Consider the following 258,087-nt stretch of genomic DNA (forward strand, 5'->3'; position numbering starts at 1 on the left):
ACATGCTTGCGAAGCAGCTCAGGTCACAGACTTAATGAATCCAATGTCACCTGATAGGTAGTCCAATTTTTTTTTGAGGTGGGAGTATTGACATACATTGACCCCAAAATTTCTTATTCACTTCCTAACAATATTGACACTAACCCTTAATCCCAGCAGGATAAAATTTATTAAGGCTGTGAGTAGCCCTAAATTGAATCTCAAGCCTTTCAAGGTCGAAGCAAGGCCTGGAAGGTGAAAGCACGGCGTATAAAGTGAGGCATGGCTTACAAAAGTTCAAAAAACCTCAATATGTTTGGCTGAGGTCAGCAAAATATTCCACCAATCAGCATGCTTAATCCGCTGGGCCATCCAATCATTCAAGTTGAGCAACCGCGAAAAGCATTTTCCCATTCATACTAGCTGAGCTCAAAAGCAAAAATAGAACGTACTCTCATCTCTGGAGCACAAGCGTCTAACCATGACCAAAGGTAACATATTGGCTTCAAATCCAACGGAGATCCATCCACACTGCTGCGATTGTTGTGTTGCGCGCGCTTGATGGAATCAAACCCAGGATTCTTGGATCCCAAAGTCAGACACACTGCTGTGCCACGCACACCCACACTGCACGCACACACCAGCAAAGCTCTAGGGAGCAGAGGAATGTTATCTTTTGATTCTGCTGAATTGCACTCATTTCTCTGCAAAGCCTCCTTTGAAGCCACAAAGATCGTAATCAGTCGGAATAAGTCGGGCGTGAAAGCATGAGGCCATTCAGCCTCCTGAAAAACTACATGAATCGGTCATGTGCGATCCAAACTTGAGTGCGTTTAATTTAAAAGTTTCTGCAACCTTGAAATCATTGTTGTCCTAACTTTTTCGTTATCCCGATCAACGGTATTTACGATAGAGAAGCATGCACGACAGGAAGTGGATGGCCAACGTTTCAGAAATCTACCCTCTATGTTCTTCCACTCGTATTGGGCCTCACGTCCTCAGGACACACGAAACAGCTGTCTTTTTTTTCGTTGAAATTTTGGCTTGTGCTGCTACAGATTGAAGCTGAATTTTGGCTGAAAAAGCCAAACATCGCGGCGACGGCAACTGCACAATGTGTATAGCGCAGGAATAATGGGCCAAGCATAGCATAGGAATGGTGGGCCAATAATGGCCTCCTCCTGCGTCAGAGTTGCTTGTATCTCCTTGTATAAATGTGCGGCAGCTTCAGAATCGGCCAAAATAGCACGTCTTCCGTTTGTGTCTGGAAGCGACCCAAAAACATCCACGTCATGAGTTATGGGAAAGTTGAACATCTGCAAGAGAACCCTACCGCTGGAATTTCTCCTGTTTACACTGGATCCCGATCTGCTGCTCGAGACGAAGTGGACTATGTGTAATCTGCGACGATTGTTCTTGTTCTTTATGCTGAGGTCTCTCGGATGAAGATTTGTGGCATTTGAAGCCCCTATAAAATGGTCAAATACCGGGTAGTGTTTATGCCAACTAATACTTAACGGCAATGACATCACAACGTAGACACGCAAGGCTTCTTGCAGAAGCTGGCATTGAACCCAAATGTGACTTTGAATATGGTTTGAAGTGACAGTTGATAACTATACAGACAATACACTTGTCACAACTGCAGAAAGTATAGTATACCGGCTCTAACTATTTATTCTCACTTATTTTGTACACTTTACTATGGGTTGGTAGGAAAGCATATAGGTTTAGGCACTCCCATTTGGGCTGTTTAGCTTGGACCAATCAGCCAGCACTAACAAATTGGTGGGCGTCAAAGATCCCAGGGTATCTTTCAGGAAGAGTAGGTAAGATTATCACAGGCGCCTTGAAGAAATCCAAAATTCTCGTGGCCAAACCACCTTCAGTCGAACGACACACCCGGCCAGCCGGTTCGTGAATGACTTAGGACTAAATACATTCCTTGGCCAACCAGAGAAGAAGGTGGCAATAATTGGGGCTGTTAAAAAAAGTAATAGGATTGTACTTACACTCTTCATTGTAACTATACAGTTTACATTTCTGAAGATATATATATATATATATATATATATATATATATATATATATATATATTAGATTAATGAACAGGATCAAATAATTAAATAGATATATGTGGGAAGAATTACATGCTAAGGCCAGGAACCGAACCCAGGTTCCTCGGGAAAACCGTACCAGTGCTCTGCCATCTGAGCTATCTGGGCGACCCTGACTGAGCATGCAATTTTTCCCACACATATGATTGCCACTCTCTTTCCGTCAATGCTTCCAGGGCACTCGCTGCCAACCAAAGGAGCACCAACGGCCTGAACACGAGAGGGTCTTCCTCCAATGGGGGGGAAAAATCCATGTCCTCTATTAAAAACACCACTGAGAGCACAGTGAACCAGAAGAGATTAATGAACAGGATTAAATAATTTAATTCATATATGTGGGAAAAATTGGTGGTCCATATCCTTTATTTATTATTATTATTATTATTTTTGTTGTATACTGACTCGAGGCTCGTGAAAGAGCTAACATTTACTTCACAAACAAATCAACCAGACAAACAAAATATATAAAAAGAGGGAGCGGAAGACAAGAGAAGGGGCAGCACACAAACACTTGAGAGCACACAACATTTAAGAGCAGGGAGATGTGTGGGAGGGAGAGGGCTTGGGGGGAGGAGGCGTGGGAAGGGGGGTGGGAGAAGTATAAAACACAAGGACACCAAGGACTTCCAGGACAGAAGTTGGTATTTCAAAAAAGTGGAATTGGGGTGAAATTAGCGGGGATAGAAAAGATCAAGGTTTTGGATGGGGGAAGGTAAGAGATGGTGGTGAACAGCTGTTTTAAAGACCTGGAGGGTGGAGTGGGATTGAAGAGAGTGAGGGAGTTTGTTCCAGAGGCGGGAGAAAAGAGGAATGAAGGAGTGAAGGTGAGCAGAGAGTCTTGATTTTAGCAGTTTAACCATAAGAGGGTTGCAGGCAGATCTTGTGCGACCTGTAGGAATATTTGCGGGACAGAGCCCAGAGAGAGCTGGGGGGGCAAGGCCAGAGAGGAGTCGGTAGAAGACGAAAAGACCACCAACCTGCCTGCGGTGAGTGCGTGAGAGGCCCTTGGCGTTAGCTTCATCGCGGGAGATTCCAATGATTCTCAATGCTTTGGTTTCAACAGCGTGAAGACGAGCTAGGTGTGAGGCAGGAGCACCAGCCCAGAGGGGAGAGCAGTATTCCATTGAGCTGCGGATGAAAGCCTTGTATGTGGTGAGGAGCTCAGGTGTGCCAAGGAAGGACTTCGCACGACGGAGGATGCCCAGTCGGCGACTGGCTTTGGAGGCCAGATTTGAAATGTGGTTTTCCCAGGAAAGATCATGGCAGACAGTGAGACCCAAAAGCTTGAGTGACAGAACTTCTTGGAGAGGATTATTCAGAAAGTGGATGGGAGGGTTGTCCAGTCGGTCTTTTCGGAGAGACATCGTAAGAGTGTGAGATTTGTCAGGATTGAAAGACATGTTCCACTTGTTTGCCCAGTCTGTGATTTTGTCCAGGTCTGCAGAGAGTGAGGAGGCTGCAGACTGCCGATCTGAGGGATGAAGAATGGAGCGACAGAGAGTAGAGTCATCAGCAAAGAATTATATATTCTTTCTAAAATCTTATATTTATATATATACATTGTATATAAAATATACATATATACATTATAAATATACATATATAAAATAAAAATATATATATATATACAATGTATATATATACATTGTATATAAAATGTATATATTTATATATTATATACATGTGTATACAGTCGTGGCCAAAAATATTGGCACCTTTGCACCTTTTTCAACTAATGAACCATTTCTTCCAGAGAATTGCTGAAATTAAAAAAAAAATTGGTATCCACAAATGTATTTCTTTGGTTTGCAGTGGAACAAAACAAAAAAAGCTGAAAAAAATTACTAAATCTTAGCTTATTTCGCACGGAAATCCTAAAATGGCCCTGACAATATTATTGGTACCTTTTAGATTTAGAAATTGTTAGAAATAATTAGATTTCAAGCAGGTGATTCTCCTTTTATTTGGAATTGAACTCACCTGTGGTGAGTTGCAGGTGCCTGCAATATAAAAATCACTTGTTCAACCAGTTTAAATAGAGAAAAGGAGTCATTCTGCTGTTTTGTGTCACTGTGTGTACCACAATGAGCATGGAGAAAATAAACAAAACCAGGGATTGTCTGAGAAGGTCAGACACAAGATTGTAGCCAAGTATGGACAATCTCAAGGCTACAAGTCCATCTCCAGAGACCTTGATGTTCCTGTGTCCAGCGTATGCAATGTTATCAGGACATTTAAGGCCCATCGCACTGTAGCCAACCTCCCTGTGGCCAACCTCCCTGGATGTGGCAGCTTGATCGAAACTTGATCTTGATCTTGATCATAGATTGCAGTGAAGGATCGTCCGAATGGTGGAGAAAGCACCTCAATCAACTGCCAAACAGATTCAAGCTGACCTTTAGACACACAAGGTATGACAGTTTTAACTCACACCCTCCTTCACCAACTCAATTAAAGGGGGTTCTATGGTAGGAGACTCAGGAGGACTCCACTGCTGAGAGAGTTGCACAAGAAAGCCTGACTGGAGTTTTCCAAAACACACCCGAACAAGCCAAAATCTTTCTGGGAGAATGTCCTGTGGACAGATGAGACAAATTAGAGCTTTTTGGTAAAGCACATCATCTCTATGTTTAGCTTGATAACAAAAAGCCAGAAAACAAAATGAAGCCTTCAAATAAAAGAACACCTTCCCTACAGTCAAACATGGAGGAGGTTCAGTGATGTTTTGGGGTTGCTGTGCTGCTTCTGGCACTGGGTGCTTTGAATGTGTGCATGGCATCATGAAATCAGGAGATTAGCAAGGCATTTTGGAGTGCAATGTTCAACCCAGTGTCAGAAAGCTGGGTCTCCGTCGAAGGTCATGGGTCTTGCAGCAGGACAATGACCCTAAACACACTTCAAAAAGCACCCAAGAATGGTTCAAGACAAAATGCTAGACTGTTCTGAAGTGGCCAACAATGAGTCCAGATCTAAATCCCATTGAACACCTGTGGGGAGATCTGAAAACAGCAGTTGAGAGAAGGCACCCTTCGAATCTGGGAGAACTGGAGCTGTTTGCACAAGAAGAGTGGGACAAACTGCAAGTAGAGAGGTGTAAGAAGCTCATTCCTGATTATAGGAAGTGCTTGACTGCAATTATTTTGTCCAAAGGCTTTGCTAACAAATATTAAGTCAAGGGTGTCAATAATTTTGTCAATGCCATTTCTTTTTATTTTCTAATTTAAAAGGATATATTAAGTTCTGAATAAAAAACAAAGGCTCTGTAATATTAACAGTGAAATAAAAATTTTTGGACACCAAATACTTTTGTCAATTTCACCTTATTTTTCGAGAAAATTGTGAGTTATTTGAAAAACGTGCAAGGATGCCAATATTTTTGGCCAGGACTGTATATATATATATACTAGCTTGGCTCGGCTCACTGCGCTCGCCTCACCAAGCGTCGTTACTGAGGAACGGGCTTATTTTAGCTGAGAATAATGACTGTACCTGAGTTGCTGTGTTGTCATGATTTATACCAAACATAATACAAACAATTACTTTGCACAAATGTATTTGTTGTGTTTGTGATATTACATTTTTATAGGCAATTTAGGTTGAAGATTCAGGTTGAATGTTTTTTTTTCAAGAAAGAACCCCTCAGCACATACATAGGGGAGGGGTAGGTGCAGACTGGAAGTTTGGTACGATTATACCTCACCACTAATTAATTCAAAACACCTCACCACCAAGTAATTCAAAACACCTCACCACCAAGTAATTCAAAACACCTCACCACCAAGTAATTTAAAACACCTCACCACCAAGTAATTCAAAACACCTCACCACCAAGTAATTCAAAACACCTCACCACCAAGTAATTCAAAACACCTCACCACCAAGTAATTTAAAACACCTTACAGCCATAAAACACGAAATAAAAACACCTCACCATCACAAAATTAAAAACACCTCACCACCACGTAATTATAAATACCTCACCACCGAGTAATTCAAAACACCTCACCACCACGTAGTTCAAAACACCTCATCACCACATAATTAAAAACACCTCACCACCACGTAATTATAAATACCTCACCACCACATAATTCAAAACACCTCACCACCATGTGATTTAAAACACCTCACCACCATGTGATTTAAAAACACCTCACCACCATGTCATTTAAAAACACCTCACCACCACATAATTCAAAATACCGCACCACCACGTGATTCAAAACCACCACAACGTTATTAAAAACACTTCACAACCACGGAAACAAAAGTTTGAGGGAGTCGTTAAGTGACAACACAGACACTGCCCAGATGTGTAGATATCTATCTATAATTCCAGTAATCTCTGTCTGTACGTTTGTACGTCTGTTTGTCTGTGACCGCTGTTTCTCGACAACCATGGGTCCGATATACTTTTAACTTGCCAGGTATATTGCTGGGGACCCGAGGATGTGCCTTTTCAAGGTTTCATATTAATCGGACAATTACTTACCGAGCTATGTCCAAAAAACGATTCAACCAATCAGAGAGCAGCGAACGATCGCGTGTGCCGAACGTGGAGGACACACTCTGCCTCGGATGGCACATTTGAGAGCGTATTCATTTATTTCACGTTTGCAAACTATGTTGGCGTTAACCTATGTTTTAAAACTAATAAAACCGAATTTGCGATTCATTCGCTTTCCTGCGCGTTTGTGCACGCGATGGCGATTTCTTTACCAAACTCCGGAAGCCGTTCGCTTTGGACCAAACCATTGCATGTAAATAGAGGGGGGGGATTGTCACCGTACTCGCAAGCCGTTCGCTTTGGACCAAACCATTTCATGTAAATAGAGGGGGGGGATATAATTTTAGATATAGATATAGTACGGGCAATGCCCTAGTATAGATAAATGACTGTACCCGAGTTGCAGTTTTGTCATGGTTCAAACCAATCATAATTCAAACAATTATTTTGCACAAATGTATTTGTAATATACGTGATATCACATTTTATATACAATTGAAGTTGAAAACTTAAGTTGGAAAAAATATTTTTCCCCAAAAAAAAAAAAAAAAAAAAAAAAAAAATCGAAAACGTTTCAAAAACAATACCCTTAGGACATACCGACGGGAGAGATATGTGCATACCAGAAGTTTGGTACGATTTCACAAAAGTTTGAGAAAGTAGTTCAGTGACAACACAAGACAACACAACACAGGACAGGACAGACACTGCACAGATATATATATATATAGATATATATATAATTAAAGGCAGTGTCTGTCCGCCCATCCGTCTGTCTGTCTGCTCCATAATTCCAAAACCATGAAAACTAGCGGCCCCAAACTTTGCATGCATAAACCTAGACCTCCATCAGGGGCAAGGATGAAAACTGGTTGTTTGGGTTTGTTATAGCTGGCAAAGCCGGTGTTGTCAATGAACGCGTACGTATTATGTTGAAAAGCCAGATTTTTTGGATCCCTTGGCTTGAGAACTTCGAAGCTTTGATGCACCAAATTGCTCAATGGAGGCCGCCATCTTGCGGATGCGGAAGTATGCATAACAAATTGAAAAAAGTTCAACAGGAGTTTGTTTCACCAGTCTTTGTTTGGTTCATCATCTTATGCACCTCTAATTTGTAATTAAAATACTTTAAGACCAACCTCGTTCCCCGGGCCCACACGGGCCCTGGTTATCTTAAACGAAAATCGTCACCAAACACCGGAACCAATGAGATTCGAGCATTTGAAAAAATATTTCAAAAACCAAATCACTCAATGGAGGCCGCCATCTTCCTGATGCGGAAGTATGTATATATAAAAAATTTGCGAAAAAGTTCAATAGGAGTTTGTTTCACCCGTCTTTGTTTGGTTCACAATCTTATGCACCTCTAATTTGTAATTAAAATACTTTAAGACCAACCTCGTTCCCCGGGCCCACACGGGCCCTGGTTATCGTCAACGAAAATCGTCACCAATTACCGGAACCAATGAGATTCAAGCATTTGAAAAAATATTTCAAAAAAGCTTTTTACTACATTTCGGACGCTGAAAACGGCGTCAAATATTCTAAAATTGATGAAGAATTATTTTTTTAGAAATCTCGCGGCCGTAGGGGATAGTTTTTCACTGCCGGAAATATCCGAAGTTGAGACTTAATTCACCGAATTAATCAAGAAGGAGATTTTATAAATTTTTATCTCATCCAGAATGCAAATGGTGTCATTTTGAACTAGGTACGGTACCTACTACACCTACCTACTACCAACTACCTAACCTACTGATGCCATAGTGATGGGTAAAATAGTGGCAAGAGGCTTTGGCTTCGCCGGCTCATTGCGGCTTTGCAGTCGGGTACTAGTAACACCCTTTTTGAAGATGATTAACGAGGTGCTCATAAGAAATAACCCAGATTTGGTGGCTTACCAATATGGCGGCCCGCCATCTTGGTCAGCCCACTGCACCTTACCCGAGTTATTAAGCCGCCATTTTGTTTCGGCCTACTCAAACGTGCCTTGTCTTGGAAGCACGATCGATTATAATCATTGCATAATTTAAGCATATCATCAAAATCTGGATTCGGATATGAGGATTGGATGCTGTAGACTAAATAATATCCAAATCTGGAGTGAAATCTGACAAAATTTACCATATCTAGCGATTGGTGAACGATTATTCAGGCTGCTTTTGCAAGCTATGGCTTTACAGTAGACAGAGCTTCCTTCTTGTTTTTAGTTATAAGGTTGGGGAAGTTTGGGTGTGTTATAACACTCTATTTTTTTTAGTTTGTCTGCTCTCAGTGGTTTCCACATGATTTGCTGCTTGGAATCGATCTGTCTTTAAAATTCCTCGGCCATTTCACCCAGAAACAATCAGCTTGCTATCGCTTGCCAAGCCAACTGTTCCTTATCACCCATTTCAGTGGAGTGCTTGCTGGAGTGCTTGCCGGAGTGCTTCAGCCACTTGTGAGGGCTCTACAAATGAACTGCGAAATGCCTGTGTACAGGTACTTAATTAATTAGTCAGAAGGCCGGGAAGTTTGGGTGTGTTATAACACCCCTTTTGAATATGATTAACGAGGTGAACCACCACTTGGTGAACACTATTCTGGCTGATTTTGCAAGCCATGGCGTTACAGTAGAAATAGCTGCCTTTATGTTTTCACGTGCCCATTTTTACATTGACTAACAATTTTGTGCGATATAGTCACATGCCCTCCTTCCCCCCTCCCCCACTTCCTCGCCCCACCCTCCTTCCCTTCTCTATCTCCTCCATGCCCCTCCCCCTCCTCACTCCCTCTACATCCTCCCTTCTTTTCTCCTCCCTCATTTCTCTCTCTCCCCTCCACCCTCCCTCCTCTCTCTCCACCTCCCACTCCACTCCCTTTCCTTCCCCTCCCTTCCCTTCTCACCATTTCCCTCCCTCCATACCTCTCCCCTCCACATCCCCTTTCCCCCTCTTCCCTCCCCTCCCTCTTTCCCCCTCTTCACTCCCCTTCCCCCTCCCCCTTTCCCTTCTCATTTCTTCCCTCCCCCTTCCTCCCCCCCTCTACCACCCACTTCTCTACCCCCCTCATTCATATTCCCGTCAGGAAGCGACTCATTGTTACCTGGCTTCTCCAGATACTTTTGCTAGTATTGTATAATTATATATGAATATGCTTTTAGTTAAACCACTGTTGCAGTCATCCCTCAGATGATTTCTCACAGTATTACCTTTTTAGCCGCGTCGCAGACGCTGCTAATAGAGTGCCCTCTGCTGTTGTTGTTGTTGTTCTTCTTCTTCTTGTTCTTGCAGAGAAGACAAAACCTCAAAGCTCCACCCATTCTGGGAACCATAGCTCCACCCATTGTGGGAGAGGCTTCATATAAACAAATATCCACCATTTTATTAACTCGCATAGCTTTGAGGCCTGTTTTGTAGGCCCGTGGTGTCTTCCTCTCTCACACAGTTTTATTTCAAATCAAATTCGATATATCATTTCATTTTTCACAGTCGCTAACATAGTTTTAGACTCGGTTGAAAAAAAACGGGAAGAAAATCCGATGAAAGTTGCCCTTTATAGAACGAAATGAATTCTCAAAGGCCTGTAACTTCAAGTCCATTGAGATAAAAAAAAATTTAAATCGCGGCATGGTCAGTCATACACTGCCCGAAATAACAGACGGGAAAATGCCGAGATATATATATATATATATATTTTGTTTAAATCGCGGCATGGTCAGTCATACACCGCCCGAAATAACAGACGGGAAAATGCCGAGATATATTAAAAATTCGTCCATTTGATGACAATCGTCACGATGAAATATTTAATTTATACGTCGTCACAATAATGTGGAGAGAGGAGCATAGCTTCGTTCACGTGTCGCCACATACGGGAAATTGCCGAGATATATTTTTTTTAAATCGCGGCATGGTCAGTCATACACCGCCTGAAATAACAGACGGGAAAATGCCGAGATATATTAAAAATTCGTCCATTTGATGACAATCGTCACGATGAAATATTTAATTTATACGTCGTCACAATAATGTGGAGAGAGAAGCATAGCTTCGTTCACGTGTCGCCACACACGGGAAATTGCCGAGATATATTTTTTTTAAATCGCGGCATGGTCAGTCATACACCGCCTGAAATAACAGACGGGAAAATGCCGAGATATATTAAAAATTCGTCGCCACACACGGGAAATTGCCGAGATATATTTTCACTTTGCACAAAAATAACATCAAGTAATCGAATCAATAGGAATGTCCTGTGCCTATAACATCGACGTTATAGGCACAGCTGCATCTAGGCATTGTGTAACATCGACACGGCTTTTGTTTTATTTAAAACTTTTTGTACTTGTTATGCACTGTGTTGTTCTCCCTTGAGTGCTGTTATTTTTTAGTCCAGTGTCGAAATTGTCTTGCCTTTTCACACCATAAAATATATTTGAACCTTCATAGTCATATGGGTATTTGCAGAATATAGTGAAACCCATGATATGAGACACATGAGCAATTGAACCACAATAGAGTCATGGAAGATCAATGGAAATAAAACTGAAAACTGTACATCTTAGATGGATAAAGGTGACAGAAGATCGATTAAGGTAAAGGTAAAAGGATATGGTTGGACTATTTCATTGCACTCTCACGTAAGTTAATTTGAGGTTGTTACTGCGTATTCATTTTGGAATAGTCCAGAATAGAAAAGCCAGATTTTGGAATTTTGGAAAATGAATCAGTCACGTTTTAGGAGTCGCGGAAGGCGAGAGAACGAGGCCATTCGTAGGGTTCGAAGATGGTTTATTGTAACAGCAAGATCCAGCACACTAAACTCGAACGGAAGTCAGCACGCTTAAATAAAGCCAAAAGCCCTCTTCGGAGGGCGTGGCTCCGGCAACCGCGCGTGCGTCACGTCCCCACAACCACAAGTCCAACAGGCCCGTGCACGTGTATTATGCCCAAATAAGGTAATCACATAAGGTAACCGCCACATGCGGTTACCTGCACATAAGGTAACCGCCACATGCGGTTACCTGCACATAAGGTAACCGCCACAACGTCATTCAAAGTCATTGGTTGTTGATGTGTCTTTTGCCAGTCAGAAAGAAAAATAAAATTGCTTTTTTTATCCTGCAAGTCAATTTCGGATAACATAGAAAACACTACGGTAGATGTATTACGTCATGGGCAAGACATATACCTGCTTGTACCGGTAACTATTAGTTTTGGCAGTCGCACGCAACCGTCGCAGGTGATAGAATGCTACACTTTTTGGCGGTGATCGGAAGTGACAGTCACTGCTTCACCTTTCCCTGCAGTAGTAAAGGAAGTAGTTCGTCAATCTTACACAAGACTTATAAATTGTTAAATTGCATCAGAGCAAGTAATGGTCGGAGTGCTGTTTGCTTGCAGTGCCTTTACCTGAATGACAGGACAAAAAAACGTTGCACCGCAGGTTATTTCTCCCTTTACCATTGTATATTTCCATGTGTGATGTCACCCGCCTTCGCATCGTATTAAACAAAGTGCAAAAACAACTGCTTTGTCCTGATCATGTAACTTAAGATTTACATTTTTTTAACTTCAAAATCATTTATGATGTGGTTAGCGCAGTCATGACAACTATTTTGGCAAGTGACTCTCAAAAGTATCAAATGAAAGACTTTGTTTTGCAGCTATCGGGATGTTTATGCATCTCGCAGGTGGGACACCTGGATCAATGCCCATCAGACGAGTGGTGCAACTTTGTGATGCAACACCTTTCAGATGAAGCATTAATATCCGACAGTTGAAAGACGAATGGGGAATAGAACCCAGTACAAGCTGGCTCAAGGGTAAGTGGCACTACCTCTGCACCATCCTATCAGACCCAAAACGTAACACTGACTGGGAATCCAAACCAGGCCTCCCATGTATCAAGTGAGTACTCTCCCACTGAACTAATACCACTGTCACCTCCATTCCAAATAATGTATACTTATCTATTGAGCATTAAAATAACATTATTGTTTCTTGGACTGTTGTGAGTATCTTGTATTTGACACATAGAAAAAAACAAAACAACAACATGGAGACAATGGCAAAGTAAATCAGAGTACATGCAATTTGAACCTTGGATACCAGAATGATGAGCCTTGTTCTCAGAAAGCGAATACAAAACTTGGGGAAACCAGGATAAACATGAGATTTACCGGAACTCATGATAGTCTCATACCTCCCCCTGCTGGAAATCTCCAGTACTTTACATATTGAAGCAAAGTTGTATGATATTTTGTCCAAATCAACTTGTTTTTATCGAAGTTTTTAAGAGTATCTCTTTGGGAAATATTCACCACAATCAGATCGATTCTAACCCAGGAAGAATACGAACAAACCATTATGGATCCTTCAGAAGTCTTCACACGTCCACACTAGAACTGCACTCGGTAGTTAGCATACCGCCTGGTTGGCCATATCACTCAATGGTGAAGAATCACTTAAAAATTATACTAGCTGGATCTGGATCTGGAACTTCAACAAAATTGAATCGATTCTTCCTTGTCACACACCCAACCGGTCCACCAAGTTTCGTCCAAATCCATCCACAACTTTTTGAGATATCCTGCTATGTATCGTTTTTGGCCTTATCTCCCAATGGTGAGGAATCACTTTAAAAATGAAATAATTCTCATATCCGAATCCATATTCAGATCTTCACCAAAATCAAATCGAATCGTCCTTGTCAGACACCCAACCTCTCCACCAGGTTTCGTCCAAATCCATCCACAACTTTTTGAGATATCCTGCTACGTATCGTTTTGGGCCCGATCTCCCAATGGTGAAGAATCACTTAAAAAATTATCGTAGCCGGATCCGAATCCGGATCTTCACCAAAATCTAACCATTTCGTCCTTGTTACATACGCTATTTCGTCCAAATCCGTCCACAACTTTTTGAGATATTTTGTTCACAGACAAACGGACAAACGGACAGACAAACGGACAAGGATGAAAACATAACCTCCATCCACCTTATGAATAGTACCTGCTGAAATACTCCTTTGGTGCCCTCCACGCACATGTCCTGCCATCACACTTGAACAATATGTACCTTGATTTATTTAATTATTATCAAACTTGTTTCCACATTTCAAAGCCCCAGGTGGCATGTTCTCAGCACCATATTTGGTGATACGAGTACCGTTTATACACCACAATCACGAAGGTTCAGCTGATCTTCCCCGATATTTCATGGAACCAATGATCGATGAACCGTGTCATTGCTTCCTTGATATCCTCTGACTCCGTGATGTTTTATTTCAGGTCAATGGACTTTGATGAATTTTTTTTCAGTGGAACAATCAATCACAGGGTTTTCAAAAACATCTAAACTCAGTCCTACACTTACTCTCAGAGATGATGCTTTGGAACTTTGCCAGCTTCATTTCTGACGCCACTGTCACTGACGACTTCCCAATAAGCGATGAAACCGGTCCGGTGGCTGATTGGGGTGTGGAAATATGACGCTATGGTCTGAGCTGTGCAGACGCTATTGGCTGCGCATGTGTGGAGATCTGGAAGAGCGCTCGTCATGATCCATATATTTCATCTGTTCGGCCCGATCGCACGTACCTGCTGGTTTCTGTGGTTTGCATTGGCGGGAACAAATATGTGTGTGGCAGGCACGTGTCTGTTTCTTGCAAATTATGCAGCAATTGCTGAGTGAGACATAATTTTTGTCTGATGTTCTCCCTTGATGTCAGGAAGTACCGTATGCATATATACATATATACAGATATAATCCTTAATGCCTAAATGGATTATCCTCTAATATTACACACTTACACATTCTTACCTATGCAGGGGCAACCAACATTCGACATGCACCATCAATCATCCAGGAGAGTAGATTTAGAAAGAGGATTCGATTAGAGGCAGAGCGGAATGTGGGTATGCTCTTGGCTCACCTTACACACAAAAGTGGTCTTGCGTGAATCCCAACAGGAATGAATGTGGCTCACGTGGTCCAGATAGGCAGTGCATGGGTTTGGGCAACCTCTCACAGCTTCTCAGCACACCCATGCAGGCTTCGTGCAAGCTTGTGCACTCATGCAGATCCCAGCAGACACATGGAGCGCTGGCTCCCCCTGGCGGCTCTCACGGTCCGAACAGGCAGACGTCAGTGCAGGCTGGGCCAAAGGACTCGTGGTAAGGAGAGCAGGGTGGATGAGAGTGCTTGGTGGAGAGTGCTCCTCGCAGACAAGATGAGTGGAGAGCGCTTGTGTAGAGTGCTGCTTACAGACAAGACAGGTGGATAGAGCCTGTGGAGAGTGCTTCTTACAGACAAGACTGTGGGGAGTGCTTCTTACAGACAAGACAGGTTGATAGAGCCTGTGGAGAGTGCTTCTTACAGAAAGACAGGTGGATAGAGCTTGTGGAGAGTGCTTCTTACAGACAAGACAGGTGGATAGAGCTTGTGGGGAGTGCTTCTTACAGACAAGACAGGTGGATAGAGCTTGTGGGGAGTGCTTCTTACAGAAAGACAGGTGGATAGAGCTTGTGGAGAGTGCTTCTTACAGACAAGACAGGTGGATAGAGCTTGTGGGGAGTGCTTCTTACAGAAAGACAGATGGATAGAGCTTGTGGAGAGTGCTTCTTACAGACAAGACAGGTGGATAGAGCTTGTGGGGAGTGCTTCTTACAGACAAGACAGGTGGATAGAGCTTGTGGGGAGTGCTTCTTACAGAAAGACAGGTGGATAGAGCTTGTGGAGAGTGCTTCTTACAGACAAGACAGGTGGATAGAGCTTGTGGGGAGTGCTTCTTACAGACAAGACAGGTGGATAGAGCTTGTGGGGAGTGCTTCTTACAGAAAGACAGGTGGATAGAGCTTGTGGAGAGTGCTTCTTACAGACAAGACAGGTGGATAGAGCTTGTGGGGAGTGCTTCTTACAGAAAGACAGATGGATAGAGCTTGTGGAGAGTGCTTCTTACAGACAAGACAGGTGGATAGAGCTTGTGGGGAGTGCTTCTTACAGACAAGACAGGTGGATAGAGCTTGTGGGGAGTGCTTCTTACAGAAAGACAGGTGGATAGAGCTTGTGGAGAGTGCTTCTTACAGACAAGACAGGTGGATAGAGCTTGTGGGGAGTGCTTCTTACAGACAAGACAGATGGATAGAGCTTGTGGAGAGTGCTTCTTACAGACAAGACAGATGGATAGAGCTTGTGGAGAGTGCTTCTTACAGAAAAGACAGGTGGATAGAGCTTGTGGAGAGTGCTTCTTACAGAAAAGACAGGTGGATAGAGCCTGTGGAGAGTGCTTCTTACAGAAAAGACAGGTGGATAGAGCCTGTAGAGAGTACTTCTTACAGACAAGACAGGTGGATACAGCTTGTGGAGAGTGCTTTTTACAGACAAGACAGGTGGATAGAGCTTGTGGAGAGTGCTTCTTACAGACAAGACAGGTGGATAGAGCCTGTGGAGAGTGCTTCTTACAGAAAAGACAGGTGGATAGAGCTTGTGGAGAGTGCTTCTTACAGACAAGACAGGTGGATAGAGCTTGTGGAGAGTGCTTTTTACAGACAAGACAGGTGGATAGAGCTTGTGGAGAGTGTCCTCGCAAACAATACGAGTGGAGAGAATACAAGACAAGGTCCTGCCACCAAACTACACCCCTCATTGAGCAGCTGTTGTTTGTTGTCTGCAGGAACTGCCTTGCATGATGACACAACTGATCATCTTTAACGGGATCAATTGAGGAGTTTTGCAGGAAAGAAAATAAAGATGCCAACAACTGTAGCACTAATGATCACCTTTAATGGGTTTAATTGGGGAGTCCTGCAGGCAGAAAAGAAAGAAATCTATTTCATATCATGGTGATTAGCACACCTGAAGTGCCAATTGTATGGAGTTCACAGACAACTGTAGCAACAAGTTTACTGTAGTTCGTGATGTGTGAGATCTTGACTCTGTGGTGAAAGGGTGATGGTTTTGGATGTTAAATTAAGGGGGGGGGGGGGGGTCAATGCAGAAGTAAGCTAATCGTGACGTCACACAGTGCTTGCCTGGCTAAACATGGCGACTGAAAAGTGTAGGAAAAGTCATCGTCGCCAATATTTTGCAATCGATTGCAATAACTATACCATCCCTGGAAGAAAACAGGGCCTGTCTTTATTCAGGTGAGTAGTTACATTAGTTTGTGTCTATTCATTACCTTCGCAAAAGCGGAAGGTTATGTTTTGATCGCTGTGTATTTATTTGTATGTCTGTGTGTGTGTGTGTGTGTGTATGTTATTCGCATAACTCAAAAAGTATTCAACCGATTCGCATGAAATTTGGTGGGATGATAGGTTATTATCCGGGAACCATTTGATTAGATTTTGGAATCGATCGGGTCAAAGGTCAAGGTCAAGGTCATGAAAAGGTCAAAATCGTCTTTTTACCATAGCGCGGTCAATTTGTGTCCAATTTGTATGAAACTAATGCCAAAATGCTTTGCTACACAGATCTTGTAGTCTTTTATTTTGGCAACAAAAGTAGCTGCGGCGAAGGTATGCGCTCTACCGAGTGCCCGTTCTAGTTGATGATATGTAGTTGATTTGTGGGTTTCATGACCCTGGGGGGCAAAATTACATGTTTGCTGAATGGTCTCAGTCGAGGAGCTAATGGGCCTGTGACTTAATTTTATTAATCATGAATCCTTGATTATGGTCTAATTTCACAGTCTATATATCAGATGGCAGTTTTTCTGATGCTATTAAAGTTTTTCCCTCATTCGATCCAAAAATTAATGATTCAAAGAAGATTGTCTGAGGAATGGATTACAAATTGCAGGAGAAGTGATCAGAAGCCATCAATATATGAGTGGTGTGCTCTGATCACTTTGAAACCAATTGTATTGAGGTCCGTCATCACAATTCAATGTGGTCTGGGAGAAAAAAATAAGAATCCTGCATCCTGATGCTGCACCAACGATATTCAATTTGCCATCTTGTAGTGACGTATGTTATCATTGGTTTCCCATTGATTGAGAGATACAGATAATCAGTTGAAAGATTATAATAATTTAAGATTGATTCATTAAGTCATGTGTCATGTCGTCTCGATTTTTGAAAAGATGAGCTTATAAAATTGGTCGTGATGTCCGGATGTCTGTCCGTCCGTCCGGTCGTCCGTCCTTCTGTTACCTATTGCTCATTTGCTACTCCTCCCTTATCATCTGGCTGATTGTTCTGAAACTTGACACATTAATAGAAGGCTGTAACCCACACAATCACACTGGCTTCAAGTTTTCCATTTTGGATCAGAAGGGCTCCCAAGGGCACCCCCATAATCGGCTGAGGTCTGAATTACAACCTCAAGAGGATGACGGTCAGCGGGCTATTATTAATTATTGTTTCCTCGACTCCTTTCAACCTCTTGACCATCCAGAGAAGGTGATTCACACACACCATTTTGCTGTTATACTTTTTCTTTCCCTCACCTCAACCAAGGCTGCTGCTCATAATGTGGCAGATATTACACAAATGTCTATGTGGACATCGCTGATGTGGAGCAACCCCTTCCACTGGCAATATTCCAAACTGTTAGTGTAGTGAGTATCTTCATTCATAACCTTTCCACTTAGCCATGCATCCTACTTAGAGCCTTTTCCTGCTGGATTTTGCCATGGAACAGTGCGGATATTGAGACACCACAATTCAATACTGACGAGTCTTTTCGTAGAAATATTGCAGTGATATACGATGAATCTTTATTCAGCTGCACTACTCCTTTGTAGGATCACGGATATTGGCATTCTGCATGGGGGATAACGGATAAGTCCCACAAAACTGAAGAGGAAGTATGATGAGATAGTGGGGAAGGTGCAATCTCTGCAAAAAAAACACTGTCAGAATGCATTCAGGAGAGAAGAGGACCAAACAAACATGCTCAGTATACTTAGAGAAAATCCACGACGCAAACTTGATGAGGCTTACAAACATAGGTGGGGTTTCACATGATCGGACGGAACTGGGATATCTTTTTTGAAAAAAATATTTGAGTAATACATATATTGTTACGGTTTTTAGAACCTTCACTTTGTAAATTTTAGTAAATGTTCCCTTATAAATGATCCCCTGTAAATATCCCCATTATTTGGCTTTATTAAAGATCGCACCCGAGTTAGTCCATGTACAACACGTAGAGCACCAAAGGACCTCTCTGTAGTTATCTCATTATTATGTGTTTTAGTTAAGGATCTGTTCCCAATAGTTGAATCTGCATTGCATTGATCAAATAAGATAGGCCCCTTCAATTTCCCCAATCATCTCCTGCTCTTCAAAGTGCAGTAGCTGTAGGGCAGCGTTCGCTGCCCCTTGTCTTGGTTCGATTGATGGCCCCAAGCCGCCATTGAACATGCGGTCTCAGGCCGAGGAAAAAGGGGACGGGACACAAGAACAAGGTGTGGCACATCAACTCACCATCAGAGGTGGAGCCAGCGAGCCCTGACCGGCCAACCAGGGCCGAGGTGAGCCGACCGCTAGGCGTGTCATCGGGGCCGGCGGCTTGATACAAGAACGCCCTATAAAAGCGGCTGCGAGGGACTGCTTCGAGAAGAGATGAGTGCGTCAAGAGATGAGTGCGTCGGCAGAGGAGAGAGGAGAGATGAGTGCGAAGGTCCGAGGTACCAGAGGAGAACACGCTGAATCGTGAGGCAGGAGAGTGGGTCCGTTGGCAACGACAATCTCGCCATATATTCACATTGTCAGACCGCGTGAAACTAATACGTGCAGCTGCCGCCGGGTTTCGCCTAAAGCCCGGAGCGTGGACCGGAGCGTAGACTGGAGCGGACCTCGACGCTGTGCATCTACCCGGACCTTCCTGCCCTGCCAGCCTGCCTGGACCTTCTCCTCCTTCCAGCCATTCCTTCCTGCCATTACCCTCCCGTGTAAGTCTGTTTGTTTGTCTGGGGTATAATATAAGACTGTTTTAAGGTTGCCCTGTGTACCTGCTTCTTCCTCTCCTTGTAAATGCCCTTCTTTCATTTCTTCTTCATTTCGTGTACATAATTAATAAATATCTGTTCTTCCTTTAATATGGTTTCTTCTTCCCCTGATCGCTTTAGTCCTTTCCCGATTGAGTACCTGTGGCACGATTTGGCCAACTGCTACAATCGGGTTGAGTCCCTTTGTTAACGGCTCGAGCTGCGGATTGCTAAACCGCTCGGCAAAATTCCATCTTGTCCGTGGCTCGGGCAGAAGTAGCGCCCTGATTTGCAGCGAGGTTGGCGAAGGTATCTGGGACTCCATTGACCAGTCACCCTGGTCAACCTCAACCCCCACAAAGGAGCGCGATACCTTCTAGGACTCGGACGGCCAGTGTGATAGACGAGGGGATTAAACCCCCCTCGGTAAGGGGAGTGCCGAAACCGAGATCCGTAACAATATATATATTTTTTGTATACAAGATCGAGGCTCGTGTAATAGCTAACTAACATCAATCACAAAAAAAAAAACGGACACACAAAACATACAATAAAGGGAGCGGGAGACAAGATGGGGAGAGAGAGGGAAGCACTCAAGTACAACAGCAGAGAACAGGACATCAGAAGATCTGTGGGAGGGAGAGGTATAAATCACATGGACACTGCTAGGACTTCCAGGAAAGAAGTTGGTATTTCAAAAAAAAGTGGATCTGGGGGTGAATTAACGGGGGTAGAAAATATCAAGGTTTTGGATGGGGGAAGATAAGACATGGTGGTGAACAACTGTTTTAAAGACCTGGAGGGCGGAGTGGGATTGAAGAGAGTGAGGGAGTTTGTTCCAGAGGTGGGAGAAAAGAGGAATGAAAGAGTGAAGGTGAATAGTGAGTGTTGATTTTGGCAATATCCCCCACCAGAAGAGGGTTGCTGGCAGATATTGTGCGACCTGTAGGAATATTTGGGGTACAGAGCACAGAGAGAGCTGGAGGAGCAAAGCCAGAGAGGAGTCGGTAGAAGACAGAATGACCACCAACCTGCCTGCGGTGAGTGAGTGAAAGGCCCTTGGAGTTAGCTTCATCACGGGAGATTCTAATGATTCTGAAAGCTTTGGTTTCAACAGTGTGAAGCCGAGCGAGGTGTGAGGCTGGAGCACCAACCCAGAGGGGGGGAACAGTATTCCATTGAGCTGCGGATGAAAGCCTTGTATGTGGTGATGAGCTCAGGTGTGCCAAGGAAGGACTTCGCATGACGGAGGATGCCCAGTCGGCGACTGGCTTTGGAGGCCAGATTTGAAATGTGGTTTTCCCAGGAAAGATCATGGCAGATAGTGAGACCCAAAAGCTTGAGTGACAGAACTTCTTGGAGAGGATTGTTCAGAAAGTAGATGGGAGGGTTGTCCAGCCGGTCTTTTCGGAGAGACATCGTAAGAGTGTGAGATTTGTCAGGATTGAAAGACTTGCCTGTAGAATTTGTCAGGATTAATTGCCTGTAGAATTAAATATATTGGCTTGGCAACTGGTGAGTATTTTGCAACTCAAAGGTTTACCTTTAATAAGCAGCTGAAAATTCAAAAAAAGAGATTGTGACTATTGCTGATTTTAGTACACTCGAAATCACGCTCCTTTTTCAGACATCGACGCTGATCTCTTCGCCAGGAATATCTGAGAGTATTCAGAAGACCAGAATAATTTCTCTCTCACCTTGTCCTTGTATTCGTTCAAGGCATTCACATGTATTTGCCCGTACATGAATCTATCTTAACCAAGGACTCTAGGACGGTGAGTGTGCTCAGAGTTTGCATTTCTACCTCGTAAGAATCGATCGTCCAGATATGACCAATCAAGGTACATACATTATGGGAAGGAAAGAGGTATCAGTTCAGGACCTAATGTTGCCTCATTACATGCTTGTCAAACGCGATCGGCATCAACTGATATTCCATTGGAAACCACTCCGCTTGCAGCTCCAAATGTTTCTGCTTGGATTTTGATGGAACAATTTAATCTATATGTCCAGTGCTCCCCCAATATACCTCCATTTATGGGACAAGGTGAAATCCTGGCAGTAGGTGTAGGAGCACTGTATGATTTTCTTCTACAATAAAACGTTCAAATCGTCCACTTTTTGAAACAACCTGTGCATCCAATATGGATCCACCCTGTATCAATTGTGATACAGGAATATTCGGTAATACACCCAGTATTGTTCATTCAGATACTTTGTCTATACTCTTCATAAATATAATACGGACACTTATTCCAAATTTTAGATATAACAGATCAATTTCGTCGGTCCCAAGCAATCCCTTATATCCGAGGTTCACTGTATATGTGTATATGTGTGTGTGTATATATATATATAAAATATATATAAATATATATAAAATATATATAAAAAACTGTATATATATATATATATATATATATATATATATATATATATATATATATATTATTTTTGCCATGGTTTTTTGAGTCCCAAGGGTGTTTGGGGTATTCGGGGTTTTAAAGGGTATTGAGGGTGTTTGTGGTCTTTAAGGGTCTTAATGGTGTTATGGATCTTTGTGGTCTTGGGATCTTGAGGTGTCAAATTTCCCAAGAATGTAAAAAGTCTTCTCTCAAGCATGTAAAAAGTCTTCTCTCAAGCATGTAAAAACTCTTCTCTCAAGAATGTAAAAAGTCTTCTCTCAAGCATGTAATCTCATCTCTCAACCATGTATCCCAAAATCTCAAGCATCTCTCTCACACACACACACACACACACACACACACACACACACACACACACACACACACACACACACACACACACACACACTCACACACATACACATACACACACGCACGCACACGCACGCACACACACACGCACGCACACACACACACACACACACACACACACACACACACACACACACACACACCAAAAAAATACTTCTTTTTTATGAACCATTACGGATTCATCACTTCCGTTGTTGTGGTTTTCCTCCACTTGAAATATTTCTGATTATATGTACTATTATTGTCTTCAAAAGGTTTATTGTTCATGAACTGTTTGCAAAGGATAAAAGCGTTAATGTTAAAAAGAGACAGGAAGCCGGATCGGGAGCCAGAAGAAGAAGAAGAGGAGGAGAGAAAAAAATGGCGGAGCGAATGAGTCGGACAAGAAAGCCGAGTTGCTCCGGGTTCTGAACTCCGTTGCTACTCTTGGTGAAATTTCGCCCAATTGGGTGAAATCGGTCCGAGTCTGGTGATCTGGTGGAAAAATCGAAATTGTTCGAAATCTGGTGAAAAATCAACAATACTCCCCGCCACGAGGGGGCGGGCATGTTAAGTAGTTAAGAACCAACAGGAAGACAGTTTGGGGGCACCGCCGATGGGGCCGCAGTCAGCCACATCACCAGTACAACACCATGACAGGCAAACACCGTGCAAGGCAAGCAATAGCCATGCCCAGGAGGACCTTTGATTGACAAGGGGGAGGGGCGTACAAGAATCGGGCCACACTGATTGGCCACCGACAATCGAAGTGCGACCAATGACACCTCGGCCAATCAGTGAGGGAGGCGCAAACATTTGGCTAATTGGTGCGGAGGGCGAAAAAGACCTACCAACAAGCTGCACGCTGATTGGAGGGAAGGGCCGGTGACGTCAGACCACGGCAAATGATGAGGCCGTTTTGCGAACTTTACACAACTCTTTTCGTTAAAAAAAAGTTTGTTTGACAGTTCATTTGTCAATAAAGTTTGTATCGTAAACAATATTTACAAGTTTGTTGTCATTTAGCAGTTGATATCTAATGAAAACTTGGCATTTGGTGAAATCTACTTCAATTTGGTGAAATTTAGGCACCCGATTGGTGAAATTCGAAAAACCCGAGTGGCAACACTAGTTCTGAAGCGAACGTTGGCGAGCCAGAGTCACTTGCGAACTTTCGGGTTTCCGGGAGAGGAATTCCTAAGACGGAGTTGTCGTCGCTGTGACCGGTCATCCTACATGTCAGGTTTTGCGATCGATTCAGGAGAGAATAATCGCCGTGCCGTGCACCACGAGACCGGGTCGTCGGCCATTTTGACTCGCGCAGGATTTGTGCTTCGCTCGCGGTTTCGTTTCTTTTTGACAATTCTCACCGCATTCAGACGTCGATATGGGGCGTGTGTGTGACGCGGATTTTTGAAGGCTAATTCGTCCATACCCGAGGGTGTGATTTCTCGGTCGCCTGTGGGGCGCCTTTGGATTTCCCAGTCCCCTTGAGGGCGCCTTTGTACAGCTTCGGCTGTGTGACTGCCCTGGCCATCCGCACGGGATTCTGGTCGTTTGGACCTCGTTCTAGCGATCGCTGGAGCGAATCAACTTCGTCTTGGAGCCGGGAATAAGAGACATTGGGGAATGTTGTTGTTACCCTCACTTGGAGCACAGTGAGTTATATATTGCAAAACTGATGGTACCATCACAGGACATATTGATTGTACTTTTGAATACTATTGTTGTACCGTTATTCTTGTGTGATCTCAATACAATATTTGTTTGTGAGTAACAATTGGGGCGGCTTCTCCATTGATCTTTGACACACAGAATAACACATTTTTCTGCCGTGACTCCTCTCGGGGCTCGGAGGTACACCGTGACCAGGGGGTCGGGGAGGAGCACGTAACAGAACTCCAAAAAAACTAAACACATGCATGATTTTCTGCATGTCTGCCACAGTACGGCAACTATATACACCTGGACAAAAGCAACGACTATATTATGGCTTCGGAATAGAGATGGAGACGCTCGTCAAGGCCAAAAGGAGAGAATGCCATTTAAAAATCCACCTCATTCCACTCGGGAAAAGTTCAAAATCATTCATGGCAAAATAGAGAACCTATGACATCACAGAAGGGTGTTCTATTGGGGTTTTTTTTAGATCAACGCATATTATGTCTCATCTACATCGGCATGCACATTATAAAGATACATAATTATCCTGCGCTCGCGAAGCGAAAAGCGGGGTTAAGCATTCGGTAGAGGACGTGTGCCGTGTGCCGTGTCTGCATTTTAAAAATTCATTTTCTCAGCAATTCTTTGTCCGATTGACATTAAATGTTCACCATTGGAGCGCCTCCTCCTGTAGAATATTCTAATTATTATTATGACGTCATAGGTCACGTGGTACAGGCGCCATCTTGGAAAAACTTCTATATCTCTGAAACCACTCCATGGAAAAAATTGAGACCTGGCTCATTGTCAACTACTCCCCATGGGGAATAAGATATGTTAATCATGATGTCATCGGTGCCTTCGTTATGACGTCATAATTCGAAAAATACAACACTGATTCATCTGCTCATTATTTTAAAAAAAATTCAGCAACTGTTGGTCTGATGGACACGAAATTTTCACCATAGGAGCACCTCCTCCTTTAGAATATTTTAATGATAATCATGACATCATAGGTCATGTGTTACAGGCGCCATCTTGGAAAAACCGAAAAAAGTTGTACCTCTATATATCTCCAAAACCACTCCATGGAAAAAAATTGAAACGTGGCTCATTGTAAAGAACTCCATATGGGGAATAGGATGTTGTTAACGATGACGTCATAATTCGACAGGGACAACGCTTAGTCTGATAAGTTTGAAATGTATTGAGCGTGATCTATGCAACAATTATATTAGATAATATAAATTTATGATGTCATCGCTCACGTGGTCTGGCAGCCATATTGGATCAAAGAAAAAAAATGTTCAAAAACAGAAGAGTTGGCTCACACCAAGTTGACTGCGCAGGGTAAGTATTCTATGAATACCATCTAGTTAGTAAGGAAATACCTTTCATTTCATTACCTCTTCCACCGAAGGTGGATAGAGGTTATGTTTTCACCCCTGTCTGTTTGTCTCTCTGTTTGTCTGTCTGTGAACAAAATATCTCAAATAGTTGTGGACGGATTAGGACGAAATTTAGCGGAGATGTAGCGTATGTGACAAGGACGAAATGATTAGATTTTGGTGAAGATCCGGATTCGGATCCGGCTACTAGAATTTTTAAAGTTATTTTTCACCATTAGGAGATAAGGCCAAAAACTACACATAGCAGGATATCTCAAAAAGTTATGGACGAGTTATGACTAAACTTGGTGGAGGAGCTGGTTAGGTGACAATAACAAGCCGATTAGATTTTGGTCCAGGTCCGAATCCAGATCCGGCCTTTCAGCGGGATACAAAACATTAACTGTTCAGCCTGGCGGAGGTATATTCTTTACCGAGTGACGTTCTAGTTTATACTTATGTATTGCAAAACAAAAAAATACCTTGGCATTTTAGATGTCTTGCTCCGAGAACATTTTGAACGCCCAATGTAGGTACCAGCAATTAGTTAACCGTTGCTTAAGCCGCTGTCACACCTTGACGTTTTAGCCAGCGTATGCCGACGTATGAAAAATTTGGCTACGTTAAGAGCACGCTGAAGCACGCTGGCATACGTCGTAGTACGCCGAGCTCGTCGACAAATTTCGTGCATGCACAAAATTTGTCGACGTATGCCAGCGTATGACTCACACCAGCACTCAATTTTGATACGTCGGCATACCCTGGCCAAATCGTCAGAAGGGTCTTTTATAGATGACTTTAAAGCAGGCAATGAAAGTCACTTGGCAAATCATAAAAGCTTTGGAATAAGTCATTTGTTTCAATGCAAAAACGTTTGCAAATCGGTATTTTGTGTGTCACATCAATAGGATGGCTGAGGGGCAATCAAAAAGTTTGCTTACCAAATATTTCGCGAAGAATTGTGGTTTTGGTGTGAAGGCCGTCTGTAGTACATCTGGCATCAATAAAATCGACCGGTTATAAAGACAGGAAACTTTTGCTGAATCTACACTTGTGGTTTGACATTCGGAGGAGCAGAAAGCTTTTGAATGCGCGCAGTTAAAAAAAAAATCTTTATCCTCTGTTCTGCTTCACTGCAATCTTTGTCCAATCTCCGGCTAATGATTTATAAAAACGGCACTGAGTATATAAACAGGGACATAAGACATCTGGTGTACGTTTCTGGCAAGTATTTTTAACCTTCTCGAATTGATCTCGTGTCGTACATGACATTAACGGTCATTGGGCCGCTTTATGGTTTTGAAAAGAATCCTCGGAGTATCCACAAACTCCCTCTGTAAATTACTACGGGCGGCTGCCAAAGCAGTGAGGAGTTACGGCTCCTTGGGCCTCTGAAGATCTGAAGCTGGCTCAACATGCAGTAACCCCTGTCTGTTATATTATACAGAACTACTGCAGATAAAAGACACGACCTGAAACTTTCAAATGGCACGATACATGTGCAGTGGTAATTGTTCCTTTGTATTTCCTTCTCATGGTTCATTTATTAACATTAATCCCAAGCACTGTTTATTCAGATCGTATATGCTTATGTGTAATTGTAACACACACACACACACACACACACACATATATATATATATATATATATATATATATATATATATATATATATATATATATATATATATATATATATATACATACTAGAGAGGAGCCCGTGCATTCCTGTGCCACCTTCAGTCACACGTCAGACATGGACAACATGTTCGTGAAAGACTTAGGTTAAAAAAAACAGCGAATGAGAAACCATGAACCAATAAATTCCACATTGCTGTGCCACCTGTAGTCGAACATCAAGCATGGACAACAGGTTCGTGAAGGACTTGCACGAAAATCGTACCCGTTTGGATGGTTCTACACCCAGTCGATGGCGAATCTGTATATGGCGAATCCGCGAATGTCACGGTTAGAAAGTGGAAACCTTCACGGAATTTCCTTTCATTTGAACTCAATATCTCTATTTTCATTCCAAACAGCATTAATCCAATCACATATTCACAAATTAAATAATCACAAATTAAGTCACAATTAAATTAAATTCACTTACTTAAAAAAACTTAAATTAAATTAAACTAAATCACTCCAATCACAAATTAAATAGCATTAATATAAAAAATAAACTTTTACGAACACTTGTGACATAAACAAATATTTAAATCTGTGCTGACGTTATATCCAGATATGGAGCAGTTCTGTACTATTGGAAATTGAAAATCATAATTGTATTCACTCAATTTCAAACAACATCATTCCAAACATAAATTGATACTTTAACAAAATACTGTGTTAAATGACGATTGTATTGAGATATTATCAAACCAGCTCATTATTGTCATGTGTTCCTTTTCGGATTCGGGACTGGTTCGTATCTAGTTAATTTCAAAACCATAATTTTATCGAGGAATTTATGAAAGCTCCCACCGATCTTACAACATCGGCTGAGACACCAAAACGTTCCACAGAAGGTTTGGTGGGGCTAGCCCCAAAACTGAGGGAGTACTTTGGGGACAGACAGACAGACGGACACTCCTGTTTTATAATGAATACATACACCTGGAATGAGCAATTTCCTTTGGAGTGTGTATTGGTAGAAACAGGAATTCAGTGTAAATATTCAGTGAACAGATGTCGCAATGGGTGCAGCTGGTAACATCGACAACCTCGTTTGATTGTATCAGCTAAGATTTCCAATCCATACTTGTTGTACCTCCGAAGTACTGCTTGGGAGTGAGGGTGATATTATGAAAGCTCAGCTGAGAAACGGGATTAGGCATGTTTTAGGCCTACCGTCTGACGGAAGATCACCAAAGGTCTTTCCATACCAACGGACCACCTCCAGACACCTATTCCAATCCACATTGTTTCTTCATCTCCCGACCCTCCACCTTTCTCTACACACCCCATAGCTTTGATTTCAGCAATTTCCAACAGCATTTCATTCTGGTTTCCCATTCGATGATCCATAGATCAGTAGTTTCAGTTTCACATTTCAACATCAGTTTTGCTTTGAGATATCAGTTTAGATTCATCATTGCAATTTGTGATGTGACGCAAATAGTGCGTGGAAAAGGTCGTCAAAACAGATTTCGAGAGGAATTTGTTTCAAAATTTCTGAGGGGTCTAAAGTGTTTTAAGGGTCAATTACCCCATAAAAAGGGGTCTACATTTTTTTTAAAGTCTAAGGCTCTTAAAAAGCGCCTAATGGAGTCTAAATGGGTCGAAGGGTGAAAGAGCAAAAGAAGTCAAAAGTGTCCAAAGGATTTTAAAAAGCGAATAAGGCTGAAAGGTATTGAAGAAGGTGTACATGTCTCAAAAGGGTCAAATGGGTATGAAGGGGTCTAAAGGTCTAAGGAGTGTAAAGGGTCTAGTGGCATCTACGGGGTGTGATGGATCTTAAAGAGTGTAAATGGTTTAAAGGGGTCTAAGGTGTCTTAGGGGTGTAAAGATGTCGAAGGGGTGTAAAGGTGTCTAAGGGGTGTACAGGTGTCTAAGGGGTGTACAGGTGTCTTAGGGGTGTAAAGGGTCTAAAGGGGGTGTAAAGGGTCTAAAGGGGGTGTAAAGGGTCTAAAGGGGTGCAAAGGATCTAAAGGGGTCGAAGTGGTGTAAAGGGGGTGTAAATGGTCTAAAGGGGTGCAAAGGATCTAAAGGGGACTAAGGGGTGTATAGGGTCTAAAGGGGTGTATAGGGTCTAAAGGGGTGTATAGGGTCTAAAGGGGTGTAAAGGTTCTAAAGCGGTGTAAAGGGTCTAAAGGTATAAAGGGATCTAAGGGGTGTAAAGCGTCTAAAGGGGTATAAAGGGTCTAAAGGGTTTAAAGGGTTTGAAGGTTTCCAAAGGTGTAAAGGGTCTAAAAGGGCCTAAGGGGTGTAAAGAGTCTAAAGGGGTGTAAAGGGAATAAAAGGGTTTAAGGGCTCTCAAGGGTCGAAAGGGTTTGAAGGTGTGAAGCTGTAGTAAATAAATTACCTCGGGTTCGTAATTAAATAAACTCGTGAGTGCCACTCGGCAATAACGGGCCAAATGACCTTTTCATGACCGTTTAAAACCCCTACTCAGGTGCATCTTGGTTAAAAATCTGCACGTAGAAAGTTTCGTTGTGATTAACCTTTGGAGCTCAAAGCAGTATGATCCCAAACAAAGACAAAACAACAATTCTCACCTTATTGTGATGTGATTGTTGGCGGTTCACACATTGGCATGTGGTGGCTTAGAGATGGAGTCACGTGGGTCGTTTTTTTTCTACAAACTATCTTTTTCACCCTTGAGAGGGATGTTGTTAGATCAGCAGTAAAATTCCCTTCAAGTCGATGTATAGGTTGGGTTTGTACTATATTCCGTTTTTGAATAATTAGCGCATTTCAGCGGTCACGTGACTCCTTATTTTCCGAACTTGCCGATCATGGTAAAGTATTTAGAGTTGTATTTCACATCTGATAACTGATATTTGACGACCCCAGCTCACCATTTTCATCAAGATTTTTATTTATAAAAAAAGGTTTTTTATAAAGTTTTGTATATTTTCATCAACCTTTGGAGATCATGGCGACAGGTGACGGCTCAGGTGTTTGTAAGTTATTCGGCTGCAGTGCCTACTCTACAATCTGCCCTGTTTCTGGCTATCGGCCTGGCTTCATTCCATGATCTCCATCCAATCTCTTTTCTTTCTTTTTCCACTGTTCTCCTCCAGGTTGTTCCAGGACGTCCCACTTTCCTTCTTCCCTCAGGCTCCATGACAATGCTGTCACACAGTCGTTATCATCATTCATTCTTAGCAAATGTCCAATCCATTTCCATCTCCTGGTCTTGACTTCATCACTGATCTTCATCATTTTGGTTCTTCTGAGTATTTCTTCATTTGATACCATGTAAGGCTATCTAATTTTCAATATTCTGTGCAGACATTTGAATCTAAATGTGTCGAGTTTCCGATTCTCCCCTTTGTTGGTCTTCCAAGCCTCACATCCAGATAGTAGTCCTGATTTGACAAGTGAGTTAAACGGTCTTAATTTAGTTTTTAATGTATAAATGCTTGAGCTCCATATTTGTTTGAGTTTCATGAAGGATACCAAAGCTTTACGATTCCTCTCCCTCTTCCAGCACAGCACACTCACTATCCTCATACAAGACCTGTACCATTCTGATAATTTTGTGAGGGATTCCATAACTAGCCATGATCTTCCAAAGCTTTCTCGGTGCACGGAGTCAAAGACTTTTTCAAACTCCACGAAAGTGATGTATAGGGGGTTTTTTTTTTTTTTTTTTGAATATTGAATCGAGGCTCGTGAAAGAGCTAACATTTACTTCACAAACAAATCAACCAGACAAACAAAATATATAAAAAGAGGGAGCGGAAGACAAGATGGGGAGAGAAGGGGAAGCACACAAACACAACATTTGAGAGCAGGGAGATGTGTGGAAGGGAGGGGGCTTGGGGGGATGAAGCGTGGGAAGGGGGGGGGGGGGGAGGAAGAAGTATAAAACACAAGGACACCAAGGACTTCCAGGACAGAAGTTGGTATTTCAAAAAAGTGGAATTGGGGTGAAATTAGCGGGGGTAGAAAAGATCAAGGTTTTGGATGGGGGAAGATAAGAGATGGTGGTGAACAGCTGTTTAAAGACCTGGAGGGTGGAGTGGGATTGAAGAGAGTGAGGGAGTTTGTTCCAGAGGTGGGAGAAAAGAGGAATGAAGGAGTGAAGGTGAGCAGAGAGTCTTGATGTTGGCAGTTTAACCATAAGAGGGTTGCAGGCAGATCTTGTGCGACCTGTAGGAATATTTGCGGGACAGAGCCCAGAGAGAGCTGGGGGGGCAAGGCCAGAGAGGAGTCGGTAAAAGACGGAAAGACCACCAACCTGCCTGCGGGGAGTGAGTGAGAGGCCCTTGGAGTTAGCTTCATCGCGGGAGATTCCAATGATTCTGAAAATTGCCTGCCTGCCACTCTGTGCTCTGTTCAATTATGTTACGCAGAATAAAAATGTGTCTCTACTGTGCTTCTACCTCTCCTAAAGCCTGCTTATTCATCCCTCAACTTGTTGTCAATTCCATTTCTAATTCTATCAGCACTCTTCCAAATACCTTACTTGGAACAGATATTTAAAGTAATTTCTCTCCAATTTCCACATTCCGTAAGATCGCCTTTCTTTGGTCATGGTAACGATCATTTATGTTCTATACAGTATACAGTATATGTATATATACATATATATATATGTATATATATATATATATAATTATGTATGTATATATATATATATATATATATATATATATATATATATATATATATATATATATATATATATATAATTATGTATATTAATGTATATGTATATATATATATATATATATATATATATATATATATATATATTTATTATTATTATATATTTTTTATTATTATTAATATATATATATATATATATATATATATATATATATATATATATAACACAGGGTGAGTCAAAAGTAGCGCCCGATTTCTGTTTATATATATACTGTATATATATATATATATATATATATATATATATATATATATATATATATATATATATATATATATATATATATATATTTCTATCAGTTGATTGTTTGTTTGCCATTTGTATTACAGTGTACAAGAAGGTAGGAATAAATGAATGACATGTTTATCTAACCATTTATTCGGGGGAAAATTATTACGGAAAATTATTACGGGGGAAACCCTTAGCTACATTCGTTGCCGTTTTCAGACGACCGGACTTCTTTGCAGTGGCTACCGACCCTGTTGCTTCAAATTTCTCGACAATCAATCGTATGTTTCTTCCCTGGAGTGGGTTAATATCGAATTCCTGTGCCAAACGGCGTGCCGCCATCGTTGGTTGTTCATTACATTTGTAGTAATGTTTCACTGCCGCAATGCTTTGATTCATTGAAAGGTAATTCATGGTTCAATTTGCTGCAACTTCAGTAACTTTCCAAACTCTCAGCAATAACCTGCAAAAAAAAAAAAAATTTTAGAAAATTAATAATCTGCAAGACAATTATTAACAACATGACATCCCAGAAAGAATCTGACAGCCGAAAAAACAGAAATCGGGCGCTACTTTTGACTCACCCTGTATATATATATATTATATATATTATTATGAGACCATTGGTACCCTTTTGAAATTGCTAAGATTATTATTATTCGGACTCCATGAAATTTGTTGGCGACCTATAGGTCAAACCCTTCATCATAGGAATTTTAAACTTTGACGATGAAGGGAATACCATTCACTTGATGCATATCCTAAGTATTATGTCAGAGTTCTTTTGACCAGGCGGCCATATTGGATTTATTGAAAATATTCAAAATCTATCTCCTCAATTTTTGGACCTATTGAGTTGAAATTTGGCTTACATATAGACGACGTCAAGGCGAAGAACGCTCTTTTCTCTGATTTTTTTTTTCTAAATAGTCTACGGCAGGCCAATTAAAAAAGTGCTCACTCAGCATTTTTTTTTTTTTTACAAGATCGAAGCTCGTGTAAGAGCTAACATTTATCACAAAAAGACAAACTGACACATAAAACATATGATAAAGGGAGTCGGAGACAAGATGGGGAGGGAGAAGAAAGCACAAAAGTACAACATTTGAGAGCAGGGACATCGGGAGATCTGTGGGAGGGAGACGCCTTGGGGGGAGGAGGGATGGGAAGGGGGGTGGGGGGGGAGAGGTATAAAACACATGGACACTGCTAGGACTTCCAGGAAAGAAGTCGGTATTTCAAAAAAGTGTATCCGGGGTGAATTATCAGGGGTAGAAAATATCAAGGTTTTGGATGGGAGAAGATAAGAGGTGGTGGTGAACAGATGTTTTAAAGACCTGGAGGGAGGAGAGAGATTGAAGAGCGTGAGGGAGTTTGTTCCAGAGGTGAAAGAAAAGAGGAATGAAAGAGTGAAGGTGAATAGAGAGTGGCAGTTTAACCATAAGAGGGTTGCAGGCAGATCTTGTGCGACCTGAAGGAATATTTGGGGGACAGAGCACAGAGAGACCTGGGGGAGCAAGGCCGGAGAGGAGCCGGTAGAAGACAGAAAGACCACTATCCTGCCTGGGGTGAGTGAGTGAAAGGCCCTCGGAGTAAGCTTCATCGCGGGAGATTGCAATGATTCTGAAAGCTTTGGTTTCAACAGCGTAAAGCCGAGCTATGTGTAAGGCAGGAGCACCGGCCCAGGGGGGAGAGAAGTATTCCATTGAGCTGCGGATGAGAGCCTTGTATGCGGTGAGGAGCTCAGTTGTGCCAAAGAAGGACTTCGCACGATGGAGGATGCCCAGTTGGCGAATGGCTTTGTCGGGCAGTTTGTAAATGTGATTTTCCCAGGAAAGATCATGGCAGATCATGTTCATGGCATGATCATGAAAGATCATGGCACCCAAAAGCTTGAGTGACAGAAATTCTTGGAGAGGATTGTTGAGAAAGTAGATGGGAGGGTTGTCCAGTCAGTCTTTTCGGAGAGACATAGTGAGAGTGTGAGATTTGTCAGGATTGAAAGACATGTTCCACTTGTTTGACCAGCCTGTGATTTTGTCCAGGCCTGCAGAGATTGAGGAGGCTGCAGACTGCCAATCTGAGGGATGAGGTATGGAGCGGCAGAGAGTAGAGTCAATAGCAAAGAGATAGAGAGGATTTTCCAGAGAGTCGGAGAGATCATTGATGAAGACCAGAAAAGGCACAGGGCCCAGAACACTGTCTTGGGGAACTCCAGCCTAAACAGGAAGGGGATATGAGAGAAATCCATTCAGGGCCACGGTGACTACAACCAGAGTGGAAGTCCGCAAGCCATGCATGGAGATTTCCATGGATACCATAGGAGGAGAGTTTGGTGAGCAGAGCAGGGTGCCAGACCGTATCGAAGGCACGTGAAATGTCAAGAAAGACAGCTCTGATTTCCTGTTTGGCATTGAGGCCCTCCATCCATTGTTGAGACAGCAGAAGCAGCATGTCCAGAGTAGAATGACCCCTGGTCTGCAACCAAATTGATGATTAGAGATCAAGCCGTTGGAGAAGAAGAAAGATTTGATATCAGAAGCGAAGGTCGATTCCATGACCTTGCTGATTATTGGTAGCAGGCTGATTGTTCTGTAGTTCCAAGGATCTGTTTTTGCACCTTTTTTGTGTGGAGCGGTAATGTTGGCTGATTTCCAACCAGATGGCAGATGGCATTGAGCAAAAGAGAGGGTGAAAAGAACAGAGAGAGGCCAGGCGCTACGCGTCCCGGGCGAATTCGTGCCCGACGCTACCAGTCCCTGGTCCGCAGCTCACCAGCGCTCGGACCTCCAGGAGGCCGCCCGACGGTTTGCCCCCGTGCCAACATCCCACCACGTTGACCCCCAGTCCTACGTCCCCCCAGCACTTCGCACAGCGGAGTATGTTTTTGTGCGTCACGACGCACATCGGGGGCCACTCCGGCCGCCGTACGATGGGCCCTTCCGGGTGCTGCGACGGGACGACAAGTCGTTCGTCATCGACATCGGCGGCAGGTCGGACCGGATTGCGGTGGACCGCCTCAAGCCGGCGCACGTGGACGTCGACCACCCACCACGGGTGGCCCTTCCGCCGCGGCGAGGCCACCCCCCGTCCACGGTGCCCCCCACTCGACCGCCCACCACCACACCGGACCCCCTCCCACGACCCGCCAGGGTTCGCTTCGACCGGGTCATCAGGACCCCCCTCAAATTGACCCTGCCGGTGCAAGTCGATTCTGGGGGGACGTGTGTAGCGGCTACCGCTGGGTTTTCACAATCGCCTTGCACCTATCAAGGACGCGGAGCGATCACCATGCCGGGCTCGTCCAGGACGCCCGGGCAGGCCCGCGCTCAACTTGCCAGGCCTCGGTCGGGACGCTGGGCCACGCCCCCTCTCGCCTTTCCGGGGCAAACGCTCCGGGATAATATGTATATATATTGCTGCCCAATAAACGGGCTTTTCAGAGTGCCTGAGTGTTTGGTTTGATTAAAGCAACTCGGATGAATTCCAGCTTTTTGTCGCGTCCATTCTTCCGATCGACGTCGGAGCCCCAGCTTCTTCAATATTATGATTCCATGAATTTTGTTTCGACTTCCTGGCCCAAACATTGGTCAGATGAACTTGAAACTTTGACCAATTATAGTATGTCACTTGATTGGATGTAATACATATCTTAAACATGATGTCATAAGTCATGTGACATGGCGACCATATTGGATTTCATGAAAGCTTTAAACTGCATATCCACATTCATTTTTTTGTCCATTCAGTTCAGACTTTAAACAATCGGATCCGGGCTGCCGTTGTCAATGACTCTGGCACGCACTTGTCCAAGAAGGGTTGGGCGTCTTGGTCCCGAAATAATCACTGCTCGCAGTTTTAATTTATACTTATATTTACTTTGTTAGTCCTTTAATTTTGTGCTATTTTTTGCAATCACTATATTATCCAAGAAATATGTTTAGCCTTTTTAATGGAACAAAACCCATTTTGGTTCAATTTCTGTGTACTCTGTGTGGTTTGGTTTATATTCTGTATAATTTCTGGGGGGGGGGGGGGGGGTTTAATCAAAGCAATTATTGTGCAATGTAGGACAATAGCGCCTCTTGACAATAACAAGGACAACAAGCGTTACGCCTAGGTCCCCCGTCGGTGAAGTGATGTGAGTTGACAAAGTGGAAGATGCAGAAAACATGCTATGATATGATATTTCGCTCACAAGGTTCAGACATACATGGAGGCGGCCATCTTGGATTTTGATGTGGCGACCCAATTTTCAAGCGTTCTTCCTTATGCCTAGACACACCCACACACCAGATTAGAAGTTGGTACTTCGTTTATTTTTCAAGATATTCAGCTCACAAGGTTCTGACTCAGGCCAACTGGCACGGTCTTCAAGCAGCCATCAATCACCTGGACTGGTCTCCCATCTCTACCGCCTCTGACATCAACTCATCCTGGGAATTCTTTCAAAGTAAATTGCTCTCTCTCATGCACAGATTTATCCCATCTCGTCTTCAGTTGTCATACCCTTCCTCCCGTCCATGGTACACGGAATATTGTGGTGAGGCTGTTGCCCTGAAACAACTTGCTTTCGTCTCCTGGAAAGCAAATCCAACGGAAGGAAATCTCATTTCCTTTCACAAAGCCTGAAACAAGTGTGTGTCCACCCTCAGGAGAGCCAGGAAACAATATCTCACCGTTCTCAAGACCGAACTCTCTTATCTGTCTCCCTCTTCCAAATCCTGGTGGCGTCTGGTCAAATCTGTTTCTGGTGTTTGTTCCCCCTCCATCCCCTCCCTCACCTCAAACGGCTTAACGGCTGACTCCGCACGTGAAAAAGCTGAATGCCTCAACTCTGTGTTTGCCTCTAAATCTTGTGTCCCAAATCCATCCCTCTCTGTACCCACCGTACCCAGTCGTACCGAGCTGCTCCTGGACTCTGTGTCCTTTCCTCCTGACAAGGTGGAAAAGTTTCTGTCAACCCTCGACTCTGATTCTGCAACCGGTCCTGACGGCATCAGCCCACGGGTCCTAAAATCATGTTCTTCCGCTCTTTCACTCCCTCTTTCTGTTCTCTTCACCCTTTCTTTTGCTCAAGGTCATCTGCCATCTGCTTGGAAATCAGCCAACATCACCGCTTTGCACAAAAAAGGTGCAAAAACAGATCCCAGCAACTACAGACCAATCAGTCTTCTCCCAATTATCAGCAAAGTCATGGAATCCATCATTGCTTCAGATATGAAATCTTTCCTCTTCTCCAATGGCTTGATCTCTGATCATCAATTTGGTTTCAGACCTGGTCACTCTACTCTGGACTTGCTGCATCTGCTTTCTCAACAATGGATGGAGGTCCTCAACGCCAAACAGGAAATTAGAGCTGTCTCCCTTGACATTTCACGTGCCTTCGATACGGTCTAGCACCCTGCTCTGCTCACCAAACCCTCCTCCTTTGGTATCCATGGAAATCTCCACGCATGGCTGGCGGACTTCCTCTCTGGTCGTAGTCAACGTGTGGCCCTGAATGGGTTTCTCTCATCTCCTCTTCCTGTTCAGGCTGGAGTTCCCCAAGGTAGTGTTCTGGGCCCTGTGCTTTATCTGGTCTTCATCAATGATCTCTCTGACTCTCTTGAAAATCCTCTCTATCTCTTTGCTGATGACTCTACTCTCTGTCGCTCCATTCCTCATCCCTCAGATCGGCAGTCTGCAGCCTCCTCACTCTCTGCAGACCTGCACAAAATCACAGACTGGGCAAACAAATGGAACATGTCTTTCAATCCTGATAAATCTCACACTCTTACGATGTCTCTCCGAAAAGACCGACTGGAAAACCCTCCCATCCACTTTCTGAATAATCCTCTCCAAGAAGTTCTGTCACTCAATCTTTTGGGTCTCACTATTTGCCATGATCTCTCCTGGGAAAACCACATTTCAAATCTGGCCTCCAAAGCCAGTCGCCGAATGGGCATCCTCCGTCGTGCGAAGTCCTTCCTTGGCACACCTGAGCTCCTCACCACCTACAAGGCTTTCATCCGCAGCTCTATGGAATACTGCTCTCCCCTCCGGTCTGGTGCTCCTGCCTCACACCTAGCCCATCTTCACGCTGTTGAAACCAAAGCGTTCAGAATCACTAGAATCTCCCGCGATGAAGCTAACTCCAAGGGCCTTTCACTCACTCACCGCAGGCAGGTTGGTGGTCTTTCCGTCTTCTACCGACTCCTCTCTGGCCTTGCCCCCCCAGCCCTCTCTGGGCTCTGTCCCCCAAATATTCCTACAGGTCGCACAAGATCTGCCTGCAACCCTCTTATGGTTAAACTGCCAAAATCAAGACTTTCTGCTCACCTTCACTCCTTCATTCCTCTTTTCTCCCGCCTCTGGAACAAACTCCCTCACTCTCTTCAATCCCACTCCACCCTCCAGGTCTTTAAAACAGCTGTTCACCACCATCTCTTATCCTCCCCCATCCAAAACATTGATCTTTTCTACCCCCGCTAATTTCGGTCCCCTTGTGTTTTATACCTCTCCCCCCCCCCCCCTCCCCTTCCCACGCCTCCTGCCCCCAAGCCCTCTCCCTCCCACACTTCTCCCTGCTCTCAAATGTTGTGGTTGTGTGCTTCCCCTTCTCTCCCCATCTTGTCTTCCGCTCCCTCTTTTTGTATGTTTTGTTTGTCTGGTTGATTTGTTTGTGAAATAAATGTTAGCTCTTTCACGAGCCTCGATTCAGTATACAAAAAAAAAAGAAAAAAGACATACATGGCATCAGACATACATGGCGGTGGCCATCTTGGATTTTGACGTGGGTTGCACCCACACACCAAATTCTAATGCGGTCCTTTGCTTACGCACGCACGCACGCCCACACCCACGCACGCACACACGCACGCCCACACGCACGCACGCACGCACGGACGGACGGATGGACGGACGGACACACGGACGGAGGGGAAAACCATAGTCCCCCTTTTGCTCCGCTGTGCGACGGGGGACAACAAATGTGCACTCCAATCTGAAAACTTGCTGAACTCCCAGAAGTTTGTGATAGAAATCTTATTTTTAAAAAAACATTCTAACGCATTTCATGAAAACTATTTTTTCTATATCTTCAATTTCCGACACTTTGTGACGTCACAATCCGCAAACACCATTTTGATTTTTCTCATGGCAAGGAATCATGGATTAATCTCGAATAACTTTAGAAGTAATTCATATATTTAGAAAAGGCCCATAATTTTTTTAAATCTTGCTCATTGAGTCTTTAACATCACAATGGATCAATCTTAATGCTATAAGATGTGCAATCACTTCCAATCATCAGCTGATGACATTTTATTTGAAGCTTTACAATATATACAGAAAGAATTAGGTATTTAGAAAACGTACATAATTTAGATTATGCAGTCATAATTCATGAACCTCCCCGGGCCCCGTGATTTGCACGTGCGTGGAGGTTTTGGAGCGAGAAGCCTTTGATGGGTGAGGGAGTGATCACTACACCCTTGGGTGAATTCTTTTGTCAAGGCTGGGTCTAGCAACGATACCGTTGCCTCCCAAATAGTTTCCCTGTGAGCTCGGTTGGACGGCGAATTCATAATACAAAATGACACATGCAGGAGGCATTTTACATGCTTCATCTTCTTTGTCCTAATAACCCCATTTTTAATTCATTCAAACTTGATGAATATCCACGTCCCATTGCGATTAACTACATATCACATTTAGTCACTTGTGAAATTCGTGAAGATAGCGACACACAATGGCCGACCCTTTCAGATAGAAACCCTCCGAGGACTTTTGACGAGACAACTCGTAGGAGAGAGTACGTTATCAACTGAGCTGCATTTTGCGGCCCCGGTGAGGTCTTCCATACAAGTACCTTATGCAAGCTTGACTGTGGTTCCCTCCAGAGATCTGAAAGGCAATATACCCAGGTATAGCCAACGACGCTGGGCCGACTATGGCTGTAGACAACCTTACTAGATTTGGTCTGGTGTCGTTGGTTATACCTGAGGTTAGTGCATTCAAGTGGACAGGTATATAGTATACTAGCAGGAGTTACCTGGCGTTGTCCGGTGATGTTCCTGTTGGCATTTTGAAGAAATCAATTTGGTTTTTTTTCTCCATTTTTTGCCGGTGCCTAAAGCACTCCCCTATCTACACCCAATAAGAAAATTTAATATTTAATATGATCTCACAGACACACACACTAATAAGGAATAATTTAATAATATACTTTTCATATTGCTTCAAAGGCTCAAAAAATCCAAGAAAATTCGAAGTTTTTTTCAGATTTTTCAATTTTTTCTTTGCTTATATAATTCCCCGGCACTCAGTGATGAACCTCTGAAAGTTTGACCAACATCCGTTCTTCCATCTCTGATGAAATGGCGACAGACAGACAGTCAAACAGCTATCTTGTAGTATACAATAGATGCATTGCGGCCAAACATTTTCACTCAAATTTACGTTACAAACTGCAAAGTACCAGACCATAGTGGGCAATGTTTTATATTTCAATAAGTTTGACTTTGTAGCTCTACAACTGCCAAAAAAAGTTTGTGTAATCCACTCCTACGGACCAATACAGATTGCTTCCTGCATAAAGGCCATCATACATCTCATTGCCCCAAGAACCATTGTGCAAAATGACAATTGGGAGGTCGTCCAGGGGAAGGAGGACCCTTAATTTATTAGAGTTGGTGGAAAATCTGGATTCGTTGAAAAAGTTTGTGTCGTTTTGGGATGTCTGGAATAAGCAGAATCCTCCTTTTTTTTGCTCTATTGCTCCCTGCGGAGGAGAATAGTGCGTGGTTCACATATACAGTGAACGTTATAAAGTTTAAGATGATTAACTTGTACTTCCTGAAACTCCAGTCCTTTGTAATTAATAAAACCCTGCTTGATCCATACTGAGATACGTTTTGTTTTCAACCACTACGTAATTATTTTGTGGCTCTGGCCAAAGATTTACGTTTACATACATATAAAGTCGATAGAATATAACCAGCATTTGGAAAAGAACCCCATCCATTCCAATGCCAAAACTAATGTAGTACCATCTGGTGATGGTGGCAGAGGGTATTACGATTTTCTTTTTACCTGGGAAACGCTGAGGTTAAAGCATCCTTCGCCCGGGCTAAATTTGTCTCATTAATCCATAAATTTGTCATCCTTTTCCCCTCCACCAAAAATTGAGAGGCCTGTGAAAGCCCCCCCCCCCCGCCCCAAAATATAAATGTACAGCATATCTCTTCCCTTCTCTCCATTCCCCTCCCCTCCCTGCCCTTTCCCCCTCTCCTACCTCTCCCTGCTTCCCCTCCCCTCACCCTACCCCCTCCCGGGTACTTCACCTAGTGACAAATAATTGCAGGTGTAGACCATGTAGTGTTGTTAGGTGTAGGCCACCATAACAATGAATCACAGTTTTCAGAGTACCAAGGGATTTTAACTTCCATACCAGAAAAGCAAATGAGACATTACATCCATATTTGGACTTTTGACAGTTCCCTCTGCAGCTGACATGGCACCAGGATGGCATTTTTTTTAGTTCAGTTGGACCACCTCGGGGATACGGTAGAGACGAGACTTCTCAATGATGAAAATGCGACTAACTGAGCTATATCTTGCTATTTGAGGAAATACTGTTATTACTCATGGGAAAACAGACATAAGTCATCAGAATATTTTGCTGACCAAATTGTAATGACGTTAGTTATGTACTTCTTTCATATCATGGTCGTAAGTGTTGTCAAAACAAAAGTTGTCGAGGGAAGGAATACAATGGGCTGTTTGTCATTGCTTTCCAGGATTTGAACCTGCGACCACTAGTACAACACTGAAATTTAGCCCAATGAAGTAACCCACACACATCTTATAATAAACATATTTTCAGCTTGAAATATATAACTTTTCTTATTTTAAGGTAAAAATTTTCTTCGATCAGCATCACATACTACAAATCATTAAATGTGGAAGCATAGACATCATCATAAGAAAAGAAACCGTGTGAAATGTTTTTACCTCGAAAGGAGAAGAGCACTGGATTGGCCTCTTCGGCTCCTATCTGGGCCAAATGGCTCTTGATAGATAGTTATACACCATAAGTTTGTCTTTTGTCTACTACTGCTGCTACTCAGCCACAATCATTATCATCTTCTTGTGGGATCGGCCTGGGGAGTTAGCATGGGTTTGAGATTGAATTTTGTCCAAGTCTTTCACGAACTGGCTGGCCTGGCCTGGCGTTCTACTGAAAGAGGCAGGATTTTGGAATTTGCTCAGGATTCCAGCGATAAATCGCCTACTCGTTGCGAAAGACGCAGCGTATACGCTCTTTAACATCCACCACCAATCAATGCTGGCAGACGAGTCCTCTGGCTATCTTCCTGATGGTCTGTACTCACTTCGCTACATCGCGCCACATACAAAACACCACGGTGAGGTACCCATGGTGAGGGTACCAGCGTGAGGATTGTCCTGGTCGAGATTCGAACCCAAACTAGACGACTTAGAGGTGAGAGCACCATACTTCTAGGCTATTCTGCTAAACCTTGTCCATTGTGTTTTAATGTCTCTGAAATTCATGTGGAAGTGCACTGATGTCTACTCAAGTCTTTGTCTTGCATCTGATTTATGCACAAGCTCCTCCACGAGCCTTAGATCACTGTGAAAAATAAAGATAAAATTTGGACAATGTTTATAACATCCTTTAAAGTAGCGGAACGACATTTAACAAACCAGCCCTTATCCATACTTTCTCTATAAACAGAGAATTTGAAAAAAATATCTCTCAAAGAAAGTTTGTGCTGTTGTTTTTACAATACCATGGTGACCAGAATGAATCCGCAACAATCATACCTTCAAAAGGTTCTCGGAATGAGACAAAAGAATCCAACGATTTATTATTTTCCATACATATGTATAAATAATTCTCAAAACACATTTGCTTTTTCATTATATACACACATATATTGATTGATTATAAAACGTTGGCGTTTGTTCCATTGTTGTTAATTAAATTGTTTTTCTTTGAGACACAATACGTTATACTTTTTTCAACTTTTCGGCAAAAATGTTGGCAAGTTGGCATTGGCATTTATTTGGCAATTTGCCAAGTTGGCATTTATTTCTGCTTACCGTTTGCAATTTTTGTCGTAAAATTAGCAGGTTCTTCCTCTAGTTAGTGGCCCCAATTATTCCCACCTTGTGGGGTTGGCCACAGAAGAGGGGAGGTGTGCTTTTGCCTCGAGTGTTTCACGAACTGGCTGGCCAGTCCTGACGTTCGACGTAAAAGTATTTAAAAGTTGTTCGTCATGTCAGCTATAAATCGCCTACTCTTCATGATTCATTTTTTGAATTTCATGATTTAATTTTATTTTATTTTTTTCAAGTTGGTGGAATTAATTTTTAATTATTTTTTTATTATTATCATGATGTAATTTTTTTCAATTCAATTTTACTTCATAATTCAATTCAACTCCATGGGATTTTTAATGTTCACCAACAATCAGTGCGAGCACACGAGTCCTCCGCTGGCTTAACGTTCTTCAGATGGACGGGACACGGATCGATGCCTCGCCGTGCTCGGACAACACCATACTAGACAGTTCAAGGCTCTAGGGCCTAGGCTATCCTGCAGGCCCATTTAATCTACAGTTCATTTGTGCCTAAAATTATATTTCACTCAATATTACTGAACAAATGTAATAGTACAAAAATTAGGAATTTATCTTACAATAAATTGAAAATCATATAATCAAGATTAGTTGCAGTTTTATATTTTAATGATAATACGAGTACAAAGGTGCACATGTAACTTAAACGCCTATAAAATAGTACAATGTTATAAAAGTGACAAGTGTGACTGTGTGAGTAAAGTTATCCCGAATGTATCGAACTCACTTTGTGCTCTCCGATATGGGAAGGCATTGCATGTTCGTCCTTCCTCTTTTTTCCCCTTAATTCATACAATTATTCCCATTTTCTTGTGGGATTGGCAGGGTGGCAGTTTTTGGCCCAAGCCTTTCACGAACCTGCTGTCCAGGCCCGACGTTCGACCTTAGGGCAGGAATTCGGAATTTCGCCAAGGTGCCGGAGATAGCTCGCCTACGATGTTTAGTCCTTCCTCTCATGTTGCAAAAAAAGGTTACCAGAGTAGTTTTAATCATAACTTACACTGGGCGGTTTGCCATTGCCTTCTCAAAGTTGGGAAATTGGTTCTGGCATTCAATGACTGACTCTTTTAAAAAGGGTCTTTATTGTCTCCAAGGGAGCGAGAGTATATTGGATATCCAGCTTAAGGGTGATACGTGGTTTCTGACACAGGGCCTTGGCTAGTACTGATCGACCAAAAAAACCAGGACGGCAGTTTGCAGTCGGACCCTATTATGCCGGGAATAGAAGCTGAAATAGTAAGTGGCTACACTTTATCCGAGTGACATTTAAAACATTTTTTAAAACCAAACAAAAGTGACATTTTAATATATATTTTTAAAACATTCATTAAATCGGAATGTGTCATCTTCAACTGTGCCACATGACAATTGCCTTGTGTTGTATGCGCCGACATTATTGCGTCATGACATCGACTTACGTAAGGAAATCGACTTGTATTGAAACACGGATGGAGTTTTAAAAAATTTCACGAAAGCATTAACCATTTATACAAACTGCGGGCTAAATATCCAGCCAAAAATAGATGAAGACTGATTAACAATTATTGATTACTGAACAAGACCATTTTGCATTTAACCATATCATCCATACTGAAATGACGTTGTTTTTTTCGTCCTTGCATTTAATAAATTCTGGGCTGTAATTTGGCCAATTCGTTTTAATGGCGAAAGATGGTGTTCCAAAAACACCCAGACAGATTTGCTTGTTAATATATTTAGCACCACAAATGATACAACGATACCCTTTTGTTTATATGATACAGAAACTCAAAGTTTTCTTTATTTCCAGATCTGGTGGTTTAATGTAAAAGAAAATGGCGACTGCACAGGAAATAGCTCAGTGCGTCGAATGGTTCATTGAGATGAGATCCAACACACATTCAGCGTAATTTCCGTACAAGGTATGGAAGGAATCCGCCATCGCGGACTAGTATCAGAGAGTGGTACAAAAGGTTCGAGGAGACTGGAGGTTGTCAGAAACAGAAAAATACCGGTCAACCAAGCACAAGTGCAGCAGATGTTTAACGAGTGCGTGAATCATTTCAACAAAGTCCCAGAAAATCAATCCAGCGCACATCCAGAGAACTGGGATTACCAAGCACCACTGTACACAGGATTTGGCAGAAAAGGCTGAAGCTTGATGCCTATAAGGTGCAGATTCTGCAGAAACTCAAACTAAATGACAGACCCAAATGCAAGACGCATTGAGGATGAAGAATATTACCTGAAAAAGGTCATGTTCACAGACGAAGCTTGCTTTCATGTATCGGGGAAGATCAACCAGCGCAATATGAGGATATGGGGGCTCTGAAAACCCCCATGTTGTCATTGAACACATACGCGATAGTCCAAAGGTCAATATGTGATGTGACCTTTTCCATGACCACTTGGTGGGTCCGTTTTTCTTTGTGGAGGATACAGTGACCTCACCAATTTACATGAACATGTTGGAAGCATTTGCGTTGTCACAGATTGAAGAGCTGCAACCCAATATTATTTTTCAACAGGACGGCGCTCCCCATCATTGGGCTTTAGTCGTTTGAGCCGTCCTGAATGAAAATTTTCCAGATCACTGCAGCCGTGACGGACCAACCACCTGGTCCCCAAGATCACCAGACATAACCCCCCTTGATTTTTTTTTCTGTGGGGGTTTGTCAAAGATGTTGTCTTCAAGACCAAGGTGGAAAACCTGCAGGATCTTCGTTCTCGGATTACAGCTGCATGTACACTGATGGACGCAAACATGCTGATCTGAACATGGCAAGAACGTATGTACCGCCATGATGTCCTTCGTGCGACAAACGGAGCTCACATTGAAGTGTATTGATGGTGTTCACAAAACTTTGAGTTTCTGTATCATATAAACCAAAGTGTATAATTGTATCATTTGTGGTTTTAAATATATTAAAAACTAAATTTGTCCGGGACTTTTTGGAACACTCTGTATAACACTCGTAGCACTCTCCCATTGTACAAGGTTGACGTGCTACTCCTGTGTGGAGATGAGCAACTCAATACAAGGATATACAATGAAGGTTGAAACAGGAGGAGGCCATGTGACCCATCATGGCTGCGCTCTATCAGCACCACATTAATTCAATCTATGAATTTATCGAAATTAACGTCACTGGAGGAGGGTGGGGAAGTGAACAATAGTGGGGCAACCACAGGGACATCACTTGGGTGTTTATCTTTTCATGTATGTACAGTCCATATACATAGCGGCTCTTAAATAGGTAACCAATTTCATTTATTGAATACAATAAAGCATACACAAGTTTCCATTAGAAACTTGTATGGAATAGTTAGAGTAATGTTTGAAGTTCTGTTCAGTCCTCAACATGTCCCCCTTCTCTTTCAATTAACGTTCTTTTCTTGTCTTTCTTAGTGAATGACCTGTTAGTGAATTTCTTGATTCAACATTCCCCAATAAATGGACCGGCGGCCTTGGACCCATCGTTTGACCCCCTAATATCCTTGGACCAGACTTCTTGGGATTCCCTTGGTGGGGCTTCACCAATCGCAGGGTTTATGCCATACACATTTATCGCTCCAGAACTCAAGTGAATATATATATACTGTATATATACCATTTATAACGTTGTTATAAACAACATACATTGGATTATTTTTCATGCGCTTTGGACCGAGATCAATTTGGTGTATGGATTTATAACTTTAACCACTTACATAAGTACGAATCCTGGTCTATAACTGCTATAGGATATGAAATCATCAGATTAGACATTTCTTTATGAGGAAGAGTTTCTTCTTCCTGCTCTCCAAAGCAAAAATGCAGCACACTGGGTGTAATTGCATGCCAATGGTACGTTGTTAAGGGTTAGCTGAGTTCCAGCATATGGGGGTGGCTCATCAACTGGGATGCCTCTTCAGCTGGGCTTGTTGTTCGAACTGGAAACACATTGAGGAGTTCCGGAGTAAGCTTCTTCCGCTACCATGATTTTCTCCATGAAGCCAGCAAAGAGGCGTGCACGTATCGGCCATTTCTGCACACAACACGATGCGTGACTGCTGATGCTTATGAAGAAATGACGTCGTGGAGTACTATAGTTATAGTTACTATAATTATAGATGTCATATAATACTATAGTTATATGATTACAGAAATTGGATAATTTTTAGATTATGGTTATCTTTAGATAATGGCACACACGTACTATGTATTATGCACACAAAATGGAGGATTTTTTGTCCCCCTCCCCTTGTATATCCCATACGTCCCCCTTATACATCCTCTACCCCTGTATCTTCCCAATTTCTTATTCCTTCTCTTCTCGCTCATCCAACACATCTTCTCGCTCATTCCTTCTCTTCTCGCCCATATTCTCGCTTATCAAATTAATTCGTCCTCCAACCACTTTGACTGTGCCGCATGACGAGGTTAGACCGCTCTCCCACTTCTCTCACCTCAATACCCTTCGTTCCTTCTCCTCTCTCCTGAATTTGAAGTGTTCTCTATTTTTACCTTCGCAAAAGCGGAAGGTTATGTTTTGATCGCTGTGTATTTATTTGTATGTCTGTGTGTGTGTATGTTAATCGCATAACTCAAAAAGTATTCAACCGAATTGCATGAAATTTGGTGGGATGATTGGTTATTATACGGGACACATTTGATTAGATTTTGGGAAACAGATTTGCTCAAATTCTGACTATTTTTAACTCGATCGTATTTCACTCAAAGTTATGAGCGACTGAAGAAGAAGATGTCCATCCAGGACGTCATCACTATAACGCGATCTCCCGCGATCATTTCAACCTCAAAAAAAATTATAATTGCAGATTTGACAATAGATGAGGCATATTAACAAACGAATGAAACAGATTTGCTCAAATTCTGACTATTTTTAACTCGATCGTATTTCACTCAAAGTTATGCGCGACTGAAGAAGAAGATGTCCATCCAGGACGTCATCACTATAACGCAATCTCCCGCGATCATTTCAACCTCAAAAAAAATTATAATTGCAGATTTGTCAAGAGATGAGGCATATTAACAAACGAATGAAACAGATTTGCTCAAATTCTGACTATTTTTAACTCGATCGTATTTCACTCAAAGTTATGAGCGACTGAAGAAGAGGATGTCCATCCAAGACGTCATCACTATAACGCGATCTCCCGCAATCATTTCAACCTCAAATGAAATTCAAATTGCAGATTTGTCAATCGGGGAGGCATATTAACAGACGAATGAAACAGATTTGCTCAAATTCTGATTTTTAAAAATCGATCGCATTTCACATAAAGTTTCACATCGCATACACTCCCATGCCAAGTACAGAACAGTAGCTGCGGCGAAGGTATGCGCTCTACCGAGTGCCCGGATTCTAGTTTTGCATTTGTTTTGTCTGGATCCGTTTTGCAATTTTGTCTGTTGGTTTGTGTTTGAAAAATCTTATTGTGGATTTACTTTTTTTTTTTAAATTTTCACAACAATTTTTCCAATCACAAATCTTATTGTGGATTTACTTTCATTTATATAAAAACTTGTTTTTTTATCTCATCTGCACATTTCTGAACCAATGAAAGATGCAAAAGAAACTTTATCACGAGTGCCTATCTCGCTAGGGCATTCTGGTAACTATAAGGATCGTTTTTGAAGACAACATGAACATTTATTTGGAACATATATTGCCAAATTTCTTCGCAGGCAAGACAATGCCTCAATGAGTGCCCCATCCTTCGGAAGGACGTTGGCATGGGTGCGTCCCTTCTGCTCGCATTGGGGGGGGGGGGGGGGGGGGAAGAGCACACTGCACAGTCAAGATCACGTGTTCTGTTTAAGGAAGAGTTGGCGAATTATCACCTGCACCTTGAACAATTGCACGTTCCTCCCCTGACTACCACTCTGCGTCGGAATGGCAAACAGTCCAGGATTGTAACCCAAGGAACATAGAACGGGGCTCTCTATATAGAGCATGGTGCCATTAAAGAACGAACTACCACTGGGAAGGCAGTGGCACAAGACTACTCAGTCCTTGCCAAGACACCGCTACACTATAGCTGAACCTGCCTTGGGGAGAGAAGGAGAAATACAGAGAGAGAGAACTTGCGAAAAACAATTATCAACGAAACGTTCCTTCTCCCATTCTTTAAAAACTAGGGCATGCCCGTACTATATCTATATCTAAAATTATATCCCCCCTGTAGTGAAATCGTATCCGTACTGAACCCGGGTGGGGATGCTCGCTGCTCGCTGTCATTGTTGTCACCGCTAGGGGCGTGACTATAAGACCCGTTGCTGTGTCAGTGCTCCGAGACTTCTCCCTTGTGACATGTTATATCGGTAGCCTCGTTTATGGTACGCCTTTATAGAATAACTAGCTTGCTTGCATTGACTGATATGAATGGCTTTATGAGATGTCGCATCGTATGCTTATTGTGTATTTCTACTTACAGGAATGATGTGATGATCTAAATGCAATTAAACCAAACCGTTGGACTAAAGTTGTGTGGACCTGAATGGTTTTCCACAACACTTAATTGCATTTAAGATCTGCTGACATGGCTGGCAACAAGACGTTGACGGTGTCCATTTTCAGCGCCGACCCACAAGCCACGGACGGAGGCTTGCAACTCAAGCACTGGCTCCGACAACTGGAGCATCTCTTTGACGAGCCTGAGACCGCTCCGACGCCTGCCGCGAAGCTGGCGATATTACACTCAAAAATCGACTACCGGGTCTACCACGCGGTCGCTCAATGCACGACGTATGATCTTACCATCGCGGAGCTCAAGCGGCTTTACATAAAAGAAAAAAGCCCTGTGTATGCGCGTTATTTGCTGCAGACGCGACGGCAGCAGCCCAACGAGCCTATGGATCATTACGCCCAGGAGCTCCGGCAGCTCATGCTGGACAGCGTCAAGGAGCCACGGACTCCCGAGCAAGCTAAAGATGATCGACTTTTAGATGCCTTCATAGCAGGGGTCTCCTCCCAGGAACTACGTCTCAAACTCTTGGAGAAGACCGACCTGACCTTCGCTACGGCGGTTGAGCAAGCGACGGTGTATACCGAAGCGCGGATGCAATCGAACGCCTATGATCGCACGCGCCTTTTGGCGGGCACCTCACTACACGCCCGGCCGGAGAGTACCACTGACGAGGACGTGGATCCGCCTGCTGAACTCCGGGATGCTCCGGAGGATGACCCTACCCTGACAGCTGCCGTTACGACCAGCAGACCCAAGGCCTTGCGCGGGGCCGCATGTTTTTTTTGTGGAGGGCCTCGTCATGCCCGAGTCGTGTGTCCGGCACGTGACGCTATTTGCCATTTGTGCTCGCTAAAGGGACATTACGCGAAAGTGTGCAAGAAATCGGCACGCGGCTCGCGGCCCTTCGACTCGTGCAGCCGCGGCCGCGCGGGCGCAGCAACCTTGAACGGGCTCGTAGCAGAACCCACGAGCCCAGCACCTTACCCGACTTCGAAGGGGAGGGCCGCTCTCTGCGGCCCGCTGGGCGCTCAGACGACCTTGATTGGCGCCACCGGACAGCCACCACCGTCTCATTCTCCATCGGGGACAAAGGCCGCGTCCTTGGCCAAACCACGGGCCACACTTCACCAAGCCCCTCGTACTCCTCGAGTCGCCCACGAGCTAACGGCGGCCCCCGCCCCGTCAAAAGAGTTAAGGCAACTTTCGAATACTACGGAAGCCTTTGTTAAATGTAAAAAGGCAATTTCGAATACTACGGAAGCCTCTTGTCAAAGCGACCAAAAATGTAAAAAGGCGATTTCGGATACTACGGAAGCCTTTATCTGCCAGGAGTGTCAAAAGGCAATGTCAAATACTACGGAGGCCTTTTCTCGTCGGATTTTGAATCGCGAAACACCGGAATGCTGGGGAAAGCCCTCTGATGACGATAATGGGATCCCCATGGCCAACACAGCCTCCGGCCACGCTCGCAAAACTGCTGCTGGTGTAGGATCCACCCGCGAGGCTGGACCGACCCATTCGGGGGGCTCAGTCCCGCTCCCAGCTGCCTCGTCTGGCCTGGCTCAAGCCCTTATTCCCCTTATGGTTGAGGGCCATTGTGTTCAGGCCTTGGTGGATACCGGATCTACGGATAGTTTTATCGACCAACGACTTGTGCTCAGGCATGGATGGCGGATCGGGCGGTCTACGAGACGGATCTTCATGGCTTCCCAGGGACTGCGGCTCAGCACGAAAGGGGAATGCCGATTGAAACTCGTGCTAAAGGGACGGGTTTTCCCTGATGTACACCTTATGGTTTTACCCGCATTATGTGCTGATATTCTGCTAGGACACGATTTTCTTAAGCTGCATGGACGTCTGGTAATGGAGTTCGGTGGGCCTGACACTCTTGTTGTGGGGCCGGACGACGCGCTAACGGTGTGCGCCCTAGCGCAAATGGACGTCCGGCCGCTTTCGCTGTTCCCCAATCTAACCTCCGACTGTACCCCCGTCGCGGTAAAATCGCGACGCTACTCTCGCGCGGACATGCAATTCATTGCGGACGAAACGGCTCAGCTCTTGAAGGACGGCATCATAGAACCTAGCAGGTCGCCGTGGCGCGCTCAGGTCTTAGTGGTGCGCAGCGAGGCCCATCGCAAACGCATGGTAATCGACTATTCCCAAACGATTAACCGCTTTACACAGCTGGATGCCTACCCCCTTCCGGGGATGGACGCGCTAGTGCAACAGGTATCCCAGTATTCGGTCTATAGTACTCTCGATCTCCGTAGTGCGTACCACCAGATCCCTATCTCTAGGGCGGATCGTATCTATACCGCTTTCGAGTCGGGGCAGCGGTTGTACCAATTTACACGATTGCCCTTTGGGGTGACGAACGGGGTCGCTTGTTTCCAGAGGGCCATGGATGACCTCGTTGCGCGGGAGCACTTAACCGATGTTTTCGTCTACCTCGATAACCTTACGGTTTGTGGATATGACCAAGGGCACCATGACGCTAATCTGAAGCGCTTCCTTGAGGTCGCGCAACGGTATCACTTAACTATGAACGAGGATAAGTGCCGATACTCCCTATGCACCATAGATCTTCTGGGGTACACCGTGACCCATGGCTCTGTCTCTCCGGATAAGGAACGTCTGCGACCTTTGCTCGACATGGCCCCTCCCTGCGATCGGGCGTCCCTGAAACGCGCCCTTGGGCTGTTCGCCCATTACTCCAAATGGGTGCAAAATTTCTCCGCGAAACTTCGCCCCCTTGTGGCCTGCGACACTTTTCCCCTGAGTTCGGCCGCATTGACGGCCTTTGAAGGTCTTAAGACCGACATCGCCCGAGCCGCCGTAGCGACCATCGACGAGAGCGGCTCGTTCGTCCTCGAAAGTGACGCCTCGGATCAGGCCATCGCGGCGACCCTCTCCCAAGGGGGACGTCCCGTGGCTTTCTTTTCACGGACTCTTACCTCCGCTGAGCGGAGGCACTCGTCCGTTGAAAAGGAAGCGTATGCGATCGTCGAGTCTATTCGGCGATGGCGCCCGTACCTACTCGGGCGGAGCTTCCAAATCATCACGGACCAGCAAAGCGTTGCGTTCATGTACGACACCTTACACGCTCAGCGCATTAAGAACGAGAAAATCACTCGCTGGCGTATCGAACTCGCCGACTTCTGTTACACCATCAAATATCGCCCAGGGAAGGATAACCAGGCCGCCGATGCCTTATCACGCCCGACTACATGTGCTGGTATCACCTCGTTGGAGGGCCTACGGGTGCTGCATGCTACTGCGGGCCATCCCGGCATAACGCGTTTCGCTCATTTCGTGCGGAGTGGGAATCTCCCTTACTCGATTGACGATATCCGCCGTATCTGTCGCGACTGCGCTATCTGCGCGGAAATCAAACCGCGTTTCTATAACCCTCCTATGGGGACTCTGGTGAAGGCTACACGCCCGTGGGAACGCTTGGTGATGGATTTCAAGGGCCCTTTGCCGGTGTCGAGCGGCTCTCGCTATCTGCTCACTATCGTTGATGAGTACTCACGATTCCCCTTTGCTTATATGTGCGCGGACATGACTGCTGCCACGGTGATGCGATGCTTACAGAACTTGTTCTCAATGTTCGGTTACCCGGCCTATGTCCATACCGACCGGGGTGCAGTCTTCTTGTCTCAGGAGGTGCGCGGCTATCTGCTCCAAAACAACATTGCGTCTAGTTACACCACGCCGTACAGACCCCAGGCTAATGGGCAGATCGAACGCTTCAACGGGATTATCTGGAGGGCCGTCATGCTCCATCTCCGGACCCACGGCCGGGGCCTCGATAAATGGGCTTGGTCGCTACCTGCGGCGTTGAACTCAATCCGGGCACTCCTGAGTACGGCAACTAACCAAACTCCCCACGAGCGACTTTTCCACCACCCCAGGAGCTCGGGGTGTATACGGTCTTTGCCCAGTTGGCTCGCTGGGCCCGGGCCGGCCTACCTTAAACAGGCGGTTCGCGCGAGCAAGTACGACCCCCTTGTGGACAAAGTGCAGATTCTCCAGGCTAATCCTGAGCATGCTCGTGTGATGACGTCTGATGGTCGTGAGACTACTGTCTCCGTTCGTCATCTTGCCCCTTGCGGGGTCGACGACTTTAGTAGGGAATCGGACGAACCGGTCGAACCCATCTATGAGACTATGGCCTCTCCCGACGCTCCCATCGCCGACAGTCCACCGACCCTCCCCCCGTCGAGACTGCCCGGGTCCGACGACTTGGCGTTACCCCCTTCATCACCCGACCCTGTTGACGCCTCTGACACCGGGGATACAGGGTTACGAGACGCCGTACCCGGGGAGTTTCGAACGCGTGCTGGCAGAGAAATTCGCCGCCCGGCCCGCTACGGTTGGGCCGACTGATACTCCGCGCCCTATTCATGCTGACGCTCACTCGCTTTTAGCCACGCGGCCGTATAATTCTGACGGGTGGGGTGAATGTAGTGAAATCGTATCCGTACTGAACCCGGGTGGGGATGCTCGCTGTCATTGTTGTCACCGCTAGGGGCGTGACTATAAGACCCGTTGCTGTGTCAGTGCTCCGAGACTTCTCCCTTGTGACATGTTACATCGGTAGCCTCGTTTATGGTACGCCTTTATAGAATAACTAGCTTGCTTGCATTGACTGATATGAATGGCTTTATGAGATGTCGCATCGTATGCTTATTGTGTATTTCTACTTACAGGAATGATGTGATGATCTAAATGCAATTAAACCAAACCGTTGGACTAAAGTTGTGTGGACCTGAATGGTTTTCCACAACACCCCCCTCTATTTACATGAAATGTTTTGGTTCATTCGCAACGCCAAAGCGAACGGCGAACGCTTTACATGAAATGGTTTGGTGCATGAAATGTTTTGGTTCATTCGCAACGCCAAAGCGAACGGCGAACGGCTTGCGAGTACAGTGACAATCCCCCCGGGGTTTTAATTAGTTTTAAAACATCGTTTAACGCCAACATAGTTTGCCGACGGGAAATAAATGAATACGCTCTCAAATGTGCCATCCGAGGCAGAGTGTGTTCGCCACGTTCGGCACACGCGATAGCTCGCTGCTCTCTGATTGGTTGAATCGTTTTTTGGACATAGCTCGGTAAGTAATTGTCCGATTAATATGAAACCTTGAAAAGGCACATCCTCGGGTCCCCAGCAATATACCTGGCAAGTTTCAAGTATATCGGACCCGTGGTTGTCGAGAAACAGCGGTCACAGACAAACAAACGTACAAACTAGAATCCGGGCACTCGGTAGAGCACATACCTTCGCCGCAGCTACTGTTCTGTACTTGGCATGGGAGTGTATGCGATGTGAAACTTTATGTGAAATGCGATCGATTTTTAAAAATCAGAATTTGAGCAAATCTGTTTCATTCGTCTGTTAATATGCCTCCCCGATTGACAAATCTGCAATTTGAATTTCATTTGAGGTTGAAATGATTGCGGGAGATCGCGTTATAGTGATGACGTCTTGGATGGACATCCTCTTCTTCAGTCGCTCATAACTTTGAGTGAAATACGATCGAGTTAAAAATAGTCAGAATTTGAGCAAATCTGTTTCATTCGTTTGTTAATATGCCTCATCTCTTGACAAATCTGCAATTATAATTTTTTTTGAGGTTGAAATGATCGCGGGAGATTGCGTTATAGTGATGACGTCCTGGATGGACATCTTCTTCTTCAGTCGCGCATAACTTTGAGTGAAATACGATCGAGTTAAAAATAGTCAGAATTTGAGCAAATCTGTTTCATTCGTTTGTTAATATGCCTCATCTATTGTCAAATCTGCAATTATAATTTTTTTTGAGGTTGAAATGATCGCGGGAGATCGCGTTATAGTGATGACGTCCTGGATGGACATCTTCTTCTTCAGTCGCTCATAACTTTGAGTGAAATACGATCGAGTTAAAAATAGTCAGAATTTGAGCAAATCTGTTTCCCAAAATCTAATCAAATGTGTCCCGTATAATAACCAATCATCCCACCAAATTTCATGCAATTCGGTTGAATACTTTTTGAGTTATGCGATTAACATACACACACACAGACATACAAATAAATACACAGCGATCAAAACATAACCTTCCGCTTTTGCGAAGGTAACAAACAAACGTACAAACAAACAAACGTACAAACAAACAAACACACAGAGATTACTGGAATTATAGATAGATACATTTATTTCCCCAGAAGGTATTTCTAAACAGGCTCACCCAATATTAGCAGGAGCTTTCAAAATGTTCTATACAAACGAGATACTCACACTAGTCCAAGACACAGAATTTTTTTTTCTTAGTTTTTTTAAATTAATTTTTATTAAATAATTTATTTTTTAGTAATGTACTACATAATATATGGCAGACAGGATAGTCTAAAGGTATGCATACCCACTCCTGAGCTATCTAGCCTGGAGCTATCTAGGTCGAACCTCGACCCAACTATAAACTGCCATCTTGTGCTTCGCATGCAGAGCGATTCATCAATGTGTATCTTCCGGCTGAACGGAACAATTAATTCCGGATGAACGTCACCATCGGAGGGACGTTCATCCGGAGGACCCGTTTTCCAGACTTGGACCTTAAATATCCCAACGTTATTGCCGGGACTCTGGCCATCTAATTCATGCGAGAGTCCATATCAAGCATGGCCAGACGGTTCCAGAAAGACTTGGGTCAAAATACTCTTGTTCAACTTCATCCTCCACCCAAATGATCCTTCAAGATGGGAATTAATTGGGACTGTTAAAGAAGAAAATGCAATTCGGAGGAAGAAATGTTTTCGTTATAATTACACAATGATTACGCCTTTAATAACAAATTTTTAAAAATACTTTGGCATATCTTGGACCATTATGAGTATCTGCTTCGCTGAGCTTTTGAACGGCCCTCTTATCTTGCACTTTTTAATCCGACATTTTAGGTTTATGAATAATCTGAAAGTGCTTCCTAATCCCTCATGCGATAATATAGCCAAATTGGTGAGTGTGGTGCAACAACCAAATATATTAAAATGATCTTTCTTTAGAATAAGAAAACTCGAGTTTCAATTTTTAATCCACGAATTAGGAAACTTATCTGCGAATTTCCCCATTTGGCAAATACACGACAAATATAAATGGCATTAATATAATCAGAAAGACCCTCGCTTATCTGTGAATTTCCTGGTGTAGGAAATAATCATTGCAGAATTAATAGCATTATTATAATCTGAAATCTCTTATTCCATCAGATATTCACTTATAATCAAAGGTGATATAATATCGATTTTGCATCTCCATGAGAAGCTATATACTGTGTGCAAATGACACGTGATGATATTTATTTATGTATATATATATATACATAACCGCTCCAGAACTCAATATGTATATATATATATATATAACCGCTCCAGAACTCAATATGTATATATTTTTCTAACCGCTCCAGAACTCAATATGTATATATATATATAACCGCTCCAGAACTCAATATGTATATATTTTTCTAACCGCTCCAGAACTCAATATGTATATATATATATATATGGTTGCGTACGCTGGATCAGCACGTCGCTCGTCGCTGCATCTTTAGACGACTCCTCAGCACCATCCCGACACACACCACTGTGTGTGCTATGGAATGAGGTGTTTTTACGGCGGCCAGGGTGCAAATCCTGCCACCAACCTCCTTGAGGGAGGACCCAGTACCCTGGTACTCATTTCGCCGACCTCGGAAGGATGACAGGATGACAGGATGACAGGATGAGTCAATCCCACCTGGGATTAATTCAACAGCTGAACGGGATTCAAACTCAGGACGTTTGGATCCCAAGCCCACCACCCTAACCATTAAGCCAACACCAGATGTACGTGATAGTGTGTGTTCAGAAAATGACGTTAAATCCAAAAATCGCAAGACATCGAAATTCCTTGATTCGGAAAAACTTCAGGAATTTCTGTTTGAAATATTTCTTTTAAACTTGAAGAGTGTGCAGATAGTTTTGTCCTGCGCTCTTTACAAAGCATCCTCATCAAATGTTGCATTGCTTATTTTTACGAAGGTACCATAAAAATGGGGTGAATAGGGACACAAACTGAAAAAAGTTCGGAAACTTTTTTCGCTGAAAATTGATAACCATACTGATTTGTTGATATTTGGATTGAAAGTGTTCTCTTGTTTTTTTTAAAAGCAACTTATAGTCCCTATTAACCCCATACATGGGTTAAATAGGAATAAATAGGATTTTTATGGCTGTCCCTATTCACCCCGTTTTACGGGTGAATAGGGACAGTCACTAATACAAAAAAATAATAATCAAGAAATAGGGACAGTTTGGAGAAACTTTTTATCCCATATTTTTTTTCATTGGCACCGTGGTTTATATTATGGGTGCATATTATGTGCATCCATCTGAGCTATCAATTTAGCAATAAGTTGGAATCTCATGATTGTTTCTTGATTATTATTTTTTTGTATTAGTGACTGTCCCTATTCACCCGTAAAACGGGGTGAATAGGGACAGCCATAAAAATCCTATTTATTCCTATTTAACCCATATATGGGGTTAATAGGGACTATAAGTTGCTTTTAAAAAAAACAACAGAACACTTTCAACCCAAATATCAACAAATCAGTATGGTTATCAATTTTCAGCGAAAAAGATTTCCGAACTTTTTTTCAGTTTGTGTCCCTATTCACCTTGCTGTCCCTATTCTCCCCATTGTACGGCACAGGGTTCTTTTCCCATGGCTATTCAGCACAGACATTTCTGTACCCCATCACTAAATGGATATACCTGTGTAATATTGTTTCTTCTCCTGCACGCAAACGTTGCTCACCTTCATAGGGTGAGTGAGGGACAAGGTGCGCAAGGCAGTTCCATCAGGAAATCCCCCTACAGACCGATCTGTATGATTGGCAGCGGCGCAGGTGAAAGACCCTTCCCCGAGCGCTCCAAAGGTCTCTCTCATGGATCCGACCTCATTCCCGGATTGTGGGCTCATTCCACGTCTCCTTTCCACGGTGCGGCCGAGCAGGGCGATGTACGACGAGGCAAGCAGAAGCACGTCGAGTTTTGACAGCTTGGTGTCTGGTGGCACCGCGGGTAGCGTGCGCTGCAGTCGGTCGAAGCCCTGGCGCAGGAGGCGGACGCGACCCCTCTCCCGGGCTGCGTCCGCACTGCCTTCGCTTCGACCTGCAGAACGTCGGCGAGAACGACGACGAGACCGACTCTGTGCTCCTCGCAACTCTTCGTTGGAAGAAGATGCGGGATCATGACCGGCTGCTTGGAAGCGCCTTTCATGATGTCCATTAATCCATCCGGAACAGCATGCGCGTGTGGTATTGCATCCCTTGTTCGTCTCATCCTTGTGGGCCATGATTTGGACAACTCCTAAGGAATAAATATATATATATAATGAAGGGAAACAAAAAGACGACAAAAATGTGTATATATGTAGGTATATATATATATTCTCCAATGAAATTGAAGCTTAGAAGATATAATATAATATAAACACCTGGAGGAAGCTTAAATAGTATAGACCTTTCGCCCGTCTCTCCTTCTCGAACAACAAGACCAGCAACTGCACTCCAATCCCAAGCTGAACAAGGAGGTATGGAGCACAGACGGCTGAGCAAGAAAATCGCAGAACTCACACCTCCCACCGAATGCCTTTGGCCGCTTGGTGATGATAAGGGAAGAAAGCGCAAGGATTGTGGGTTCTCTCCCACCCCCCCCCCCCCCGGACTTTCTAAAAAGCTTACATTGGATGTGCAGGAAGTCTCATCGATGAGTGACATCACCTTTTGTATTTTAATTGATTTATGAACATGCTGAGTTCGAGTCATTGTGAGAAGCTTCACGCATTGAAGAATAAACTTTTGGGTAGAATACTCATGCACAATCAGAATGTGTTTATATAGTATGTGATAAAGAGTAGAAACAATAGAAACTCCTGAGATCTTTAACAGATTAAAGATGCTATTGAGTTTTATACAGTCATGTGAAAAAGTAAGTACACCCCATGTAAAGTTTTGACTTTTTCAACATATTTCAACATACAGCTATTTGATCTTCATTTCAACAATATTGATAGATAAAGGTGATATAATATAACAAATATCATGAAACATTTACATTTTGTAGTCCATTGTATAATTTAAATAAACATAAATGCAAATTTCGCATGTGGAAAAAGTAAGTAAACCCCGACATTTATCACTACTTCAAATACCTAAAATTAGAATCAGGTGCACCAGCTCAGGTGCAAATGATTAGAACATCGTTGGAGAGGATCTTGGAGGAACTTGTCTTATTTAAACCTCAGACATTTAGTTTGGTTTGCTCTTTGTTGTTGAAGTGTGCGGCGTCACCATGCCGAGATCAAAACAGCTCTCTGATGCCTTCAGAAAGAAGGTTATAGATGCCTACGAGTCTGGGAAGGGATTTAAAAAGATCTCCAAACAATTTGAAATCAATCATTCGACTGTCCGGAAGATCATCTACAAGTGGAGAAGATTTCAAACAACTGCCAACTTGTTCAGGCCAGGACGCCCCAGCTAGTTCAACCCGAGAGCAGACCGCAAGATGCTGAAAGAAGTCTCGAAGAACCCCAGAATGTCATCACGGGACCTACAGGTAGCTCTTGCCACTGTTGATGTCAAAGTGCACGAGTGTACCATTACAAAGGGGCTGCACAAATTTGATCTACATGGGAGGTGTGCCAGGAGTAAACCTTTGCTGTCCAGAAATAACATCAGGGCAAGACTAAAGTTTGCCAATGAACACCGAGGCAAAGACCAGCACTTCTGGAACAATGTGCCCTGGACAGATGAGTCAAAGGTAGAGCTATTTGGCCACAGTACCAGAAGACATGTTTGGCGAAAACCAAAGACAGCATTTGACCACAAGAACCTGATACCAACTGTAAAGCATGGTGGTGGAAATATTATGGTTTGGGGCAGCTTTGCTGCATCAGGGCCTGGGCAGCTCACCATCATATAATCCACTATGAATTCTTCATTGTTCCAGAGGGTGCTTGAGGATAATATCAGGCCATCTGTTGGAAAGTTGAAGCTCAACCGAAGGTGGACCTTGCAACATGACAATGACCCTAAACATACCAGGAAATCCACCAAGGAATGGCTGAAAAGAAAGAAATGGAGGGCTCTGGAATGGCCAAGTCAAAGCCCGGATCTAAATGCCATCAAGATGTGGGGGGATTTGAAACGAGCTGTGCATGCAAGAAACGCCTCAAACATCGCACAGCTGAAAGAATTCTGCATGGAGGAGTGGACAAAAATTTCTCCCACTCGATGTCAGAGACTGGTAGACAGTTATAAGAAACGTCTACTCGAGGTTGTTTCCGCCAAAGGGGGCAATACCACCTATTGGAGCCAAGGGTGTACTTACTTTTTCCACATGCGAAATTTGCATTTATGTTTATTTAAATTATACAATGGACTATAGTGTAGCAGCATAGCAAACCTGTTGTGCATTTTGTGATACAAGCACCAAATTTGGCACAAATGTACATTAATATGTTGCGAACATTTTCAGATATTGGGCCACTTGAAATTCCGTAATTTTTTTTTTCAATTTTTTTCAAATTTCGTAATTTCAAATTTTTCGGGTGACACCGTCACAATTTCGGTCTTCGAGGCCGGCCGATATAGTGGGGCGGCTTAGCCCAAATATTCAAAAGAATTGTGCATTTTGTGATACAAGCACCAAATTTGGCACAAATGTACATTAATATGTTGCGAACATTGTGTGGTCAGCAATGAAGACGAGAGTCTGAATTACATGTATGCAAAAGACCTTGTGAACCAGTGAAGCAAATACATGGGTAAGCATGAATTAAATCTAGGGCATGATATAATTTCCATGATGTTTACCTCTACACTCAATGGTGGAAGGAGGTAATGTTTTGATCCCAGCTTGTCTGTATGTCTGTTTGTCTGTTAGTCCACAAAATTCCAGACAAAGCTTGTAGTAGTGGTAGTTGTAGTGATAGTGGTGATAACAGAAATTGTTATATAGAACTGAACTTATATTATTATTATATGCAGAAAATAACTTCATTTCTATATGCCCTGCAGTGGACAGGTTAATTGGTTTATGCACTGAAGGGGTCACCCTGGTGTGCACTGCTGTGTTCTGCCTCACTGAGTTGTTCAGGTATGATGTACTCAGCACAAGCTTCCGGTCGGCCCGGAGGTGGGGGTGCGGGGCCTGTCACGGAACGTCAAAACAAACGGCCTGCCGGGGCCGCCCAAAAGTCGGGCGTGAGGGGCGCGTCCACTAATGGAACGCCTCTCGCTTCCCAGATCGAGGGCCACGTGGTCAGGAGAACCTCGTCCCTTCCGGTCACACTTTGCCTATCGGCCGGCCTCGAAGACCGAAATTGTGACGGTGTCACCCGAAAAATTTGAAATTACGAAATTTGAAAAAAATTGAAAAAAAAAATTACGGAATTTCAAGTGGCCCAATATCTGAAAATGTTCGCAACATATTAATGTACATTTGTGCCAAATTTGGTGCTTGTATCACAAAATGCACAATTCTTTTGAATATTTGGGCTAAGCCACCCCACTACTACAAAATGTAAATGTTTCATGATATTTGTTATATTATATCACCTTTATCTATCAATATTGTTGAAATGAAGATCAAATAGCTGTATGTTGAAATATGTTGAAAAAGTCAAAACTTTACATGGGGTGTACTTACTTTTTCACGTGACTGTATATACTGTATGTATATAAGTATATATATATATATATATGTATATATATATATATATGTATATATATGTATATATATATATATATATGTATATATAATATATATATATATATATATAATATATATATATATATGTATATATATATATATATATATATATATATTTATATATATATATTTATATATATATATATATATATATATATATATATATATATATATATATATATATATATATATATATATATAGGATTGAGTGGTACCAGACATACTATGAGGTAGACTGTTGCATACCTGACCTGCAACATTTTTATTATAAAAGAGTATTAAAATGCATCCTTATATTATTTTGTTTGTTTGGGTAGACTGTAGACTGTAGAACATTCTATAGAACCATGATAATACAATAACCAAAATATAGACTTTTGCCTGTAACTAGCTCATGATGGAGACCCAAACAATTCTTGACCAATTTTTTTTAAACAGACGACTTATTGGCTCAACAAATCTAAGGCCTAAACTCATGGAACAGCCCAAGAACAATAGAGGGCTGAGACATATACATAGCGATAGTTTGAAAGGAAAGACATGGTGTCATCCATTTTTTTATGTTCACAAATATGGTGCACATTTTAACACCTCTCATGCCCCCCTCCCTTTTCTAAGACCTCGACATATATACGTAATATGAGTTCCCTTACAAGGAACTTGGATGCAGGAGAAGGCAATTAGGCCCATCAAAGCCTGAGCTTAAATTCCCAAAAAAATTTTGTCCGTGCTCTGTCCTTTTTAAATGCAGAGCTTCAAGCAAAGAAGTAGCACGTACCATTTTAAAGTTTTTGATATGACTTGGCCGGGGTTCCAACCACTGACCTCCTCGACTCAAACTGGATGCTCTAATGGTTACGCCACTGAGCCTGGCGAAGCAAATATGCCATCAGCCTCCCGAGCCTTTTCCTTTATCTCCTCCAAACCTCATTTCACTTCTCTCCACACTCCTCCTACACTCTCTTACCCTCCTTTCTCTCTTCTACCGCCCCTCCCTATCTTGTTCTTTTTGTGCATTTTTTTCAACTCCCCCACAACCTCCATGTGTACGTCATAAATACATCTCGGCTCTCATAGCCCATATCAGCACTGACATACATAAAGCTATGACGAGTAGATAAGTTCACAAGTACTGGACAAACGACCTGATATGCATGGTGCTGATTATGAGCTCACACCTTGACTAAATGGAGGAACACAATTGCACAGAATTTTAAAGACGGTTCCACAGATGGAAGAAAATATGGATGAAGGATATTGGAGTTGAGCTGCCATTCTGGATTTCGTTTGTCAAACAAGGAGTTGGTTGGACAACCTGTATGTTCGACATAGCAGGGCTGAGAATTTTGTGGATGATGAAGGGATCTGGTGCAGGCCCAAGACCAGAATCAAGTCTGTAACAAGCAAAGGCATGCGGCCAGTCGGTATAGTAGGAAGGAAGGGTCTCCGCAAGTATCTATCTCAACAGGTATCAAATCCAGCTTTGCAAATACTCATTTCCCAAGTAAACTTGAATCAAAATCCTGCAGATGAGGCATGGGTAGAAATTGTGGATGGTACAGTGGTTGAGAGCTCGGTAGTTGTCACAGTCTCCAGTCACCCGGCATTTTCTTCGGTACCATATGCAAGGTGGATGACCAGTTGCTGCTGATTGAGTGTACTACTCCAAGCTCAAGCATGTGGTCGAACTCTGCTTTTGAAATATCAAGGTGATCATGAGCAAGGGCGATGATAACGAGCAGCCACTGGAGGTCCACTGGTCTCAATATGACGAGCGCTTTACTGCAGTCTAGGCTAAACCTGAAGTCTAGGCTAAACTTACATACAGTCTAGTCTAATCTAGGCTACTGCAGTCTAGGCTAACCCTTAAAGGCTTAAACGCTGACAAAAACACATCGTTGTATGAGCACAGCTAATCACCCATCTAAATAGCAATTTACGAAGGGAGGTAAACAGCCGATTAGCCTGTGAAACATCACACATATCTCCAACATCAAATTGAATGATGCACGTGCATAGAATCACAGTGCCACGAACAATTGTTGTGGGTGATTACGCGCATTGCTCCTCATCATAGGATGATCCAGGTAATCTTACATTAGATTCGGCAGCAGTGAAATGACTACTTTGAGAGTCTAACACGGATAAATTTGATATTGTCATACTTCTCCAGAGCATTGAATCTATCCTCGAAGATTCTCAATGCACGTCGGCGAACTGCCCTATTCCTATCCTCTTCTGCCTCTTCTTGAGCTAATTCAAGCAAACGTCCCATGTTAACTACCAATTATAAGCCATGCAATGCTTGCTTGCTTTAAATGCACTCGTAAACATGCCCTCGCCCGAAATTTTAACAAAGTACTTAAAAACAGGTACAGATACATTCAAAGTACAGCACCCCCATGCCAAATAAATAAATAACATCCTCCAGCGCGGCATTGCCGGGGCGCCCTTGGCACCCGGCAATACCACCATGCAGTGCATAGAGACTGTATTGGGAGGGAGAAGTGTACAATAATTGATTGATTAATTGCATAATTAAAATCAATAAATAATCATCATAAAATATTTTCTTAATCAATTGGCCAATAGCATACCTAAACCAACCACCAGTGCTTCATCTGAAGCTGTAAATTTTTGAAAATTAATTAAATAGGTCATGAATCGAAAAAATTAAATAATTTATTGATGAATTAATAAATAATTAATCGATTAATTGACGAATCAATAAATCAAAAAATACCCATTACAGTCAAATCACTTGGTCATTGTGTCCAAATATCAGCTTCCTAGCTCAAATGGTGCCTGAGATATTGCCCAGATGAGAAAGGAAATGAATAAATAGTAATCATAAAAATTTTAAATAATTAATGAATTGGCTAATATAATACATAAACCACCACCATTTCATCCGAATCTGTAACTTTAATTTTTTTTTTTAATTAAGTCATTAAATGAATAATTCAATAATTCATCGATTAATTGATTAATCAATAAATCAAAAATAGCCTTTACAGTCAAATCACTTGGTCATTGGCATGTCCAAATATCAGCTTCCTAACTCAAAAGGTGCCTGATATAACACCCAGAAGAGAAAGGAAATATATGCGTACTTAATTAATCGATAATAATTAAGCAACGAATCAATTAATTGTTAATCAAAAAACAAAAAATACCGTTTTTGACAAAGTACTTACCCTCTATTGTGCCCAAATTTCAGCTTCCTAGCTCAAATGATGGCTGAGATATCGCCTGGACAAACAAACAAACAAACAAGAAGTAAGAAAACAAACAAACAAACAAACAAGAAGTAAGAAAACAAACAAACAAACAAACAAGAAAACAAACAAACAAGAAAACAAACAAACAAGAAAACAACCAGAGTGAAAACTGAGTACTCCCTTTCAGCGTGCGTCATTTCCGGGCCTTCTTCGGTGCCCAGAAATGACATTATGCAGCGCCTGGAGATGGCAAAAGAAAGGAGCGGTGTACAATTAAGTACAGAAATATCGAATTTACATAAGTATTCAACCCCCTGAGTCAATACTTCGTAGAAGCACCTTTGGCAGCGCTTACAGCTTTGAGTCTTCTTGGGTATTCTGTATCAGTTTTGCACATCTTGTCTTATTCAGATGCAGAGGTTCGGTGCATCAGTTTCACCTTCAACTAATCATAGGGGTCAGTGCATGGTAGTTCAATGAGCATGTTGTGAACCTCTTGGGCATATTCAAGTTGGAGTGAGGCCACAATGTCAGCAAAAGCCTCCTTTCTGGTCTTGCACCTGTTTCTTATTCCTCTTTTTCCCACCTGTGGAACCAAATTCCACATTCCCTTAAATTTTATTCTTCCCTCCAGGTCTTCAAAACAGCTGTTCCTGAATTTAAAATGGATTTAATTTAAATTGTTGTCACCGATCTACCCAAAATACTCAATGACAAAGTCAAAACATGTTTTTAGATTTTTTTTTACAAATCTATTGCAATTTAAATACAGAAATATACATAAGTATTCAGCCCACAGAGTTAGTACCTCGTAGAAGCACCTTTGGCAGTGATTACAGCTTTGAATCTTCTTGGGTATGTCTGCATCAGCTTTGCACATTTGGATTTGGGGAGTCTCTCCCATTCTTCCTTGCAGATTCGCTCAAACTCTGTCAAGGTGGATTGGGAGCATTGGTGAACAGCAATCTTCAAGTCCTTCCACAGATTCTCAATGGGATTCAAGTCTGGGCTTTGACTGGGCCACTCAAGGACTTTTACGTTGTTGTTCTGAAGCCATTCCAATGTTGCTTTGGCTATATGTTTGGGGTCATTGTCCTGTGGGAATGTAAATCTTTGCCGCAGCCTATGGTCTTTTGCACTCTGAAACAGGTTCTCCTTTAGGATTTGCTTGTATTTGGTTAGAATAGATTGCTTCTCTGCAATTATATCTTCAATTAACAACTCATTGTTCCCTCGATGCTGACAAGTCTGTGATTGCCTCAAAACCTTGTGTCCCGAACCCATCTCTCTCTGTACCCACCTTTCCCAGTCGAACCCAGCTGCTCCTGGACTATGTGTCTTTCTCTCCTGACAAGGTGGATCCGTTTTTGTCAAACCTCGACTCTGATTCTGCAACTGGACCAGACCAGCATCAGCCCACGGGTCCTAAAATCCTTCCCTGCCGCTGTTTCACACCCTCTCTCTGTTCTCTTCACCCTCTATTTTGCTCAAGATCATCTGCCATCTGCTTGTAAATCAGCCAGCATGACAGCTTTACACAAAAAGGTGCAAAAACAGATCCTTGCAACTACAGACCAATCAGCCTGCTCCCAGTAATCAGCAAGGTCATGGAATCATTCATCGCTTCTGACATAAAATCCTTCATCTTCTCCAATGGCTTGATCTCAGATCATCAATTTGGATTGAGACCAGGTTATTCTACTCTGGACATGCTGCTTCTGCTGACTCAACAATGGATGGTGGTCCTTAATGCCAAACAGGAAATCAGAGCTATCCCCCTCGACATATCACGTGCCTTCGATACGGTCTGGCACACCACTCTGCTCACCAAACACTCCTCCTATGGTATCCATGGAAATCTTCACGCATGGCTTGCGGACTTCCTCTCTGGTCGTAGTCAACGTGTGGCCCTGAAGGGTTTTCTCCCCTTCTTGGGAAGAAAGAATCTCCCCTTCCCATCTCCCCTTCTTGTTCATCTCCATCTCCCCTTCTTGTTCAGGCTGTAGTTCCCAAAGGCACTGTTCTGGGCCCTGTGCTTTTTCTGGTCTTCATCAATGATCTCTCCGACTCCATGGAAAATCCTCTCTATCTCTTTGCTGATGACTCCACTCTCTGCCGCTCCATTCCTCTTCCCTCAGATCGGCAGTCTGCAGCCTCCTCACTCTCTGCAGAACTGGACAAAAATCACAGAATGGTTAAATAAGTGGAACATGTCTTTCAATCCTGACAAATCTCACACTATCACTATGACTCTACGAAAAGACAGACTGGACAGCCCTCCCATCTACTTTCTCAACAATCCTCTCCAAGAAGTTCTGTAACTCAAGCTTTTGGGTCTCACAATCTGCCATGATCTTTCCTGGGAAAACCACATTTCCAAGCTGGCCTCCACAGCCAGTCGCTGACTGGGCATCCTCCATCATGTGAAATCCTTCCTTGGTACACCTGAGCTCCTCACCACATACAAGGCTTTTTATCCGCAGCTCAATGGAATACTGTTCTCCCTTCTGGGCCGGTGCTGCAGCCTCACACCGAGCTCGGCTTCACGCTGTTGAAACCAAAGCTTTCAGAATCTTTGCAATCTCCCGCGGTGAAGCTTACTCCGAGGGCCTTTCCCAGATCTATACCTCCTCACAATTATATATCGGAGTTCTACGGACAGTTCCTTGGACTTCATGGTGTAGTTTCTGCTCGACATGCACGGTCCACTTTGGGACTTTGTATAGAAAGGTGTCTTTCTTTCTAAATCCTGTCCATTCAATCGAATTGGCCACAGATGGGCTCCCATAAAGTTGTACAGACATCTCAAGGATGATCAAAGGAAATTGAATGCATCTTAGCTCAAGTTGGAGTATTATAGCAAAGGGGTTGAATACTAATTGACTCAAGACATTTCAGATTTATATTTTAATTAATTTGTAAAAAATGAATGATGAAGGATTATCTAGTTGGCTAATTGTTTTAAAATGAGGAGGGAAATGTTATGTTTAGAATTCACATGTTTATAATTCATATGTTTGGAAAATGGCAGTAACGTCATGGGGAACGGAAGTGAAAGTTGGTCCTCGGAGTGTGTGAGGTGCTCTGAGGGGCATGGAGTAAAGGCCATACTGTGATAGCCTATGGAAGTTGTGATTAAACCTTTAGCATTTATAAGCATTACATTTAGTGTTATTACCGGATGTAACACTCCCAAATCAGCAGTGGTTTGAACTACAACCTCGAGTTTACGGTCAGCCCACTCGGGGCTATTTATTATTACCTCCACCACCAAAAGTGGATGGAGGTTATGTTTTCATCCTTGTCTGTTTGTCTGTCTGCAGTCTATCTGTTTGATTGTCGGTGAACAGGATATCTCAAAAAGTTGTGGATGGATTCATGGATTCGGATCCAGAATTGAATCTGAGAATTTTTAAGTGATTCTTCACCATTGAGAGGTAGGGCAAAAAAACAATATATAGAACTATATCTCAAAAGGTTGTGGACAAATTCGGACGAAACTTGGTGGACAGGTTGGGTGTTTGACAAGGAAGGATTGATTAAATTTTGGTGAAGATCTGAATCCGGATCTGTATCAGAGAATTTTAAAGTGATTCTTCAACATTGAGAGATAGGGCAAAAAAACGACATATAGCAAGATATCTCAAAAAGTTGTCGACAAATTCGGACGAAACTTGGTGGACCTAATGTGTGTTTGTGTTTGACACGTGTGTTTGTGTGTTTGACAAGGAAGAATTGATTAAATTTTGGTGATGATTCGAATCCGGATCAGGATATTTTTTATGTGATTCTTCACCATTGATTGATGAAAGGTATCTCGACAGACTACGATTGATTGTTGCGCATTTATTGACTCTCCAGATCCTGGGCAGACCATGAGTGACGAAACAGCGTCTGAGTTTTTCGATGACAATGGCTGACGTAGTACCATGCGTCACATAGGCATCGATCCATTTTGTGTGCGCGTCCGTGATGATTAGAATCATGCTGCTGTAGCGGCTACCGCTGGGTTTACACAATCGCCTTGCACCTACCAAGGACGCGGAGCGATCACCATGCCGGGCTCGTCCAGGACGCCCGGGCAGGCCCGCGCTCAACTTGCCAGGCCTCGGCCGGGACGCCCGCCCTCGACTTGCCAGGCTGCGGCCAGGACGCCCGGCCACGCCCCCTCTCGCCTTTCCCGGGCAAACGCTCCGGGATAATGTGTGTATATATATTGCTGCCCGATAAACGGGCTTTTGAGAGTACCCGAGTTGTTTTGTGACAATAAAGAAACTCGGACGAATTCCAGCTTTTTGTCGCGTCCATTCTTCCGACTACGTGGGAGCACAGCTCCTTCATTGGTGACCTACCGACATGGACACGGCAGTTGCCCTTAAACTGCCTACCTTCTGGGAGGCTCACGCGGCGGTTTGGTTCGCCCAGGCGGACTCCCTGTTCGCCCTGCGAGGCATCACGGCCGACGACACCCGCTTCCACCATGTGGTAGCAGCGCTCGGTTCAGCCACCGCGGTCCGCGCCCTGAGCCTCCTCGAGAGCCCGCCAGCCGCTGACAAATACGGCGCGATTAAAAAGCTCCTCCTCAACGCTTTCGCCCTCCCATCGGCGGAACGCGCACGGCGCCTGCTCGACCTGCCCGAGCTCGGCGACACGCGCCCGTCCGAGCGAATGGACTACATGCTTTCGCTGCTCGGCGAGCACTCTCCGGCATTCCTGTTCCGGGAGCTGTTCCTCCGTCAGCTGCCTAGCCCGGTATGCCTCGCCCTGGCGAGCACGATGATCACGGATCCCCGCGCCCTCGCCAGGGAAGCCGACAAGATCTCCGCGGCAGGCCAACGCATTGCAGCAGCGACCTGGGGCCCACCGCCGTCCGACGCAACGCCCATGCGCCCGAGCACCCGGCACGGTCGATGACCGAACGGCCGACGCAATTGGCGGCCGCAACGCCGAGCCGACCACCTCCAGCACGACGACCGGGGCCTCCACCTGACCAAGCGTGGTGTTACTATCATGCCAGGTTCGGACAGAAGGCCCGGACATGCCGACCCCCGTGCACCTTCGGCAGGCCGGGAAACGGCCGGGACGGCGTTCATTACCAGCCATGAGCGCCGGCCACACGGGCAACTTACTTTTCATCACGGACAAAGCGTCCGGACGGCGCTTCCTGTGCGGCACCGGTGCCCAACTGAGCATCATACCCGCCTCCGATCAGGACAGGCAGTCCGCGGTTTGCGGCCCCTCCTTGGTTGCGGCCAACGGATCGGCCATCCGCACCTTCGGCCCGCGCAACGTCACCCTCTGCTTCGGCGGCCAACGCTTTACTTGGACGTTTGTAACCGCAAACGTGCCCATGGCTCTGCTAGGCGCCGACTTCCTCTGCACACACGGACTGCTGGTGGACGTCCAATGGCGTCGCCTCATCAACGCCGAGACCTTCAGCTCCCTGGTATGCACATTGAGCAGCTCCGCTCCGACCGAGCTGGCATGCGCCCTCCCGGCGGCGAACGAGTTTGCTCGCCTGCTCACGGAGTTCCCGGCCCTCACGCGGCCGACGTTTTCGGCCGTCGTAGTACGACATGGGATCGAGCACCACATACCAACCACGGGCCCACCGGTCTATGCCAGAGCCCGCCGCCTCGACCCAGCCAAGCTCGCCGTGGCCAAAGCCGAGTTCGACGCTTTGGAACACCTCGGCATCGTGCGGCGCTCCGATAGTGCGTGGGCTTCGTCACTACACATCGTCCCAAAACCAGGGGGCGGCTGGCACCCATGTGGCGACTACCGCCGCCTTAACGACGCTACCACCCCCGACAGGTATCCGATCCCGCACATCCAAGACTTCTCCGCCCGTCTGGTAGGACGGGTCATTTTTTCAAAAATCGATCTCATATGGGGATATCACCAGGTACCTGTCAGGGCGGCCGACGTCCCTAAAACGGCCGTCATCACGCCGTTCGGCTTATTCAAATTCCTACGGTTGCCGTTTGGCCTCAAGAACGCGGCTCAGGCATTCCAGCGCTTGATGGACGGTATGCTGCGTGACCTGCCGTTCCTCTTCGTTTACCTGGACGACATCCTCGTCACCAGCACGTCCCGGGCCGAGCACCTCCTCCACCTGCGAACACTGTTCGGGCGCCTCAGCGAGCACGGCCTCATCGTCAACCCGGCCAAATGCCACTTCGGCACGACGGCCGTTGATTTTTTGGGCCACCACATCACCAAGAACGGGGCCGTGCCGCTGCCAACCAAGGTCGGGGCCATCACCACGTTTCCGCGTCCCCACTCCGTAAAGGCCCTGCAGGAATTCCTGGGAATGGTGAATTTCTATCACCGCTTCGTGCCCCATGCTGCTCAACTCATGCGGCCCCTCTACGAAGCCCTCCGGGGCAAGCCGGCCAAGCACGACATCGTCTGGTCCGCAGCAATGGACGCGGCCTTCCAAAGCTCAAAGCGGGCCCTCGCCGACGCAACACTGCTCGCTCACCCGGTGCTCAACGCTCCCATCGCCCTCACCACGGATGCCTCCGACTACGCGGTGGGCGACGTACATGAGCAATGGGTGAACGGGGTTTGGCAGCCACTCGCTTTGTTCAGCCGGCAGCTCCGGCCGAACGAGCTCAAATATAGCACGTTTGACTGTGAGCTCCTCGGTCTACACCTGGCCGTTCGCCATTTCCGCCACCTCCTGGAGGGCCGACCCTTCACGGCGTTCGTCGACCACAAGCCGTTGGTTTACGCAATGGCCAAGGTCACGGAGCCGTGGTCGGCCTGCCAACAGCGCCACATCTCCGCCGTGTCAGAGTTTACCATGGACATCCGGCACGTCGCCGGCAAAAACAATGCCGTGGCCGACTGTCTTTCTCAGGCCAGCGCGAACGCGGTCCACCTCGGCGTGGACTTCGCGCTTATGGCGGCGGACCAAACCACCGACACCACGGTGCAAGCCCTCCGGGCGGTGGACACGGGCCTCCGCCTGGCCGACATCCCCTTCGAGGACACTGTCCTGCTCTGCGACGTCTCCCAAGGCCAGCCTCGCCCCATCGTGCCCGTTACCTAGCAACGCCGCATCTTCGCCTCCCTCCACTGCCTTTCCCACCCGGGCCGGAACGCTTCCCAGAAGCTGGTGTCGGCGCGCTTCGTCTGGCACGGCCTTCGACGGGACGTCCGCGATTGGACCAGCACCTGCACAGCCTGCCAACAGGCCAAGGTCCACCGACACACCCAGGCCCCGCTGGCACCTTTCACCGTGCCCGAACGACGTTTCGATCACGTCAACGTGGATCTGGTGGGCCCCCTCCCCCCATCACGGGGGTTCACACACCTGCTCACCATGGTGGACAGGACCACCAGGTGGCCGGAGGCCGTTCCCCTCATCTCCACCACCACCGCCGACGTGGCGCAGGCTTTCATCGCCACCTGGGTCGCCCGCTTCGGCGCACCGGCGGACATCTCGTCGGACCGCGGACCGCAGTTCACCTCCGAGCTGTGGGGTGCGGTCGCCCGCAACCTGGGGGTCAAGCTCCACAGTACTACGGCCTACCACCCCCAAGCCAACGGGTTGTGCGAGGGATTCCACCGCTCCATGAAGGCCGCGCTCATGGCCGGCCTTCAAGACGGCGGTTGGGCCGACCGGCTGCCGTGGGTCCTTTTGGGCCTCCGCACGGCCCCCAAAGAGGACCTCCGGGCATCCACCGCCGAGCTTGTCTACGGCCAGGTGCTACGCATCCCGGGCGAATTCGTGCCCGACGCTACCAGTCCCTGGCAAAGTCCCTGGTTTTGTGACAATAAAGAAACTCGGACGAATTCCAGCTCACCAGCGCTCGGTCCTCCAGGAGGCCGCCCGACGGTTTGCCCCCGTGCCAACATCCCACCACGGTGACCCCCAGTCCTACGTCCCCCCAGCGCTTCGCACAGCGGAGTACGTTTTTGTGCGTCATGATGTACATCGGGGGCCACTCCGGCCGCCGTACGACGGGCCCTTCCGGGTCCTGCAACGGGACGACAAGTCGTTCGTCATCGACATCGGCGGCAGGTCGGACCGGATTGTGGTGGACCGCCTCAAGCCGGCGCACGTGGACATCGACCAACCGCCATGGTTGGCCCTTCCGCCGCGGCGAGGCCACCCCCCGTCCACGGTGCCCCCCACTCGACCGCCCACCACCACACCGGAGACCCCCCCCCCCCACGACCCGCCAGGGGTCGCTTCGGCCGGGTCATCAGGACCCCCCTCAAATTGACCCTGCCGGTGCAAGTCGATTCTGGGGAGACGTGTGTAGCGGCTACCGCTGGGTTTACACAATCGCCTTGCACCTACGAAGGACGCGGAGCGATCACCATGCCGGGCTCGTCCAGGACGCCCGGGCAGGCCCGCGCTCAACTTGCCAGGCCTCGGCCGGGACGCCCGGGCATGCCCGGGCACGCCCGGCCACGCCCGCTCTCGACTTGCCAGGCCGCGTCCGGGACGCCCGGGCATGCCCGGGCATGCCCGCCCTCGACTTGCCAGGCCGCGGCCAGGACGCCCGGCCACGTCCCCTCTCGCCTTTCGCGGGCAAATGCTCCGGGATAATGTGTGTATATATATTGCTGCCCGATAAACGGGCTTTTGAGAGTACCCGAGTTGTTTTGTGACAATAAAGAAACTCGGACGAATTCCAGCTTTTTGTCGCGTCCATTCTTTCGACTACGTGGGAGCACAGCTCCTTCACTGCCGTTAATAGACCCGGCATAATCACCATTGATTGATGGTGATCCTTCTCTGGATCAAAATGAACGAGAACATTGGACGATTTGAGCAGACCCTTGGAGGTCTGGAATGCTGATTGTTCAGTGGATCCCCAGCTCCAGGAGACTCCTTTCCTCAAAAGACGATAAAGGGGGCCCAAAACATCGGTCACATTCAGGATTCAGGATTGACATTCACGACCATAGAACTGAACCAAACCGAGGTATGACTTCAATTCGGGTACGTCTCGTGGAGCAGGAGCATCCTTGATAGCTTGAACTTTGTCATCTGTCGGGTGTAGACCCTCGGCATCAATCGTATGACCCAGGTACGTGACCGATGGCACCATAAACTTGCACTTGTCTCGATGCAAACGCAAACGTCCGAAATCTTCTTCAGAACTCTATCCAGGTTTTGTAGATGTTCCGCGTCCGTACGACCAGTAACCAGAATATCATCCTGGTAACAAACGACGTTGCGTTTGGCGGCAAACAAACTGTCCATGACATCTATCTATAATTCCAGTAATCTCTGTGTGTATGTATGTATGTATGTCTGTATGTCTGTGACCGCTGTTTCTCGACAACCACGGGTCCGATATACTTTAAACTTGCCAGGTATATTGCTGGGGACCCGAGGATGTGCCTTTTCAAGGTTTCATATTAATCGGACAAGTAGTTACCGAGCTATGTCCAAAAAACGATTCAACCAATCAGAGAGCAGCGAGCTATCACGTGTGCCGAACGTGCCGAACAGACTCTGCCTCGGACGGCACATTTGAGAGCGTATTCATTTATTTCACGTTGGCAAACTATGTTGGCGTTAAACTATGTTTTAAAACTAATTAAAACTAATTTGCGATTCTTTCGCTTTCCTGCGCGTTTGTGCACGCTATGGCGATTTCTTTACCAAACTCCGCAAGCCGTTCGCTTTGGACCAAACCATTTCATGTAAATAGATGGGGGGGGATTGTCACCGTACTCGCAAGCCGTTCGCTTTGGACCAAACCATTTCATGTAAATAGAGGGGGGGGGGGGATTGTCACCGTACTCGCAAGCCGTTCGCTTTGGACCAAACCATTTCATGTAAATAGAGGGGGGGGGATATAATTTTAGATATATATATATAGTACGGGCATGCCCTAGTGTTTATAAATGCCAGGTGCAGATTTCACTCCAAAACTAAGTCGGTGGTACCTGTACAACCCACGATGCGTGTTGATGGTAAGATACTGTTTCGAATTCTCGTCCAAGTGGAGCTGTAGATAGGCGGATTTGAGATCGAGTTTAGTAAAAGTCTTGCCTCCCATGAGACGAGCATAGAGGTCTTCGATCCTCGGGATTGGATATTTATCCAATGAAGAACACTTGTTCACGGTAATTTTATAATCTCCACATATGCGGATGGACTGGTCCGATTTTATGACCGGAAGGATGGGCGCCGCCCATTCGGCATACTGGATTTGCTCGATGATCCCCAGATTTTCAAAATGATCCAGTTCCTTGTCACTCCGCTCACGCAGGGCTAAAGGGACTGGGCGAGCTCTGCAAAATATAGGATTGGCATCCCGGTCAACACTGAGTTTAGCCGTATGTCCTTTCAAGGTTCCAAGCTCATCCTTGAAGACATCCGGGTACATATCCAGCACATTTTTGAGTGTGTATGCTGCGGTAGGAGAAACGTTGGCTGCCCGGAGTTGATGAATGCTTTTCCACTTCAGTTGAATTATGCTCAACCAGTTCCTGCCGAGTAAGGAAGGGTCCTTTCCAGGAATGACGATCAGGAGTAGGTGAAACTCACGGTTATCGAAGCCCACCGTGACGTCACATGTGTACCGCAGGGAACAATCTTCTCACCTGTATAGGTGGAGAGTCCATATGTAGTAGGTTTCAGATGGGGTCGGTCAGCATCACTCCACAGGTTTGTGGAAACAGCATGGCTGATGAGCGACACGGCCGCACCAGTATCGACCTCCATTTGCAATGGTCGATTGTTGACGACAACAGTGGCAAGAAGAGGGTCCCGCTTATGGTGAGAATCAATATGAAACAGGTCACGCGATTCTGGGTTGTCAGAAACAGGGCTCACCTGGTCAAGCTCAGGTTCCTCCGAACCGATAAACTGATTAATCTTCATGTCAGCAGCTTTCTCTTTTAACGATTTGCGAGTGATGCAATCTGGAGCAATATGGCCAGTTTTCGAACAGAAATGGCAGGTTGCATCTTTGAACCGACGTCTCCGGAGGGTGCTTTCCGTTGCACCGAAAACATTTGTTGTGTGTTTCAGACTGCACTGGCTTCTGACGAGGAGCCTTGATCCAACGTTTTGGCTGATCATGATCCAACCGATTCACAGCAGGGCTGGTACTAGATGAGCGAGTGGCACCGATGCTTGTAGCGTTGCCTTCAGCACTTTCCATGGAAATTGCGGTGTCTCTGGCATTTTGGAACGTCAGTCTTCTCTCAGCAAGCAGGCGTCTATGAGTGCGGTCATCGGACATGCCAACCACCAGCAAATCATGGAGCATGTGGTCAATCGTGTCCCTAAACTCACACAGATGTGATAGTTTTTTGAGGTGTGCAATGAAGTCTGCGATCGACTGACCTTGCTGCTGTCTGCACATGTAAAAATTAAACCGACACAGGATGACTGAAGGAGATGGATTACAATGTTCCTTCAAAGCGGCCTTGAGCTGTGCATACGTGAGCTCCTGGATTGTCCGAGGCCGAATCAGGTTTTTAATGAGTGTGAACGTCTCACCCACGCAAACGGATAGGAAGATGGCCTTCATCAGGGCTTCCTTCATGATGTCGTTCGCCTCAAAATAGAAAGACAACCGCTCAGAATATACGTGTCAAAATCTCCATCATGAGGGTCGAATTCATTGATATGGCCTAAAGAAGTCATGGTCTAGATTATAGGTTCTCAAAGTGGTCCCTACCGCCCCCAGTGGGCGCTGGGAACTTTCAGGGGGGCGCTCGAGAGTCCACGGGTGGTAGGGGGGGCACTGGCAATGATTTGGGGGGCACTGGCGATTTAGAGGAGCAGCAGCGATTTGGAGCGCTCATTTGGCTTCCTTCAGTCTGAACAGGTTACCCGGCGCCATTCGGCAAAATGTCCATCCAATCAACGACCACATTCTTTCCCCCTCCGCATGGTTTTTATGATCACATATTCGCTGATGTCGTGTAGGTATTAGGTTTGACCCGTTTCCATGCCCTCTTCTCAACAGTGGTCGAGTTTCTGTCGGAAATTGATACGGAGCTATCGGAGAAAGTGAATGCGATTGAGCACGATGTGGCTTACCTCACGGACATATTCAGTATACTGAATGATGTCAACAAACAACTCCAGGGTGACCATATGACGCTGATTAAAGCAAAGAAAGTGATCGGCGCGTTCGGAACCAAGGCGACTCTGCACAGGGAAACCCTCGGCCACAGAGATATGTACCACTTTCCCCGGTTGGCAAAGGAAACTGCTGTTTCTGATGAAGAGCTGCTCGTTTATTGCAATCACATTGAGAAGATTCGTGGAGATATGGAGCAGCGTTTCAGAGACATGCTGGAACTGTCGGCGCCAGCATGGGTGATCAACCCATTCAAATGTGACATTCAAGATGTGAAGCGCGAATTACAGGACGAAACTATCAACCTCCACAATGATGATGAGGCGAAGGCAAGATTCGCGCAGCATGAATACGGCAAATTCTGGATTCTGGAGCGGGGCGAATACCCCGCAATGTGGACAGAGGCAGAACTGCTCCTGATGGCGTTCCCCACATCATACCTCGTTGATTAAGAGGGTTCAGCGCCATGATGGTGCTGCTGACCAAGTATCGAAACCGCCTTGACATTACCAAGAGGGGCGATCTGCGTGTCTACCTCACTGAGATGGAGCCAGACGTTCGTAATCTCGCAGCGAGTCACCAGGCCTACCCTTCACACCAACGGTATTTAGGCCTGTGATAACAGATTCCCAGTTTGCCTCACCTGGACCTGTTCTGCTGAAACATTGGAGGTCGTGCAAAATAAAACAAGTGAATCCTCTTGGATTGCGCTGAGGCCGTAGACGTAGTTAGCGCAGGCCGGCAGAAGCACATGTTGACCAACTTCATGGCGAGCAGGAACAGAACCTTGGGCCGAATCTCGCGCTTCACCAGTGCGCGTGCGCGAATTTACGTCACGTCGGCAGCGAGAAGGGGTTCCCCAACACGAACCAATCAGGAACTGCCACGTCACACTTATATGATCTCAGAATTCCTGTGACAGGAATTCGCGTTACACTGGCTGGAAGTCATTCGCTAGAGGCGCTTCCTCAGCGCTAATAAAAAGTAAAGTAAAATAAAGTAAAATATTATTCAGAAAATATTTGGCTTCTGTTATTTTTGCTTCCTCTCTACATAGATTCTGGGTGTCCGACCACGAACGATATGACAGGGGGAGCATTGGGCCGGTCCAAGAGGGCAGAAGGGGGCGGTAGTCCAAAAAAGTTTGAGAACCACTGGTCTAGATGTTTATCCTCGTCACCATGTAAGGTATCGCGACAGGCTACGATCGATTGTTGCACATTTATTGACTCTGCAGATACAGGCCCGATTCACCCCAGTGCCATCCGAGCTGAGCCGTAACTTCCGGAAACGGAAATAAACCCGCGGTCGTGGTGTCCGGATACAACGGGGAATGTTTGCACCTTCATACATGACAATTATTGATATCGCTAAAACTAATATATTTATAGCACGATACTCAAAAAGTTGTGGACAGATTCAGACGAAAGTTGGTGGACAAGTTGGGTGAGTGACAAGGCCAAATCGATTTCATTTTGGTGAAGATCTGAATATGGATTCGGATATCAGAATTATTTAATTTTTTTATGTGATTCTTCACCATTGGGAGACGGGGCCAAAAACCAACATTGCGGGATATCTCAAAAAGTTATGGATGGATTTGGATGAAACTTGGTGGACAGGTTGTGTGTGTGACAAGCACTAATCGATTCGATTTTGGTAAATATCTGCATATGGATTCGGATATGAGAATTATTTAATTTTTAAAGCGATTCTTCGACATTGAGTGATTCGGATGATATTTCAAAAAGTTGTGGACGGATTATGACAAAACTTTGTGGATGAGTTGGTTAAGGGGGCAATACACTGAACACAGTAAAAACAACACTGAATCACAGTAATGCACTTTCTGATAAAATGTCTTGATTGAAAATATGCAAAACTATATACATTATGTACATGTTGCTTGATATATGAACATTACATTGGTATACATTACATAGCATTATATTATGCATGGTTACCATGGTAACCAGATGCATACAAATGATGAATTACCACTTTTCAGCTTATATCTTCTCTATGACAAGTCCATTTACGTTCAAACTTGGTACATCTATCTATAATTCCAGTAATCTCTGTCTGTACGTTTGTACGTTTGTCTGTGACCGCTGTTTCTCGGCAACCACGGGTCCGATATACTTTTAACTTGCCAGGTATATTGCTGGGGACCCGAGGATGTGCCTTTTCAAGGTTTCATATTAATCGGACAATTACTTACCGAGCTATGTCCAAAAAACGATTCAACCAATCAGAGAGCAGCGAACGATCGCGTGTGCCGAACGTGGAGGACACACTCTGCCTCGGATGGCACATTTGAGAGCGTATTCATTTATTTCACGTTTGCAAACTATGTTGGCGTTAAACTATGTTTTACAACTAATAAAAACGAATTTGCGATTCATTCGCTTTCCTGCGCGTTTGTGCACGCGATGGCGATTTCTTTACCAAACTCCGGAAGCCGTTCGCTTTGGACCAAACCATTGCATGTAAATAGAGGGGGGGGATTGTCACCGTACTCGCAAGCCGTTCGCTTTGGACCAAACCATTTCATGTAAATAGAGGGGGGGGATATAATTTTAGATATAGATATAGTACGGGCAATGCCCTAGTATATACAATACTAGGAAACAAACATTTTAATTGATGCATTTGTATAATTGGCATTTCGTGTTGACATGGCAACCATTAATCGTCCAATGAGAATTGACATCCTTTAAATTAAAAACCCAAGGTCATAATACAATAAAACTCTATTAATATCTTTGTTGGGTCATTATCAATATCTGTGCCAAATTTGAAGTGAAAAGAATTAAGAATTCCAACGTTATAGGGGAAAATGTCAACTAATATTATGTAAACACACAGTTGCTGTAAGTGGCCATTGACATCAGGATTCCGTTTCCTATACATTGAAATTACAATTGCGTACAATGTTTTTCCATTATTTCATGAATCTGGAGTTCACTTTGCAAGTTTTTTCATTCTTGTCACCCTTGTACTTGTATGTTGATGGACAAACGCCTCTCCAAACTCCCCACTACCATATGTTTGGCCTTCTTCCTCAATAAAGCTTTCCTCCATTTTTCTTTTTGCCTTTGAAATATGTTCCCGTATCTTTGTTTCCTGAACGGAAGCTTTCCTAGCAGCATCGTACAAACTTTTTTTGTCTTTTTTTTCTGCTGCTGCCTGTGTGTATAATGCCCCCTTAAGTGACAAGAACAAGCCGAATAGCTTTTAGTTCAGGTCTGAATCCCTAACCGGCCTATCAGTGGGATACAAAACGTAAATTGTTTTGCTCGGTGGAGGTATGCTCTCTACTGAGTGTCGTTCACGTTTCCATGATACAGAAAGTGAAAGTGTAAAACACACTTCACCAAAATCTCATCCCACTGCATCAACCATCTTTGACATGCCAGGGTATACTAGCGTTATATAGTTAGATTTATCGGAGCATATACTGTACACAGTGAGTTAGTGCATAAAGAAATGGAGGCTAAGTGCTGGGAACGTTCTGAGATTCACATTTGAAACTTGTTGATAGAGTTAAAATAGGAGTGTTGCAAAACAAAATCGTGGTTTCTATAACCACCCGCCTGTTGTTCATAAACATGACGTCATCCTGTGGGCTCCTTAAAATATTCCAGTCTTCTCATGGAAACCAAACTGAGCGCAATTTATGGAACAAATCAGGGCAGAACGTTTATTTGAAAGCACCATATACTTACTCATCCATAGTAGGAGTGCAGCTGTCCGTATATTACGTGAACATAAGTTCATGAAAACAAACACGTTAATTGTTATTTCATGTGTAAGGAAGACCTCGTTGAGACGTTTCACCTGTGTCCTGGCCCACGTAAGAAAAGGCTGTTTTTCATCACGCTCAGGCCGGTGACTGGTGTGAAGGGTTTTGGTTATATATAAATATATTTGTTCTTACCATTTTTACCATACAGTATAATAGTATATTGCCAACACAACACAACACAACACAACACAACATAACACGTGGAGTAGAGTGGAGTAGAGTGGAGTAGAGTAGAGTAGAGTAGAGTAGAGTGGAGTGGAGTGGAGTGGAGTAGAGTGGAGTAGCGTGGAGTGGAGTAGAGTGGAGTAGAGTAGAGTAGAGTGGAGTGGAGTAGAGTAGAGTGGAGTGGAGTGGAGTAGTGTGGAGTAGAGTAGAGTGGAGTAGCGTAGAGTAGAGTAGAGTGGAGTGGAGTAGAGTGGAGTGGAGTAGAGTGGAGTGCAGTGGAGTGGAATAGAGTAGTGTGGAGTAGAGTGGAGTGGAGTGGAGTAGAGTAGAGTGGAGTAGAGTGGAGTGGAGTGGAGTGGAGTAGAGTGGAGTAGAGTAGAGTAGAGTAGAGTAGAGTAGAGTGGAGTGGACTAAATTAATTAGAGAAAAATAAATAATTAAGATATGAAAAATGAAGTAGAAATATCATTAGAGGTGGATTGTGGTAAAGACAGTTACATATCAATGCGATTGATGGAGGTGGAAAGGGATGCTTGGTCGTGGTTTTGATTTCACTGGTTTCACGTGGTTTTGAAGGTCTGATTCGGTGTTGCACGTGTCAGCGGTGGGCGTGTCAACGATATGACGTCCCATCTGTATTTACGTTGTGGACGTTGAAGACATTTACGTTATTAGTTATTTGCATATTGTCTACTTAGTGCTAGATGTACAATTTATACCACACATTGATATGCAAGGAGTGGGTGTGTGTAGAGATGTGGTTATGTTATGACACAGGTATGATGGGCCAAATGCCCTTTTTCTGTCTTCATTACTTTCAGAGCGTGTGATAATTTATTACATAATCACGGATGTGTAATTGAAATAAGAATGACCACATTGTGACCTGCGACAAAATCCGGTAACGATTGGGAAACATTATTTAAAGGGTCAGTGCAAAAATTACGCACTGTTATTTTAAAACTCTACGTCATGGCCATGACAGTGTAGTTAGCGATAGTTTTTTTTTGTTTTTTTTTAGTAATTTGCGTTACGTAACGCTTGATTATGTAAAGCAACGCTTAATAATACCGTCATTTCATCTCAGTGCTGTGGTGGGTGGAGTCAAGTAACAGATGTATGGGTGGTCCAGCAGTTGTCCAACCAATGGGTGCACATTTCAAAAATAGACTCCCCCAAGTGCAGATACATTCAAACTACACTACCCCATGCCAAATAAATAAATTTAATAACGGATCATAGGAGAGAGAATAGATAGAAGGGAGTAGGGGTATGAGAATAACCTTTTGGTAAAATTAATGTGAGGAGGGGTAAAATAAGGAGGAAGGGGGTTATCAAAAATGCCACCATATTTGCGTACGTAATAAATAGAAGGTCCCGCCAAAAATCAGACATACATATGGGGGAGAAAGAGAAGGATGGTTTGATAGATTGCTGGTGATGTTGGTGGAATTGGTGGCAGAAAACGCGGAAATAGTACGAAGAAGAAGAAAACCTCGAGGAATAAAAGCACGTGATGTGGGGAGGGACTAACAAGGCGGAGCTAACGTAACTATGGAGTTAGTTAGCGTCTCGTAAATCGTAATATTTCCAGATCCTCAATTTCCTCTCCTTGTCTATCTATCCTTGTTTATACAGAGTTCCAATCATTCTCTACTTCTTGGCGTTGCCAATCTGCATGAGCCGGTAAGACTTATGCGCGTAATTAAATAAGAAAATTGTGGCAGAGGCAAATAAACGAATGAGCGAAAGATACAAACGAAAGAGCGAAGAGAATGAAACGAATTGAGAGAAAGAGCGAAGAGAATTAAACGAATTGAGAGAAAGAGCGAATCTGACAGGGAAATGGAGAGAGAGATTTAAAAAAAATGTCAATTTGCGACACTTTGCGACGCCGATGAGCATGAGGCCTACTGTCCCCAGGCTTGGTAACGGAGCCCGGCCATGGCGTGTTTTCGCGTTTTGTCTCGTCTCGTGTTACTCGGATCCTTTTCCTCTAGTTAATTGTGATTTTGTCATCGGGTCGCGTCGCGATGTCCGACGTGTATCGTTTCGACAATCTCGCAATGATTAATCATTGATTTCGAGAGGTTCGTGCGGTGACGCGCTACGTTTGAACTTTGAACTTCCCCGTCGAGATTTAAAAACACGTTAAAAAATGTCGGCACTTTGTTGGTCATTTCACGACTCCGACGTGTTTTGGTGTGTACTTTGTGTGGTGGAAACGAGGAAGGGTGGTTTGGCATGGGGCACACATTACTATTAGACTTAGTGTCTGCATTGGTATAATACAAAGATTGATAATGCGTACAAATAGAGCTTCTATCCCACGCTCCACTCCATGGAACAATATTTGCATCTTGTCAGGTATTGTAACTAAGGTGGGATTCACCACAGGCTGCTCCCAGGTGACCCCTCTGGCTTGAAGCGCATCGAGTGGATTCTCCACCCACCTGTTGATGTATCAAAGTCCCTCCCTCGTCCTCCCAATAGACTGGGTTGGAGGCGATGTCCCCTGGTAACACGACCTCATTTTAACCTCACCTGCTTCAATCCTGCATGTGATCTTGCAAATGGCACCATCCCTTGGATGGATGTTAAGCCGGGTATCCCATCTGCAAGCATTATTTGGTGGAAGGTAGCAATCCCCATCCCACGGCGTCCTTCGCAGGAGAGTAGGCGAGTTATCACTGACACCTTGAACAAATTCCAAATCTCCTTCTGTCAAACATCAGGCCTGGCCAGCGGGTTTGTGAAACACTTGGGTCAAAAACGTTCACCGGCCGACAATGTGGGAATGTTTGAGGCCCCTGTAAAAGCAATCGTTAACTAGTAGTTTCACCTTGCAACTACCCTTCACCATTTAAGCACATCACTGTTGATCCTTTTTTTTTTTTCTCTCACTAACCTCTCTGTTTTATCCCTTGTGCTGTGTCACCCCAAGACTTCCAATAGGTTGCCTTTGCTCGACTCAGATTGTGGGATTAGTTGTTTTCTGGTTATTATTTAAGTGTTGTATATAACTTTGGCAACAACAACAACGACAACATGCATTTTAAAGGCCATTTCCCCTGCTAGAGCGGGGGTTAGCCTTGCGGTCCCCATGACAATCTTCTCCATTTTGCCCTATTTTCTGCATCTCTCCTTGTTAACCCCCTTGCCCGCATTTCTTCTTCCACCATCTTTAGCCAAGTCTTTCTCGGTCTTCCCCGTCCTCTGCTTCCTTCTACATTCATTTTCACCACTCTTCTCAACCAGTCACTTTCATCCTTCCTCAACACATGACCAAACCATCTGAACCTGTTCCTCTTCACAGCATCCATCACAGGCTCTATTCCCATCATCTTTCGCAATTCATCATTTGTCTTCCTCTCTCTCAACGATACTCTGCACATCCGTCGAACCATTCACATTTCCACCCTTTCCAACCTTCGTTGCTGCTCTACGTTCATTACCCATGTCTCGCTCCCATAAATCATAACACTTCTCACACATGCAGCATACACCTTTCCCTTCAGCTTCAACGACACTCCCCTCATCATCAGCATGCCACTCAGTTCCCGAAACCTCTTCCATAACTTTGGCAATTGTATAATATTTTTCTTGGCTCACATCAGGTCTTTCTGCTACGTGGTATCTAATTTTTCAAAAGCACCATTGCACTTGCACTACATAACCAAAAGTATGTGGACACCCCTTCTAATTAGTGGATTCGGCTCTTTCAGCCACACCCATTGCTGACAGGTATATATAATCAAGCACACAGCCATGCAATCTCCACAGACAAACATTGGCAGTGGAATGGGCCGTACTGAAGAGCTCAGTGACTTTCGACTTGGCACCGTCATAGGATGCCACCTTTCCAACAAGTCAGTTCGTCAAATTTCTGCCCTGCTGGAGCTGCCTCGGTCAACTGTAAGTGCTGTTATTGTGAAGTGGAAACGTCTAGGAGCAACAACAGCTCAACCACGAAGTGGTAGGCCACACAAGCTCACAGAACGGGACTGCCGAGTGCTGTAGCACGTAAAAATCGTCTGTCCTCTGTTGCAACACTCACCACCGAGTTCCAAACTGCCTCTGGAAGCAACCTCAGCACAACTGTTCGTCGGGAGCTTCATGAAATGGTTTTCTACGGCCGAGCAGCCGCACACAAGCCCAAGATTACCATGCGCAATGCCAAGCGTCGGCTGTAGTGGTGTAAAGCTCACCGCCATTTGACTGGAGCAGTGGAAACGCGTTCTCTGGAGTGATGAATCACGCTTCACCATCTGGCAGTCCGACGGACTAATCTGGGTTTGGCGGATGCCAGGAGAACGCTACCTGCCCGAATACATAGTGCCAACTGTAAAGTTTTGTGGAGGAGGAATAATGGTCTGAGGCTGTTTTTCATGGTTTGGGCTTGGCCCCTTAGTTCCAGTGAAGGGAAATCTTAATGCTACAGCATACAATGACATTCTAGACGATTGTGTGCTTCCAACTTTGTGGCAACAGTTTGGGGAAGGCCCTTTCCTGTTTCAGCATGACAATGCCCCGTGCCCAAAGCGAGGTCCTTGCAGAAATGGTTTGTCCAGATCGGTGTGGAAGAACTTGACTGGCCATGCACAGAGCCCTGACCTCAACCCCATCGAACACCTTTGGGATGAATTGGAATGCCGACTGTGAGCCAGGTCTATTTGCCCAACATCAGTGCCCAACCTCGTTAATGCTCTTGTGGCTGAATGGAAGCAAATCCCCACAGCAATGTTCCAACATCTAGTGGAAAGCCTTCCCAGAAGAGTGGAGGCTGTTATCGCAGCAAATGGGGGACCAACTCCATATGAATGCCCATGATTTTGGAATGAGATGTTTCTCGAGCACATACGGGTGTGATGTTTGGGTGTCCACATACTTTTGGACATGTAGTGTACCATGAAGCAGTTAAGCAATAAATAAATAAATAAATTAAAGCATTTCTATATCTGATATGGTTTGTTGGACGTCTGTTTTTGTTGCCATTCACAAAGTCTTACCACCTATTGTGCGAGCGGGTGACATTGTTCCAGACAACTTGCTTTTGAACACAGAAGAGTAATAAACACTCCACTATTATGAGCCAGAAGTTTAGTTTGCTGACCACCATTTACAATTTCTAATTGGCAACCAGGCTGTTACTGAGGCTGTTGTGTTCCTTCGAGGTTACTGTTACTTAGGGGTGAGTGGGGGAACAACCATGCTGTAAACTGGCTTTAGGGTTAACTCAGAAATGCTATCTTTAAACCTTTTAAAATGAATAAACAAAACGTTGAAGCTTTGTTTAAAATCGTGCCCCACTGTTCCATCCTCCAGAATATCTCATGATGATGGGTACGCCAGATGATGAGTTGGAGAAGTTTCTAAATGAACAAAAGATCCGCCTTCTACAAGATCGAGCCACACTTGATCAAAACCTACCATATATAGATATTATGGTAAGGGTGTGTGTGTGTGTGTGTGTGTGTGTGTGTGTGTGTGTGTGTGTGTGTGTGTGTGTGTGTGTGTGTGTGTGTGTGTGTGTGTGTGTGTGTGTGTGTGTGTGTGTGTGTGTGTGTGTGTGTGTGTGTGTGTGTGTGTGTGTGTGTGTGTGTGTGTGTGTGTAAAACGAGATGTGTATGATGATTGACATTTCTTTTGGTGAGGGTTCTCCCGCTGATTTTTCCATATCTTTTGGTGGAAATCCACGATACTGTTTCTCATATATTTATATGTTTATTCTTTGTTGATGTGATTTTAATGTTTGTTAAACTACATTTATATGATATTTTATGTTTGTTCAACTACATTTCAAAGCATGAAAACCACAAACAATATAATTAATTGTACAGTAACGGCTAGATGTTACAAGTTAAAAGAAACTAAAGAATTAATTACATGGAAAACCTCAAATATAGTTTACCTATTGACCTGTAGCAAATGTGCGATGCAATATGTTGGTGCATTGATGGGTTGACTGACTGCCTGGACGCAACTGATGTTGTGGATCTACTGATGTACCATCTATTGATGTGGATCCATGATTGAGGTTGTGGATCCGCCGTTTGGAGAGGTCCTGGGCTGAAAGGATCGAAACCTCGAGGAAGAACGGTGCCCAGCTGATGATCCATGCGGTCGGGAAACTAGTCAATTGCTTACGGGTTCAGGTTCTTGCTTTCGGTGGAGAAACTATGTTTGAGATTTGCAATTTAAATAAAGTTGAATATGGGATGTTGTGAAATTAACATCATTTACAACAATCCTTTAAATTATTTATATTTAAGTTTAGGAACAACCGATACAACAACACAACAACATGCATTTTAAAGGCCATTTTCCCTGCTAGAGCGGGGGTTAGGAACAACCGATACTGTACAATTAATTGTGTGTGTGTGTGTGTGTGTGTGTGTGTGTGTGTGTGTGTGTGTGTGTGTGTGTGTGTGTGTGTGTGTGTGTGTGTGTGTGTGTGTGTGTGTGTGTGTGTGTGTGTGTGTGTGTGTGTGTGTGTGTGTGTGAATAAAAGAGAGAGATAGAATTGTGAGGAACAGAAATGCTTGGTGTGTTTTGTTATGAGGCCAGCGATTGACAGGGCGGTTCCTCGTTTGATAGCTGGTCTCTTTGGAGAGGGGTTTTCACCGTCATTTTTCAATGCTTCAATCATATTGATCTTGCTTTCTTTGTCAATTCTGGTGTCAAAGAATGCAAATGCCACTAGTACTGGGCTCATGTACCACGTGTGGCGGCCAAGTGCCTTCAAGGCTGCCTGAGCCATCTTCTGATTGATTTGTTCAAACTTTTCCAACTTCTTGAAGAGGTTAATGTCATTCAGGGGAGCCTCAATAGCTTGTGGAGCCCGAAACCAAGCCTGTACATACACAAGGCAGACAAAAATGTTGAAGGCTCGGAGTTCTCTCGCCTCTCGAAGTGTCAAGTGGAACTCTGACCGAAACATGAACACCTGCAGTGAATATAGTGCTTTTGCCATCCATCTGGCTCTGTGCATTGCTCCTGGAGCCATGATCCGGATTCCACGAGGTGGGATTCCTCCCATGTAGATGACAGTCAGTTCTAGGAGTTCACGATAATCATCTCGTGGCTGCTGATCTTTCAAACACACAAGAACGTTTTTGCTTCCAACACAGTGTCTACAGATCCCATTGAAGCCTTCCTCTCTGAGAATTGATCGTGAAGAAACTTCCTGTCCTCGGGGTTGGTGATTATGGCCTCCGAATCTGCATGCCTAAGATCAAACGTCTTCTCCAAGGAGGCCTTGAAGGATGCTTCCTTTTTCTCTTGGGTCGCACCACCCCGCTTTGCACCTTTTTGGAGGCTCCTCCATTCTTCATATAGCCTCTCCAAACGATGGATGCAGTGCTGCTTCGTCGTTGTAGGTAGGTGAGCTTTTTCCCAGAACTTCACAACCTCTTCAATGGTGAGGGTTGCACTCTCCTGGGCAGTGCGATTCTCCTTCTTCAGGTGATGGAAAAACAGGACAAGAGATTGATGCACAGTCGGGAGCTTTGCACCTTTGATGGCATCTCCAGAAGTGGACCCAATGAGATACACATTATCCTGAGCCCGAGTTTTCAATGAAACACTGGTACTAGCACATGCCATAACTGCAAAATAAGCAAGAATGTGGGTAAAATCCTGTTAATTCTTACTCCACAGGGTCACTCTCTACAAAAGAGCCACAGTCAATAAGTTAGGCCTACATATTACACACTAAAAAAGCGTACCCCGGGAACCTGTACAAAACATGCATGAAAATTGCCCAGATAGTGATCATAGGAAGTCTCAAAACTGTATGTATAATATATTGTATATATATAATGTATAATGTGTATTTATGTATATTTATTATTTAATGTATATTTACTATATATTTATTTTTAATATTATATTTAATGTATATATATAATTATGTATTTATTTTGTGTATATACAGCCCAAAAAATGGGAATTCCTATTTTTGCATGGGGGAAAATTCATCACTGATGTGGCACCCCTAAATATTATTGGATTCCATTCAAATTTGGTGTGGTTTCCTTTGACACCACAAGGAACAACAATAGACCATGTCCAGGAGAACATCTGCATTTTGATTTTTTGAAGCCCACCCTAATATGTATATATACATATATATATATATATATATATATAATTATGTATATATATATGTATATATATATATATGTATATATATATATATATATATATATATATATATATATATATATATACATACATACATACATACATACATACATACATACATACATACATACATACATACACTCAGTCACATGAAAAAGTAAGTACACCCCATGTAAAGTTTTGACTATTTCAACATACAGATATTTGATTCTCATTTCAACAATATTGATAGATAAAGGTGATATAATAAAACAAATATCATGAAACATTTACATTTTGTAGTCCATTGCATAATTTAAATAAACATAAATGCAAATTTCGCATGTGGAAAAAGTAAGTACACCCTTGGCTCTAATAGGTGGTATTGCCCCCTTTGGCAGAAACAACCTCAAGTAGGCGTTTCTTATAACTGTCTACCAGTCTCTGACATTGACTGGGAGAAATTTTTGCCCACTACTCCATGCAGAATTCTTTCACTTGTGCGATGTTTGAGGGGTTTCTTGCATGCACAGCTCGTTTCAAATCCCCCCACAACATCTCGATGGGATTTAGATCCGGGCTTTGACTTGGCCATTCCAGAACCCTCCATTTCTTTCTTTTCAGCCATTCCTTGGTGGATTTACTGGTATGTTTAGGGTCATTGTCATGTTGCAACGTCCACCTTCGGTTGAGCTTCAACTTTCCGACAGATAGCCTCACATTATCCTCAAGCACCCTCTGGTGCAATGAAGAATTCATAGTGGATTCTATGATGGTGAGCTGCCCAGGCCCTGATGCAGCAAAGCTGCCCCAAACCATCTTATTTCCACCACCATGCTTTACAGTTGGTATCAGGTTATTGTGGTCAAATGCTGTCTTTGGTTTTTGCCAAACATGTCTTCTGGTACTGTGGCCAAATAGCTCTACCGTTGACTCATCTGTCCAGAGCACATTGTTCCAGAAGTGCTGGTCTTTGCCAAGGTGTTAATTGGCAAACTTTAGTCTGCCCTGATCTTTCTGGACAGCAAAGGTTTCCTCCTCGCACACCTCCCATGTAGATCAAATTTGTGCAGCCTCTTTCTACTGGCAGACACGTTCACTTTGACATCAACAGTGGCAAGAGCTACCTGTAGGTCCCGTGATGACATTCTGGGGTTCTTAGAGACTTATTTCAGCATCTTGCGGTCTGCTCTCGGGATGACCTTGCTGGGGCGGCCTGGCCTGAACAAGTTGGCAGTTGTTTGGAATCTTCTCCACTTGTAGATGATCTTCCGGACAGTCGAATGATTGATTTCAAATTGTTTGGAGATCTTTTTGAATCCCTTCCCAGACTCGTAGGCATCTATAACCTTCTTTCTGAAGGCCTCAGAGAGCTCTTTTGATCTAGGCATGGTGATGCCGCACACTTCAACAACAAAGAGCAAACCAAACGAAATGTCTGAGGTTTAAATAAGACAGGTTCCTCCAAGATCCTCTCTAACGATGTTCTAATCATTTGCACCTGAGCTGGTGCACCTGATTCTAATTTTAGGTATTTGAAGTAGTGATAAATGTAGGGGTGTACTTACTTTTTCCATGTGTGAAATTTGCATTTATGTTTATTTAAATTATACAATGGACTACAAAATGTAAATGTTTCATGATATTTGTTATATTGTATCACCTTTATCTAACAATATTGTTGAAATGAAGATCAAATAGCTGTATGTTGAAATATGTTGAAAAAGTCAAAACTTTACATGGGGTGTACTTACTTTTTCATGTGACTGTGTGTGTATATATATATATATGTATGTATGTATATATATATGTATATGTATATATATATATATATATATATATATATATATATATATATATATATATATATATATATATATATATATATATATATATCGGCCATTATAAAGCTCGCAGTGTTAAGTGTGGAGATTGCGGCTGGCTCAATAGCGCAGTGGGCTGTTGACGCGTTATCAACGGAGGTTCGTGGTTCGAGCCCTGCATTGAGTCAGAATTTTTTCACACTTAGCCTCTCGCAGGAATTTGATTCCTGTTTATAAAATTGTAATTGAATTAATCTTCAATGCATTTCTACTTATTCACACATACATACACATACATACGCATGCATATAATACTTACGCTAACATTTGGGGTCTGTCTGGCAGGCATGTAAGACATCAGCCATTATAAAGCTCGCAGTGTTAAGTGTGGAAAAGTTCTGAGGAGAATGCGGCTGGCTCAATAGAGCAGTGGGCTGTTGACGCGTTATCAACGGAGGTCCGTGGTTCGAGCCCCGCATCGAGTCAGAATAGTACGGTTTTTCCCCCTTAGCAAGAGGTGGTTAGACCCTTGTCTTGTGAAGCTGACCGTCTCCGCTCCTGGTACTTGTAACGCTCTCCCGCGGGATGGAACGGATCAGGGTTATGGGTCCAGGGTTTATCCCGAATACCTTTATCCGCACCTCCGCAGAACAGGGAGGCAAGTACCGCTCGAACCCCGGTTTTAGATGTTATAATTGCCGAGCGGTTTTAGCAACACGACGTTCGAGCCATTACCAAAGACTAAACCCGATCCTGAAACGTTGGCCAAAATCGCGCCACAGGTATTCAATGAGGGAAAAGACAAGGACGAACGGATGTGAATAAGAAGAAGGCAAAAGTAGGAAATAACAGGATTTATTACTACTAATTATGTACAAGTCAAAAGAAACCAAGGAAGATGGAAAGATACGAAAATAAAGACAGAAGGAGTAAGACACAGTGCAATTATTAACTTATACAAGCTTACTTATACCCAGGGACAAGACACACAAAACAAACTCACGTACACAAAAGGATGGAAAGGCAGGGATGGTACGGGTCGGCAGAGGAGGGTCCAGGTAGATGGTGGCGTCGAGGTTCGGCTCCAAGCTCGCGCTTTGGTCCACGCTTGTGGGTTCGAGGCGAAACCCGGCACACAGCCCCGCTTCGGGCTGGCAGCGAGGAGCCGGCAGCTCCACGTATTCGGTTTCACACCGGCAGCTGTCTCACGCGTCCTCCGCCTCCTGCGTCTCAGACGCTCTTTTACCACTCCGCCGAATCTGCCTCTGGTCCAGCGCACCTCCCTCAAAACCCGCTCTCCGCTTCTCCTCAACTGGACTCTTACGCACTTCTCTGGTGTGGGGGGCGCCGCGTGACGGGTTTTATAGCGCCACACCCTGGAACGCTCGCGAAACTGCCCGATCGTTCTCTCTCCGCCCTCTCAAGCCAAACCCCTTATCCTTGGTTGGTTGATCGGGGCTGGTTCACTCCCCCTTCCCATGACGAGGTGGAGACACGCCTTTCTTCTCCGAGCTGACCGCGTGCTCAATGGAGGGCGAATGCAGTTGGCAATGCGAATCGCGATGGTGATGCCAATAACCCCATCCAAAGTTACTGGCATTTTGAAGATGCCATGGGGGCGTCGGAGGGATCCTATCTTATGTCATCTGATGCAATGCAGAGTCAACTAATGGGAAACAGAGCCTTAATCTACATAGAATAAGAAATAACTATTTATAAGGGTATATGGTGGCCTACGTGCATGCGATGGATTAACTAAGGGGACGACCTATGATCTTTACACTTAAACGGAGGTATTTACAACGATCATTACACTTACACAGGGTGATATTTACAACAATTACACAGGATTCTCAAATCCGCAACAATAGATATATATATTGTACAAGACTCTTGGAGGAGCTGTAACACACACACACACACACACACACACACACACACACACACACACACACCCACACACACACACACACACACACACACACACACACACACCAAGAAGACATGAGCCAACAACGGATGTGACCTTTGCTAAACAAAAATTCTGACCTCAATCGAAGTTACGTAACATCCTGAAGAACTCTTGGGACTGTTGAAGTCGTAATTGTACCATCGCTTCTCTCTAGTTAGCACGGAAATTGGGGAGACCTCTTCCCCCCTCCCTCCTCTCCCCTCTGGGATAGCAATCCATGGGGTTTAGCCATGCTGTTTTCTCCAAATGCTGAACGTCAAACGAGGAAGCAGCACGCACCATCAGAAGTGTAGTATGACTCTGTCAAAGTCAGAATTGTATCACAGACCTCCCGAACACTCAGACCATTATGCCACTGAATTTGGTTGTTGTTAGCGAAAAATACATTGGACTGGGATTCAATTTCTAAATCTGGCCCGCTGGTTGCATCATTACTGAGACGTGGCTGGGCTGCTGATGCTGTGCCCTCTGTACGTTGCGGCAGGAATTTGTAATTCGTTCAGGGTGTCATTGATAGCTCGCCTCTTCGGAAAGACATTGTGTGATATTTAACATCCACTAACTTATGCTTGCCAATGGGACACCCAGATTAACGTCCAACCAAGGGATGGTGCAAATGATGCAATGTTGTGTATGTCAAACACTGGCACCAGTTAATGCTATGTTTGTAGCAATTGCAATGCTATTTACTTTTTAAGATATGTGTTAACTGATTATAATAAAGATATGTCTATCTGATTACTAAATGAATGTTAACTAATTATAATACAGATATTATAATGAAGATATCGGATGAAAAATGACGACTTTAGAAAATTGACCTCAAGATGACCTTTGACCTTACAATCAATAAGCTTCTCAGTTGTGACTACCTCTACAACTTGGTAAAGTTTCACGACTATTGCTTTATAATTGTGAACTGTAGGCGATTGACAGACAAGCAAACATGAAGACGTCATGCAGAGCACGATACTTGCAAAATCCACCACCCCCCTCCCCCCCCCCAAAAAAGGTTGCCATGGATACATCAAATTGTCTATTTCATCAAGATTAAAATTGACGATCTTGCTCAAAGCTCAGGTCAATCGGATTAAAATTGATGATTTTTAAGATACAAATTGATGATGTTAGAAGTTTGACCTTGAGTTGACCTTTGACCTTTTGACATAAACAGGGGTTCGTTTCCCAATTCAGTGAGGCATGGTGCAATCGCCGTTTACTTTTCAAGTTGATCGGATGAAAAGCGACGATTTTTCAGATTGAAATTGATGATTTTAGAAGTTTGACCTTTTGACCTTTGACCTTTAAAATAGTTGGTTTCCCAATTCAGTGAGGCACTGTGCAATTGCTGTTTAAAATTTTCAAGTCAATCGGATGAAATTGCCGGTTTTACCGCAATTAAAGTACTATTTAAGCTCTTTAAAATGGAAAATCGATGATTTTGGAAGTTTGACCTTGAGTTGACCTTTGACCTTTTGACGTCAAAAATAGTTTTTCGCAATTTAGTGACCCAATATGCAAATGCTGTTCAATTTTTCAAGTCAATCTGATGAAAAATGACAATTTTAGAAATTCGACCTCAAGAAGACCATTGACCTCAAAATCAGTAGGCTTCTTCCTTATGACCAACTCTACCATCTGGTTAACTTTCGTGAAGATTGGTTTAAAATTGTGACCTGTAGGCGATTTACAGACAGAATAACGAACAAGACAAACCAATATACTTGAAAAATCTTCATTTTTGAAAGTAACAAACAGACAGAATAACAAAGTCGAACGACCAATATACTTGAAACATCTTCGATTTCGTAAGTAACAAACAAACAGGTATTTGTTATTCGGGCTTGTAATATTTGATGTCAGTTGCTAAGTTGCTTTTCTAACTACAATCAATAAAAAAATGACTAATAAGGGTCCAAGTCTGTAATTGCCTAGCATCGTGAGAGCTGTATGACACCACGAGGCTGCTTCCACATTGAACCACCACCAGGAAAAATAATATAAAATGGAATATCTTCTTTTTTAGAGTAGAAATCAAATTGACGTACTCCATCTTTTACAAGACCTTCAGTTTCTGCTTAAAGTGCGGTATTGAGTTGTTCTGAGATATCAGGGTGATATTTAGTTGTGGTGGTGTAATGATCAACATTGAATTGGTATTGGTGTTTGAATTTATATTTTCCAGGCTAAACAACAGTCCTTGAACTCTGAACAAGAGGACAAACCTTGTAAGGAATTTGGCCCTCCATTCAACAGAGAAAAAGGTGTTTCAACAGGTAAAGATGGCACAATTTGAAATTCATAATTTAACCTTACTTTGCTGTTTTCCTCTTTGTTCAGTACTTTCTTAACCCCTGTTTTATCGGCAGATGTTCTAGTCTAGTGAGTTTGACTTGTTTGTAATATTGCAGGCCGATTCATACTGATTGTTATATTCATCAAACATACGGCTGCGTTGCAGGTGAACTAATTCAACCCATGAGCTTTGTGATAGGTCAGGAATATGAACAGAGGAGGCAACATCTTAAGGAAGAATTGCTGCAAGACTTTTGCCGCTACATGGCAGAGGTTGGTTTTCTGTGTATTTCAGGATATTTACTTATTTTATTTTCACAAGCATCCTATATTTATTAGAAGGGGTATGTTCATTATTTGTGTGCGCGCGTGCGTGCGTGCATGTATTTATTTTTACCATTTGAGCTTTTATCAAATTCTACCTTTATTTGGAGAATATGGAGAAGACAAATTAATAATTGAGTCAAAATGTCAAAGGGCAAAGTCACATTGAGTCGAAATAGGCCTTATTAGCCCATCAGCCACTGCACTGCTGGAGACTGCTGTGATTTTTTTTAAAATCACTTTTGTGTTGCTTTATTCGTTTGCCATTTGAGCTTCAGTGTGTCTGTCCAGGCCATAACTTTTTCTTTTTTTAACCATTGGAGCTTTTGTCATAAAATTTTCAACAAAACTTTATTATGAGAATATGGAGAACAATAAATAATAAAACTTATATATTTTTTGCTGCTGTTTTCATCAGGTTTAGTGTGAGTACAAAGCAGATGGGCCAGGCTGGGCATTTTGAGATCCTTTCTCATTAGCTATGCCACTGAAGGTGGACGTAGGTTCTTTTTTCACCCTGTCTGTTTGTCTGAGAACTGAATATCTCAAAAAGTTGTGGATGTATTCAGACAAAATTTGGTGGACAGGTTGAGTGTGTGACAAGCAGGGTGCGATTTTAAAAATTTCCAGTGTGTGGGATTGGGGGGGATAAAATTGACACATCATGGGGGTTTTTTTTTTTTGTTATTTCTTACTTTTACAACTTGCAAGCTATACATAACAATTGTGACATAAAGCTGAAAAGTCACATTACAATTAAAATATATAGCTATTGCATTCCTCACACCGAAAAAAAAAAAGTAATGAAAAAATAATACTGGAACTATGTAAGCTCGACATGTACAGAATCAAAACTTATTACCACTTCAATCAAAGTTTGATGTACATTTATATTGATAAAAGCCAGATAGAAAATTAAAATTGAATTTATGAACACCAATTTTGCCGAGATTCCCATAGTTTTCTGCTAGTACCGGGAAATGTACCTACCTTCGGGAGAGTAACAAGACCGATAGTCAAACAACGGCACAGCCTGCCTTGGATCTGCTTTCCCCCTGTCATGTGACCAGATCCTCAGCTCTGATTGGTGGACGTTTGTGAGGGACATAATACATACACTGGATGGACAGATAAACACTGTTCCAGACGGCATTGCCCCATGGGCTACACCATTAAAAATATGGCTGCCGAACGATCATTTTTTTGGTATAATTTGATCAGTCATCATCATTTTTTTTTCTCGAACAATTTTCCCAAGATTACGCTAAATACATTTCATACTGATTGGATCAAGCATTCTACTTGTTTATTTATGTCATCATGATGAAGGCTCATATGACATCATTAACATGTGTTATTCCCCATGGGGAGTGCTTTACAATGATCCACCTTTCAATTTTTACGATGGAGCGGTTTCAAAGATATAGAAGTGCAAAGATTTTCGGTTTTTCCAAGATGGCACCCACACCACGTGATCTATGACGTCGTACTTGTCATTACAATTATACCAGAGGAGGAGCTCCTATGGTGAAAATTCCGTGTCAATCGGACCAACGGTTGCAGAGAAAACTGATTTTAAAGGGAATAAACCTGCAAAATGCCAGCGGAAGGAGCATACATACATACATACAGTCATGTGAAAAAGTAAGTACACCCCATGTAAAGTTTTGACTTTTTCAACATATTTCAACATACAGCTATTTGATCTTCATTTCAACAATATTGATAGATAAAGGCGATATAATATAACAAATATCATGAAACATTTACATTTTGTTGTCCATTGTATAATTTAAATAAACATAAATGCAAATTTCGCGTGTGGAAAAAGTAAGTACACCCCTACATTTATCACTACTTCAAATACCTAAAATTAGAATCAGGTGCACCAGCTCAGGTGCAAATGATTAGAACATCGTTAGAGAGGATCTTGGAGGAACCTGTCTTATTTAAACCTCAGACATTTAGTTTGGTTTGCTCTTTGTTGTTGAAGTGTGTGGCGTCACCATGCCTAGATCAAAAGAGCTCTCTGAGGCCTTCAGAAAGAAGGTTATAGATGCCTACGAGTCTGGGAAGGGATTTAAAAAGATCTCCAAACAATTTGAAATCAGTCATTCGACTGTCCGGAAGATCATCTACAAGTGGAGAAGATTCCAAACAACTGCCAGCTTGTTCAGGCCAGGCCGCCCCAGCAAGTTCAGCCCGAGAGCAGTCCGCAAGATGCTGAAAGAAGTCTCTAAGAACCCCAGAATGTCATCATGGGACCTGGAGGTAGCTCTTGCCACTGTTGATGTCAAAGTGCACGAGTCTACCATTAGAAAGAGGCTGCACAAATTTGATCTACATGGGAGGTGTGCCAGGAGGAAACCTTTGTTGGCCAGAAAGAACATCAGGGCAAGACTAAAGTTTGCCAATGAACACCTCGGCAAAGACCAGCACTTCTGGAACAATGTGCTCTGGGCAGATGAGTCAAAGGTAGAGCTATTTGGCCACAGTACCAGAAGACATGTTTGCCAAAAACCAAAGACAGCTATTTGACCACAAGAACCTGATACCAACTGTAAAGCATGGTGGTGGAAATATTATGGTTTGGGGCAGCTTTGCTGCATCAGGGCCTGGGCAGCTCACCATCATATAATCCACTATGAATTATTCATTGTACCAGAGGGTGCTTGAGGATAATGTGAGGCCATCTGTCGGAAAGTTGAAGCTCAACCGAAGGTGGACCTTGCAACATGACAATGACCCTAAACATACCAGTAAATCCACCAAGGAATGGCTGAAAAGAAAGAAATGGAGGGTTCTGGAATGGCAAAGTCAAAGCCCGGATCTAAATCCCATCGAGATGTTGTGGGGGGATTTGAAAACGAGCTGTGCATGCAATTGTGCATGCTGTGCAACAATCTTTTGTTGAATAAATTATTGCAAAGTCAACTTTTCATTGTTTTTTGTTCTATTAGATCACCTTTATCTATTGATACTGTTTAAATACAACAACATGCATTTTAAGGCCATTTTCCCTGCTAGAGCGGGGGTTAGCCTTGCGGTCCCCATGACAATCTTCTCCATTTTGTCCTATTTTCTGCATCTCTCCTTGTTAACCCCCTTGCCCGCATTTCTTCTTCCACCATCTTTAGCCAAGTCTTTCTCGGTCTTCCCCGTCCTCTACTTCCTTCGACATTAATTTCCATCACTCTTCTCAACCAGTCACTTTCATCCTTCCTCAACACATGACCAAACCATCTCAACCTGTTCCTCTTCACAGCATCAATCACAGGCAATATTCCCATCATCTTTCGCAATTCATCATTTGTCTTCCTCTCTCTCAACGATACTCCGCACATCCATCGAACCATTCGCATTTCCACCCTTTCCAGCCTTCGTTGCTGCTCTACGTTCATTACCCATGTCTCGCTCCCATAAATCATAACACTTCTCACACATGCAGCATACACCTTTCCCTTCAGCTTCAGCGACACTCTCCTCCTCATCAGCACGCCACTCAGTTCCCGAAACTTCTTCCATGCACATCTCACTCGAGCAACCGTTGCCGAGTCTGATCCACCTTCTCCATTCAGCATGTCTCCGAGGTAGCAAAATGTTTTCACACCTTCCAGCTTCACGCCGTCTCCAAGATCCAACTCAACATTTCCTCCATCTGCAGCTCCCTCTGTGCACACCTTACATTTGAATGTAGCTGCCACACTGGTAAATGACCCTCTCAGACCACTACATTTTTGATGAACCCACTCAGCGCACATTGTACATTGAATGGAGTTCACTCCGACACCGTTCATGCACACAGCACACGGCCACTTCCCAGTTCTTTCCACCTCACCACATGCTTTACCACTTGCCATCACCTTCCTCTTTCCGATATTCACCTTCAGACCTTTTGTCTCCATACATTCCTTCCACTTGTTCATCTTTTCCTTCAGTCCATCCATACTTTCCGCAATCAACACCAGATCATCTGCATACAACAACTCCCACGGTAAACCCTCCTTTACGGTCTGAGCCAGCACCTCCATCACAGCTACAAATAGTAGTGGACTTAGTACCGACCCCTGATGCACTCCCACCTTCACCTCAAACTCACCACTGTTCCTGTCCTTACAGCTGTGCGCGCTCTTTTGTACATTGCCATCACTCCTCTGATCAACCATTCCTCCACTCCTAACTTCCTCAATGCCCATGTCAATACTTTGCGTGGAAACCTATCTAATGCTTTCTCCAGATCAACAAACCCAAAAAACAACTTCTTCCTCTTCTCCATGTACGTCTCTTGCAACTGCCTCACAATGAAAAGCGCATCTGTCGTTCCTCTTCCTGGCATAAATCCAAACTGCATTTCGTCGATCTTCACTTTCTTCCTTATCCTCCTCTCCAACATCCTTTCCAATACCTTCATTCCATGCTCCAATAACTTTATCGCTCGGTACGAGCCACACTCCAGAGGGTCACCTTTCCCCTTGTATAGAGGGACGAGGGTACTCAGTTCCCAATCCACTGGAATCCGGCCTTCTTTCGCCACCAGATTACAGATCTCTGTCATTCTCTTCACACCCCAACTTTCTGCTGCCTTCAACATATCTCCCACAACTCCCGTCGGCCCTCCCGCTTTTCCACTCTTCATTGCTTTTATCACTTCCTCAACTTCCTTCTCGGTTATCTTCTCTGCCAGTCCTAAAACTGGGTTACTCTCTATGTTGCCATCCCATTCATTCTCTGTATTCAACGGCATTTCCATATATCTTTTCCATCTTCCTTTAATTCCATCTGGGTCGACAACGATTTGTCCCACTTCATCCTTCAAGCAACTCACCCCCATCACATCACACCTCTCTTTCGCTATGCGCTTTGCAATCCTGAATACTGCTTTCTGACCCTCTTCCGAATCCAAGCGTTCTCCGAACATTTTCCTGCATGCCTCCTGCGCGTTTGCTACCTCTTTCTTTGCAGCCTTCCTGGCTGCCTTATAACTTTCATGCTCTGCTGTTTCTGCTCCCATACCCTTCGCCTTCTGCCACTCCTTGAACTTCTTCCTCTTCTCATCAATCCTCTTTCCAACTTCATCATCCCACCACCATGTTTCCGAGTGCCTGGGTGGTCCTTTTGTCCATCCACATACCTCACCAACGGCTCCCAACAGACTAGCTTTCATTGACATCCAATCACTTTCAAGCTCAACCACATCATCCTCTACCCTACTCAGCCTCTCTTTTAATGCCTCCCTTACTGTCACGTCTTTCAACCTCCACACCTTCATTCTTGGTTGGTACTTCACCCACCACGCTCTCCTCGCACCTTTCACCCTTATGTCGCAGACAAACAAGTGGTGCTGTGAAACAGCCTCCTCCCCCGGGATCACCTTTGTGTCCCGGAGGTGCCCCCTATCTCGGCTACGCACCATCAGGTAGTCAACGGTTGTCGTCGACCCACCTGACGTGTATGTAACAAGCTTATTATCCTCTTTCTGGAACTGAGTATTACAAATCAACAAATCAGCTCCATCAGCAAACTCCAAAATCCTTTCACCTTCTCCATTTCTCACACCATATCCGTAACCCCCATGAACTCCCTCAAAACCATCCATACTCCTTTCCACATGTCCATTCAGGTCACCTCCCACCACAACAACTTCCTCATCTTTCACGTTTTCCATCAGCTTCTCTATCGCACACCAGAACTTGTCCTTCTCTTCATCGCTTCGACCAACCTGCGGAGCATATCCCGAGATGACGTTCACCAAGAGCTTTCCAATCATCATTTTCACCATCATCAACCTATCACTCACTCTAGTCACACTCACCACACTGTCTGCAAACTCCTCAGAAAACAGGACACCAACACCATTCACGCCCTCCGGGCACCCTTGCCACACAAACTTGTATTTCTGTCCCTGCCTACCCTTCACCATTCTCACACCACTTCCCTTCCATCTCGTCTCTTGCACACAACAAACTCCCCCACTGTTTAAATGAAGATCAAATATTGGTATGTCCACATATGTTAAAAAGATTTTAAAAACATTTCATGGGGTGTACTTACTTTTTCCATATGCGAAATTTGCATTTATGTTTATTTAAATAATACAATGGACTACAAAATGTAAATGTTTCATGATATTTGTTATATTATATCACCTTTATCAATATTGTTGAAATGAAGATCAAATAGCTATATGTTGAAATATGTTGAAAAAGTCAAAACTTTACATGGGGTGTGCCTAGTTTTTCACGTGACTGTACATCCAAAACCGCTCCGTGTTAATACATGCATGTTAATACATGTACAATGTACATACATGCATACAGACAGACAAAATGGCATTCCCCCACGGGCTACACTGTCAAAAGACAACAAAGCTTGGGAGATTGCATTTAATGGTGACTGCCGATGAACGCCGAGTCATGTGCCCCACCCACCAGACCCCGTATGAGGAACGGCGTCACTTCCTTTTTACAATTCACCAAATTGAAGCAATACTGTAGCAATGCAATTGCACCATACACAGATCACTACATATGCACCATACACAGAGTAAGATTTTTATTTACAGCGTAGCCCTGTGGAATATTTTAATAATTATGATTTACTCGGTCACGTTGTACAGGCGCCATCTGGAAAAATCGAAAAATGTTGCACCTCCATATCTCTGAAACCACTCCTTGATAAAAATTGAAACATGGCTTATTGTAAAGAACTCCCCATGGAGAATAAGATATGTTAATTATTATGTCGTCTGTACCTTATTTATGACGTCATAATTCGACAAGTATAACGCTTCATCTGATCAGCATTAAAAAAAAATTCTCTGCCAGGCTGTTGGCTAGACTGTATAGTTTTTGGCCCTATCTCCCAATGGTGAAGAATCACTTTAAAAATTATAGTAGCCAGATCCGAATCCAGATCTTCACCAAAATCGAATCATTTCGTCCTTGTTACATACGCTACATATCTGCCTAATTTCGTCCGAATCCGTCCACAACTTTCAGATATTTTGTTCACAAACGGAAAGGCCTTTCACTCACTCGCTCACCGCAGGCAGGTTGGTGGTCTTTCTGTCTTCTACCGACTCCTCTCCGGCCTTGCTCCCCCAGCTCTCTCTGTGCTCTATCCCCCCTAATATTCCTACAGGTCGCACAATATCTGCCAGCAACCCTCTTATGGTTAAACTGCCAAAATCTAGGCTCTCTGCTCACCTTCACTCTTTCATTCCCCTTTTCGCCCGCCTCTGGAACAAACTCCCCCACTCCCTTCAATCCCACTCCTCCCTCCAGGTCTTTAAACAGCTGTTCACCACTATCTCTTATCTTCCCCCATCCAAAACCTTCATCATTTCTACCCCCGATAATTCACCCCAGATACACTTTTTTTGAAATTCCAACTTCTTTCCTGGAAGTCCTTGCAGTGTTCATATGTTTTATACCTCTCCCACCTCTTCTCAAGCCCTCTCCCTCCCACATCTCTCTCGATGTCCCTGCTCTCAAATGTTGTGTTTGTGTCCTTCCCCCTCTCTCCCCATCTTGTCTACCGCTCCCCCTATTTTGTGTTTTATGTGTCTGTTTGACTTTTTGTGTGATTAATGTTAGCTCTTTCACGAGCCTCGATGTTGTATACAAATAAATAAATAAATAAATAAATAAACAAACGGACAGACAGACAGGGGTGAAAACATAACCTCCATCCACCTTTGGTGGTGGAGGTAACTAGAACAGCACTCGGTGGAGTGCATACCTCTGCCAGTCTGAACAGTTTCTTTTGTATCTCAATGATAGGCCGGATCTGGATTCGGATCTGCACCAAAATCTAATCAACTTGTCCTTGTCACCTCACCAACTTATGCTTCTAGTTTTGTTACCTGTCCACAGCTTTTTGAAACATTATATGTGTCATTTTGGCTCTATATCTCTCAATGGTGAAGATTGCTTTTAAAAACTAGAAGAGCACTCAGTAGAGAGCATACCTCCACCTGGCAATGTTGAAGAATCGCTTTAAAAATTATACTAAATGGATCCGGACCTGGATCTTCACCAAAATTTAAACGATTCTTCCTTGTCACACACCCAACCTATCCAACAAGTTTCGTCCAAATCCATTAATAACTTTTTGAGATATCCTGCTGTGTATCGTTTTTGGCACCATCTCCCAATGATGAAGAATCACTTAAACATTAAATAATTCCCATATGAGAATCCATATTCAGATCTTCCCCAAAATCTAATCGAATCGTCTTTGTCAGACACGCAATTGGTCCACCAAGTTTCGTCCAAATCCGTAAACAACTTTTTGAGATATCCTATTATGTTTTGTTTTTGGCCCTATCTCCCAATGGTGAAGAATCACTTTAAAAAAAAAGTAGTAGCCAGATCCGAATCCAGATCTTTACCAAAATCTAATCATTTCGTCCTTGTCACATACGCTACATATCTGCCTAATTTCGTCCAAATCCGTCCACAACTTTCACATATTTTGTTCACAAACGGACAGACAGACAGACAGACAGACAGACAGGTGAAAACATAACCTCCATCCATCTTTGGTGGCGAAGGTAACTAGAACAGCACTCGGTGGAGTGCATACCTCCGCCAGGCTGAACAGTTTCTTTTGTATCCCACTGATAGGCCGGATCTGGATTCGGACCTGTACCAAAATCGAATCAACTTGTTCTTGTCACCTAACCAACTTATGCATCCAGTTTTGTTACCTGTCCACAACTTTTTGAAACATTATATGTGTCATTTTGTGAACAAAATATCTCAAAATTTAACATTTGAAAAACGAAATTTGGCAGAGATGTAACACATGTGACGAGGACGAAATGATTAGATTTTGGTGAAATCCGGATTGGATCTGGCTACTAGAATTTTTAAGTGATTCTTCACCATTGGCAGTAGGGCCAAAAACGATACATAACAGGATATCTCAAAAAGTTGTTTACAGATTTGGACGAAACTCGGTGGACCGGTTGGATGTCTGACAAGGACGATTCCCTTCGATTTTGGTGAAGATCTGAATATGGATTCTGATATGGGAATTATAAAAAATTTTAAGTGATTCTTCATCATTGGGAGATGGTGCCAAAAACGATACATAGCAGGATATATCTAAAAGTTATTAATGGATTTGGACGTAACTTGTTGGATAGGTTGGGTGTGTGACAAGGAAGAATCGTTTAAATGTTGGTGAAGATCCAGATCCGGATCCAGTTAGTATAATTTTTTAAGTGATTCTTCAACATGTAATTAATTGGCAGGCGGAGGTATGCTCTCCACTGAGTGCTCTTCTAGTTTTTAAAAGCATTCTTCACCATTGAGAGATATAGAGCCAAAATGACACATATAATGTTTCAAAAAGTTGTGGACTGGTAACAAAACTAGAAGCATAAGTTGGTTCGGTGACAAGAACAAGTTGATTAGATTTTGGTACAGGTCCGAATCCAGATCCGGTCTATCAGTGGGATACAAAAGAAACTGTTCAGCCTGGCGGAGGTATGCACTCCACCGAGTGCTGTTCTAGTTACCTCCACCACCAAAGTTGGATGGAGGTTATGTTTTCACCCCTGTCTGTCTGTCCGTTTGTGAACAAAATATCTGAAAGTTGTGGACGGATTCGGCCGAAATTGGGCAAATATGTAGCGTGTGTGACAAGGACGAAATGATTAGATTTTGGTGAAGATCTGGATTCTGATCTGGCTACTAGAATTTTTAAAGTGATTCTTCACCTTTGGGAGATATGGCCCAAAACTAAACATAATAGGATATCTCAAAAAGTTGTTTACGGATTTGGACGAAACTTGGTGGACCGGTTGGGTGTCTGACAAAGACGATTCGATTAGATTTTGGTGAAGATCTGAATATGGATTCGGATATGAGAATTATTTCGTTTATCAAGTGATTCTTCATCATTGGTAGATAGGGCCAAACACGATATATAGCAGGATATTTCAAAAAGTTATGGATGGATTTGGACTAAACTTGTTCGATAGGTTTGATTTGTGACAAGGAAGAATCGTTTAAATTTTGGTGAAGATCCGGATCCAGTTAGTAGAATTTTTAAAGTGATTCTTCACTATTTCTCGGTGGAGGTATGCTCTCTACTGAGTGCCGTTCTAGTTTTTTTTTAAGTCATTCTTCACCCGTGAGAGATATAGAGCCAAAATGATAAATATCACAATGTTTCAAAAAGTTGTGGACAGGTAACAAAACTAGATGCATGAGTTGGATAGGTGACAAGAACAAGTTTATTATATTTTGGTACAGGTCCGAATCCAGATCCGGCCCATCGGTGGGATACAAAATGTGAATTGTTCAGCCTGGCGTAGGTATGCTCTCCACAGAGTGCTGTTATAGTTTGAAATGCATTGCTATTTCTGGAGAAAATATATTCTGAAATCGTTCTTAGATACAGAAAAACATTGTGGAGTCATTGTAAAAGGACTTGCTTCATTTTGCAGAGAGCAGAAGTTGGAATCTCCTTTGGATCCAGGCATAAGTTGTCACAGATGAGAGCAGTGAGTGAACACTTAAAAAGGCAACAATCTCTTGTGTCTGACTCTAAATGAGATGTTTTTTAAAAATATGTTCAATGGAATAGTCTCTTTTTTTCATAAAGCTCAACCACAAATATATTTCGGAGAAATTTTCACCCGGCTAAGTCATGCTGACTGTTATGGGACATTACACTTGTCATATTTGTGAACTTCCTGCCTAGAGGGATAACCTTTATTTCAAAGTTTTATTGAGATGCCAAATGACTTGAAAGCAGGCCTGTCCAAATGCAAACCTAGAAAATGTTTTAATTCATGACGAGGCCAAACCTCACAGCCTGAGGACACCAAATATTATTTCAAGTATTGGAAGGATTGTACTTCCCTGTCAGTCTTACAGCCCAAAGCTGGCATCTTCATACTTGCTCCTTTTTCTTTTTTTTGGTCTTCTATGTAAAGTGTAGCTTTTGTCGACGTCGTTTTGAAGGCATTGACCTAACAGTTGCTGCTGTTTGTAAATGGCTGAGTATCTTTTTGCTTTTCTTTATTTTCCACTGACAGAAAGCATAATTGTTTCCTCTTTGCACACGTATCTGAAAGAGGATAGTAGCATTGTTTATACAAAGCTGCATAATATACAAAAGGAGAGGCCATGTTCATTATTATCTAACAGGTAGGCCACAGGTGTTGCACTCTCACCTCTGAGCTGTCGAGTCTGGGATTGATTCTCAAACTATCAAACTGTTTGATTGGTGCTTTGCAGTGCACTGTTACCTGCTTCAATTTTTGTGCTTTCTGTCATATGGGATGTTAAGGTGGATACCCATCTACTTACATTGATTGTTGGACAGGAAAGATCCGATGGTGTCTTTATTGAAAGGTCGATCAGTTATGCCATTACTGTACCCTGGGCGAATTACAACATCCTACCTTAACCACCTACAGTCAAACGTCGGGCTTGGTCATATGATTTACGAAAGACTTGGCAAACAATGCATAATCTGAGCCGATGACCCTCAAATTTAATGGGACACACGTAGCAAAGAAGAAGAAGATGTTTCCCTCATCATTGTTTTGCAATACTGTACTTGGTCAACCCTTCCTGAATTTTTTTTTTTTAAACTAAATGTATAATTCGTTAAGCATTGTCGTTTTGTTTTTGAACTCAGGTTTGCCTGTTTAGTGTTTCCTCCTGAGTGCCAAATCTCTTCTTTTGGGTATGTGTGTTGTTTGCTAAACATCCTTGCTTTCATGTAATTAGGCATATTAGCTCCTCCATGTGATTTAGACCGAATTAACGGGAAAAAAAAATTGCGTGTATCTTCAGAATATATATTTTGCTAATTTTGTTTGTTTGGTGTGATCAAATAGAAAACTTCCTGGGCAGCAGGAGGGAGACGTTTTCACAAAGATTCTGGCACGTACAACAATAGACTACACCAGGTATATCTATAATGAATTTTTTTACAAGCTTTATAATCTCAATTTGTTTTTTGTATTCCACTGCTGGAGTATTCATTTGGAAAGTAAGAAGCAAATTAGTTTCAATAAAATGTGTTGAGGTTTGGGAAAGTTTAAATATTATTGTCAAGCTATACGCTTATGGGATTGACGTTTTGTTTTAATTTAATTTTGTATGCGTGTTGGACCATGAAAACAGCAACATTTGATTCTGCCAAGATGTCATTAGTAATACAGTTGTGAATGAATTTCAAAGTTTCTTAGATTGTAAGTGACACAATTTTTTAACACATTAAAATAACGGGGCAATATAACATCAAGCAGCGCATCTTTATTTATGACACATTCATTGAAACAATGTTAATGGAGAGGGAAAAGAGAGCATTTCAGCTAAAATTTCCAGCATCTCATATACCTGCTTGCAAAACCTGTTTTTATCAGCTGCAATCTTTCTTTGGCAATCAAACATTTCAGTGTTGGCCTCCAAAGCCAGTCGCCGATTAGGCATCCTCCATCATACAAAGTCCTTTCTTGTCACACCTGAACTCCTATCCACCTACAAGGCCTTCATCCACAGCTTGATGCAGTACTACTCTCCCCTCTGGGCTGGCTCCCCTACCTCACATATTGCTCAGCTTGATGCTGTGAAAGCCAAGGCCTTCATGATTATTGGAATCTGAGTCTATGGGCCTATCACTTTCACATCGCAGACAGGTCGGTGGTTGCTGTCTTCTACCGCCTCCTTTTTATGGTCTTGCCCCCTCTGCTGGTTCCGTGCTTTGGTCCTCCTCATCCCAGGTTTCTACAAGGCTCACACAGCCCACCATAAACTTCTAGTGAAATTACCCAAATCCAGAATCACTGCTCACCGACACTCATTTGTTCCTCTTTTTTCCTGTCTGGAATCAACTTCCACCTCCTCTTCCATCCTATTCTTCCCTCCAGGTCTTCAAGACAGCTGTTCACTGCCATCTCAGATTGTCCCCAATCTAAAACAATGATCTTTTCTATCCTTGTTGACCCCACCCAAATAACTTCTTAATTTTCCAGTTTTTCCGCCTTGGAGAGTCCTTTTCCATGCATGCATGCTTTGCATCCTGTTTTGGTCTGTTAAATCCTGATGTGTTCCATGTGCTAGCGAAAACCTGAAGAAGCATTCACTTCACTCTCTGAAAATCAGCGTCTGGTGTGGATCGAGTTCATCACCATCTACGGTCCTTTTTATTTTTTGAAAACCCGAATATGGAAACGGCAATACTGTGAGATTTGAAAACCCGAACTGTCGTTATCTTCACATGCTAAAGACTTCCCTATGGAAAAGGGTGAGAAGTAATGAAAACCTGTGGTTTTAACAAGATGGAGCCACATCACACATCTTAATTGAATGTCTTGCTTGGCTCGGGGGGAAAAAAAAAATCCTAATCCACTTATCCATTACAACTAATTCCTGTGGCCCTCCAGGTCACCTGACTTGTCGCTGCTGGATTGTTTTTTTGGGGGACTAGTCAAAGGAAGAGCGTTTCAGTTGAAACCCACCACAATTGCTGATTTGAAAGTGGCAGTTGTTCAGATTATATCTTGGGAATTATGCAAAACACCCTTCAGAACGTGATGCATAACCTGTTGCTACATTTAAGAAAATGTTTAGAACAAAGGGGAGGTCATATGAGCACTTGGTTTTGAAACTTGATGATTGTATAAATATATTTCACATCATACAATCCTTGCATATTTGTTACTGGTGTTGAGTTTTAATGTTTTTTTTTTTTTTTTTCCATTTTGTGGCCCACCCTGTATGATGGAGAAGGTTTTGAGATAATCGCTTAGAGGTGGCATACTGACCTTTGAACCTTCAAGCTTAATTTTAATTCCTGAACCAACTGTAAACTGTCACCATGTTGCTTCATAGGCAGAACATTTCAACAATGTATGTGCCATCCTTTAGAAGGACATTAAGCTGTGTGTCACTGCCAGCATTTGCTTATGAATCTTTCAAAAAATGTTGCACATTGTTTGTTAATATAACGTTTGCAATGCCAAATGTAATGCTTTTACATATTTTGTGTATGTACTATGTATGTATGTATGTGTGTGTGGGGGCAGCAGTCAGCCCCCCGTTCCCCCTTAACCCCAGGAAGAACCCCAGGAGGCATTGGAACTGCGGTACATGAGCTTTATTATAGAAATTATTAACTAACGTGCACAGAATATTCTCATTCCATGCGCCAAGACAGCAGCTCCCGGCGCACGGCAGCACGACCCACAGCAAGAAGCAAGTCGTGATGCGCACAATGCACAAGGAAGCGCCTCGAGGCCATCCACCGACAATCTTAGAGTTCCACCCGCCAAGCTGGTCATATACATAGTTCTCACCATGGTCTACCCTGTTCCGACCAATGTACCGACCTTGGCAGCGATAGACCTCTCGGGGAGGTCGGCTGGCGGGAAGTGGAATTGTCATGTATGGTCTTAGACTGCCCTAAAGAGGTTTGGGAGGGTATAACGGGGGGGGGGGGGGGGGGGCAATACTCAGTATTCTAATGTACTTGGTAGGGATATTTGGGTGCCCCCAATCATTGCCACGACATGCGTATATATATATATATATATATTTATATATATATATATATATCAGTTACTATGCGATTTCATACCATCAGTGGCGAACCGCCATTAAGGTATCCCATCCAGCTATGCTGTACCTTAATGGGAGCGATAAGTACCATCTGCCACATGGCACATTATCTCTGGTATCAAATCATTATATGGAATCGCCTGGATGCAGCCGGGAGCAACCAATCCAAATATATCTTCAGTTCTCCAGCTTTCAATGAGTGCACGTAATGACGTCACTGCCATGTACATGCGCTCTGCCTGTCAAGCTTTTTTTTTTCTTTTTTTTTTTCTTTCTTTTTTTTTGTATACAGAGTCGAGGCTCGTGAAAGAGCTAACATTTATCAAACAAACAAATCAAACAAACAAGCAAACAAAGTATATAAAAAGGGGAGCGGTCGACAAGAAGGGGAGGAAGCACACAAACACAACATTTGAGAGCAGGGACATCGGGAGATGTTTTTGGAGCGAGAGGGCCTGGTGGGAGGCAGGATAGGTATAAAACGCAAGGACACCAAGGACTTCCAGGAAAGAAGTCAAAAGTCACCACAAAAAAGTGGATTTGGGGTGAAATTAGTGGGGGTAGAAAAGATCAAGGTTTTGGATTGGGGAAGATAAGAGATGGTGGTGAACAGCCGTTTTAAAGACCTGGAGGGAGGAGTGGGATTGAAGAGAGTGAGGGAGTTTGTTACAGAGGTGGGAGAAAAGAGGAATGAAGGAGTGAAGGTGAGCAGAGAGTCTTGATTTTGGCAGTTTAACCATAAGAGGGTTGCAGGCAGAGCTTGTGCGACCTGCAGGAATATTTGGGGGACAGAGCCCAGAGAGAGCTGGGGGAGCAAGGCCGGAGAGGAGTCGGTAGAAGACGGAAAGACCACCAACCTGCCTGCGGTGATTAAGTGAAAGGCCCTCGGAGATAGCATCATCGCGGGAGATTCCAATGATTCTGAACGCTTTGGTTTCAACAGCGTGAAGACGAGCTAGGTGTGAGGCAGGAGCACCAGCCCAGAGGGGAGAGCAGTACTCCATTGAGCTGCGGATGAAAGCCTTGTATGTGGTGAGGAGCTCAGGTGTGCCAAGGAAGGACTTCGCACGACGGAGGATGCCCTGTCGGCGACTGGCTTTGGAGGCCAGCTTGGAAATGTGGTTTTCCCAGGAAAGATCATGGCAGATAGTGAGACCCAAAAGCTTGAGTGACAGAACTTCTTGGAGAGGATTATTCAGAAAGTAGATGGGAGGGTTGTTCAGTCGGTCTTTTCGGAGAGACATCGTAAGAGTGTGAGATTTGTCAGGATTGAAAGACATGTTCCACTTGTTTGCCCAGTCTGTGATTTTGTCCAGGTCTACAGAGAGTGAGGAGGCTGCAGACTGCCGATCTGAGGGATGAGGCATGGAGCGGCAGAGAGTGGAGTCATCAGCAAAGAGATAGAGAGGATTTTCAAGAGAGTCAGAGAGATCATTGATGAAGACCAGAAAAAGCACAGCGCCCAGAACACTGCCTTGGGGAACTCCAGCCTGAACAGGAAGAGGAGATGAGAGAAACCCATTCAGGGCCACACGTTGACTATGACTAGAGAGGACGTCCACCAGCCATGCGTGGAGATTTCCATGGATACCAAAGGAGGAGAGTTTGGTGAGCAGAGCAGGGTGCCAGACCGTATCGAAGGCACGTGATATGTCGAGGGAGACAGCTCTAATTTCCTGTTTGGCATTGAGGACCTCGATCCATTGTTGAGACAGCAGAAGCAGCATGTCCAGAGTAGAGTGACCTGGTCTGAAACCAAATTGGTGATCAGAGATCAAGCCATTGGAGAAGAGGAAAGATTTCATATCCGAAGCAATGATGGATTCCATGACTTTGCTGATAATTGGAGAAGGCTGATTGGTAGGATCTGTTTTTGCACCTTTTTGTGCAAAGCGGTGATGTTGGCTGATTTCCAAGCAGATGGCAGTTGACCTTGAGCAAAAGAGAGGGTGAAGAGAACAGAGAGAGGGAGTGAAAGAGCGGAAGAACAGGATTTTAGGACCCGTGGGCTGATGCCGTCAGGTCCATTTGCAGAATCAGAGTCGAGGGTTGACAGAAACTTTTCCACCTTGTCAGGAGGAAAGGACACGGAGTCCAGGAGCAGCTGGGTACGACTGGGTATGGTGGGTACAGAGAGGGATGGGTTTGGGACACAATATTTAGAGGCAAACACAGAGTTGAGGCATTCAGCTTTTTCACGTGCGGAGTCAGCTGTGTAGCCGTTTGAGGTAAGGGAGGGGATGGAGGGGGAACAAACACCAGAAACAGATTTGACCAGACGCCACCAGGATTTGGAAGAGGGAGACAGATAAGAGAGTTCGGTCTTGAGAACGGAGAGATATTGTTTCCTGGTTCTCCTGAGGGTGGACACACACTTGTTTCGGGCTTGTGAAAGGAAATGAGATTTCCTTCCGTTGGATTTGCTTTCCAGGAGACGAAGGCAAGTTGTTTCTGGGCAACAGCCTCACCACAAGATTCTGTGTACCATGGACTCTCTCATGCTCGCATGAGAGAGTTCTCAAGAGCTCTCTCAAGCTCTCAAGAGAACCCTCGACAGAGCAGAATTTTGATCTTAATTCAGATACTGTCATAAGTGTATGTAAAACTCACAGTTACCGACCTGGTTTCGCCCTTTTGGGGCTCATCAGGGCAACGCAGTGAGTCCGGCATACACTTATGACTCTGAAAACCTTTTGGTTATCTTCCAGTTACTATGCGATTTCATACCATCAGTGGTGAACCGCCATTAAGGTATCCCATCCAGCTATGCTGTACCTTAATGGGAGCGATAAGTACCATCTGCCACATGGTATGAAATCATACCACATACCACTGATGGTATGAAATCGCCTAGTAACTGGTATATAACCGAAAGGTTTTCAGAGTCATAAGTGTATGCAGGACTCACTGCGTTGCCCTGATGAGCCCCAAAAGGGCGAAACCAGGTCGGTAACTGTGTGTTTTACATACACTTATGACAGTATCTGAACTAAGATCAAATTCTGCTCTGTCGGAGGGTTCTCTTGAGAGCTTGACAGGCAGAGCGTATGTACATGGCAGTGACGTCATTACGTGCGCTCATTGAAAGCTGGAGAACTGAAGATATATATATATATATCTATATATCGATATATATATATATATATATATATATATATATATATATATCTATATATATATATATATATATATATATATACATACATACATACATACATATATTTATATATATATATATATATATATATATATATATATATATATATATATATATATATATATATACATATATATATATATATATATATACATATATATATATATATATATATATATATATATATATATATATATATATATATATATATATATATATATATATATATATATATATATATATATATAATATTGTTGCGGACCTCTACGTTGGCCTTTTTCCCCTTAAGAAGGGGGGATTAATCCCTTGTTTTTGACTGACCGATGTGAGTCCTGAAGTTGCACAAGCTCCCTCCGGAGAGGCAGGTGCGCAACCTCGTTCGCGACCGCGGACAGATGTTAATTGCCGAGCGGTTTAGCAACCGCGGCACGAACCATTAGCAGAGACTAAACCCGATCCTGAAACGTTGGCCAAAATCGCGCCACCGGTGTCCAATGGAGAAATCACAAAGACGACCGGACGAGCATGAAGAAGAAGAACGAAGGTAGGAAATACAAATAGGATTTATTACTAACTATTATTTACACAATCAAAAGAACCAAGGAGAAGGAAGGATAAGAAAATAATTTACAGAAGGAGGGAAGGACCAGAAGGACACAGAGCAATTTCTAGCTCATACTAAACAGTCTTACTTAACCCCAGGACAACATAAAAGACGGACGACAATCAGACTTACACGGGGGGATGAAGGCAGGAACGAATGGCGGGAAGGAGAGGAAGGTTCGGGTGGAGGTGGATGGCTCGACTGATGAGGAGGTGGTATCACAAGGCGGGAAGGTTGCGGGTCCGGTTGGTGTGTGCTCGAGGTGAGCAGCCGCCGACCCTCCAGCGGCTTCGCACGGCGGCGTTGCTTCGCGGCCGCGGGTCGAACTGCCGTTAAAGCTCAAAGCTGCGGTGGTTCAAGCTGCGGTGGTTCAAGCTGCGGTGGTTCAAGCTGCGGTGGTTCAAAGTTCATCTGCCGCATCTGACGCATCGCTTTTCGCAATCCTTCCCCACCCCCTTTTATAAGGCACGTCGCGATAAAGCTGCGCCACGCCCGGGATCGTATCTCACCTGCCCTGATTTGCTGGTGGGGGCTCGCTGGCTCCACCTCATGACAAGGGGCGGGCAACGCCCTTCTTCCCCGAGCTGACCATGCCGTAATGGCGGCAAATGCAGTTGGAAAGGAAGGCTGGCAATAATGCAGTTGGAAAGGAAGGCTGGCAATAATGCAGTTGGAAATGAAGGCTATTCAGTTGGAAATGGAGGCTTTGCAATTGAAAGGGGAACTATCTTATTTCATGCGATGCAATGCAGAGTCAACTAATGGGAGACAGAGCCTTAAACTACATAGAATAAGAAATAACTATTGAAAGGTATATGATGTGCTACGTGCATGTATATGGATTAACTAGGAGGACGACCTTTGACCTTTACACTACGGAGGGTGATATTTACAACAAGATTCATTACACTTACAACAATAAAAAAAAAACACAGGATTCTCAAATCCGCAACACTGCACCCTCATCCTCTAGGTACGACCTCGGGCCTATTAAACTTTAACTTTATTGTGGCACGTAGGTGTAGTTCCCTCTACATTTAACCTGACCCTGAGTGTGACCGTTTTAAAACACAACTAAGTATGTCCCCCTGCTGCATTGCACCCTGCCTAACAGATTTACGCCCACAGCTAACCGAATTGCGGAATTATCTTCAAACTATACATGAACGGTGGGGAGCATTATTTACAATTGACGCTAATGGTATTTACAAAACTAACCCAGGACCTGTGATTGTTCTTTTGGGGGGGGGGGGGGGGGGGGGAGACAGCCTGCGCTGCATCGACGCACCAGCACCGTCATCAATGCACAATAATGCACCAAAACACACCGAAGTGCACAGTCACCACAGTTAATAATAAAGAAAACAAACCCCTGGTGCTCTTGCTCTTCAGCTCCCTCTGCTGGCCAATGTTCTTCCAGATGTTGTCTTTCTTCATGTTCTTCTTGCTGGCGGCCTATTTGGACATAATAAAATGAAGAATGCACAAAACGTGTCCATCTTTATTTATGGCCCACAGGGGCCGACTAGGGGTGGTTCACCTGTATGGCATAGGTGCCACATTACCGAGGTCCGCCAGCAAGATCCCGGGCCATCATGGCCGGTTCCAGCAGAGGGGCCATGCCCCAACCCGTGGGGTCCATAAGTGGTGCTCAGCCACAGACATGTGGTCCATAAGTGGTGCATCGATGCAGGCAGCTGTGGTTGCGAGAGTTCGGGCACACAATGGCGGAATCCGCACGCTCCCCTCGGTGCCCAGAGAGCACGATCCATGGGTCGGGGAAGGAAGACAGAGAGGGCAGATTAGCGAGGGGTAAGGTCACAAGGGTACACATCAATAAAGGCAATGCAAGGTGAGGTGCGCCTGGAGACCGAGCGGAGAAAAGCTCGTCCCTACCGTACGTCACCCCCCCTGTTACCTACCCTACCCTTGCCCTTACCCCATATTTACAACAATTTACACCTTACAAATTCGTCACTAATGTCTCGTCTTCACCATATTTTCCCTATACCAAATTCGTCACCACAATCCCTCTAATCCAAAATTTGCCATCACCAATTCATCATCAATCCTCATAGGAGGAGAGATGGAACATCAACACAATGTCACACCCACGTCATGATGCGTCTCACATTCCAAAACATTTGCACAAAAAAAACAAAAAAAACATGGCATGGTGTGGAGGTACGTCGTTACCTCAGGTGAGTGGATGTAGATGGTGCAAGGAGATTTCCATCCTATCTACCTTCTAAATGACATTAACACACTTTACACTACCGGGTCTTTCCCTGCCAATCCATTGGCCAACTTACTCTATGCGGTTTTAAGAACCAATTCCCATTGCCCAAACTGTGGTGCTTCATCAATTTGGGGTCTCACTCCCCCGATTCAACTCCCTGTGCCTTTGCACAATTTCAGGACTGGGTCGTGTGGCTCTCCCAGCAGGTCTACCCACCTGCACACCTCCACCACTGCAGTTGCCTCCGAGCTTACCTGCTCCTTACCTAACCTATCTAACTGGGGAAGGCCCTCTGGCGCTCTCCCCACTCGGTGCCCTCTCTGGCACTGGGCTACCCAGGTTCGTCCTCTGGATCCTCGGGCCCCATCCACAACTCTAACGGCTCCCAGAGCCCACCTGCGGCCTCACCTGGCCGACGTCCTCACAGTGGCGGAGTGCAACCAACGACACACACTAACAGGCCACACGCCCAGCCATTTCCACGTCACTAATGCACCCATCCAAACACCATTCTTCCACACGCACCACAGATGCCAATATCCAACCACAATTTACCTACTCCCTCTACCTAACTCTTAAACTACCCTCCCCGGGTATTCGTGATGGGGTCCATCCTCCCCATACACACCTTCGCACCATCCACTCCACTCCACAGTTTCCACCATACTCACTCCACACCATCCATTCCATACTCCATATATTCCACACAACCATTCTCCATACACCTGTATTTGCACACCTGTGCCATCACTCCTACACCTGGTGCTTCCTGCACCCTCCTTCCTCCAGGACCATTCGGTCAACACAACACACAAGCACCATTACTCACTCATACACTGCTCCATACACCTCCACGCTCAATACAACTCACAATCACCTCACACTTTCCACAATACACTTCTGAATCTCCAAACCATTGCCCCAGGCACCTCCACGCTCAATACAATCCACAATCACCTCACACTTTTCACAATACACTTCCAATTCTCAAACACACGGCATCATCTGATCTACCTGGTTTCCCTCTAACTTGGTGCTCCCCATCTTCCCTTTAAACTAAGCACATCCCACGTCATTAACAACCATTCTAACCTCTCTATGTCCCCGACTACCTGTCCAATGTTGCTACTTAAATCTACAGTTACCTATGGTCATCTTCTCTAGATCCCTATCATTTTATCCTAACCCTCCCGGGCTAGTTTTCACTGCCAAACCCCATAAAACTATTGCTCATGTGCCCTGTTGTGAGGGATGGCAGAGTTGCCATCCCACCACATCTGGCATCTTCTACTATCATTATCAATTTGGTCCATCCAATTTCCTGCAAATCAAAATTTGCCAGTCACAGCCAATCATACTACCAATCATTTGCCAATCCTTCTACCAATCCCATTCACTATTTTCAATTTCGGATCCAAAACACTATTACCATCACAGTCCGCTATATCTGAGCCTCCTTGCGTCGTCACATCATTAAAACTCGGCTTCGCAAAGCCGAGCAATGAATTCGGGTGGTTTGGTCGCCTGCAGGTTGAATCCGTCCGGCATTCGGCTCAAGGGGGGCGGTTTGGTCGGGCCGAGATTCCACGCACCATCTCGGCGTGGCACCTTCCGGTCCCCGGCCCGATGGCTCAATCTCGCCCGGTCGGAACCCCGCCCCCGCCACCAGGGGGCACCGTTCCGCTTCCTCCCACTCGCCCTTGAACCGGACTGGTCGCCTTGCCCGACAAGGCCCGGACTCGACCATGCGGGGCGGAGCCCGGCCCGAATCGGCCACGACGCTTCGAAGAGAAGCGACGCAACACCGACCTGCGCCGGGCCTCGCATCCAGCAAAGCGCACCGCGCACCGAGTGCTCGCCTCGGCTATCCGTCGCCCTAACTGCTAACCCGGTTAACGTCGATGCTTTACTCGCATGCTCACACGCACACGCGACCTGTTTTACACTCACCAAGCCCGGCGTTCCAACGCCGCCCGTACATTCCACACACTCCGTCCATTTCACCACCGCACTCCCTGTTACACACCACACCTCTCGCGCACACTCGCCGTTCGCACACTTCCTTAACACACCTCGCGCACTGTCTTGCGCACTCTCCCTCGGTACGTACTCCGTACCACTCACCATGGGCGTGCACTCTCGCATCCACCCACTCACGCGCTTCCATGGGCTCTCCCACACCCGCGCCACAACCAACTCAGGTGTGCTTTCTCGCACACTCGCCGTTCATCCCAAACGTGCTTCCTCGCACCCGCTCCACCACCAACTCACTCTCCGGGTCACTCTCACCCTCGCACGTACACTCCGTATCGCTCTCACTCTCTGTGACACATTCCGTACACCCTGACGTGCATTCTCGCTCGCACTCGGTTTCACACTCGCGCTTCGTAACACGCTCATTCCCCGATGCACACTTTTTTTCCACAAGCGCGCCATTTCCACTCACACCACTCAACGGGGACCCTTCACCAACGCCCGGATGCTTTCTCGATCCCAAGCGCGCGAAAATTATTTTGTCTCCAAACATCCTCCTGCAAAATCTCCCCACACAATATACAGCACGACTCACCTGGGGGATCCTCTTCTCCACGCGCACCTGCAAATCTTCATAAGGATTAGCAAGTACGGCATCAGGATGTGAATTCAGACTTTGTACATTATCCATTCCTCCCTGCCGCGAGTGCTTTTCTAAGCCCCCGGTCTCTCCAATTTCAATTTCAACTTTTGCTTTTTCTTTATCCACCTCGACGACCGTTGGCTTTAATAAAATCCCTCTCCCTCAGCGGTCACCGGCTGCCCCAAACCCCGGGTTGCGATCTCTATACCCATCATTTTACTCGCGCTTTTCTCCGCTTCGCTCAACCAACGCTTCTCGAGTCGCGTTACCTCCTCGTGCACCCGTGGGACCTGCTCGCCCAACCTGCGGTCTCTGTCCCTCTCCGCTTCCCTTATTTCATATGCAACTCTGTCCCTCGCCAGTCCCTCAGTTATTTCTTTAATTTGCTTTCTGGTACCCCTTGCTTCGTCCCTCATTCTGCTTTCCATCCCTTCGATTTGGTTTCCCAACCCCCTGTTCTCTTCCATCCTCTCATCCGCCTTGGCCATGAAGGCCTGCATTTGCAGCATTAATAGGCCCCAGTCCATTGGCGGCGCTGCTACGGTCACGGGCACGGCGACATTTGGTGCCGCTGCAACCACGTGCGCGAGGGCGCCAACCTGTGCACCTGATACCCCCTCAACCACATCCTCATTTATCTCCTCCTCCCTTTCCCCCCTGTGGTCCTGGGTTACCCCTAACCCCTCTTCTATTTCCCCCACCGGCATCCGGTCGCCTTGACCATCCATGGCACGATTTTAAATTTAGGATGTTAAATAAAATTAAATTTTGGGCCACTCGTAATTTGAGTGCGTTAAACGCACTTCAGGTCCGAATCTCGCTCCTGACACCAATTTGTTGCGGACCTCTACGTCGGCCTTTTTCCCCTTGTTTTTGACTGACCGACGTGAGTCCTGAAGTTGCACAAGCTCCCTCCGGAGAGGCAGGTGCGCAACCTCGTTCGCGACCGCGGACAGATGTTAATTGCTGAGCGGTTTAGCAACCGCGGCACGAACCATTAGCAGAGACTAAACCCGATCCTGAAACATTGGCCAAAATCGCGCCACCGGTGTCCAATGGAGAAATCACAAAGACGACCGGACGAGCATGAAGAAGAAGAACGAAGGTAGGAAATACAAATAGGATTTATTACTAACTATTATTTACACAATCAAAAGAACCAAGGAGAAGGAAGGATAAGAAAATAATTTACAGAAGGAAGGAAGGACCAGAAGGACACAGAGCAATTTCTAGCTTATACTAAACAGTCTTACTTAACCCCAGGACAACATAAAAGACGGACGACAATCAGACTTACACGGGGGGATGAAGGCAGGAACGAATGGCGGTAAGGAGAGGAAGGCTTAGGTGGAGGTGGATGGCTGGACTGACGAGGAGGTGTTATCACAAGGCGGGAAGGATGCGGGTCCGGTTGGTGTGTGCTTGAGGTGAGCAGCCGCCGACCCTCCTCCAGCGGCTTCGCACGGCGGCGTTGCTTCGCGGCCACGGGTCGAACCGCCGTTAAAGCTCAAAGCTGCGGTGGTTCAAGCTGCGGTGGTTCAAGCTGCGGTGGTTCAAGCTGCGGTGGTTCAAAGTTAATCTGCCGCATCTGACGCATCTCTTTTCGCAATCCTTCCCCACCCCCTTTTATAAGGCGTGTCGCGATCAAGCCGCGCCACGCCCGGGATCGTATCTCACCAGCCCTGATTGGCTGGTGGGGGCTCGCTGGCTCCACCTTCTCATGACGAGGGGCGGGCAACGCCCTTCTTCCCCGAGCTGACCACGCCGTAATGGCGGCAGATGCAGTTGGAAAGGAAGGCTGGCAATAATGCAGTTGGAAAGGAAGGCTGGCAATTATGCAGTTGGAAATGAAGGCTATTCAGTTGGAAATGGAGGCTTTGCAATTGAAAGGGGAACTATCTTATTTCATGCGATGCAATGCAGAGTCAACTAATGGGAGACAGAGCCTTAAACTACATAGAATAAGAAATAACTATTGAAAGGTATATGATTTGCTACGTGCATGTGTATGGATTAACTAGGAGGACGACTTTTGACCTTTACACTACAGAGGGTGATATTTACAACAAGATTCATTACACTTACAACAATAAAAAAAAAACACAGGATTCTCAAATCCGCAACAATATATATATATATATATATATATATATATATATATATATATATATGTATATATATATATATATATATATATATATATATATATATATATATATATATATATATATATATATATATATATATATATATATATATATATATAAAATATTATTTATATTATTTATATTATTTATATATATTTATATATATAATATTATTTTTATATTATTTATATATATACGTATATAATATTATTTATATTATTTTTATATTATTTATATATACTAGGACGTGCCCGTTCCGGGGCCAAAAAAAAAAAAAAAAAAAATTTCCAAATTTAAATCAAGTGTACCTCCCTGTCTTTGCTAGCCATGACATTCGATGCCATTGACCATTGCCACTCCTACGCCACGGTGAGGCGACAGGGTAGGATTTGTAGGAGACCTGAAAGTGCAGTGTCAGTATGTATTCCATGTTCGAATTGTTTTAGTTTTAAAATAGTTTAAAAAAAAAAGGTTTGCAAAGCATATCAGCAAATTGAAACAGAATTGAAACAGAGCAGAATTCGTTATTATTATTATATTACTACAAATTATTACAAATTATTACATTACAAATTTTATTCGTTAATGTTAATTCCCTGCCATCACCCACTGCCATCACCCTCCCATCACCCTCCCATCACCCTCCCATCACCCTCCCATCACCCTGCCATCACCCTGCCCCATCACCCTGCCCCATCACCCTGCCCCATCACCCTCCCATCTCCCCCCCATCACCCTCACATCACCCTCCCATCACCCTGCCATCTCCCTCCCACCACCCTCTGCCATCACCCTCTGCCATAACCCTCCCATCACCCTGCCATCACCCTCTGCCATCACCCTCTGCCATCACCCTCTGCCATCACCCTCTGCCATCACCCTCTGCCATCACCCTCTGCCATCACCCTCTGCCATCACCCTTCCATCACCCTGCCATCACCCTCCCATCACCCTGCCATCACCCTGCCATCACCCTGCCCCATCACCCTGCCCCATCACCCTCCCATCTCCCCCCCATCACCCTCCCATCACCCTCCCATCACCCTGCCATCTCCCTCCCACCACCCTCTGCCATCACCCTCTGCCATCACCCTCTGCCATCACCCTCTGCAATCACCCTCTGCCATCACCCTCTGCCATCACCCTCCCATCACCCTGCCATCACCCCCCCATCACCCTGCCATCACCCTCCCATCACCCTGCCCCATCACCTTGCCCCATCACCCTCCCATCTCCCTCCCAAACAAAGAATAATAAAAATTGTCTACATGTACATTGTACACACCTTTATGTCGTTAGCACCACTTCATAAACAACATTGCAGAGGAAACGGCGCTTCTTCTTTGTTTCCTCGTCCTGGGCAAGAATGCGGAGGCTGCTGGATCTGCCAACCCTACAGGTCGCCACGTAGAACTGGCAATGGCTGAAGAAGTCTCTTGGGCAGAAGATCCCAACATGGTGTAGCGACTGCCAAAAGAAGTTGTGCACTTATTTTGATGAAATCTTTTCGTAACAATTTTTCTTCAATCAATAAATAAATAATAAGAATTGTGCACGAATAAGAATTGTCCTAGAATAGAATAGATAGATAGAATAGATAGATATAACAATAAGACAGTGGGAAGATACAATCGAGACAGTAAGTCGGCACTTTCGTAAGGCCGGAAGTGAAGTCCTCACTGTCCGGAAGTTCGCATGTCGCAGTTACGATTATTCGCCATTTAGGGTTAATGCCCAATTATTCAATTAGCGCCAACGTATTTTGGCTGTTTGCAATTTAAGCGCAAGGAATCAATCAATTCAATGAAAAAAATGAAAAGGAAAAACACGCAACAACAACGCAACAACGCGTTCTGTGATTGGATGCCGGAAGTGCAGTCCTCACTGTCCGGAAGTTCGCAAATCGCAGTTACGATGAATCGCAAATTAGTTTTAATTAGTTTTATAATTAGTTTTAAAACATAGTTTAACGGCAACATAGTTTGCCGACGGGAAATAAATGAATACGCTCTCAAATGTGCCATCCGAGGCAGAGTGTGTTCGCCACGTTCGGCACACGTGATAGCTCGCTGCTCTCTGATTGGTTGAATCGTTTTTTGGACATAGCTCGGTAACTACTTCTGCGATTAATTTAAAACCTTGAAAAGGCACATCCTCGGGTCCCCAGCAATATACCTGGCAAGTTTCAAGTATATCGGACCGGTAGTTGTCGAGAAACAGCGGTCACAGACATACAAACAAACAAACAAACGTACAAACAAACATACACACAGAGATTAGTGGAATTATAGATAGATATACTGTATTATATTATTTATATATATATATAGGTCGACTCCATAGGTCGACTCCATATGATGAGTGGATACCAGAGATAACGTCACCGCGTGGCAGGCGGTGCGTATCGCTCCCAGCAAGGTGCAGCAGCAGCTGTATGGGACACCTTGCTGGCGGTTCTCCACTGATGATATGAAGGTCGCATAGTGACTGATATATATATATATATATATATATATATATATATATATATATATATATATGAATATATATATATATATATATATATATGAATATATATATATATATATATATATATGAATATATATATATATATATATATATGAATATATATACACAATATTATTTATATATATATATATATACACAATATTATTTATATATATATATATATACACAATATTATTTATATATATTATATATATATCATATATATTATATATATATCATATATCATATATATATATATATATATATATATATATATATATATATATATATATATAGATATGTATATATATATATATATATATATATATGTATATATATATATATATATATATATATATATCTATATATATATATATATATATATATATATATATATATATATATATATATATACACATACATACATATATATATATATATATATATATATATACATACATACATATATATACATATATATATTCATTCCATCAAGTTTGATAAAATTTGGCAATGAGAAAGGAAGTTGTACCCACTGTATTCTACGATTTTGCTACAATCTCCATTGTGCAAGTTACAAGTCAGTTTTATTCTCTTTTTTTTTTTCTTCTCCTTTTTTTTTTAATGGAACAGTCATCACCGATTTTGGCTATTGAACCATCTACTTTCACAAAACACGATGCAGCAACCTCAAGAGAAGCATCAAATAATCATTCTCTGCTTAAGAACAATCAGACTTTGCTACCAAAAGACTGTGACAAAGATTCTGCAAAAGGGTATGTCCAGCATGTTTTGATGTGGTTTGGGTCTTTTTCTTTCTTCCTTTCTTTCTTTTTATTTCCTGTATTTCTCAGATTTTCTTCCTTTACTTGGTTTACAGAATTTATCCGATTTTCTTCCTTGACTTCCTTACCTTTTTCATGCAGAAAGGAACAGGCCAAGGATCGCCAGATGAAATGTGTTCAAGTAACTGCACCTTATGCTGACATGGGAGCGTATGGTATGTTTGTGCTGTTCACCTGCACGGAAGTGCCACAGGCCTACAATGCAAAAAAAAAAAAAAAATTACCAATACATATGCTACTTGAATTTGTGGCTGTGACAAATGACAACTGTCTTCGTGCCAAGGAGGATCTTGAAAAGTAATTTAACAGTTTATCAATTGGTTCATGAGTTATCAAACAGAGTGACCACTATATTCATCATGGGCGTGTGTGTGTGTCTGTCTGTCCGCAGCATAACCACCCGATGATATCATCCGATCTTGATGAAACTTGGGTGGGAGGTTGATATCATGATCTCGTTGTGTCCTGCTTAGAGTGGGCGTATTGCGCCCATTGTGGGCGGAGCCACGCCCGAAAAAGATGTCTTTTTAGGGGGTAATCAAGTTCAAGCTACATCTTCTCCAAGGGAGTTGGTGGAATCTGACAAGGGTTTCGGTATTTGGTTAGGCCAATGTCATGCGTCTAGCCCCACGGAGCTTGATTTTTCATTTTCGCCCCAAGGTCAAGGTCACAAGGTCACGAAATTTAGAAAAGTCTATTTATGTTGGTTTTATTACATTGTTCGCTTCCTGATAGGGTGAAATGTCGTACATGATCTTATATTATCACATACATCATGAAATACAAGTTTTCCAACAAATTTCAGAATCTTCGACCTTTGACCTTTGAAGGTCACAAAGGTGAAATTTTCAAAGTTGTCGGAATCGAACCGAATTTTCGGTATTGTGTAGCTAACTAACCTCATAACTGATTATACATTATTTTCTATCTCATTTCAAGGTCAGTAACCTTCGTTTTGACATTTCCAGGCCAGCACCACACACAATTATGTACAGCTAGCTCTTAAAGGCCTGCGCATGCAGCGCATTGGGGCCCTTTTAAATAGGCATGTACACCGCATGTCGGGGCCGACACCTGACACGGGGGCCCCCGACCCCCCCCCCCCCAGTCCGGGCCTGTTTCGGTTATAGTCAGTCCTTTGTCATTGAATACCGCTCGCTCGTGAACCATCATCGTCTCCTGAATTGTCGTGTGTTAAATCCTGTCATTAGAATTTCCCTGCAATTTGAACTTTTTTATTCTGGATGACTGCAAGTTAATGTCATGGGGGAAAAAAAATTGTGATCACTTTGTGCCCCGAAAGGACAAACATTTCAACCACATGTGCCCCCTCTGGGTTTGTGATTAAAAATGGGCTCGTAAGTTGTAATGTTTACCTCTATGCTACAGATCCATCGGAGCTTAGCCGAGCAGAGCGACGGAAGAAGGAGAAATATGGACGTGAGTTGCTTGCACAAATGGCGGAGTGCAAGATCAACAAGAAGAGGTACCTTTGGTGTTCAGTGAGCCTGTCGATTTTTTTAATATACAAGGTCTAGGCTCGTGGAAGAGCTCGGACACCAAACAGATTAGGACACAACATAACAAAAGGAACAGCAGGAGACAGGGGAAACACCAATAGCAGTGCAGAGGGAGAAGGTAGCTATAGATGTAGATGGACAAACAACTGATGCAAGTAACGATGGGGGTTAGGGGAGAACATAAGGGGTGGACAAGATGGATACATAAGCAAAAGTTTGAGATGGGTGTGGGTGGTTTAATGGGTGTAGAATAGATCATGACTTTGGATGGCAAATGCCTGAGATTGTGGTGATCAGCTGTCTTGAAGATCTGGAAAGAAGAATCAAATCGAGTGTGGAAGATGGTTCCACAGGTGGGAAAAGGGAGGAATAAATAAGTGGAGGTGAACAGTGTTTCTGAATTTAGGCATTTTCACTAGGAGGGTGTTGTGAATAGTACAATGAAACTCTCTCAATCTCTCAATTGCTGGTGGACCGAGTGCGTTCAGCAGATACTCGGGGAGGGGGGAGGATTGAGGGAGGTGGGCGATGCATGAGGGAGGGGGAGGATGATAGAGTACGGAGAGGGAAGAGGTTGCAGGATCAGAAATTAGGCAAAAGTTAGAGACCAGCAAACTGTCGGCGATGGTGAAATGTTATGCCCATAGACTCAGCTTCATCGCAAGAGATTACAATGATCTTGAAGGCCTTGGTTTCCACGGCGTCAAGCTGTGAAAAATGTGAGCTCTCCTTTCTTACATCTTTGAAAAGATATGAGGCAAGGGGAGAGCATTTGAGGATAGAAGCCTTGTAGGTGGATAGAAGGTCAGGTGTGCCAAGGAAACACCTTTGCATGATTGAGGATGCTCATTCGCCACCGGGCTTTCGAGGCCAACTTTGATATGAGGCTCACCCAAGAAAGATCGTGGCTGAGAGTGGGACCCAAATGTTTGAGGGACTGAACCTCTTTGAGATGGTTGTTGAGATAGTAGATAGGTGGGTTTGCAGCACGATCCAGAGAGAGAGGGAGAGAGAGTGCGCGAGAGAGAGAGAGAGAGTGCGCGAGAGAGAGAGAGTGCGCGAGAGAGAGAGAGAGAGTGCACAAGAGAGAGAGTGCAAGAGAGAGAGAGAGAGAGAGAGAGAGAGAGAATGCACGAGAGAGAGAGAGTGCGCGGGAGAGAGAGAGAGAGAGAGTGCGCGGGAGAGAGAGAGAGAGTGCGCGAGAGAGAGAGAGAGAGAGAGAGTGCACGAGAGAGAGAAAGAGTGCGCGAGAGGGAGAGAGTGCGCGAGAGAGAGAGAGTGCGCGGGAGAGAGAGAGAGTGTGGGATTTATCGGGATTGAAAGGCATGTTCCAGGTGTTTGACCAGTTTGTGATTTTTGTTAAGGTCTGAGGAGAGGGAAGAGGCTGCTACCTGTCTGTCATATGGATGAGGGATGTCACGGCAGAGAGGGGAGTTGTCAGAAAAGAGATAGAGGATTTTCCAGAGAGTTAGAGAGATCATTTATGATTATTAGGAATAGAATGGGGCCTAGAACACTGCCTTGGGGCTCCAGCCTTGACAGGTGTTAGAGAAGAAAAGGCTCCGTTGGGAGCCACACTTTGGCTACGAGAGTGGAGGGAGTCAGTAATCCAAGATTGGGTTTGGCCTTGGATTCCACAGGTGCTTGCAAAGCAAGGCCGGATGCCAGACTGTATTGAAAGCTCAAGATATGTCCTGAGAGACGGCCCTGATCTCATGACTGATATTGAGGGCCTCTATCAATTGTTGGGAGAGTAGAAACAGCATGTCCATCCTGGTAGAGTGACCAGGCTGAATCTGAATTGATGATCTGAGATGATCTGTTGTTGGAGAAAAGGAATGGTTTTACGTCAACTGCGATGATGGATTCCATGACCTTGCTGAAGATTTGAAGTATGCTAATTGGTCTGTATTTAAGAGAATCCGTTTTTGCACCTTTTTATGTAATGCTGTGATGTTGGCTGATGTTGGCTGATTTTCAAGCAGGTGGTAAATGATAGGGTGAAAAGGACAGAGAGAGAGGAAGTTCAAGAGCAGCAGAGCAGATTTTCAGGACGCGTGAGCTGATGCCATCTGGTCCAGTAGTTGAGGGTTGCCAGAAACGTTTCCACCTTCCCAGGTGCAGGTGGGTACGACTGGGAAGGGTGGTTACTGAGAGGGGTTAGGGACACACTATTTTGAAGATTTTGTGGGGAAATGTTTCAGTGTGTGGGGGATTGACTGATGATCATAGTAGATTGGGCTGGTATTCCGTTATTTTTTTGTCTTTCATCATATCAAATCATTTTGTATTAAAAAATGAATATTTTGCAAAAATAACACCCAGCATTGTGGTTTTTAAGTATTGCATTTTTGTGATTATTACAAAATAATTGATTGAATTTTTAAATAATCTGCATTAATTACAGTACTTTTTCAATGCTAGTGCAATACCTGTATTTTGTTAGATTACTTAAAGACAGACTTGAATAATGTTACAAATGTGGTTATATGTGAGGATACTCACCTTTCTGAATTATGTTCAACAGAGAGAAGGAATTTCAGTTGGCAGTTCCTATCTCTGGAGCTGTTGACCCACAGAAGGATGTGAGTCATTTGTAATGGGGGCCCATTTCTCTTTTCTCTTTGTCTTTTTGCTTATTTAGTGTGTAAAATTTAATAGTATATAGAGAGGGTTAAGGTGAGTTTTAACTTATTTTCATAGATTTGGTTTTCCTTTCGTTTCTGTAATGTTACCAACTAGCAGATATACCAATCAAGGATGGATTATTGGATGGAATGGAATTTTACAGGACATGAGGGCCAATAACAACAACAACAACGACACCAACAACCCTGTGACAAATGGAATAAATGTAGACAATAACAGTAGAAACGCTTACCTGACAATCCACTTTAAAGCACATTCTGTGACTATCTGGCATGGTCCTGGGCCAAAAAAATACTTTGTTTTGACAAAGTTTTTAGGCCATTTATTAGATGGGGAACATGCAACCCCTTGGACGTGGCTTTTCAAGGGGGTCTGGTATCCAGACCCACCAGCTGGGGTGCACTGGCAAACTTTTTATGAATGACTTAGGTGGCTTAAGTAACTTTAAGGGGTCAAACCTTCTGGGGAAAATGTGGTGAAATCTTCCGTCATGAGCTCTGGATCTATTAACAATCTCCTCACACCCTGAGTGGACAGATAGGCAAGTATCTATACACCGCCTCATTTTATTTTCTCCCATTAAAAAAATCTATTTTTTTTTTTGTTTGTTCTTTGCAATTACACAAAAATTGATATTCCCGTCAGTGAGGCAATGGGTCTTCTATTCTAGTCATTGTAAAAACTACCCACAGCAAAATAATTCCTGTGATGACGTATCTGGTCACGTAGGAAATGAAATATCCATTTTTGGCGGGGCGGGGGGTGGGGGGGGGGGGGGGGGTGGAGGGTTCGGGCCAATCGAGCGTCAAACATTTATATCTTCCATCCAAGATATTTATTCAAAAAACAACAACTAGATAGTATTCATAGAATACTTACCCTGCACAGTCAACTTGATGCGAGCCAACTCTTCTGTTTTTGAAAGTGTTTTTTCTTTGATCCAATATGCCTGCCAGACCACATGAGCGATGACATCATAAATTTATATTCCCTAACATTATTGTTGCGTAGATCACGCTCCATAAATTCCAAACTCATCCGACTAAGCGTTGTCCCTGTTGAATTATGATGTCATGATTACGGCACCAATGACATCATCGTTAACAACACCGAGTCCCCATGCGGAGTTCTTTACAATGAGCCATGTTTCTATTTTTTCCATGGAGTGGTTTTGGAAATAGAGGTGCAACGTTTTTCGGTTTTTCCAAGATGGTGTCTGCACCACATGGTGTATGACGTCATAATCATCATTTAAATATTCTACAGGAGGAAGCGCTCCTGTGGTGAAAATTTCATGTCAATCGGACCAAGAATTGCAGAGAAAAAAATTAATACTGATCGAATCAAGCTTTGTACTTGGCGAATTATGATGTCATAATGAAGGCACCCATGACATCATCAACATATCTTATTCCCCATGGGGAGTACTTGACACTGAGTCTTGTTTCAACTTTTTCCATTGAGTGGTTTGGGAGATATAGAGGTCTAAAGTTTTTCCAAGATGGTGTCTAGCATGTGACCTATGATGTCATAATTATGAATACAAAAATTATACAGGCGGAGGCGCTCCTTTGGTAAAATTTCATGTCAATCGGACGGCAACGATTGTGTAATACGCTGATCTGGCCAGCTCGTTTCTCTTTCCCACCTCTTCTTTTTACTCACCCACTCTGCCATTCTGGCATCGACAGAGAAGGGACCCACTCCATGGTCAGGGAGCACACACAACGAAATTGACTTCCATGGGACTTTGGTGGTGAAAAGAACCCACCCATCCAGATGTCTTGAGGGAAGCCCAAATTATGTTAAGAAAAACTTGTTGGCAGTCTGAAATATTGTTTTGTCCTGATTTATGAGCTCGACAAAATATGGCATAATTTCACATGTTTTCAGTTCTCCAAAATTGGTGAGCAGTAAATCAAGAATGTATGTGCAAGTGGTGCAACGTTACTTTCAGTCCGATCTATTGAAGCATGAGCACACTTTCTAGTAGGTAAAACCTCTGTGTTCTAGCACTCAGTGCCTCGGCCATGAGGAGATAAGAGAAGAACATTGATGACCTAACCCCCGCTCTAAAGGGCTTCACCAACCCCTTCACTGAGCTCTTCAACTTGGCCACCAAGGCAGTGATACCTCAAAGGGTCACCCAGGACCTGTATGGACAGAGCGCTATTGGCCAGCAGTTGTTTGATGACTTTGTTCATAGTCACATAAATGCAAATGCAATCAACTTGTGGGCTCTTAATAAAGAGATGTCATCTAAATACTTGAAAAATCCCAGGGAAGCGAGTGAAACTCAGTCTGGGACCAAAACTGGTCGAGCTCAAAGAAGACCGAAGCCGAAGCTTCACCCGAATGCTGGTGGTATCCAAGTCCCAGCCAGACGTAAACCTCGAGGAAGCTGATGGCAGCTATGAGCTCTCTATTGTGCTTTGGTCTCTTTTTGCTTTTGATGGAGAAATGCTGTACTGCCACATGAAGAGCAATTTGATGACCATCCAGGCGAGTCTACCAGCAGCAGAGAGCAATAACCCAGGCCCAGACGGTGACTGCATGCAGACTTGCCATGAGGCAGCCACTGCTTGTAGCATTGCTCTAGTAGATGGAATGTCAGAAGTGCAGTCAATGGGGGGAGCCGTCCTTAATTGCCGTCAGCTGGAAGACCACTTAATCTCCCGTATCCTTGATAAGTACAGCCAAATGGACGAAATGAGAGCAATTTTCAACAGATACGATATCAAGCATTCGCTGAAGCATGCTAGATGAAACCGAAGACAAGGGACACAGATAAGCAGTTGCCCATCACATCACAGTTTCAATGAATATAGCCAAGACTCCCATGAGGAGGTTACTGTCTCATGGCGACACCAAGAGGGAACTGATGGGCTACTTTGCCGAGAAGCTCCTGGAGAAGGCACATTCAATGGGGCGTCCAGTCTTTGTGGCATGGGCCATCCAATGCAGAGCAACACACACCGATTAGAGCTAACTAGACAGTGATCATGAAGAGGCCGATACCAAGCTGCTCCTGCATGCTGCTGAAGCCACAGCCTGTGGGGCTACACGCATCAGAATCTGCATTCCTGACGCAAATGGATTAATTCAGGCTGTGCGACGCTATCCAGAACTATGCAAGGACACATACAGCCTTTGTCACTGGAACTGGAAGACGGAGTAGGGCCATTCCACTTGGTCCCATCTATGATACCTTGGGTCCAAGAAAATCAGCAGCGTTGCCAAGCCTACATACAATAAGTGGCAGAGATAATACTGGTAGTTTCCCTGGCAAGGGGAAGTATGCCTTCTGGAAGGTATTCCAAGATGCAAGCAACTGCATTGTAATAGCCTTGGCAGATCTTGGCACCTCTGTGATGTCAATTGATAAGACGGCTGCTTCCATTGAAGAGCTTATCTGCAAGGTACACGTACCACAGACCCTGATTGTTTTGGTGAAGAAAATGCAATGGTGGTTGTTTAAGAAGATACCACAGTGTGGCTTGTACTTGCATCTCATGCAGACTGTGGGTGGAAACAAGATGGGGATGGGTGGACTCCCATCATGACCATGCAGTTGTCGGCACCATTACCTGTTCTCCATATGGTCAAGTGTGCATGCAAACTACAATGCAATGCCGTTCTGCTAGATGTTCCTGTAGGAAGGCAGGGCTCAACTGGACAGGTATCTGTGGTTGTTCTGATGGTGCCGATGTATCTGAGAGTGTTGGACAATGTGTTTGTGTGCTTCCCCATCTCTCCCCATCTTGTCTTCCGCTCCCTCTTTTTATATATTTTGTTTGTCTGGTTGATTTGTTTGTGAAATAAATGTTAGCTCTTTCACGAGCCTCGATTCAGTATACAAAAAAAAAAAAAAATGTTTCGAGAGAGTGACCAGATTGGCCATGAGTAGAGACCCTCTATCTACTATCAACATATGTTGGCATAACGTTCAGTTTGACATTGAGCAACAAAGTACTGTTGCGCTGTTCATGGCATTAGGAGTGCATTATTTTTCTGTATGTATGTATATATATATATATATATATATATATATATATATATATATATATATATATTTATATATATATATATATATATATATATATATATATATATTAGTATATATAATTTAGTGCTCCAACCTAATGAGCGAACGCCGTGACGTCACCGCCACGTGTGTCCGCCTTGCCTGCCAAGCTCCAGAGGAGCCATCTCGCAGTGTGTAATTTTTATTTATTTATAGATGTTAATTCAGATACTGTCACAAGTGTATGCAAAACTCAGTTACCGACCTGGTTTCGCCCTTATTGGGGCTTCATCAGGGCAAAGCAGTGAGTCTTCCATACACTTGTGGCTGAAAATCTTTCGGTTATATACCAGTCATTATGCGACTCCATACCGTCGGTGGGGAACCGCCATTAAGGTGTCCCATACAGCTACTGCTTATCGCTCCCATTAAGGTGCAGAAATAGCTGTATGGAACACCTTTATGGCGGTTCCCCACTTGGACACCACACCATATTCCCACACTGACGGTATGGAGTCGCATAATGATATATATATATTATATGATATGATATAATGATATATATTACTTGATATATATATATATATATATATATATATATATATATATATATCTATAATTCCAGTAATCTCTGTGTGTTTGTTTGTTTGTACGTTTGTACGTTTGTTTGTCTGTGACCGCTGTTTCTCGACAACCACGGGTCCGATATACTTTAAACTTGCCAGGTATATTGCTGGGGACCCGAGGATGTGCCTTTTCAAGGTTTCATATTAATCGGACAATTACTTACCGAGCTATGTCCAAAAAACGATTCAACCAATCAGAGAGCAGCGAGCTATCGCGTGTGCCGAACGTGGTGGACACACTCTGCCTCGGATGGCACATTTGAGAGCGTATTCATTTATTTCACGTTTGCAAACTATGTTGGCGCTATGTTGGCGTTAAACTATGTTTTAAAACTAATAAAAACCCCGGGGGGATTGTCACTGTACTCGCAAGCCGTTCGCCGTTCGCTTTGGCGTTGCGAATGGACCAAAACATTTCATGCACCAAACCATTTCATGTAAAGCGTTCGCCGTTCGCTTTGGCGTTGCGAATGGACCAAAACATTTCATGAACCAAACCATTTCATGTAAATAGAGGGGGGGATATAATTTTAGATATAGATATAGTACGGGCATGCCCTAGTATATATATATATATATATATATATATATATATATATATATATATATATATATATATATATATATATGTGTGTATATATATATATTTCTGTTTTTCTGTATTGCCAAAAGTATTCAGTTATGAAGCGCTAACATTGGCAGGATGGTTTTGCATCGCAGGACGGTATCCATTCTAACTCATTACCAGCCAGTGATCATTTTTTTTTCGAATTTTTACATTATAATCATTTGTAGTTGAATTGATGACGAACAGCATGCTATGAATTTTGAGTTTGAAATATAGAGGATTTTGAGAATGTAACATGTCTTTTCAGTCAAATAAAAGCAACCACAATGTCGCTTTGTGGGTTTTTTCCAGTAGCTTCCCAAATAATTTTGAACATGTTCCTTGACTGCCAACATTATTTTTTTCATTTTTTTTATTATTATTTATTTATTTATTTATTTACTTATTCATTTTTATTTATTTTATTGTTCACTGGGCTCCTATTTGACTGCATAGGCCATTTGTTTGCTATCACCACAAGAGTCCCATGGAATTACACGTGCTCCCTGATTACCACCTAATTCCAAACATTATTTAATCTTGCTTTCTTTCTGGTCCTTTTGTCTTGTTTCCCTGAGCAAATCTGGTGTACGTTAAGGTGAAAAATTAAGATTGGTTTTGAAGGTTTTGAAATTGAAATTTTGATTGGTTTTGAAAAATTAAGATTGGCTGGGTAGGTGACAAGAACAAGCTGATTAGATTTTGGTTCAGGCCTGGATCCAGGCTTTCAACCATATTTGTACAGATTGAAGTGGTCTGACGGTTCCTCTGTCTTTCTTCTGATTACCTCTGCCACCGAAGGTAGACGAACCGCCTTTGGAGGCGATTTTTTCCCCCACAGAGCAGGGGTTGGCCCCTTTTTTTGGGCACCGTGGTCCCCTTTTTGAAGCAATGATGACTCCACTCTCTGCCGCTCCATTCCTCATCCCTCAGATCGGCACTCTGCAGCCTCCTCACTCTCTGCAGACCTGGACAAAATCACAGACTGGGCAAACAAGTGGAACATGTCTTTCAATCCTGACAAATCTCACACTCTTTCGATGTCTCTCCGAAAAGACCGACTGGACAACCCTCCCATCCACTTTCTCAATAATCTTCTCCAAGAAGTTCTGTCACTCAAGCTTTTGGGTCTCACTATCTGCCATGATCTTTCCTAGGAAAACCACATTTCCAAGCTGGCCTCCAAAGCCAGTCGCCGACTGGGCATCCTCCGTCGTGCGAAGTCCTTCCTTGGCACACCTGAGCTCCTCACCACATACAAGGCTTTCATCCGCAGCTCAATGGAGTACTGCTCTCCCCTCTGGGCTGGTGCTCCTGCCTCACACCTAGCTCGTCATCACGCTGTTGAAACCAAAGCGTTCAGAATCATTGGAATCTCCCGCGATGACGCTATCTCCGAGGGCCTTTCACTTACTCACCGCAGGCAGGTTGGTGGTCTTTCCGTCTTCTACCGACTCCTCTCCGGCCTAGCCCCCCCAGCCCTGTCTGTGCTCTGTCCCCCAAATATTCCTACAGGTCGCACAAGATCTGCCTGCAACCCTCTTATGGTTAAACTGCCAAAATCAAGACTCTCTGCTCACCTTCACTCCTTCATTCCTCTTTTCTCCCGCCTCTGGAGCAAACTCCCTCACTCTCTTCAATCCCACTCCTCCCTCCAGGTCTTTAAAACAGCTGTTCACCGCCATCTCTGATCTTCCCCAATCCAAAACCTTGATCTTTTCTACCCCCGCTAATTTCACCCCAAATCCACTTTTTTGAAATACCAACTTCTTTCCTGGAAGTCCTTGGTGTCCTTGCATTTTATACCTATCCTGCCTTCCCCCAAGCCCTCTGCCTCCCACACATCTCCCGATGTCCCTGCTCTCAAATGTTGTGTTTGTGTGCTCCCTCCCCTTCTCTCCCCATCTTGTCTACCGCTCCCCTTTTTATATACTTTGTTTGCTTGTTTGTTTGATTTGTTTGTTGATAAATGTTAGCTCTTTCACAAGCCTCGATTCTGTTTTCAACAACAAAAAAAGAAGAAGGTTTTTACGACCGGATGCCCTTCCTGCCGCCAACCCTGTTAGTCGCTTCTTGCGATACATAGAGAATTACCAGTGAACTGGTACTCAATTTGCCGACCTCTGAAGGATGATTGGCTGAATCAACCCCCCTGGTGTTAATTCAGTGATCGACCGGTATTCAAACCGAGGATCCTAGGATCCAAAGCCAGCACCCCAACCGCTAAACCAACACCAGGCTACACCGATGGTAGACTGAGTTATATTTTCACCCATCTGTCTGTTTTTGTTTTGTCTGCCTGTTTGTGAAAAGGTTATCCCAAAACGTTGTGGAGGGATTCAGATGAAAGTTGGTTGACAGGTTGGATGTGTGACAAGGACGAAATTATTAGATTTGGGTGAATATCCAGATCCGTGCACGACAATTTTTAAAGTGATTCTTAACCACTGAGAGATTGGGCCAAAAACTATGTATAGCATGATATGTCAAAAAGTTGTAGACGGATTTGGATGAAACTTGGAAGATGAGCTGGGTAGGTGACAAGATCAAGCTGATTAGATTTTGGTTCAGGCCCGGATCCAGATATGGCCCATCAGTGGGATACAAAACGTAAACTGTTCAGCCTGGCAAGACGGCTGGTCCCATTGTATGCACTCTACCGAGTGCCGTTCTAGTTGAATATCCTATTTACTTTATTGGGCTACCTCTGAGTATCGTGAATATCTGTTTTGAATGCCTCTCATATCAATTTTTCTTCATTGTAATCATGAATAGCTACTTACAATCCTTCACTATTAATTTCAGGTCCATTTGGGGCATTTTTACTAAATTCTTTTTGGGTTTCTTCATGATTCTTTCCATGGCAACTTAGGGTAAAAGTTCTTTAGTTCACTAATAAGCTGCAATTTCCTTCTTTTTTTTTTTCTTGCTTAAGTCAAAAAATGCCTCTGGAACATTTAATGATCAGCAATGTCGGTATCATCTCTCTTATTTTCAATAGGCACATCGCTTGGCCAAAATGCTGGGCTCTTCTTGGAAAGCTGATTTTTCCAAATCGTCGCAAGCTGTTCTACAACCACATCCTCCATCCTATCCCCCTCCCAAAACCAATGTGAACTGTCGCTCCACTCATATCCAGCACGTCCTATCCCATGCTCAAAATCGATTGCCCTCTCCCATTCTCCTCCATAACCACAATTCTCTCCCACCTATCGGTCAGACCTACACCCCTTCTACAAACTATATTTTGCCCCACAGTCAAGTTCACCACAACAACCAGCATGCCAGCGACATGCCAGAGCCATCTGTTGCACAATGTAGGAGTTTTTTTTTTTTTTGAAAATGAGCATTCCTAAAATTTCAAACAGAGATTCAACCTTGAAATAATTCATTGTGATCTGTAAAATGTTTGTTTTTTTTAATTTAGTCTTCTCTTTCCAAAAACATCTTTCCCAATTATTTCCAGTTGGAACCAGCACTTCCTGTGGCTGTGCCATTCCTTATGTTGGCTATACTGACGTGCAACCTCTACCAATGTATGTTCAACCACACATGCAAACGGTGGGATTGCAGTTTTCCAGAAACTGTTTTATACCTCCTGGCAACCTACCTCAATGTGTACCTTCTAAACAGGCCATGGAACAGTGAGTATTGCCTTTTTGGAAGGATTTTTTTTTGAGTTTTCTTGCCATTCGTTGTGTAAATGATGATCATCGGAATTGTTGTCATCTATCTATAATTCCAGTAATCTCTGTGTGTCTGTGTGTCTGTGTGTCTGTGTGTTTGTCTGTGACCGCTGTTTCTCGACAACTACCGGTCCGATAAACTTGAAACTTGCCAGGTATATTGCTGGGGACCCGAGGATGTGCCTTTTCAAGGTTTCATATTAATCGGACAAGTAGTTACCGAGCTATGGTCACCGTACTCGCAAGCCGTTCGCTTTGGCTTTGCGAATGGACCAAACCATTTCATGTAAATAGAGGGGGGGGTTCTACCGTACTCGCAAGCCGTTCGCTTTGGCTTTGCGAATGGACCAAACCATTTCATGTAAATAGAGGGGGGGGGGTTCTGTGGTCGTTACTGCGACGTGGTGTCAAAGTTTTTTTTTTGCATGCACGTACGGGCAAGCACGTACGTGCGGGCACGTCCTAGTGTTGATAATCACAGCATCACAAGACATTGATTCATAAATCAGAGATCACATTTTAAATGAGATTTGAGATGTGGATGAAACCTAGTGGTATTTCACAAGTTCTGTGGCAGTAAAATGAATTTTTTTAATTTATTTTATTTTTCCAAAAATATAAAGTTTCAAAAGTATTTACTGTCATTTTCCCATGATATTTTTTATTTTATTAGTATCTGAAAGTCATCTCATTATTTGCATTGAAGGTAATACCTGGACATCCATGTTTCTACTTGTATCCCACGTATTGAGGCAGGGAGTTTAAAATGAGGCTAAAAGGTTGCCATTACTTTGGAAATAACATTGTTAAAGCAGCTTCCTCCTCTTCGTAATTTACACACCTGTACAATCTAATAAAGTACTGCACTAATATAATAGGTATTATTGTACAGTACCCTCCATAAGTATTGGAACCGTTAAGCCAAATTTGTTATTCTTGCTACGAGGACCAGTCAATAAGTAACCTTAAAATGGCGATATAAATTCGAGAATGTAATGTGTGTAGTTGCAGAAGACATATGTTATATCTATGGGTAAGAGTCATGTTTTGCCTGTTTTAGATCTGGCAACATTGAGCGTATGACGTCAGTAGAGCAGTTCCAAGAAGGCGGCTCCCTGAGAAGCATGCACCAGAGAGTAGCAACGTTCTGTCACCCATTTCTTGGGAAGTGAGGGTGTGAATCCCAGTGAAATCCATCACAGAATGAAGATGCAATATGGTGACGCACGTTTATCGCTGCAGTAGGTGTACGACTGGGACAGGAAGTGTAAAAGTGGAGTGTCCAGTGTGGCAGACGCTGCTCGCTCGGGCCGGCCTCACACAGCCGACACACCAGAAATGGTTGCAGGAGTTGAGCGTCTGCTAAGGTAAAACCGTCGCATTATGCTGGATGAAGTGGTCTCCGAATTGAACATTAGCCATGGTTCAGCACACCATATCATTCACAACGTGCTGGGGTTCCACAAAGTGTCTGCACGATGGGTGCCTAGACAACTCGCACCCGAACTGAAAGAACGGTGAGTGGATGCATGTGAAGAACTTCTGCGACATTATGAAACCGAAGGCGACGCTTTCTTACAGCACGTAGTGACTGGGGATGAAAGCTGTGTCCACTACTTTCAGGCAAAAACGAAGAGGGCAAGCAAAGAGTGGCGCCATTCAACTTCACTGAAGCCCAAACAATTCCGCACACAGCCGTCCGCTGGAAAAGTGATGCTGATGCTCTTCTGGGATAGCTGAGGCCCACATGCAGAGCATTATGTACCCAGAGGGACCACAGTCACCAGTGCATCATCGTGCGATCTTAAAAATCATCTGAAACCAGCAATCAGATCAAAACATCATGTACTACTCACGACCGGTGTTTTGGCCAGCATTACAATGCTCAGCCCCATACTGCCCACACTGTAGCTGCAACAATCGAGGACCTGCATTTTGAGTGTCTTCGTCATCCACCTTACTCGCCAGACCTCACCCCTTCGGATTACCACATCTTTGGGCCACTTAAAGAGGCGCTTGGTGGAACCACTTCCCAATCCGACGAAGAGGTCCAAGAGGCGGTGTACGAATGGCTACACAAGCAGCCCAAACATTTTTTCCCCAGAGGAATCCAGGCCTTAGTAAAGCACTGGAAAAATGCATTTAACGCAATGGAGATTATGTTGAAAAATAAGTTGTTACACATGTACGTGCAATAAACAAGTTTTGAAAAATAATTTAAGGTTACTTATTGACTGCCCCTTGTATATACTCAAGAAATTTGGATGCGAGATCAAAAGATGAATGAGGCAAGAGTACAGAAGATCAGCATTTATCTCTTGGTATTTCGATGCATATATGTTTTAACATACAGTGCATTCAGAAAGTATTCAGACCCCTTCACTTTTTTCACATTTTGTTATGTTGCAGCCTTATGTTGAAATCGTTTAAAGTCATTTTTTCCCTCATCAATCTACACTCAATACCCCATAATGACAAAGAAAAAACGGGATTTTAGAAAGTTTTGCAAGTTTATTTTAAAAAAACAAAACAGAAATATCACCTTTACATAAGTATTCAGACCTTTGCTATGACACTTGAAATTTAGCTCAGGTGCCTCCCATTTCTCTTGATCATCTTTGAAATGTTTCTACAACTTCATTGGAGTCCACCTGTGGTAAATTCAATTGATTGGACATGATTTGGAAAGGCACACACCTGTCTTTATAAGGTCTCACAGCTGACCATGCATATCAGAGGAAAAATCAAGCCCTGAGGTCGAAGGAACTGCCTGCAGAGCTCAGAGACAGGATTGTGTCGAGGCACAAATCTGGGGAAGGCTACAAAAAAAATTCTGCTGCATTGAAGGTTCCCAAGAGCACAGTCGCCTCCATAATTCTTAAATGGAAGAAGTTTGGAACAACCAGGACTCTTCCTAGAGCTGGCCGCCCAGCCAAACTGAGCAATCGGGGGAGAAGGGCCTTGGTAAGAGAGGTGACCAAGAACCCGATGGACACTCTGGCTGAGCTCCAGAGATCCTGTTTGGAGATGGGAGAAACTTCCAGAAGGACAACCATCACTGCAACACTTCACCGATCTGGGCTTAATGGCAGAGTGGTCAGACGGAAGCCTTTCCTCAGTGAAAGACACATTTCTACCACATAGTTTTGTTCACGTAGCTTTGCAGTTTTGTGATAACATCACTTCACAACGTAGTAGATTTTTGATGTCGTCACGATAGACCTGTGCATCCTGCTAACTTAACGAGCACTTCACAGCGGCATTCCCATCATTGCCAGAAGAAAAATGTGCTCCACTATGGTGGTCCTTAATTTTAGAGAAGAGATGAAAATCTGACAGGGCAAAGTCAGGGTGGTGCTTTGCTTTATAGCTTTACTTAATTGACCATCTCTTGCACTCATGATCGTACTGGTACACTCAAGTATCATCTCCAGTCCTCTGCAATCATCTTATCTCTAGTCAGTCATCCCAACTTCTCATCTCCAGCACTTCACAGCACTAACATTTTTGTGGTGCCCTCTGCCATCTTGACTGACAAGAATAGGAGGCATTATTTTTCAACACACCCTCATATTACAATTCTATGTTGAAGTGAGAAAGACTTCATTGTTGAGGTGTTTGAAAGTTATCAGTGTACTTTTTAATGTATAGAAAGATGCAGAAATGTACTAAACTTCCTAGACTAATAAAAGGTACCTCCACCATGGAAGGTGGATGGAGGTTATGTTTTCAGCCCTGTCTGCCTGTGTTTGTCTGTGCGAAAGATGTCTCAAAAAGTTAGGGAGGGATTCAGACGAAATATGGTGGACATGTTGGGTGTATGGACAAATTTGACGATTTCAGTGAAGATCCGGATCTGAGAATGCCTTTTTTTTTTCTTTTTTTTTCTAAATTATTCTTCACCATTGAGCAATTGGTCCAAAAACTATATGCAGCTTGATATATCAAAATGTTGTGGACAGATTATGGCAAAACTTCGTGCATGTGTTGGGTAGGTGACGAGAACAAGCAGATTTGATGTTGGTGTTTGACATGGACGAATTGTCCAGACGTATATCTGGCCTATCGATGAGATACAAAACATAAACTGTTCAGCCTTGGAAGTGCTCTCTGTTGTTGAAATCACCCAGCTAGTTAATGAGAGCCTGCTGAATGAGCGAGGCTTATGTTTTTTGTTTTTTTGAACTTGTCTTATTGCAAGAGAACCGAAGTCATATTTGATCTCTAACCTTAACATTCAACACAAATGCTGTGAGCTTATCCTTTAGTTGAAGTCACTGCTGTGTTTGCATTGCTGATGTAAATTATAATTCTTGGTGATGTTTTCTCAAACCAAATGTCATAACCACAGAATTCTGCACAATCCCTGCCGTCTGACCACTCATGAAAATTGCAGGACATTTGAAGATTTATACGATAAAGAAATGTTGCCTGATTGTCTCATTGAAAGAAAAAAGTTATTGTTAAACATGCTTTGTGATAAAGTCACTTCAAATAAAGTAAGGCCTCCTGATGTTTCATTTGATTTGTACATTATTCTATTCACCTCCATTAATATCCACAGGATTTGAAACCATTAATCTTTGGCCACTGCCCGGAAACTTGCTCGTGACATATTTCTAGGATGGTATTGGTCAATTTCGAATTCGCCTGCTTTCCACTGTTCTCAGAAACGACGTCTGAACATGTTCTATTTGGTCGGAGCATCCTGCCATATCAACAATGCTGAAAATGCTTAAAGTCAGATCCAAGGATTTAGGAGCCATCTACTTGTTTTGTACAAACCTAGTGGGGCTGGCAGGATGGCTGAGAGTTCCGCACATTCGTCTCTAAGCTGTCTGGCCTGGGTTTGAATCTCAACCAAGCTATACACTGTCAACTCTGTGTTTCACAGGTTGGGTGATTCATCAATGTGTGTGCCGTCCCTTGGATGGACGTTAAACGGGCATCCCATCTACCGGCATTAGTTGGTGGATATTAAAGATCCCATGGTGTCCTTCGCGAAGAGTAGGTGGGTATTTGCTGGCACCATGGCCGAATTCCAAATTCCTGCCCTAATAAGCTGGCCCTGCATCAGCGGCACAGCCACGCTCCCAGCAATGATGCAAACCAGCAGCCACAGGCAGCACACGAGATGATTATGATGTACAAACCAGGTGGGGGCAGAGTGTTGCTAATTATAATTGAGCTAAAGTGGAGAAGGGTGGATTGTATAGGAGAGAAAGGAGGAGTGTCGAGAGAAGGGAAAGAGGTGGGGAGAGTAAAGGGATTCCTCTTCCTGATCTCTTCTTCTTGCACTGACTCTGCTCTCCAGTTCACATACATTTTTCTACATCATGGAGAAATGATCATGTTTGTCAACTTTTCCTGTGATGTGATCAACTTTCCATGATCACATGTCCTTTACTTTCCCCTCTGGTTCCCTTGCAATGTTCATGTCACTTTTATTGCTTGTCTCTGCGTTCCTTGCTTGATACTCAGTCTGTTGTCTGCCAGTTCCCCATTTCTATAATTTTGATCTGTGGGCCTCTTAATGCTTTGTCATCAAATCCTCCATGAGTCCCAGTCTTGGTATAAAAAGGGAGAGGGGATGAGGAAAAGAGCTTGTATGGAGCATATGACATATCAAAACTTCCACCATATTTGTTTGCGTACAAGGTCAATTGGGCCCTCATTAGCAACTTTCTTTTCGTGAAAAAAACAAGTAGTCTCACTTACTTTGGTAGGTGACAAGATTAAGTTGGTAGGTAACAAGAACAAGCCGATTAGATGTTTGTTAACGTTCGGATGAGGAAGTGGCCTATCAGTGGGATACAAAACATAAACTGTTCAGCCTGGTGGAGGAATGCGTTCTACCGAGTGTCATTTTAGTTCATTATGTTGTGTTGTAGATGTAAAGCTGAATTTTCATTTCTATAAATGTTCTAATTGTGTGTTCCTCGTTTGAGCAGTGCAGGAACATTATCGGCGCATGACCACACAGAGCAGTTGAAGCAGACTTCAGAGCAGGCTTGCGAGGCACAGACTGAGGAGCCAACAGGTGTGATCATGTCTCCATTGTGGCAGGAAGGCGATGACAGGCGTCGTACAAATAAATTGGCATGCCATGAGGAGTTGAAGATCCAGGTGACCTTGCATTGTTGAATTGATGAAGTTTAGATGTGATTACAGTTTAGATGTTTAGTTTTGAACACTATTCTAGCATAGGATATACACTTTGCCAAAGTTTCATTACAAACTTTAATTCACAGTTACTCAATCTGCATGAAATTATTTCTTGCATATTTATTGACTTTTCTACAGTAGCTAGTCGACTCTATTCCATGAAGCCCTCCACTGATCAGTTTGAGTCATTATTTGAGCATTCTCATTGAGCTACTTAGTGACCGCTGCCATGTTGGTTGTTAGTCTAAAAATAAGAAACACATTGACCACCGTTAGTAATGACTGCGAGATGGCAGTGAGTTCAAATTTCTTCCATAATTTCCCTTAGATAGTGCAAAACTCCAGAAATTTACTTAAATATGTAGTACCTGAAATCATACTGTAAACACAACCCTAACAGCTACCACTACTTCCTGTTTTGCCACACAAAAACAGTATGTGCTATCTTGGGCAATTTGTGCACCAACTAATGTCGACCATACCAAAGTAAACATTGCTCATCTACAACCATCATTTCAATGCAGCATATGTACGTTTGCTTGAGCCTGGTGTTGGCTTAGCGGTTAGGGTGCCAGCTTTGGATCCTAGGATCCTGGGTTTGCTTAGCGGTTAGGGTGCAGGCTTGGGATCCTAGGATCATGGGTTTGCTTAGCGGTTAGGGTGCAGGCTTGGGATCCTAGGATCATGGGTTTGCTTAACGGTTAGGGTGCCAGCTTTCGATCGGAGGATCCTGGGTTTGAATCCCGGTCGATCACTGAATTAATGCCAGGGGGGTTGACTCAGCCTGTCATCCTTCCGAGGTCAGCAAATTGAGTACCAGTTCACTGGTAATTCCCTGTGTGTCGCAAGAGGCGACTAACAGGGTTGGTGGCAGGAAGAGCATCCGGCCGTAAAACATTGCTTCAAAAAGGGGACCACGGTGCCCAAAAAAGGCCAACCCCCACCCTGCGGGGAAAAATGGCCTCTAAAGGTGGTTCTATATGTAAGTTTGCTTATTCTGGAACAAAGATGTTCTGAGTTTGTTGGTAAAGACGAGGTGTAAGCTAATTGGATAACCCCAACTTTGAAGTCAGTGCTTTGAATTAACATCTGATAACCCCAACTTTACCTTTTTTCCTAAATGTATGTTGTTTCAAATTTTTGTAACTGGAGTGAATCATTCACATGCCTCAGTTGGAGAGGTGTCGTTTTAAGGCTCGTTTAAGAGCTTGTAAGTTACTTTGTACAACACACACACACACACACACACACACACACACACACACACACACACACACACACACACACACACACTTTATTATTAATCACTTGCTTTCCCACCCCGCCCCCCCCCCCCTCCCTTATGACTATATTAGATGAAAGACAAAGAAATGCAGACAAAGAGACAGCAGAATGGATTGAGCACCGTTGAAGATTACAATCCCTGGGGCCGGGGTGGTGGGGGGGCCCCCAACCATGATGTACATGGCAACATCCTGAGTAAGCAGGCAAAATAAAAATGTATCTACTCGTATTTATAAGATCCCGCTTGTACATGCTATTGATGACAGTATAGCTAATTCGATTCACCAGCATCTTGTTTGCCACTGAACTGTTTAGTTCTGGGTTCATTCATTAGTAGTTTCATTTGACTAAAACCATTGTCTGCCACAATGGCTACAGAACTCACTGCATTTAGAAGGATCATATCATCCTGCAGATGTCTGTTTGGCTGTCGAAAGATCCCATGACATTTTTGCAAGAGCAAAAGGGAAGAGAGGATGATAGATACCCTTCGTTTGGTATCCTTGCCATATTTATAATTATCTGTGTTGTTAGAAAAGGAAGGGAAGAGAGGATGATAGAAGACTTGAAAGGCAATGGGAGTGAGAGGATGGAAATGGGTTTCAGAGGATCTAGGAGTAAAGGAAGAAACAGGCATGTGCAGAGCTAACCAGGAGGAGGAGGCGGGGGGGATTCTTCCTTCATTGCACATGTCATAAATATGAAATTTATCTCCACTCATTGGTTGTGGGAGATATGGAGGAGGGTGGTGGAGCAAACAAAAATTAGACATCTCATTCTCCCTGACGACTAATACGTGGTTCACACTGAATGCCATTCAATCCAAAATAAAATTTTCTAAAAAAATAACAAGGTAATCACAATGTTTCAACCAACTTGCCCTATAAATGTCTTGTTTCAATTCGCCAAGAACAAATTTCATTGGTTCCAATGTTTTTTAGAACACGTAAGAAGCTGAAGAAGTCTCAACTTCCTAACTCGTGTTATTTTCATTCATTTGAAAGTGGAAGTTTAACGCCTTTGCCATGTGTTTTATTTATATGAAATCAATTTTGCTCCAAATCTTAAGTTTTGTCACAAGTAGATGGGGAATTGCTCTCAAACATTTTGTGATTATATTGTGATTTAGTACAACAAATTATTGTACAAAGTCACAAAAAAGAAAAGGAACAATTTCATTACAGTTGTATGGCTTTGCTACAGCACATTCTGTTTTTTTTTTTTTTTTTTTTTTTTAAGTAGAATGTACAGCAGAGGGGAGGGCTAAGGAATGTGACAACAACAACAACATGCATTTTAAAGGCCATTTTCCCTGCTAGAGCGGAGGTTAGCCTTGCGGTCCCCATGGCAATCTTCTCCATTTTGCCGTATTTTCTGCATCTCCCCTTGTTAACCGTCTTGCCTGCATTTCTTCTTCCACCATCTTTAGCCAAGTCTTTCTCGGTCTTCCCCGTCCTCTACTTCCTTCTACATTCATTTCCATCACTCTTCTCAACCAGTCACTTTCATCCTTCCTCAACACATGACCAAACCATCTCAACCTGTTCCTCTTCACAGCATCATTCGGCTAAGGAATGTGAGTCGACCACAATTAATGGATGAGCATCTCGTGTAGACCAGGCCATGTGGGGCAGACATATTATTCCCACCATTGAGATTGATTAACTGCAAGCGGGGTCTTTTACTGGTAATCCAATTGTGATGTGGCAATCTATTACTAAAAGGATGTGTGAGTGTGTGTGTGTGTGTGTGTGTGTGTGTGTGTGTGTGTGTGTGTGTGTGTGTGTGTGTGTGTGTGTGTGTGTGTGTGTGTGTGTGTGTGTGTGTGTGTGTGTCGTTGGTTGTTATCTCCAAATGCGGGTTTCAGAAGGTAGAATGGAGTCCTTTCAGGTCTCGGTGTGTGTGTGTGTGTGTGTGTGTGTCGGTTGCTATCTCCAAATGCGGGTTTCAGAAGGTAGAACGGAGTCCTTTCAGGTCTCGAAGTGTGTGTGTGTGTGTGTGTGTGTGTGTGTGTGTGTGTGTGTGTGTGTGTGTGTGTGTGTGTGTGTGTGTGTGTGTGTATTGAAGAAGCAGAACGATCTTGAGTTTCAGCACTTCCTGCTGTCGTACCATTAAAAAAAATGGTACCGTTAGAAAGCTATTGGTCAATTTACTTGGAACCAAAAAATAGTTTTCGGTGAATCTTAAAGATGCCTCTTTTAAAAGCCCTCTTTCTGGCTTTCAAGAAGAGGAAGTGGTAATAGGTGCTTAATGCAGTAGTTCAAACGATAACGTTTATTATTCTATTACAGCAGGAACCCTTTACAAGGATATGGAAGGAGCACACAAAATTATGTATTCTCAAAGCAATAGAAAGCATCTGAAAATGCAAAGCCCATCCGCATCCGTGATGTAATCAGATGTCTTCCTCTTCTTCCGTATGCTAAACATGTCGAAAACCGCTAAAAAAAATGCAAAATTAAAACTGACCATTTTATGCAACCTTGACCTGCCATATCATGTCTGTTATGCTATCTCCTAAACGGTTGTGCAGAAATTCCCAAACTTGGTAATTATGATCTGCACATGGCACAAAGGTGCAAGAGCAGTGTCATCTCCCCCCTCCTGTGGTGGGGTGAAAAGGTCAAATACTTCGAAAATGCAACTACGGGCACATTGTAAAACATTTTTAATGAAACTTTGTAAATGCAATCCACATTGGGGGACACATAAAGTATGTAGCGATGTTTTGGATTTGATACCTGGGTTCATGCCACGTTTTGACACGCGTCAAAATGGAAATATGTATTTTACTCAAAATTTGATATGGGGTCATTCCTGGTGGCATTTTTTTACCTTCTTTAAACTTTGCTATAGGTGGTAATCGTGGGGATTTGCCATAGCGCGCCATCAACTTTGCTCCAGTGTTTTTATTTACTTGAAATCGGGCAATACCATAGTAAATTGTTCTTCCAAATGTTTAATCCCTGCCTTCTTCCAAATGTGTCACCACCAGAAAATCTTTACTATCATCGATTTTCTTGTGCCTTTCATTAGCTGATTTGAGAAAGATGCACCAGCAGAACAAGGCGAATCGAGATACGCCATCTTTGCAAAACCCACTTGACAGCCCGACGTCAGCTTCACCTCAAAGCAAGTGTTTGTGTGCGATTTGCTTCTCTTTTGTTACCACAACTTGTTTGATTCTTTTTGCTACATTTTTTTTTCTATCTCAGCACACATTCCTGGCAGGATGGACGAAAGGTATGCACACTCGCCTCTAAGCTGACTTGTCTGGTTTGAATCTCAGCCCAGCTATACACTGTCATGTATTCCAGCTATAAACTGGTGTTTCGCGGGCATGGTGATTCATCAATGTGTGTGCCGTCGCTCGGATGGACGTTAAACTGGGCGTTCCTTCTGCCAGCATTATTTGCTACATGTAAAAGATCCCCACGGGGTCCTTCACAAAAAGTAGGCGAGTTATCGCTGACACACTGAACAAATTGCTAATTTCTGCCCTGACTTCCTATGTTGGAGTGGCGACCCATCCAGGAATTCAACCCTAGTAGCCAAGAACTGCTTTGGCAGAACTGACAATCTGCATAGAGCATGGCTCATTATCTGATCAGACACACCACAAGAAAACCTTTCTTGTATTGCACATTTCATCCAACCATATGTCAATGCCTTTTTGTCCTCGAGCATTTGTTATGGACAAGCCAACTGTCTGATAAGATCTGATTAATAGTGAGGAGATCTTGATGCTTAGACGTTTTTCTTCGTTATGCCACATCCTCATAGTTTTGACTAAGACAAAGATGGCAGTTCTTGAACTCATACCACCCCATTTTCATTTTCTCAAACCCTTTGTCATGCAAATGACAAATCCTTTTCTTCATAAAACAAGACCGAAAGTCTAACAGCAGCGTAGCCGGGCTTGTTTGAAACTTTAATTGAAGAGGATCGTATCACCTGGGTGGAGATACCAGTTCGCAAATAGAAAAGAAGAAGAACCGCCTTTAGAGGCCATTTTTCCCCGCAGAGAGGGGGTTGGCCTTTTTTGGGCACCGTGGTCCCCTTTTTGAAGCAATGTTTATGGCCGGATGCCCTTCCTGCCGCCAACCCTGTTAGTCGCCTCTTGCGACACACAGGGAATTACCAGTGAAATGGTACTCAATTTGCCCACCTCGGAAGGATGAACAGGCTGAGTCAACCCCCCTGGTGTTAATTCGGCGACGGCCGGGATTCTAACCCAGGATCCCAGGATCCTAGGATCCCAAGTCGGCACCCTAACCGCGAAGCCAACACCAGGCTTCAGTTAGCAAATAATGTAAGTATTAAATTATTTTGAAGTACTCTAAGTCTCTAAGCTGTTTGTTGCCATGGAAGTGAAGAGATTGCATTGAGACACAGGTGTATTCTATATGTTTTGAGTCGACAATGAACCACCATACAACACTTCAATCCAATAACTTTGCAATCACGACAAAGGATTGCAATGTTGATTATATTTACTATATTATTATTATTAACGTTATTATTATTATGAAGACTATGTTACTGTATTAATAAACCGAGGCTAATTCCTGACTCACACGATAATTAGCACACCGCTTCTCATCGGGTCATCCATGAACCATACACCACTTCAATCCAGTAACTTTGCAGTCACGACAAAGTCACAGTGTTATGATCATATTTACGATATTGTTATTATTATTAGCGTTTTTATTATTATAAAAACTAAACGATGTTACTAACACGATGTTACTGTATTAATAAACCGAGGCTAATTCCTTGCTCCCGCGATAATTAGTACACCGCTTCTCGTCTAGTCATCCATGAACCATACACTGCTTCAGTCCAGTAACTTTGCAGTCACGACAAAGATTGCAGTACGTGTTACGATTAGATTTACTGTATTATTATTATTACGAAAACTATACTCATGTATTGAGAAACTGAGGCTAATTTGTCCGAAGTAGCCTGAAGGTGAGGCATGAAGACATGAAGCCTAAAGCCTATAAGTACTGTGTCGTTGCAAGACACATAACGTCTATGCTTTCTTTATTTTGATGGTCATTTTAACAATCCATTTGTTTGTGTTTCACACTGAATGAAAAACGTAAAGGTAGAGCATGGCGATTGTGATATATGACAGGTTTGACGATATGTTCGGCCTGAACGGCATATCAAGTTCAAAATGGCGGTGTCTGGAGTCAGCCATCGAATGCCATAATGGCATCACAGACGTAATTATATCACATCACCCCTGTCATGTGACTAGATCCTCAGCTCTGATTGCTGTACGTTTGTGAGGGACATACATACATATGGACATCCGGACAGGCAAAACACTGTTCTAGATCGCTTTGCCTTACGGGCAACACCGTAAATAATTTTCATGAAAATTCAACAGATAAAATATATACAGCACATAATAGGTCTATCAGATCCTCACTACAGCACTGCGAGATAAAATAGGCCATGCTCTTAGACTTGGAGAAAGAACAAGTATAAAAATAAAAAGAAATCCTCAGAAACAGTTGTATTAAGTTGAATGTTTCAGCAGATTTTAGGGTAAATGAAGAAGGATTGGGGGTCGGGCCATCATTGCTCCAACCTATAAATGGTCAAATAAAATTAACTTTTCCTTGTGCTTCTTTAAATGAACAATATGATTTCACACGAATATTTGTCCAAATTCTTGTTAAAAAATAGCACGATATCAGTCATTATCCACACGCTATTTAAAAATAAAACAGGCACACATATTTTAATTTGTTCTGTCCATTCGTCACGCTGTCACCTCCTTGATGGTTTAGCAGAAATTCACCAAACTAGGTAGTTATGATCACGACATGGCATGAAGGGGCAAGAGCAGTGTCATGATTGGTCTGCTCCCTGGGGCAGGGTCAAGAGGTTAAATACCGAAAAATGCAATTGCGGGCAAATTTTAAAACATTTTTGAAATGAAACTTGTGAGATGCATGAAATATTTAACTTTTTGGGGGGGATTTGACTCCCAGTTCATTCCCCAAGCAGTGGGACTTAGGGTCATATGGGAGGGGGGAATTTTACTTCAAAATTTGATATTGGGTCATTCCCGGTGGAACCTTTTGCCATCTTTCAACCTTGCTTTGGGTGGGAAAGCATGATGATTTGCGATGGCGAGCCATCGACTTCGTTCTAGTTTATTCTACAATCGCCTGTTTGCTCTTTAACCTTGTAAGATAATCTCTCTGCATCCATGGTCAAATTCTATATATTTTGTTGATTTAACTTTTTTCCCACAATTTTTTCCCTGCACTCACATTTCTTAATGCCATCATCTTGTCATTGATTTGTGTACGAGCTTATCCATAAGCCTTTGCCACTTTAATTCTCTAATCTTGATCTGCCTCACTCTCTGTGCACACCATTCCCATGTGTGTGTGCAGACGGCACTAAAAACTCTCTATTAGGAAAGCAAAAGGAGTTGCCTGCATCGCAAATGGAACTTTACAAGCTCTTCTTGCGAAAACAGGTCGAGAAAAGTTAATTCATATATTTTACTGCTGAATTTGTAGCATCATTTTGGGCATCTAAAATGCTTTCTGTCATTGTTTGTTTTTCTTTCAATTATCTTATAAATTAAAGACCTTAACATGGTGAATCTGTATATGGTTGTTGCAAGCAAGGAAAGTGGCTGCATTAGTGAAAATTAACTTTCTCATTCTCTTACTGTGTCTGTGGTAGATGGAGGAAGACAGTCGGAGAAGGGCGGAAGAAAAGCGGACCGCACGCGAGTTGGATGAACAAGAAGAACGCCGTGTCACAGTGCAGCGTGAAAAGATGGCACAGGAATATGAAAAGGAGCAGGCAATACAGAGACAGAAAGATATGGAGGTAGAACCTTGGTCTGACGAAGCTAAATAGTTTGCTTTTTTAAGAGTTAGATATGGTGCAAAACCTTAGAATTTGGTCATTGTGCTGGGATTTATTTGCAAACGATATGTTGGGAATTACTTTGCTGCAGGATCTTTAAATTTGTATTTAAAAAAAAAAATTCTATATACACTACATGACCAAAAGTATGTGGACACCCAAACATCACACATCTCATTCCAAAATCATGGGCATTAATATGGAGTTGGTCCCTCCCACCCACCCCCTTTGCTGCTATAACTGCCCCCACTCTTCTGGGAAGGCTTTCCACATGATGTTAGAACATTGCTGCGGGGATTTGCTTCCATTCAGCCACGAGCATGAGTGAGGTTGGGCACTGATGTTGGGCGATTAGACCTGGCTCGCAGTCGGCGTTCCAATTCATCCCAAAGGTGTTCGATGGGGTTGAGGTCAGGGCTGTGTACAGGCCAGTAAAGATCTTCCATACCGATCTCGACAAACCATTTATGTATGGACCTCGCTTTGTGCACAGGGGCACTGTCATGTTGAAACAGGAAAGGGCCTTCCCCAAACTGTTGCCACAAAGTTGGAAGCACACAATCGTCTGGAATGTCATTGTATGCTGTAGCATTAAGATTTCCCTTCACTGGAACTAAGGGGCCTAGCCCGAATCATGAAAAACAGCCCAGACCATTATTCATCCTCCACCAAACTTTACAGTTGGCACTGTGTATTCGGGCAGGTAGCGTTCTTCTGGCATCTGCCAAACCCAGATTCGTCCGTCCGACTGCCAGATGGTGAAGCGTGATTCATCTCTCCAGAGAACGCGTTTCCACTGCTCCAGAGTCCAATGGCGGTGAGCTTTACTCCACTCCAGCCGATGCTTGGCATTGCGCATGGTGATGTTGGTCATGTGTGCGGCTGCTCAGCCATGGAAACCCATTTCATGAAGTTTCCGACGAACAGTTCTTGTGCTGACGTTTCTTCCAGAGGCAGTTTGGAACTCGGTAGTGAGTGTTGGACCCGAGGACTTCCGATTTTTACGCGCTATGCGTGCTTCAGCACTCGGCGGTCCCGTTCTGTAAGCTTGTGTGGCCTACCACTTCGCGGCTGAGCTGTTGTTGCTCCTAGACGTTTCCACTTCACAATAACAGCACTTACAGTTAACCGGGGCTGCTCCAGCAGGGCAGAAATTTGACGAATTGACTACTACTACTACTACTACTACTACTACTACTACTACTACTACTACTACAACTACCACCACTACCACTATCACTACCACTACCACTACCACTACCATTACCACCACCATTACCATTACCACTATTACTATCCCAATGAATTCCACCTTCTTGTGGGTTCTGTTACAGCTAATAGAGCATGCACAGATGGCCCAAGTCTTTCCGGTCCTCTTCTGTGTCAAAAGGCAGAGGACATTGCGGAGAAGTTAGGGCAGACAGATTTCAAGGCGAGGAACGGTTGGTTCCAGCAATGGAAGAAACGACATGGCTTGACCTTCAAGAAACTTCAAAGAGAAGCTTCAGATGTTAATGCTTCAATGCAGTGGAAGCATCAACAGCTGCAAGGAATTCGAGAAATGTATCTCCCTTCTTCCATTTACAATGCAGATGAGATGGGAATTTAGTTCAGTGGTTTAGCAGACAACACATACGTTGACAGAGAACAGCATCGACATGGTCGTGGTTTCAAACCGGCGAAAGATCGCATCACTGCATTTGTTTACTGCAGCATGGAAGAAGCGAGGGAGAAACTGCTGGTGATTGGGAAGTCAAAGAACTCACGGTGTTTCAAAAATGTGAAGACCTTCCCTATTCTGTACGAATCTTCACACAACTCCTAGATGACCGGTTCAATCTGGACTGCCTGATTGAGAAGCTGGAACAAGCGCCTGGAGAAGGAGAAGAAGATCGCCCTCCTTGTTGACAACTGCAGTGCATATGCAGATGTTGCTGGAGGACCCTTTCAGATTGACATCAGAAGTTTTTCTCCAAACACCACATCCATTATGCAACCATATGATATGGGCATTACTCGGACAATGAAAGCTTACTTCAGGTATGAGATGTGTCGAGAAAATATAGATCTGCTTGAGGACATGCTTGGTGATCGCCTTACAGAAAACGAGGTTGCAAAGAAATTGAGTATGCTTGATGCCATGCACATGTTGGTTGGAGCCTGGTCCAAGGTCTCTTCAGAGACCATCATTAATTGTTGGAAAAATAAGGATTGAAACCTCAAGGGAAAGAACTTGCTGCATGCAGCTGAGGAAGAGCTGGATGCAGCTGATGTTGATCCTTTTCCTGGAATGGCTGCAGAAAACTCATGGTTCAGACATAACTTCGCAGTTTCCAAACTCATGGTTCAGACAGACATTCAGTGATTCATTAATAATTAGACCATATGTACTGTAATTTGCAATCTGTTTGGTTTGTTATGTGCAGAAATACCGAAAGTGACTATATATATATATATATATATATATATATATATATATATATATATTGTTACGGACGCGGTTAAAGATGTTATTTACCGAGCGGTTGGTATTACCGCGACCGAACAGTTATTCCCCGACTAATACCCGATTTGCCCCAAACTTTGGCCGGATCGCGCCACCGCTATTCAATCGGGAAAACTCTAAAGCGACCGAATGCAAAGAGGAAAACGAAGGCAAAGAAAGGTTTGGAAATACTACTAAATTTATTTACTATTCACACACATAAGCAAAAAGACAGCAGTCACGTTTATTTACAAGCGCATGAGACGCAGGTGACACAGTGAAAATACTAGCTTATACAGACTTATTGTTACTACCCAGGGACAAGACAAAAGACAGACTACGAGCACACTTACACGGGGAATGATGATAGGGATGGCAGGTGGCTGGCTGGTGGATGGCTGGCGGGATAGGGAGGTCCAACTAGTTCTGCAGCTGATCGACTCGTGGGCAGCCGCCGCTCCTTCGCGGCCCTGCTCCAAACTGCCGTCCAGGCCTCACGCTGCTGTGGCTGCAGTTTCGGTGGCTCCAGCTGCAGCAAATGCAGTTTCAGTGGCTCGAGCTGCAGCAAGTGCAGTTTCGGTGGCTCGAGCTGCAGCAAGTGCAGTTTCGGTGGCTCGAGCTGCAGTTCAACCCTGGACTTCTTCTCGTCTCTGTCGTCAAAGCTCATCTCCTTTGTCTGCCTTGGGAACGCCCTGCCTGCGGGTTATATAGGCCCCGCCCCTCAACCTTCGCGAACCTCCTCGATGTTTCTCTCCACACCCTCTCCAAGTCCAACCCCTTGGTCATGGTTGGTTGAGTGGGGCTGACTCACTCCTCCCCTCTATGACGAGGTGGAGACACGCCTTTATTCTCCGACCCTGCCTCGTGGTCAATGGCGGCAATTGGAGGGGAGGTTCTTGGCAATGGCAATTGACGAAAAGGGGGAATGGAAGTTTTGGGAGTGGGAATGAAGGGAATCTATCTCTTTCACTGGTGCAATGGAGTATTTCAATTAATGGGAGACACAGCCTTACCCTAAAACACATAATAAGATATAAGCTATCGAACAGGGGTATTCTATGATTAGCTGTGGTGTGGATGCTTTATGGACTAATTATGGGACGCCCTTTGACCTTTACACAGCTCCGGAGGCAGGAGGCGCAGACTCAAGCAATATTCATCACCAATTTACCACAATACAACACAATCAAAAAAATACAGTCCTCATATCCGCAACAATATATATATATATATATATATATACTGTATATATATATATATATATATATATATATATATATATATATATATATATATATATATATATATATATATATATATATACATATATATATATATATATATATATATATGTACACATACATACATACATACATACATACATACACACATACATACATGCTGTAGCTTGTATGTATGTGTGTATGTATGGGGAGTACGGGGAAAAATAATGGGGAGTACGGTGAAAAATACCCATCTGGTTTGGACCGGTCCAAGTCAGACGAAAGACTTTAAAATGCTACGTGCTGCTTCCTTGCTGGAAAAGGATAGATCACAGACATTCCCCATCGGTTGGCATCCATGGGGAGGAGGAAATTCCTCTTGAGGAATTGCCCCGCTGAGTACGGTGAGAAATTGTTGTTGTTGTTGCCTAATCTGCAGGCTTCGGTTTATAAAACCATCGGCTAATAAGACCAGGGTGCCCTGGTCCCAGGGTGGTTTTATTAAGCAGCAACCACTTTATCTTAATATCTTGCCAAAGCCATCCATAACCTTTTGAGATAACGTGCTCATAGACAGACAGACAGACAGATAGAAAAACAATCAGGGGTGAAAAAAGCCTGGTGTTGGCTTAACTGCTAAGATGGCTGACTTATGATCTTAGGGTCTTGAGTTTCAGCCTCTGTCGTGACGTTGAAATAACACCAGGTGGGCTGTCATCCTTCCGAGGCTGGCAAAATGAGTGTACCAGCTTACTGATAATTGGGGCACTGCATCAGTGGCAAAGCTTCAAGAAAATGATGCAACCAGCAGTCAGTCCCTGGCTACATTCGAAACAACAACAGCCTTCATATATCCATCCTGTTTATCATATATCCTTCATATAGCCGTATTCAACATTTCAATTTCATTTTATACCCAACACCTACCAACATTATTTTCTTCTCTTTATCCTTGTTAACTTAATTAATTTTGTCTCTGCCTTGTTCCCATTATCACATTGTTGGTCGGTATAATTTTTGACTCTTCCCATTTAGTTCTTCAGGAAGCCTCCATTGCACTACAGACATTTCCCCCCCCCCCCCCCCTCCTCCACCCCCCACCTTACAGCATTGAGGAGGGAGCTCCCATCTTATTCGTCCCCATTCTGATTTTAACGGAGGGGAGTATAGGTTAGCTGATCTTAGGGCTGACTGTATATATATTTGGTCTGTCTGTCTGTTAGGTCTATCCGTCTGTCCATCCCACTTGTGGTTTTCCAGACTTTTTCCCAATACCCTTTAAGATATTCAACTGAAACGTGCTACATGGCTTACAGAGGCACAGGCTTGTTTTAACTGAGGATAACGACTGTACGTGAGTTGTCATGATTTACACCAATCATAATACAAACAATTATTTTGTACAAATGCATTTGTAATATTGTTGATATTATTTATTTGTATTTTATTTGTAATCGAAAAAGGTCCAAGTGGTCTAAAGCTCTAAATGGTCAAAGGTCCAAGCTGTCTAATCTGTCTGATGAATTTAAGGGGTATAAATGTTAAGGTCAAAGGGGTCAAAAGGAACCTAAGGGGTGTAAAGGTCTAAGGGTGAAGGGATCTAAAGGTGTCTAAAGTATTGAAAGGATCTTAAATGTAAAAGGGGTCTTAAGGATCTTGGGGGTCAAAAGGATCTTGGGGTCTTATGGGTTCTTGGAATCTGTGGAGTCTTCGGAGTATTTCGGGCTCTTTAAAGGTCTTTGGTGTCTTTTGGTTCTTTGGGGTCTTTTGGTTATTCAGGGTATTCAAGTGTCTTCAGGGTCTTCAAGGTCTTAGAGGTATTTGTGGGTCTTGGTGGTCTTAAAGTCTTGGGAATCTTAAATGGTCTTCAAAGATCTAATGGGTCTCAGCATTGAGGGCCGAATGGTACATTCCAATGGGACGTAAATAGACATATAGTCACACGGCTTCACGGCCGGACAGAGGGACAGACAGACGCCGAGACCGAGCTCATTTTATATTATAGATAAGTTACAGAACAAGTTTGAGTAGAATATTCAATGGGACCAGTCGGGGACATTTAGTGCAAAGCAATTTTCACTGCGTGCTTGTTAATTTTGCTGTGTGTTGTCATGCATTTAGAAAGAAAAAAAGATCCAGTTGTTAGGACAACAACTTATGGGAGTACAACGGAAGCCGAAGTCAAATGAGAAGCCACATCCTACGAAGAATCCATCGGAGGTCCAGCTTCGAACAGAGCAAATGGAGAGTGTGAGGAGGGGAGAGGGTACAGAGTTCACTTAGATAAGGGAGCTTGTACATTTGAACAATTATAGCAGAAATGCTTTTTTCCATATTATTTGAATGATAAGTTCTGCATTATTGTATGAAATCTATATGTTGCCCATGACCATAATTTGATCAGTTTGCAGTTTCCAAGAATGATTCTGGTTCACATATTCATATCTTATTTTTGGAATATCTACATTAAGTACATGGTCAGGTTGTCGGCGACTAAACCGACACCCCTCACTGGCTTTGCTAGTGGAGAGGGTGACTGTGACACCCTGCCAGGACCAAAACCAACACCCGGCAAACAGCGGATGAGCTCCCGCAGGGAGCGAATGGCCATCCAGAAAGGAGATGGTGTCTCCTAAAAAAATACCCATCTGGTTTGGACCGGTTCAAGTCAGACGAAAGACTTTAAAATGCTATGTGCTGCTTCCTTGCTGGAAAAGGATAGATCACAGACATTCCCCATCGGTTGGCATCCATGGGGAGGAGGAAATTCCTCTTGAGGAAATGCCCCGCTGAGTACGGTGAGAAAAGCGGCACCATTGTTGTGACGTCGCTGGTACCCAGAGTATCTCGGGAAGTGACGGTAATGACAGCACTTCCTTCAAGTTCAGTGTGTGTGTGTGTGTGTGTGTGTGTGTGTGTGTGTGTGTGTGTGTGTGTGTGTGTGTGTGTGTGTGTGTGTGTGTGTGTGTGTGTGTGTGCATGCGTGTGTGAGCTCTATTATGAGCCTTATCCCAGGTATAAATAAATAAAAATAAATAAATAAAACAAATAAATAAAAAGTGTAATCTACATTGGGAACAAAAAGTTGTAATTTAGCCTATCTTGCCTGTTTTACAACTGCATAATATTTGGTTGATAAATTCATATTTTAGGGTGTTGGTTGGCCAAATTGGTTTAGCTACTGTTTATTAGATTTACATTTAAGCTACTTTGGAATATATTGGGGCATTTTCAATCTCTTTATGGTTACTTTACATAATCCTTTTACATATACTGATCGTCAAAAAAAGCAGTATGACCCTAATTTTGCAACTCGTGGTCTGCTGCTACTGCATTTCCGTTCCGTCTGCTACTACGTTAAAAAAAAAATTCCATTGCTGGAGGTATTATTTTTTCGGGTTGTCTGTCCGTCGGTCCATGCGTCCGTCCATCCGTGATAGAGTTTCATTACTGTGTTAACTTAAGAACGGCTGAAGGGATCTAAGTCAAACTTGGTACAAGTATGTATAATGATGCAAAGATTAACCGATTCAATTATGGGGTCACTAGGTCAGAGGTCCAATTCGATTTTTTTTTTCTGTTATTGAGCTCACTTTTGAACCATTGATGTGGTTTTGACCAAACTTGGTATAAGTATGTATTTTGATGCAAAGATGAACTGATTAGATTTTGGTGCCAGAGGTCATGGCAGGTAAAACTGATACTTGAAAACAACTGAAGGTATTTAAATCAAACTTGGTACAAGCATGTATAATGATGTAATAATGTGGGCGGAGGTACATTGGCCGACGTCACTACATCAAAGAGTGCCGTTCTAGTCAATTTATAAAGTTGTCTTCTTCATATTTCATTGCCCACAATACCAGGGTAGGTTCATGGTACGTGCTTACCTTTGGGGGCCATGTGTACATATGTAAACATATATTTTGGAAGTTGTAAATTCTCCCTTTGAAAATAACTAACTATTTTTTGGGCGACAGTTTTGAAAGCCAAGTTTGCACCACAACTTTTCCTGTTCTGGAACACTTCAAAGGCTGCTTTCTCCACCTAAGTCCCTGACCTTTTGCGAGGAAATCCCACCATTATTGAGGCCAGTGAAGTGTCCCTGGCAGGACGCTTTGCAGTCTTAACACCTGGAGTAGAAAAATTCGCGATTGCAGTAACGTTGACACGTTGCAAGCCCTGTTTCATAATACTCCCAGCCCTCTAACTCAGAGAAAATAGCGAGTACAGCAAAAGCCCCGTCTTGAGGTTGTTTCAAGACTTAAGAACTGCTGGTACTTTTGGAAGAATAGACTGGAGGATTAACTGATATCAAGTTCAAGGAATGAAAAGGTGTTGCTTTGTATTTCAGCACGGCTGTTATCCAAGCAACATTGCGATAAAATGTGAAAACAAATTTGAGTGCACTACCAAATAAAACACTACAACATGAAAAACAGGATCATGCCATAAATAAGCTGGTACTATAAGAAACTCGATGCCATCCAAGAACCTCGATGCCAATGGCTCATTATGCATACATACAATTTGGCAATCAAGTCGCCCATATCCCCAAGAGTATGTAGAAATGGTCATTCGTGCTCATGGTTTGGAACACCTCAGAATGGTTATTACTCTTGGGTTGGAACACATTTTTGGTGTGCATGAGGCATAAAGGCTCCTGGAAGAGATTGTACGTGAATCACATGCTTCCTTTTATTGCTTCTAATCCTTCTTGCTTCTCTTGCTCTAAGCGACTTATCAATCATCCTCTACCTCTCCCTGTTCTGTATTTAAGATGTAGATGGCACTTTAGCTCCTTTGGTCAGTAGCAGGACCAAATTTCAGATTATTTGCATCGTTCAAAAAAGGGGTCAACTATGTTGCTTCATTAAGACTATTGCTGGTCCATATCAACCAGACCAAAATGCTGATTATATGAATATATAGCTTGAAGCAAAACATTTGATTAGATCTTGCTAATACTTTCTTTCATCTGTTCTCCATGTGCAGAGAACAGATTCTCCTCCTGTCCCCACTTTGGCCCACCTGCTCAATAAAAGTTCTAGCGTTGAAGCTGCTACCATTACTCAGCCTTGCACCGTGCAGTCATCTGAAACTTCTTCACCAACCACTCAAAATTCCAATGAACAGTCACTTGTGGGTTCCCCAGACTTCACCAACCATTCCTCAGGCACAGAGTCAAAGACTGCTGAACAAAAGATCCTCACAGAGCTTCGTGATATCCGTACCGCTCCAAATCCACCAACGACAAAGCCACATCTTGAATTTCGTCATTTCAACACCATGGTCAGTGATGCAAAGTCACGGATGCACAGAAAGATACCAGAAAAGGTACTTTACTTTTTATTTAATCCAAGTTAAAGTATTTATGGGATTGGCAGAATAGATCAGAGGTAGCATACTCAACCTTGAGCTGTCTTGTCTCATTTCAATTCCCCGACCTGATTAAAGACTGTCATCCTCATGTTTTGCATACAGTGCGTTGCATCAATGAGTGCGTCCTCCTTCAGAGGGACATTAACTCTGCTGTCCAATCTGCTAACATATTATTATGGGTATTAAAGATCCCACCATACCCTTGGAAATAAGTAGGCCCTTGTACGCCTCGATACCCACACCAAATTCTTGTCCTGGCTGAGGGTCATTTATTATTATTATTTTTTTTGAATACAAGATCGAGGCTCGTGAAAGAGCTAACATTAATCATACAAAAAGTCAAACAGACACATAAAACACAAAATAAGGGGAGCGGTAGACAAGATGGGGAGAGAGGGGGAAGGACACAAACACAACATTTGAGAGCAGGGACATTGAGAGATCTGTGGGAGGGAGAGGGCTTGGGGGGAGATGGGAGAGGTATCAAACATATGAACACTACAAGGCCTCTCCAGGAAAGAAGTTGGATTTTCAAAAATTGGATCTGGGGTGAATTAGCGGGGGTAGAAAAGATCGAGGTTTTGGATGGGGGAAGACAAGAGATGGTGGTGAACAGCTGTTTTAAAGACCTGGAGGGGAGGAGTGGGATTGAAGGGAGTGGGGGAGTTTGTTCCAGAGGCGGGAGAAAAGGGGAATGAATGAGCAGAGAGCCTAGATTTTGGCAGTTTAACCATAAGAGGGTTGCTGGCAGATATTGTGCGACCTGCAGGAATATTTGGGGGACAGAGCTCAGAGAGAGCTGGGGGAGCAAGGCCGGAGAGGATTCGATAGAAGACAGAAAGACCACCAACCTGCTTGCGGTGAGTGAGTGAAAGGCCCTCGGATTTACCTTCATCGCAGGAGATTCCAATGATTCTAAAAGCTTTGGTTTCAACAGCGTGAAGCCGAGCGAGGTGTGAGGCAGGAGCACCGGCCCAGAGGGGGGAACAGTATTCCATGGAGCTGCGGATGAAAGCCCTGTATGTGGTGAGGAGCTCACGTGTGCCAAGGAAGGACTTCGCACGACGGAGGATGCCCAGTCGGCGACTGGCTTTGGAGGCCAGCTTGGAAATGTGGTTTTCCCAGAAAAGATCATGGCAAATAGTGAGACCCAAAGCTTGAGCAACAGAACTTCTTGGAGAGGATTGTTGAGAAAGTAGATGGGAGGGTTTTCCAGTCGGTCTTTTCGGAGAGACATAGTAAGAGTGTGAGATTTGTCTGGATTGAAAGACATGTTCCACTTGTTTGACCAGTCTGTGATTTTGTCCAGGTCTGCAGAGAGTGAGGAGGCTGCAGACTGCCGATCTGAGGGATGAGGAATGGAGCAGCAGAGAGTGGAGTCATCAGCAAAGAGATAGAGAGGATTTTCCAGAGAGTCGGAGAGATCATTGATGAAGACCAGAAAAAGCACAGGGCCCAGAACACTGCATTGGGGAACTCCAGCCTGAACAGGAAGGGGAGATGAGAGAAATCCATTCAGGGCCACACGTTGACTACAACCAGAGAGGAAGTCCGCAAGCCATGTGTGGAGATTTCCATGGATAACATAGGAGGAGAGTTTGGTGAGCAGAGCTGGGTGCCAGACCGTATCGAAGGCACGTGATATGTCAAGGGAGACAGCTCTGATTTCCTGTTTGGCATTGAGGACCTCCATCCATTGTTGAGACAGCAGAAGTAGCATGTCCAGAGTAGAATTACCTGGTCTGAATCCAAATTGATGATCGGAGATCAAGCCATTCGGAGAAGAGGAAGGATTTGATATCCGAAGCAATCGTGGATTCCATGACTTTGCTGATAATTGGGAGCAGGCTGATTGGTCTGTAGTTGCAAGGATCTGTTTTTGCACCTTTTTTGTGTAAAGCGGTAATGTTTGCTGATTTCCAAGATGCTGGCAGATGACCTTGGGCAAAAGGGAGGGTGAAAAGAACAGAGAGAGGGTGAGATAGAGTGGTAGAGCAGGATTTTAGGACCCATGGGCTGATGCCGTCTGGTCCAGTTGCAGAATCAGAGTCGAGGTTTGCCAACCTCGACTCTGATGGGGGCGATTTCTCTGATGTGACTGAGGGTGATTTCAACAACAGTAGTAGCCTATCCAGGGGAAAGACTTGACTATATAAATATCCACATACTGTACAAAGGTAGTTGTGGGTGTAAATTAGGCCTAAATTATGCACTTTGTTCGAGTATAAGGTTGATCAACCAATGCATAATGGATGGTGTGTTGCTCAAACGTTGTTTTTTAAAATCCTTTTTCCAATCCCCATTGTCACTGTAGCACAACTCTGTTAACTTTCAATCAAGACTAATCTAGTGTGGGTCTAGTTTAAAACGTCTGACCATTACACAAACCAGGGCATTTAAGATTGAATTCAAGTTTAAATATTGTCGGCACATATTTATGCATCCAGCTTGCTGAGCACCAATCTTGCTTGCTCAACACCTACCTGCCCATTTGTCTCTCTTACAGAGTCATTAAATGTGATTCTCGTTCAGTCGTGTTGAATGCCAACCTGTTGTTGCTTGAACATTTTATTTGAAATGGAAAAACAATTCCAACCATAGTCACTCACCATGACCCAAAATTGTAATGATAAAGGATTGTAATGGTGGGTCGTGGAGTGGACACAAGGTCAAATCATCCACCCAGACGATCACAAATGTAGCGAAGGCTGACCACCTGGAAGGCTGACCAGATTTTTAAAAATTCAGTTTCCGACTTACTGAGACTCTTAACAAGATCTGTCGCCGACAGCCAGTTCATGGATGAAAGGATGGATGCCAGGCGATGTACCCAGGATGAACCTGTATGGTTTTACAACCTCCTAATGAGGTTTGCGCCAAATTTCCAATGGCCACAAGTTTAACTCTCACTGCGGTTATAATAATCCAATCCCAGACCGCGTATCAGACCGACACGCTAGTGGTGAGAAACAGGTTTATTATAAATAATAAGAAACAAAGAGGGATAGGGAGAACAAGGAAAGGCACACAAGTATGGTAATTATGATTTGTACACCAAAATCCTTTTGTGCCCATGACCTCTCGACGCGGCATATGCGATACGACACTTGGTCACACCACAAAGATTCAGACAGAGAGGTCACGAGACAAGGAAAGAAACCTAGTTTGAAAAGAAACCTAGAAACCCACATGAAATTAGCTGGGCGGTGGACAGCGAAAGCAAAATGGGGTCTTTTGCGGGAGAGGGAGACAGCATGTTTGGGCTTCGTGGCCTCCTGCACATGCGTGCTTGTCTGGCATCATTGAGTCTCTCTCGGTTGTCTGCTGCATCCAATCTGCTGGGCTCCGTAGGATGTCTCCCTCAACTGTTCTGCTCTGAGCTGCTCTCCACTTTCACTCTGATCTCCTCGTGCTGCTGTTCCCGCTCAACTACCGTGAACTGTTTCCACCACTCGGCTTTTATTACCTTGCGACTGTGCGCTCATTGGTTCCCCGTCTGATCTCTCGGAGCCCCTCACCATGTCTGGGGTTGTGAGTGGTTTCAGTTTCATGTGAAATCTCGGTTTCAGGCAGGTCTGCCATTTGTCAATACTCTACAGGTGCAGCTCTTACCTTGGAACACAGTTGCAAAGCGTCACTTTTAGGGGAGGGGATATGTGGGGAGATTTTCTGGGTCTTGCGGAGCTGATGAAATCGGGGGCACTTTAAAGAAACGCACATAGACAGGTTACAGAGGGAATAATCTTGAGGATTAATAAGGGGGAATGGTAGGAAGCTTTTAGAGCTTTTCTGGGAGGGGATATGTGGGGAGATTTTCTGGGTCTTGCAGAGCTGGTGAAATCAGGGGCACTTTAAAGAAACACACATAGACTGATTACAGAGGGAATAATCTTGAGGATTAATAAGGGGGAATGGTAGGAAGCTTTTAGACACTACAGTGGGAAGGGTCACGGTTATCAGCTCCTCAACAAATGTCGACACATGCTGTATCATTTTCACACAGAAACCACACACTGTATGTTAAATGTTCCTACATGGCATAACTCGTCTATTTTACACATCTTACTCCCTATCACCATTTCCACAATAGTATATTGGTTTGGTTCTTTAATAACCGTTGATTTAAAAATACATAATTATGTTTGGCGCAATTGCAACACTGCTGGGAAACAGAAGTATGAATGCAATTGAGGAATACCACACTTTGAATGCCAAGGCTATTGTCAGAGGACAATTCGTTGACACTCACCGATACTAGCTTTTACACCGTGGGAGGCAAAGTAAAGCTGACATTTCGGGCATTAGCCCTAGTCCTTCATCCTTGCTCTGACGAAGGGCTAACACCTGAAACATCAGCATTGCTTTGCTTCCCACGGCAGTTAGCCAACCTTTGTCAACCTTAATTTGATAACACCTTTCGGTTATGGCTCTAATATGGTTGCTTTATATGCTAAGGAGTGCTTGTATAATTATTAATACTGTTTTAAACGAAACCTTCATTGCTGTGGTTTCATTATTCAATTTTTCTTTCTTTAAACCAGTGGCTTTCCAGGATCAACAGATCACCTTGCTCGTCCTGTCTGACTGAGCATCCTTCATCAGCTTCTACCAAATGCAGAGACTCAGGTGAGGTCATACAATTGGGCTTTGTGAATTGATTAATGTTGGTGTTCTTTGTGACTAGGTCTTTGGTGGTTTATATAAATCGAGTATGAGCATGATAGGAAATATTATTTTTATTGGTGTTGTTATTATTTGTCGTTGTTGTCGTAGTATCACCATAAACCATGATTGTTCCATAATTAAATAGACAATGAATTGGTAGCTGATGGTGACATATACATTGTACACTAAAGCTTACCACTGGAAATGTGACAAATTAAAGACAACATTGTAACAGGATGACGGCAAACATCAACGTTGTGTATAAAACAAGAATATAAAGTAAGAGAAGCAACAAGTGAACTGGAGATATCCTTACCTTGTCTGTCCATTGACAGTTAAAGTGTATATTAACTTTTGGCTTCATAATATAAAAAATATACATGTTTTGTAAACAAAGTTTAGGCTTGTGAAAGAGTGAGAACACGGAAGGCCCACAATAATACCAGAAGAAGAATAAAACAGCAGAAGGAGGTAAACACACTTACAGCAATTAGAGGCAAGGGCGTCAATCGCTACTTAAAAAGTGAGGGAGAGGGGTTGCATGGGTATGCTGTCATTGCAAGTCCAAATCGTGGAGCAAATAGTGACGACTGGGCAAGTCTTGCCCCTGCAAATTGTTGATTCTAGACGTTCTGTTGTGGTGGATTCTGCACATTTAATCCAATCACCTTTGACATGTTTTGAAATAATTTAACTAATAAAAGGGGGTGCTTTTTCATTTATTAATCTATTATTATTTAACTCTTTCTGTTTCATTTTGAGCTTTTTCTTGGTGCCAAAGTGTATTATTGCGCTAAAAACAACAACAAATATAACAAGGAGAAAAAGACATTGAATTGTCATAGCCCCCGTGGTTTCAGTAATTTGCTGTACGGGGTTAAAGGCCAACAGTCGGCCATCTTGGATCTGATCTCGAAACAAAATGACGTGCATATGTAAGCCATCATTCATTATCTGTTTGCCAAGTTTGAACAAGATCGGTAAATGCATGTTCGAGAAACGGTTGAGGACGTGTTCAATGCCGGATTTTTTACAACAAAAATGGCCACCAGTCTACTAGTTGGCCATCGTTGATCAGATAGCAAAATAAAGTGAGGTGCACATGTATGCCAACATGTATTATGCTTGTACCAAGTTTGAACAACATAGGGCGATGCATGTTCAAAGAATGGTTGGGGACATGTTTAAGGAACAAAATGGCCACCAGTCTGCCATCTTTGGTTGCATCACCAAAGAAAATGGTGTGCATATGTATGTCATCATGTGTTGTCTTTGTGCCATGTATAAAAAAATTGATCCATACATGTCCGAGATATGGTTGCGGACGGATTGATGGACGAGACCCAATCCATAACCCCCGTTTCGGACCAAGTCCAATGGGAGCCAATAATTCAACATGTCAAATAAATCAAACAAAACAAATCAAATGTTTGACTGGCTTTTTTATGCCTTTTATGCCTCTTTTATGGAGGCATTATGTTTTTGGGTTGTCCGTCCGTCCGTACGCCCATCCATATGGGCTACACGTCGTTTTTCTCAGCAACCACATGTCCGATTGAGGCGAAACTTTCAGGGTAGGAGTGACACCCATGCAGAATGTTTTTATGATAATTGTCAGGTCAATATGTAGCCTTGAGATAAAATAAAGGGGAGACTTTGGTGAGGGTTTGCACTGTGCTCATAACCAGCCATTCTTTTATGAGGCAGGCTACTTGTTTAATGTGGAAGGTAATACTGTTGATAACAATATTGATCAGAATGGCTCGTGTAGGCCAGCATATGAGTCTGCAGATGGCACAAAGGAAAAAGGCGATCGTATTTGGAAGTGCTCTAGCAAGTGCAAACCGCTTACCAAGTCAGAATCGTTCTGACTGTTCGTTCAGTTCGTTCTCGCGAGAACATGTTTGATCGTTCTCGCGAGATCACGGCGAGGTCACGTCTTTTCGAAGCTGTTCCATGCGCTCACGCTTTCGAAGCTAAGTGATCTTTCTCAATTGTGTTTTTGGCGAAACTGTATCTATCTTTCGGTGTATGTACCTATAGCGTATCTTTTGGAAAATTTTCGGTGCTAATTTTTCGTACATGTATACACAGTCGTCGGTTAATGCGTATCGAGTATTCTGCGGCCTAGTACTCGTAGGCTTAGTCTACCGTACCGTCTCCGACCTTGTGGTTTTGTTTTTCTCTCAGCGATTCGTCGAATGCGCTGCAATTTTTTTATTTTCGTTCTCTGGTTCGTCCCAGTCGTTCACCACATACCTCCTTGTTTAATATCTCTACTCAAAAAAAAAAAAACCCCCAAAAAACATTTCCTTCCCAGGTCTTATTCGTTTATTTGTTGTTCATATTTGTTCGTTCGTTCTTCGTTCGCGATCACGTGGTTAGAAATGTATAATCTCTCCCCTGAACAACTATTTTCTCTCATATATTATAACACCCTTTTCTTCTTTTCCTACAAAAGGATGCTTTCGTCTTGCTCACCAAATCTATTCATTCCAAAAAATATATATAATACCATCTCTTACAGTTCCTCCTTTCTACATTCCCTAAACTATCCAGAACTCCATCCCTCCTCCAGTGTCCTCAAACTTATTTTTGACTCGAAGGTCTCAAACTCATTTTGTAAAAAATGTTCGTTTCCCATGAATCGTACACTTTTCAAAATCCAATCTCACCCCTCCCCTCCAAATCCTCCCCATCACCCATCCCTGTCAAATCTCCCCCCTTGCCCCTTCCCTCCCCTCCCTCCTAAACTCCCCCCACACCCCTCCCCTCCGAGACTCTCCCTCGCTCCTCCCCTCCTAGACTCCCCTCTCACCCCTCCTCCTCAAAGCATCCTCCCTGCTTCTTCCCCCTTCCAACTTTCACCTTCATCTCCCCCAACCTTCTGCCTCGCTTTTCCCCCTCCTCAAATAACACCTCACTGTGCCTCACCCAATCTCCATCAAACCTCTTGTCTGCCCCATTCTTCCCTTTCTCCAAGCTATTCTGAAATCTCTGAAATCTCTGACACACCTTCAACAGCTCTCCCTACCTCTTCCTCCTCTTCCACATCTTACCCTACCCCTCCCCCCCCTGTTCTGGACCCGATGCTCCCCCTTCCTCTTCATTAACGGTATGGACCTCAAACATCCGGGGCCTTCGCACAAACTTGACTGACCTCTCCATACAGGTTGCTTCTGACAAACCAGATGTGATCTGCTTAACAGAAACTTTCCTCCTTCATGATGTCTCTGATGCCTTGGTATCTCTCCCAGGTTACTCCCTCCGCAGGTATGATAGACCTGAGCCTCGTCCTGGAGGTGGGGTTGCTATCTTTATAAAAAAACTCTCTTCCTCACTCGCCCTCCACTGCCCTCTCTCCACCTCACCCCCAGGAATACCTTTGGCTACGGCTTCCCCTTCACTCCCACCTTTTGTTCATACTAGGACGTGTCCGTACGTGGGTGCCCGTACGTGCGTGCAAAAAAGCATGCGTGCAAACAACAACAAAAAAAAACTTTGAAACCACGTGGCAGTAACGACCACAGAACCCCCCCCTCTATTTACATGAAATGGTTTGGTCCATTCGCAACGACCACAGAACCCCCCCCCCTCTATTTACATGAAATGGTTTGGTCCATTCGCAAAGCCAAAGCGAACGGCGAACGGCTAAATCGCCATAGCTCGGTAACTACTTCTCCGATTAATTTCAAACCTTGAAAAGGCACATCCTCGGGTCCCCAGCAATATACCTGGCAAGTTTCAAGTATATCGGACCGGTAGTTGTCGAGAAACAGCGGTCACAGACAAACACACACACACACACACACAGACACACACACACACACAGAGATTACTGGAATTATAGATAGATGTGTGTTGTACCGTCCACCAAACAGCGTTGACTCCATCTACATCTCGCTGTCTGATAATATGGACCAACTTCTATCTACCCATCCCAACTCTCTCTTCCTCATATGTGGTGATTTCAATTGTCACCATGCCAGTTGGCTGGGTGTGGGTACCTCTCTCACCAGCCATGGCTCTTCAGCAAAGGACTTCTGCGACTCACTGGGACTGACACAATCTGTCAATTTCCCGACCCGGATCTCAGTCAACGGAGCATCTTCTCTTCTGGATTTGGTTATGACAAACTTCCCTGAAAATGTCTGCTGCTCTTCTTCTGCTCCAATCGGCTCATCTGATCATGTGCTTGTCAAAGTGGACATCTCTCTGACCATTCTCAGAGAGCCTCCTCAGCGTCGACGAGTCTGGCATTTCACTCAGGCCAACTGGCACGGTCTTCAAGCAGCCATCAATCATCTGGACTGGTCTCCCATCTCTACCACCTCTGACATCAACTCATCCTGGGAATTCTTTCAAAGTAAATTGCTCTCTCTCATGCACACATTTATCCCATCTCGTCTTCAGTTGTCATACCCTTCCTCCCGTCCATGGTACACGGAATCTTGTGGTGAGGCTGTTGCCCTGAAACAACTTGCTTTCGTCTCCTGGAAAGCAAATCCAACGGAAGGAAATCTCATTTCCTTTCACAAAGCCCGAAACAAGTGTGTGTCCACCCTCAGGAGAGCCAGGAAACAATATCTCACCGTTCTCATGACCGAACTCTCTTATCTGTCTCCCTCTTCCAAATCCTGGTGGCGTCTGGTCAAATCTGTTTCTGGTGTTTGTTCCCCCTCCATCCCCTCCCTCACCTCAAACGGCTTAACGGCTGACTCCGCACGAGAAAAAGCTGAATGCCTCAACTCTGTGTTTGCCTCTAAATCTTGTGTCCCAAACCCATCCCTCTCTCTACCCACCGTACCCAGTCGTACCCAGCTGCTCCTGGACTCTGTGTCCTTTCCTCCTGACAAGGTGGAAAAGTTTCTGTCAACCCTCGACTCTGATTCTGCAACTGGTCCTGACGGCATCAGCCCACGGGTCCTAAAATCATGTTCTTCCGCTCTTTCACTCCCTCTCTCTGTTCTCTTCACCCTCTCTTTTGCTCAAGGTCATCTGCCATCTGCTTGGAAATCAGCCAACATTACCGCTTTGCACAAAAAAGGTGCAAAAACAGATCCCAGCAACTACAGACCAATCAGCCTTCTCCCAATTATCAGCAAAGTCATGGAATCCATCATTGCTTCAGATATGAAATCTTTCCTCTTCTCCAATGGCTTGATCTCTGATCATCAATTTGGTTTCAGACCTGGTCACTCTACTCTGGACATGCTGCTTCTGCTTTCTCAACAATGGATGGAGGTCCTCAACGCCAAACAGGAAATTAGAGCTGTCTCCCTTGACATTTCACGTGCCTTCGATACGGTCTGGCACCCTGCTCTGCTCACCAAACTCTCCTCCTTTGGTATCCATGGAAATCTCCACGCATGGCTGGCGGACTTCCTCTCTGGTCGTAGTCAACGTGTGGCCCTGAATGGGTTTCTCTCATCTCCTCTTCCTGTTCAGGCTGGAGTTCCCCAAGGTAGTGTTCTGGGCCCTGTGCTTTTTCTGGTCTTCATCAATGATCTCTCTGACTCTCTTGAAAATCCTCTCTATCTCTTTGCTGACGACTCTACTCTCTGTCGCTCCATTCCTCATCCCTCAGATCGGCAGTCTGCAGCCTCCTCACTCTCTGCAGACCTGGACAAAATCACAGACTGGGCAAACAAATGGAACATGTCTTTCAATCCTGATAAATCTCACACTCTTACGATGTCTCTCCGAAAAGACCGACTGGAAAACCCTCCCATCCACTTTCTGAATAATCCTCTCCAAGAAGTTCTGTCACTCAAGCTTTTGGGTCTCACCATCTGCCATGATCTTTCCTGGGAAAACCACATTTCAAATCTGGCCTCCAAAGCCAGTCGCCGACTGGGCATCCTCCGTCGTGCGAAGTCCTTCCTTGGCACACCTGAGCTCCTCACCACATACAAGGCTTTCATCCGCAGCTCTATGGAATACTGCTCTCCCCTCTGGTCTGGTGCTCCTGCCTCACACCTAGCCCGTCTTCACGCTGTTGAAACCAAAGCGTTCAGAATCATTGGAATCTCCCGCGATGAAGCTAACTCCAAGGGCCTTTCACTCACTCACCGCAGGCAGGTTGGTGGTCTTTCCGTCTTCTACCGTCTCCTCTCTGGGCTCTGTCCCCCAAATATTCCTACAGGTCGCACAAGATCTGCCTGCAACCCTCTTATGGTTAAACTGCCAAAATCAAGACTTTCTGCTCACCTTCACTCCTTCATTCCTCTTTTCTCCCGCCTCTGGAACAAACTCCCTCACTCTCTTCAATCCCACTCCACCCTCCAGGTCTTTAAAACAGCTGTTCACCACCATCTCTTATCCTCCCCCATCCAAAACCTTGATCTTTTCTACCCCTGCTAATTTCGGTCCCCTTGTGTTTTATACCTCTCCCCCCCCCCCCCTCCCCCTCCCACGCCTCCTGCCCCCAAGCCCTCTCCCTCCCACACTTCTCCCTGCTCTCAAATGTTGTGGTTGTGTGCTTCCCCTTCTCTCCCCATCTTGTCTTCCGCTCCCTCTTTTTGTATATTTTGTTTGTCTGGTTTGTTTTGTTTGTTTGTTTGTGAAATAAATGTTAGCTCTTTCACGAGCCTCGATTCAGTATACCAAAAAAAAAAAAAAAAAAAAAAAAAAGAAGTTTCCACAATATTAGAGTTCAAGTCTGAAAATCAAAGGCGACGGTAACTGTTTATTTCGCTCATTTGCACATATCATCATTGGCTCGCAACAACAACACGGAGCTGTGCGTTCTGCAATTGGCACACACGTTTCTGATATTGAGCCATTCATACTTTCCACTGGTGTGTCCAGTGTTGAAGCCTCCATAAGAACTTCTCGTATGGACAGTGCATGTACTTGGGGTACAGAAAGCGAAATTCTTACCCTCGCACATTTGCTGAATATCCCAGTGTATGTGTACAACAGCGAGAGTATGGATTGGGTAAGGTACTCCCCTATGCATGTTGACGAAAATTTGCATGAAAATGTCACGCAGATGGCTATGTACATCAGGCTGCAGCATGATCACTTTGATGTTGTTCTCTCGACTGTAAATCCACAGTAACTATTTTGGCCGTTTCTAAGTGCAGGTCCTTGTGTGGCATGAGGCTGGATGAAGACACTCTCTGAGAAACGAGCAATAAGACAGAGCTGCAAGATACAGTCAGGGTTACTTAAGACAATATAGGAACACGTGTGCAGTGTTTGACATTGCTGACTAAGATATCTTGACACTTTTGCTCCAATATTGGGTATCCTCTGAGTACCATATGCCATTGTTTTATTCCACATTGTAAAAAATTACAGAAACAAGTGAATAAAAAAATGTATGCTAAATTTTAAAGGCAATGTAGGGATGACAAACTACAGTCTAAAAAAGGTCCTAAACAAGATAGGGATGATGTTGGTTTAGAGAGTAGCTAACAGTATTGCCATCACATAACAATCCCTACATCACTGCCTCATTTACACTTCATCAGTTATTGCTTCCAGCTTCTACAAACACTCCACTGGTTACCACAGTACTTGGTTACTCCTGTAGTGTAGCCACATACTGAGACTCTACAAATTAACAGCCCAAGTACAATGTTGTAATATCAGTACATGATCATCAACTTCTTACAAACTGCATGAACATCTCTAATAGCAACATTCTATAATTATCTGCATTTGTGATTGGTTACTCTCAGTTGATAAAAAAAGAAAAGTAGGAAAAACAACTGAAGCTGCAAGAAGTCCCTGAAATTGTATCTGAGCTTCTTATACTTATGCAGAAATTAAATATCGGAGCTTCTAATACGTTTATCTCGGCCTCGCCCAAGATAATAGTCTGGAGGCAGTGATGTAGGGATTGTTATGTGATGGCAATACTGTTAGCTACTCTCTAAACCAACATCATCCCTATCTTGTTTAGGACCTTTTTTAGACTGTAGTTTGTCATCCCTACATTGCCTTTTTAATTTAGCATACATTTTTTATTTACTTGTGAAAACAGAGTTCATGTGATGCAAGTGGCAATCTTGGAGCATGTCACACACAAGAAGGATCTGAGGCTGGGAATAGATATTGTGGAGGTGAGAGGAGGGGTAGCACACAGGACCTATAGGTAAAGCTACCAGGGTTTTAGGGTGTATTTGAAGTGGGGTCAGTTATAAATCTACATTTGAATTTACAAAGCATCTGAAAATGCAAAGCCCGTCTGCGTCCGCTTTGTATGCAGACTACTTCTTCCTCCGTATGCCAAACATGACAAGAACAGTTTAAAAAAAAGACGGTTTGAAGTAACCTTGACCTTTTGACCTCAAAAGCAATAGGTTTCAATGACCAAATGGGAAAATTCTTAAAATTTCAGGTAGATCAGATGAAAATTGATGATTTTGTGACTGAACTTTTGATTAAATGATTCATTTTCTGCTCCATATTCTCATAATAAAGCTTTGTTGAAAATTTGATGATCATATCATTAAAAAAAAAAAATCATATTTCATTACCACAATCACGGTTCGTAAAGGAATCGTCGTTTTAAATCTGATTACTAAAAGAAAACGTCAAATACTCTCTTTCCAGAGCGCACCTCTCCCGGCTCCCCATCTATCTGTGCCTTGCGCCAAGCAGGCAAACTACAGTTTCATCAGGGCACCATCAAAACATCATCAATATTGTTACGGTCCGCGGATTAGATGTTACTTTTACCGAGCGGAGGTAATCGCGGCCGAACAGTTTTTTTCCCGACTCACCCGATTCACCCAGACGTTGGCCGTATCGCGCCACAGCTACTCAATGTGGGAAAACTCTAAAGCGACCGAATGCAAAGAGGAAGAAGAAGACGTACAGAAGAGTAACGGGGTTTATTGTTTACACGCACATAAGCAAAAAGAGCAGTCACGATTATTTACAGGGGACATGAGACGCAGGTGACACAGTGCAAATGACTAGCTTACCTAACAGGCTTAATTAATACCCAGGACAGAACAAACAAAGACACAGACTCACGCGGGGAATTGCAGAGTGGATTGGCTGGAAGGAGGAATGTTCAGCTCGGACCACAAGCTGGAAGGCTTGGCAGGGCGCACAGCAAGCCGGGCCTCGTCAGGCTGGGAGCGAGCAGGGCGACGGCGGCACGCGTATCTCGCTGCACGCAGCCGGGGCTGGTTGTCGCTCCACGTCTCGGGCTCTTTTGGGTCCTCCCCTTCTTTCTCCCTGGTGTCTTTCTCTCCTTGCGCACTTGTCTCTCTGAAGGTCGTCTCTTTTCAGACTCAGAACTCATCTGCTTGGGGAACGTCCCGCAGCGGGTTATATATGCCCTGCCCCTCAACCTTTTTGAACCTCCTTGATCTTTCTTGCCACACCCTCTCGAAGTCCAACCCCTTGTTTGTGGTTGGTTGAGTGGGGCTTACTCACTCCTCCCCTCTCTGACGAGGTGGGGACCCGCCTTTCTTCCCCAACCCTGCCTCGTGGCCAATGGCGGCTTTGGAGGGGATGTAATTGCCAATCGAGGCTTGGCAATGACGAAAGGGGGAAATGGAGGTTTTTGGGAATGGGAATGAAGGGAATCTATCTCTTTCACTTGGTGCAATGGAGTGTCATTCTAATGGAAGACAAGGCCTTACTCTAAAACACATAATAAGATATAAGCTACTGAACAAGGGTTTTATCGTGTCCTGCAATGTGGTGTTTATGGAATTAACTACCGAGACGCCCTTTTTTATCTTTACACAACTCTGGAGGCAGGAGGGGCCATATCCAACAATGTTACACCACAATTTCCAATACAATACAATTTAAAAAATGCCATCCTCATATCCGCAACAATATCGTCAATAGTTCTGCATCATAAAACCTTTCCGCTATTCATTCCATTATTTGTCCAGAGATTACAAAGTAAATGTTATGCTACTAGCACAGGCACCCACTTGCCTGCCATTTTCAAACAGTGCAACACTGCCATGCTTCTACAGTCCCATGAAGCATCAATCCGCTACTCGACCACAACCATCAAATATTCAAGACCCCAGATTCCGTCAAACAATATTTGACCATCGAAACTCCACAATAAAAAAAAAAAAAAAAAAAAAAAAAAAAACTCCATCGAAACCATCGAAACGAAAACCATCGAAACTCCACAATCACAGACACAAATGGCTTCATCTCCCAAATCTCAACATTATCTAGATTCTAGACCAACCAGCCAAAAAATTCTTAAACCGAAATCCAAATCAGGTTGGGTTTCACCAAATTGCACAATTTTTAAATGCCGAAAATCTGTTTTCACCACCCCTCCTTGCACATATGACCATATTCCATGCGTCAAACGTGCAAGCCAACTCATCCAATATCTGTCCCCAACGTTCTGAGACATCATCTTCGGCCCTGTCTCGCAATGGTGAAAATTCACCCCAAAACCTCCAACATCTGGATCGGTACCCTCATTCTTAAAAGCAAAGCCATGCCAACGCATTTTCCACTGCAAAATGCTTCATTTTATATGACTTCCTCTTCCTATCTTGACACTTACTCTGACCATCTTTAAATAAAATCCGCTCTTTGGTCCAAACAAACAGATACAGAAATCTGCATTGCTCCATAAATCCCCAAAACTGGCCCAAGGACACATTCTCCTCAAGCTACCGGGTCAATTTTCCCAAAATATACCAACATGAAGTTTAAACCCAATTAAACATTCAAAGAACAATTTCCTCATTGTAGACCCAGACTAATAGCTTTAGCCTGGAGGTTGTAGACATTCACTTCACGAATCCACATCAATTCACAGCAGGTGACACACATTTGCTGAATATGATGAGCCAACCACAACAGTTGGCTCATCCACCTCGCACATACACCATACAGGCGATACCCAGACATGGATCATCCTGCAGTTGACAATTATGGCCGAACAACACGGCCCCCCACATGCTCAGTAACACCAGCCACCAGACAACTCAAAGTACACTTCTCGTGAGCGCTGCCTTCAGGGATGCTCGTCAGATGTTATGCCCCCAGAATCATAATCACTTTCATCACACATAACACCATTTATTTATCACAATACCATTTGTGTTCTGGTCAATTCTGGTCACAACTTTTTTTGATGTCCTGCTCACAGCAAACTGACAGACAGGGGTCTAGTTTGGGTTCGAATCCTGACTCCATTATAAACTGTCATCCCGATGTTTCACAGGCAGGGCAACCCAACAATGTGTGATCCGTCCCTCGGATAGACGTTAAATAGGCATCCCGTCTGTCCGCATTCGCCCCGCCGGTGTCCCTAAAAGATCCCACGGTGTCCCTCACAAAGAGTGGGCGAGCTATCGCCGGCACCCTAAGGACAGAATTTACAATTTGTACCAACTCGCAGGGGGCACCGCATCAGCGGCACAGCCGCACCCTCAGCCAATGATGTCACCCCACAGCCTTCCATCCAGCCACTCATCTCCACACCTGTCTCGGGTCGATGCTCCACAGGTGTCGCCATCCTGTTTGTCGCGGGACTCGACCCTAATTTACGTAAATGTATTTAACTTCATTACAATTTCGTCGAACTCGTCACCTTGCAAAGTCGATTGTGTCCTAGCTCTGTCCCATGTAGTCTGAAACGCAAGATGTCATGCTTCGAAACGATACCTCATAAAGTACCTTGGTACGTACATTCCTGCAGCCATCTACGTATTACGTATGCTCGCCAGCGAACGACAGCTCCGAGAGCGACTCGCCCTTCACGTCTCTCCGATTTGCCACGTTCCTATTTTTGTATTCAACGCAAAGCCAAAGCCGATCGCAACTTTATTTAACTCACATTCCGCGTGACCAACTTCCTACCACAACTCGTTGCACACAACCAAAGTGATCACCTCGCCTTCGGAATTCCGAATACACAGCAAATAAACCGCATTCATTTTGTCTCGCAATTCCCTGCTGGATCGTGGCCCATTGCCACGGGAACCAGACTGTTCACGCGATCGCCTGCTGATCCGCGAGAGGGAGGAAGGTGGGGGCCAAAAACACCTACCACCCGACAGCCGTTCGTTGTATTGCTTAGCGTGTGACCATTGTGCGTCCAGCGCAAACGCTCACGTGCTCCCGACCATCGCGCACTGTTTGCAGTGGAGTCGCATGATCGAATCACGACCATTCAATCCCAAAATGCGGCCAACCTTAACCCGACGTCCGGCCAACCTTACTGCGATGCTCTGCATATCCGGACGTGTAGTTAACCAGCGCATGAGGATAATAATATGTTTATATGCGACTAAAAACGTCTTCTTTTTCAAATAAAATCAACACCCATTAATTACGTTCTGACTGCTGAGACTCCTCAGACCTTTGCCGACCCTGCCTACCCCGAAGATCCAAAACACACCATCTCACAGATCCATTTTATTGGTAGCTAACCTAAACAATTGCTAATACTGTATTCGCGTATCCATACATGAAGGTCGCATTCATTAGAGAACGAGCTGGGTTTGGCTAACTTGGGTAGCAAGACACTTAACTTTTACACGAATCATCCGCATCAATGTGTCATACCTGGGTTCCCAGATGTGGAGAGGTCTCCTCTGACGTAATTCCTCCTCTTATGCTTCTTGTCTTCGCTTGTGACTACTTACCCATGTCCAAGTGCTCTTCACATGGAACCCTTCTCCACCTCGGCCTTCAAAGTCTCTCGTTTAATTTGAGTGCCCGATCCGAATGAATCCCCTGTCCTAGCTACCTATAGTGCTTTCAGCAGCATATTTTCTCATGGCATCCTGCACATTTTCCCTCAAACTGGCCTTTACAGATAAATGTTCTCGTAGGAGGCATTCCTCCTGTCGACTCAATACTTCGCGTGAATTTTCAATGCACTCACGTTTAATTGTCACCTCAATCGGGAACACCAATCTGTTATTTTTGCTTCCCCGCGTCCATGCATTCATTGTCCCATTAAATATCTTGCGGGTATTCTTCCCTTACTCCGCAACCCATTAGGTTATGGGAGCTGTCCCTTATTTGGCCCCCACCCACTGAGTGTTGCCGTCGTTCAGGTCCTCGAGGCAGAGTGTAGCGAGCGTCCGAGTGTACAGGTACCCACCTGTCCCTTAAAGAGACACTCACAACGCATCCAACTCTGACACTCCTGCCTGACCTCCCACACATGCAAGTGTCCAGACTTTCTTTAAAGCCTGCCTTCTTTGAAACACTCATGGCGCGTCCGAGTGTCCAGGCTATTCAAGCCCCCTGGAAACACTCAAGTGCCTGGGCCCCAAGCCACTTGTGCCCACCCTTATCCTTAACAAATCTCTGCACACTGTCCGTTCCCTTTTAACTGTTATTCGGATCCGTGTTGGAGATAAAGCCAATACAGGATCCTTCACTCGATGATGGCACGTTCATCGTGCCACTTAGAAAGTTCTCACCTTTTAGTGGACGCCCAGACACCTTGCCACCACTGAGCCACGACACCGTCTCTTACCCCCATCCTCGAGGATGGGGGTAAGGATGGGCTGGATCCTATCCTCGTCACCATCTGTCGTGGGTTTTATAAGCACCTCGTCTCAAACTCGGACAGGGTACAGGAGATTTATTAATTAGAAAATTAATACATGCATGGGAGTTGCTGAAGTGGCGTGTAAGATAGTAACACCACCATGGATGACATCACAGTCATCACAATCATGCACAGCCCGCACCAACATCTCAGCGAGCCACAACCTGTAGTCGGCTTAATATACTTCAAAGATCAAAGGACTCAAAACATCTCCCCAAGTTCATCCCTCCCCAATGTCACAGACTGCCGCCTCAAAGAGAAGTTGTACAGAGTTGACAAGCAGGCCAAGCCTCATAGGGAAAGAATGTTTTGCAAGGTCAAACATGGGTTTTTGTCAACAGTTTCTCAGAGCCAGACAACCAGACGCCGGACTGGAAATGGGTCACAGCGTGACGCTGCTGCCACCATCAGGATAGGGAGATTTATGAAATCTTCCTCAAGCCCACCATCCTCAAGCGCTTAAAAACTTAAATCTTCACAATAGTTTGACCTGCATTCCGCAGGGGCCAAGAGGAAAACCGCACCCAGCAGGTGAGTTACCACAACCCGTACCTTAATCTTGTAGTCACCGTGCTTCATCTGGGACCTCAATTGGCCACTACTGGAGCAGGAAACCAGACAGGGACGCCACTTGTGGAGCTGTATTTAGATACTTGACGAAGCAAGGTCCAAAGACATTTTCCTTCAGGTTGGAAAGAGATTTATTCACCTATTGCGGAGAAAACTCGTATTCAATACAGAACTAATCTACATAACACAATACACAGCATTACAACAGTTGAGTAGAGTTCTCAAATTCTCTCAGAATTCCCTTCTTATAAGAGCAAAATCCTTTGATCTCTGGTGACCTTGCAGCCACCCTTTGGCCCCTCCCTGGGAACATCAGACTCGATGGCATCTCGACCATGTGGCTCCCATTAGGAAGCTACAGGAGTCTTTGTAGAGTTGCTTTGGGAAGATGGAGTTCAGAAAAGTCACTTGCTTAGAGCTGGAGACAAACGTCCTCTGAGGCATTCACATCTGGTTTCAATCTCAGAGGGGAGGAGGTTCTTGGTCAGAGAAAGAGCTGCGTCTGCCCTCTCCAAAGAGTTGGCATCCACACCAGGTCATAGGTCATAGGTCATTCCACAGGCTCCATTCTTCATTTCCAGCACAATACAAATGAATACCCATGTTCTATAATCCAAATGCAACTTTGTTCAAAGTACATATCATCTTCATTTTATTTCAAAAGATTACACAACATTATAAATGGCTCTAAGTAATTACAGAAACGACATCCATGTTTCTATGATTTACTGCAACGAGAGAAGAAAATACGAACAGAACTGTAATTAACTATTGTTATGAATTAGGTGTAGAGGAATATCTAGATCCAGGTAGATCTGCATAGGTGGGTGTTCGGCTGTCGTAATAGGGAACCTCATCTGTAATTTCTGTGTGTAGCCCGAATGTCGGATTAAGCTTGTATCTTCGTCCCCGCCACGAGGGGGCGGGGCATGCTAATTAGTACAGGGATTATGGGTAATATTCCCTTGTGTGTCGTTCCCTTGGTGAGCATCCCAGTGTCCCTTATGGAAATACATCTGTTACGGATTTATGTGAATTTATGTGAATTACTATTCAGGTCTTTGCTTATCAATGTGTAGTCGATTAAAGGTTGTTGTGATTAAAGGGTCAGGAGCCCTTCTGGGAAAAAGGACACCGGAAACGGAAGAAAAAAAGACACGAGGTCCTGGAGAAGCGACGATCTTCTTCCTCTTCCTCGCCGAGCTCCGACGAGAGTTGGTATCGATATTGAGCAGCGTGGAGGACGCTGCGTTTGAAAGCCCGTCTGACAAAAGGAGTTACCTGCGCGGGGTAATTACCCCTTGACACGTCAAGTTGCCGTGGGTTCGTGCACGGAACCAAGCGTCCGGCACAGTTCGCCTCACCGTCTACAAGGACGCGTACGGGTCACACCTTGGGCCTCGCGCGCGTTGCAAGCCGCGCTTGGTTTGGCCCCGTTGCTTGGCAAGGAGGTGTGCGCTGCAGCAGCTGTCCCCAGTGCGAGACGTGCACGTTTGGAGCACGTCCGCCCGGGGTTCGTTCAACCGCCCGAGTGCGGAGAAGAGAGACATTGTGAGGGACAGTGGCCCAAGTGGTCGTGAGTGGGGACAGGGGGGGACACATATGTAAGATGGCCATCTTAGTGATTGATTGTTGATTGTTGATGGTTGTTGATTCCTTGGGGGAATATATTATTGATTACTCCGGATCCTTGGTGTGGGGTTTCTTATTGACTGGAGTTCATATTGATTGCGTTACGAAAGCGTATAAATCATATATCTTTCTGGCGGGGTGCCTCCCACGGTCCGGGGGTCACCGAGACCAGGTAGTTACCGGGAGGACCACGTAACAAATTTGGGGGCTCGTCCGAATTACAATTTGCGGATTCGCAATTGGGTCTACGTCCGGGATCTATAAAATTTTCTAAATTTTAGTCCGGGAAAGAATTCCCAAGAGTGGGAACTTTTCCAACGTTCCCAAAATTGTTTTGCTCTGTCGACAAAACAACAACAACAACAAAAAACAAACACAAAAAATAACAATAGCAATAATAGTAAGACTGTTGCTTTTCTTTGTTGGAAATTTCTGGGGTGAAGGTTAACAGGTGTTACCAGTAGTCACCATGGCGTTTGTGGCACAGAACTTTGCGGTAACCCCTAGTGAGGCACAGTTCCGAGCGTTACTAAAAGCGGACCTCTTGAAATTGGCCAAACATTTTAACTTGGAGGTCCGAACTAATTTGCGGAAGGCAGAGTTGCAGACCACGGTGATACAGTCTATGGTGGGATTAGGAACATGGGACGAGTTAGCCTGGGGGTGGCTAGCCGAAGAACCAGAAGACGTTGAGCTCCGGAAACTGGAGTTGCAATTACGGAGCCAGGAACGGATCAAAGAAGAAGAAAGGAAAGCAGAAAAGGAAAGAGCAGAAGAAGAAAGGAAAGCAGAAAAGGAAAGAGCAGAAGAAGAAAGGAAAGCAGAAGAGAGGAGAGAAGAGAAACAAGCAGAGGAAAGGAGAGTGGAACGAGAACTCCAGGAAAGGTTAAAAGAAGAGGAAAGGAAAGCAGAATAGAGGAGAGAAGAGAAACAAGCAGAGGAAAGGAGAGTGGAACGAGAACTCCAGGAAAGGTTAGAAGGGAGAAAAGCAGAGGAGAGGAGAGCTGCCAGGGAACTCGAAGCAGAGGAGAGAAAAGCCGAAAGGGAGTTGAAGGAACGTGATCTGGCGCTTCAGCAAGAGATTAAATTCAAGGAGCTGGAGGTAATGAGAGAACGGGGAGAGGTACCACCCTTGCTGACGGGGTCGACACCTAGCCAGAACACCTGGGAGGTGGGCAGACATGTGATGCTGGTTCCACCCTTCAGTGAAAAGGAAGTCACTCAATTTTTTCCACACTTTGAGAAAGTGGCTCGACAGTTAAACTGGCCGGAGGAGGCCTGGACCATACTAGTGCAAAGTGTGCTGGTGGGTAAAGCTCAAGAGATTTATTCGGCGTTACCAATGGACCAATGTGCAGATTATGAGGTATTGAAGAAGCATATCCTCAAAGCCTATGAGTTGGTTCCGGAAGCTTACCGGCAAAAATTCAGGAATGCCAGGAAGAGGGAGAGTGAGACCCATGTGGAGTTTGCTAGAGTGAAAGAAAACATGTTTGATCGGTGGTGTGAGTCAAAAGGAGTCGGGAATGACTTCGAAGCATTGCGTGACCTGATGCTGGTGGAGGAATTTCAACAGTGTGTCCACGAGGACATCAAAGTGTACCTGCAGGAAAAGAAAGTACCGAAGTTGTGGGACGCAGCCACCATGGCAGATGATTATGCCTTAACACACCGGATAGGGGTCCACGAACCTAACTCCTCGCCTAGATCTCCGCAGGGGAGGTGTGGAACAGCAGGTGCGGAGAATGACAATACATGGCGGCGGCCTCGAGATGATTATGGGGACAACGCTGATACCCGAACGGTTCGAAATCAGGGGGCTACGGGCCCAAGACAAACTTATTTTTCGGGGGCCCCGAGGCAGACCACGAGTTTTTCCTCCGGGCCGACTTGCGCCTTTTGCAAAAAACCTGGACACTTGATGTCCAGTTGTTACCTCATGAAAAGGGAAAACCCAGAGCGGAGTCCGACTATTACCACTCCGAATGCGATGGCAAGCATAAGAAATCGCCCACAGAAGAGTTACCAACCATTTATTTATGAGGGGTTGGTCTCCCTCGAGGGAGACTTGACTAACCCAAGACCGGTTAGGGTTTTGAGGGACACAGGAGCCCATCAATCCTTAATGCTTGAAGGCATTTTGCCATTGTCAAAGAGTACCGCAACTGGTGATAGTGTTCGGTTACAAGGGATCGGTGGCTGTGTTAGTGCCCCACTTCATGTCATCCATTTGGAATCCGATTTGGTGTCAGGACCGGTCACCGTCGGTTTACAAGCCACGCTTCCTGTAGAGGGAGTATCTGTGATTATCGGGAATGATTTGGCCGGGGGGCAAATTTATGGTAACCCGAGGGTTGGTAAAGAGCACAGCAGGGAAAATAACACCACACCAGCTCGGGATGGCGACAAAAGTTCCAAGTTATTTGTAGGGGGACTGAACTTCAACACAGAGGAAGAAGTTCTGACCTCTGTCTTCAACAGATATGGGCCGCTGGTGGAAGTGCGGGTGGTAAAAGACAGGGAAACGCAACGGTCAAGAGGGTTCGGCTTTGTCACGTTTGCAAGCACAAGAGACGCCAGGGAGGCAGAGAAGAATTGGAATGGTAAGGATTTGGAAGGTCGGACCATAACAGTAGGGAAGGCATTTCGTAGGCGTCGAGAGCTCAACAGAAGAGGACCACTTGGCGGTAGTTTTGGTGTGGGCAGCAGCCGATATTACTATGGAGGCTCCCAGAGTTACGGCACCTCCCGAAAGAATGAATGTCAGAGCACTGGCCGAGAAGGAGACCGCCAGTCAGGTAACGGCTGGGACAAGGGGTCCCACCGTAACTGTTAGGAGTCTGGAGAAGTTGAAGCCCTATATACGGTGGAGCCGCCGAGCCGGGGCTCCTACACGGACTCACCGTGAACGCCACGTTCTTAAAGGCGTCCAGGTAGTGAACTTTCCTGCACGGACTAACCGTGAACTCCACATTCTTAAAGGCGTCCATGTAATGAACTTTCCTCCCCGGACTAACCGTGAACTCCACATTCCTTAAGGCGTCCATGTAGGGAATACTCCGCTGGGCCTCCCGAAAAAGTGCTATAGACAACAACAACACAACATGCATTTTAAGGCCATGTTCCCTGCTAGAGCAGGGGTTAGCCTTGCGGTCCCCATGCCAATCTTCTCCATTTTGCCCTATTTTCTGCATCTCTCCTTGTTAACCCCCTTGCCCGCATTTCTTCTTCCACCATCTTTAGCCAAGTCTTTCTCGGTCTTCCCCGTCCTCTACTTCCTTCTACATTAACTTCCATCACTCTTCTCAACCAGTCACTTTCATCCTTCCTCAATACATGACCAAACCATCTCAACCTGTTCCTCTTCACAGCATCAATCACAGGCAATATTCCCATCATCTTTCGCAATTCATCATTTGTCTTCCTCTCTCTCAACGATACTCCGCACATCCATCGAACCATTCGCATTTCCACCCTTTCCAGCCTTCGTTGCTGCTCTACGTTCATTACCCATGTCTCGCTCCCATAAGTCATAACACTTCTCACACATGCAGCATACACCTTTCCCTTCAGCTTCAGCGACACTCTCCTCCTCATCAGCATGCCAAACAGTTCCCGAAACTTCTTCCATGCACATCTCACTCGAGCAACCGTTGCCGAGTCTGATCCACCTTCTCCATTCAGCATGTCTCCGAGGTAGCAAAATGTTTTCACACCTTCCAGCTTCACGCCGTCTCCAAGATCCAACTCAACATTTCCTCCATCTGCAGCTCCCTCTGTGCACACCTTACATTTGAATGTAGCTGCCACACTGGTTAATGACCCTCTCAGACCACTACATTTTTGATGAACCCACTCAGCACACATTGTACATTGAATGGAGTTCACTCCGACACCCTTCCTGCACACAGCACACGGCCACTTCCCAGTTCTTTCCACCTCACCACATGCTTTACCACTTGCCATCACCTTTGTCTTTCCGATATTCACCTTCAGACCTTTTGTCTCCATACATTCCTTCCACTTGTTCATCTTTTCCTTCAGTCCATCCATACTTTCCGCAATCAACACCAGATCATCTGCATACAACAACTCCCACGGTAAACCCTCCTTTACGGTCTGAGCCAGCACCTCCATCACAGCTACAAATAGTAGTGGACTTAGTACCGACCCCTTATGCACTCCCACCTTCACCTCAAACTCACCACTGTTCCCGTCCTTCGTCCTTACAGCTGTGCGTGCTCTTTTGTACATTGCCATCACTACTCTGATCAACCATTCCTCCACTCCTAACTTCCTCAATGCCCATGTCAATACTTTGCGTGGAACCCTATCGAATGCTTTCTCCAGATCAACAAACCCAAAAAACAACTTCTTCCTCTTCTCCATGTACTTCTCCTGCAACTGCCTCACAATGAAAAGCGCATCTGTCGTTCCTCTTCCTGGCATAAATCCAAACTGCATTTCGTCGATCTTCACTTTCTTCCTTATCCTCCTCTCCAACACCCTTTCCAATACCTTCATTCCATGCTCCAATAACTTTATCGCTCGGTACGAGCCACACTCCAGAGGGTCACCTTTCCCCTTGTCTAGAGGGACGAGGGTACTCAGTTCCCAAACCACTGGAATGCGGCCTTCTTTCACCACCAGATTACAGATCTCTGTCATTCTCTTCACACCCCAACTTCCTGCTGCCTTCAACATATCTCCCACAACTCCCGTCGGCCCTCCCGCTTTTCCACTCTTCATTGCTTTTATCGCTTCCTCAACTTCCTTCTCAGTTATCTTCTCTGCCGGTCCTAAAACTGGGTTACTCTCTATGTTGCCATCCCATTCATTCTCTGTATTCAACAGCATTTCCATATATCTTTTCCATCTTCCTTTAATTCCATCTGGGTCGACAACGATTTGTCCCACTTCATCCTTCAAGCAACTCACCCCCATCACATCACACCTCTCTTTCGCTATCTGCTTTGCAATCCTGAATACTGCTTTCTGACCCTCTTCCGAATCCAAGCGTTCTCCGAACATTTTCCTACATGCCTCCTGCGCGTTTGCTACCTCTTTCTTTGCAGCCTTCCTGGCTGCCTTATAACTTTCATGCTCTGCTGTTTCTGCTCCCGTACCCTTCGCCTTCTGCCACTCTTTGAACTTCTTCCTCTTCTCGTCAATCCTCTTTCCAACCTCAACATCCCACCTATAGAAGTGCTATAGAGAGGTTTAAATTTGGGGGCTTTGGTCACCACCTCTTAACCGTCATTCAAGAGAAACTAGAAGTGGTTGACGCTTGGTCCAGAGGGAATTAATCTAGGGGATTGTGTGAAATTTTGTTGCTTTATTTTTAAGTGATGACTGTGCCCGGGGGGAACTGATGGTTTGGGGGGGGGGGTGAGTTATCTGGTTTGTTTATCCAAGTTGGCCGGCAAAGAAAGTTTTCGCTGGGTTCAAACTTTCTTTCTTGAAGGGGGGGAGTGTTACGGATTTATGTGAATTTATGTGAATTACTATTCAGGTCTTTGCTTATCAATGTGTAGTCGATTAAAGGTTGTTGTGATTAAAGGGTCAGGAGCCCTTCTGGGAAAAAGGAGACCGGAAACGGAAGAAGAAAAGACACGAGGTCCTGGAGAAGCGACGATCTTCTTCCTCTTCCTCGCCGAGCTCCGACGAGAGTTGGTATCGATATTGAGCAGCGTGGAGGACGCTGCGTTTGAAAGCCCGTCTGACAAAAGGAGTTACCTGCGCGGGGTAATTACCCCTTGACACGTCAAGTTGCCGTGGGTTCGTGCACGGAACCAAGCGTCCGGCACAGTTCGCCTCACCGTCTACAAGGACGCGTACGGGTCGCACCTTGGGCCTCGCGCGCGTTGCAAGCCGCGCTTGGTTTGGCCCCGTTGCTTGGCAAGGAGGTGTGCGCTGCAGCAGCTGTCCCCGGTGCGAGACGTGCACGTTTGGAGCACGTCCGCCCGGGGTTCGTTCAACCGCCCGAGTGCGGAGAAGAGAGACATTGTGAGGGACAGTGGCCCAAGTGGTCGTGAGTGGGGACAGGAGGAGACACATATGTAAGATGGCCATCTTAGTGATTGATTGTTGATTGTTGATGGTTGTTGATTCCTTGGGGGAATATATTATTGATTACTCCGGATCCTTGGTGTGGGGTTTCTTATTGACTGGAATTCATATTGATTGCGTTACGAAAGCGTATAAATCATATATCTTTCTGGCGGGGTGCCTCCCACGGTCCGGGGGTCACCGAGACCAGGTAGTTACCGGGAGGACCACGTAACACATCCCATAGACATTAGATAGGCCCATTAGCGCACCACACCTTAAATAATTCCCCGCCGCCACAATGACTTTGTAAGAACCAACAAGCAATATCCACGCCCAGGAGAACGTGTGATTGGTTGGGGTAAAAAGCTGGCCACTGATTGGTGGAAGGAAGCGGCACACTGATTGGCCACCGACCGTGAACACCTTGGCCAATCAGTGCAGAAGGCGCGAACATTCGGCCAATCAGTGCAGAAGGTGCAAAACCACTACTTAGAAGCAGGTCGCTGATTAGAGGGCAAGGGCCTGTGACATCAGAAGGCGGGAAAGACCATAAAGAAGCGAGGCACTGGTTGGTAGAGGGAGAGAGCTGACGTCACACCGCAAGTGACAAAACGACTCGCTCGCCGGCATTTTATCTCTCTCACTTTGGTTTCTGCCCTGCCCAGACCTCCCTCTGCCCTTGCTTTTCGTTCCGTTTGAACTTTTCTTCCTGTGCCATCTGCGAATTTGCCTGCTCGACGACGAACATTGGAGCGCCATTGATTATCCTCCCTGGTGTCCACGTACAAGCGAGGCTTGCTGCTGGAGCAGACGAGACCGGGGCTAATCGGGTGGCTTGGGGCCTGGTCGCGGGCGAGCAGGGGCACATCGAGGCCTTTCTTCGCGCCAACCGGAGCCGCGTTGGACGACGGACGCTGCACATCCAGACAGATAAGCACAGACGCGCAAACAACAGTTCCTTTAATTCGTTCTCCCATCGTGTGTATTTGAAGTGTGTGTGTAAGAGCGCTCAATAGGGGGTTTCGTTTTTATCGTCGCGTTCCATTGTTCTCGGGTTCCGTAATAAATATTTCTTTCTTGTACATTTTACCCCCGTGTTCGTTTGAGTTCATTTCCTACAGGATCGGAGCTGCCGGTGAGATCGCTACAGGTAAGAGCTCGCCGCTTCTTCCTCTTCCTTCTTCCTCCCGTGCTTGTATAGTCAAAGTTCGTCATTGAATAAACACCTCCATTTAAGTTTGTTTGGCCATCCGCAATCCCACGGTATTAACTGAGGGAATTCGCGCGACACTATAAACAAACTCATCCATAAGGATAGTCTCATCATGATTAACATTAGAAGCTATACTTGTACCACCTTTTTACCTCAAATATATATTGGATTTTGTCGGACCACAAACTCTCCCACTTGGTCAAGTTTCGTGAAGATCGGTTTAAAATTGTGACCTGTAGGGAAGTATAAGTGAGCGGACAGACAAACAAACACACACAAAAACACACACAAACACACACACACAAACCGGAGTGATCAACATACTTGTAAAAAACAATTTTTTTTGGCGAAGTAATAACACACAAGACCAACCAATATGCAGTACTTGAAAAATCTTCGATTTTCACAGGTAATAAACCTTTCCTACCTGAAAATTCTGCTATGGGTGCGTAAAGAGGCTCCTTTGGAAGAGAACTTGAAGCAACGCAGCATTGATGAAGTAGAAATGCAAATGTCCATCTGTATCAATACTCACATACAACGGTACAAGTGAAACCTTTTCAGCGCATGCGCACCAAGCAGTACTTGCTTACTCCGACTAATGAAATCTAGCACTTGCCCATGCTGATACCGGTCGGTCTCTTTTATTAAATACTGCCCACCAGCACAGGGTGATGATTTTCCTTGTTTTTACATCTAGTTTATTGATTTCTATTTGTGGCCAGTTTATTATTCCGCAGCTGTACTGGAATATCGGTATTGCGAGTTAGTTTATGGCTTTGATTTTGTTCCTTGGAGAAGGGCATGTTTTCAGGATCAGCCTTGCTCTACACGGGTATTCTTTGGTAATTGTTTTGCGCATTTGTTTGTGACATATTTGGTGGCCCTCTTGTACTCTGAGGTATTTGTCTGTTTAGTGGATCGAGTCGAGCTCTTGTATTGTTGCATTTGTGTCAATTTTGATGTTGTCCATTTTTGTTGATTTGCCTTGAACAAATGTACACTTTGCACACTTATCCAGGCCAAATTCCATTTGAATGTCGTCAGGGGACCATTTCACTAATTTCAGTTGTTCTGCTAATTTTTCGTCATTTGGTGCAAAGGGTTTTAAATTGTCCTTGTGTCGTTGATGTCACCTTTTTGTCTCTTTGGATATTCTCTTATTTGACATCAGGGTGTATCCATGTCCTTGCTCATTAATGCGGTTGCTCAGTGGGTCCAGGGCCAGACAAAATAGGAGGGACGAAAGGCTATCTCCCTGGAAGTTCCCATGACATACTCCTGGTATTTCGATGTTTCATTCCGAGTGTTGTAATATCAATGTGATATTCCAAAGCTCCATTGCTTTCCCCATCAGTTTGATTACTTGGGGGTTGGTTTTGTACAATTTCATGCATTTTATCATCCATGAATGTGGGACACCTCCTGTGACTGTGAATGGACACATAGTCCACCATCGAGAAAGGTAAAGTAGTCTTGTTCTTTGCTACATGTTGAGTTGAATAGCATGTGGAGAAGAGGCTTAGCAAATGATTCCTGCTTTATAAAAATATCTTTATTCAACAATGTGTTCTGTGTATGATAGCAGTGCTATCTGATAGCAGATAGCAGTGCCCTTGCATGTCAAGTACATTAGACTTGATAATAAAAATATATAAATGCTGAACTTTGAGGGTTCTTGAAAGAAAAGTAGCAAGCAGTGCATTGCTTTTTGCCAGAGCTGATGATTTATCTGCTCACATTGTCTTTATGGCTGTCAGGATGACATACCCAAAGGAAATTTGACCTTCCTCATGCTTTTCTGCCATCATAATATGATGCATGTTCTGCTCCCACTGCAGCTATTGACATTCGCTTGCTGAGCAAACTTGAAATCCTCCGCCAGGCTACACGAAGTGAGATGCATCACCTGCAAAGAGCATTTGACTTCAGGTAATCTGCGACGGTGTTTTCTCCAAAGCTATTATGCAAAACTTGATCGGATTTCTTCAGTTCGGACTGTTTGGTTAATTAATGTGTCTCAACAGCCCTGACCAGCTAGACAGCCCACATGAAATTGAAATGTTGTCATGGAGAACGCCTTCACCATATTATCGCCCAACCACAGCACGGCTCTCACCGGATGTTTGCCGTCTCACTGCACAACCCTTTGACATGCAGTATTACGGTAGGATGCACATCTAATATTGATTATGCTCCCATAATGCTGATGACCGATCATGAAACTATATACCTGTGGGTAATATAGACCATTTCAGTAGTAACCATATGACAGGTTTATTGTACTCGTGGTAAATTTTTACAAAGGTTTGAAACCTTGATCTTGGAGACGGCGGCAGGGATTTTCGAAGCTCCACACGGTCTCCACGTTTTTCGAAGTTGTCTGTTCACAATTGTATTTTGTCGAAACTGTATTTATCTTTCGGTGTGTGAAGTTATTGTGTGCAGTTTTGGTTGTTTCTCGGTGTTTATCTTTCATAAATTGATCGTCTGTTTGCCGTGTCGCGAGCAAGGCCTTTGCCACGTCGCGAACGATTTGAAATCGAAGTTAAGTGATTGTTCCCATTTGTATTTTCGTTAAAACTGTATTTATTTATGGTGTTGTACGTATATTGTGTCCCGACGAAGATTTTTCGGTGCAAATCTTTCATACCTGTATTGAAAATCGTGTTAATTCGTGTCGTGTCTTGAGGCCTTGTACAGTGTGCACTGTACAACCTTGAGGCTTTGTTTTTCTCAGCGGTCCGTCGTTTGTGATCCAATAACTTTCGTTCTCTGTATTCCCAGGCTTTTCACCCATAGCCTACTTCCTTGTGTAAATCTCAACTCAAAAAAAAAAAAAAAAAAAAAAAACATTTCCTTCTCTGTTCTCATTCGTTTATTCATTCTTATTCGTTCGTTCGTTCTTCGACCACGTGTTTCTCCCCCATTTCCCCAGATAGTTTTCACTCATTAACCTTCAATGTTTACACTTTCCCCTCAAGTTATATGTATTCCGTCATATTTTATAACACCTTTTTCTTCTTCTTCTTTAAAAGGCTGCTTTCGACTTGCTCACCAAATCAATTCATCCCAAAAAAAATATCCATCTCCTATAGTGCCTTTTTTCTACATTCCCTAAACTCTCTTGCACTCCATCCTCCATCCAGCGTCCTTAAACGTATTTTTAACTCGAAGGTCACAAGAAACTCATTTTGCAATAAATGTTCGTTTCCCATAAATCGTACACTTTCAAAAATCCAATCTCACCCCTCCCCTCCAAATCTTCCCCATAACCCCTCCCCTCCAAATCTTCCCCATAACCCCTCCCCTCCAAATCTTCCCCATCACCCCTCCCCTCCAAATCTTCCCCATCACCCATCCCTTTCAAATCTCCCCCCTTGCCCCCTCCCTCCTAAACTACCCCCTCACCCCTCCCCGCCAAGACGCCCCCTCGCCCCTCCCCTCCTAGACTCCTGCCTCACCCCTCCCCTCCAAATCTCCCCCATATCCCATCCCTTTCAAATCCCTCCCCTTGTCCCTTCCCTCCCAAACTCCCCCCTCACCCCTCCCCTTCAAATCTCCCCACCCTCATTGCTTCTCAATTTCCCCCCTCTCACTCCCCCTCCTCAAAGCATCCTCCCCGCTTCTTCCCCCTTCAAACTCTCACCTCCATCTCCCCCAACCTTCTGCCTCGCTCTTCCCCTCCTCAAATAACACCTCATTGTGGCTCACCCAATCACCATCAAACCTTTTGTCCGCCCCATCCTTCCCTTTCTCCGAGCTATTCTGAAATCTCTGACACACCTTCAACAGCTCTCCCTACCTCTTCCACCTCTTCCACATCTTACCCTACCCCTCCTCCCCCCTGTTCTGTATCTGATGCTCCCCCTTCCTCTTCATTAACGGTATGGACCTCAAACATCCGGGGCCTTCGTTCAAACTTAACTGATCTCTCCATACAGGTTGCTTCTGTCAAACCAGACGTGATCTGCTTAACAGAAACTTTCCTCCTTTATGATGTCTCTGATTCCATAGTATCTCTCCCGGGCTACTCCCTCCTCCGGTATGATAGACCTGAGCCTCGTCCTGGAGGCGGGGTTGCTATCTTTATCAAAAACTCTCTTCCTCACTCGCCCTGCACTGCACTCTCTCCACCTCACCCCCAGGAATACCTCTGGCTACGGCTTCCCCTTCGCTCCCACCTCTTGTTCATATGTGTGTTGTACCGTCCACCAAACAGTGATGACTCCATCTACATCTCGCTGTCTGATGATATGGACCAACTTCTATCTACTCATCCCAACTCTCTCTTCCTCATATGTGGTGATTTCAACTGTCATCATGCCAGTTGGCTGGGTGTGGGTACCTCTCTCACCAGCCATGGCTCCTCAGCAAAGGACTTCTGCGACTCACTGGGACTGACACAATCTGTCAATTTCCCGACCCGGATCTCAGTCAACAGAACATCTTCTCTTCTGGACTTGGTTATGACTAACTTCCCTGAAAATGTCTGCTGCTCTTCTTCTGCTCCGATCGGATCATCTGATCATGTCCTTGTTAAAGTGGACATCTCTCTGACCATCCTCAGGGAGCCTGCTCAGCGTCGACGAGTCTGGCATTTCACTCAGGCCAACTGGCACGGTCTTCAAGCAGCCATCAATCATCTGGACTGGTCTCCCATCTCTACCACCTCTGACATCAACTCATCCTGGGAATTCTTCCAAAGTAAATTGCTCTCTCTCATGCACAGATTTATCCCATCTCGTCTTCAGTTGTCATACCCTTCCTCCCGTCCATGGTACACGGAATCTTGTGGTGAGGCTGTTGCCCAGAAAAAACTTGCCTTCGTCTCCTGGAAAGCAAATCCAACGGAAGGAAATCTCATTTCCTTTCACAAAGCCCGAAACAAGTGTGTGTCCACCCTCAGGAGAGCCAGGAAACAATATCTCTCCGTTCTCAAGACCGAACTCTCTTATCTGTCTCCCTCTTCCAAATCCTGGTGGCGTCTGGTCAAATCCGTTTCTGGTGTTTGTTCCCCCTCCATCCCCTCCCTTACCTCAAACGGCTACACAGCTGACTCCGCACGTGAAAAAGCTGAATGCCTCAACTCTGTGTTTGCCTCTAAATCTTGTGTCCCAAACCCATCCCTCTCTGTACCCACCATACCCAGTCGTACCCTGCTGCTCCTGGACTCCGTGTCCTTTCCTCCTGACAAGGTGGAAAAGTTTCTGTCAACCCTCGACTCTGATTCTGCAACTGGACCCGACGGCATCAGCCCACGGGTCCTAAAATCCTGCTCTGCTGCTCTATCTCACCCTCTCTCTGTTCTCTTCACCCTCTCTTTTGCTCAAGGTCAACTGCCATCTGCTTGGAAATCAGCCAACATCACCGCTTTGCACAAAAAAGGTGCAAAAACAGATCCTAGCAACTACAGACCAATCAGCCTTCTCCCAATTATCAGCAAAGTCATGGAATCCATCATTGCTTCGGATATGAAATCTTTCCTCTTCTCCAATGGCTTGATCTCTGATCATCAATTTGGTTTCAGACCAGGTCACTCTACTCTGGACATGCTGCTTCTGCTGTCTCAACAATGGATGGAGGTCCTCAATGCCAAACAGGAAATTAGAGCTGTCTCCCTCGACATATCACGTGCCTTCGACACGGTCTGGCACCCCGCTCTGCTCACCAAACTCTCCTCCTTTGGTATCCATGGAAATCTCCACGCATGGCTGGCGGACTTCCTCTCTAGTCGTCGTCAACGTGTGGCCCTGAATGGGTTTCTCTCATCTCCTCTTCCTGTTCAGGCTGGAGTTCCCCAAGGCAGTGTTCTGGGCCCCGTGCTTTTTCTGGTCTTCATCAATGATCTCTCTGACTCTCTCGAAAATCCTCTCTATCTCTTTGCTGATGACTCCACTCTCTGCCGCTCCATGCCTCTTCCCTCAGATCGGCAGTCTGCTGCCTCCTCACTCTCTGAAGACCTGGACAAAATCACAGACTGGTCAAACAAGTGGAACATGTCTTTCAATCCTGACAAATCTCACACTCTTACTATGTCTCTCCGAAAAGATCGACTGGACAACCGTCCCATCTACTTTCTCAACAATCCTCTCCAAGAAGTTCTGTCGCTCAAGATTTTGGGTCTCACTATCTGCCATGATCTTTCTTGGGAAAACCACATTTCCAAGCTGGCCTCCAAAGCCAGTCGCCGACTGGGCATCCTCCGTCGTGCGAAGTCCTTCCTCGGCACACCTGAGCTCCTCACCACATACAAGGCTTTCATCCGCAGCTCAATGGAATACTGTTCTCCCCTATGGGCCGGTGCTCCTACCTCACACCTAGCTCGGCTTCACGCTGTTGAAACCAAAGCTTTCAGAATTATTGGAATCTCCCGCGATGAAGCTATCTCTGAGGGCCTTTCACTCACTCACCGCAGGCAGGTAGGTGGTCTTTCTGTCTTCTACCGACTCCTCTCCGGCCTTGCACCCCCAGCTCTCTCTGTGCTCTGTCCCCCCAAATATTCCTACAGGTCGCACAAGATCTGCCAGCAACCCTCTGATGGTTAAACTGCCGAAATCTCGGCTCTCTGCTCACCTTCACTCTTTCATTCCTCTTTTCTCCCGCCTCTGGAACAAACTCCCTCACTCCCTTCAATCCCACTCCTCCCTCCAGGTCTTTAAAACAGCTGTTCACCACCATCTCTTATCTTCCCCCATCCAAAACCTTGATCTTTTCTACCCCCGCTAATTCACCCCAGATCCACCTTGTTTGAAATTCCAACTTCTTTCCTGGAAGTCCTGGATAGTGTCCATATGTTTTATACCTCTCCCACCGCCCCCTTCCCACGCCCCCCCCCCCCCCCCCCAAAGCCCTCGCCCTCTCTCAGATCTCTCGATGTCTCCATGTCTCTCGGTCCCTGCTCTCAAATGTTGTGTTTGTGTCCTTCCCCCTCTCTCCCCATCTTGTCTACCGCTCCCTATGTTATATGTTTTATGTGTCGGTTTGTCTTTCTGTGTGATTAATATTCGCTCTTTCACGAGCCTCGATCTTGTATACAAAAAAAACAAACAAAAAAAAAAAAAACCAACCCACTAACCATGTTGTCAGATCGCTTAGGCCAAGAGCTATTTTTTTCATGTGTCTGAGGCCAAAACGTTTGAGGATCTTCTGAATTAGAATTTTGTGCTGATTATGAATACCGATTTCATAATTCCCACAGATGCTGAATTTTTCGTAAAAAACGCCATTTTGTGCTTTTTTCACCCAAAAATGTCAAAAAACAGTTTTTAATTCAGTTATGTAAACATCACCACTGCATGTGTGTGGGGTTATTAAAATAAAGCCCACCACTTGCTGGACATAAAGCCTGGTGTTGGTATGATGGTTAAGGTTGCTGGCTTGAGATCTCAGGGTCCTGAGTTCAAGCCCCTGTCTTTCCATTTAATTAACATCAGGTGGGATGACTCAGCCTGTCATCCTTCCGAGGTCGGCATAATGAGTACCAGCTTACTGAGAAGAGTGAGCCATTCGAGTATTCTGCGTCGGAGTGGTGACATGTCCAGGATTGTGCTCAATAGCCTAGAAACTGCTTCGGCAACCCTATGCATCTAAAGATGCAAAAGGAGTGGCCTTCTTCTTCTTTCTCGACATGGATAAACATTAAAAAGACATAAGGAATGGGACATTATGGTTATCAGAGACAATTTTGTCTTTAATTTAAGAAAAAAACTGCTACGGTTTGTATATTGCATGACATGAATCACGCAACATGTGTCTTATAATCATTAACTATGTTTTATACGAGTACAGTGGTACCTCGGCTTACGAGTTTAATCCGTTCCGTGACGGAGCTCGTAAGCCAAATCGCTCGTAAGTCAAAGCAAATTTTCCCATTCAAATGCATTGAAATGCTATTAATCCGTTCCAGCCTCAAAAAAAAAACACCAATTTTTTTTGTTAGGTGCTTTTAAATAACAAAAATGTACTTTATAAATAACAAATAATGTATAAACAAGCACGACCTCGTATATACTGTACATAATACAAGAGAATGTAAAGAAATAAACTGGACCTCTATCCATGAAGATATGGAGAAGTTGTTGTTTGTGTGGTTGAAGGAGAAGCAGCTCGCAGGAGATACCGTGACCGAGAGCATCATGTGTTTGAAAAGATTGAAACTCGGATATCGAGCACGGACCACGAGGTGTTTTTTCTTTTTTCTTAATCTCGGTTTCAGTGAACTTTTGCTCTGTGCTCACGTGTACTGTACCTGTACCTGTAATGGTACGTCAGAGGATGGCACCTGTTGTCATCATATTAAGTGCAAGATGTTCTGCATCGTAAGTTGGTACACCGTGGTCTTTCGGCGGTGTTTAAGCCGGCCGTCTTGGCTTCTGTCACCATTGGCATTGAGTCTTTCGATGTAGGTAGGTCGTTGTGTGCCGGTGCCTTGGCCGAATTCCTTCATTGCTGCATTGTTAGCTCACCTGGTTTTTTATACCACATCTTTGGTTATCGGACCAGCGAATGACGTCATCTCCAAAGTATGGCTTATTCTCACTTGTCTTGGACGATCTTCTACTTCTAGCCTTCCACCGTGCATTTGGTGTCCACTGTACTTACTGTACAGTGCCTGGTAAAATTGATGTAATGGGTTTTTGACCGTCAACGCCATGAACCGTCATGAACCGTCAACGCCATGAACCGCTAACACTCAAAAGCCCATTTATCGCGCCTTATAAAGCAAAACGCAAACCGAAAGCCATGCCTCTCAAGCGAGGCGTGCTTCCGTGGCCACGTGATCCACAGGTGTAGCTCATTATACCCGCACGCGCGACACGCTTTGGCGGTCACGTGACCAGCCACTCTGGAGGCGGGGATCCCCGCCGATGACGTCACCGGCTGGAGCAAGGAGATTCCTCGCTAATGTATTTCGACGATTGCGTGTTTTATATCCAAGCAGAGATGCTTTCACGGCAAGATAACCACGTGACCGGAACCGGAAGCCACAACCGGAAAATTCAAAAAAATAAATTTTTTGAGCTCGTACATCGGATCTCGGCTCGTATCCCAAAGCAACAAACCGCCCGAGCGACGGCTCGTATCCCGAAAAACTCGTACGTTGGGGCACTCGTAAGCCGAGGTACCACTGTATATGTAAAAAGGTGGCAGATGTACATATAAGCTCATTTAAACCAAAAAATGTTGTGGCAATAATGTTATTGCAGATAAAACGGACACAATGCTTCCCTACCCCCATTTTAACAACAAAAAACTGTGCATTTTCACTGTGTCCATATTGGAGTGATCTGTTGTTGATGAGATCCAAGCATATAATTGGTGTTTTTTGAAACTATTCAATTTCTCCCATATATGGAGACATATGTGGAACATTATTGCATAGCTTATTTAACCCTCATTTTGTATTTGCAGAGGACGGCGGTACCTGAGACAAATCGTACTTGCATCCTGCACACAGGACGATCGATGTATGAGATCGAGCTATTTGATAACAAATCATGGGAGAAGGTGTTGGTTGCGAGGGACACCCTTGCATCTATGCTCAGTGGGAGCTCAAAATATACATTAGTGTGTGGAGGCCTACTCAAAGACCATAACAGAAATATAGAAATATAGGATATCACAGCTCCTGCTGTACAAATGTCACTGTGGTTCCAAAACTTGGACAGAACCCAGCTGACATCAACCCAGAAACTCAGATGGAAGGGTACTCCGATCTCAAGTTTCTCATCCGGAAACTACATCTGGGGTATTTCAGACTACATGTTTTTTGCAATTGTAAATGCAAAACGATTAATCGAACAGTTGAGTTTTGAGGTAGTTGAAAGACAAAAGATGCTGAGCAGGCAGTGAAGAAGGATGTAGTCATACTTCAACACTCCCAAATGCTCACAAAAATCGGAAATGTCGATTTTATTGCAAAGGAAGTGAAGTACAAGACATTCTTGCTGCAAGACATTCTTGAACAGAGCACAGAGGGAGCGCAGTTCAACATCTGAAAAGACAGAACATAATGAGTTGAGGGTCACTCACATAAAGACATTTGAAATTCTCAAAGATTATGTCTGAGAGTATGTCATCATAGACAGCTCTGCTGAATTAATGACGTCGAGCCAAGCACTACAAATAAATACTGAATGATTTGGATGTTGACAGTTCAGATTATAGTATCCAGTTTCTAGTTGATAAGACGTCAAACCATTTTGGACCTGATGTAGCAATTACAAAATCCAGTAAAAAGCAAAGAATCAATCTGTACAATAGACATATGGACAAGGACCAAGCTATTGATTGATTCTGTTCAGCAATATGCCAGTTACTTTGAATCTAAGGCCAGATTTTGACTTGAAAGCCTTTAGCTGCCAGTTTTGTGTGCAAGTGTAAAGCTCATTCATTGGCGTTGTTGGAGAAAGACGACAAGTTCACGAAAGCCTTTGCCAAACCGGGACAGCCTCCAACCATATCCTCAAGTTTGTTTGCAAACCTGGAGGCCTTTTTCTGTACCCTGTATGGGAAACCGAAGCAGACGTCAGTGAATACTGCCAGCCACATCCTCTTCCAACAGAATTTCACACCAAAGCACCAATCTAAGCCTCTGGAGAAAATAAAGGGATCAGATCCTAGCACTCTGTCTCCGTGCATGTCTGTTCTCTCTGAGAAAGTGAAGCGAACAAACCTGGTTACTTTAACGTGGAAGAGAGCAATAACATCCGATCCCCATGTCTGGGAACCAGAGGAGAACAGATGGATTGGTTCCAGAAGATGTTTGTCGTCAGATTGACAAGGACACAGATGACTGGATGATGAATATTATGAGATGGCTGAATACTCTTCTTCCTCTGATGAGGCAGATGGTGATATTGACTGAGAAGTGGCATTCTCCAGTGTAATTGACAAGGATGTCGACGATAATTAAATGTGTGTGATGCCGAGGATGATGAGATGGCGGAATACTCCTCTGATTAGACAGCCACTGATCTGGACTGGCAAGTGGTATTTTAAAATGAAATTTAGTCACTGAAATAACTCTGAAAGATAACTGAAAAAAACGATGTTTTTGACAGTTTTTTGTGAAAAAAGTACAAAATTGCCTTTTTCACCAGAAATTCTGCAGCTGTGGCAAATAAGAAATCGTTGTTTGTGATCAGCACGAAATTTCTATTCAGAAATCATCCTCAAACCTAATGGTTTCAGACACATGATTAAAAGTGCCGTAGCTGTTGGACTAACTGTACTTCCTTGGATATGGAATTATACAGACTTTTTTTTTGCCAAAGCTTTGATTTGGGGCATCATGTCTTTTTGGAAAACTCCCCGAAAATTGGTTTGTTAGTCATTCAAAATGCTCGTAAGATTAAAAGACTCAATCGGCCCCGATCAATTTATGCATCATTTAACTTTATATCAGCGAGGTACAGCTGTTTGGGCCTCCTTGTGGACTCGGTTTAAAAGGGGCAAGAAATTTTAACCCATGCATAAGTTTTCTCTTTCATTTGACTTGATCCAACATTCCATGAAACCAACGATGCTCCTAAAGCTTTGTTAGGTGAGTGGTTTCACCGATTAGTATTGTGCTGGCAGAACATGGGTTTTGTTTTTACTTGGCCTTGCCATATTTCTAGATTAATATCATCGAATGCTGGAATACATACTTGTGGTTTTTTGGGGGGTTTTCTTTTTCGTTCACTTTTTATTTTTCCAGTCTGCTGCTATAGCTTGTTATGGCTCACACTGACTGCAGTGTTACACAGTGCAAGTGTCAATCTGTCGTTTAAATCCAAATGCCAATACGAATTGTGAATGCATTCAGATGAATATTGAACATCCTGTTTCTCAGTCGATGCTTATGCTGGTGTTTGCATTGCGATCGGTGCTGTTGGAGTCCTATTGTTTTTCCTCAAATGTTATTATTTCAGAGATTCCGGTATCGCATCACTCGCTCACTTCTAACTCACTGTCCCCTTTGGTCGTGGAGATATTGCACATTTGCAGGTTCTTTTGCAGTGCCTCCATAAAACAGAGAGCTATGGATGACCTAGGGAGCAAGCCCCTTCTTTCTTTTAGGAGTAGACCATGCACAAATCAACACAGAACCTGTGTATGAAATTTCAACCTGGGATCTCAGCATTATGAGAGTTATGGGATTTTAAACTTGCCGAGGATGGCTCAAGTCTTTCACGAACTGGCTGGCCAGGCTTGATGTTAGACTGAAGGTGAGTGCTGGCGATATCCCACCTACTCTACACAAAAGACATCGAGGGATCTTTACGGTCTACAAACTAATGCCAGCAGATGAGATACCAAGCTTAACATCCATCCGAGGGATGGCACGCAGTGATGAATTGTCCTGCTGCAAAACACCGGGATATGACATTTTATAGCTGGGCCACGATTCACACCCAGGCTAAATGGCTCAGAAGCAAGTGCTCGTACCTCTAGGCTATCCTGCCAGCCATCCAACTAGTTTATCTTCTCATACTCACAATAAATAATCCAAATGATGCATGTTGTCAACCATTGAGATTTCCAAGGAATCCATATGCCACGAAACTTCAGCAACCAAGGATAACATACCAAAGAACAATGTATCCACCTCATTTCTTCCTGCTCAAAGTGTATCCAGACAAGTCCCCTTGTCCCCTGCCTCTCCCCCTTGTTTGTGCATATATCTGTACCAGTCTGCTGTATCAGGCTGGAGTCTACAAATGATTAAATGATTGAGTCTTCCATTTGTGGACCATGTGACTGCAAGAGTTGTTCCTATTGGCTACTAGAGGTGAAACTCCAGACTTTATTTGCAGAAGAAATGTTGTGCCCAGAGGTGGATTTTGACGACCAAGACAATCAAATATTTCAAGAGATAACTGCTCTAGTCCTGTCATGGTGATAAAAATGTGCAGTATGATCCCAACATCCATGTTCCAAGGGATCAAATCCTTCCAGGATCAGTTTGAATATTTTGAGCGTGTTCTACGTAACAATATAAGAGGAAAATGTAAATCAATGATGTCATAGGCCACGTGATTTGGCAGCCATATTGGATTGAACATAAAAAATTAAAATTCAACTTCTCCAGAACGACTGGCTGCAGATATATATATATATATATATATATATATATATATATATATATATATATATATATATATATATATATATATATATATATATATAAACAGTCACGTGAAAAAGTAAGTACACCCCATGTAAAGTTTTGACTTTTTCAACATATTTCAACATACAGCTATTTGATCTTCATTTCAATACTATTGATAGATAAAGGTGATATAATATAACAAATATCATCAAACATTTACATTTTTTAGTCCATTGTATAATTTAAATAAACATAAATGCAAATTTCGCATGTGGAAAAAGTAAGTACACCCTTGGCTCTAATAGGTGGTATTAGAGCTTACAGGCCACTTGGTTATATCATCTAGCCACTCTGGGACGAAAGAATCTGACAGCCGAAAAAACTTCATGAAACTTCAAAAAAGAACATGAAACTTCATGCACATGATCTACTGGACTTGGGCAATATCTGGTGTAAATTTTAATATATGGTGATTGGTGGTGGAATATATGGTGTGACCACATAGGTCACATGGTCTGGTAGTTACGATTTTTTTTGAAGACTAAACCATTAAAATTCAACTCCTCCAGAACTGCTGGACAGGTTGAGTGGAAACTTCACACATATGCTGTTCCCCAAACCTTGGGAATACCAGGGTGTGTTCGAATAAATCATTGGTCACCTGGTCGGGCAGCCATGTTGGATCAAAGGAAAATAAATAAATAATTATTTCTCCACCATAAGGATTGAAGTCAAACTTTCCTAGTATGATATAATCGCCAAGCAGTATAAATGTTAAAAATTTCAGCGTGAGCGGTTGCACAGTCTGACAGCCAGACTTTTTAAAACCTTTTGAAGAAGAAGAAACCTTGCCTTTTTATCTTCTCTTGCTGTGTGACTATATGTCTATTACTTATGTGCTGTTTCAACTAAGTGGAATCCTATGTATTGGAATGTGCCTTTTGACACTTTAGACTGCTGAGGCCCCTTAGACCTTTGAAGACCCTTTAAGACCCCAAAGACACTGAGGTCCCAAAATATCCCAAGGACTCAAAAGACCCTGAGTACTCTTAAGATCCTTAAGACCCCCAAGAACCTAAAGACCCCTAACACCCCCAAGGCTCCCACAATTCTTAAAAACCTCCAAGACCCATAAGACCTTCAAGTCCCTTAGGACCCCAAGATCCTTAAGACCCATTCTATGTTTGTCTATCCATTTGCATGTCCCCACAAATTTTTAATAATCAGAGCTGAGGATCTGATCACATGACAGGGGGGCAGTGTTCAGTAACCATTGCAGTTGCATATTTTACTAAAAGGAAATATAATAACCTTCTGTGGAACGTCGTATGGTCCCAGCGGATGTTGTAAGGTAGGTAGGAGGTTTCAGAAAAATCCTCAATACAGTTATGATTTTAAAATGTGATCGACACGGACCTTGCTCCCAAATCTGGTAGTGAATAGATGACGACGGTTCGCTGGTTTGATAATATCTCAATACAATCGTGATTTAACGTTCTATTTTAATATATTAATACTACACTGTTATAATTACCTCTGCTACCGAAGGTGGATGGTTATGTTTTCACCCCTGTCTGGCTGTTTGTCTGTGAACAATATATCTCAAAACGTTTGACTCAAAAAAATGCGGATTCGGATGAAACTTGGTGGACAGGTTGGGTGTGTGACAAGACCGAATCGATTTGATTTAGGTGAAGATCTGAATATGGATTCGAATATGAGATTTATTTAATTTTTCAAGTGATTTTTCACCATTGAGAGATCGGGCCAAAAACGATATATAACATGTTATAACAAACGTTGTGGATGAGTTCTGACAAGACTGAGTGGAAGAGTTGGGTAGTTGACAAGAACAAGCCGATTAGATTTTGGTTCAGGTCCGAATCCAGATCCGGCCTATCAGTGGATACAAAACATAAACTGTTCAGCCTTTACCAATTGCTGTTATAGTTTGTGATTGGAAATTTAGAGATATTGAGTTTAAAGCAGAATGAGGAAATGATGTAAGGGTTTCCATCCGTGACATTCGTGGATTCCCCATTTGCAGTTTTGCCATCTGCTGTCGATGCCTGACGTTCGACTGAACGTGGCACAGGAATGTGGAATTTATTGCTTCATCGTTTGCCATTCACCGTTTTTCTTTTTTAACCCAAGTCATTCACGAACCGGCTGTCCATGCCTGAAGTCCAAAAATTTTTTTTGCCGTGTTGTCTAACTGATAACTGGTATCCCCACCCAGGTCATACGATCCTCTTCAACTAAAGTATCAAACAAGCCTGGCTGCTCCGTTAGACAATCTGTGTTGTTTTTGAGAGGGATACTTTGATAATTGTGTAAGTTAATTTTGCTATTTGGATTTAACCATGTGATGTTTATGAACTGTTTCCACAGGGCGTCCTTCCTCCACTAATCTGCCTGAAGCTCGATCTAAAAAGCAGGTTCCTTCGGTGCTCAATCAATATTGGCATCAGGGCAACAGGGAGATGGAGAGCGTTAGACAGGTCAGGGGAAAGAAGCGGCAGGTTAGTGAAATTTTAATGCAGCCTAATGTATTTATGCTTCTTTATTTTTTTTCATGGCAAAAGCTCATGCTTTTTTTATTTGGCATTGCAGGTTGTTATCATTGTTTTGTATTCCTTTAGGGATTTTGGCTTCATGCACCTACAGAGAGTCACAGCAAATCTTCCCTGCCCCGGACAGACAGTGCTTTCCCTGGTAAAACCTTTGACTGTGCTGTCGATAATCTAGTGAAGAGGCAAATATCATTTTTGTCTTGCTTTTGTATTTCCTTAAAAATTCAAAGTACGTATATGTTACAGTTAAGACTCACAGAAAAAAAAATTCAGATGGAGAAAATATTTGTTACAACCTGGTGGGGAAGAAAACAGGAGCGAAGCAGAAGTGATGCAATAAAAATCATTGAATGAACAGACGAGTGTGACAAATGCAAGCAGACTGTGTCCCCAAAGTTTAGAATAGTTCAAAAGTCGGTATTGTGATTTGTTAACAGCTGTTAGGGGCTAACGAAACCCTGGTGTTGGGCTAGCGGCTAGGGTGCCGGCTTAGGATCCTAGGATCCTGGGTTCGAATCCCGGTCGATCGCTGAATTAACGCCAGGGGGGTTGACTCAGCCTGTCATCCTTCCGAGGTCGGCTAATTGAGTACCAGTTCACTGGTAATTCCCTGCTTGTCGTTAAAGGCGGCAAAAAGGGTTGGCGTCAGGAAGGGCATCCGGCCGTAAAACATTGCTTCAAAAAGGGGACCAAAAAACCAACAACAACCACGGTTCCCGAAAAAGGCCAACCCCCGCTTTGCAGGGAAAATGGCCTCTAAAGGTGGGTTTTTTTTTTTGTTTTGTTAGGGGCTAACGCACTGAAGGCCTTGGGAGAATAATGCGAGCTAACATGATAAGAGTTCCCTTACAAGGAATTCATTACAGGAGGAGGCCATTAGGCCCATCAAGCCTGCGCTATGATTACCAACCCATTGTTGTTTGTCCATGCTCTATCCTTTCTAAATGCTGAGCATCAACCAAGGAAGCCACACATGCTATTTTTAAATTATATGGTAAGAATTTGCAGGAGTCGGGTTTGAAATGCAGACTTCCCAGACTCGTAGCTAACTTGTTCTTCTTCTCCTCCATTTCCCTTTATAAGGGTTGAGGTTCAATGGCACCAAACTCCTGCTCTGCCTTGACTACGATACTCCTCCACTCCCCTCCGTCCTCAGCCAACTCTCTCCACTCTCCAACCATCTCCACTTTACTGATATCCCTCCTCCAACAATCTCAACTGCAGTCTGCCTCTTTTTCTCCTACCTTGTTCCCTCAACCTATCCGCTCTCTTTGCCATTCTTTCTTCCCCCATCCACACCAAGTGCCCAGGCCGTCTCAGTGGGCATTTCACCAATCTCCCTGTCAAGCTCATCTGCACACCAATCTTCTCCCTCAGTTCCTCCATTGTCCTTTTATCCACCCTCTTTACTCATAAAATCCTACTGACCCAGTTGTTCTCACCAACCCGCAGCCTCTGTTGTTGTCTCTCTGCCAGTGCCACTATATCCAGACAGTAAAGATAGGCCGGCGTTACACAAGACATCAGAACCTTTTCTTTCAATCTCCTTGAAATATTTCTGTCTGCCATTACACCCTCCACCCTCCTCCATGCATTCTCACCTACCTGAATCTCCCTCCGCACCTATGCTTCTGACTTGCCATCCCCGGCAGACTTGCCAAATTCCCGGCAGACTTGCCAAATTCCATTCTTGTCATTCCTCATTTGTTACTTGCAAAATCGAAGATTTTTCAAGTATATTGGTCGGTTGTGTTTGTGACTCTGTTAGTTTGTCACCGGCCTACAGGTCACAATTTTCAACCGATCTTCACCAAGTGGTAGAGTTGGTCAAATGCCAGAAGCCTATTGTTTTTGGGGTCAATAGGTCAAAAGGTCAACATAGGCCAAAGGTCACCAACTTTGCTAAATTTCTAAAATCCTCAATTTTCATCCGATTGACTTGAAATTTGAAGACCACTTGCATATCTGGTCATTGAATTCAACCACCAAGAATTTTTGAAGTCAACATAGGCCAAATGGTCAACATAGGCCAAATTTCTAAAATCCTCAATTTTCATCCAATTGACTTGAAATTTGGAGAGGACTTGCACATCTGGTCACTGAATTCAACCACCAAGTACCTTTGAGGTCAACATAGGCCAAAAGGTCAACATAGGCCAAATTTCTAAAATCCTCAATTTTCATCCAATTGACTTGAAATTTGAAGAGGACTTGCATATCTGGTCACTGAATTCAACCACAAACTATATTTGATGTCAACATAGGCCAAAAGGTCAACATAGGCCAAATGGTCAACATAGGCCAAATTTCTAAAATCCTCAATTTTCATCCGATTGACTTGAAATTTGAAGAGGACTTGCATATCTGGTCACTGAATTCAACCACAAATTATATTTTAGGTGAACATAGGCAAAAAGGTCAACATAGGCCAAAAGGTCAACATGCACATTTCTAAAATCCTTATTTTTCATCTGAAAAATCGTCACTTTTCATCCTGTTGACCTGAGCTTTGATCAAGATTGTAAATTTAAATCTTCATGAAATGGACAATTTGCTGTATCAATGGTAAACTTTTGGGGGAGGGTGTATTTTGCAAGTATCGTGCTACGCATGACGTTTTCTTGTTTGTTTGTTTGTCACCGGCCTACAGGTCACAATTCTAAACCGATCGTCACGAAACTTCACCAAGTTGTATTGGTCGTCCCAATTGAGAAGCCTATTGATTTTGAGGTGAACGGTCATCTGGAGGTCAAATTTCTAAAATCGCCATTTTAAATCCGATTGACTTGAAAATTGAATATCGTTTGTATATTGTCACTAAATTATAAAATGAACTATTTTTGAGGTCAAAAGGTCAAAGGTCAACTCAAGGTCGAATTTTACAAATCATCAATTTTCATCTAAAAAGCCATCAATTTTCATCCGATTGACTTGGAAATTGAACAGCATTTGCACATTGTGTCACTAAATAGGAAAACCAACTATTTTGAGGACAAAAGGTCAAAGGTCAACTCGAGGTCAAACTTCCAAAATCATCATTTTTCATCTGAAAAATCGTCACTTTTCATCCTGTTGACCCGAGCTTTGATCAAGATCGTAAATTTTAATCTTCATGAAATGGACAATTTGCTGTATCAATGGAAAACTTTTGGGGGGGTGACCGGACGGATTTTGCAAGTATCGTGCTCCGAAGGACGTCTTCTTGTTTTTGTGTTTGTAGGTTACCGGCCAAGGACAGCAACGCACATTTTTGGTCAGGTCCAGATCCGGATTCTAGAATTTTTAAGTCGTTATTCACCATTGAAAGATATGGCCAAAAATTATATATGTGCAACAGCTTGTTCAATAGCATGATATCTCAAGAAGTTATGGACGGATTTGGACGAAACTTGGCACAGGTTACACAGGCACTTGAAACAGGTTGGGTGTGTGATAAGAAAGAATTGCTTCAATTTTAGTGAAGAGCCAGATCTGGATTCGACAACTTTTTCAGTATCTGTAAGTGATTTTTCAACATTGACTGATTATGGCTAAAAACGATATATAAAACAATATCGCAATAAGTGGTGGACAGGTTAGGTGTGTGATGTGTGACAAGAACAAATTCATTCAATTTGGCGATGATCCTAATCCGGATCCGGATACTGATGATGCCGAGTCTTCTCGGGCAATGATGGCATTGCATTTCTATGGCTGGTACACACAGGTAAGTGTGTGGTATGGACGGGGGGTCGCCATTCCTCTCCGTCTCTCTGCTGGCCGTTGGGAATTCACTCACTTCCACCTGTGCTGTTTAAGTCAAATGGACTCTCATCCACCAGATGTGAAGAGCCATCTGCCATTTAAACTGCATGTCTGTGGACCGTTACGCTGGTAAGGGGGGCTGACAGGTACTACACCTTGCCCACAGGTGACCTGGGGTTATGCAAGGCAGAATCATCCATCTCCCTGAGGTATCAGAAGACACCCCCATACCCGGATACTGGGATTTTAAAAGTGATTCTTCACTATTCAAAGATGGGACAAAAAACATATATAGCACGATATTTCAAAAGGTTGCGAACGAGTTATGACAAAATTAGATGGGCGAGTTGGGTAGGTGAGAAGAACAATCCGATTAGATTTTGCTTCAAGTGTGGATGCAGATCCGGCCTATCATTGGGATAAAAAACATAAGCTGTTTAGCCTGGTGGAGGTATGTGCCCTTCCGAGTGCTGTTCTAGTTTATTCTTGTTTTGTAAATGTAGCATGTATGTTAAAGAGAAACCTACATGACATAAAAGGCAATCTTCCAATCCTGTACATTTGCAGAAGACTTTCCTGCAAGGATCCCTGCAAGAGCTGCTCTTTCGGACCGATTTTGGGACAAGGGTGCTCCGAACGTTCAAGGTGATGGCAAGCATGTCCCAATAAGCAAAACGTGTCGCAGAAGATGGCGCACATGGAGTGATAAGCCATTTCTACAAGTACGTCCCTTTACAGCTTTTCCTTTCCTCCACTCACCCCAGCCATATCGTCAGAATATTTAATCATGTGCTTATATATTTAACCAGAAAGAACCACGTCAGAAGGAGTGTGAACAGCAAACGCCTGACGATGATTCTCCCAGTTCCCTGAAAAGTGCCAATCTGGAGCGTTTTGGAATGTGTAATGAAGAGCGGCTGTGTAATCTGCATCTCAGCAATGCTGGTAAGACAACGTGGCAGGGCAAGATGCACGTACTTGTAAGCAATAGATAGTGTATGGATTATGTGAGGTAAAAAAAAAAAAATCTAATCATGACATTATAATCGTGCAATAAATGGCAACGATTTTTTGGAACATTATCTCACTATAATTCACCAAATGTCCATCTGTCTGTTCGAGGTACCGTAAAAACTGCTGAACCGATCGCAAAGATATTTTGGGTGTGTAATCCAGGGACCCCTGGGAGTAAAATAAGCTATTTAGTTTTCCCAATTTCAGCTTTGGTCTCCAGCATTCTCAGGTTTGGACTCCCGCATAACATTTCGCGTTTGCATAACGTTCATTGTGACGATGTTCTCATTGTGACGATGTATGTGTTCACGGTAGTGTTTGACGTGACAGTGATAACGTAATTTCATAATGTTTTTCGTTTCGTAATCCTTTAATGAACGTTTAATGTTTAATGAACGTTTAATGCCCTTCGATGTCCGGGGCCGCATGCGCGCTACAGTGGACGGGCCAGTGTGTACCTTGCCCTTCGTCGTCAGGCTCGGGTAAACCGCTGAGCCCCATCCGTGATGGGGACTGGGGCTTGAGACAGTGTCCCACAAATGAGGAATTCCCAGTAAGCGCGAGTCATCAGCTCGCGTTGATTAAGTCCCTGCCCTTTGTACACACCGCCCGTCGCCGCACAAACATCACAATGAAACACAATCACAATTCACATATTCGTGCAATTCGAATAAATACGAATAAATAAATTCGAAGTCGAATATTCGAATAATAATTCGAATATTTTCGTCATAATGAAAACATCGTCACAAACGGGTACTGGGGACAATGTGACAAATGTCACAAACGGGTACAATATTGGAGAGGCCATTGCCAAATCGATTTGTTTTCTCTGGTACGTGTTTCTGGGCGGGTACCGTTTCAGATAAACCGGTAAAATGCCTCCCAAACGGAAAGCCTCATTAACAAAAACGTCCAAGTTTCTTGGCTTCTTGGCTTGGCTTGGAAACATAACATTCACATTCACAAAATTTCTGCCTTCAATTTCTGATATTTCGCCTTTTCATTTCGGCTTCCCAATTGAAGCCCCGCCCGTGGGGCCGGTACCGTTGCTAGTAATCTATGATGGCGACATTATAATCATCCGATAAATCAATAAATTTGGCAAAAAGGCAAAAGATAAACTTGTAAGCACTAGATTTTTAATTTTTTGTCAGGGCAAGTGATAGAGCTTGCATTGTGCTACATTCCGCTAGTGAATATACTTACTAGTGAATAACTAGTGCAGTGCCTATAGAAAGTGAATAAAGTTCACTTTAAATAAAGTATAATATAAAGTTCACAATTTACTATATTTATTTACCACAATAAAGTTCACACGAATAAAGTTGTAATATAAAGTTCACTCCAAATAAAGTTCTTGAATATAACTGGTATAGTAAATATTCCGCTAGTGAATAAAGATAGAGCTCGTGCCTAGAGAAAGTCTACACCCCCTTTCAAAATTTTCACCTTTTGTTGCCTTATAGCCTGGAATTAAAATTGCATTAAATCAGACTTTTTCCACCTTTATTTACACATCGTAACCCACAACTTGCAAGTGAAAAACAAATTCTACAAATTTCAGAAAATTAATTAAGAATACCAAACTAGAATATCTTGGTTGATTCTATATGGTCTAAAAGGGATGTACAGGTCTAAGGGGTTCAAATAGTTTAAACTCTAAAGGGTGAAGGGGTCTAAGCAGTCTAGATGGTCTAAAGTGTCGATAGGGGTCTAATAGTTTAAAGGGTCTATGAAGTCTAAAGGTCAAAAGGCTACATTCCAATAGTAGTTGGTTGTGAAGGTCTATAGGGTCTTAAGGGTGTAAATTGTCGAAATGGTCTTAAAAGGATGAAAAGGACTAAAAAAAAGGACTGAAAGGACTGTCCTCCTCTCTGCCCCTCTCCTTCCTCCTCCCCAACTCTGTCCTCCCCGTCCCTTTTTCTGTTCTTCAAAACAAGAGGATATTGATGACATTAAGAGGTTAAAGTTAAATTTTGATTGTGATCACATTCAATTAAGAGGTTATATCAAGAGTTTTAAATTGAACAATGATGAAACATCATAGCTCGTCCACGACAAAGTCTAGATGAGCTGTTAAAAACCATAAGATGTCCTTCAGTACGTCAAGGCAATGGATCCATTAACATTTTAAAAGTTTTTTTTTTTCCTGCACCCCCAAGGCGGATCAGTGGATCATTTTGAAACTAGGCATGAATGGTTCATGACGTCGATACTCAAACAATAATGGAGCCCTTTTTTCAAATTGCCGTCCAGGTGGTGATTTGATTAACTAATTAAATCAAAATGTAATCTATGTTTGTATGAGTATGTCCATCACATACCGTGAGATGATGATCTCATGAGATTATGAATTCAATGAAAAAAAAATATCAAACCTCTTAATTTAACCTCTTAATTTAATTTGATCTTAATCATAATTTAATATAACCTCTTAATTAAATGTTAACCTCTTAACGTCAATATCCTCTTGCTTTGAAGAACAGGAAATAAAGGGAGAGGGATGGACAGGGAGTCGGGCCAGGGGGGTAGAGGGAGGGGAGAGTGGGGGGGGGGGGGGGGGTGGGTAGGCAGAGGGGGGACGGGTAGGCAGAGGGGGGACAGTCCTTTCAGTCCTCTTTTAATCCTTTTAAGACCCTTTCGACACTTTATACCCATCAGACACCTTAAGACCCTAAAGACCCCAACTACTGTTGGAATGGATACTTTGAGCTTCAGACCATTTAGAGTATTAGACAATTAAGACCCCTTTAGACACACTAGACCCGTTAGACTGTAAAGATCCCTTGACCCTTTAATTTAGACATTTTAACCATTTAAAGCCCTTAGACCTTTCAATACCCTTTTAAGACCTTTTAGGCATTTACAACCTTTAGATCCATTTAGACCAGTTAGACTCTAACTTCTTTTGGACCATAACCTTTAGACCCACAGACCTTTTGACCCCTTCTGACCCTTTAAACCATTACACCCCTATAGAACCCCAACACCTGTATACCCTTTTGACATTGACTATGTAGACCCTTTTAGACCTTTTAAGATCCTTTCAACACTTGCAACACTTTAGACCCCTGCAAACCCTTTACACCCCATAGGCTGAGACCATTTTACCCTGACTAATTTTGGGATGTACCCTTTAGACCTTGAGATCCCATAGACCCTTGAGACATTTTTATAACTTTTGTGATCCTTTTAACACTCTTTCAACCCTTTACATGCCTTTGAGGTCCAAAAGGGTTCAATGGTCCTTCACAGGACAAAAACTAATGGAGCATTTTTCATCAATTCAAGACCCGCTCATCTGACATATTTTTCTCTGAGCGGATACAGTCGTGTAATCAGGTCTTTCAGCCCCCATGGGCCCATCATTTTTTCTTCAGTGTAAAATGATGAAAATGATTTTTTAAATCTCCCTTATGTGTAAAACGACCAAAGGGACATTTAAAATAATTTTGAGCTGATTGGTGTTAGGGGCTTAAGGAAGATGCACTCTGGTGTTGAAGCAGCACGGTCTGTTATCTATCCACTACCCTCATAACTGTGGCATTCTATCAAGCAGGGATTTTACCTCAGAGGTTATGCAGGTCCTTGCTATTGTTTCCGACTAGTTTCTCTTAAACGACTCGACCATGGACCATGAAACCCATGTCTTTGTCTGAGAACTTGTGACATTGTGAAAAAAAAACCTCCGCCATTATGTACTTTTAAAGGTGTATATACAGACTTGGCATTTAATATGGAATATTTTTTTTGTGGGGGTGAACCTACTTTTCAAGATGTCTTAGAACCAAAAGTTCATTGGAATTATGTTGAAATTATTCTAGATTTTGTTAATGTGACCTTTAAAAGAAACAAAAACCACATTTGACATATCGAAACAAATAAATTGATCCTTGAAAGTGATGTAAACTGATATCGAACTCAATTCATGGACAGTACTGTGTTAAACTTCTGTACGTTTTCCAGAAGTATCTCTTTATTTTGCACATTAGCCAAATTTTTTTTAAACAAAAACAAAACTTAAATTATGACTGGGATTACGGACAGTAAAATTACAGTTCAGTACTTCCTGTAACCCCCACGAGCATTCAGGAGAGCACGTACACGTTGAGGCATGCTGTTCACGATATTTGCCAAGGTTTGGACAGGAATCGCTTGTCATGCAGTGACAATAGCCTGCTGCAATTCACACACAGAGGTCAGCTGCTGGTCCAAGTGGTCGATTTGACGCGTTAATTCTGCCCACGAGTTCTCTATCGGATTCATATCCGGGGACATGGCAGGCCACTCCATGTGCTCTACACCACGGTCAGTAAGAAAGTGTTGGATCATGCGAGCACGATGAGGCCGTGCATTGTCATCTTGAAAGACAGTTTCCTCGAAAGGCTGCACGAGCAAATGGAAGCAATGTTTCTTCCAGAACAGCCCTGCACTTGAACTGGTTCAGGTTTCCATTCAGAACAAGCAGGTCAGTTTTGCCCCCTGCATGAAAAGCACCCCAAACGGTCACCCCACCACCTCCAGCTTGGACTCTTTGCACTATACAATCTTTGTTATAGGCTTCATGCACTTGTCTGCGCACTCGGACGCGGCCATCTTGACGATAGACCAGAAATCTAGACTCGTCACTGATGATCACGTGATTCCAGTGTCCTGGCTGCCATTGACGGTGCTCTCTGGCCCACTGCAATCGGCGCTGGCGGTGTTTTCTGGTCAGGCGTGGCTTTCTCAGGGGATGCCTGGCACGATAGCCTGCTTGAACCAGTCGTTGGTTGACTAGCCTTCTGGATACAGGCACATTTGTCAGTTGCTGCCACTCAGCCCTAAGCCGATTAGCTGACTTGGTACGGCCATTGCGGACTAGCCGGTGCAGCTGGCAATCATCCCGCCTTGTGGTTCTGCGGGGACGTCCTGCCCTCGGTATTGGAGTAGGGACACCCCTCTGAGCATTTCGTTTCAGGATCTTTGACACCTGACCTTGATTGATGCCATACTGCCGAGCAATAGCATGCTGTTTCATGCCGGAATTTCGTAAAGCCACCACTCCATGACAAACAGCATTGTCGAGTTGACGGACCATCTTCAGAGGAAGCGGCAATAACTTTTGGAGATGTGCAGCAGTTGTTTTCCACTAATACAGAACACAACAACCCTTGTATACCCAGCTGTGAAGCCAATCATCAAATGCACCTGTCCGTACATTTTGCCACGCCACCTGTGATATAATCCTGTTGTTGACTTCTTGCTGCGACAGACAATCAGTGACATGGTTCTTTGAACAAATAAATCACCAAAGTTTAAAAGAAACTCACCAGATTGATATACTGAGTTAAGAAAGTAAACCCAAGTCAAGAAAAAAATATATAATCCATATTAAATGCCAAGTCTGTATGTATCAGGCATAGGATTATTGTTTTTGGGTCGTTTATTGGCACAATTACCCTGAGCGGGAGGAGGGTGAAGAAGGGAGTGCAGAGTCGGGAGTGGTGGGGTGGTGAAGGAGAGCAAATATGGGATCGTGTTGGGAGGGTGTGGTTGAGGCTTTGTATGGGGGAGGGGGGGATGAGGACTTTTGGTGTGGGGGTAAGGGGGGCGGTTGGGTTTTGGTGGTGGTGGGGAGGGGATTTGATAGATTGGAGTGGGAAGAGGTGACGCCTGAGGATTGAGGTCTAAAAGCAAATGGTTGCTTGTGTCTACAAACCAGGGGGTTTAGGACTTGGGGGCTTTGGAGGGGCTGTTGATGACGGTTGGTTTGTGAGGGGGTGGGGCGTGAGTTGAGGATTTCGGCTTTGTGAGCAGGTGTTGAGGACTTGAGGTTTGTGAAGGGGGGCAGAGTTGAGGGCTTTGTCACGTTTTACATAACGTGGATGTTCCATGGGTCCTTGCTAGTTCATTATAAAGTGCTGGCAAGATAGTATTGATTTAATTAATTATTTTGATTAAAGTGAGCTATTGTCAGGTGGATAGCAGATGTCTGAGAAACTAGATATGCTTGTGTCTACAAATCAAGTTCTTTTCTTGTAGTCATTTACATGAACCTTGTATTCTCTTCCCTTTATATTTACAGAGTAAAACCCATGACAATAATACTGACATGTGTTGTAGCATAACAAGCCCGTCCTGTTTTGCATTTAAATAAAGAAATGGAAACTCTTTCAGTGACTTGCTTTCATGCCATTGCTTTGCCTTTCCCTTGTGCGATCTGTGAATTTTTAAAGGGTTTGAAAGGCCTTCATAATTAAGTGGCATTTCCCTTTGGCAAATACTGGGTGGAAAAGTGACGAGCACACAAAAAAGACTTGATGTCAAACAATGTCTGTACTCCACAGCAATGCTCCGCCATTCGATTCTCAGAGGATCACTGATGTACCTTTTGTTGTAACTGTGAAGTGTGCTCACTTGGTCACCTGTCTCTGAGTTTTCAATTGCCTATCACTTGAAGGACTTTGATGTGTAGAACAAATGTACCATGTTGTTATTCAGTGGGTTTGACTAAGGGACCAAAACAAAGAGTTGCATTCTTCGATCACTTTGGCGTAAGTGTTTTTTACAACCGCTTTCATTCCGCCGAACATATTCAACAGCAATGGAAAACGTTGGTGTCTTTTCCACGTTGGTAGATTAGGTCTGAGAACAACACCTTTGCATTCCAGTGTGGCTCATAAAAAGAGAAAACATCTCATTGGCATCTAAACTCTTTCACATTTGATCCACATATAAATGACTGACCCGTTAAATTACCCAGAATCGATGTTGCTAACCAGACAGACTCAGGGTTAACCAGACAGACTCGAAGTTGGGGTGGCAAATTAAGTTCAAGAGTAGTTGATTCTTCAGGAAATGTATCGAAACAACTGGAGACGATGGTGCTTCTGTGACAACACGTGAGAAAGGGGCGGGTTGAATAAAATTCTAGCCACCCTTATGCCGGAGTTGATATATTTGAGATACAGTGCATTCAGAAAGTATTCAGACCCCTTCGCTTTTTCACATTTTGTTATGTTGCTGCCTTATGCTGAAATCGTTTAAATTCATTTTTTCCCTCATCAATCTACACTCAATACCCCATAATGACAAAGAGAAAACAGGATTTTAGAAAGTTTTGCAAATTTATTGAAAAGAAAAAAATGAAATATCACATTTACATAAGTATTCATACCCTTTGCTATGACACTTGAAATTTAGCTCAGGTGCCTCCCATTTCTCTTGATCATCTTTGAGATGTTTTCTACACCTTGATTTGATTGGACATGATTTGGAAAGGCACACACCTGTCTATATACGGTCTCACAGCTGACGATGCATATCAGAGCAAAAACCAAGCCATGAGGTCGAAGGAACTGCCTGCAGAACTCAGAGACAGGATTGTGTCGAGGCACAGATCTGGGGAAGCCTACAAAAAATTTCTGCTGCATTGAAGGTTCCCAAGAGCACAATGGCCTCCATATTTCTTAAATGGAAGAAGTTTGGAACAACCAGGACTCTTCCTAGAGCTGGCCGCCCGGCCAAACTGAGCAATCGGGGGAGAAGGGCCTTGGTAAGAGAGGTGACCAAGAACCCGATGGTCACTGGCTGAGCTCCAGAGATCCTGTGTAGAGATGGGAGAAACTTCCAGAATGAGTGTTGAGTGCTGCGGCACTCAACCGATATGGGCTTTATGGCAGAGTGGCCAGACGACATGGAAATGTGAAATGTGGGGAGGGGGAGGAGGGAAGGGGAGGAGAGGGGGGAGGGGGAGGGGAGGGAGGAGAGGGGGAGGTGGGAGAGGGAGGGGGAAAAGGGAGGGGGAGGAGGGAAGGGGAGGGGAGGGATATAGATGGTTACTGGCAATTGATCACATCCACAAATGATGTAATCCACTCAATTTATGTACTTTACATAACGTTAATAGGAATACATGGCCGTGTAGATGGGAAATACAGTTTGTTTGAAATACAGTTTGTCTCATCTTCTGTCTCTCACTGTCTGGCCCTCGCCAGACGTTGTTGATTGGCGTTTAGACGTGCCTTAGTCTCATCTTCTGTCTCTTGCTGTCTGAATCTAGAGACACGTTCTTGATTGGCTTGTCGATGGTGAAAAGTATCTTCATCGGTTTCATGGAGTCTCCGATCAGCGATTTTCCTTGCTCGGTGGGTTGAACGCGACAAATTTCTTTTCTTTGGTGCCATTGCCTTTATCACAGTCAGTCTTCATCAAGATTGCAACTCTGCGTCGTGTCGTGGGCGTGGCCAACGTGGCCTCATGCTCCCAGGTGATTGGCTAACTCGAGCTCGAGCGAGCCATAATGCGCTACGTTATGGCAAAAAATATGGATCTAAAGATGAAAGAAAAAAAAACCTATGTGGTGTGAATGGCAATGGTCATTCGATATATTTTCACTTTTACGTTTTGGCTAACTCGCTCGCGAACCTGACGAAGATCCTGAGCGAGGATCGCTACGCTACGCTACGTTATGCTAACGCTACGTTCGCTACGTTATGGCTAGAAATATGGATCTAAAGATGAAAGAACAAAAAACCTATGTGGTGTGAATGGCAATGTTCCTCGCTGGAATGTGAAAAAACGCAATCGCTTTTCGCTCTGAATTATGTGCGAACGCGTAACTGTGAGATTATGGCGGCAAGGTTGGAACATCACGTGATCGCTCTGAGCGAATCAGCACGCTGCTCTGCCACCGGCTCAGATTCCGTGTATAATATTCCTCACTGAAATGCACTGAGTTAAAAATATGGTAAAAAAATATTATGAAATTTTTTTTTTTAGGTAGGCCATGTTCTTCCCAGGCTCAATGGCCATGTCTATGCCAAATATCAAGCACGTGAGCCTCTCCGTTTAGGAGTCTATCGGTAACATTACACACACACACACACACACAAACTGTTTTATTGATATATATATATATATATATATATATATATATATATATATATATATATATATATATATATATATATATATATATATATATGCTGTGTATATTGATGTTTCCTTGATTCTGACACTGATCTCTTGTAATCCCAATGCTGAACAGATGAGCTTTCCCTAAACCAGAGCGACTTGCAGTCACGCCTCACAACTCCTCGCCCTGTCTCGAGTGAATATACAGCCAGTGAAGCCTGGCTACGGATAGATGGTGACGGTGACGCTACACCCCAGATCACGCATCAGAATTATCCAACCGTTCTCCCGCCTCTCTAGCTATCTCAATATATCCAGACTGTTTACAAATCCTCTATATTTAAATTGAAATACATGAGTTTACCCCACAACCATATGTGCTCATTTGTACTCAGGTCTATCATGCTGTTTGTTGGAAAAAAAAACATATTTTGAGGGGACTGAGGATAAAACGGTTTGCATTTTTAGGCTTTCTACTCCTAAAAAGAGAAACTGCACAAATGTATAGCTGTTGTAATAACTTTAGTGAATAATCAGATTTAACTTCGTTGAGCCATTTGGAGATGCTTTTAAATGCATCCTTTATTCACTTCACATTTATCCTGCAGGAAGTTGTTATACTGTCGGCCTTATTCTCCTGCCTCCGCATTTTGCACTACAAGCACTTGGCACAGATCTGTCGCTTGCATTTCCTTCTTCCAGTGAGCCTTCCTGGGAGGCTTTGGTTGTAACTCTTTATTTTTTGACGACGAAGATGTACCATTATTTTTGCAAATGTGAAATTATTGTCTAGAATTGTGTAAGTAAAGATATTTATTCTGGATTTTTATTGACCGAGTGCTGTTGTTTAAGCAAGAGTGTCTGATACGCTGACTTGCAATTATAACCACAACACTAATCCGGGGTGTGTGAATCTTTTATTTGTTTTAGCCCCTAACCTGGCGTCAGAACGATTTGGGTGCTTATTAGTCCCATACCTGGAGAGGACTATAGTTTGCTCTCCGCCTGTCTGTCCGTCCATCCTTCCCACCTGTGGTTTTCTGCACTTTTTCCCATACTCTTTAACATATTCAACTGAAACTTGGTACATCACTTTATTATGATAAGTTAAACAACAAGTTTGAGTTTCGGGGCGTTTTGCCATTTTTTCACGGAGTTATGCCCTTTTTGGACTTGTAAAAATATCACAGGTTTTAAATGTGTCTGTTTTCCACGATTTCCCCCCAATACCCTTCAACATATTGAACTGAAACTTGGTAGGGGACATGTATTGCAAAGCAATTCTCCCTCTTATTTTGAGTGCTGTCTGTGCGTTCGTTTGGAGCCTTTCCTCGAAAATGACGCTGCATTTCTTTCATATTCCACACGTGTATGCAATAACCTCTGGGCATTCGGCACTTCAATTGATTTTTGGATCAGTCAGAAGTCACAGGACACACCATTTATTTCCAAATTTTGGCAATCAAAAAACAATTACAAGATGGAATAGTACAGGATTGTATAAATGTTATAGTATCATTTTGGGAGAGAATAGTGCAGGACTAGGCGTGCCTACCTGTCGCTTCGCTGACCGGTTTAATCAAAACACTACTTCACAAATATTGCATGACTATCGCCAAATCTCAATGAAGATGAAAATGAAGTCAAAAGAGTGAAAAATGGATCTTGTATAGCATGTAGTTGTTGTTGTTGATGCTGTCATGGTGGCTTTTGTTGTTGTTTGTGTGCTCCTTCCATGTACTTTTATATATACAGACTTGGCATTTAATATGGAATATTTTTTTTGTGGGGGTGAACTTACTTTTCAAGATGTCTTAGAACCAAAAGTTCATTGGAATTATGTTGAAATTATTCGAGATTTTGTTAATGTGACCGTTATAAAAGAAACAAAAACCACATTTGACATTTCGAAACAAATAAATTGATCCTTGAAAGTGATGTAAACTGATATCGAACTCAATTCATGGACAGTACTGTGTTTAACTTCTGTACGTTTTCCAGAAGTATCTCTTTATTTTGCACATTAGCCAAAAAATTTTTTTACAAAAACAAAAGTTTAATTATGACTGGGATTACGGACAGTAAAATTACAGTTCAGTACTTCGTGTAACCCCCACGAGCATTCAGGAGAGCACGTACATGTTGAGGCATGCTGTTCACGAGATTTGCTAAGGTTTGGACAGGAATCGCTTGCCATGCAGTGACAATAGCCTGCTGCAATTCACGCACAGAGGTTGGCTGCTGGTTCAAGTGGTCGATTTGACGTGTTATTTCTGCCCACAAGTTCTCTATCGGATTCATATCCGGGGACATGGCAGGCCACTCCATATGCTCGACACCACAGTCATCAAGAAAGTGTTGGATCATGCGAGCACGATGAGGTCGTGCATTGTCATCTTGGAAGACAAAGTTTCCTCGAAAGGCTGCACGAGAAAATGGAAGCAATGTTTCTTCCAGAATGGCCCTGTACTTGAACTGGTTCAGGTTTCCATTCAGAACAACCAGGTCAGTTTTGCCCCCTGCATGAAAAGCAGCCCAAACGGTCACCCCACCACCTCCAGCTTGGACTCTTGGCACTATACAATCTTTGTTGTAGGCTTTATGCACTTGTCTGCGCACTCGTACGCGGCCATCTTGACGATAGACCAGAAATCTAGACTCGTCACTGAAGATCACGTGATTCCAGTGTCCTGGCTGCCATTGACGGTGCTCTCTGGCCCACTGCAATCGGCGCTGGTGGTGTTGTCTGGTTAGGCGTGGCTTTCTCAGGGGACGCCTGGCACGATAGCCGGCTTGAACCAGTCATTGGTTGACTCGCCTTCTGGATACAGGCACATTTGTCAGTTGCTGCCACTCAGCCCTAAGCCGATTAGCTGACTTGGTACGGCCATTGCGGACTAACCGGTGCAGCTGGCATCCCTCCTTGTGGTTCTGCGGGGACGTCCTGGCCTCGGTATTGGAGGAGGGACACCCCTCTGAGCATTTCGTTTCAGGATCTCTGACACCTGACCTTGAGTGATGCCATACTGCCCAGAAATAGCACACTGTTCATGCCGTAATTTCGTAAAGCCACCACTCCATGACAAACAGCATTGTCGAGTTGACGGACCATCTCCAGAGGAAGCGGCAATAACTTTTGGAGACGTGCAGCAGTTGTTTTCCACTAATACAGAATGCAACAACCCTTGTATACCCGACTGTTAAGCCAATCATCAAATGCACCTGTCCGTACATTTTGCCACGCCACCTGTGATATAATCCTGTTGTTGACTTCTTGCTGCGACAGACAATCAGTGACATGGTTCTTTTAACAAATAAATCACCAAAGTGTAAAAGACATTCACTCGATTGATATACTGAGTTAAGAAAGTAAACCCAAGTCAAGAAAAAATATATATTCCATATTAAATGCCAAGTCTGTATATAAAAAAAAAAATTGCTTCGAGAAGTATTACTCTAAATAATTTTGTGTGCATTATATTGCACCATCTTGTCGCTTGCAAAACAGTCATGGCGGGTGAAGTCAGTCGTATTAGAAACAGGAAGGCAAATTTTCCTCCAACCGAACGGGATATGTTTCCAGGTGGCAGAAGATCATATAAAGCTCATTAGGAGTAAATTTTCCAACACCCCAACGAATGATGTGACGAGAAAGCGTGGTTGACGATCACAGCTGCCATCAACAGCATTGGAGACGACTATCGCTTGGCGGAGGAAGTGAAGGAGAAATGGTTCACGCATTGTGTAACGAAGTCGACAGACAACGATTGGTTGTCGTAGGTTTATTAACTCTCAGGATACAGGTCCGTTTCACATCTGCGCCATCTGCACTCTGACGTAACTCCTGGAAACGGAAAGAGACCTGTTTGAACATGGGGAAAGTCTGCACATCCATACATGACACACTGATCAACACGTTTGCAGAATTTCCTTTCAACCTTTGTCCAACAGATGTTTAACAAAGCTGGATCGTCTGCTATTTTGAATTGGAGAAACCTACGTACACGTCATTAGCCACTGATAAGGCGTTATCCGGGCCACAGGAGGCTGGATAAAGTTATCCAGAAAAATCACTAATTTATCTAGCAGATAAAGTTATCCAGGCTTTGAGCAACGGAACCTATCCTTTGGATAAACTTTATCCCCCGGATAAGTGATTTATCTACAAGATGGTGCTTGTCCAGGCTTCTAGCAACCGGGCCCTGGGGATTTGCACATGCAATCCTGTGTTGTGATCAATGCTAAAATAGACCACGCAAATGTGCTCAATCAGTAGGTTGGTAAAAGGGTGTACGTGTGGACAAATGCCACACTTGGTGGTATAATAGTTAGAGTGTCCGCTCTGAGTCTGGGAAATCGGTGGTTCAAACTCCGGCCGAGTCATTATATGCCAAAGACTAATAATGCCTCCGGTGACTGTCTGTGGAGGCATAAAAATGGTACATTCTGCTTCCTTGCTTGATGCTCAACATTTAAGAGGACTGAGCAAGGATAGACAGGGAAGGCAATGGTCAAACCAACCTGGTCTGGAACAGCGTGTCTGTTCGTGCAGTGTGTATATGTATGTATGTCCCTTCCGCTGGCATTTTGCAGGTTTATTCCCTTAAAATTCGTTTTCTCTGCAACTGTTGGTCCGAATGACACGAAAGTTTCACCATAGGAGCACCTCCTGTATAATTTTAAATGATAATTATGACGTCATGGGTTACGTGGTATGGGCGCCATCCTGGAAAAAAACCGAAAAACTTTACACCTCTATCTCCGAAACCGCTCCATGGAAAAAATTGAAAGGTGGCTCGCAAAGTACTCCCCATGGGGAATAACGTATGTTAATGATGACGACACAGGTGCCCTCATTATGACGTCATAAATTGACAAGTGGAACGCTTGATCCAATCAGAATGAAATTGTGTGATCAAGGGATAAATTGGTCGAGGAAAAAAAAAAATGACGCCATGGGTCAGGTGGTTTGACAGCCATATTATTTATGGCGTAGCCCGTACGGCTGTCTGGAACAGGGTTTGTCTGTCTGTCCGATGTATGTATCATGTCCCTCATAAACGTCCACCAATCAGAGCTGAGGATCTGGTCACATGACATGCAGACAGCAGATTCTCCACTCAGCAGATCCAGGCTCTGCTACGCCATTGTTAGACTATCGGTCTTGTTTTTGTCGACAAATGCCATGGGTTGATGGCTGTATAAACACAAATCAAATACACTGGTAGTGCAGTGTAAATGCGGTATGAAAGTGCTATCGATTATAAACATCCATATTCCAATCATTGGTGGCCAGAACACTCTTGAAGGAAACTGAACCCGGTTCTGTCCTCACAGATTTAGGAAAGAAAGATAAACCCCATTATAGAGGTGTTTCTATCCAACATGATTGGTGCAGGGGTAGCACACGTACCTTTGAGCTGTCTCGTCTCAGTCCGATTCCAGACACGACTACAACAGTCGTCGGATTGGTGCATCACAATGTGTTGCAATGGAGAGTGTGCCGTTTCTCCGATGGACGTTAAACTGGGTATCCCGTCTGCTTGGTGTAGTTGGTGATGCAGTGTCCCCCATGGCCCGTCAGCAGGTACTCATTTTGCCGGACTCGGAAGGATAGGGGCTCAAACTCAGGACCCTAAGATTTCAAGCCAGCCACCTTAACTGTTAAGCCAACACGGCGTAATAGTGGTAGTAGTAGCTGAGATGATTACAAGTATATAAATTTGGATACGAAACAGGCTTGATGGACTAAATGTTATTTTGTGTCTCATCTCCTGAAAGTAGTTTTCATTTTTGTTTGTTTTTATTCCTCCGCTGACGAAGTCGCCTAATGCAGTACGTTTTTGGGGTGTCTGTGCGTACGTCCGTTTGTCCGTGCGTTCGTGATCTGTTTTCCTTACTGTGATAACATGAGAATGGCTGAAGGGATTTAAAATCAAACTTGGATCAAGTGTGTACTATGATGTAAAAATGAACTGATCAGATTTTGGGGTCATGAGGTCAAATGTCAGAGGTCATCGAAGGTAAAAATCCTGTTACTGCGATAACTTGTGAACCAGTGATGGGATTTTGACTAAACTTGGTACAAGTATGTATTATGATGCAAAGATAAACCGATTAGATTATGGGGTCAAGAGGTTGGAGGTCCCATTTGGTTAAAAAAAAAATTGTTACTGACCTCACTTTTGAACCAGTGATGGGATATTGACCAAACTTGGTATATTATGATGAAAAGATGAACATATTCGATTTTGGCATCAAAGGTGAAAGCTCAGAGGTCACGTCAGGTAAAAATGTGACAATTGAATGGCATTGAGAACAGCTAAAGGGATTTAAATGAAACTTGGTACAAGTTTGTATACCGATGTAATAATGTTGGCGGAGGCATATCGGTCGACGTCGCAACATGGAAGAGTGTCGTTTTAGTTTCAATGAAATATTTTTCACACCGCCATCACACGTTCATGTTGTATCTCATAGGTTTACATCAGAGATGGGAGCTGGGACCGAAATGATTAATTGTTTCACAGCTCAGGCAGACACTGGGCGAATGTTCGATCTCTTACCCCCTGGGATTATGAGAACATACCTTATTCGGAAACGTAAGCGAAAACGTCAGTACAAAAATGTGAAATACACAACCACCTGGCGATTTGTTATCAACCATAAACCAATCGGAAAAAACGAACCCCCATAAATCATAGGTTGTGGAATACGAATTATGTTATTGAAAGTCGAAGATGCGAAATCGTGCAAAGGGTGCATTCATGGACTATTTAACCTTTCCGACACAATCCAACTGTTAAGGAATATTGTATTTTCATAGCAATGGCTCTATATTTCACGGAGTCTCATGTTTTCTAACGCAATAGCTGGATTATCATCCTTCATTGTCGCTTTGAGTTGCCCGTCCCCATACGAGTGTCTGACGGTACAGGTTACATCTTCACCACCTGGAAATTCACCTACACCACCTAGTGGAGGCAATGAACTCTCTTCTGGTTGCATCGCCTTAATTATTCGTCTTTTAAATCTTGCTTACCTGAGCAGATATACTTGGGCCTTACCCTACACCTGAGCACAGCGACAATTGCAATTGGTTCGGTGCACATATGCCATCGAGTTAAGATGGATAATTATATTATTCAACGTTGATTGAAGATTTGGAAAAATCAGAGATGGGAAAATTTTTCTCATTTTATTCCATAAGTGGGTGACCTTCAGGGTTTGAAAAGAAGTTGCGAGGAGGGTGTTGCCAGGCCGGTCGTACAGAATAATTGAACATTGTAGTTAAGATCATGGGATAATCTGGTGTAGAAATAAGTGAGCAGAGTTTGATGATGGAGAAGTGAATTATGAGCTGTCACTCAGAACCAAAGGCTTCTCATAGTGGAGAACAGGACTAGCAGCATAGCCTAAAGGTATGCACATTCACCTCCAAGTTTTCGATCCTGGGGTTTAGTCTTGACCCAGCTGCAAACTACCATGGTTATCCACAGCAGGTCGAGGCATCGAATGGGTGTGCCATCCCTCGGATGGACATTAAACTCTGTCCACCAACTCGTGCTGTCCACGACGAGACGAGACGATATTTTAAATATTGTCACGGCCCGGGGATCGGGTCCACTACAAAGGGGCTTGCCTCCGTTCCCTCCCAAACCCACCGGACATGAAGCTGCCGCGCACGAATAACTTCGCACTTTGGCAGGTTGCGAACCAGCAGCTACGAACGCAAATTGGACCGTCGCGTGATAGCAGGGTCCATTCGTCTAACTCCACTTACCTGTACCATGTGATGGTTTCATTCGGGGAACGTACCTTCCCTCCAGCGCTGTACCACTTTCTTCTGTTCCTGGATGGAAATTTAGACGGCCGAGCAACCGTTGGTACCCGCCGGGCTAATGCTACTTTTGTTATGGCCGATCGCTACTCTGGGTGCGAGCAATGGTGGACCAATGGAATAAAAGTTATTCACAGACAGAGAGAAAGGAAGCGTTTGACGATTTGATTCATTTACAAGTATTTACAATGTAATTCTTCAATAGGGAAAGAAAAATGGAAGAGAAGCAGGAACTTAGCTTATTCTACGCCTTATTACGATTACAACAAATAAACACTACATGGGCCCAGCACACATTCACGGGGGAGGGGGAGGGAAACGAACGTTGGAAACCTATTAGCACAAAGGCCACAATGTTCCAGATGCCTCTCCTCGCGACGGCCTTTGTCTTGACCTCGCCAAGGTCAACCTCGCGAATCGCACAGGTTATCTCGAACCGAGCAACGTGCAGCCAACAAAAATTGTCATGAGGAGATGGGACCTGCAAGTCCTGCACGAGCAACGTGCAGCCGCGGACTTGGGTTCGCCAGCTTCCATGCGCAGCTCACGGCCCGTTCAGGATGTGCAGCTTGAAGAAGGTCCGCAGGATGAACCGCCGCTTCGATGTCCACACGAATGACGATCCAGGACGGATGAATTCAGCGCAGGAAGGGCGAACCAGCACGTCGGACAGCCAGCTCGAGGGTCGACGACGAGAGAGAGAGCAGAGAGAGAGAAGTGCGATGGACATCAGGTTTATATCGGGTGGCAAAGCTCCCTAGAATGTTCCACGGCCTCTCATTGGTTGTTTTGCGTGTCTCCGATCTCTCATTGGTCGAAGTTTGCTAGTGAGTTTTGCTGGGGAAGAGTCCAGACCTGATTGGTTGTTTACGTGTTCACGACCTCTCATTGGCTGCTTGTTGGTGACGGGGGCGGTTTTTTAGCCACGCCTACCACAACCGTGGTTGATAACGTGGACTGTAATTTTACCCTCGCCTACGTGCACATCACCACGTCTTTGTTCTTCAATCATACGAAGGTTTGGAATCCTGCCTAAACTCAACGCATATCTGCTTTAATTATTACACAATGGGAAAGGATCTAATCTTTACATTTAATAAGAAATAACTGACTACTGCAGGCTACATGTTGTCGTGTGATTAACTATAGGGGGTTCGTTCTTTATTGCAAAACCGTAACAATATTGTCTGGCATACAGATTTTATCTGTTCATTCACTCTTGAAGGATCGAGTCATAATGGACACTTCTCATTCTAAGTCTGAGTACCTTAACACTTCCTTTGTGGAAATGGTGAAAATACTCAAGACTTGTTCATTTGTTCCATTTACTCTTTCTGAGCTCGCTTCCAGGTTTTTCCTCCGATGGCTGCCTGCCTGCATCGTGGAAAATCCCTAATATAACCCTAATTCATACGAATGGTGCCAAACTGGCCATTTCAGCTATATGAGAGCAGATCATAATAAGGAAAGTTGTGGAATTGATTATTGCAGCAGACCTCGACTCATGTTTTCTCTGCAATACATTTTTTCAAATGGAAGTTGAGAAAGGAATGCTAACCATTGAGGGAAGCAACGATCAGCAGTTTTGCTTCGACTCGGGTCATTTTACACTGGACATGCTGCTATTCCTATGTCAACAATAGAGGGATGCCATTATTCAAACAAAATGTCAGGGCCATCACACTTGACATCTCTCATACTATTTGGCAGCCATCTCTGCTTTCAAAACCTTTCAGATAGCCAGATATGTTTTTCCCCCAATATATTCCAGCCTTGCTCTTCCCACCCTCTTAGAGAGATCTAACAGAACCCCATCCAGGGTCTCACACGTTCTACCAAACACGCTTATCTTGTTTCCTTCTCCAAGTTTAATGGTCACCTCCATGTATCCATCCCCATATTCTCTAGCATTGATAAACCATGTTCCCGAGTCTGTTTGTCTCATGCTCTTCACTGCATGGCTTCAAGTCTGCTGAACACCACTGTCTCAAGGTCTCTCCCATTTCTACCTCTCAACTTTTTTTTAATAGAATAGCTTTCTATTAAAATAGAAATAGCTTTCATCCACAGCTCAATGGAATACTGCTCTCCCCTCTGGGCTGGTGCACCTGCCTCACACCTAGCTCATCTTCACGCTGTTAAAACCAAAGCTTTCAGAATCATTGGAATCTCCTGCGATGAAGCTAACTCCGAGGGCTTTTCACTCACTCACCGCAGGCAGGTAGGTGGTCTTTCTGTCTTCTACCGACTCCTCTCCGGCCTTGCTCTGCCTGCTCTGTCTGTGCTCTGTCCCCCAAATATTCCTACAGGTCGCACAAGATCTGCCAGCAACCCTCTTATGGTGAAATTGCCAAAATCACGACTCTCTATTCACCTTCACTCTTTCATTCCTCTTTACTTCCACCTCTGGAACAAACTCCCTCACTCTCTTCAATCCCTCTCCTCCCTCCAGGTCTTTAAAACAGCTGTTCACCACCATCTCTTATTTTCCCCTATCTAAAACCTTGATCTTTTCTACCCCCGTTAATTCACCCCAGATCCACTTTGTTGAAATTCCGACTTATTTCCTGGAAGTGCTAGCAGTGTCCATGTGTTTTATACCTCTCCCGCCCCCCCCCCCCCTTCCCACGCCTCCTCGCCCCAAGCCCTCTCCCTCCCACAGATCTCCCGATGTCCCTGTTCTCTACTGTTGTACTTGTGTACTTCCCTCTCTCTCCCCATATTGTCTCCCGCTCCCTTTATTATTTGTTTTATGTGTCCGTTTTTTTTTGTGATTAATGTTAGCTCTTACACGAGCCTCGATCTTGTATACGAAAAAAAAACGTGGAGGCTCGTGGGGGAGCAGGGAACATAGAACGGATTAGGACGTAACAGAACCAAAGGAATAGTACGAAGAGAGGGGGAAACACACCGACAGCAAGTTTGAGGGACAAAATAGAGGAAAATTGCCAAATAAGGGACATGGGGAAGAATTGAGGAGTCGGGAAGAATGCATGGTTTGGGCAAGATGGATGCAGAGGCAAAGTCTCAAGAAGGAAAAACTGCAGATTTGGAAAGGGGTGCAGTGAAGGAGGATAAACAGGGGTAGAAAAGATCATGGTTTAGGATGGGGGATGATCTGAGATGGTGATGAACAGCTAGTTTGAATATCTGGAGGGAAGAATGAGATTGGTGAGGATGTGGAAGTTTGTTCCACAGGCAGGAAAAAAAGAGGAACGAATGAGTGCAGTTGAACACTGATCCTGGATTTTGGGAGTTTCACCAAAATGGGGTTGATGGTGGACCACATGCACCTTGAAGAAATCTGGGGGAAAGTTCAGAAAGAACAGAGGGTGCAAGACAAGAAAGGATGTGCTAGAAGACAGACAGGCTACCGACCTGTCTGCAAGCTTTACTAAGTCAGCTGACACCTCATTCCACTTACACCTGCAAGTCCTCTTCACATTCTGTGATGCAACCCTACGTTCTCCTGTTTCAGCTTAATCCCACTTTCATCTGTTCTCCCACACCGCCATGATCCGGTCCGCGATACCCATATAAAAAGGTGGCGTTTCATTTTCTCTTCCATAACAGTACAATGACGTTTCTGTTCCTCACTGAAAGCAGCCGAGGTGACTATTTGAAATCATTTTAGATGATTGTGAAAGCGTGTGAAGATGCTTTTCCGTTACCAGAGTGAATATCCAAAGCAGGCAGGTGCTGGGCCTTGCGAGAAATGTGATCGATAGCGGTAAACCATTGCCTCACTGTTCCCTATATTTAATGAAAAAGCTTTGGCAGAGTCTGTTGCCCCCAAGCTTGGCAAAGTGCTTTGTATGCGCAGCTGCTGGCAAGGGATGCTAATTCGGCCATGGTGCTCTGGGTTTCAGAAGTTGCTAAAAGATTGGTCCTGTAGGATTTCCTCCAGGAGCAAAGCAAGTGGATTCGTCAACTTTCCCTGAATGTTTTGCTCACTGCATTTCACTCCCTGTTTTGCCCTCTTACTTGGGATATCATTGTCCAAACTTAAAATGTAGTTCCTTGTTGCTACTCATTTTAACCTGCTTCCAGGTGTTGCTTTGTCTCTGCAGGGGGAGGATGAAGGAAGTGGACTCAACGAATCCCTTCTGGCAGTGACGAGGAGTCATGGCACATCAGCAGTTGCTTTCTTTAATGGAAACAAATATTCCCACCTTATGAGGTCGCCTAGGCAGAATAGTCCTGGCCCAAGTCCTTCTGGAGCCTTCTTCTGGATCGACTGAAGGTGGCAGTAACTTATCATTTGCAACTTGTCCATGGTACTGGTGATAAATCGCATGATCTTCATGAAGGACACCGTAGGTTCTTTAATGCCTAGACCCCCATTGCTGGCAAATAGGTCGTATGGATTGACGTCATTTCAATGGACGACACAGTCCGTTGTCCCACCCTGCATGAGTGCATGTGAAACACCAGGATGATAGGTTATACCGAAGAGTCAAGATTCGAACCAGGACTAGACAGCTCAAAGGTGAGTGCGCGCATACCTTTAGGGTATCCCGCCAGCCTCCTCAAGGGTCTTAACACTTGTCAGAATGTCCTTATGGTTGAACTTTGCATCCTGTAGTTAAGGAATAATCTTCTGTCATTTTTCACTCTGATTTAGATGTTCGCAAAGCAACTTACATTAATATCTGTCCGCACCATTCACCCTCCCCAACGTCCCTCTTTCCCTATCCGCTTTCACCATCTCCTCCTCCCATTTTCCTCCCCTACCTCCACCTCCGGATCTCTTCAACAAATGCGCCATCAAACCAGAGGGAAGATCTCAGGTAAGCCTATTCCACCCTCACAAACCTTGTCCTAATCGCATTATTTATTAGATATTATATATATATATACACACATCATGGTATGTTTTAGCATCTGAAATCTAGTCTTATCCTGGCAAATCAAAGTATAATCCATCACCAAGTGTGGTTTATCTACCGGAAATCCGTTAAGCGACTCTTGGAGGTGGGATGGTAATTGCATCGTCAAGCACCTGCCTTTTAATCGTTAAAAGTGTACGATAAGGATTCCACAGTGATCTTTTGAAAAGGTATAAAACTTTTGGCTGGAATGCCAGTGGCCAGATCTCAATTAGAGTGGCTTGAGCTAACGCTGCGATCTCCTTGTTCTCATCATGACCTTTACTGGTCTAAAACAGCCGTGGTAACTGAGCTGAGCTTTTTCAAACAGCGACATCCAGCAACAGTGAATTACGGTTTCCAACGATCAGATTTGTCACTTGTGATTCATGGAAACGTTTTGAGTATGGGACACTTGTGGATTCCACTCAAGTTGATTGAAATGAAATATTTTGACCCTTGGGGTTGTCGCTGCCAAACAACCCATCCTTGGACGCTGTGGGTTACACTGGTAAAGACAAACAGAACGAGGATGTGATACAAGTGGGTAGAACCGGTCGTTAAACCCAATGCGTAATAAACTAGTATGATACTCGGTAGATCGCATACCTCCGCCAAGCTGAACAGTTTACGTTTTGTATCCCACTGAGACGTTGGATCTGGATTCGGACCTGAACAAAAATCGAATCGCCTTGTTCTTGTCACACACAAAACCTGTCCACCAAGTTTCGACCAAATCCGTCCATAACTTCTTGAGATATCGTGCTATGTATTGTTTTCAGCGCAATCACTCAAAAATTCTTGCATCTGGATCCTGACCAAAAATGTGCGTTCTGTCCTTGGCCGGTCACCTACACACACACAAAGAATTTCAGAACGATTGCTTGAAAACTAAAATCATGTGACATAAAAACAGACACGACAGACCAACATACCTGGCGAAATACTTTCGCCAAGTAACAAATGGGTGAAAACAACCTCTGTCCACCTTCGGTGGCAGAGGTAGTAAACCAAGAAGGTCTTTAATGTCATGATTACCGGTACCCATTCATTCTGTTTGTTCATGAGATGCAACTGTCGACACGTTCGACCGAAAAAAAATTCAAGTTATGAGGGTTAATCACGATAGTTTGGCAGATAGATCAAATCAGGGTTATTGTAATGAAAGGTTCAAATGATTGTCCCAGTAAAAGAACAATATCGGTTTCCTTAATCAATATTTTATGTTAGGTTAGGAACCTGTTGAACACACCTCAATATATATATATATTTTTTTAAATACAGTCACGTGAAAAAGTAAGTACACCCCATGTAAAGTTTTGACTTTTTCAACATATTTCAACATACAGCTATTTGATCTTCATTTCAACAATATTGATAGATAAAGGTGATATAATATAACAAATATCATGAAACATTTACATTTTGTAGTCCATTGTATAATTTAAATAAACATAAATGCAAATTTCGCATGTGGAAAAAGTAAGTACACCCCTACATTTATCACTACTTCAAATACCTAAAATTAGAATCAGATGCACCAGCTCAGGTGCAAATGATTAGAACATCGTTAGAGAGGATCTTGGAGGAACCTGTCTTATTTCAACATCAGACATTTAGTTTGGTTTGCTCTTTGTTGTTGAAGTGTGTGGCGTCACCATGCCGAGATCAAAAGTGCTCTCCGAGGCCTTCAGAAAGAAGGTTATAGATGCCTACGAGTCCGGGAAGGGATTTAAAAAGATCTCCAAACAATTTGAAATCAATCTTTCGACTGTCCGGAAGATCATCTACAAGTGGAGAAGATTCCAAACAACTGCCAACTTGTTCAGGCCAGGCCGCCCCAGCAAGTTCAGCCCGAGAGCAGACCGTAAGATGCTGAAAGAAATCTCTAAGAACCTCAGGATGTCATCACAGGACCTACACGTAGCTCTTGTCATTGTTGAAGTCAAAGTGTGCGAGTCTACCATTAGAAAGAGGCTGCACAAATTTGATCAACTTGGGAGGTGTGCCAGGAGGAAACCTTTGCTGTCCAGAAAGAACATCAGGGCAAGACTAAAGTTTGCCAATGAACACCTAGGCAAAGACCAGCACTTCTGGAACAATGTGCTCTGGACAGATGAGGCAAAGGTAGAGCTATTTGGCCACAGTACCAGAAGACATGTTTGGCGAAAACCAAAGACAGCATTTGACCACAAGAACCTGATACCAACTGGAAAGCATGGTGGTGGAAATATTATGGTTTGGGGCAGCTTTGCTGCATCAGGGCCTGGGCAGCTCACCATCATAGAATCCACTATGAATTCTTCATTGTACCAGAGGGTGCTTGAGGATAATGTGAGGCCATCTGTCGGAAAGTTGACGCTCAACCGAATGTGGACCTTGCAACATGACAATGACCCTAAACATACCAGTAAATCCACCAAGGAATGGCTGAAAAGAAAGAAATGGAGGGTTCTGGAATGGCCAAGTCAATGCCCGGATCTAAATCCCATCGAGATGTTGTGGGGGGATTTGAAACGAGCTGTGCATGCAAGAAAACCCTCAAACATCGCACAGCTGAAATAATTCTGCATGGAGGAGTGGGCAAAAATTTCTCCCAGTCGATGTCAGAGACTGGTAGACAGTTATAAGAAACGCCTGCTTGAGGTTGTTTCTGCCAAATGGGGCAATACCACCTATTAGAGCCAAGGGTGTACTTACTTTCAACACAGCAGGAAATGGCATCTCTATTAATTTTTTGTTGAATAAATTATTGCAGTCAATTTTTCATTGTTTTTTGTTCCATTATATCACCTTTATCTATAGATACTGTTTAAATGAAGATCAAATATTGATATGTCCATATATGTTAAAAAAAATTTTTTTAAACATTTCATGGGGTGTACTTACTTTTTCCACATGCGAAATTTGCATTTATGTTTACTAACTCAACTGGACTATGTCCAGTTGAGTTTTTGTCGACACCCAGTGTCCGTCGTCCATCTGTCTGTCTGTCTGTCTGTCTGTCATCTGTAAACAATTCGACGTCTATGCTCTAAAAATCACAAATATTGATCAAATTTGATGAAACTTGTTATGCAGCATCTTGACATATATAAGACATATATAAGCATATATGCATATATATATATATATATATATATATATATATATATATATATATATATATATATATATATATATATAAAAATAAATATATATATATATATATATAAATATAAATATATATATATATATATATATATATATATATATATATATATATATATATAAAAGCATGGCAGCGTATAAGACATAAACTAGTTTGGGATTGCATTTGGGTGTTGCATGCCCAAAAATTGGCGTGGCAGGGTGGCCATATTGAAAAATCAATTTTTGTCATATATTTTTAGCAAATATAAACTATGTCGTTTGTGGTTCTATTATGCATATTCTAACCATATTGATATAGACCAGTTGAGTTCAGGTTCCCTGGAACCTCTAGTTTAAATTATACAATGGACTACAAAATGTAAATGTTTCATGATATTTGTTATATTACATCACCTTTATTTATCAATATTGTTGAAATGAAGATGCTGTATGGTGAAGCTGTATGGTGAAATATGTTGAAAAAGTCAAAACTTTACATGGGGTGTACTTACTTTTTCACATAACTGTGTATATGTATATATATATATATATATATATATATACGTATATATATATATATATATATATATATATATATATATATATATATATATATATATATATATATATATATATATATATATATATATATATATATATATATATACGTATATATATATATATATATATATATATATATGTATATATATATATATATATATATATATATATATACATATATATATATATATATATATATATATGCACTACCGCTCAAAATTTTTAGAACACCTCAATTTTTCCAGTTTTTATTGAAATTTGAGCAATTCAAATCCAGTGAATAACCTGAAATGGTACAAAGTAAGCAGTAAACAGCTCGAGGTTGAAAAAAAGTTTAGGTTCACAAAAATGGGAAAATAATGTAAATTGCACAGTTATATTGTAAAAAAGGCCTTCTTCAGGGAACAAGTAATGGGTTAACAACTTACAGCTGTTCTGCCGCAATGTAAGTAAATTAAGCCTTGAAAGTTGATGCAAACAATTCCGACAGATGTCCCAACCACTGCTGATTACTTGATTACAAACCCCCTGTCTGTATGAAAGCAGTATTGGAACAGACTGTTATTATACCCTCTGAAGCATTATTTGGACAATATTGCACTGCAGGAAGTAGTATATTGGAAACTGGAGGAAACTCTGACAGGAAGAGGTCTGGCAGACCCAAAGCCACAACAGAATCAGAACACAAGTTTCTGACAGTCAACAGCTTGCGTGATAGGCGGCTCACAGGACAACCCTTCAAGCACAGCTTAACACTGGTTGAAGTAAGCAAGTCTCAGTTTCAACTGTGAAGAGAAGACTTCGAGCTGCAGGTTTGACAGGTCGAGTGGCAGTAAGAAAGCCATTGCTAAGATGGCAAAATAAGAAAAAGAGGCTTGCCTGGGCCATGAAGCACTGCCAGTGGACTACTGAAGACTGGAAGAAGGTCTTGTGGACCAATGAATCAAAATTGAAATCTTTGGTTCATCACGCAGGGTTTTTGTATACCGTCGAGTCGGCGAAAGGATGGTTCCTCAGTGTGTGACATCAACTGTCGAACATGGAGGAGGAAGCATGATGGTCTGGGGCTCTTTTGCTTGATCCAGAGTCGGCGACTTGCACAGAGTAACTGGCACCCTGAACGTAAAGGGCTACCTCAGCATTTTGCAGCGCCATGCAATACCCTCTGGTATACGCCCAGTTGGTCAGGGGTTCATCCTACAGCAAGATAATGACCCTAAACACACCTCCAGGCTATGTCAAAACTGCCTTCGAGGAAAAGAACAAGACGGTAGGCTTCAAATCATGGAATGGCCAGCACAGTCTCCAGACTTAAACCCCATCGAGCTGGTTTGGGATGAACTGGACAGAAGGATGAAAGCAAAGCAACCTACAAGTGCAACACATTTGTGGGAACTTCTGCAACCGTGTTGTGAAGAACTTCCCGAACAATATTTGATTTACATTGTAGAAATAATGCCACGAGTGTGTTCGGCGGTTATATCTGCAAAAGGTGGCTACTTTGCTGAGTCAAAAATTTAAGTTAAATTTTGTTAAACAAAATGATTCCATGATTTCTTTTTTATTTCCAATTGTTTATTTGTTCTATCCATAATTTCAGAGTACATTGAGACTTTAAACTGCGTAAATTTCAATAAAAACTGGAAAAATTGAGGTGTTCCAAAACTTTTGACCGGTAGTGTATATATATTTAAATATATATATATATACATATATATATATATATATATATATATATATATATATATATATATATATATATATATATATATACATATATATATATATATATATATATATATATAAATATATATATAAATATATATATATATATATATAAATATATATATATATATATATATATATATATATATTTTTTTTTTTTAAAGAAAAAAAAAAGGTATATATACACACACACACACACACACACACACACACACACACACACACACACACACACACACACACACACACACACACACCCTGAACAAATTAGAAATTCTTGCCCTATCCTACAGGAGGCACTGCATCAACGGCACAGCCATGCTCAAAGCAATGACGCAACCAGCCGCCACAGGTTGCATATGAAATGAATGAATATTCCTTTTCTATTATTCTGTTCTTTCTTTCTTCGTAGTTTCCTAACTTTTAATCTGTCCTTCAACAATCTCAAATCTATCTGCTCCGAGTCTGCACACTCATGGTTGCTTATAACGTGCTCTGTTTTGCAGCTTCCAGTAGAGAGAGACAATCAACGGAGTGTAAGTACCCTTGGCTTTAAACAGAGCGACGACCTTTCTAACTGAGCTCCCCCTCCAACTATCAGGGGTCTCTAGAAAGACTCATGTCCCAAACACGATCCACAGACGCGCCAGGGGATGCAGCCATGGAGCCCGAGGCTCTGGTTGTAAACGTCGGTGGAGTTCGGCTTGCTCTTCACCGAACAGCACTCCGTCGCTTCCCACACACTCGTCTCGGGCAGATTCTTCAACAATCGGAAAGCCGAGGTCCCAATGCCACAGGACTCTGCGACGATTACGATGCGGTGAGCGATGAGTATTACTTCGACAGGGATCCTCAATCCTTCAATCGAATCGTGGAGCTGTATTACTTCGGTCAGATCCACATGGAGAGAGCAGCGTGTCCCGCGTGCTTCAAGCAGGAGATGGATTTTTGGAAAATAGACGTGGACTATCTCGATGAATGCTGTTGCCTGCGCTTCTACGAGCTCAAGGAAGAGCTCGATGAAATCTTGCACCGAGTGCAGCTGGCGCTGGAAGATGCGAGCGACGCTCGGGATGGAAGTAAATGGAGTCGAACCAAAAGGTGGATGTGGAGAACTATGGAGCAACCAGAATCGTCGGCATTGGCCAGAGCAACGACCCTGATCTCCTTCATGTTCGTTATCATCTCATCCGTGGTCATGTGTCTCGGCACCATTCCAGAGCTTCAAATTCATGGTCCTGGTGATGGAGAGACCTACGACCACCCTGTCCTCAATGCCATCGAAACTGCTTGTATGTCCTGGTTCTCACTAGAATTCCTAATACGCTTGACCTCAGCACCAAACCGCTTCGTCTTTGTCTTCACCTTCCTCAATGCCGTGGATCTTCTCACGGTGTTGCCGTTCTTGCTGACCATTCTCTTGAGCGTTTTTGGAAGTTCATTTCTTGAGCTCTCCACCATGCGCCAGGTGCTCCAGGTGCTCCGCATCATACGCATCGCACGCATCTTCAAGTTGGCGCGTCACTCAAGCGGATTGCAAACCCTCACGTATGCACTCAGACGCAGCTTCGCAGAGTTGGGCCTCTTGATCATGTACATGTCCGTAGGAATCTTCATCTTCTCAACGCTCGGATATACCCTGGAGCAAAGCCACCCGGAGACGCTGTTCAGCAGTATCCCGCATGCCTTCTGGTGGGCGATCATCACAATGACCACGGTGGGATACGGCGACGTGTATCCGAAAACAGAGCTGGGGAAAGTCAACGCGGCTGTAAGCTTCCTTTGTGGCATCCTGGCGATTGCACTCCCCATCCATCCGATCATCAACAATTTTGTGTGTTTCTACAACCAACAGAAGGTCCTCGATACGGCAGTTAAGCACCAGCTCACACTCATGACCATGGCGCTACACCCGCATTCTGTTACTCAAGCGATACCTGTAGCGGTGGATGGAGATCTCACTAACGTAGGGATACTACCATCGAAGGAACAGGACCTCGAGAGCGGTGGAGTATTCGATGCTCAGAAAGAGCTTGGAGATCAGGAGGACACGCTCGAGAATGCTCATAGCCCGAACACCAGAGGGAGGAAGTGAAAAGAAGAAACGGACGTGCAGAAGGACATTTGACAATTTATTACAGTGCATCAACTCTGTCCAAACTCATGTTGTGCGGATAATGTCATTTTGACGTAAAGATATAAACATAAAACCTTCAGCATTAATGTATGTTATCCTGAAAGTGCGATACTGAATACACGATACTACAGGCATGAACTGTGAAAATGAACACGGTGTATTATTTATACCTGTTGAAGTATTTGATTCCAAAGATAATAAGATCCGATGACATGAATTGTCGCCCGGTCATCTGCAGCCATGGCATTCCATCATTGAGTACGCAGTTCTTCAGAAGGAGCACTTCGCTTCCTTGACCCATCTGCCAGCAAGAGAGTTTCCAAAAGAGTCGGCCATTTTCTGCCTGTACTCTTGCCAAATTCTAAGTTTTTGCTTCCTGGTCATAAGTCTGGTTCTTTTTCAATAGGATAAGCTGAGAAATGCTTAAAGGTGCAGGGTAACCTTAATCCCTTCACTCCATGGCTGAATGCCCTCTTCCTGAAGGGTATTCTGCAATGTGGCATGGATTTAAAAAAACAGTGTTGAGGACTGGGCAATTACTTGTGTAAACTAGATGGTATTCTTAGAATACTTACCCTGCGCAGTCAACTTGGTGCGAGCCAACTTTTCTGTTTTTGAACGTTTTTTTCATAAATTTGATCTACTATGGCTGCCAGACCACAGCCTGGTGCTGGTTTAGCGGTTAGGGTGCTGGCTTGGGATCATAGGATCCTGAGTTCGAATCGCGGTCGATCGCTGAATTAACGCCAGGGGGTTGACTCAGCCTGTCATCCTTCTGAGGTCGGCAAATTGAGTACCAGCTTCCTGGGATGAATGATCCTGGTGTGTACCACGATTTAGAATAGGTACACTGTATCCCTGTGCATCGTAAGAGGCGACTAAGGGCTGGAGTCAGGAAGGGCATCCGGCCATAAAAACATTGCCTCAAACAGGGAACCATGATTTTCATGGAGCCCGCAAGGCTAACCCCCGCTCCAGCGGGGAAAAATGGCCTTAAAACGATCATTCATTCATTTTCAATTAATGGCTGCCAGACCACGTGAGCGATGACATCATAAATGTATATTCCCTAATATAATTGTTACATAGATCACGCTCACTATATTTCAAACTGATCAGACTAAGCGTTGTCCCTGTCAAATTATGACGTCGTAGTTACACCAATGACGTCATCACTAACGCATCTTATACCCCATGGGGAGTACTTGACAATGAGCCATGTTTCAATTTTTTCCATTGAGCGGTTTCAGAGATGTGGAGGTACGAAGTTTTTCCAAGATGGCGTCTGTACCACGTGACCTATTACATCATAATTATGAATAAAAAATTATACAGGCGGAGGCGCTCCTATGGTAAAATTTAGTGTCAATCGGACCAACGGTTGATGCGAAAATGAATATTAAAAATGCAGACACGTACACCACACGTACGGACACAACCAAATGCCTAACACTGCTTTTCACTTCATGAGCGCAGGGTAACGAGAACATGAGACCCATCGCTTCGCTGCTGGGAATACCAGTGTTATAGATAGATATAGATTTACGTATGCATGTGAGGAATTTTTGAGGTCAGTTGCGTCCTCCTCTTCGTGAAGCACCATGTCGCATCAGTCCGCCACCCCTCAAGAATGGAAAATACAGTGCAGAGGGGAAGAGTGAAATTCAGCCATTTTGCTTACTTAATAAATAGATGGAATAGTGTTTTGACCGACAGGTTTTAAGATAAAATAAAATAAAAATTGCCTTTCACCCTTTAAAAACCGTGCCAATAAATTATTGAAATATCAGTGCTGCTTTTTTGTTTGTATCCTTTTCTCACCTGTATTGAAAGCAGAGCGTCCTGCTCTGTGATGCTTTAAAATGTGGTGTATAATCAGAAATACTGTTTGATAGGACAAGATATTACTGTTATATGAATAAAATGGAAATGTTGAAAGAAAAAGTCGTGAATATGGCAAGAGTTTTCTGAATCTAATCGATATGAGAAAAGGGATTGAATGAGACTCACAAATTATTATAAGTGAAGAAGATAAATGAGGAAGAGTGTTTGTTTTAATGTAAATTGAAGCCGAGCCATCTATCCTCACCTTAACTATATCATACTGTTTGCAGATTTCCTAGCATCTGATTGATAAAAAGATGGCGATCAGAATGAATGGCGAGCACACGTATGCCATATAAATCCTGTGCAGGACAATTGTGGACGGACGCATGCATGCACACCAACAACTAGCTCCTTTCATATTATAGATCTACCATTTCTACTATTATATGTACTGTATATGTATATATGTTTTAGGTAAATTTGGATACAATAGCTCTAGAGACACGCATATACAGCTGTACCTGAATGTATGTATATATTATTATACAATATGTCAGTGATTGTGTGTGTGTGTGTGTGTGTGTGTGTGTATGTTTATATATGTGTATATGTGTGTGTGTGTGTGTGTGTGTGTGTGTGTGTGTGTGTGTGTGTGTGTGTGTGTGTGTGTGTGTGTGTGTGTGTGTGTGTGTGTGTGTGTATGTGTGTGCCCGGCCTGTAACTTTTTTACCATTTCAGCTTTGTCATCAAATTTTCAACAAAGATTTATTATGAGAATATAGAGAAGGCAAATTAATAATTTTGGTCAAAAGGTCAGTATCACATAAAATTGTGAATTTTCATCTGATCGACCTGAAATTTTAATAATTTGCATATTGTGTCACATAATTGGCTCACCAATCGAAAGCTAGAAACTGATGGTTTTTTAGATCTAAAGATGAAAGGTCAAGGCTGCATACAATTATCAATTTTCATTTTGTATTTTTTTAAAACTGTTTTCATTATTTTGAGCAGGTGGTAGAAGAAGAGGACGACATCTGAATACAAACAGAAGCGGACGGGATTTGCATTTTCAGATGCTTTCTGGTTTGACATGTTTACCAGCTACCACCAATATTACTATTAGCAGAACAACAAATTCTTGAATAAAAAAAATAAATCGAGCACTTTATGAATCATGTCTCCCTGGTGATACACATACATAAATATTGTCTTGTAGCGGCTACCGCTGGGTTTTCACAATCGCCTTGCACCTATCAAGGACGCGGAGCGATCACCATGCCGGGCTCGTCCAGGACGCCCGGGCAGGCTCGCCCTCAACTTGCCAGGCCACAGCCAGGACGCCCGGCCACGCCCCCTCTCGCCTTTCCTGGGCAAACGCTCCGGGATAATGTGTGTATATATATTGCTGCCCGATAACTGGGCTTTTTCAGAGTACCTGAGTGTTTTGTTTGAATAAAGCAACTCGGACGAATTCCAGCTTTTTGTCGCGTCCATTCTTCCGATTGACGTGGGAGCCCGAGCTCCTTCATTGGTGACCTACCGACATGGACACGGCAGTGGCCCTTAAACTGCCTACCTTCTGGGAGGCTCATGCGGCGGTTTGGTTCGCACAGGCGGACTCCCTGTTCGCCCTGCGAGGCATCACGGCCGACGACACCCGCTTCCACCATGTGGTAGCAGCGCTCGGTTCAGCCACCGCGGCCCGCGCCCTGAGCCTCCTCAAGAGCCCGCCAGCCGCTGACAAATACGGCGTGATTAAAAAGCTTCTCCTCGACGCTTTCGCCCTCCCATCGGCGGAACGCGCACGGTGCCTGCTCGACCTGCCTGAGCTCGGCGACACACGCCCTTCCGAGCGAATGGACTACATGCTTTCGCTGCTCGGCGAGCACTCTCCGGCATTCCTGTTCCGGGAGCTGTTCCTCCGTCAGCTGCCTAACCCGGTACGCCTTGCCCTGGCAAGCACGACGATCACAGATCCCTGTGCCCTTGCCAGGGAAGCCGACAAGATCTCCGCCGCAAGCCAGCGCATCGCAGCAGCGACCTGGGGCCCACCACCGTCCAACGCAACACCCATGGCGCCCGAGCACCCGGCACGGTCGACGACCGAACTGCCGACGCAATTGGCGGCCGCTACACCGAGCCGACCACCTCCAGCACGATGACCGGGGCCTCCACCTGACCAAGCATGGTGTTACTATCATGCCAGGTTCGGACAGAAGGCCCGGACATGCCGACCCCCGTGCACCTTCGGCAGGCCGGGAAACGGCCGGGCCGGCGTTCATTACCAGCCATGAGCGCCGGCCACACGGGCAACTTACTGTTCATCACGGATAAAGCGTCCGGACGGCGCTTCCTGTGCGACACCGGCACCCAACTGAGCGTCATACCCGCCTCTGACCAGGACAGGCAGTCCGCGGTTTGCGGCCCCTCCTTGGTTGCGGCCAACGGATCGGCCATCCACACCTTCGGCCCACGCAACGTCACCCTCTGCTTCGGCGGCCAACGCTTTGCTTGGACGTTTGTAACCGCAAACGTGCCCATGGCTCTGCTAGGCGCCGACTTCCTCTGCACACACGGACTGCTGGTGGACGTCCAACGGCATCGTTTAATCAACGCCGAAACCTTCAGCTCCCTGGTATGCACATTGAGCAGCTCCGCGCCGACCGAGCTGGCATGCGCCCTCCCGGCGGCGAACGAGTTTGCTCGCCTGCTCACGGAGTTCCCGGCCCTCACGCGGCCAACGTTTTCGGCCGTCGCAGTACGGCATGGGATCGAGCACCACATACCAACCACGGGCCCGCCGGTCTACGCCAGAGCCCGCCGCCTCGACCCAGCCAAGCTCGCCGTGGCCAAAGCCGAGTTCGACACTTTAGAACACCTCGGCATCGAGCGGCGCTCCGATAGCGCGTGGGCTTCGCCACTACACATCGTCCCAAAGCCAGGGGGCGGCTGGCGCCCATGTGGCGACTACCGCCGCCTTAACGACGCTACCACCCCCGACAGGTATCCGATCCCGCACATCCAAGACTTCTCCGCCCGTCTGGCGGGACGGGTCATTTTTTCGAAAATTGATCTCATACGGGGATATTACCAGGTACCTGTCAGGGCGGCCGACGTCCCTAAAACGGCAGTCATCACGCCGTTCGGCTTATTCGAATTCTTGCGGATGCCGTTTGGTCTCAAGAACGCGGCTCAGGCGTTCCAGCGCTTGATGGACGGCGTGCTGCGTGACCTGCCGTTCCTTTTCGTTTACCTGGACGACATCCTCGTCGCCAGCACGTCCCGGGCCGAGCACCTCCTCCACCTCCGATCACTGTTCGGGCGCCTCAGCGAGCACGGCCTCATCGTCAACCCGGCCAAATGCCACTTCGGCACGACGGCCGTTGAGTTTTTTGGGCCACCACATCACCAAGAACGGGGCCGTGCCGCTGCCAACCAAGGTCGAGGCCATCACCACGTTCCCGCGTCCACGCACCATAAAGGCCCTGCAGGAATTCCTGGGAATGGTGAATTTTTATTACCGCTTCGTGCCCCGCGCTGCTCAACTCATGCGGCCCCTCTACGAAGCCCTCCGGGGCAAGCCGGCCAAGCACGACATCGCCTGGTCCACAGCAATGGACGCGGCCTTCCAAAGCTCAAAGCGGGCCCTCGCCGATGCAACACTGCTCGCTCACCCGGTGCTCAACGCTCCCATCGCCATCACCACGGATGCCTCCGACTACGCGGTGGGCGCCGTACATGAGCAATGGGTGAACAGGGTTTGGCAGCCACTCGCTTTTTTCAGCCGGCAGCTCCGGCCGAACGAGCTCAAATACAGCACGTTTGACCGTGAGCTCCTCGGTCTACACCTGGCCGTCCGCCATTTCCGCCACCTCCTGGAGGGCCGACCTTTCACGGCGTTCGTCGACCACAAGCTGTTGGTTTACGCAATGGCCAAGGTCACGGAGCCGTGGTCGGCCCGCCAACAGCGCCACCTCTCCGCTGTGTCGGAGTTTACCACAGACATCCGGCACGTCGCCGGCAAAAACAACGCCGTGGCCGACTGTCTTTCCCGGGCCAGCGCGAACGCGGTCCACCTGGGCGTGGACTTCGCGCTTATGGCGGCGGACCAAACCACCGACACCACGGTGCAAGCCCTCCGGGCGGCGGACACGGGCCTCCGCCTGGCCGACATCCCCTTCGCGGACACTGTCCTGCTCTGCGACGTCTCCCAAGGCCAGCCTCGCCCCATCGTGCCCATCACCTGGCAACGCCGCATCTTCGCCTCCCTCCACGGCCTTTCCCACCCGGGCCGGAAAGCTTCCCAGAAGCTGGTGTCGGTGCGATTCGTCTGGCACGGCCTTCGTCGGGACAACCGCGATTGGACCAGCACCTGCACAGCCTGCCAACGGGCCAAGGTCCACCGACACACCCAGGCCCCGCTGGCACCTTTCACCGTGCCCGAACGACGTTTCGACCATGTCAACGTGGATCTGGTGGGCCCCCTCCCCCCATCACGGGGGTTCACACACCTGCTCACCATGGTGGACAGGACCACCAGGTGGCCGGAGGCCGTTCGCCTCGTCTGCACCACCACCGCCGACGTGGCGCAGGCTTTCATCGCCACCTGGGTCGCCCGCTTCGGCGCACCGGCGGACATCTCGTCAGACCGCGGTCCACAGTTCACCTCCGAGCTGTGGGGCCTGGTCGCCCGCAACCTGGGGGTCAAGCTCCACCGTACTACGGCCTACCACCCCCAAGCAAACGGGTTGTGCGAGCGATTCCACCGCTCCATGAAGGCTGCGCTCATGGCCGGCCTTTAAGACGGTGGTTGGGCCGACCGGCTGCCGTGGGTCCTTTTGGGCCTCCGCACGGCCCCCAAGGAGGACCTCCAGGCATCCAACGCCGAGCTTGTCTACGGCCAGGCGCTACGCGTCCCGGGCAAATTCGTGCCCGAAGCTACCAGTCCCTGGTCCGCAGCTCACCAGCGCTCGGACCTCCAGGAGGCCGCCCGACGGTTTGCCCCCGTGCCAACATCCCACCACGGTGACCCCCAGTCCTATGTCCCCCCAGCACTTCGCACAGCGGAGTATGTTTTTGTGCGTCACGACGCACATCGGGGGCCACTCCGGCCACCGTACGACGGGCCCTTCCGGGTCCTGCGACGGGTCGACAAATCGTTCGTCATCGACATCGGCGGCAGGTCGGACCGGATTGCGGTGGACCGCCTCAAGCCGGCGCACGTGGACGTCGACCAACCACCACGGGTGGCCCTTCCGCCGCGGCGAGGCCGCCCCCCGTCCATGGTGCCCCCCACTCGACCGCCCACCACCACACCGGACCCCCCCCCCACGACCCACCAGGGGTTGCTTCGGCCGGGTCATCAGGACCCCCCTCAAATTGACCCTGCCGGTGCAAGTCGATTCTGGGGGTACGTGTGTAGCGGCTACCGCTGGGTTTTCACAATCGCCTTGCACCTATCAAGGACGCGGAGCGATCACCATGCCGGGCTCGTCCAGGACGCCCGGGCAGGCCCGCGCTCAACTTGCCAGGCCTCGGTCGGGACGCCCGGGCATGCCCGGGCAGGCTCGCCCTCAACTTGCCAGGCCGCAGCCAGGACGCTCGGCCACGCCCCCTCTCGCCTTTCCTGGGCAAACACTCCGGGATAATGTGTGTATATATATTGCTGCCCGATAAACGGGCTTTTCAGAGTACCTGAGTGTTTTGTTTCAATAAAGCAACTCGGACGAATTCCAGCTTTTTGTCGCGTCCATTCTTCCGATCGACGTGGGAGCCCGAGCTCCTTCAGTATCGTATAAAATAGCATGCACCGAGTGTGACGCGAGGAGGAAGAAACCTATCTCAATATACATGAGGGAATCTGATCAGGTTTGCATGTCGCCATAAGGGGCGTGGCTTTGTGCTAAATACTTATAGGGCTTAAAGATTAATTTCCCGGTGTGTAATTTGCCTCCTGTGGTCTTCCCTTCGGTTTTATTACATTCGGACAGCCAGGAAATTGAGGACTCAATAAAACAACTATAACAAATGACTCATTCGCTCACATTGCCGCCAGGGCCGACATAAAAAGCATTTGCCGATCGGCAAGGGAACGACGTCATCCGAACATTCCTGAACGACGATCTGACTCCGCCCTCCCCCTCCTGACGATTCCTAACGAGGAGGCCACGCCCAGCATTCGTGATTGGTGGAGGTGCGATGGGATGGGATGGGATGATTGAGTTACACTCGATGATTGGACAGAGTGTGACGTTAGACTGGAACGTTCGAAAGCGGGAGAAACGAGAAACTGTCTCGCCATTTTGGGGGTCTTGGTGCTGGCGGTAGTTGGAGGCAGTCGCATTTTCGCTTTGTTCTGGTTTGGCCGCGGGCGGTGGTGCATCTTTGGTTCGGGTGCGCTTGTGGAAAGAGACTGAACAAGAGAGGTTTGGGACAATCGACATCGCGAGAAGTACCTCAGTATCGTTGGGACGTCGGGGAGAGCGCCTCCGCGCCATTTTGTGCGGTGGGTTGGAGGCGATGAACGACCAGCAACCCTTACCAGCCATTTTGGGACGCAAAGCTGAGTGCCGGCTGATTACCAAAACATTATTTATTTTCTTTTACTTTCGTTTACTTTCCCCCTTGTTTGTATATGAGTCTGAGAGGAGACGAGACGTCTCAAATTAGGAAACAGTTTTTACCTCACATTCATTTTATTTGGTTTACAATTAGGCCAAGTAAAAAAAAAAAAGAAGTTTCTCGTCCCCGCCCGCTTCCGTTTTAGTCGCCGCCTACTTTTATTTACTATTTAATACTTTTTTTTTTGTAATATATACTTGTTTAAAAAAAAATCGTTTTGCGAAGAAACTCGGTCTAAAACTTGCCGTTTCCGGGCGTTTGCTGATCGTATCTTGTGCATTGATGACCTGAACTATTATTGAATCCGCCCTCTAACGGAACTTCCTGGTTAATACATGCTCGGCTTAACGCAGACACTTTGTGCTAAAGACGGTCAATTCTCGCAGCGGTGTGCACTGGGCAAGTGCAATTTACGTGTAAAAATCTTGCATTTCATACTTTTAATGGTACAAATTTGAGTGGGGAATATGAGGATATTCGTGTGTGTAAGCATACGTTCGTCGACAAAAGTTTTGAAGTCTTGGTTCGCGAGGTCAGTTGTAGATGAGAAGCGAACGTTTAACGATCTCTTCGCTAAATTTGCCAGTGGAGAATTTGCCGATGGAGATGACATTGGTGATGGATACCAAACAACGAAAGTAAGTTGGCGTTGTGATATAGCGTAAATATTTAAGCCATATCAAGACATACATTTTCTAGTGTACTTGTTTTTAAATACTTGGTGCATTAAAAAATCCATATGTAGCTGTAACGCTATACTTGGATGGCCTAGTACTAGTTGTAGTTTCGTGTATTCTGAAGTGTGAATACAGTCAGGCCATAGTCCTACCCTATGATGTAGGTTTAATGGTGGGAGGTGGGAGTACAACACGGGTCTCTGAGTGGGAAGCTAGGTATCTAGGCCCTGTTGTAGTTAATAAAGTAGGCCTAGATTAGGCCTACTATATAAAGTAGGCCTGAAATTACAGGCCTTTCGGTAACAATCAACACTGGCATGTTTCACATTACATTGGACAAACTATAGAGTCTTTAAGTCAGCCACAGTGGTCATTCAATTCATGGCAGCCATCTGGGAAAAAAATAGCAAAAAAAATGAAAATAGTAAATAGTAAGGGCCCCCCTCCTCCTTTTTCAAAAAAGTCCGGACGAGAAACATTTTTATTTTTTTACTTGGCCTTACTTTTAATAAATTTATATTTGTTGAATCTTGCTTTTTCTGTCCTGTCTCGTTTCTTCGTTCTGTGGGTTCGGATTAACCCCGTGTGTTCCCGATCAGATAAGACTTCGAACCTTTCTGCACACACCAGAAATAATTCCGCCAGGTTCGAAATACGCCTCGGAGTTACAGCTCGTTCCAGTCATTCGTCTCTTAGAAGCACTGATGCGAAAACAAACATGGGGGCAATACCCCTGGGTGCTCACCTTGTAGAATACAGCAGCATACAGACTGCTACACTGACTAAAGGTATTTTTAACCGTATCATGGCATTTTTAACCAATTTCAATTGTTGCTAGACAGTAGACGACAGGGCAGCATGTACAATCATACTAACGTAATCAATCATAAGACTTCAAACAAACAAACCAAAATAATGGCTATTTTGGGGGCCAACCTCCCCCCCCCCCCCCCCCATAGACGACCTTAGACCCTGATTTTTTTTTAATGCCACAAACAAACTTTGGTGCATCACACGAGGTGAAGGTTGTGGTCAAGTTTTATCGTAATTGTGTGTGTAGTTTCTGAGAAAAAAGCGAATATGTATTTTGGGGGGGGGGGGGGTGAGGGGGGGGATCAAACCTCGACCCATTTTGAACGCCCGTTGACCCCTCTCAGACTTTGATTTTCTTACTGCCGTGAATAATCTTTGGTACATCAAGGGTGATGAAGGTTGTGGTCAAGTTTCATCGAAATAGTGTGAATAGTGGTGATGAATAGGTTTCAGAGGAAAAAGCAAATTCCTATTTTGGGTGGTCAAACGTGGATCCACTTTGGCCCTGGTAGACCGGTCGCCTTGGACCCTGATTTTTTTTTTTAAAATGCCATGAACAAACTTTAGACACAGCATAATTGTGCCAAATTTGGTCACAATCCCATCAGCGGTTTCAGAGAACAAGTTGCAAGTGTTGACAATGGACGGACGAAGCGCCATCGCATAAACTCCCCGGAATTTCGTTCCAGGTGAGCTGAAAACTGTCATACTTTTTGAGTCATGAACTGTCAAAAATAAAGAAAAGGTCAGGCTCTAGACAGCTCAAAAGTGAGTCAGCGAACCTCGAAGCCCCAACTCGTAATTAACAAGAAAGAGCAATCAGACATTGCAGATCCTCGCCAGAACGTGTTTGTGTGGTGTTTAATAGCTGATATAGTCCGGCAGCTAAGCTAAATATAGCATAACAATTGTGCATTTTGTGAGGAAAGCACCAAATTTGGCAAACTAGTAGACTATCATATTATGAAAAGATCTGGATATTGGGCCATCTCAGGTTCAGAGATTTGATTTTTGCAAGATTTGCAGATTTGCAAGCTGAGAATGCAACGCCAGGGACGGCCGACTCCTTCCTGCCCACGTCACCCGCACAAGAAGAGCTCAACAAATCACTGCAGCGGCACTGCACATCCTGCAACACCGTGCGTATGAACACCACTGTATGACATATGCTGATGATGCAGAAGACCTGCCTGAGTTCGAAGACTGGTGTCACCAGAGAGGAGAAGACATTCCCAACTTTCAGTACTGGGCAACTGTGCTGGAACTAGAGATGTTGGTACTGGTCTACGTGCGTTCTCTGCGGCAGGCTTCATTCACGATGTACCTCGATGCCCTGACGGAACTGGTCCCATGGTTCCATGCCTTAGACCACACACACTATGCCAGGTGGGTCCCTGTTCACCTGAGGGACACGGTTGCACTCCCAATGAAGCACCCAGATGTAGCCAGATAATTCAGGGCTGGCAACTTCACTGTACAGAAGACGAAGAAGGTGTTCTCTTCGATCCCAATCGAATCGAAATCTTGCAAAAATCAAATCTCTGAATCTGAGATGGCCCAATATCCAGATCTTTTCATAATATGATAGTCTACTAGTCTGCCAAATTTGGTGCTTTCCTCACAAAATGCACAATTGTTATGCTAAGTTGCCCCACTAATATGCTTGTGTGGTTTTTATTGACGACGTATATGTATGTTCAATCCAATATGACTGCCGAACCACGTGACCGATGACATCAAATTGATTCTCCTGTACAATCTTTGTGTAGATCACACTCAACAATCAAACTGATTGGATCAAGCGTTCTACTTGTCTAATTATGGCGTCATAATGAAGGCACAATGAGCCATGTTTAATTTTTTTCCATTGAGCGGTTTTGCAGATAGAGATTGTCAGACCAGACCCCGATGTGCCGCTAAGCGATGTTTCTGTTCTAATTTATGATCTAATTTAATTTAAGAGATTTGTGAAGATCTTCCACTTGGACAGTACTGGAGCCACCACATTCGTGCAAGCATTGAAATGTGGTAATGTTGGCTGATAGCCACGGACATGTCTTCGGAATTAACTGGCAATGCCGATTGCACCCAATTATATTTTGCAGAATTTACAGCCCTCGCTGCACCACTTATAGCTCCACCAGTAAATCTTCACCAAACGGGCCTGTGAATGCTGTTCATTGGATCGTCGCGAAAACTCTGAACTCCTTGCATTTATCCTTGCCAAAAAATTTAAACTTTCACTCCTAACTTCAGGCTTTTCGTGAACATGTCCACTGCCCGGTACTGTGAACACAGCGCAGTGCCAGCAGACATCGGTAAAGCTAACAGGGTTTTAGGTTGTATTTGTAGGGATTAAATTAGAAATCAAAAGAGGTAAAGTGTTGATTTTTTTTTTTTTTTTTCTATACTAAGTTGAGGCTCGTGTAAGAGCTAACACATATAACATATAATAAAAGGAGCGGGAGACAAGAAGGGAGGGAGAGAGGGAAACAACAACAGTAGAGAACAGGGATATTGGGAGATCTGTGGAAGAGAGAGGGCTGGGGCTGGTACATGGGATAAACAAGATGGACACTACACGGGATTTCAGGAAAGAAAACGGAATTTGAAGGAGGTAGGTTTGGGGTGGATTAACGGGGGTAGAAAAGATCAAGGTTTTGGATGGGGGAAGATAGATGGTGGTGAACAGCTGTTTTAAAGACCTGGAGGGAAGAATGAGATTGAAGAGGATGTGGAAGTTTGTTCCACAGGCAGGAAAAAAAGAGGAACGAATGAGTGCAGGTGAACACTGATCCTGGATTTTGGGAGTTTCACCAAAATGGGGTTGCTGACGGATCTTGTGCGACCTGTAAGAATATGTGGGGGACAGAGCACAGACAGAGAAGGGGGAGCAAGGCCGGAGAGGAGTCGGTAGAAGACAGAAAGACCACCAACCTGCCTGCAGTGAGAGAGTGAAAGGCCCTCAGAATCACCTTCATTTATATTTTTGTTTCACGAGTTATCAAGTGACCACTATATTCGTCATGTGTGTGTGTGTGTGTCTGTCTGTGTGTGTGTGTGTGTGTGTGTGTGTCTGTCTGTCTGTCCACAGCATAACTACCCGATGATATCATCCGATCTTGATAAAACTTGGGTGTGAGGTTTATATCATGATCTAGTTGTGTCCTGCCTAGAGTGGGCGTATTGCGCCCATTGTGGGCGAAGCGATGCCCGACAAAGATGTCTTTTTAGGTGGTAATCGAGTTCAAGCTCTACATCTTCTCTGAGGGAGTTGGTTGAATCTGACAGGGGTTTCGGTATTTGGTTAGGCCAATGTCATGTGTCTAGCCCCATGGAGCTCGATTTTTCCGCCTCCACGGACCGCCTCCTGGACCTTCCCGAACTCGGCGACACACGACCATCGGTACGGATGGACTACATGCTGTCGTTGCTGGGTGACAAAGCCCCGGATTTTTTATTCCGGGCGCTTTTTCTATGCCAGCTACCGGCACAGGTACGCCTCGCATTGGCCGGTTCCAAAATAGGGGAACCCCGCGCTCTGGCCGTCGAGGCCGACAAGTTTTTCGCGGCTTGTGACACGCGGGCGAGCTTCGGTGCGGCCGTCGCGGATCCCGAGGCTGATGCGCATGCACACCTCGTGGATCCCGAGGCTGATGCGCATGCACACCTCGTGGCCGCCGCCACGCCCGCCCACCACCACTGCAGCGGCAAAAGCCGCGGCCTCCGCCGCTCCCGCCGCAAGCCTAGTGCTGTTTCCATGCCAGGTTCGGCCACAAGGCTAAGAAGTGTTGCCCGCCGTGCTCGTTTGGCAAGTCGGGAAACGACCGAGCCGACGCTTGGTAGCGGCCCTGGGCATCGGCAATTCTGGCAGCCTCTTATTCATTACGGACACCTTGTCCGGGCGCTGCTTCCTCTGCGACACAAGAGCGCAGGTAAGCGTCATCCCAGCCCACGCGTCCGACAAGCGAACCGCGGGCCGGGGCCTCGCGTTGCTTGCAGCCAACGGTACACCCATACGCACATTCGGGAAGCGCTGCCTCTCCCTGCGGTTCGGAAGGCAGCGCTTTCAATGGTCGTTTGTAACTGCCAGCGTGCCCATGGCATTACTCGGTGCGGACTTCCTATGTGCAAATGGGTTGTTGGTGGACGTGAAGCACAGAAGGCTCGTCCAGGCCGAAACCTTTAGCTCGACTACCGCCGCCTCAACGATGCTACCACCCCCGACCGCTACCCGGTCCCTCACATCCAGGACTTTTCCGCCCGTTTGGCGAAAATGTCCCTCTTTTCCAAGGTGGACCTCATCCGCGGCTACCACCAGGTCCCCGTCAGGCCGGAGGACATACCGAAGACGGCCATCATTACACCATTCGGCCTCTTCAAGTTTCTGCGGATGCCCTTTGGGTTGAAGAATGCGGCTCAGGCGTTCCAGCGGCTGATGGACAGCGTCTTGCGCGACTTGGATTTCGTTTACGTCTACCTGGACGACATCCTCGTCGCAAGCGCGTCCCGTGAGGAGCACCTCCGCCATCTCCGCACGCTCTTCGAACGCCTGGGCCAGCATGGCCTGATCATCAACCCCGCCAAGGGCCGGTTCGGCGTCGCCGAAATCGACTTTTTGGGGCACCGCATCACCAGGCACGGGGCCATCCCCTTACCGGCCAAGGTGGAGGCGGTCAGGGGGTTTCCGCGCCCCCGCACGATCAAGGGGCTCCAGGAGTTCCTGGGCATGGTGAACTTTTATCACCGGTTCCTGCCCCGCATCGCCCAGCTCCTGCGCCCCCTGCACGAGGCCCTCTGGGGGAAGCCGGGCAAAGGTGACATTGCTTGGACTGAGCCGATGGACGCGGCGTTCGCGGGCGCAAAGCTCGCCTTGGCTAACGCCACCATGCTCGCGCACCCGGCGCCCGATGCCGGGTGAGGGTGGTCACGTGAGGTACGTGAGGTACGTGAGGTACTCCGCCAGCCCTCACCCGGCATCCGGCTCATCGCCCTCACCACCGACGCGTCGGACTACGCGGTGGGCGCGGTGCATGAGCAATGGGTGAAGGGAGCTTGGCAGCCGCTGGCGTTTTTCAGCCGGCAGCTCCGCCCGCACGAACGGCGGTACAGTACCTTCGACCGCGAGCTCCTCGGGCTTCACCTGGCGGTCCGGCATTTCCGCCATCTGCTCGAGGGCCGTTCGTTCACGGTCTTCGTCGACCACAAGCCCCTGGTCTTCACGATGGCCAAGGTCGCCGAGCCGTGGTCGGCCCGGCAGCAGTGTCACCTCTCGGCCGTGTCCGAGTACACGACGGACATCCGGCACGTCGCGGGGAAGGACAACCCGGTGGCGGATTGCCTTTCCCGGTCCGTCGCCCACGCGGTCCACCTCGGGATCGACTATGCCTGGATGGCGGCGGACCAGACCGCCGACCCCGACGTCCAGGCTTTGCGGACCGCCGTCATGGGCCTCTGCGTCACTGAGGTGCCGTTCGACGGCGCGGGCACGGCCCTCTTGTGCGACGTCTCCCTCGGCCGGCCTCGCCCCATCGTGCCCGTGGGCTGGCAGCGCCGGGTTTTTGACGCCATCCACGGCCTGGCCCACCCGGGCACGAAGGCCTCCCACAGGCTGGTCGCCGACAAGTTCGTCTGACATGGCCTCCGGAAGACCGTCCGCGATTGGACCAGGACGTGCCTCGCGTGCCAGTGCGTGAAGGTGCACCGCCACACCCAGGCCCCGTTGGCCCCGTTTACTGTGCCCGAACGTCGGTTCGACCACGTTCACGTGGACTTGGTGGGACCTCTGCCCCCCTCGCGGGGTTTCACCCACATCCTCACCATGGTGGACCGCACCACCCGGTGGCCGGAGGCCGTGCCTTTGGCGGCGACGGACGTCGCGCAGGCGTTCATCGCCACCTGGGTTGCCCGGTTCGGCGCCCCCTCGGACATCTCACCCGACCGCGGCCCCCAGTTCACCTCGGAGCTCTGGGGGGCGGTCGCGCGGGGGCTCGGCCTCCAGCTGCACCGCACCACGGCCTACCACCCCCAGGCCAACGGCCTGTGCGAGCGCTTCCATCGCTCCTTAAAGGCCGTGCTCCGGTCCACCCTCCGCGAAGGCGGCTGGGTCGACAGGCTCCCCTGGGTCCTGCTGGGCCTCAGGACGGCGCCCAAGGACGACCTGCGCGCATCCGCGGCGGAGTTGGTCTTCGGGCAACCGCTGCGGGTGCCGGGCGAGTTCCTCCCCGACTCCACGGCACCATGGTCCGTGGCGCAGCAGCGCTCCGCACTGCAGGAGACCGCCCAGAGGTTCGCCCCGGTGCCGACGGCGCACCACGGGTGCCCGCCAAAGCACGTCGCCCCGGAGCTTCGCACGGCGGAGTACGTGTTCGTCCGCCACGATGCCCACCGGACACCGCTGCGGCCCCCGTACGACGGACCCTTCTGCGTGCTGGAGACCGGGGCGAAACACTTCACCCTGGACATCGGCAGTACTCCTGACCGCGTTTCCTTGGACCGCCTCAAGCCGGCCCACCTCGACGTGGACCACCCCCCGCCAGTGGCTCAGCCCCCGCGTCGGGGCCGCCCCCCGGCGGGCGGACCCCTGGCACCGCCTTGCCCCGCCAACACGCCACCACCCTGTCCTGCACCCATCCCAGATGCCGCCAGCGGCATCCCAGATGGCATCCCGGCATCCCAGACGCCGCCAGCCGCCAGAGGGCGCTTCGGCCGGGTCATCCGTTTGCCCCGCAAACTGACCCTTCAGGTGCGCGGGAATTCTGGGGGCGCGCGTGTGGCGGACACGATGGCTCGCTGGCGCGGTGACATCATTCCGCGCACCAAGAGGGTGTCGGCCACCTCCGAGGGGTAGGCGTGGCCTCGGGATATACACGGGGCTCGCAGCCCCGAGCAAGTCAGTGCTCCAGTTTGAGCTTTACAATAAAGACTCTTTTGACCCTACGCGTTGTGGCTTACCTTCTTTGGCAAACAAGTTGCGTGCGTAGCACCACGCTACACGTTAATCCTTTCTCAAGCTATAACACGACAGAGAGACAGAGAGACATTGGCTCCTTTTCTAATACCAGTTTACATTTTTTCATCTATTGGTAAAAGGAGAAGTGTGTGTGTGTGTGTGTGTGTGTGTGTGTGTGTGTGTGTGTGTGTGTGTGTGTGTGTGTGTGTGTGTGTGTGTGTGTGTGTTAGTTAGTTAGTTAGTTAGTTATACCCACTGCCGCTACTGACTTGTACTAACAATAAATTATAGTAACTCGGCTCATTCACAGATATTTCTCGTATTGCCGTGAGTACGATTTGCATTCAGGAACATAACAATTATGGTTAACCATTATGAAATTATCACTCTTTCGTATGAATGCTGAAATTAACGTTAAAAATACTTTCACTAAAATATTTCACACTAACAATGGCAAGTTAAAAGTTCCCGGCCGGCAGAAACAAGTCATTGCAAAGGTCTCATTTAGCATTGTACATCATTTTGAAAGTCACGGATTGTCCAAGAAAAGAAACACAGTTTTATTAATTGAGTAAATTTATCATAAGTACTCGTAATTAGTAAGGTTCTTTCATTTGTATTATATTTACTTACATGTTGAAAAATAATAAATCGTTGGAATCTCAATCCAATAACTTTTTGAAATCCCGCTGTTTTGATACTTTATTAATCATTTAATTCATACTTTTTATAAAACTGAATATCTAATTGCGATTATAAATTTACAACTACTACCACTACTACTTATCTATACAAACTAAATGCAGATGAGAAATCTGGCTTTAAAGTCCCCATCCAATGAACCGTGTGCTCTCAGAAGTGCCCTTACTGAATCCTGACCAGGAAGGAAGTTTAAAGTCAGATTCAATTACTACTGCCTCTGCCATCCCTCAAGTTTGAACACCTGGTCTCCCATCCGAATACTAACCGGGCTCGACTCTGCCTAGCGTCTGAGATCTGCTCAGCCTCAGACAGGAGCATCTCCCTTATGTCACTACGAAAGCTTGTTCTCTAACGCTCTCTGGTGTTCAAAAACAAACAAACTTGAATTTCAGACCCTCGAGCACCACGTGACCTGATCTCACCTGATTTGTGAAGGCAAAATGCGAGGAGAGCGATTACTTATTTGTGAGTGAATCATACATGGTATCTGGGATTTCAACCAGGGGTTCCATGATGAGACGTGCGTGAACCATTGTTTCTAATGGGAACACGAAGAGCCCAAGAATTGTACCTTTGGGACATAAAGGGTGTAAATGTTATTCGAGGTTAAGAGCAATATCATTAACTTTATTGCTGAGATTAATTAGACCAAATTAAAAGCGAAAAACGTAATTAAATCTATGCCTTGTTAGGGCCATAAATAATTATCAACAATTGTATTGTTGCGGTTCTCTACGCCGCCCTTAATCCCCTTATCAAGGGGGATTAATCCCCTTGTCTTTCTGGGCTATGGTGGAACCGAGACTTGAGATGTCCCTCTCGGACACACGTGGAGTAGGGTTTCGGGACCACTCCTCGCTCGTACCTAATTCCCCGCGCTGCCCTGGGAGCGAGGAAACAAGCCTCGCACGAACCACGTGTGGTTTTGAGTATGCCGAGCGGATTGCGTACACGTGGTCCGCGCAGTTACTTAGATGTTGGAACCCGATTAGAGCGGTTCTACCCGTACCATGCTTAGCCAAACAAAGAAACCACAGAAACGGTCGAATCAGGAAGAAAGGAAGAACAAATGGTTTAATTATTTCCCACACGTATATACAAGGTTCAAGGGACGAAGAGACACAGAGCAACCTTAAGCAGTCTTAACTTATCCCTTGGACAACGGGCCCATCTCACACTCACCCAGGGAATTGCAGAAGGGTATATGTTCCCCAACGTGTCGAGAGATGGTCCCTGTCCGGCTCTCCACGGCCCTGGCACGTCCCACGAAGATGGTGGCAGGCGAAGGCAGGGACTCGTAGTGCGTCTCCCGAACAAAGCAGATAATGGGGCGGAACGGCAGAGGGCGGACTTTAGCGCGGCTGGCGGTTACTCAGCCTTTCTCACTCGCGCGTCTCAAATGCGCTGTATTCGCTTTATAAGCGCGTCTGGCTGCGCCCGCGTATATGTACTGTTCGCACACGCGGCCAACTCGTCTTCTTCGATCCTCCGAGCTGGTTAGCGCGCGCGTTCTCGTGCAAGTTCTCTGCTCAACAGCTTTCACCGCTCATCAAGTTATTTCGCCAATCCTTTTGCTGCAAGTCCTGTCGAGGGCTTTTGCGCAGCCGGTTTTATATCTACGCCCCCCGAACCTTCTGGAACTCACTCGAACCTTCTCACCACGCCCTCTGACGCCACGCCACCATCACCACATCCGATCTCTGATTGGCGGCTAGTGCTTACCGTCAGCGCTTCTGCCGCTCCACCCTCGACTCCTCCCTGACCTTCCTAGGCCTGCCTCGTGTTAACTCGCCCAATAATCAACCAATGCTTAGCAAAATGGATCGAGCCTATGGATGTAGAATGATCGGTAGAAGTAGGGCCTATTCTCCTGGCTCC

At 44.5% G+C, this 258,087-nt stretch overlaps 3 protein-coding genes across 7 annotated transcripts; 2 read left to right on the forward strand and 1 right to left on the reverse strand.

Moving 5' to 3' along the window:
• Positions 1-45,776: 45,776 nt before the first annotated feature.
• Positions 45,777-59,095, reverse strand: LOC137432641 (uncharacterized). The gene is made up of 3 exons (XM_068124727.2): positions 59,019-59,095; positions 58,338-58,891; positions 45,777-47,049 (listed from the first exon to the last, which is right to left on the reverse strand). Exons 2-3 carry the CDS (start codon positions 58,875-58,877, stop codon positions 46,933-46,935), a joined length of 657 nt encoding a protein of 218 aa, XP_067980828.1. The 5' UTR covers positions 58,878-58,891; positions 59,019-59,095; the 3' UTR covers positions 45,777-46,932.
• A 23,964-nt stretch (positions 59,096-83,059) lies between these two features.
• On the forward strand, positions 83,060-219,249 carry CSPP1 (centrosome and spindle pole associated protein 1). 5 transcript variants are annotated; one of them, XM_078783441.1, is made up of 27 exons: positions 83,060-83,247; positions 86,887-87,008; positions 95,666-95,756; positions 95,942-96,048; positions 106,559-106,615; positions 107,963-108,034; positions 124,593-124,735; positions 124,886-124,959; positions 126,194-126,290; positions 128,852-128,909; positions 137,232-137,547; positions 137,697-137,874; positions 143,868-144,042; positions 145,437-145,560; positions 148,402-148,497; positions 151,788-151,873; positions 152,086-152,235; positions 158,104-158,232; positions 160,978-161,319; positions 165,906-165,990; positions 190,862-190,952; positions 191,048-191,187; positions 204,511-204,641; positions 204,762-204,834; positions 209,004-209,158; positions 209,246-209,381; positions 218,485-219,249. In XM_078783441.1, the coding sequence occupies exons 2-27, from the start codon at positions 86,895-86,897 to the stop codon at positions 218,649-218,651; spliced, it is 3,387 nt and encodes a 1,128-aa protein (XP_078639567.1). In that variant the 5' UTR covers positions 83,060-83,247; positions 86,887-86,894; the 3' UTR covers positions 218,652-219,249. The 5 variants fall into 5 exon arrangements, with proteins under 5 accessions (XP_078639567.1, XP_078639569.1, XP_078639570.1 ...); XM_078783443.1 differs by having other exon boundaries at positions 151,812-151,873; XM_078783442.1 differs by lacking the exon at positions 83,060-83,247 and adding an exon at positions 83,458-83,651.
• A 17,889-nt stretch (positions 219,250-237,138) lies between these two features.
• LOC137432170 (voltage-gated potassium channel regulatory subunit KCNF1-like) lies at positions 237,139-238,572 on the forward strand. Its single transcript, XM_068123876.2, has one exon. The coding sequence runs from the start codon at positions 237,139-237,141 to the stop codon at positions 238,570-238,572; it is 1,434 nt and encodes a 477-aa protein (XP_067979977.2).
• Positions 238,573-258,087: the final 19,515 nt, after the last annotated feature.

The sequence above is a fragment of the Myxine glutinosa genome, chromosome 8 (assembly GCF_964187855.1).
Source record: "Myxine glutinosa chromosome 8, kmMyxGlut1.1, whole genome shotgun sequence".
Taxonomy (NCBI): domain Eukaryota; kingdom Metazoa; phylum Chordata; class Myxini; order Myxiniformes; family Myxinidae; genus Myxine; species Myxine glutinosa.

Coding starts and splice junctions, on each gene's coding strand:
- CSPP1 (XM_078783441.1), top strand. CDS start 86,895: ATGATGATGGGTACGCCAGATGATGAGTTGGAGAAGTTTCTAAATGAA. Junction 148,498..151,787: donor GACGTCAGCTTCACCTCAAA/GCAAGTGTTTGT, acceptor GTGTGTGTGCAG/ACGGCACTAAAAACTCTCTA. Junction 209,159..209,245: donor GTGATAAGCCATTTCTACAA/GTACGTCCCTTT, acceptor ATATTTAACCAG/AAAGAACCACGTCAGAAGGA.
- LOC137432641 (XM_068124727.2), bottom strand. CDS start 58,877: ATGGCCCACAAGGATGAGACGAACAAGGGATGCAATACCACACGCGCA. Junction 47,050..58,337: donor CCCTCACTCACCCTATGAAG/GTGAGCAACGTT, acceptor TGTTGTGTGCAG/AAATGGCCGATACGTGCACG.
- LOC137432170 (XM_068123876.2), top strand. CDS start 237,139: ATGGAGCCCGAGGCTCTGGTTGTAAACGTCGGTGGAGTTCGGCTTGCT.